At 43.9% G+C, this 288,358-nt stretch overlaps 1 protein-coding gene and 1 non-coding gene across 2 annotated transcripts; both read right to left on the reverse strand.

Moving 5' to 3' along the window:
- Positions 1–722: 722 nt before the first annotated feature.
- NWD2 (NACHT and WD repeat domain containing 2) lies at positions 723–240,631 on the reverse strand. The gene is made up of 7 exons (XM_075545004.1): positions 240,481–240,631; positions 150,267–150,355; positions 121,044–121,160; positions 17,902–18,105; positions 16,262–16,406; positions 7,895–8,484; positions 723–4,652 (listed from the first exon to the last, which is right to left on the reverse strand). Exons 1-7 carry the CDS (start codon positions 240,629–240,631, stop codon positions 723–725), a joined length of 5,226 nt encoding a protein of 1,741 aa, XP_075401119.1.
- LOC142443851 (U1 spliceosomal RNA) lies at positions 78,067–78,230 on the reverse strand. The gene has a single exon (XR_012783588.1). It is a non-coding gene; the product is annotated as a U1 spliceosomal RNA (small nuclear RNA).
- Positions 240,632–288,358: the final 47,727 nt, after the last annotated feature.

The raw sequence follows: 288,358 nt of genomic DNA on the forward strand, positions 1-288,358 counted from the left end.
AAGACAGACTTTCCATGTTCAGTAGCCCTATGAAGATTGTTGTTAGTTTGTGTCCCAGACCCGTTCACCAGCCTCATGTTCCACATGGTTTCACCTGGGAAATGGAGGAGAGCCATCTGGGCATTTTTGTTAACTTTATTTTGCACCTTTTCATCTTCTATCGGCAGACTGGGTTTACACAGTTGTCAGGATTGTAAAATGTAAGGAGAGATTAAGGCTGTGTTGACTTATGTCCACACAATCGTCCGAAGTCAAACAACTCTTGGTCTTCACGGTTCCAACCAGTTTTGGTTGAGCCAGTTCCCGTCCCCATCATGCACGTATTACTCTGAAACAATGGAATGAATTATGGTCCCTCTAACCAGGGAACTAATTTGATAACCACCCTATTGTTTTTAAGGACAAGCCACCATTTACCTACAACATCTAGAAATTCTCTGCCAAAACTTCAATTCTGGATACACTTTCAACAACACAAAAAGATGGAAGTCTGAGCCAATTTCCCATTTCTGTACGGTTCACGAGTATGGTAAGAAAACACTGGGAGGCCAGTGTCTCTCCTGTCTTGTAAGAAATGAACAATTTCTCAACTAGGACATAGGAGGCTTCTTCCTTTTCTTTCTTTCTTTCTTTCTTTCTTTCTTTCTCCATGTTCAGTAGCTTGCTTCTTTTTCCTTTCATTTGTGGATCCTGTAGTTCAGCTGGCCCTTAAAAATATTCCATCAGTTATCAGGGGCAAAGCTGTGGCCCCTGGACTCGAGGGAAGAACTTACCCGGTCATAACAAGAATTGTGTTTCTTGGACGGTGTCGCCTCGGAATCGGTGGACTCGCTCACCGTGATAGGACTGTCTCTTGCGAAGACCTCCGTAGACTCTCTCCACAAACAGTCCACGGAGACTTTAAAGGAATAGCTGCTAGACTTTGGCCTGGACATGTGTGTTGCATTGTTGAAAATCTGTCTGCTGTTGGAAGTGGCGATCTTGATCTTCAACGCAGCGTCGACGCGGTCCACCACCGTGTATATCCCAATGCTCCCGTCATCAAAACCCACAATGATATGCAGGTGCCTTTGCGAGAGCACCAGGAAAGTGGGTGTTTTGTAGAGCGAGCAAGCACCAATGTTTTTGCCATCGGCCAGCCTCATTACAATTAAGCTGGAGATGGCACCATTTTCCTCCTCCTCCTCTCCATTTCGGAAGCAAATGTAGACCAGGTAGCGGCCATCTCGAGACAACCTCTGCCGCCAGATGATCCCGGAGGCATGAACCACGCGCAGTTTACCACTGTGCAAATCAAGCACGTTGATATTATCATCTCCCCTAGAGAGGATGCCCAGCTTTCCGTTGGGGGAAATTTCGAAGTCCTCTAGATTCTTCAAGAAGTTGTTGGGAAGCTGCACGCGCCGACAGATGACTTCGTCGGCCAGGCTCCAGACGTTCACCGTCTCGGCTGATGTAATGAACACAATGACGTCAGGACAGTCGGGGATCAATTTAAAGTTCACAATGGTCGTCCCATCTTCGCAGCAGAACTTCTTGGTGATACTTCCCGTCCAGAGACTGACAGCCAGCACCTTGCTCTTGGTCATCCCCACCACGAAGGTGTTTGCCGAAGTGATGAAGGCGTTCTGCAGAGTGGTCAGAATGTTGCAGACCCTGTGGCCCGTGGCCAGCCGCCACACCCGGGAGGCGTTTTCCTCACAGAGGGAGACCACAAACTGGTCATTGTGTGTGATGAGCAGCTGACATATCCTCTGCCCGTTAATGCGGAAGAGGTTTTCGCCGCTGCTGGTGTGCCAGACGTACTGACTGCTCTTGTCGTCGGACGTCACCATGATGTCTCCAGAAGATGTCAGCACACAGTGCTCCACGGTGCCTTCATGCTTGAATACTGCTTCGATGAAGCCGCTGCTGAAGTTCCACTTGTGCACACAGTCCGAACCGTCCAGGGAGTAGATGACTTCCCCTCTCGCAGGCAACACCAGGCTCTGGATGGGTTTTCCCGTCTTATCGATATTGGACATAGCCGTGATGATGTCGATATCCCAGATCGAAAGCACACCGCTGGTAGATAAAGAGAGCAGCATATTATGGTGGCTGGATTTAACCAACTTGACTATGGTACCTGAGATTTCCTGTAAGCTCGCCATGCACTGTCCAGTGTCCCGCCTCCAAAAAAATACGGCGGGGGTGTTTTCCATGGTGGCGATGATGCAGTCGCCATTCTTGGATAGCACGGCGGAGATGAAGCGCTCGTTATGCTTGGCTCGGAACTTCTCGGCCACCTTCCACACGCCGGTGTCTAGGAGTTCAATGCTAAGCGCTTTGCAGATGAGAATTGCACTTTGGTCCTCAGACAGTTCGATGCTGACCACGTCACTGTCTTCTCTTCGGCAGTCAAAGTCATCGGTCAGCTGGGGGTTAGCCATGTCCTCAGTATTCCAAACAGACAGACTCCCCTCGCTGTCTACCATCACCATTTCTTGAGCTGTATCCAAGATCAGAAGAAACTTCACAAATCCACCGGAGAATTCAGACGTCACTGTACATAACTTTTCTCCATTCCCGAGGTGGAAGATGGTGGTGTTGTTCAGGTACTGGCCGCAGAAAGCGTACATCCCGTCCAGAGAGCACTGGACACAGGTCACTTCGTACCAGCAGTGGAACTGATGAAGGGGCCATCCGTAGAGCAGATCGATGACGGTGACATCTTTGCTGGCCTCCAACCACGCCAGCGCGTGGTTGGCCGACAGCGTGAATCCATTGATGTAGGTGGAGGCGCTTCCGTGCTTGGTGCCTTTTATTTCCACCTCAGACAGGAGGCAGGAATTCAAATTGTCATAAATCAACAAGGTGTTGTTTGTGGTCGCCACAACAAGGTACTTTTCGTCACCGGAGAGCTTCATGCCCAGGATGACCGACTGGGCGGTCGTGATCTGCCGGAGGAGCTGGCGGGTCTCGACCTCCCAAGTGCTGATGGACCCACTTTCCAAAGCGGTGAGGACAGTGCTGGGGTTACAGGTAGGCAGGATCTCCGTGACATGCAAGTGACTGGAGGACAAGGGCAGCCTCTCTGGGCTATAGGTCACGTCCATGGATGAATGTAAGGGCACAATGGAGCAGTATTTGGGCCCGTCTTTGTCACATTCCAAAAGAAGGTGGCGAAGTTTGGGCAGGGAGCTCACCACGGGCAGCAGCCTCTGCTGCAGCTCTGCCGAGAGGGAGCCAGGAAAGGCAATGACCTTGCTTTTGATGCTGCGGAGGGTGCTGGCCAGGAACTTCAGCTCCTTCTCCTGCGAGTGGTTGTAAGCCAGCTCGATGTCCGACAGCACTTTGTCAAACTGGCCGATTTTGATCATGGTGTAAAGCCAGCTGAAGTTCATGATGATGCCATACAGCAGGTCATCGGTTTTCCCGCTCTTGGTTAAGTGGTACAAGAGCTCCGACATTTTCCGGTGGTTGACAAAGAAGATATCGGGCTCCAGGGGATTGCACTGGAAGACCCAGGGCTGGTCCGGGGCTTGCCTGTCGAAGGACGCCTGCTCCAGGAAGTGCTTCTCCTCCTCCAGCAGGCTTCTGTTCTCCAAGTCAAGGCAGCCGTTCAAGTAGGGGTCCTCGAGGCAGAAGGTTTTCCTCCTGCCCCCTGACCAGACCCCGAGGAAATAATCGGCCATGATGGCATGCATCTCATGCAGCTGACTCGCATCCTGCAGATACAGCTTCTGGGCAATGAGCTGCAGGTGTCTGTTGGCCCACACCAGGAGGGTGATGTTCTTCACGTGCCTTTCTATCAAGTACCCGCCGAGGCCCTCTTTCAGCCGGGCGACGAATAGGTAGGGGACCCTCAGCGGGTTGTCAGGCCTGGCATTGTCATTAAGCTCATTCATCACCGTGTTGTCCAAGGCTAACACGTCCTCTAGTTCCATCTCGCTCAGACCCATCTTGGCCATCGTGATGTAGCCCAGGGCCCTGGAGACCAGCTTCTGACCGCACCTCTTCTCCAAGGACCCGAATAACTGCTCTATACTGTCATGCACGGTGACACAGAGGGACGACTCATTGACATCTTTGTGAGATCTCCAGTGCCTCACCTCCCTGAAGGTCAGGTTCACAAACATTGGCAGCGTGCACTTGGAGAAGGCGTTGTTCACGTAAATCTGCTGGCCCGACGTCACCTTCCTTTTGACCCGAAGCAGCTGGTGCTTGAGGACCTGGCTGCACATCTTCTTGTCCCGGGGGATCAGCTCGATGTAGCGGTCTTCGCTGTGGATAAGGCACCGGAGTTTCTGCAGGATCCCGTGTTTGTTGGGCAGCGTGGAGAGCACGATCCGGACGAAGCGGGGCAGGTGGGCAGGCAGCCACCAGAGCTTCCTGGCGTCGTCAGTCTCTGAGAGCTGCTCCAGCGCATCGAAGATTATCACGAGAGGTCTCTGCAGGGAAGACTCATTCAAAAGGTTGATGAATAAGTCGCGGAGGTCGTGGATCTTTTTGGGGTAGCTCTGAACCAGACACCGGTAGTTAACTGCCAGCTGCTCACAGATGCTCAGCAGGAGGTTCCTAAGGTCAGTGCTCATGTCTGTGGTTCCCAGAAATCTCACAACTATGACTGGGTCAGAGTCTGGTCCCCCGTCTTCATGGAGCCAGCCGTACGCCTAGAACAGAAAAGCCAAAAGCTGTGCTTAGTATAGGAATACGATTCACAGTTATATCCAGCAACGTTTCAGATGCCAGATGTTTGGTGACTTCTACCATGCATAAAGTAGCCTGGCGGTAGGAACTGTGAAGTCCTTTGGTCAAGGTCAAAGAGCTGTCACAAAGCACATACTCTAAAAGCCACAGGTGAGACCTGTGGGCATTTATACAATCTGCTGTCAATTTGAGAGGATTATGAATGAGTGGAGGCTGGCCTGTCAATCAGGATGAAGCCAATGAGGCCTCTGTGTGCGTATGGTCTTCTCCTGAGGATCCTGGGAACTCCTGGATTTCCTCCATGGAGGTGGGAGACAGTCTCGGCTCGCTCCCTGAGAGACGCTCTACTGACAAGACACATGGCACTCTGCTGATGGACCCCGTGCCCTGTGAACTGGAGAAGCCACGTGGAGACCCCTGCCAGTGCTGAGATGCTTCTACCACCACTGGATCCACAAGACTTTGCACCCACTGGCCTGTGATCTTCCTGCATTCAGCATCATTGCATGTGTTTTGTGAGTCCGAATAGGACCTTATAGATTGGTATCAGACATATGGGCTAATATCAAACTTATGGACTTGATCTGGACTGGGCTGGGATGTTTTCCTCAATATTCAACTGCTCTTGCAGATAAAGCTCTTTCCTATGCACATATGAGTGTCTCCTTGGATTTGTTTCTCTAGTCTACTCAGACTAACACAAGACCCTCATCAGGTTGTTGACTGTATAACTGATCCAAACTCACTGCTATTGAATTGATTATGACTCATAGTGACCCTAAAGGACAGGGTAGAATTGCCCCCGTGAGTGTCCAAGATTGTAACTCTTTATGGGAGTAGAAAGCCCCATCTTTCTCTCATGGTGGCTTCAAACTACTGACTTTGTGGTTAGCAAAATCTAACCCAATGTCTAACCACTATGCCACTAGGGGTCCTTGGTAGGCCTTAAAGGTCCCTATCAATCCCCACCTGACTCTCAAGGAAGAGAACTAGGGAATGCCACTGCTCACCTTCAACCTGGGGAAAAGGGCCTCCCTGACCACTGAAAGGCTGTCCCTGCACTTGGGGAGATGAGACAGGGAGTCATCTGGTGACAGCTGAGCAATATAATGTATGAGGGACTGAGGCTGGCTAGTCACTGTGACGGGAGATTGACACAAATTGGCTGGATTAGAATTTTTGCGTGTTTTCCCTTAACTCTTGAATTATAAACCAGTGGATTATATTATCATCTCCTCCTCCTCCTCCTCCTCCTCCCCTCCCCCTCCCCCTCCTCCCCTCCCCCTCCTCCCCCTTCTTCTTCTTCTTCCAGTACTTTGTCATTTCTTGTTACACGTTCACTCCTTTCATCAGATCCATTTATTTTGCTATTTTTTGTTGAGGTATTTTACTTTTTTGAAGGCATTAGCACCTCAATTATTTTCAGTATTTAGTGTTTTGCCTACATTATTTTCTACCACAAAACAAAAAACAACTTCAGGTGGGCAGAGTCTTTGGCTTTGACTTAATCATGCGAAAGCGCCTTCACCTTTCCTGGCTTAACTAGGATTGGAAAGTTCCAGCAGTTTTCAATGCTCAACGTCTCCCATGTACACCAGAGAACATGCTATGGTCAATCAGCCCACCGCCAGGCAGGAGAGACCAAACCAAAAAACCAAACTCCCTGCCATTGAAGCAACTCTCACTCACAAGGACCCTGTAAGACAGGGTGGAAGTACCCATGTGAGTTAGTGAAACTAATTCTTTATGGGAATAAAAAGCCTGTCTTTCTCCTGATGAGTGGCTGGTGGGTTTGAACTGCTGACCTGGTGGTTAGCAGCCCAACATGTAACCACTACACCAACAGAGTAGAGACAGCATGCGTTAATCGCTCTGTCCACCAGGGGCACAATGCTCTCTCTGGTTATCACTCCCTTCCCTTCTGCAGTTTCTGCAACAGAAAACTAGAGTCTCAAGAACCAGGCATCCTCACACTACCGCCCACGGCCACATGCGGCCCGCCCAGGACATTTATCCGCCCGCCGGGTGTTTTTGCCCCATTTTGGTTTTTACTTCAAAATAAGATATGTGCAGTGTGCACTGGAATTTGTTCATAGTTTTTTTTCAAGCTATAGTCTGGCCCTCCAATGGGTCTGAGGGACAGTGAACTGGCCCCCTGTTTAAAAAGTTTGAGGACCCCTGCGTCGAGACTGCACAGTATGTCGAGAGCTTCTTAGGGCCCCCAAACACTTGTTTTAATGGACCAGATGTGGACCAAGAGTAAGCTGACCCAGATTTTGTTTGAGTTTGCTTTCCCAAGTCCTGAGCAAGGAGTTTTCTGTGTAGAGGACATCAGCAGGAGGGTGCCAGGCGTGAACCGTGGCTTGTCCCCTGGTTAGGGAATGGTAGGCACGGAATGTAGGCAAAGACAGGGCAGAGCAGAAGGTTTGGGCGCAGAAGGGCCTCCAGGAATCCATGAAACGGCCACAAAAGAGGAGAACAGCTGGCTTCCAGCAGCTTCCAAGACCATCGGTGTGGAGGCCAGGTCACAAGGCATTGCGCCGTGAGAACGCGCTTGCATCCCATAAACTAACCCTGGAGGCGTTCCTGCAGGTGTGTCACCTACGGGAAGCAGGGAAGGTACGTGCAGAGAGGAAGGAAATATGGACTGATCTTCATTTCCCGCTGTAGGCCTCAGCTAGAGGCGAGAAATACAGGCTGAAGTCTTAATTATTACCCCAGGCGGGTCATAATGGGACTGGTCAGCAATGGCGGGTTTTCTTTGTTGAAGAGGGATGAGAAGTATCATGGATTTGCTCCAGTTGTCATACAAATGGGAGTAACTTGCCCCACCATACCAGTTGGAACCAACAGAAAAAACGAAGTAGCTTTATAATTGTACACCATGGTCATTTTCTCATACAAGATGAGAAACACTGAAGTTTCCTCAGAAAAATCTACTTATAATTCAGATGATGATAACAGTAATATAATATTATAATTACATAGATATATAATATTCTATAGAATTATATTTATATTGTGCACATTATATGTGATTATAGAATATAACAAAGTCTATTCTAATATACTTATAAAATACATAACAATTAGATTAAAATCCAGATTAAGTACAGAATTATAAATTATTTTGATTACTTTGTCTCTCCAAAAGTAAACTTTAAAAAAAAGACTGTATATATGGAAAAAGTATATCGGCTCTTACCTTTTTTGCTACTTCGGCCAGCAGAAGGGTCTTCCCAGTGCATGGTCCACCGTAGACGATAAGAGGGTTTATGTGGCCCGTTTTGCTGGGAAGGATGTATTTGTGCACTGCGGTCAGGGATTCGCACTTGTACTCATAGAAGGAGGCGTATGTTTTACACAGGGAGGAATGCTGGAGGATTTCATCATAGAGCGTGTCCGTTTCAGTGTCAAAATTCTGTTGCACCGTCGCCTGGATTATATCAATCATATCCTCATAAAATTGCTTGCCGAGCCCTTCTATGTAATGATTCTCTATTTCTTGGGAATAGCCTAGTTTCATGTCACAATGAGTGACAGATGTGTACACTCTCAGATTTGACGACGCGACGATCGTCGGAATAAATTCATCCCTGAGTTTGACCAGCTTCTCTTGGGCTTCTGGGTCTCGAATCATCCTTGGGTCGGTTCCAGTTATATCCATGTACTTCCCCATCTCGGGGATTTTCACGAAACGCTCAATGTTGGCAATCTTCCTGATGTAGCAAACGCATTTCTTTAGGAATGCAGGGGTTTGTTTTCCTAGCGCGAAGTCAAACTCATCCTCTATGGCTGGAAGAGAAGAGGAGAGGGCATTACCGCCGGGAATGATGGAGCCACGAGCCAGCACTGGACAGGAAGGCCTGTTAGAAACACCAAGATGACTGCCAACAAGCTGATCCTGACTCCCTGGGAGCCCTGCAGGTGTAGTAAGTTATGGGCTGGGCTGCTAACCAAAAGTCGTTTGAAACATCCTTCTCTGCATCTAATTCCAGAAAGACTGAGTGTTGGAAACCAACGAGGGCATTCTTCTCTGCCCTAGATGGTCACTATGAATCACAGTAGCACCCACTTATAGAATCATTTCCTCAATCTGCTGATTTGTCCTTCTCTATGTAATCTGGTACCTATATGAATGGTCCTTAAATAAGATCTCGATACATCCTCCATGGCAAGGGGTACAGTGCCAACTCAGACAAGTGGGAACAGAAATCCTGGACGATCCAGTACTCCTTTGCTGGGCACAGACCTTAAAGAAGCAAGCGTCACAACTCCAGCAGACATCTTCACACTCACGTTCAGGGCGGCACGATTCACATACAAGAGATGGAAACCACCTAAACGCCCATCGGTAGAAGAACGCACAAGGACACTCTGGCATTTTCAGTGGAATACTGCACCCTGCTATACAACGTAGACAAAAACATGGTGCGCCACTTCACGATCTGGACGGACCTGGAGACCATCATGCTCAGTAAAATGATTCATTCACAAAAAAGACAAGTATTAAGGAAGCAAATGTTTTGAGAATGATGATGGCAACAAATGTACACATGTGCCTGGCACAATGGATGGATGTATGGATTGTGATAAGAATTGTACGAGCCCCTAATAAAATGGTTTTAAAAAAGATACGAGAGAAAAAAGACAAGTATTATATGAGACCACTATCATAGTAGGGAAAAACCAAAACAGAACAAAATACACAAGAGAAAGACATTCCAACCAAAGGGAACAGACGTTGGAGGATGGGAGGGTAAGGGAGGGGAGAGAAAGTAACAGGCTAGACAGGGGCTGGGTAGTAAGGAAGTGTAACTGATGAGAGGTACCCACGAGGAACAAGAGTAATCCAGGGGCAGATGAAGGGTAAACATTTTAGGGTGTCCATTAGTAATTTAAACTGCTAACTACAAAGTTGATGGTCCAAGACGTGATCCCTCTATTTTACATAAGAAAAGATAATCTGATTTCCTACCCAATGGAAAGGTAATGTTGAACATAAGCATAATACAGAAAGCATGCCAAGTTTAACTGATTCTTTAGTATCAGTGATGCTGACACTGACTTCATGTCAGGTAAGTTGGAAGACAGCTACCTGACCCACTGATGGAAGAAATCCTTATGGGTGCCCTTGGCAAAGAAAGGTGACCCAAAAGAATGCTTAAACTATAGAACGAAAGCACTGATATTGTACCCAAGTGAAATGTTGGTTAGGAACCTCCAACCATAGCTGCGGCAGAACATTAAAAAATATTTTTATATCATTTTATTGGGGGATCATACAAATCTTATCACAATCCATCCATCCATTGTGTTAAGCACATTTGTTGCCATCATCATTTTCCAAACATTTTCTTTCTACTTGAGCCCTTGGTATCAGCTCCTCGTTTCCCCTCCCCCTCCCTCCCTCAAGAACCCTTGACAATTTGTTATTATTATTTTTTCATGTCTTACACCGACTGATGTCTCCCTTAACCCACTTTTCTGTTGTTCATCCCCCTGGGAGGGGGTTATATGCAGATCACTGTGATTAGTTCCCCCTATCTCCCCCTACCTTCCCCTTCCCCTCCTGGTATCACTACTTTCAATATTGGTCCGGGGGGGTTTATCTATCCTGGATTCCCTGTGTTTCCAGCTTTTATCTGTACCAGTGTACATCGTCTGGTCTAGCCAGATTTGTAAGGTAGAATTGAGATCACAATAGTGGGGAAGAGGATGCATTATAGAATTAGAAGAAAGTTGTATGTTTTAACGGCGCTATACTGCACCCTGACTGGCTCATCTCCTCACCACGGCCCTTCTGTAGGGGAATGTGCAACTGTCTACAGATGGATGTTGCATCTCCACTCTGTGCTCCCCATCATTCACATTGGTATGATTTTTGGTTTGGGTCTTTGATGCCAGATACCTGATCCTATTGACACCTCACGATCACACAGGCTGATGTGCTTCTTCCATGTGGACTCTGTTGCTTCTCAGCTACGATGGCTGCTTGTGTATCTTCAAGCCTTTTATACCCCAGACACTATATCTTTTGATAGCTGGGCACCATCAGCTTTCTTCACCACATTTTCTTATGCACCCGTTTTGTCTTCAGTGATCATGTTGGGAAGGTGAGCAGCACGGAATGCCAGTTTAATAGAACAAAGTGTTCTTGCATTGAGGGAGTACTTGAGTAGAGGCCCAATGTCCATCTTGCAGCAGTACATTGACAGGGAACTGCCAGAAGTTCAGGCTGGATTCAGAAGAGGTCATGGAACAAAGGATATCAAAGTGGTTGTTAGATGGATCTTGCCTCAATATCTTAACTGATGTCAGATGGATCTTGGCTTAAAACACAGAAAGATGTTTACTTGTGTTTCATTGATTATACAAAGGCATTCGTCTGTGCAGACCATAATAAACACTGGATCACCCTGAGAAGAATGGGGATTCTGCAACACTTCATTGTGCTCACTTGGATCTTGTACACGGATCAAGAGGCAGTTGTGGGAAAAGGCCAAGGGAACACTGCGTGGTTTAAATGACATTAAAGGAAAGGTTTACATCTGGTTGTATACTCTTACCATGTTTGTGCAGTCTATTTGTGGGGTGTCAGAGAAGCTGGATTAGATGAAGAAGAGTACAACTTCAGGACTGGAGAAGGTTTATTTGCACCCTGCAATATGCAGATGACACAACCTTGCTTGCAGCAAGTGAGGAGGAATTAAACACTTGCTGATCAAGACCAAGGATCGTAGCCCTCAGTATGGATTACAACTCAATGTAAGGAAGGCCCAAGTGCTCGCAACGGGACCTATAGGTAACATTATGATCAATGGAGAAAAAGTTGAAGCTGTCAAGGCTTTGTCTTAATTGGATCCCAGCAGTCAAGAGATCAAAGGATGCATTGCATTAGGTAAATCTGCTGCGGAAGAGTTCTTTGGAGTACTGAAGAGTGAGGATGTTACTCTAGGATAAGGAGCACCTGACTCAAGCCACTCTCCACTGCTTCATATGCACGTGCAAGTTGGACACTGAGTAGGGAAGGCTGCAGCAGAATGGATCATTTTGACTGTGGAGCTGGGACTGCTCAAAGGACAAACTGATCTGTATTGGAGAAACACCTCAGTGTCACTGCCATGGAGTTGATTCTCACGCACAGCAACTCTGTAGGACAGGATGTAACGTGGGTTTCCAAGACTGGCTCTTTAAGGGAGTAGAAAGCCTTATTTTTCTCTCCCTCTCGCCTTCTGTGGTAGTTATATAATATGTTGTCAATTTGAGAGGATTACAGTGGTGATGGGGTGAAGTCTATCCTGTCAATCATTAAATAGCCAATGAGGCTTCTGTGTGGGAATGACCTTCCCCTGAGGTTCTGGAAATTCCTGTAGTTCTTCTGTAGTTCCTCCTTATAGGTGGGAGACATCCTCTCTTGGTTCCCTCCCTTGGAGACTGTCTACTGACAAAGCTGACTCCCTGAAAGACATCCCTGAGGAGAAGTCACATAGACCTACCCTGAGGCAGCCCTGGATGCTGGAGAAGCCATGAGGAGACCCCAGCCAGCACTGAGATGCTTACAACACCACTGGATTCACAAGACTTCCCACCCACTGGCCTGTGATCTTCCTGCATTCGGCATCATTGCATGTATTTCGTGAGACAGAAGAGATTTTTATAGCTTGGTATCAGACATCTGGCATAATATTGGACTTATGAACTTGGTCTGAACTTGGCTGGGATGTTTTTTCAATGTTCAATTGCTCTTGTATGTAAACCTCTTTTTTATTCCCATATGAGTGTCCATGAATGTGTTTCTCTAGTCCACCCAGACTAACACACCTTCCTAGGATATTATATTTGTTCGCATGTCTTTTACATTTTCTATAACTTTCTAAAATGTAACCAGTCATAGCACCAATGACTGACTGTCACATTAGGAATAGATTCCCAGACCCGGTGAGTATCATCCATGAAGCAATCTTATCTTCACTCTCCCCAAGATCGCTGGGGTTTGAAGTGAACGGAAAGACATCATTTTGGGGTCTAATGTAAGTCTCTTCTTTTCCACTTCATTCAAAAAGGTAAAATGTGAAATGGTGTGAGAAATCACAATCCGTTGAAATCTAAGTGATACACTTTTCTTTAATATTCTTATTTATAATACTCTGAAACTATTCAAACAGCACATTCACTGAATTTTAAGGAGTTAGTACTTTGCCAGCAATACAGGCTGTGCAGATATGGTATTGAAATTAGTTTGAATTGTAAAATAAATGAAATTGTCATGAAGACGCATAGCTTGAAGATGATGTGACCCAGGCAGAAAACAATCCGCCAGTGATTCCTCTGAAATATCAATGCTCGCATGGCTGTCCATGTTGACAGGCCCGTCAGTGTGGGTTACCCAGAAACCATTACGACGACCACCCCCACCGCCCACTTCACTGCCAACAACTTGTTTCTTTCTTTTTGTTAATGAGAAAGTCATTTTATCGGGGACTCTTACAGCTCCTGTAATCATCCATCCATCAATTGTACCAAATCCATCCATCAATTTGTACATATGTCGCCATCATCATTTTCAAAACATTTTCTTTCCACTTCAGCTCTTGGTATCAGCCCCCCCCCCTCTCTTTTAACCTCCTTCTCCTACCCTCTTACCCTGGTGGACCCCTGATAAATAAAAAATTATTATTATTTTCCTATCTTACACTGTCTTCTGTCTCCCTTTGTCCATGTTTTTGTTGTCTGTCCCTCCCTTCCTTCCTGGGGTGGAGTGTTATATATTGATCTTTGTAGTCGGTTCTCATTTCTCACCCTACCCCCCCCCCCATGTTCTCCCTACCCTCCTGGTATAGCTATACTCCCATTACTGTTTCTGAGGGTTTGTCAAAGTGAGTCTTTAGGACAAAGCGAGTCTTTAGGACAGAGCAGAATTACCTCTGTGGGTTTCTAAGATTGTAACTGTTTATGGGAGTAGCTGGTGGTTTTGAGCTGCTTACCCTGTGGTTAACTCTCGAAGCCCAGTGCTCCTCCATGGGCCACGTGAGGAGAAAGAATTTGCAGAGGAAATCCCTGCAGATGTGAACAGTGTAATTCTAAACCAGAGATGGTCTTCCCAGAATTAGTCCTTTCACATCAAGAATAGGAAAGCTTGTACTCTGGGCATTTTGGCCAGTGTGCTGATATTTTAGAAACAGGATGATTTTGCTTTGATAAATATAAAGAGCTAGAGCCTCAAAAATGGATTTTGAAAGCTCCAAAGGAACATAGATGTTAATTTGTCTATTGTAGAAGTTGTGCTTATTTCTGAAATATTTTAAAGAAGACCCATTTTATTGATGGTTTCCAGGAAAGGAATTTGCCCAAGTGACGTGTTTTTGTCTCATCCTGTAAGACATATTCTAGGGAGACTGGAATCAGGCCCATTGGAGGCTGTCACTAATGATTTTCATGCCAGTCAAGAAAAGCAATCTTAAAATGCAATGGCCATTGCTTATTTTTCCTCCATAGTGCTGGACTACCCGCCTTTCAGGAGGAAGACCACATATGTGAATACTCTTACAAAAGAGCGTTTGTTCTCTGGAATTGCAACGGACATAATCCTTTGGATCTGGAGTTTCCTGCACAACTCCCAACAAACGCTCCCAAGAAGGGTAGAGGAGACAGTCTCTTTTCCGTAGCTGAAGAGACTTGTTTTTAAAAGAGTTGGATTAGATCCTGCCATTCCCTCACCTGAAACCCACCAGAGCAGCGGCTCTCAACCTGTGGGTGGCGACTCCTTTGGGGGTCGAATGATCCTTTCACAAGGGTCACCTGATTCATAACAGTAGCAAAATTACAGTTATGAAGTAGCAACAAAAATAGTTTTATGGTTGGGGGTGTCACCACAACATGAGGAACTGTATGAAAGGGCAGCGGCATGAGGAAGGTTGAGAACCACTGCTCTAGAGTATTGAGTCATGAAGATTGATAACCTATTACACAGACTCCCCACTCTCCCCCCTGCCCCTCTCTCTGTCCCAGCAGAATCATTGAGACCCCTTCACAGTGTCCGACCTGGATGTACTGATCAGCCACCATCAGATCTGCTTCCAAAATCTGCCATATAGCTCATGCCTGTGTAGGTCAGATGAGACCAGAAAGGAGGGAGTGGACTGCCATCCTACTGTGGGTCATGATTAAGCTTCCCTTGTCCTATTGGAGAGCCTGTCCTATCAAGAAACCCTGGAGGTATAGTGGTTAAGTGTTGGCCTGTGATCTGCATGGTTGACAATTCTAAACCACCAGCAGCTCCTTGGGAGAAAGACCACGCTTTCTACTCCCATAAATAGTTACAGCCTCAGAATCCCACAGGAGGTCACTATGAGTCAGCGCTGACTCGATGGTTCTTTTTTGGTGCTATTGAAGAGTGAGCTTCGTGGTACAGTGGGTTACACGTTGGCTGTTAACTACAAGGCAGTAGTTCAAAAGCACCAGCAGGAGAAAGATGAGGTTTTCTACTCCTGTGCAGGGTTAGTCTTCTAGACCCAGAGGGCAGTGCTACCCTGTTACATGGTCTTTGTAAGTTGGAATTGACTCAATGACAGGGAGGTAATTTTTCTTTCTTTCTTGAGTACGTTCCATCATGCGGGGTCCTCGTCTTGCCTGGAATAAAATGTAAAACCATTATTATGGTCTTTGAAGGCCTCTTGGACCCCATATGCGTTGGAGAGATGAGTATAGAAGGTCAAAGGGATAAGCCTGATTTGAACAGTTGAAACTTTTCCAGTTGATCCCCCGTGATGCTCGCTGGATCTGATCCAACATTTTCTGTATTTTTGTTTGTTCATATTAGGGTTTATCTCAGAGATGTTATGCCATTTGGGGAATCACCCTCTTGAAGTAGTGTTATATGTTTTTTGATACATGAAATGCATGATTGATGAACCTATAGGGACAACAAGAATAAGGCATTTTGGTGAGTGTGTGTGTGGGGGGGAGATGGGGTACAGGGGTGCTGGTGGGGGGTAAAAGGGAGTCCAGGAAGGAAAAGAATATTTGGAAACTGATTGTGGAAACACTTGCACAAGTCTACTTGTCGCCATTGAACTATGGAATGATATGAAATATATTAACTCCCCATTAATAATAAATTAAAAAAAAACAGAGAGGCAGTGGAAAAGAGGAAGCCCCTCACAAGACTGAGTGATGCAGGGGCTATAACACGGGGCTCAAACCCAACAACGATTGGGAGCATGGCACGGGACTTCTCCTGGGCACTGAAACTTAGAGAAAAATCCAATTTTCATCAAGTGAGATGACATTTGCTGATCTAAAAAAAGAAAGACAACGACTGCGTCTGCAGACCTGCTGCTGAGTCAATTCTGCCGCACAAGGACCCTAGAAGCCAGAGTAGGGCTGCTCCTTTGAGTTTCCATCGCTGTACATCTTTACAGGACCAGAGAACCTTATCCCGCCACCCCCACCCCAGCCCCCGCTGGGAACTTGCTAACCTTGCGGTTAACAGCCTGTGCCCCCAGGGCTCCGTGTGACTACCGCATCTACTACTTAGCTGCACCCAGGTTTACTGAGGATGTGAAATTACCTGAGAACAGGTACCTCTTAGCTTGACTGTGCTTCATTTTCCCCCTTTCGTGCAGCAGTTTTACAGCAGTCTTAAATATCGTCTTGATCTCATCTGAGATCTCTGGCCATTTCTTCTCACTCTCCGTGTTCGCAGAAGGTTGCAGCTACGGGGAGGGAACGGTAAGACATTACTCTCCGAATCACAGAAGATCACCGCGCACAAGAGCAGCAGCCCCTTTGTCAGTGAGGCCTGCTCCGTCCCCTGGGAGGCACAGGCAGCTTGGTCTAGAATACTTATCTCACAGGCTGCCACGTTAAGCCCAACCAGCAGCCTCAAAGCACTGTTGGAGCTGGTTCCTGGAGTGCCACCATCTCTGATGCCTACGCTCACCTGCTGCTCCCTTTACTCCCAGCACACCTGACTGACTGGGAATGATCAAGGATTACCACAAGGTTCTTAACTAAAGAGGCAAATTGCTTATAGGTAATTTGTCTGGATAATGCACGTGAGCAGGAAGAAGACACGACTTCCTCTTACCTGGAGCAAAGGCTTTGTGTTAGAAATCAGGATGACCAATATCAAGATCCTCAATGAAAGCACTCCGGCTGACTGAGTCTCTCCTCTTGGAGTGACTGACTGTACCAAAGATGCTCACGTTGGAAGAGAGATGGGTACCTATGACTCTGTCCAATGTCTCTAGAAATTCTATGCAACGAATAATTCTAGCCCTTCCCTCTTCAACCCTTATTTACTTGTACATGTACTCGAGAACCCAGTCATAGAGAAGACAAAAACAATGTTTTCACCATACTTTTGTATGAAGTCTCCTTACCCCAAGATTCTACAATAAACTATAAAAAGAGAAATTAAATGTGGCTTAAGTGTTTAAAGAAAAAAAAGTGAACTGAAAATAAATAATGAGAGAATAGTTAAGTCAATTTTTAAAGACCTCTCAAATCTCTTAAAAATTATTCCATGAAATAAAAAATATAAGCATTAACTTTAAAAACTTAACATATGAACAGAATAGACATAGCTGAAGATAAAATTGGTGAACTGAATCTCCTTGAAGGCGGTCCAGAGAGGTAAGGGAATTAATAATGTGGAAGACAGTTAAAAGGCCTGAAGGATACACTGAGATGGTTTCATGGGTATCTAATCAAAGACCAGGACGTAAAATACAGAAATAATGGAGAAGAGACACTATTCTACAAGAAGATGGCTGGTAATTTTTCACAGCTCATGAGTTACATGATATAGTTATATATATTCACAGATATAGGACATAAAACAGGTGTCAAGAAGTATTAAAAATAGATGCATTGTAGGTTAATGGAAAAAAAGAATATTCACATGAACAAACATTGAGAAAGTTTATCACTGGCATATTTCATTAACGGACTGCCAAATGTATAATTTAGGAAGAAAGAGAAAAGTGAAATAAACTGAAAGGTTTCTTAGCTTTTGACTGAACTACTTAAAAACAAAACAAAACGAACAAACAAACAAACAAAAAGAAGTTATGGTCTAAAGAAGAATAACATCTACGTCCTGTAACTTTTTGTGTGGAGAACATCACTCTCGGCTCATATAAACCATGAAAAACAATGGGTAGGTAAATGCTTTGGAGGGCAATATTTCACAGAAATGCAACTCACTGCATTTCTATTGCTCTTCAGCACGTCTGATTTGGGTCGGAGGTAATAGGCTGGTGGCACCGAGTTCTCATCCCGACAGTACCACTCTTCCAGTAACGTGGTCTCCAGCTTTGCCTCCATGGCAGCATCCAGAATCATTTCAAACTCCGAGGCTTCAACTTCTCCAGGGATTCGGATGTTCCCGTATTTTTCCCCTAACAGTCCCTGTGTATCAACAAGAAAGTTCAAGTTACTGTATCACCAATAAAGGTCATTTGAGTATACAGATTAGATAGAATTTCCACAAATACTAAGATACATTATTCCATTAGCTTGTGGGGACTTGTTTAGAATGGATTAATCTCCGAGTAACATTATCAGACATTGTATCGTGTAATAAAAACAAAGTATTCACATACAGGAAGTGCAACTGGACATCATATCAGGCATATTCACAATACAGATTTTTTGTAGCAAATGTACTGTCTCAAAATGTTTACATGACAAAATACATTTGGTTTTAATTTACTCTGGGGGTGGGTGGGTGGCCCGGAAAGAAAAGAATTCCTTTGTAAAGGGCTGATAAGGTTCTAAGCTCCAGATTTACACAGCCACAGCAGAGAGGAGTCCATGATTGACAGTGGTGTTCTTTTCCATTTCCCTGTCAACTGAAAGGGGGAGGAGGAGGCGGCTCTCCATTTTTTAAAGATTTACGGCCTCAGAAATCCACGAGGCAATTCTATGCCGTCTTATTGGGTCGCTAGGATCCGGAATCAACTTGATGGCAGTGAGCTTTTCAGTAATTAAAAAAAAAATCAAAAGTATAAACAAAGTACTGTTTGTTCTTATTACAATGGCAAAGGAAAAATAAATGCTCATTTTTTTGGTGATGGTGGGAAAACAACTACACAATAATGATGGATGCAGAAATTGACCCCAAATTTCACTGAAAGGAATTTTGGAAACAAGTATTAATAGTCTTTTAAAAAAAAAACTACATATTTTCAGGTTTGAGGATTTTTTTTTCTTTCTTTTTAAAAAATTATTTTATTAGGGGCTCATACAACTCTTATCACAATCCATACATACATCAATTGTGTAAAGCGCATTTGTACATTCATTACCTCCATCATTCTCAAAACATTTGCTCTCCACTTAAGCCCCTGGCATTGGCTCCTCATTTTTCCCCTTCCTCCCCACTCCCGCCTCCCTCATGAACCCTTGATAATTTATAAATTATGATTTTGTCATATCTTGCCCTGCTCAATGTCTCCCTTCATCCACTTTTCTGTTGTCCATCCCCCAGGGAGGAGGTCACATGCAGATCCTGTAATCGGTTCCCCCTTTTCAACCCACCCTCTCCCTCCCAGTATCGCCACTCACATGACTGGTCCTGAAGGGATCATCCACCCTGGATTCCCTGTGTTTCCAGTTCCTGTCTGTACCAGTGTACATCCTCTGGTCTAGCCAGACTTGCTAGGTAGAATTGGGATCATGATGGGGGCTGGGGGGAGCATTTAGGAACTAGAGGAAAGTTGTATTTTTCTTCATTGCTACATCGCACCCTGACTGGCTCGTTTCCTCCCTGAGACCCTTCTGTAAGGGGATGTACAGTGGCCTACAAATGGGCTTTAGGTCTCCACTCCGCCCTCCCCACCTCATTCACTATGGTAATATTTTTTGTTCTGATGATGCCTGATTCCTTTGACATCTCATGATCACACAGGCTGGTGTGCTTCTTCCATGTGGGCTTTGTTGCTTCTGAGCTTGATGGCTGCTTGTTTACCTTCAAGCCTTTAAGACCCCAGACACTATATCTTTCGATAGCAGGGCACCATCAGCTTTCTTCACCACACTTGCTTATGCACCCGCTTTGTCTTCAGCAATTGTATCGGGAAGGTGAGCATCATGGAATGCCAGTTTAATAGAAGAAAGTATTCTTGCACTGAGGGAGTACTTGAGTGGAGGCCCAATGTCCTTCTGCTACCTTAATATGAAACCTATAAATATATGCAGATAGATCTATTTCCCCATCCTCATATATAAATAGATTTTCATATGTACATGTCTTTATCTAGACCTCTATAAATGCCCTTTGCCTCCCAGCTCTTTCCTCTATTTCCCTGGACTTTCCTTGGAGATTTTTTTGATTGGGAATTCATCCTTAGAAAATAATCAGGGAAGTACATAAACTTAGAATATTTACACTAAATAATTTTTAATAGGAAAGTTTGTATAGCAACCCCTTTGCAAAGGCGAGCATTTAAATATATTATAGCACATCTATTCAGAAAAATACTATCTAACCAATGAAACTACATTGTAGAATTATACTGACTTGAAAATATATTTATATCAAGTAAGTAAATTACAATGTAGTACAAATGAGTCCAATGTTTTATACATATGAAACATACAAAGAACAGAATGTTTTCTTCAAAGCTATGTATTTACATTAAAAACAAAAACAATAACAACCTGGTCACCTTCACAGTACTCTCCATTACACTTAATACATTTGTCAAATTTGCGATTCCATTTTTGGAAACATTTTTCAAACTCATCTGTTTGAATGGCTGACGGCACATCCCTCATTTTTCCTTCACCTCTTCCATATCATCAAATTGCTGTCCTTTCATGTCCCTCTTCATTCATGGAAGCAAAAGGAAGTTGCAGAGAGGGAGGTCAAGTGAATAAGGTATGTGGGGCAAGAGAGGCATGCTGTTTTTTGCCCAAGATGGCTGTGTGAGCAGGTATAGTGTCATGTGGCAAAACCAGTCCCCGTGTGCCACAAATCAGGCCTTTTTTGTCCCACACTGTTACCTCTAAGTCAGTGGTTATCAATCTTCCTGATGCTGTGACCCTTTAATACAGTTCCTCATGTGGTGGTGACTCGCCAACCATAAAATTATTTTCATTGCTACTTCATCACTGTACTTTTGTTACTGTTTATGAATCAGGTGACCCTGTGAAAGGGTCATTCGACCCCCAAAGGGGTCGTGACCCACAGGTTGAGAACCGCTGCTCTAAACAGAAAGCTTGGTTAACAGTCTGACCTGGTGGAATGAACTGAAAATGCATTACGAATCGACATTTTCATCCGTTTGAGCTAATGGATGTCCAGAATGAAGTTTGTCATCAATTGATATTTCACCATTTTTGAAACAAGAAAACTCCTCGTACACTTGTGTCCCATTGTGCTGTCCTTGAAAGCCATGTTCAACATCGCAGTACGTTCTGTGGCATTTCCCCCCCGAGCAGGAAGCAACATTTGATGGCCACACGCTGTTCTCTGAAATCGGCCATCACAGAAAACAAGGTTTGAGCGAAACTGCTTTTATGACAAAATTCACTGTGACCAGAGAGATCGCCTTCCCTGGTGACGCCACTGGGTGCAGTAATTCAGAGAGAACTGCTTGATGCTCACCTCGTGGGGAGATTGTGTGCTATGAAAGCTCTGCCCAGCAGAGCCTTTTTCCATTTTTGTACCCCCTCATATGCAATAAACCCATCTGTTTTGTACACACATACACATCTGTAGATGTATACACATTCAGAAGAGATTTTTATAAGCATACACAGTAAGATTATTAATAGCTATCTTTGAGTAGGTAGTTTAAATTTACTTAGGTGTTTTTTTTTACAAGTTTACATCATTTTCTTTATGAAGTTTTTTTACAGCACAATGTTTTATTATATATTTAAAGACTCTTGAAAAATTCATACAACAAATTTTGCTATTTTAACCATTTTAAAATATATGATTTGGTGGTATTAATTTTATTTGCAATGTGTACAACCATCACGAGCCTATATTCCAAAAGTTTTTCATCAACCCAAACAGAAAGTCTGTGTCCATGGATCAATATCTATCCCCTTCTTCTTTCTCCCTGGTGATTGGACCAGCACGCAGCTACCTGAGCTAGTCCTTTGTCTCCAAGGTGCGCTGTAGGCTGAGCATGTAGGCCGAGCTGACTGTGGGTCATGCTGCCGTGTGCGCATCACTGGACCTTGAGGTTCTATGCAGACCTGCTTTGTCATGCTTCTTGAGGATACATCGGGACCCCTTTGCTAGCTCTGTACTACTGCCTACTGTGAGGCCTCAGCTTCTCATCTTCCTGCTGTTGCTGCCTCACCCAGCTTCCTTGACCTTGGATCAGCAGCCATGTGAGTGGAAGGACCTTCAGTATGTCAACTATTCCATGCAAGTGAGTTGAACTAAGCCCTGTGTACTGCTGTGTGGATTAATTAGCCGTTATATTCCGTCTTGTTACAAAGCTACATATATGTTATCTATCTATCTATCTATCTATCTATCTATCTATCTATCTATCTATCTATCTATCTATGATCATAAGTGTGCTGGTTTTGTTTCTCTACAGAATCCTGCTTAACACAATGTGGCAAGGAGAAACCACTTGGTCTCTTTAAGAACTTTCTTAGAAATCTCCTCAGCCAGATATCCAAGTTCACCACTTACCAGTTCTATCTGCACCAAGCCTCAGCGGTTAAGTGCTCCACTGCTAACTGAAAGGTTGGTGGTTCAAATCTATCAGCTGGTGAGTGGCAGAAAGGTGTGGAGATCTACTTTGTGAAGATTACAGCTTTGGAAACCCTACGTTGAAGTTCCACTCTGTCTTATGAGTTGTGATCCTCTTGACCAAGTTTTTCACTATGGGTGGCATGGTAGGTAAACACCTACCAAGCAAAAGGTCAATGGTTCGAGTCTCCCAGCTGCTCTACAGAGGAAAGATGTGGCAGTCTGTTTCCACAAGGAGTTACAGCCTTACAAGTTCTACAGGGCAGGTCTACTCTCTGTGGAGTTGCCAGCGGCTGAAATGGATCTGATGGCCTCAAGCAACACCACCTCTACCGTCAGTTCATATGCGGTCTCATTAGTAAAGGCAAAGCTGGAAGGAGCTAGGCCACAAACATAGTAATCTGACAAGAATCAAAGGCTATTCAGAAATCATTTATTAGAGTTTAACATGTGACAAAATCATATGATTATTTGATTGACATGTTGTTTTTGTTAGGTACCATTGAGTTGTTTCCTACTCACGGCGATCCTATGTACGACAGAACACAACACTGTCTGCTCTTGCGTCCTCCTTTCAGTTGTTATGCTTAGCCCATTGTTGCGGGCCACTGTGCCAGTCCATCCTGTCCAGAGCCTCCCTCTTTTATGCTGCCCCAGGCAAAATGTTCCTGAGGGTAGAGATTGCCAAGGAATTATCCTCACTCAATCAAGTATATATCGAGTGCCTACTATATATAAATTGGTAATAGGGACCTTCAGAAAAGTAAATGTGCTGTAAGCTTAAAGTTACTTATTGGATTGTTCTTTGCTGGGTTTTCCTCCTCCCTATTGGCTCTTTCTTTGGGCAGAATGCTCATAAATTATGAACCAGTTATTTTTTTAGAAGATCAAGACAGATAGGACTAAAAATCCTCATCATTCTCCTGCAGAGCGGCTGGCAGCTTCAAACTGCTGACCTCGGGGTTGGCAGCCCAACATGTAACCCGCCAAGCCACAGAGCTCCTTACCAAATAATATTAGGAAAGTGCTTTTCTTTGTTCTTTGTTCAGGAGGCAGTTTCCATATAGTCCTTAATATAAGGTAAGGCATGAAAACTGGAAACACCACAGTGCGGTAGTTACATGCTTTCATGTAAACTTGGAGATATATAAAAGTGTAGGGGTGGAGCGTAGCCTGCCAATCAGGTCATAGACTGATGGTCCCTCCTTGTGGGCGTGGCCTTCTCATAAGGTGGACCCTGGAAACCTCCCATCCTTTCCCTGCCTTCACCTTCCTGCTGGCTGACCCTGGTTGCTGCCAGAGCCCTCTAATGCTTCCACTATCATTGGAGCCACAAGACTTGGCCTCCACTGGCTTGTGATCTTCCTGCATTCTGCATCATTGCCTGTGGCTGTGTGAGTCTGAAGAGGGACTGATGGACTAGTATCAGACTTATGGCCTAGATCTGGACTGGGCTGTTTGATATAAAATTACTTGATATAAAGCTCTCTCTTACACATATATGAGTCTCACTGGATTTGTTTCTCTACGCAAACAAGCCAAACACAGGCTTAGAAAGACTGTTTAGAGAAAGAATTCTTGAAACTAGAGAAAAAGTCCTTCAAACTAGGTAGCGAAGTCTTGCTCATGTGATCAGGGGTGGAGATGAGGGGTCAAGTGGAAGAGGCTAGCAGTCAAACTTTAGGTTGCAAGACGTAGACCGCTGTCTTGGTACCTTAATCTGACCATTTCCTTAGCTCCGTAGCTGCCTGGACACTCCTTGAAGAATCTGGGGCAGATGCAGAGGTGATGAGTAAGATGCCATCTTCCCTCTGGTCACTGGCACTGACTGCTCACTTTCAACACCGAAGGACAGGCATCTCCCCTCTGGTCACTGGCACTGACTGCTCACTTCCAACACCGAAGGACAAGTGGACTTTGCACATATTCTGACTCCAAGGGCTCAATAAGCAACACTTTCACTCATTGGAGGCCAAAGTTGTAGGGAAAATGTGTTGGGGAGTCTGGACGGATATATTGGGATTGCACATCAAGGTCTAATGTTAATAGTTAAATCTGTATGTGAGCCTATATGGAAGATATGCTTATGACTGAAATAACTTCCAAATTTTTACTGAGTTGTTTCCAAACACTGTGTCAATATACTTATGAACATAAACATGTATGGGATTTAGCCTGCTGTAGAAATCCATCATTACCCCTACCACTCACCTAATCAAATTGGAAAGATTATTTAAATATACCTATTCTTAAAACACTGCCATTAGTTGATTCTGACTCAGAGTGGCTTTATAGGGGAGAGTAGAACTGCCCCTTTGGCTTTCTGAGACTGTGGAATCTTTACAGGAGCAGACAGCCTCATTTTCGTCCACAGAATGACTGGTGGGTTTGAACTGCTGACCTTATGTTAGCAGCTCAACGCGTAGCCCGTAACATCACCAGGGCTGCTAGGAGCTCTGGTGGCATAGTGGGTACACGTTGGGCTGCTCACCAGAAGCTCAGCAGCTTGAAAATACCAGTCACTCCATGGGAGAAAATGAGCCTTTTCATTCCTATAAAGCGTTATGGGGCAGTTCCCTGACAATCAGTGTTCTCAGAAGCCTGGGGAAAAGTGTTGCCTGTTAACAAGCTTTAAACCTACCAGCTGCTCCTCGGGAGACAGATGAGGCCCTTTGCTCCCACGGAGATTCACAGGCTTGGAAACCCTTTTGGCATAAGGCTATGAGTTCATTTGACTCGATGGCAGCGGGTTTATCTCCCCCTCTCTATAATCTATTCCCTTCTTAACCGTTAAGGAGTCTAATGGTAAGATCGGTGATTCAAACCCACTAGTCATTTGAGGGGGAAAGACGAGGCTGTCTCCCATCGTAGAGACTGCGTCTTAGAGGCATCAAGGAGCAATTCTGCTCTGTCCGGCCCAGGGCTGCTGTGAGTCAGAATGTCCCGGACGGCAGTGGTCTCGATCCTTGAACCGTAGAGACACACATATCAGTGAAGCAGGAGGCAGCAGCCGATGGAGCGTTCAAGTGCAACCTAGGGCATTAGGTCCAAGTGGTTGACTAACTTAAGAACATTTTCTACCACTGTTCACTCTACTTTGTTTATCTCCCTTTCCTTATTTATGTGGTGATAGAGATACATCTAAGCCAATCCTTTCAAAGGCTTAGAGATAACATTTTCCTTCACCTCAATTGATTTTTCTTTTCCATTGGGCAAATATTGATTTCTGGCCCCACACAGTGCCGTCTGCTTGGGTTTGCAACCGAGAATCTTTGAGGGCTGTGTCCGCTGGTCTTCTGCTTTCACTGCAGCCAACAGCACAGAGGAACTAAGTGTTTGCAAAGGTCTTAGCAAGCCTTTCCTCTCTGGAGGGATGTCAGGAAAGGCAGACGACGGCAGATTTTGGAGTCGTGGTTGCTAGGCTTTTAGGGAGGTGGACGGGTTGCCCGTTTATGACCCAGTGCTCCTGCGAGCAGCTGGACGAACAAAGAATGATCCCCCCTTCACTGGGGCTAGAAAAATCTTGAAGCACATCCTCTAAATGCCAGTGAAGCAACTCGAATTCACATGGCCCCATGCATGGCAGAGTAGCACGGTCTTCCACAGGGTTTTTCCTGGCTGAGATTTTGGAAGTAGAGCAGTAGGCCTTTTTTTTGAGCCACCTCCAGGTGGATTCAAACATCCAACCTTTTGATTAGCAGCTGAGCTCTTTGCATTCATCCGGGACTCTGTAAATGTTCTGGTTCCCTAACTCATCTAATCACCAAAGCAAGGTAGATGATTAAGCGCGTCCTCTCTCTGTGCTTCTCCTTTCTGTAATACAACAGAATGCACAACTTGCCCTCACGCATCGCACATTCCCAATTCTGTACGCAGAGAGAACTGCGGAAGAGGAGACCAGGCTCACAGGTCTCAGCGGGCTTGTCCAAGACCACGTTACCACGACACGCTACCATGGCCTTTTACTGCAATAGCCTCGTGGTCCCCTCCCTCCTGTTACTGCACCACGTTCCTTTCTGACGGTCACTTCCAGCCAGTGCCACTGGCAGGGCCATCTCGTGAACTTCTGAGTCCATACTCTGGTGCGCCACGCACCTTCAGGGGCCCCATTCACACAGGCTAGGCTGTGTGCCAAGGAGCCTCGGTGGAGCAGGATCATGAGTTGGGTTGCTAACCACTAGGCCAGTAGTTTGAAACCACCAGGTGTCCCTAGGGAGGAAGAGGAGACTTTTTGCTCCGGCAAAGGACTGCAGCTTCGGAAACCCACAGGGGCAGCTCGGTCCTGTCTTATGGGGTCGCTACGAGTCGGAATCAGTGCACGGCAGCAGTATGTTGTGCCCCATGTCATGATCCTGGGCACGGGGCTTACTTTAGCTGATTGATGCCTGGGTGACAGAGTGGGGGGTTACATTCCCTGGAGCTCTGAGGGAACCTTGTCAAAGGGTCAGCACCCCCTTCTTCACACACTTAATGGCTGTTTTTCAAGGCTTTTGGAAGTAAAACAGCACTTTCACAATGGATTTGTTTTGTTGGTTTTTAATAGAAACAATAGAAGGTGCTAGATTTAGAACTATATTGCAACTCAACTGGACAAAGTTTCATGGATCACAAACATTCTGGATAACCTTGAGCAGAATGGGAATCCCCAAACACTTCATTGTTCTCATGCTGACCTGCATATGGATCAAGAGGCAGGTGTACGAACAGAACCAGGGCACACCGCATGGTTTAAAATCAGAAAGGTGTGCATCAGGGTGGTATCTTCTCACCATACTATGCCATCTCAACAAGCCATGCTAAGCGAATCATCAGAGAAGCTGGGTTATATGAAGAGGAATATGGAATCGGATTGGAGGAAGGCTTATTAACACACTGCGATATGCAGATGCCACAACCTTGCCTGCTGGTACAGAGAGGAGGAATTGAAGCACTTGTTGACGAAGATCAAGGAGTGTAGACTTTAGTGTGGATTACAACTCAGTGTAAGGAAGACCCAAACCCTTACAACCGGACCAATAGTAACATCATAAATGGAGAAAAGGCTGAAGTTGTCAAGGATTTTGTCTTATTTGGATCCACCTTTTAGGCTCATGGAAGCAGCAGTCTAGAGATGAAAGATGAGTTTCACTGGGGAAATCTGCTGCAGAAGACCTCCTGAGAGTAACAAAAGCAAGGATATTACTTTGAAGGCTAAGGCGTGCTTGACTCAAACCATGGTGCTTCCAATCACCTCATATGCGTGTGAAAGCTGGGCAATGACTAAAGGAGACTGAAGAAAAATCAATGCATTGGAGTTACGGTGCTATGGACGAATCGTGAAAGTACCATGGACTGCTTGAAGGACAACCCAATTGGTTTGGGAAGAATTAAAGCTAGAGTGATCTTTAGTGGGATGGCTGGAGAGATTTTGTTTCACACACATTGGACGTGTTGTCAGGAGGGACCAGTCCCTGGAGAAGGACATCCTTCTTGGCAACGCAGAGGGGCAGCAGAAAGCGGCAGGTTCTCAAGGGGCTGGACTGACAGTGGCTGCAACCGTGGACGCAAGCACAGGAACAAGGGTGAGGACGGCGCAGGACTGGGCAGGGTCTGGCTCCAATGACTCCGTGGACCGACTCCACGCCCCTCACAAGAGTCAACATTTCAGGTGTCCGAGGAAGTCCGTTCAGAAGGAGATGATAGGGGAAGAATAAGTAAGTCCAATGATTTCTGCTAGACCGAGATCACGTCTGTATTAACGATGATCTTAAGATCTCTAAAAAATCACACGTTTGATATCATAGAGTTTTGATTCGCCCAAGAGCAAATAAAAGATTACATAATGGTCCACTGCTCAATCATCAGAGATACCAGGGGGCTTTAAAAAGTTTGTGGAAACTTTCCATGATCTCGAATTCTATTTTCTCACACCAACTTTTTAAAGTCCCCTTGTATGCTCTCGCAGTTGGGCTTTCCAAGAGTGGATGCTGTCCGAGATAGCTGGCACATTAAGCATACAATTTTTCATTCCAAGGCATTAATTTAATCCCAATACCCATAATGAAATTGACAGTATGTAATATGATGTCCTATTTACTGGAATTAGTCTGGGAGTAAAAAATACCCACTTTCCACAATTTGCACCTTGGAAGACTGTGGCTCACACACTGCAAAAATGAGCCCCTGAAACAGGCTGTCCAGACAGACGGCCATTCAACTCATCCACCTCCTCAATCTGCAGATGAGTGTGGACTCTGCCGAGGGAAGGAAAAGGCAGGACAGTGGGGCTGACCTTCAGCAAACGGTTTCACTTCTCCGAAGTCTCCGTTTCCACATCCAGTGAAGCTAACACTTGACTCATGTACACGGAGTTGCTATGAGACATAATTGACTGGACAATGGAACCCAACCTACCTGGGGACCCCTCCATTCCAGGTTATTGGGACAATCAGATAGTCACATTGACTGTCACAGACTGAAAACATCCTGAACTATAAAGCACTTGCTGATATACAGAAGGCATGGCTACTTCGCTTTAAGTATCGTTTATAGAGAAATGCACACACCCAAACACGAGTACTCAGCGTATTTGTACATACATAAGTTCATGCCAGCAATACCAACACAGAGAAGTACAGTTATACACATGTAGAAAAGGGAATCAAATAGTGCATGAAAAAGAGACAGAAAGGATAGCCAGGAGGAGAAGGGAGACTAGGCAGTTGCTTTCCTGTTGTTGCTATGAACGGCCAAGTGGGTTCTGACTCACAGCAAACCCACATGACAGAGGAGAAGTGCCCACCAGGGCTGTAATAAGTGTGGAAGTGGACCACCAGCATGCACTAGCAGCCGAGCACTTAAATCTTGGGCTGTATTTACTGCCTCAAACTGGGCGACTTTAAAAGTGGCCGGAAAACCTGCTGCTCATCTCAGGCTCTTGGTTCTTCTGCCGTCAGTCCTCTGCTGTCCCTTCGGTGTCCGCTCTGCCCTGGATCACGGAGGCTTATTCAGCACAGGGCATCCCTTGCCTTGGTGCTAGCGAGATTTCCCCCTCCCGCTTTTGCAATGGCTAATTTCATACACAGCAGGATGGGAATCTTGGCCAATCCCCACTTTAGAATTCTATTTTTGAAAGTCACAATGAACCCTGTTACCAATCACTCTCAACTGAATCATATAATCTATCAGCATCTTCCCACATCTTCTCCTACTCAAGAGGGAACAGAAAATGAGGAAATACGCCCAGTCTGCAAGATCCCACCCACGCACTTGGGGTGAGTTAGGAAGAGTATGGCTAGAAGAAACACATCAATAGTCAGGGGCACCCCTGTTCTAGTCATTGTCCCTCTCAGACATGAGAATGAACTGAACTCCCCTTTCAAAGGTAACAGCCACAATGAACTGTGTGACTGAAACCTACAATCTTATCAGCATCTTCTCCTGCCTTGTCTCACCCAGGCCCATCAAGAAAAGAGGAAATTAATGGAGAGGCTCCTTGTAGCCCTCTCAAACATTTTTTTTTTACATAAGCACGCCCAGCCAATTCATGCCTTATCTTTTCCAATTTTCCATATCTAATTTCTAAATCTCCCATCCCTGTCAACCCTCTGAAGAGGCAAGTGTGGTTTGGGGAAAACCATAGAGTTGAAATATAGTTTTCAGCACATCTTAACAAGCATGCTTACGGTCCACACTTGATGTTGACCTTGATCAGCTGAGAAGTCTCTTCACTTTAGTTACTTTCCTCTCTTTTCTCACTGCATGTTGAAGGAAATTAGAATGCTACACTTATCTAAATAAAGCCACTGCCGTTGAGGCTGCTCTGACTCTAACAATCCTATGTAGGGATCTGAGGCTGTAAATCTTTGTGGGAGCAGATAGGCTCATCTTTCTCTGGGGAAGCAGCGCCGCATGGTTTTGAACCATCAACCTTGTGGTTGGCATAGCAATCTTACCCAACACTACCAGGACCCCTTAACCCACACTTAAAAACCCGCTATCATCAAGTTAAGTCTAACTCATAGCAACCCGATAGGACAGGATAGAACTGCTCCTGTGGGGTTCCAAGACTATACCTCTTTATATTCCTCTTTACGGGATTAGAAAGCCTCATCTTTCTCCCTGGAAGTGGCTGGTGGTTTCAAACTCCCGACCTTGCAGTTAGCAACTCAATGTGTAATAGCTATGCCACCAAGGTTGTAACTCACAATTAAGGGTAACTAATTTCCATATATAGTCATGTATAAGCTGAGTTTTGCAGCACCAAAAATGTGCTGAAAACTGGGGTCCGACTTATACACGGGTCAGTGGTACCCCAGCGAGGTGTAACATCTTGCTGCCCCCTCCCTCCAGGTAACAGGACGAGCGCCAGTTATCTCGCGGGTGATTGCGGTTTCTCCGCTGTTCATTCAAAGCCCTGCTGACACTGCAGGGTTTGTTTACTCACATCTAACCAATCAGAGCCGTCCTATGACATGTATCTTTGAATAGGCCTTTTAAAGACCGTGTGCGAAGGATGTGGCATGAATGGATGTCATCTGGTCAAGCTCGTCTAACAAAAGGAGGAAATCTCATGAAGCCTGACATAGAGTTAATAGCAAAGTGGGTTTGAGATGCATGGGAAGACATTCCAGAAGACATGGTGCGCCGTGCCTTCCAGAAATGTACTATTGGTAATACTATGGATGGCAGTGAAGACTGCGCTTTGTATGAAAATGACAGCAGTGATGGTGATGACGGCGATCTCAGTGAGGACAGCGTCTATGATGACCTCACACCAGCTGAAGCTCTGCATTGGGATAGGGATGATGATGAGGAATTCAGTTTTGAAGGATTTGAACTCTTTACATTTTAGCTTGGTTGCAGATTGAGTTCAGGGAATAGTACTCTTAAGGTATCATTGTTGATACCTTATTGTTTTTGTTGAACCTATTTTCCACTTACCGTGCTGGTTTACTAATGTTAAATGACCTGTTGTCCTTTTATTTGTTTTTTTATTTAAAATAAATATTTAAATACATTACCCCACTGATGTCTCAATTTTTAGTAATTTTATTTTCATTTCTTTTGAGTATTGAAACTCACCAATAGCTTCTGCATTTTCCATCCTAAGCTTATACTCGAGTCAATCAGTTTTTCTGGTTTCCCAGGTAATAATTAGGTACCTTGGCTTATATTCGGGTCGGCTTATATTTGAGCATATCGGTAAGCTTTCCTCCTTTGTTTGGGAGTATTGTGCACACAAAAGATTTTTCTTTCTCTGCCATTTTGTAATTCAATCAATGATTTGTTTATATCAGTATGGACTCATGGATATATATATTTTATACCTGGGATTATAACCCCATTTTGCTTTACTTTGTGCTCAAATTTCTCCAGCATTGGGCATTAGGAGCATTTTCAGTTAACATTTGTGTTCTTTTGATATAGATTATCATTCATTCATTCATTCATTCATTCATTCATGAACACTTTCTAGCACTGCATGACGTTTCAGTCTTGTTTTGTGGATTTCCTGCCCACATTGAGAAAGGACCGGTTATTGCTCCAAGTAGTCGGCTCCTCTTATTAGAGGACAGCATTGGGCACCAAGAGCCAGGTGTGAGCTATGCTTTTCACTACTGGGGGTCCTTTTCCCATGCTCTCTCAGGGGACAGAACAAAGACATCTATGTGCACATCCTAGCCTGTGAACATGCATGTATCTACAGCTACGTGTATAGATAACCATCTGCATAACTGCAAATGCTAGGAACAACACGTGCTTTTACTAACATCCCCATTGGAACCCGTTACTACATGGATCGTTCTAGCCTTCTCACTCACCTGGATGCTTTATGAATCTCCACTTTGACAGTGAAAAATCTGCAGGTCTACCCCTAATATTTCTATCCATTTACTTCATTTTAAAATTCCAATATACATGTATTTGATATGTTAGCCCATACTCCCCAAGGGGAATGGTTTTACTGACTACAGCATAGTACTCAGATGGAGTTCATTTGCCTTTGGCTACTCAGACCTCATTTCAACAGTTCTCATTTTCAAATGAACCAAATAAAAGTATAATAAAGTTAAATTCCCTTTTGACCAGCCTATTCCTCCCTCCCTCCCTCTATAAAACTTGTATTCCATATGTGTTGTATACTCCCAGTCCATTTATATATACATATGTACACATGTACTTTATACTTTCAAATTTACATAAATTATATATATGAGCTATATGATGTCCCTTTTCATGATTTTTGATGATAGTCAAGTGTTGAGACATTTAGAATTAGTTTATTCCTTTGAGCAGTGTAATATTCCTTCGTAAGAATAATCCATCCATCCTTTAAAATTACATTTAAATATTTTCCTTTGATAAATAATGCTAATTATCCCACCTCAAAACCCAAAAATACTGAAGGCATTGTGGAAATGTAAATTGTGCCAATTTACATTTAACATATAAAAATACCATGATTTAAAAAAAACCAACCATGATCAGACCCAACTTCTTGATAGATGAAGATTCCAGTCATGTCTTGGTACCTTGTGGCATCTAGTACTTGCAGCCCTATCCAGCCTGCCTGCTTCTGATCCCTGCTTGGATGCATCTCACAGTGTCTTGTCACTTCCCACAGTGCTATGTTTGCAGGGCAAACCCTCCTCTCAGGTTCTTTCAACTTTGCCTGCATGTGCACACCCTGCTGAGGTCTCTCCTCTGCTTTGAATGCCTTCCCCCAAAACTGAGTTGCCGGGGCACACTGCTGTCTACACTTACAAGAAAGTTCTTCCTGCTAACTAGGAAGGGGGCGTGTCCAGTGTGCTCTGGGCCTGAAAGCTGGAAGAAAAGTGCTGGCTTGTTAAGGGTTAACTGTATAGGTGAGGACCCCAGCAGTATCAGTGGGTATTTATTAATAAGACCTTAACTGAGGAAAGTCTACTGTCACTTACAGGTGATCTTTCAGTCTGTGCCCAATCCTTAATTGGAATTTCACATAGATGAATCCTCTGAGTATTTTATATAATAATCCATCTTCTTAGACGGTAGGAACACAACATTTTAAAATACATTTAAATGGTTATCATTAAAAAGGCTCTCCATTTGAAGTTTATAATCTTTTTTTTGCTTCTTTTAAAAAATTAATTTTATTGGGGGCTCGTACAACTCTTATCACAATCCATCCATCCATCCATTGTGTCAAGCACGTTTGTACATTTGTTGCCATCATCATTCTCAAAACATTTGCTTTCAACTTGAGCCCTTGGTATCAGCTCCTCATTTTCCCCCGCCCTCCCCGCCTCCCCATGAAACCTTGATAATTTATAAATAGTTATTATTTTGTCATCTCTTACCCACTCTCTTCACCCACTTTTCTGTTGTCCATCCCCCAGGGAGAGGGTTACATGCAGATCCTTGTCATCAGTTCCCCTTTCCCCCCCTCACCTTTCTTTCTTAACAGACTCAAACATGGAGAAAGATGTTCAAAAGCCTTTCCAACAGGTGGAGATGACAGCTAGGTCATCCATATGTCCCAGGCTGTGATACACTAAGGTCAAAATCATTGCCACAAAATAAGGTTTATCTGGTTTTACCTCTTTCTCTCTGTGGAGCTCAGAGTCCCCCAGATTCCTCCAGAAGTAGCCTGGGAAGCCTTGGGGGATTTCAGGTATGCTCTGGGACGCAGTGGCCGTGGCATCTTTGCTCCGCCATTTGGCTTTTCTAAGGCCCTCCTTGCTTAAGGCAATGTGCCTGGAACACTGCCCAAAGCAGTGGCTGCTTGCAGAGGACGAAGAAGGTGAGGTTGCTGCTGGTGTCCGGCGTGGTCCACGATGCTAGTGATGCATCAAGATGTTAGGCCAGGAGTTCAGATATGGAAGCACAGATGAGAGACGGCTGCTAGTGACTGATGTCAAAGGCAGCAGGTTGTCTTCATCTCCTGCCATCTCCCCTGGCTGCCCAGGTGGCAGGCACACTGACTCTGGCACTCCTGAGGTCCCAGGGTTCCTTGCTTTCTTACTTTGTGTGCTGTGATCTCTTCCCACCCCACCTTCTGAAGCGTACGCCTCAGGCTAGGTAGATACACTGTACTCGGAAGCAATCCCACGTTCCTACTGTCAACTTTCCCACCTTCAACCTTCACCCAGTTTTTGAGACCATATTTTTAGGCCTTGACACCTCTTTCCTTGAGATGAGAAATTCCTGCAGAAACTCACTGGGCTCATTCTATGACTACTCGTGTCTAGAGAAGACAGCTCATCCAGCTGGCTCCATCCAGTTCCCACAAAAGACTAGAATTCGGAAGTCAGGGATCCTGGTGGGCTTCCGAGAAGCTTTCCTTTGTGTCTTTCTCAGTTTTTGGTAGTGTTGGGCATTTCTTTAACCTTCTTTTACTTTGTAGACAGGTAGAACCTTCCATGTTGTTTTCTCCACAAGGTGGCTCTTTGTCTCTATCTGTCCTCCTTTTTAATAATAAACTACTCAGAAGAGGTGATGATTAAGACCAGCCATACTCCGGTATAGCTGATAACATTTTCTACAGAAAGACCCCGTATTTTCAAACAAGGGAATGCCAAAGGGTAGAAGGTTAGAAATTTAGGTGGTCATCTTACGGTATAAAAGCAGCATAATTCAGCATGCATTTTTGCTTACAGATTGTAAATTTAAAAATATCTTTAGAGAATTTCTTGATAATCCTTACAATAAGCACAGATACCCTTTAAGTGGCTTGGAAATAATACATTCAATCAGCAAAGAAATTACAATGTAACATTTCCAATCTCAGTTCAGGCTCTGATTTACATTAGGCCAAATAGCTGCCTTAATTAGGTCTTATTCTAATTAAGATCTCCTAATTAGATCTGTCTCCAAATGCTCTGCCCTCTTTTAAAAAATCATTTTATTGGGGGCTCATACAAGTCCTATCATAATCCATCCATCCATCCATCCGTCCATTGTGTCAAGCATATTTGTACATTTGTTGCCATCGTCATTCTCAAAACACTTGCTTTCCACTTGAGCCCGTGGTATCAGCTCCTCATTTTTCCCCTCCCTATCTGTTCCCCCTCCCTCACTAACCCTTGATAATTTATAAATTATTGGTATTTTTATCATATCTTACACTGCCCGATGTCTCCCTTCGCCGACTTTTCTGTTGTCCACCCCCCAGTGAGGAGGTTATACGTAGATCCCTGTAATCGGTTCCCCCTTTTTACCCCATCTTCCCTCCACCCTCATGGTATTGCCACTCTCACCACTGGTCCTGAAGGGGTTCATATATAGGATGAAATTAATATTTCATATTCCCACTTATATAACAAGACTGTTAAAGTGGGCTGACATAATGCATGTCAGAGCACTTTGGGTGAAACTATAAAAATACTAGCTCATTTAATTTATGAGGTAATGTTTCTCAAACTCTTTTCGACTGAGACACACCCCAAGAAACACGTTCTATACTGTGATTCTGTTAACACACACACATTGTGGCAGTGAGAGTTTGTGTCAACTTGAACTTGTGGGACAGTGGAGGGGTGGAGGCCAGCCTGTCCATCACGTGGTAGCCTGGTGATGCCTCCTTGGGGGTGTGGCATTTTCAATGAGAGTTGGTGAGAAATTCCCTTCTTCTGGCCCTTCTCTCCCTCCTGCTGGGCTCTGATTCTGCCTGCAGGGGGCTCCACTGGGCCAATGACTGGAGAGCTGTCACACCTTGCTATGTTCCCACTGCCCTTGGATTACACAATGCTGTACTCACCCGCCTCTGACCGCCCTGCTTCTCATCTCACCTTCATGTGTAATCAGCCTGCAGCTAAGAGGTATCCAGAGGGTCTGGCCAGCCTCAGACCTGAAACCTTGGGTTGGACTGGGCTTGTTATAAAATTACTTTGAGATACAATTGTTTTTTAAAAATCATTTTATTGGGGCTCATACAACTCTTATCACAATCCATACACACATCAATTGTGTAAAGCACCCTTATACATTCATTGCCCTCATCATTCTCAAAATTCGCCTTCCGCTTGGGTTCCTGGAATCAGCTCATTTTCCTTTTTTCCCTCCCCCTCCCTCCCCGCTCCCCTCTCCCTCATGAACCCTTAATAATTTATAAATTATAATTTAATCTTATCTTACACGGCCCTGTGTCTCCCTTCATCCACTTTCCTGTTGCCCATCCCCCAGAGAGGTTATATATAGATCCCCGAGATCGGTTCCTGAGATACAGTTATTAATTATATACATGTGAGTCACTGACTTTGTTTATGTAGACAACCCAGCCTCTCTCTCTCTCCCTCTCACACACACACGCATGTTACACAATCAGTTCTGACTTATAATAACTCTATGTACAGCAAAATGAAACACTTTCTGGTCCCGCACCAATTTCCAGATCATGCTTTGTTTGAGCCTGTGTTAGTCGGGGTAGACTAGAGACACAAATTCATAGACACACTGATATGTATATAAGAAAGAGTTTTATAGAAAGAGTAATAATACATTAAAAAACATTCCAGTCCAGTCCAGATCAAGTCCATAAGTCCCATATTAACCCATATATCCGATATCAATCTAAATATTCCTCTTCAGACTCACGAAACACATGAAATGACACCACATACAATGACACCAGGAAGATCGCAAGCCAGTGGGTGGGAAGTCTTGTGGATCCAGTGGTGTTGTAAGTATCTCAGTGCTGGCAGGGGTCTACATATGACTTCTCCCGTTCCCAGGGCATGGGGTCTATCAACCTAGTACCATGTGTCTTGTCAGTAGAGCATCTCTCAGGGAGTGAGCCAAAAGAGTCTCTCCTGCCTCCAAGGAGGAAAATACAGGAGTTGCCATAATCCTCAGGGGAAGACCATGCCCACACAGAGGCCTCATTGGCTATATAATGATTGACAGGCTAGACTCCACCCCTTTGCTCGTAATCCTTAAATTGACAAACGATTATATAACTACCACAGAGCCCATCATTTCTAGTGTTTCATTAAAGGTCTCCTGTGTGTGTGTGTGTGTGTGTGTGTGTGTGTATGTGCTGAACTTCTTAATTTTCTTATTTATTTTTGCTGACCTTCTTTATCAAGTGGGTACTCTTTTACAGAGACTGGTCTCTCCTGGTACCATGCGTGGAGAACGTGAGATGAGGAAGGTCTTTCCTATGCTGAAATCATTAGTTGAGCAAAATTCTATCACACGTCTGCTTCTATCACTGAGATAATAATTCCAACTACTGTTCCCTCCTCTTTGTTTCCATTTTTGCATTCCAATCACCAATAATTATTGTGGCAGTTACATAATCCCCTGCCAACTTGCAAAGTGGGATTCTAGCCTGTCAATCAGGTCACAGCCAATAATGCCTCTGTGTAGGCATGATCTTCTCCTGAGGATTTTGGCAACTCCTGTCTTCCTCCCTGGTGGTGGGACACACACCCTCTCTGCGAGGCATTCCTGTTGACAAACCACATGGAGGTATGCTGATGGAGCAAGAGCTCTGGAGCTGGAGGAGCCACATGGAGACCCACACCAGTGCCGAGATGCTTCCATCACCACTGGATCCATAAGACTTTGCATCCCCTGGTCTGTGATATTGCTGCATTCGGCGTCATTCGTGTGTTATGTGAGTCTGAAGAGGAATTTATAGACTGGTATTGGACCTATGGGATAATATAGGACTTACGGACTTGATCTGAACTGGGTTGGGATGTTTTCTTAATATACAATTACTCTTTATATAAAGCTCTTTCTTGTCCATGAGTGTACAAGAATTCTTGTACATGAATTTGTTTCTCTAGTCAACCAAGCCTAACACAATGATCAATACAAACTTGATTAAATGTTTTACCAATTTCAGACTGAAGGCACATATAAATATAAATTCTCAGGTTCCACCCTGGACTTACTGAATTAGAAATTCTAGGAGTAGGTCCAACCATCTGTTTCAGTGAATAATTTTCAACTGTACTTCATGCAAGGCACTTTGATATTTTCCATTTTACTATTTTCTGTTCTGTTCTGTTACATTCCACTTAGCATTGCTGTTGGCCACCCACTAGGTTAACTACTTTTTGATCCCGTTATGCTGCAATGTACATTAGGAAAAAATCTTTCAGAGGAAAGCTTCTCTTACACACATCTCTTGAATCTCTCTCCACAAGATTGCTCAACTCTTATAATTTGGCTGCTTGCATGCACGCGTCCCTATTTATAGGCACACACAAATAACTGCAGTACTCATACCAGTACAAAAGAACACAATGGATTCACAAAGCTGGGCACTGCTGGATGAACTGGAAGCACACGGGGAGCATTCACAACGAGGATAAAAATTCATTCTTTATGTAACCAGTATCACTAATTTGTAGAAACTGCTGATTTGGTGTATGCTTTGCTGCATATATTCTCAGTAACAAAATAAAACTTAGAAAAACAATCCATTGATTAGTCAGTTAAATGGAGAAGATACAGTAAGTAGAAGGCACAAGCCCTACTCTTCCTGAGGCTCCAAAACCCACTGCCATGAAGTCAATGGCAACTCTGTAGGACAGAGTAGACCTGCGCCTGTGGTTTTCCAAGACGAAATCTTTACAGGAGTAGAAAGCCTCATCTTTCTCCTGAAGAGTTGCTGGTGGTTTTGAACTGCTCACCTTGTGGTTAGCAGCCCACCAGGTCCTCAAAGTGACATCCTTACTCTTCAACATTTTAAAGAGGTCTTGTGCAGCAGATTTGCCCAGTGCAACATGTCTTTTGATTTCCTGCCTGCTGCTTCCATAAACATTGATTGCAGATTCAAGCAAGATCATGTCCTTTAAACGGCAATCTTTCTATTGTGTTGTTATATATTTGTCCAGTGGCGAGCATTCCGATTTTCTTAACATTGATTACAACCCATCCCGAAGGCTGCAGTTCTTGATCTTCATCAGCAAGTGCTTCAAGTGTTCTTCCCTTTTGGCAAGCAAAGCGGTGTAATCTGCAGGTTATTAATAAGCTTTCCTCCATTCCCATGGACACATTTTTCATAGAGTTCAGCTTCTCGGATTATTTGCTGAGCATACATATTGAATATGCATGGTGAAAGAGTACGATCTTGACACACACCTTTCCTGATTCGACACCACTCATTAGTCCCTCGTTCTGTCCACGTACAGGCTCCAATGAACACAAAGTAGTGTTCTGGACTTCCTATCCGTTCTCAGAGTTATTATGACCCGGACAGTTGATTGCTTCACATAGTCGGTAAACCACAAGCAAACACCTTCCCAGTATTCTCTGCTTTGAGCCAATGTCCATCGGACACCAGCAATGGTACTCTTTGTTTCACAGCCCCTTCTGAATCCAGTCTGAACTCTGGCAGCTTCCTGGTGATACACCGCCGCAACTGCTGTTGAATGATCTTTATCCACAATGTACCTGCATGTGATGTTAATGCTTAATAATTTACACATTCTGTTGGGTCACCTTTCTTTACAACAGCAACAAATACGGACGTCTTTCTGTTGGCTGACCACATTTTATGACATAGACCAGTGGGTGTGTCCCGTTCCTCACCAGCTTGCTGAACATTTCAGTCTATTCTGTCAATTCTCGGAAGCTTGATTTTCATGACTGCCTCCTTTGCAGCTTGGCCTCGACATAAATAGTCACTCTCTATGTAACTGAGAAAGTATTTGCAACGCATACGTTGTTGGCCTTGCAAAAGTCTGCCATGCGCGCTCCAGCTGCATACGAGAACCCCGACCGTATTCCCACGTGCTGATCCCTCTGTTCCCACCTGGAACACGGCAATCGAGCTATCAGCAACGCGTCCTGATGGCAAGTTCGGCCAATACCAGACCGAGAAGTTGCTTAAAAGTCTTTAATTCTCTCACCTTTGACATGAATGGTTGCAACATAAATGTGAATGAAAGTATGAACTGGTCTTCCTTGTGAGCTCCTCTAGATATTACTTGGTCATTGACAATATTGTACTTCAGGCTGGATCTTCAAATGTTCCTTTGGATGACACATGCCATGCTATTCCTCTCCGGGGTCCCTTGCAGATCACACGGTATGGTTTTCTCATAGCAAACGGCCCAGGCTCAGTCCATTTCAGCTCATGGCATTACCCGTGTTAAAGCTTCCCACTTAACTTTTGATAACTTCCAATTTTCCTAGATTCATACATTGTACATTCCAAGTTCGGATCCGTAGCGGAGGTCTGGAGCTGTTTCTTCTCATTTTGAGCTGTCCCACATCTGCACCGAAGGTCACAAAGCTTTACTCCAGTCATGTCCTGAAGCTTGAGTTTACTTTGAAGGCGGCGGCTCTTCCCTGGCTCTAGTTTGAGTGTCTGTCAGTCTGAAGGGCTTATTTTCTAGCACTGTATCAGACAATGTTCACTTCCACTCACAGTATTTCCAGTGGCTGCTCTTTTAAAATGGAACTGACGATTCCTTTTTTTTTTTTTCTGGTCTAATCTTGGTGTGTACGTTCTATTGAAACTTGTTTACTGTGGGGACCCTGCTGGAGTTGGAAACATTGATGGTGCGCATAGCAACCAGCATCAGAGCAACAGGCACGGCACCACCGTTAGATGGACTGACAGAGGATTGGTGTCTCCTGGAGGAGGCCCGCCGAGTCTTCCCTTAGGTGGTGCACCTGGTGCCGGAGGCATCTGTCTGTGCGCAGACTGTAATCACTGACGTCTCAACTCGGCACTGGCCTCTTTGGCCCGTCTTTCCGTGGCTATCCAAATGCCAGCGGTCACTGACAGAGCTGTCCCCACGCCCTGCTCCATTGCTTCCCAGGGAAACCGCTTTTCACTCTTACTTGTGTTTCTGTTCATTGTGTGATCCTCCACACCGTGAGTCGAAGACTATAAGGTCCTCGTCTGTCTCATTCAGCATTTTCAATGTCTAGGGCAGGGCCCGGCACACATTGGTTGTTGTTGTTAGCCGAGCTCAGGCCCCCACGCATGGCAATGGCATCCTGTCTTCACTGTGCTTACTGAACATCTGTTGGATGGATGCGTGGCTAGATTAGAGCTCTAGAGAGGGGCCTTCTGTGGACGTGGCAATTTCCCCAATAACGTCTCATCCGGGAGACTGCTGTTGGGGCTCCAGGGCTGAACCTGATAACCTTATTTGTAAGGTATTTAATATCTTGGTGGGAGCTTTGCACCATCAGGATTTCCTCAGTGTTCAAATCAGTCTCCAATAACGATCAGACTTTTGTGTAAGCAAAGCCAACAGAAGGTGATGTTGATGGCTGAGATGACATCCCCTTCCGTCTCATTCCTGCCATAGTACGCCATATGACTTTCTGATGGAAGATGGCCGCTATCCGTCCGTCTCGGCTCACAGACGCCGACAGTCTCAGTTTTAAGACTTCCCACTAATCCTAGCAGATCAGTGTGAGTCAGCATCACCTTGACGGCAACTATCAGCAACACGTTTGCCAAACACCTTAGAGACCCTGACCCCTCATTTTATAGATGAGGAGACTGAGTTGTCCTAATACCTAAATGACTGCCCTAACCATTTAGCTGGTTTAATTGAACAACCAAAAGTATAGGCTAGCAGGCCTGATCCCAGCCTCCTGGTTGCACTGTCCACACCAGCCACTGTCCGACTGATCCAGACTCCTGGTGTCCCTGTGTGTCAGAGGAAACGGTTCCAAAGCGTTTCAGTGGTTGATTCTTTGGAAGTGCATCTCCTACTCTTTCTTTCAAGGCGCCTCTGGGTGGACTTGAACGTCATCCTTTCGGTTATCAGCCAAACATGTTAACCACTCTACCACCCAGGGACTCTACTTTAAACCCAGGTCCCCATAACACTGCCTTAAAATAGCATTTAAGTGATCAAAGTCCACATATTTTAGAAATGGATAATAACCATTGCATGTAAGCAAGAATACAACGGAGGAAAATATCTGATAAAAATGAGGCAAAAGTCTCCACCCCCCTCCAATTCTTCTGTTATCATTCACCTGGCTAATAGAATACAATATATGTCTGTATATTGTAGCTACGTACTGTACATGTCTGTATATTGTAATTGTACTGTAAAAATCTAATTCGGGTAGATGATTGGCATGCGAAAGACAAAAAGATGGAAAGGATACTGTTCCTATTTCAGACATAAACAGCAACCCAAATTGCCAAGCAGTGCTTTATAAGAACAGCATAAAAGGATTTCACAGAGGTAAGCATCAGGGACTTGAACCAGAGAACATGAAAAACAACCATAGCAAAAAGTTCAGAGGGCTGAAGGTGGGCATTGAGCCTTAAAGAAGAGTCAGCTGCCTGAAGAACTAGGAAGCGAGGTCTGGGAGAGCTAGTGGTCCAGGAAAGGAAAACACAGGGCCCAGAGTTAGATAGATCCTGGGAGACTTAGAGACTCATAGTAAGAATTCCCCCCCCCACCTCCCCCTAATCTATTTTGCATAACAATGAGTACTTTGGGAGTGAGGATTTGGCAATGATGAGCTATATCTTTAAAAAAAGATATTTTCTGTTTTAAAATATTGGATAGAAGGGGAGGAGTGAGTCCAGTGGGAGGCACTGGTCAAAAGTCCAGGTGAGAGACGATGAGGACAAAATGAAAGGGCTGAGTGGGAATGCGAGACAGCGGTTCCTGGGAAGACATCTTGCTGCAGAGAGGAGGAACTGACAGGACACAGCACAAGCGCTAAGGTTCACAGAGCAGATCCTGCCAACAGACCTCAGCTACGATGAAGCTGGTGCCTGGAGAGAAGTTTTTCTTGCTGAGACATTCAGAAAGGCAGGGCACATGGAGGTGAACGGTTTTATGATATAGAGGTGAGGTGGGACAATGGAGTGTGTGTGTGTGTGTGTGAGTGTGTGTGTGTGTGTGTGTGAGTGTGAGTGTGTGTCAGTGTGTGTGAGTGTGTGTCAGTGTGTGTGTGAGTGTGTGTGAGTGTGTGTGTGTGAGTGTGTGTGTGTGAGTGTGTGTGAGTGTGTGTGAGTGTGTGTGTGTGAGTGTGTGTGAGTGTGTGTGAGTGTGTGTGTGTGAGTGTGTGAGTGAGTGTGTGAGTGAGTGTGTGTGTGTGTGAGTGTGTGTGTTTGTGTGTGTTTGTGTGAGTGTGTGTGAATGTGTGTGAGTGTGTGTGCGTGAGTGTGTGTGTGTGTGTGAGTGTGTGTGTGAGTGTGTGTGTGAGTGTGTGTGTGAGTGTGTGTGTGTGTGAGTGTGTGTTTGTGTGAGTGTGTGTGTGTGTGTGTGTGTCTATTCATGGCTGACATTCTTTGTTTCCTAATAAAATGGCAATGTGACTTTTTCTTCTTTTTTTGCTAAGGAGGAGAGAGAGGAGATGGTTTTAGGAATCAGGTAAGTGGAAAGGGGTCACACAGATACACATCACCGGGCTCAAGTAGAAGCAAATGTTTCGAAAATGATGATCGCAACAAATGTACAAATGTGCTTGACACATGGACGTATGTATGGCTTGTGATAGAGTTGTATGAGCCCCCAATAAAATGATTTAAAAAGTAAAAATGAACAAATACACCTCACGGGCTATTTCAGAAAGGCGGGCCATTTGTTCTGCCTGGCAGAGAGCGGCAGCCTGTAGAAAGTGACTGCTCACGATCGGTGATGATGGTGCACGTTACTGAGCACGTAATGCTCTGTCCCTCCTAGCAAAGGTTACTTTGAAGCACATCTTTGAAAACACATGGCGTTGCTGGCCGGTGCAAATGGTTCAGTGTTAGGCTAGGAACCACAAGGTGAATGGTTTGACACCGCCTCCCCCACAAACCCCAGACCCCCAGAGATGCCTTGGCTGATGGGTCTGATGTGCTACAGAAAGACCCAGGAAGGAACACCCTCTGGAGGGCAGTTCAATGACACACTGGGGGTTGCCATGAATTGGCTTTGACTCGATGGCAATAGAGTACTTCTGGTTTTGATAAAAACCTAAGGGAGACGGATGGTTGCTGCTGTTGGTGATGCCAAGGCTACCTGGCTTTCTCAATTCTCATTTCCAACAATGCAAATTGATTGCAAACTGACCGAGGTTTTACAGAACACACTTTCCATTCGGTTTAGAATGCACACCACTCCGTCCTGGTTTTCAGCAAATGCTCGTTTATCAGGGACTTGTCAGGAGCAAGCATACACGGAAACTAGCCACAAAATTGAAATGGAATGCTTGAGAAATTTTCAGTTGGCTTTCTAAACCTTAGCAGAAAATGAGGGACATTTTTATTTTATAGGTGATACTTCGAAACCTTGGCTGGGGGCCTCACACAAGGGGACAACACAGCCATCACTCCAATTCTCCGACTAAGGACGGGCAATTCCCCCTCACAGTGGTTCGGTTGTTAATAGCCACAGGCAAATGGAAAAATCCTTGCCAAACTATAAGCCTATGCTCCAAAAGACAACGCGGAAAAGCAATTTCTCTTTATTTTCCCACTGGAAGAATTGCCTGGGAAATTGAGCTGTTAAGTTCTGGGCTTCTTCATTACTTAAGAAATATAGGACAGATAGAGCCGCATTTAGAGCCCAACACTAGGATATTAGAGTGGATGGGAAGGCACACTAATGTAAGGGACTTTAAAAGAAGCATTTACCCAGACGGGCCTGTTTAGACGCAGTCGATTTTCAGGGTTGTTGAAGCTCCAGCTTTGAGATGGTTGGGGACAGAGAATCGACAATCTGGCTTAGCTCCATTTACCTTCAGTTCACTGAGGGAGAAAACACGGGAGACAGAGAAGGGTCCAAAAGCTTGAGAAAGGAAACCTAGTCCCGTGAAGTTTAAACTTGAATATGTATCAAAATCTTACAGAAATTGTTGGGTTTCTGCTATTGTAGAACTGCGGGAGGAGCAGGTATTGTTAACAGGCTCCCACCAATATAAATGAGACTATAGTGGATGCAGCAGCAGCAGCAGCAGCTTGATCCTGTGAACTATCTAGTTGTTTTCAGCTCATAGTGGCCCTGCATGACAGTGAAAAACTGCCTCATAAGGTACCCCAGGCTGTAATCTTTAAAGGGAGTAGAACACTAGGCGTTTTCTCCCATGGAGCAGTTGGTGGATTCAAACTGCACACCTTTTGCTTAGCAGCTGTGGTTACATAATTTCATGTTAATTTGATAAATAGGTCTAGGGGTGGAGTCTAGTCTGTCAATGAGGTCACTGCCTGATGATGCCTTTTTGTGGGCATGGCCTTCTCATGAGGGTTCTGGGAACTTCCTCTCTTTCTCCCTGGAGGTGGGACATACTCTCTTTCTGCTTCACCTTCTTGTTGACAAGCTGTGTGGAGAGATGGAGCAGACACTGGAGACCCACGCCAGCACTGAGATGCTTCTACCACTACTGGATCCATTGACTTTTCACCCACCAGCCTGTGATCTTTCTGCAATTTACATCCTTGCATGTGACTGTGAGTCTGAAGAGGGATTTATGGACTAATATTGAATGTATGGGGTAATATGGATTTAAGGACTTGATCTGGAATTAAAAAAATACAATTGCTTTTTGATATAAAGCTCTCTCATGCACACATATGAGTATCCCTGGATCTGTTTCTCTAGTCAACCTGGCCCAACACAGCAACCAAGCATTCAACCATTGCTCCACAAGGGGACCTTAGTAAAGGTATAAACCCTAATAAAATTAGGGAGTGTTGACCCCAGGGGAGGTGTTTATTCCAGAGAAACAAGAGGAAAAGGCAAACCCTGTCCTCTATAGGAAGGGTTGGATCAGAAATATAATTCACGTAAACAATATTGGAGAAATTGATCTTATGTTACAAGGAGATTGCTTTTAAATTTTGGTAGAGGGGTAATAGTTGGCCATGAGTCAGGGGAGTGATCTAAAAGGAGATCTTAATGTAAAAGTAGGACCCTTCTTTATTTTAATGTAAAAGTAGGAACCCCGAGTTTTGTAGCCAATATGTGCACTTGAAAGGAAGCAAAACCTACTCATTGTTTTCAGAATACTTGAGTCAAGCAAGACATGTGGAGTAAAAAGGAATTAGAAGCCGGTACTGGAGTTTGGTGCTGTTGGCTGCATCCCGGTCTCCTGTAGCTTTCCTCCAGGGCCCGAGTCATCCCATGGAATGAAGATGAGATCGAGACTGCTCATATGGACAGAGTCTTGGTTAGTTTTTCTTAAAGAGGTTGGGTGGGAAAATTAGAATGGCAGAAATGTTTCATCGACCCTCAGATGCAGTAATCTTCTGCATTGGCTCCGAATTATACACTGCCAGTTTGTACATTATAATGCAAAAACACAGGCCTTGATCACATTTGTTCTTTTTTGATTCAACCTGAGTTATGTTCCATTCAGAATTCAGTAAGATACAATGTGAACCTTTCCTGATGAGCTGACATGTCTCCTTTCTATCACACAATTAAGACACGAACCGTATGTTGGTCCTCATTTATCCTGGCCTCCAGGAGATCCAGAGGGAAACGCTCTGTTCAGACCAAGCAGCTTCCCTTACCTCGGTTTTCAGACATGGGCTCCTCTCCCAGGCTCCTTGTTTCTTAACCAGGAACTATCAATGTCTCTTTTAATGTAAACAACAACAACACCAAGTTATTTTGACTATTTCTTTTGCTGTGGGAGGAAACCTGGCACAATGGTTAAATACTTCTCTTCCAGCTCAAATCGGCAGTTCCAATCCACCGGCAACTCCATGGGGGAGATATGGCAGTCGGCTTCCATGAAGGTGTGCAAGTCTGTCCTGTAAGGTCGCTATACGTTGGATTCACTTTGTTAGCAATGGAACTTTAAATATAACTGTTTTAGTCTGCGTCGACTAGAGAAACAAATCCAGAGACACTCATATGTAAGAATGAATTTTATGTCAAAGAGTAATTGTATTAAGAAAACATCCTGACCCACTCCAGATCAAGTCCATACGTCCGATATTAGTTCATCTGTCCAACACTAGTCTATAAGTTCCTCTTCAGACTCACCTGACACAGGCAATGATGCTGAATGCAGGAAGATCACAGGCCTGTGGGTGGAAAGTCCTGTGGGTCCAGTGGCAGTGGATGCATCTCCAGGGCTCTGGCTGCCATCAGCATGGCTCCATGTGGCTTGTCAACAGGAAGGAGAAGCAGAGAGTGTCTGCCCCGCTTCCAGAGAGGAAGACAGGAGTTTCCAGAATCCTCAGGAGAAGGCCATGTCCACACAGAATCACCATTGGCTATGACATGATTGACAGGCTAGACTCCACCCCTTTGCTCAAGTTGACAGATTACGTAACTGCCACAATAACTGAGTGCCATCTAGTTGGTTCCAACTCACAGCGACCCTATGTAACCGTATAATTGTTCCCTAGGGTTTCTGAGGCTAGGAATGCTCAGGGAAGCACGCCGCTTCATCTTTCTCCCTTGGGGTGGTTGGTGGGTTTGAACTGCCAACCTTCCTGTTACCAGCCCAATACTAAATCCGCTATGCCACCAAGGATTCTTCTTTTAGTATCAACAGTACTTGAGTGGATTCTGACTCTGAGCAGACGTATTGTCTAGACTTCCTGGGAATAGAAATCTTCACTGGAGCAGGCGGCCTCATCTTTCTCCCCACAGAGTGGCTGGTGGGTCCAGCTGCTGGCCTTGTGCTCACCCACTAGCCGCCAGGGCTCCTCTCGTCACACACTCATTGCCGGCTCATAGCAACCCTGTAGAACAGGGTAGAACTGCATCTTGAGTTTCCGAGGCTGTAATTCTCTTCCGAGTAGAAAGCCTCCTTTTTCTCCCACAGAGTGGCTGTGGTATGGAACTTCTGACCCTGCAGTTCACAGCCCACTGCATAGCCACTACATCACTGGGGGTCCTTCTCTTACTGTAAGTTTCTGTCAAATCCCTTGTGGTGTGGACAGTATTGCATATAGTGAATCACAATAAATCTAAACTAGTTGATCATAGATTAATACTTGGAAAATATATACATATTTGCAAAGATAAGGCTGACTCTCGACAGGATCTTCTTGGTGGAGATTCAGTTTTCCCCTAACGGGACCACTGCAGCCTGGCCTTTGAAATTTGCCTCCTTCCATTCGAAACTGGTCCCTGCCATGTTAACTGTGTGGCCTTAAACAATGTACCCAACTTTTATAGGTGTTCATTCTCTCATCTGTAAATGGACCTTAATTCTGCACCAACCTCCAGAGATCCTTGTGCCCACTCATCAGTGCTTTGACTAACGAGCTCTGACCAGTGCTTGGGCCATGGTATTTAGAAATGCTCGCTCTTTTAACTAGAAGCAGTGATGATCAAATTGTGCAACTCCCTCAGTCGTGAAAGTAACTGTGTTTCTGCAACAGGAGATGCTTCCCGTTTGGATTTAATTGGAAAGATTTTCATTCTTCCCAAAGGAGCGATCACAAAAAGGCCTTCCTACAGCCCACTGTGGCCAGTGCGGAGCCCAGGGGCAGTGGACAGAGAGCAATGGAAAGACGCAAGGCAGCACAGAGAGCCAGGCACTGCTCCCGGGCAACACGCTGCTCGCAGCAAGCATTTGGCAAAGGGCGCTGGAGAAAGGCAACCTCCCTGAGCTACAGCCAAGGAAAATACGCTGTACTTACAGTGAATCTGAGCACGTGGGAGGACAAACTGAGGATGCTGGGGAATTAGCAATAAGGGCCCTGAAGGTTCCCTCCTCCCAGCATGAGCTACTTTATGATAAGAACAAAACGGATACACCAGGGAAACCCAGAAGAAACTGTGTGACACTGGAGGAGACCAGAAATTGATCTTAATGGATTAAGGGCTCTATTTTCAGGAGGGAAGTTGGGAAACGAATGTGAGAATCACACGGACGGGGCATACAGCGACATAAAATGATGACGTTCCTCATGGCCACTGAGTCAGCGCTGATTCACGGTGACCTCATCTCCAACAGACCATCACGTTGCTTGGTCCTGTGCCATCCTCATGGCTTTGAGTATGAGGTCAGTCCATGTTGCCAAGGGCATCCCATACCCTTATTGGTCATCTCCCAACACGCTGATCTCCTCCGGTCATCGATCCGTCCTGATGCCATGTCCAAAGTGAGAGAGTAGGACGATGTTCTGTTGTGACACATAAGGTTTTATTTGGCTAGTTTTTAGAAGTGAGTTGCCAAACCTTTCTCTGTATTTTGGTAGCCCCTCTGAAACCTGTCTACCACGAGTAAGCCAGCTAGCATGTAAAACACCAGTGGCAGAGCGTCCAGCATCTCAACACTAACCATACATACACCACAGGGCAACTAACTGACCAATGGGTGATGGTGTCAACTTCTGTGTGCTCTCATTTCATAGTTGGGGCTGTCACCTTCAAGCAACCTTTTTGATTTCTTCATGAAGTTAGGAATTGGAAAACCAACCGTCCCAAACCAACCAAAGTCCAACCTCGCTGCCATTGAGCTCTGGAGTCCTAATGGTGAGATTGGCAGTTCAAACCCGCCCAGAGCAGTCTGGGAAGCAGGCCTGGCAACTTTTTCTGAATACTGTCACCGAAACCAAACTCTGCCAGGGAGTCAGTGCCAACCCTGAGCCACTGTGGAGGGCAGGGTAGAACTGCCCGTGGAGTTTGCAAGATAGAAACTATTTACGGGAGCGGAAAGGCCTGTCTTTCTCCCGAGGAGCGGCTGGTGGTTTCGAACTCCAGCCTAATACATAATCACTATGCCAGCAGAGGTCCACCGAGAAGTACAGTGGATGGAACCCAGGGACGACTCGTGGTGCCCAGAGTGGGCCACGCCAGTTAGGCATAACCCTTTGTCCAGCTATTATGAAAAACTGAAGAGTTTTCCCCCAAATCTCAAAGTTTCCTCTGAAACCCAAAGCTAAGGACTGCTGCAGCAGTCTAAGGAGCCGCTGCTAGATACACTTGCTAGACTAAAAGCAGCCTCTTGTCCTGTGACCTCCGGCCTCCGCCCTCCCCTGCAGCCGTGTACCAGAAGACAGACCAGGAACCAACTGACCGGAGCATAGGAGGGTAAAGACCGCTTTGCTTTTCCTCTCTCCATGGAAATGCTGCTCCCTCCCCTCCCCACCCCCAACCCTGATTCCTAGTCAGGAAGGCCCTTTCATCTGCAGATTGAAGAGACCTGATTCTACTCCCTGGTCTCAGCCCAGAGAATCCCACCAGTCATCCCTGGGGTGGAAGCCAGTGAGGGCTTTTTGCCGAACACTCAACATGTGGCCCCGCACAGAAGGGCTGCTGCCGGATTTGAAGATACAGGCACTGGCTCCTGCTACGGTCTAGAGAATTGCAGCGGCAACAGTGATTCGAGCTGCCTATGAAAGCGGAGTAAGCACAAGGCAGCCCGTGCTTTCCGAGACTGACATGGCAAGGAGGTGTGAATTTCCCATGGACTCACTAGGATCTACCAAGAAGCAGCTGTCTTGATGAGGCTTCATTTAAGAGGCATGCAGGCTGGGATGGGGGTCCCCGCTGTAAGAACAAGTCGGCTGGACTGCAGTCATGAGTGAAAGTAGGACGGGGTCCCAATAAGACACTCTGATCAGTTCACCTATGCCAGCGTGGAGGTCTCCATGAAAGCGCTTCATGAAACTCCCAAATGAGCTCCCTGAGAGAGCTAGCATTTGGACACCCGGCACAGGGCACACAGATGGCAAGTACTGGGCGCATGCCTCTTCGTGGTGCCTTTACCTCCATTTCCCTTTGACTGACCCTGAAGGATGCAGACACAGCATTTTGAGGGCAGCGCTGGCAGTGGAGTGGAGAAAGGTCCAGGAAGAATGGCAACAGAACTGGCCAGCATCCCCACTCCTCCCGCCCCAAGACCACACTGGGAGACTGGATTCAGGAGAGGCAGTGGCTTTAAGCCAGATGGTAGCCCATCATCCTGAACACCTGGAAGTGCGTTTCCAGAGTGCCGGAGAAATCTTCGCAGTTGGGAAGCACCTGTGAAGGCAGCGAGCCACGGTACAAACTTTCTTTCCTCATGGGTCCTCAGCTGAGCTCGCCTCGTTCCGAGCACTGGGTCCGCCACGTTAGAGACTCCTTCCTCTGGGTGTAAGAGGCATATGGTTGCCCTGACTCCCCATTGACTTTATACTGCCTGTGAGGTCAGCTGAGGCCTAGGAGGAAGGTGCTGTCTGCGTCAAGAATGAGAGGTTCTCAGCAGAAGGATACCAGACCGCTCGCATGATGTGCCAGTTACCTAGCACAATTACCAGTATCATTGTGTCTCCAGCGAAAAAAACTAGTTTACTTTAGGGTTACACAAGCTCCCGTGCAAGCTAAATAGAAAAACGGTCACACAGATTTTAGGATATCTATGATACTAGTGTTACGGCCTACCGTCCTGGTGATCTAGTGGGTTAAGTGTTGGATTGCTAACCTCACGGTCAGCAGTTCAAAACCACCAGCCACTCCTTGGGAGAGAGATGACGCCATCACTGTAAAAATGCGCAGTGTCAGAAACCCACAGGGGATGTTCTATTCTGTCTTATAGGATCACCGTGTGTTGGGATGGACTTGATAGCAGTGAGCTTGTTGAGGTTTTATATTTTTTGGGTTTTTAGTTAATCAATAACTATTTATTTGTGCCTAGTAGCCTCTCTGATTAATGTGGGTATTAACTTAATCTTGGGTGCTAACTATGTATACTACGTCCCCTGAAAAATCGTGGCCCCAGTCCTCTTGAGACTGCTTGTTCAACCATGTGGAAATAGCACAGGCAAATACACAAGTGGACTATTGACCGGGGATGATCTCAGAGTGAAAACATCGGTGGAACAGATAGCAACTGGGCTAAGTTACACCTTTCTGTGAGTGCTCAGTGGGCGGTGCCCAGGGTGGGAAATACTCGGCAGGTTAGAGCTGTGGAGACCTCTGTATTCGAATCTCATGTTGCTCTTCTATCTCATTTGCCTTCATTTTTTGGAGGATGTCTTGAAAAAAAACCTTTTTTTTTAGTCATCCACAGGTGAAGGGTCATTCTTTCCTACCCCAGGCTGGGGGCTATGGAGGCTCAGGCGGTCAGACAGCTGAAGACATGGCCTGAAGTCTCAAGAAGCAGAACCTCTGACGAGAGTACGGCAGGGACAGGCGAGGAGAGAGCCGGTGCTGCGTCGGGTGCTGTACCGAGGGCAGGCAGAAAGGGAGGGAGGACGCCAGTGACCCCAATTCATGCGTGTGGAGAGGGAGCTGCCATGCAGAATTCAGTGTTCCAATGCATTTGGGAAGAAATACTAATGTGTGAGTCCCACTAGGACAGGCCAGGGCTGAGTAAGGTGCCTCTGCTAGCGTTCCATCCATTTTGCATTTTCAAAATCCCGTTGCTGTTGTTAGCTGCCATCTTCCAACGCACGGTGACCTCTCTCGGTTCTGCACCATCCTGAGTAGCACTGCGGTGACCCACTGGGTTTACAGTGGCTGATTTTCACACGTAAAATAGCCAGATCTTTCTGCCTAGTCTATCATAGTCTGGAAGCGCCACTTAAACCGGTTTACCATGACAGTGAGAAATAAAACAAAAATGTACCAGAACAGGAATATGAGGCTTATTCTGAGCACTTGTTCTCTAGACGCACAGAGAGGCAATTTCTATCCCAGATAAAGCAAGTCGTTCAGAGAGACCAGGTAAAATGGGCCTTCTAATGAGCAGAGGGATTGACAAGAGATAAACTATTGGCTAACCTTGATGGGACCGACTGAATCCAGCCTCCTCCCTTTAATGGGATCAAAAGACATGAGTTCACAAGACAGTCTCTGCTCCACCGGGGAACCATAAAAACGTTGGTGGAATGATTTTGATTCAGTATTTTTTTACTGGGCACATTCTGTCTCATAGGTAAGAACATCCCCACCCCCACACCAAATCAACACAGGATCTCTGCTATCCTTTTCTCTTTGCCAACAGCCTCATGCTCGCCTCCCCTGACACGGGCGGGGACCGATCATGATGTGCACGGATGAGAGGTTCTTTCACAGAGCCGCCATATGCCTGGAGCATCTGCTCCCAAACTTTCAAATTATAACTGTATTTAGTGATGATGGGCCTTTCCCGCTGGTTCCGAAAGGTTTAGCCATTAATCTGCATGACAATCAAGTCCAGAAAATAATGGAAGGGCTTTGATTAAAAAAAAACAAAACTAAACTAAACAAATAAGCCAAGAAAACTAAACTGCTTGGAGAACCTCTTCCAAAAATTTGCTTTAAGGCCCAATTGTTTCCTGGGTAAATTGGAGAATGTGAATGGTACTGACAGAAATGAGATAATAAAAAGTCCAACAATATGATGACTATTCATAGCATTAAAGATACTTTTCTCTGAATCCCATCTTTTATTTGATTATAATCAAGGTCAGAGTCCCCCCCACCCCCACCCCCGGATGTTTCTTGCTAGCCTAAAGTGGGTTCTTTGTTTTCTAAGAAAAAGGCCCAACATTCACAGCTTGGCCTCACTGGCCTCTCCTTCCCAATTCCTGAGGCTCAATGGGTCGGAGCCAATGCATTCAGGGCAGGGACCAAATGAGAGCCTGTGCCCAGTCCGCTGTTGGCGAGAGTGCGGCAGGAAATGGTTTTATGTTGGACTGAGACCGGGGTCAAGAGAATCTGAAGTGTCCACAACTTTCAGACACCCTAGTGTGAACAAAACACTTCCCTGGCAGTTGGAAATTCTCCAGGAAGGAGACGAGTTCATCTAGACGGGTCAGTCGGCTTCGAGGGGGGTTGGTAGGCAAATGAACGGCCAGCAGCTGAATCAGGCTTCACCTGGAGGCCTTTCCTGAGCATCTTTCTGAGAGCAGAGCTCTGCAGGTGCAATCTTGGTCATCTTGTGCTGCTGTAACTGAAAGATCAGATGTGCCTGGCTTTAACAAACACTTATTTACTCACAGTTTAGGAGGCAAGAAATCGGGGTGAATGCCCCCAGCTCTAGAGGAAGACTCTGAGGCTGTTGGGTGTGTGTGTGTGTGTGGTGTATAGATTCTTGTCTCCTTTCAGCTCCTATTGTTAAGTGACCATGGCGATCTTCACGTGGCATGGCATCCATCCTCCCCCATCTCTGCTTGCTGGGCGCTTAATCTGTTCCTTCAAATCTCAAGGGTGATTGTTTGGAAAAGACCCCACTCCAATACTCCCATCAACCTAGTAAAGAAAATCCATTCCCACTTGGGATAACCATCACCCAGTTGGCACGGTCGATTGCCAGTTAGGCTGCTGACCACCAGGGTGGGAGTCTGAAATCACCAGCTGCTCGGCGGAGGCAGGTGGGGCTTTCTACTCCCAGAGAGTTGCAGTCTCGGAAACCCACATGAGCCACTCTACTCGGTCCTACAGAGTCTCGGTGCATTGGAATCCACTCCATGGCTGTGAGTTTGGTGTAGCTACAGACCAGACAGAAGCAGTGTGAGTGGGAATCGACTTGAAGGTACTGGGTTTGGGTTTGGTTACAGGACAGGGTAGAACTGCCTCCCTGAGTTTCCAAAACTACCCATCTTTGTAGAATCAGACTCCCGCATCCTTCTCTTGCTAGGCAGCTGGCGGGGCCCCCATGCCAGCTTCAGGTTACCAGCTGAGTGCTTACCCAATGTGCCGCGAGGGTCTTTGAACCCTTAAGTAGAGGCATTAGGATTCATAGCACATGTGTTGGGGGGAGGAGGGGACACAATTCGATCCATAACAGGGAGGTGTACTATGGGCTATTCCCCGCCCACTTGCAATCATCTAACCACAACTGTACATCTGGGGTGCCACAGCAAGAGGACGAGGACATTTTGCTGCTGAGGGCTAGTGAATCGTGACCAGGAGAATGGCTACACACGCCACAACGCACAAGACAGTTCTCCACAACGAAGATTCTCTGGTCCCAAAGCCACCAGAGCCAAAGGCTGAAAGGTCCTACTCTAAATCCTCTGGCTGAAGGTACATTCATGATGATGCCTGATTATCTGTCTATGCTACAACCTTTAGTTTTCCGGGGGCCTGTTTGGTTCAGTGCATAACAGCACACTGTGAAGCAACAGTGCAAGAAACCAAGCAGTAGCTGCAGAATCACTTCTGACTCCTGGCAACCTCCTGAGGGTCAGAGTAGAACTGTGCTCTGTATGGTTTCAGGGGCTGAGTTTTCTGAAGTGGATCATCCAGCCTTTTCTTGGAGGTTTCTCAACATGGCCTCAAACCTTCAACCTTTGGATTAGTAGTAACTGAAAGGCGGCAGAGTGCACCGTTCAGCTGCTCTGCAGGAGCAAGTTGCGGCAGTGGGCCTCCATAAAGATTTACCATCTTGGAAACTCAAAGAGGCCATTCTACGAGATCCTTTAACCCACCCTGAAGCCCTGCCTTCAGGTCAATTCAAACCCACGACAAACCCGTTTTTACAAGAAGGCAAGCATCTAAAGGGCCCAATGTCCGATGTCCACGAGAAGCATGCTTTCAATCGTCATGTTCATTGTTTGTTTGGTGGCAGGAAGAGCGAGGCCTCATCTTCATGCATGAGGGACAGCATGGCCACAGTCAACGATGCCGTTGGGGCGCACTCACGAGAAGCGGTTTTCAGTGGCTAGTTTTCTGGTTTTAAGACTGAGGGTCGTTATGTCATGGGAAACTCAGACAGGTGACACAGTATAACTCACACACTTTGTGTTCTACACCCTGGTGAAGCGGCGGCATCTGAGGGTGAATGCTTGCTCCCAACCATCTAAGATCCAACTGTTGGTCTCTACTCATGGGGAGCATGAGGAAAACCAACGTCACAGAAAGGAACACGTGCACGAGGCTGATCGTGTACACAGGCACAACCTCCACCACGCTGAGCCCGGAAGAACTCGATGGTGCCCAGCTGCCCCATGGACTATTCTCACCGAGGGCACAATAGATAAAGAAAATTAAGACAGGTCCACAGGAGCCAAAATATGACTTTGAGTGCTGCCCCCCTGAATTTTGAGATCATCTCAGGGATGGATCTGATGCCCTGACCACCAGAACTGTGGGGAGGCACCAAGAGCGTCCTTTATGCATCAGCAGTTTGCACCCCCGGGGTACTGTTAGGGGCCATCTAGTCACATTTCAGCTCATCATGCCCCCATGGAGCAGAGAACTGCCCCACGAAGCGTTCTAGGCAGGAATGTTTCTAGGGCTTGACGGCCAGGTTTCTTCCCTGTGCACCTGCTGCGTGGGTTCAGGCCGCCACCCCTTTCACTTAATAGTGCATGCTTTCCTCCTGCCCCACCAGGGCTCCTGACAGGTGTGCCCAGGAATTTAAGGGGGTGATCCTGCTGTATTTCTTTAATTGAACTTATAAGATGAATAAAAACAAATCCATTTAACCATGTTTTTGGTGAGAGTTTACAAGATCTATGCACACCCATCAGGGAGAGTGGTGGGATTTTTCACATCGTGTCAGTAATCTCATTCTGTTGGTTCCATTTCTAGCTTCCCCACCCCTTACTGTCTCGGCTTTTCCATGAACGAAGTGCTCACCTTTTGGACTCATGTAGGTGTTGTGTGTGCGTGCGTGTGTGTGTGTTAGTAGAGAACCTGTTCCATAGGCTGTAGCCTTCATTTTGTGTGTCCTTCTGCTTTTATCTTAGAGGGTGATGTCAACGGATAGTTTTGGTTTAAGGGTTAAAGAACATGCATGGCTGATAGTCTCAGAAAATCTTCTGGTCTCTGGTGGCTCAGTGGGTCTGTTCTGACGTTTACATTCACTCATACTAACCAGAACCACCTATTTCTTCATACAGCACTTAACACCAATGTATCAGATTCTTTTGTGGGGGCATCCTCCCCTCAGCAAACAGGAAGAAAGCTAAAGCTCATTACAAAGACAGGAAAGAAAGAACAAAGCAGGTATCAGAAGAAACTCTGAAACTCCCTCTTGAACACCAAGTAGCTAAAGCAAATGGAAGAAACAATGAAGCAAAAGAGCTGGACAGAGGTGTGGAGGGGCAGCTGGAGAGGAAAGAGAACGTTATTACAGTGAAATGTGCAAAGACCTAGAGTTAGAAAGCCAAACAGCTGAAGGAACTTAAGAAAAACCTTCAAGCCTTGAACTGAAATGTCTATAGATAACATTGAACTATGCAGGAAGCTTCCATAGAAGAGCCACTGTCCCCAAAATAACTGGTTGATGTTCAGGTATTTCAAGAGGCAGCATATCAAGAACCAGTGACACTGAATGAAGAAGGCTCCAGGAACTGATGGAATCTCACTTGGATTGTTTCAGGAAACAGGCTGGAAGCATTCACGAGCCTATGTCACTGGAAGAGGTCCATATCTGTAGCCATTCAAAAAAAAGGTTGACACAACAGTGTGGAAATTATCAAACGAGATCATCGATATCTACGCAAGCAAACTTTTGCTAGAGATAATTTAAAAATTGGTGCATAGTACATGACAGGTAGTTGTCAAAAATCAAGCTGGATTTAGAAGAAAAGATGGAAGGAGGGAATCTTGGCTGAAAGCAGAGGATACCTGACAGATGTTTATATGTCTTGGAACGACTATGGAAAGTCATTCAACTGTGTGGATCATAACAAACTGTGGACAGCATTACAAGGGATGGAAATTCCAGAGTACTTAATTATGCAAATGTGGCACCAAAAAAGGACAAATACCCCCAAAGAAATAAAAGATACAACACGAGTGGATATACAAGGAGGTACCCCCTAAAATGGAATTTTTTCAATTATTTAAAAACAAACAAACTCATCACCTTCAAAATATTCTTCAGTACACCTAATACATTTGCCAAATCTGTGATTCCATTCTTGGAAATATTTTTCAAACTCATCTGTTTGGATGGCTGACAGCAGCTCCCTTATTTTTTATTCACCTCCTTTTCATTGTCAAATCGCTGTCCTTTCGTGTCCCTCGTCAATCTTGGAAGCAAAGAGAAGTCACATGGTGTGAGGTGAATAAGGTGTGTGGGGCAGGAGATGCATGCTGTTTTTTTGTCCCAAACTGACACATTGAGATGGCTGTGTGAGCAGGGCCATTGTCATGGTGGCAAAACCAGTCTCCGCTCGGACACAAATCAGGCCTTTTTTTGTGGCACGCCATTATGCAATCTTTTCAGAACTTCTAAAAAGAAAGTTTGATAAACAGACCTGGTGGAACGACCTTGGAGAACAGTCTGGGTTGCTTTGGAGCTGTTCTTTCAAAGCACGGCCTGTTTCCACTCGATGCTCTTTGTCCTGCTGTCAGAAGCCGAGAAACATATTTTGTGACAACCCTTCGCATTCCCAAATATTTCCTTAAAGTTCACTGAACTTCAAGAGAGTCCAGATAACTTCCCCATCTCTTCAACACACCATTCTCTTCAGGAACAAGCACACCAGTTGTGCTGACATTTTCATCCGTTTGGGAAGTTGCTGGTCGTCCAGAGTGAGTTTGTCATCACTTGACATTTCACCTTTGTCGAAATGAGAAACCCACTCTTACACTTGAATTTTTCCCATAGTGCTGTCCTTGTAAGCTGTGTTCCACGTCACAACAGTTTCTGTGGCACTTTTCCTGAGCAGGAAACAAAATTTCACAGCTGCACGCTGTTCTCTTAAGTTGGCCATCACAAAAAGCCAGGCTGGAGTGAAACTGTTTTTATGAAAAAATTCACTGTGACCAGAGAGAACCTTCGCAGGTGACGTCACTTGGTCCACTAACTCTGAGCGAGTTGCTCCACGCTTGCCTAGTGGGAAAAAGACACACCACGAAAGCTTCATCCAGCGGGGCTTTTCCCTAGTTTTTTTGAGCACCCGCTCATATGCTCTCCCATGTTCACAGCAGTGCAGTTCACAGTAGCAACCCACGTGCCCAACAGTGGAGGAATGGATAAAGAAACTACAGTACACACACCCAATGGAATACCATGCATCCTTACAAAACAGCGATGAAAGAATGAAACACTGCCTGACATGGAGGGACCTAGAAACCATTATGCTGAGTGAAGTAAGTCAATCCCCAAAGGGCATGTATTGTATGAATGCCCTACAATATGGAGAAACACCAGTTAAACAGATCTTAGAGACCAATTCCCAAACAAAGAGGTGGAAAGTCTACCGACCAGCCATGAACCCTACATCACCCCCTTTATGTGCACTTCATATGAACCAACTCAAAAGAGGAGGCTTCACATTGACCGGGGTCACTCCCTCAAGAAAGGGGAAAGGCAAGAAGACCTTCCACTTGATGCTATCCAACACTGAGACAGGCTGTGACAAGTCCACAGGCCCTCCACAGGAATGACAGGAGAACCTCATGGGGACATCAAGTTAAGACCAGGGGAGTGGAGCACCTACACTTCATAGGCGGCATTTATATGTCTGCTGGAGGGTATGGCGGTTAATCGGGAGGAACAACCTCTTTTCAGGAAGGGATGCTAACCAGTAATGGTAGGGAACCTAAGGGGGAGAAACATCTGGGTCTATGTTCCTGGGTAGACACTTTTGATAAGTTTCTTCCCAACCATCATTGAACCAGGCCACGGGCTAAGCACTATGATGACCCTAAATGCTGGCCTTGCTGGGAACATGGCATCCTGAAAGGGCCACACCAGAAGGACTCGACATGGAAGCACAGCTGAACGCACTGGGTCCTACCTCAAAACCACCTGTAGCACTTGGACTTAGAACTCATATTCCCCAATGGGAGAGGAAGCACAGGGTGGCCACACCAAGATTGTGGAAATGGCAGCCATTGGACCTTGGGTGGGACCCATGCCTTAGTGGGTGTCCAATGAAAGGGGACCCAGAACCACCATACATTTAGTATCTCAATGCCCCCTTGCATTACTATGACAGGTATTAATCTGATAGGCCAGGATCTACCCTGTAAGGAATGCTATAGAAAACTTTCCCCTTACAACAATCCCCATGTTCCATGTGAACTTAAGGATTCAGGCTGGCAAAGCAACAACTCACAGCTTGCAGTTCACCACTGGGTTATTATGCTCACATAAAATCCTTTTCTCAACAGTACCTTAAATTCTATGCCATACGATAAATCATTGATGTTATGATCCCAGGGGATGATAGACAATGTTTTCCTTTTTGTTTGTTTTGTTGTATTTATTTATTTTTGTTATAAATAATATGATTGTCATAAAATAATATGATTTCTAAAGTTAATCGGAGTCATTCATAACCTGTGGACAAGAAGGAGGACCTGGGTTCCCATCCAATTCTAGCCCCAATCCCAACAGTAAGTTCTTGTAAATGGCCCTGCTCTATACTTGCCTTCATGGAGAGAACACTGAGATAAGGGCGCTACAGCAAAGTGTGGCGAAGAAAGCAGATGGTGCCCGGCTATCAACTGGGATACTGTCTGGGTTCTTAAAGGCTTGTAATCAAACACGCAGCCATCTTAAATGAGGTCTCAACTCAGTCCATATGGAAGAAGCACACCAGCCGGTGTGACCCAAAGATGAAAATAAAAAAAAATTCGAACACAAGGAAGGGAAAAGTATCAGAGCTTAAATTGTGAGCACCCAGTTGCAGAAGGCTGTGGAGGGCAGCGGGAGGCCACATCCCTGGGCAGGGTTTCTGGTCAGATTAAGCCTCTGGCAGGTCCCCTCTAGCCACAGTCGAGGGACATGTACAGCCTCGCTGTCAGACAGATGATGACAAACTTGATCACAGTGGATGGAACTGTGGTTTAAAGACATTGGTCAGATGACCTTGGCTTTTCAAAAACATGTTGCTAGCGATCTTTCCATTCTTATTCTTTATGTTTATCTTTATATTCTTTTTTTCTGCTTCATTTTGTTTTAGATTTTTATTGCTTCTGTTAGGTTTCCCGGTTTATGAAACACAGAAGGAGTGGATGCATAGAGACAGTGCACGGGTTTAATGGGGATGGGGTGAAGAGGGGAGGGGAATTTGGGGACAAATAATGAATGTTGGAGAGGGGAGTGAGACCTAGAACTGACTGTGATGATGTATAGAAACTCTTTTTAAAAGTGCCGAAACTAGGGATGGTGTAGATATGTGAATTTTATGTCAATGAAGTTTAGTTTTTAAAAAGAGTAACAGGCAGTTGATTGAACAAAACAACGAGATATTGCAAGGGTTAAAGTCAGAAAACCCGTACGCCCAGGTTGTTCTCGCTCACCGTATTTATTTATTCTGTATCCTGAGCAAAACATCCAAGAAGCTGGACTCTGAAGAAGAACGTGGGTCACTTTTTGGTTGGTGGAAGGCTCAGTAACACAGGACACAGCCTTCCTTAAACAAGTGAAGGGGATTTGAAGAAGCGACTGAGGAAAATCAAAGACTACAGTCTTCAGTATGGATCACAACTCAACTGTGAAAAATCTCCACAGCTGGGCCGAAAGAGACTATTGTGATCACTGAAGGAAAGATCCAAGTTATCAAGTGTTTAACTTTGCTTGGGACTACATCCAATGCTCGAGATTGCATTGCATCTGGAGAAAGCTTCCGGTGGAATCGACATCTCCACCACAGTAAACCAAGGTGGAACTGACATTTTCACCAGATTAAGTCATTCAATTCATGAGCACAGGGCATTGTTACCGTCTTAAAGGTCTATTTTAATATCTTCTGTTTTGGCTTTCTTCAAAATATTTAGCAACAGTCCAAAATAAAAAAAAACCACTTTTTACATCCTTCCTCCTGTTTTCCTTTGATCGATGCTCTTCTCTTGTGATGGTGTGTGCTTTATTATTTCTGCTGAACTTGGATAATTTTGCCATCACTAAAATTTTCTAATAGTTTAAACTTTGATCTGGTTTTCGTGGGAAACTTAGTTTTGGTTTCATTTGCTTTCTTTAGTCCCCTGTGGGTCGAGACCCTGTTGGGGTCTCACCACAACACGAGGAACTGTATTAGAGGGTTAGGAAGGTCGAGAACCACGGCCTTAAGATGAAGCGGACTGCTCACCTATGAGTTAGAAGCAACTCAGTGGCAGTGGGTTTCAGATGCATATTCTCTTAGGAGTCCTGGTGGTGTAGTGGGTCATGTGTTGGGCTGCTACCTACCAGGTCAGCAGTTCAGGCCCAGCAGCCAATCCATGGGGAAAATGTTGCTTTCCGCTCTTGAACACCCATCGGGCAGTTCTGGTCTACCTAACATATAAGGTCACTAGTAGGGGGAACTGACGCATGGCAGTTAGAGTTTGGGGAATTCTCAGGAACCACTAGAGGGCACCCTTAACCCCAAGTTTTTTTTTTTTTTAATTCCTTCCTGTTCAGAGCGGGTTCTGGAGTTCAATCTGCAAGCACAGTCAATTTTAGCTGGAGCCAGCTGCTGACACAGCGGCTGTGTTCAGCTTTTCTCTGGAAAAGGTGGAGACTGTTTTACATCTTCCTCTCTGTGCATAGGCTCTCACGGTGCCAGTGCCTGGCTTTCTGTCAGCATGTCCCTGTGTTGCCAGTCTGGAATATGCCCCCTTTCCTGGTACTGGTTCATCTCCTCCCACTTCCAGTGCTCACCAACTTGGGGATCTGGTGAGACTCAGCAGGACAGCACCAACCACAGTGCCCTTCACCAACTGGGAACTGTATGCCCCTCAACTAACACAGCTAATCTGTTCGACCTTAACAACTGGGCTATGCGACCCTTTGTCTCGGGTATTGGCAGACACTGTGCTAACATGGAGGTGCCGAGAGCACCCCAGACGAGCCCACACCTCCCTTCGTTCCGTCCAGTCCTCTCCCTTGTCTGGACTCACCTCAGCTGCTGTCTGAGGCACACATGGAACTCTGCTAGTGCCCTTAGCTGGAGAAGCCACGTGGAGACCCCTGCGAGTGCTGAGATGCTTACATCACCACTGGATCCAACGATCTTCCTGCTTTCAGTGTCACTGCATGTGTTTTGTGAGTCTGAAGAGGGCTTCATAGATTGGTATTGGACATACGGGTTAATATCAGACTTATAGACTTGATCTGGACTAGGCTGGAATGCTTTCTCAATATTCACCTGCTTTTGTATATAAGCTTCTCATACACATACATGTATCTGTGGATTTGTTTCTCTAGTTTACCCAGACTAACACAAGTGAGCAGTCACTCCCATTTAGCCCCCAGCAACTAACCTAGTGAACAACACCTGAGAACAAACACTGACTGCGATCTCTTGTCAGTAGAGTGTCTCTCAGGAAGTGACGTAGTGAGAGAAAGTCTCTCCCATCTCCAAGGAATAAATACCAGAGTTTCCTAGGATCCTCAGGGGGAGGCCATGCCCACAGTAGCCTCATTGACTGTAACCACCATTGACAGGCTAGCGTCCGCCCCTTCACTATTAATCCTCTAATTGACACCAGATTATGTAACTACCACAACCATCCTGGAACGAACATTTTTAATCTTACGAAAATATGTACAGGATACGTTGTTGCTGTGGTGTGCTGTCAGGTCAGTTCCAAATATCATGACTACCCCCCACACTGACTGAGGCGAGGCAGCCTGCGGTAGCCCCGGGAAGGCGCTGGAGAAGTTGTGGGGCCTACCTGGGCCACCTGGGTGAGAGTCCAGTTCTCAGCTGCCTCATGTGCACTAAGAGGAAGATGGACTTTGCTTCTGAGTTCTTGTTGGGCTGTGTATTCTATCATTAAAACCCCCCCAAAACAGAAAGACATCCCCCCCCCCGCTTCACCTATGATATGTCTTAACCAGGCAGTTCAGTTTCCTCCCTTCCTCTCTTTCACCCACCAGGACATCTTCCTAAAGAGTCTCACTTTGCATTACAAAAGGTTTTACCCTCATTTAAACCAGAGGATCAGTAACTTTTCTATTTCCAACTGTGAACTAAATCTGATGCCCTCTCTTTATCTCCACTCAGAAATGATCTTCCTGACCAACCGGAACACATGCATGCCCCAGCAGATGCAATATGATCTAATGAGTATGGGAAGATTTACATATAATCAATATACTCATATTTGGACTGTTTTATTCTGTATCCTTTTAACCCTAAAAACTCTGTCTATCATTTGTTTCATCAGCTCATAGCATATGTCCTTAAACGAGTTACATTTCAGAGAGTATACGGAGCCCCTGGTTGGAACAAGTGATTACATGATCAGTTTCACACTTCAAGGCTGGAGGTTCAAGTCCGCCTAGCCCTAGAGGCACTGGGAAGAAAAGCTCACCAGTCTACTTTCAAAAAACCACATGTGGGTGCTTATCACAACCTGGAATCTATAGATTTTTTTTTTTAAGGATGGGGAGTTCTCCATGGACAGGCGCAAATGCTGTCAAGAGCCCGGGAGATGATCTCCAACCCACAAACCTATTTACCGAGCAAAAAGCCCATGAAGGAGTCAACTTATTTCATTGTACTTAAGACATGGAGGTGGCAAATCACCCCAAACTATTTGTCTGTAAAAACAAAAATCCCATGTAGGGTAGATGATGTTGACACACGCGGTCTAATTATAACTCAGGAAATTTTAACAGACAAATCCCACATAATCATTGTATTGAAATGCTTGACTTGAGAAGTTGACTAGGCAGGCACAATGGATTCGCTGCTCCATCTCCACCTCCCTTTTGAGAAGCCCCCCTATTTACTTACTGAACTTCTGACAAGTTTCCAAACATTAATCCGGTTTCTTCCAGAAGCGTATCGACTAATGACCGTGGAGATTCGGGTAAGTCATGCACATCCTTCATGTCTGAGCTCCCTCGTCCACAAAACCACCAGTCTGCCACCATCGCTAGGCCCATCTCCGTTCGACACTTTTATGCACTTTAAGTTCCGACCTTAGGTGCACATTGGAATCACTGGAGTAACAGTTCAACTGCTCATATCCAGGAGAGACCGGACACCAAATCAATCAGAGTCTCTCAGGGATGGGGCAAATCAACAGTGTTTTTAAAGTTCTGTCCTCCAAACCCAAGCCAAGCTCACTGCCATCGAGTTGGGGACCCTATGGGACAGTGTAGAACTGCCCCGCGAGTTTCCAAGACTGTAACTCTCTCCAAGGGGCACAATGTGCCATCTTTCTCCTGCAGAACAGCTGGTGGTTTTGAACTGCTGACCTCTCAGCTGGCAGCCCAGTGCATATCGACCACGTCACCAGGGATCACGTAGTCTGCCCATATTCATACCCGACTGAAGATCAAGCCAAGTTCAGTAGGAGACTTTCTAAGTGTTCGCGATATACCTGCACCCTCTGCAGTGGTTAGATTTTTATCGGCTTGTATCTGAATGAAAGTGCAGGTATGGAGCCCACCTCATCAATCAAGTCATGGCCTCCTCCTTGGGGGTGTGGCCTTTTGGGAAGAGAGAAACTGGGAACCTCTCTCTCTCTCACCCTTCACATTCCTCCTTGCTTCAATTCCATGTCTGCCTCCAGGGGTGGCCCCATGGGGGCCTGGCAGCCTGTGAGCAGTCCGGGCTCTTGTTGTGATCCCCCAACTTTAGATCCAGGTGACTGCACCCCCTGGCCTGTGACCTCACCGCTTCTCGTTTCTGCCCCGTCGGCCGCAGCTCTGTGAGCCTGAAGAAGGCTCGAGCTGGCCTGCATCCATGGACTTGAGTTGGATGATCCATTTGTGATATGAAGTTCTTTCTTTGTCTTTTTTACATCATTTTATTGGGGACTCTTACAACTCCAGTTACAATCCATACACTGCTTGCTTGCATCAGGCGAATTTGTGCATCTGCTACCTTCATTCTTTCTAGACATTTACTTTCTATTGAGCCCTTGGTATCACCTCCTCTTTCCCCCTCCCCCACCCTCATTACCCCTTGATAGATTATAAACTGTTATTATTTTCATATCTCACACCGACCACTGTCTTCCCCAATAATGTTCTTTCTTAAACTCATATGAATGTCCTTGGCTTTATTTCTCTTGATAACCCAGCCGACCACACGACCCACCCACGCATGACTATATTTCGATAGAATCATTTTGTGGACTATAGTTATTAAATTCTGCTGATACTTTCCACTGTAATCTCTGTAGGTTGCTGTGAATGTCTCAGTTCAGATCACATGATGAAATAGCGTCCTACATGCATGCCTGCGGGGCCCAGAGTGGCACAAACAATCACAGGCTCAACGACCGGTTGAAAGGGTGTTGCCTGAACCCATCCAGAGGCGCGGGCCTGCTGATCGGCTTCCGAAAGGCCATGCACGCATCGTCTAGAAAACCTCAAGGGGCCGTGCCCCTCTGCACAGCGTGTTCCACGAGCTGGGATCTGCTGCTCCCAGGCCGCAGGACGCAGCACCTGCACGACACAATCTGACCACTAGATGGAGCCCTCCCATTGAAACGCATGAAAGCGCACCCTCTGAGCCTCAACTTTGCCTGGCAAAGCAAAAATAATCACGCATGTAATTCCGTATTCCTTTTACCCCCAGGCACGTGGTTATTTATTTTATAATAAATGACGCTCGGCTGCTGGGAGAAGATGATAGTCATAGCAACAGTAACATGGCGAGGGGTTTGCACTGTCCATCAGCCCACCCACGTGGTGGGGGCGGACCCCTTTAATGAAACCCTCCCCTCTCGGACAGCGTCGCCCCTCACAGTAGCCTGGGTCCTCGCCTGGTGTCATCTTAGTAACACCCATCTGCTGCGCCTCACCTAGAACTGGAAGGGTCTCCACGGCTTAATGACAGGCCCCCCTCGCCCTGCTGCTCCCATGCACAGGCCTTTCACAGGCAAGTCTGATGGCAACATGGGTACAAATGTGTTCGATGCCACTGATGTGTGGATTGTGATAAGGGCCCCCAATAAATGATTTATTAATAAAAGATGTAGATATATATCTTACATAATTATGTATATACAATTATACACATACTTATAGTGCACACAAATGCTATATTAATCTCTTCTAAATTATTACAAGTATTTTTTGCTACAAATTGTACAGACTTTTACTAAATGAAAGTATAAAACTGTGAGAAGTGGAAAACAACAAAAGCAAGCGTCTCTCATCCCTGAGCTTTGTCAGCCTGTGGGATTATCAAACAAGGCGCCTACATCTTCCTGAGGGAACCAGCCCCCCACCCCTTACACACACACACACACACACACACACACACACACACACATACACACACACGATATCACCTAGCTTGCTGCCATAGCCCCTGTCTGAACTCTTCCTGAGGGCAACCCAGAACGGCCCTAGTGGTGGACAGTGCCCGTCCCCAGTTGCACTTGTGAGGGCTCACCTACCCAGTGCCTGGCATCTGCTCGGTCATCCCCATCACCTGGAGGGGTGTGTCTCCTCAACAGCACGGGGAGGAGGGGCAAGTGGGAGCAACCAGCCTTCTCTAACAGGATCTCCAGCCTCCACCCTGACGTGGTTCACCACCATGTAGAGCTCGAAGGCATGATGTCCGGGTCTCGGTTTACTACCTGCCTCTCCTAACTTTCCTACACTGCGTCAGGGGAGTTAGGACGTGACTTACCTGACGCTCTAGCCCAAGAGCGACTTAAACAGAGAAAAATCGCTCATGTTCTGCGTGAAGGAGCCCTGGTGGCGAAGTGGGTTATGTGTTGGCTGCTAACTACAAGGTCAGAAGTTTGAAACCACCAGCTTCTCCAAGGGAGAGAGACGAGGTTTTCTACTCCCATGAAGAATTACCATCTTGGAAACCCATAGGTGCAGTCAGTCGACTCTGTTCTGTGGTCACTATGGGAGTGACAGAGAGTGGAGATGTACGCCTCGCATACTTGACATCTATTTACGTACCAATCCTCACAACACCGTCAGGTAGATGTGAGCATTGTTCTGAGTGTACAGACTAAGCAAATGACGCACAGATTGGGTTAGCAACTTTCCCATGGCCACACAACTAGCAGGCAAGCAACACAGGCAGGATCGCTGTTTTGAACTGTTAGCTTTTTTTTTCCCCTTGGGGATGTCTTGCAGGAAGTGAGTCTTGTCAGTTAAAGCAGGGAACTGGCTAAGGCACCTACACACTGATCTGACCATCACAACGCAAGGGACCTGAGAACTAGAAAGGCGAGGCTCACCGAGCCATTTATCCCTCTGCCCTTCAATTAACCCATGTGTTTATCGGCCAGGTTGGCACAATAAACTTTAACTATGTCAGTTACTGAGAGTTGGGTTCAACTTGATGGCAGTGGGTTTGGTCTGAAATCTTGACCTGAGCAGACTGAACTGCTGATCTTTTAGTGTGTAGCCGAGCACTCGAACTGTTAGCTTTTAAAAACCACTTCACTATTGCCGTGTCCTATATCTAAAATAAGAGTTGGGCACTTAATCACAAGAAATATTTGTTAGAAGAAGAAATGTTTCAAAGTGGTGACAATGGCTGCTGCCTGGGGAACAGATAGGAGGGAACGAGAAAGGAGGCTGGCTGTGGTAGAACTGAAAGGGGCGCCAACATAGTGGGGTCCAGATGAGCCGAGGGCTTATGTGCATTCTACAGACAAAAGCATATTGCTATGGATTGGATGGTCCACCACCCCCTCTCGCCAAAGATATGCTGACACCGTATCCCCTGGTACAGGTGGGTGGGAGCTGCTTTGGAAAGAGGGTCCTTGGGTAAGGCAACATGATGTCATGCTGGAGTTGAAGTGCCACGGTCACCGAGTCAATTCCAACTCTGGGCAAAGCTGCTGCACTGGGTCTCTGAGACTAAGTCTTTATGGGAGCAGACAGCCTCATCTTTTGTCTGCAGACGGGCTGGTGGGTTGGGGCTGCGGCCCTTTCAGGGAGCAGCTGGGTGCTCTCCCCACAGCAGCACCAGAGCTCCTTATGCTGGAGCAGGCTGGGTTCTAGTTCAGTCCGTGTGCGGTTCATCTGGAGAAGACGCGAGGACAGAGCGACCCAGAGACACGTGGCAACAGAGCTGTGTTCTACCGGCAAGCCTGGAAACCTGGCCCGACAGGTGTGACCCCCAAGACAATGCATCTCCATCCCCCTTTAGATCTGGAGCCGAACTCACCTCGGCAGAAGATAGGCAACCATTTAAAACCAAAGAAGGAGCATCGATCCAAGGACGAGGTTCAGGGGGTAGGACACTAGGAGGGATGGAGAGAGGGGGAAAGCCGAAGAAGTAATGATACAATGACGGGCACTGCAATTGGTGAATTGGTGAGAAAAAAGAAATTGAGAGAGAGAGAGAGAGAGAGAGAGAGAGAGAGAGAGAGAGAGAGAGAAACTGTGGAGTTCTGTCAGCGCTATCAGGTCAAGCATGCCAAACTATTGAAAATCACTGAAAAAAGAGGAGCTGATACCAAGGGGTCGCATAGAAAATAAATGTTCAGAAAAGGATGCTTGCAACATATGTACAAATATGCTTGATACCATTGATGCCTGGAAGGTTTTAAGAGCTGTAAAAGTCCCCAGTAAAATGATTAAAAAAATAAAAGTCTTGCAATTGATTTCACCCGTTCTCGATTTTTTTCCTTGCGGTTAATTTAAATGTGACTTGTCGTTAGGTGCCGTCTGTCCAAGCTGCTGCGACCCAGAGTGACCCTCTGTACCACAGAACGCGACCGTGCCTGGTCCTGCGCTGTCCTCCCCACTGCTCTGACATCCGAGCCCCTGTGGTGGCCTGTGGCAGGCCAGCTCGGGCAGGGCCTCCCTCTCTGGTTGTCCCTCTACTCTCCTTCACCAAGGACTGGTCTCTCTCGACAACACGCCCAAAGTCCGCAGGACTGTCAGAGAATGCAAGATGACGTGTGTGGCTTGTTTTGCATCTCTGCAGGATGATGTCCTGTTCTTTATTTATTGCTTCAATAAAGCAGTCCATGCTGGTGTATCTGCTGACGTGGAAAAGCTGAGGGAGGGTAAATAAGGGCGGGAAAGGGGGAAAACAAAAGTGTCAAAGAAAAGGAAGTGTCTGGACTGATGATAAACGTCTGAGAAGGCATGTAGGAAATCCAGGTGGAGGCATTCAGGTACCACTGGCAGACAAGCGCTAGCGAGGACATTGAGGACCGAGGGAGCAAGGATGCGGGGCCCAGTTTCTGGGGAGCCTGGAGGGAGGCACGGTCCAGCAAGGTCAGGACCTGGGCACTCCCCCCACTGAGAGGCCACCTGTTTAAAAACACTTCCATGGCTCAGCGTTCAACTTTCCAGCTAGGAAGCTACTGGTCTGGGTGAACGTGTTTTTATGCGGAGTTCCCATTTCCTGTGGGCTGCTGGCTCTTTCAAGACGCGTAGGATTACCTGCCAGACAACGTTCGCACGGTTTAGCTGCAGAAATCCCTGGAAAGCTTCCTTTGTACAGAAATATCAAAACTCAGTGTGAAGAACAAATCCTGTAGATACATCTCACAAAGTCTCCTAAATACCCACACAAAGGGCTTGGTGGGGGTGTGTGGGGGGGGAGGTCGGGAGCAACAGGCTCTGTTGCTCTCATGCCCCGCATCTCCGTAGCAACCGCCTCGGGAAAGCGAGGATTTCTAGCTCATCTGATCCCCGAGTTGAGCGTTTCCTTGTTGAATTCTGCTTCCGACCCTGGTGACGGGTACAGGCGTTTCGAGGGCAAACTCGGTGGTCCGGCACGAGTGCCTGGGCACACTGAGAAGAGCCGCTGGCAGGTGGTGAGCATTCGGGACATGTGATGCTGCTGCTACCAACCCTTGGTTGCTGGCTGCACTGGGCCCCTTCTGTCTCTCGGGGACACCATGTGGGTCTCAGTGGAACTGTCCTCCCTCCCTATGGTTTCAACGGCTGTGACCTTCAGGGAGCAGGTCTCCAGACTTGCTTTCCAAGGCGCCTCTGCACTGGGGTCCGTAGGAGCTGACCTGTTGTTCTGACTCACAGCGACCCTACGGCCCACAGAAGGAAGTCTTGCCTGGTCCTGCGCCATCTTTAAATTAGGGCACCTCTAGGTGGTTTTTTTTTTTTTTAATCGATGCATTTGCACTAAGGTGCTGCTGAAGAATACGGGAAAGTATCATGGACTGAGGATCTATCTGTCTGGGCAGAAGTACAGCCAGAACGCCCCTTAGCAGCAAGGATGGCAACTTTGTCTCACTTTGGACATGTAGTCAGGAGGAACTCCCTCAGCAGGATGGATGGACGCAGTAACATCACCAGTGGGCTCACACATCAGCACGACTGAGGATGGAGCAGGGCTGGGCAGGATTTCGTTCTCTGTTATCAGCTGGATGGCACTTCATGACGACAAGTGAGTTGAATGGGAGCTCTGGGGGAACAATGGGTTAAGTGTTGAGCTGCTAACTGCAAAGTCAGCAGTTCGAAACCACCAGCAGTGTCAGGGCAGAAAGAGGAGGCCCTCTATTTCCACAGAGATTGACAGGCCTGGTAACCCACAGGGGCAGCTCTGCTCTGGTCTATGGGGTTGCTATGCATCAGAGGGGACTTGATGGTGGTACGTTTTTGTTTTTTTGAGTGGGTTTAAAGCACCAATCTTCTGACTACTATGAAACCCAAACCAAACATCCTGACATCGACTTGATTCCAACTCACAGTGACTCTCAATCTAGGGTTTCCAGAGCTGTAAATCTTTCCAAAAGCCGACAGACAGCCTCATCTTTCTCCTACAGACGGGGTGGTGGGCTTGAACTGCCGACCTTGAGGTTAGCAGTGCAACATTTCGCCAACAGCACCACTGGAGCTCCTCTTTGAACCCCAGTGAAGTGAGTTGAGCCCGACACACTCCTTGGTCAAACCAAGTAAGGAGAAATCATCGCTGATAAACGAATTTCAAACTCATCTTTGTGTCTCCCGACCGTGAGCCGAAGCTGCCGTAGGTGTGTTCTAAGTATGTGGATTCTCTGGCTTGGTGTTAAGGTGGAACTTCCTTTGGAGATGGACCTCCGGTAGAAAAACACTTGTGGTCTCCTCCCTCCTACAACCTGTGGCCCTCAAACCCCCAAGGAGGCGATAATGGCTCTCTGCAGACTTTGAGGAAGGAGTCTAGTGGCCATGAGTTAGAACTGACTTGCAGGAAAATAAGGTGTGTCTCCTCTGATGGCAGAGGGAACAAGCGTGGTTCTGCTGCTTTGGGCAGCAAGGTGGTTGTGAGTGTAATCAGGGCAGTGAAAGCTTAGCAAACTCAACTTGCCTACAGCTGGGCAATCTCCATAGAGAAGCTGACATTCTGATGACCACTTGTCCAATTCCAGAGTTTATTTCTTAGTTGCTGCCAAATTTAAGCAGGAGGAAGACAGAGGTTATTTACTTATCTCATCATCTGGTACCTTTTGCCAAGAACTGTGAGAGGTAGACCAAGAAGGGAGAGACTATTAATGGGGCAAGGTACTTGACTTTGGGCTTCTGGTCAGCAGGGATGGGCCATATGCTTTAATCCTAGTGGTTGACAGTGGTCTACATGGTGCCGCGCACTTACTCTGCCTGCCATTGACTTTGAACTGGTGCAGCTGGTAAGAAAGCTTCGGGGTTTGTGTAATTCCTACCCTGGCTTAGGGTGGCTGTTTTCATATAGGAGAGAGAGACTTATATATAGACAGGCCTGCATTGTCAACCTTGGACAACAGTCAAAACCAAGGCAAAGATGGGATTAGCCTGTCTGGTTAGAAGCCCTCTAGGTAGCAGGGAGAGAAGTACTTCTTGCTCTGATCTCTCCACTATCTCACTGGCTAGAACTTGCAACAGCAGATGTAGCTGAGCCCCATGTGCACTGCTGAGCACCTGTGGGTTCTAGCTTTCTCTAATGGGTGGCAGGACAGAGGAGGCAATCCCAGAACTAAAGTCAAAGGAGAGAATGGAGATGGCTAACCTCTTGTCATCATGGGGCTAGCCAAAGACTCTCAAGAGACATCATTGAGGTAGATTGCACCATCTTTTAGCACTGAGGTAGATTAGAACTTAGTAAATTTAATTCTGCCACTAGGGATCAAGGAATCATTTGACAAATGTCTTCAGTCTGACCATCACATCAGGAACAATAGAAACAAAATGCACAAAGCAAGCTGATCAGAGGACAAAGGAAAGAAAGCTCCTTGAGGACATTGTTGAAAACAGACTAAATGGGTACGAAATCTCCCAGTGCCAGGAGGCAGGCACGAAACAGAGGAGATGGCCCCACGAAGGGGTCAGAGAGGGAGAAAGGGGTTTCCCTGGCTAGTGCTCAGAATGGGTGACTCAAACACACTGAAAAACTCACTGCCACTGAGTCGGTTCTGATCCACTGTAACCCTATAAGAACAGATTACAATTGCCCCTCTGGGTTTTAGAGACTGTAAATCTTATGAGACAGAAAGCCTCATATTTCTGACTTAGAGAAGCTGGTAGGCTTGAACTGATGCCCTTGCAGATACCAGCCCAATACATCTTAACCCACTACACCCTAGGGTTCCTGAAAGGGTGATGAGCCCAAACATAAGGAACCCACTGCCATTAATTGGGAGATCTCTTACCCGGGACTCTCCAGCTCAGGTGAAGGAAGGCCAATGTGGTGGCCTGAATTGTGCCCCCTAGAGGGCGCGGTGCATTCCTCACCCTTGGTCCTTGTGAAGGAAACGGTGTTTGCAGCTAGAACGAAGGGGAGTTCACGAGGAAGTAGTGCGGGCTCTCATTCAACACGACTGCTCCTTATAAAGAGCAAAGACACAGAGCAGCAGAGGGCAGGCAGCCTGGGAGGATGGACGCAGATCCTGGAGTTAAGCTGCCTCAAGCCAAGGAACACCTGGGCACTTACACGCTGGAAAAGACCAGGGAGGACCTCCTCCTGGAGTCTTGGGAGAGAACCCTCTGATTTGGAGACTTCTGGCCCCCCGATCTGTGAGAGGATACCTGTCTGTTGTGGAGATCACCCACTAGGTCATACTTGGTTCCAGTAGCACTAGGAAGCCAATCCAGCTGACCAGATTTCCTTGAAAAGTAGAACTTTCTGGTATATCCAGAACTCATCACTCATATTTCTCACTAGACAGGGGGATAGCCCCAAAAAACCCAGAATCGTGCTGGGCAGAGCGGGGCTTTGATAGTATGCATTTTCCCGCGAGGTGAGCTTCAAGCAATTCTCTCCGAGTTAGTGCAACCCAGCGGCGTCGCCTAGAAAGGTTCTCTCTGGTCACAGTGAATGTTTTTGTGTAAGCAGTTTGGCTCGAACCCTTTTTTGCTGATGGCCCATTAAAACAACAGCGTGGGGCTGTGAGATTTTGTTTCCTGCATGGGAAACATGCCGCAGAAACTGTTGTGATGTTGAACACAGCTTACACAGGCAGTACTATGGGGGAAAAACAATCAAGTGTATGAGTAGCTTTCTCATTTCAAAAAACGTGAAATGTCAATTGATGCAAACCCTCTTTCTGGGCATCCGCCAACTTCCCGAACAGATGAAAATGTCAACTCGTTGTGCCTTTGGAGTTCACTCCATCAGGTCAGACTGTTAATCAAGCTTTCTACTTAGAAGTTCTGAAAAGACTGTAACAGTGTTGACAAAAAAGGCCTGATTTGTGGCCAATGGGGGACTGGTTTTGCCACCACAACAATGTACCTGTTTACGCAGCCATCTCAGTGTGTCAGTTTTTGGCAAAAGCCAGCATGCCTCTCTTGTCCCACGCACCTGCCGCTTGACTTCTTTTTGCTTTTGAGAATGAAGGGGGCATGAAAGGATAGCAATTTGATGACATTTAAGAGGTGAAGAAAAAAAAAAAAAGAGAAGTGCTGTCAGCTATCCAAACATGAGCTTGAAAAACGTTTCCCAGAATGGCATGGCAGATTTGACAAATGTGTTAAGTATAATGGAGAATGCTTTGAAGGTGATAAGGTTGTTTCATAAAAAATTTAAATATATGGCTTTGGAAAATAATTCCTTTTCCTGAGAAAAATCAATGTCTGATTTTAAGTCAAAAGGAAAGGGGGACGGGAGGGTCCTAGACCCAGCAAATAGTTTCATATGTGTTAGAAAAGCAAAGAGACCAAGTTAAAGATGGGGTTGAACTGTTAGAAAATCCCCAGTCTTCTCAAAGGCCAGCTGATGCTGCTGTGTATCCAGGAGGCCAGAGAGGTGCCCCCAGAGCCGAGGAACCCAGGGCAGAGGAAAGGGTCATAGGCTTAGTAGGCCCCCAAGCCATTCACCATTGAGGGATTCTTCCTAGACTCCAGTTGGCATGAATTTTGGATTTAGGGGGAAATCTTCCCTAGAAAACATGTTTCATAGAGTTAAAGTTTCATAGTATGGTCAACACCTGGTGGACCACAGTGAATCCAGCCACGACGAGAGATCACAAATCTGGGATTGTTAAATATTAAATGAATAGACATTATCACAGGGGACTGTCCTCTGCCAGGAAAGCCCATCATTTCAAAAGATGCCGACTCTCACCTTTGGGAACGACAAGCAACCCTCATGGAAGCTCGATGCCCCAGCTTGCCACCATGTTACATACTTACATTCGCAAGAAGGCAGGAATGTCCTGCTGTCATTGTCTATGGGAGAAGACAATGCATCTAAGAAGAAACTTCCTCCTTCATAAGGCAAAGATGGTTGCAAAAGAAATCTCTTGATGAATTTCTCTTTCTCACAAAGGAACATGGTCCGCAGCTCACAGCCAGTGGGAGCATGGAAAGAGCAAGCTGAATCCTGGGAAGGCAGACACCAGAGCTTTCTTTGCAGTCTCGCTTTCACCGGCTACCTCTGACTCTCAGCTTTGCTCTCAGGCTGCGTAAAGCGTTGATCTGGGAACACAGAGGTTTCCAGCTTCATTAGCGCTTCAGATTCGCTTCTTTTCTCATGCCATGAATGTGGGGCCAAGGTTAAGGTGCATTTTTGTTCTTTCTCAACTCTTTGGAAACATGGTCCATTCTTGAGATGCAGAAGGAAACTCGTCTGAGAGGGGACCGCCAGTCTAAGTAGCAGTGGTACTCAGGGCTCAGGAGCAGAACCACATGCGGTGGAAAATCAACGGTGATATTTCTTGGTGTCCACTTTTTCACTTTTAAACCCCTAAAGCTGTAGACTTTTACTTTCAACTTCATTTATTTGGGGATTGGATTTTAATTACCCTGGGCTTTAATTATCTGCCATTTCTTAACATTTGAACTTTAATTTCTCCTTATGCGATGGATGACTGGGCAATGAAGCAGAGTGTCGATGAGAAGTGAGGTGGACGGCCCAGTGGGTTCAAACACATGACTGATTGTGATCGTGCAAGCCCGTACGGCGGCACAAAGGGTCGCTGTGATTTGGAACCAATTTCACGGCACCGCTCAGCAAAGGATGAGTGCAGCACTGGGCTATGAACGGACAGCGTGGCAGGCGGAAGCCACTCGCTGCTCTATGGAAGAAAGAGGTGGTCCGCTTCTGGAAGACTGACAGCCAGAGAGCCTTACGGAGTGGTTCTGCTCTATCCCACAGGGTCACAACGGAACGGGGTGGAATCGATTTCATGGAAGTGGAGTTTTGTATTGTTTTCTTTTTCAGTGTATATTATCAGCATTCTAGTCTATACTCTGTCATTTACTCTTCAAACAGAACCTCTGAAAGGCTGTGTTGAACAATGTGGCTGGACATAATTTGGAATGGAAAATAGAGACTGAACTCCAGATTTGGGTATCTAGTAGCAAGATAGGAAGAGTTATACATTCCTGACGTGTTTCCGAGTTTTATGGAGACAAGATGAATGGTGCATGCTGTCTCCCTGTGGTCTAGCAGGGGTGCGGTGGGGGCAAGAAGCAGGAGTTGGTACAGGTGGAGAGGCCTGATATCACTGGGAGCAGTCCTGTTTGGGCGGCAGGGGCAGTCATACACCTGGTTGACCATCCCATGAGTATGGCAGAGCAAACAACTGGGATGGTTACTCCCTAACCGGCCTGTAGACGGAGCCCTGATGGTGGAGTGGGTTGAGTGTTGGGCTGCCAACAAGGCCTGTAGTTCAAACCAACCAATCACTCCTTGGGTACAAGATGAGGCTGTTTGTTCCTATAAATATTTACAGCCTTAGAAATCCCAAGGAGGTTATATTCTGTCCTACAGGGTCTACACCCCTGGTGGTGTAAGGGCTACGAGTTGGGCTACGATCCACATGGTCAGCAGTTCAAAACCACCAGCAGTTCTGACAGAGAAGGGCTGGGATTTCAACAGTTAGTCTCAGAAACCCCCAGTGAGTCACTATAAGTCAACGACTCGATGGCAGTGAGTTTGCTTTTTTTGGTAGAAGGTCTTCATGTGTCAGAAGGGGCTCAGGGACAATTTTGTTTGGTTTGGGTTTTTTTTTACAGAGGTAGCTCTGTTACAGTGACATCCCTGGTTTCTCTCCAGCCTTCACTCATTTCTCTGTTCACTCACACAGCTCAGGACAGGATTCACTGATGTCTAACTGGCACGTGCTAGGTGGGAGAAAGGAGGAGAGCAGAGTACACAGACCTCCTTCCTCTCTGGGATCGGTTTGTTCTGACTGTCCAGAGCACTACTGGGATCAAGGATACAATTCATTTCCCTGATGATGGGCATCACACATGTTCTTCAAGTGTTGCCATTAAAAAACAGTGGCAGTTTAATAACTATCTACTTGATTCCTGCAACCCTTTTTCAAGAGTTGTGAATTGAGGCTAAGTAACTAAGGGCATTTTCTTGATATGCTAAGCTACCAACGTGGAGAACTCTTATTAGGCAGAGGAGAAAGCCTGACTTTTAACACAGAGATCACAACCAATGCTGCACATTGACCTGCCCGGGTGTACATTCCAGCCCCCTCCCCGACCAGCTCTGGAGACTGCATAAGTGAAAATTATCAGTAATAAAGAACCAACTCTTAGAATAGCACATGAAAGAGAGGAAAGATGCGTATCCACTTCATAAACATTTGTTTTGGTGGAAACAACATGAGATAATGTAGGTTGTTATAATAGCTTCTCTTTTGTTTTCTTAAAAAAAAAATCAGGGGAAAGCACGAACACAGTCCCCCAGGACCACAAACTGTGCAGTGGAGTTTACCACATTAGGAGAACTCACAGGGGTCAGCACAGCCAGGTTGCAATAGATAAGCCATGCCCTGGGAAAGCCACCTTTGAGATCAAGGCTTCTCCTCAGCCAGAAAAGTATCTCTTTGTGGTTCCTGTCCATGGTTCCTAAGCCTTCGGACCCTGGAAGCAGTGAGAACATTGGTTACTTGCACACTCTGAGGGAGTTCCATCGAGACCAGCCACTTACGCACAGCACCGTCCCTCACTGGATCTCCACAAACACTGCATACTGGATTGAATATTATCCCCAGGTTATACGCGACAGAATGTCTACTCTATTTTGAGTTGCAGCCTAGAGAGATTGAGACATTTGTCCAAGGCCACATTTAAGTGAGCATTGGGGAGGATATTTGAACTTGACCATCTGAACTCAAAATCTATATTTTTAAGTGCCGTACTGTCCCCACAACCTACAGAAAAGAACACTGGGAATTTACTGACTGCCAAGTATTTGCCTGGTATATACTAGGAGTTTCATAATGTCCTGTCTTTTCTTCAGTCTACAGAGATTAAGGTCGTGGACCTTGTAATCAAACACATGGGGTTTCCTGTAATTGCTCCGCCATTTCCTAGCCTGGGAAACTTGGAGAAGAAGGCTTATCTTTCTATGCTTCCTCGGTAATTTGGGGTTTTAATTGCCACACTTCATACATCTCCTCAGAATTAAATGAGAAAAGGCTTAGTAGTTGGCCTTCTAGAAGGGATCAATACTGTACACCAATTTCTTATTTCCATTTTGCAGATGAAGAAAAAATTGATGTCCATTTGGTTCACAAGTGAAAGAAGGATTTCACAAGGTCGAAATCCTTTCTTACCAAATGAAAAGAAATAAATAATACAAGAAAGATGTTGGCATTTTCCCTCTCTGCCACTCCTGCTTCCTGTATCTTCTGGGCTCTCCAGTTTGAATTTTCCCCACACGCAACTCAATTCTTCCAGATGACAAAACCATTTTTTTTGGCTTTTTATGAAATACACTACTTGGAAGTAGTATGATGTTCCTCAAACAACTGGGAATAGAAATATCCTATGACCCAGCCATCCTTTTCCTTGGTGTATTATCCACCCCCCACCCAAATAAGAGCCATAGCATGAACAGGCACACACACACACCACACGCACACACACACACACACACACGCAGGTTCATCACAGTGCTATTCACAATAGCAAGAAACAGAGACAACCTAAAGGCCCATCAGTGGTAGAATGGACAAGTACACTTGGATACATACAACAGAATACTATGCATCATTAAGAAGAATGATAAAACCGTCTAATACCTCCTGCATTGGCTGCATTCAGGGGAGATTCTGCCGATTGAAGTTAGGTTAGTTGCAGAAGGACAGATATTTATGAGAACACTATTATAGAAGACAGATCAAGGTAAAAGATTTTCATACCAGGGAATCAGAGGAGAAAGTCAGGAGGTGGAAGTCCTAGTGTAGAGAGGGCCTTGGAAATGTACAGGCTGGAGACTGCATAAGGCCGGGGTAGTTACATGATCTAGTGTCAACTTGCGAAGGGGTGGAGTCCATTCTGTCAACCAGGTTGCAACTTGATGACTCATTTGGAGGCGCCGTGGAGAAAAATGGCTCACAAGAGGCCAGATACACACGGACTCTCTGCTTCATCTTCCTGTTTACAAGCCACGTGGATCTACACTGATGTAGCCTCAGCCAGATTCCTATAGCTCGAGGAGCCACGTGGACACCCACACCAGTGCTGAGATGCTTCCACCGCCACTGGATCCACAAGACTTTTCACTCACTGGCCCATGATCTTCCTGATGCATGAGTCTGAAGAGGAATTTATAGACCGGTGTCAGACATATGGGCTACTACTGGACTTATGGACTTTATCTGGACTGGGCTTGGATGTTTCCTTCATGTACAATTGCTCTTTGATAAAAAGCTCTCTCTTACATACATAGTGTCTATGAATTTGTTTCTCTAGTCTTCCCAGACTAACACAAAGGCCCTCGAAATCATGCACACCACATAGCACAGTAAATGCTCAATAAATACTTGCTTCCTTGAACTCCTCCCAATCTTTGGTTCAACTGACTATGCTACCTCTATACATCGCAATCCTTCCCGCAAAATTCATCGAAGTAGCCGTGAAAGTGCTGTCCTTTCCAAAACCTTAAATATAATAGAAAAGTGAGCAATTTCATGAGCCTTGTCACACGGCTTCCGTTGATTGACCAGACAGCGGCAGTGACACTCACTCCCTGCCATCAAGTTGATTCGGACTCACAGCAAACACACAGGTCAGGAATAGCTGCTCTGGTGGGTTTCTGAGAGTGTACATCATTGTGGGGTAGAAAGCCTCGTGTTTCCCCCATGGAACAGGAGGAGTACAGAGGGTTTTCTAAGGGTAGGAGTGTGGGGGTGGCGCTGAGGGCAGGGGAAGAGAGGAGAAAGTTTACAAAGCTTCTACTCTTTTTTATGTAATTGGCTTGAAAGTTGGGTTATAAAATGTGCACTGAAATCACAGGCAGTTTTATAACCTTAGTACAAATGAAACAAAACTATTCCATTTGTTTCTAATTATGAAACTATAAAACAGATGTTCTTTCCCTACACAAGTTTACAATGTCAACGTCTTTGAGAATTTCAAATGCTCCTTTCTTTAAATATCTCAATTTTGAAAGAAATCCGTGTCCATCCCAGCATTACAGAGAAAACACGAGTTTCTTGGGGCTTCATTTCCCCTGATGATTCGCGAAATTTGATTTCAGGACACATGGGGAATACTGAAAGAAACATATTTTACAAGTCCCTCAGACCTCAAAGGTCACTCAAAAAGAAAATAAAACATATTCAAGGAAATATGGCAAAATTCAAAAGCCTGCAAAAAAAATCATCAGAAGTGTCCTGAGATTGCGGATAAATCATTTAAAATTTGACTTATCAGGAGCAGTGGTTACAAGGAAAATTGAGTTCATGCCTGATTCTCTTGAGCTGCTGAGACTGTCACTGTATAAACTGAACACCACCTGCTGCATGTTCACTTCCTGCCGCATGCTCACTTCCTGCCCCATGCTCACTTCCTGAATGGACAGCCTCATTTACCGTTGGCTTTACATTTCCCTCTTTAGTACTTTCAAGGCCAAATTATTTTCTGCTTATCTTCGTTGCTATAATCGTGTGTTTTCATTAAAGGAAGGTATCTGAGTGGACTGGAAACATTTCTTTAGGTATATAGATTTGGATACAATTAGTGTGTCCCATATGCTCTCAGGGATGCCAGATGCTGATGGTGGATGCAGTCCGTGAACATAGTGCACACAATTACACGTGCACCCACCAGATGGCAACCTAAACAAAATGTGGGACAGAAGTGTCACACGAAGCTCCAGAGTTTGAAAAAGGAGGGGATGTCCCTACTGAACGCTTTAAATAAAGGTTAGAAAACAAAAATTATCTTAAATTTTCCATATAAATGACTGCTGCGTATGTCTTTTACTTCAATTTCGATAGCAGGACAGAACAGCAAAATATTTAAAGTTCTTCTAACTAACGTGGCTGTAGTTAGTATTTTGTAAAGTGGCTAGTAAAGGAATGTAGACAAAACACAGACTCACAAATGATGTGTTAAGAAGTTTGGGGGTGCAAACTATTAGGGCCATCAATGAGGGGATTGGGACAAATCTGAGAACTTTGACACGGAATACAGAGGCAATCAGAAATAGGAAGGACACAAATACAGATGTGTCACAATTGACAGGTGGGATATACTGAAGATAAAACAGCTGTGTACATCGAAAAAATTCACCAAGAGAGTAATGAGAGAGCCCACGGACTGGGAAAACATCTTTAGCAATGACACATCAGACAAAATCTACACTACTCTGCTAGCTTCCAAGAAGAAAAAAACCCCAAAAAACCACAACTGCCCACTGAGGAGATGGGCAAAGGACCTGAACAGAAGTTTCACAAGGGCCGAAATCCAAATGGCCAATAAACATATGAGAAAATGTTCCCAATCAATAGCCATAAGAGAAATGCAAATGAAAACAACAATGAGACACCACCTAACACCCTCAAAGATAGCCCAGTTCAAAAAACTAGAAAGTAACAAGTGTTGGAGGGGCTGTGGGGAGATAGGAACTCTCATCTACTGGTGGTGGACCTGTAGGTATGTACAACCACTATGGAAATCAATTTGGTGATACCTAAAACAGATGGAGATTGAGTTGCCATACGACCCAGCAACCCCCCTAGTGGGCATATACCCAGAAGAGGCAAGAAACAAACCATGGCCAGACATCTGTGCTCCAATGCTCATTGTGGCACAGGTCCCAACTACAAGGAGATGGAAAAACCCAAATTTCCATCAACAGATGAATGTATTAAAAAAAAACTGTGGTACATACATTTAACGGAGTACTATGCATCCCTAAAAAGCAGTGATGAGCGCATGAAGCACATCACCACCTGGGAAGAACTGGAGGAAATCATGCTAAGTGAAGTAAGCCAAGCACAAAAGGACAAGTACAACATGAGCCTAAAAAAAATGCAAAAGGGACATAGGGGAAAAAACCCTCCTGTATACATACATTCCTAGGGTGAGGTCCAGGTAGTATGACAAGGGCCAGACCAAATCCAGGGGCACATATGGTAGCAACTAAAAAGGAGGGGGGGGCAAAAAGAAAACAGAGAAATGGGTAGCTGGGGAATAGGGTACTAACCCACTCAAGGGGAGGGTATTGTTTATATCTCCACAGGGAAAGAGGGACCAGACCTCAACCCGGTGCTCCAAGATATAAATGCAATACACTGGCATGAAGCAGGGAACCAATAGAGAGGTATGAGGGGCTGACCCCAAGTCTAACTTTGTGGAAAGCCTCCCCCCCGCCAGAAGAATTTACTTCAGAGGACAGCACTGAAGCTACAGCTCAGGAAGAGGGACATGTCTGATCAGAGCACACGGGAGAAATGAAGGGGGAGGAAGAGAGAGTGGAGCACATGCTGGCCCACCAAGCTTTGAGGATGACATCATTGCTCAGAGCAGCCACTGCAGAGAGAGGACCATATGACCCACCCCACTACAAGACACACCATCCCTCACTGACCCACAGCCCTACGGGGGACAAAAATGGGGACAGAGTGCAGGAATTGTGCCAGATCTGACCCCACGACATCGATGTAAAATGCTAAGGGCGTGCAACAGAACAGCAAGGGGAGCAGAGCAAGGAAGTTCCCAGGGAATACCAAATATAGACTTTGGGGCCAGAGCGTGGCACCCCATCAAATTTGACCGGAAAACACTCCTAAAGGTCAACAAATAGACCTTGAACTATTTACAGGCTTTTCTTTTTCTTTTATTTTTGTCATTGTTTTTTTGTTGTTGTTGTTTTGTTTTCTTTTGCTGCTTTGTTTTGCTCTGTCTTGTTTTTGTGCATATTATTATCTCTGCAGATCTATCTATATAAGATAGGCAGGATAAACAAGCTGGAGGAGAAAACAACTGGACCTATGGTTCCGGTGGGACATGGTTGAGAGGGCGGTGGGGGAAAGGATGTGGGTGTTAACAAACCCAGGAACAAGGAACAACAAGTGAAACAAAATCGATGGCGAGGAGGGTGTAGGAGGCCCGGTAGGGTTTGATCAAGGGCAATGTAACAGAGAAAAATTACTGAAACCCAAATCAAAGCTGAGCATGATAGTGGGACATGAGGAAAGTAAAAGGAAATAGAGGAAAGAACTTGGAAGCAAAGGGCCTTTACAGAGGTCTAAATATAGGCATGTACCTAGGTAAATATATTTATATATGAGGATGGGGAAATAGAGCCATGTGCATATATTTATAGGTTTAGTATTAATTAGCAAGTGAATATTGGGCCTCTACTCAAGTACTCTCTCATTGCAAGAACAATTTGTTCTATTAAATTGGCATTCCATCATGCTCACCTTCCCAACACTATTGCTGAAGCCAAAACAGGTGCATAAGCAAATGTAGTGAAGAAAGCTGATGCTGTCCGGCTAGCAAAAGATATAGCGTCTGGGGTCTTAAAGGCTTGAAGGTAAACAAGCGGCCATCTAGCTGAGAAGCAACAAAGCCCACATGGAAGAAGCACACCAGCCTGTATGATTGTGAAGTGGTGATAAGATCAGGTATCAGGCATCAAAGAACAAAAAACCATGTCATTGTGAGTGAGGGGGAGTGAGAAGTGGGGACCCAAAACCCATCTGTAGGCAACCGGACATCTCCTTACAGAAGGGTCACGGGGAGAAGAGTCAGTCAAAGGATTCAATATAGTACCGAGGAAACATACAATTTTCCTCTAGTTCTTAATGCTTCCTCCCCCAACTATTATGATCTCAATTTTACCTTGAAAATCCGGGTAGACCAGAGGATGTACACTGGTACAGATAGGAACTGGAAACACAGGGAGTCCAGGACAGATAACCCCCTCAGAGCCAATAGTGAGAGTGGCAATACTAGGACAGGAAGGGGAAGGTGGTGTGGAAGGGGGGAACTGATCACAAGGATCTACATATAGCCTCCTCCCTGCGGGATGTAAAACAGAAAAGTGGGTGAAGGGAGACATCGGATGGTGTAAGACATGAAAATAATTACAGATTATCAAGGGTTCATGAGGGAGGGGTTAGGGAGGGAGGGAAAAATGAGGAGTTGATACCAAGGGCTCAATTAGAAAAAAATGTTTAGAGAATGCTGATGGCAACAAATGTACAAATGTACTCGATACAATGGATGCATGTATGGATTGTGATAAAAGTTGTATGAGCGCCCAATAAAATGATTTATAAAAAGTTTGGGGGTGGGTGAAAGGCCAAAGATAACTTATTATCCTAATCATTATAATTGCAGTCAGACTTACACATTTATATTTTCGTTATAAATGGGAGACAAGAATGTCAAAGATGTTTGGAAGTTATGTTTGCAAAGTAAACAGCATTCCCAGAACTCTGTACTAACTTTTTGCCCGACAATAAAATGAGCAACAGCAAAACCATGTTGATTTTTATAGGTTTTTACACAATGATGTCAGTGAATGTACGTACATACAGCCACCGAGCTGGGCTCCGTTCTCCGTGTTTTGCAGCACCGAACATCAGGACATGTTCTTGAAAATGTTTTTCTTCCAGTGGAAAGAGAAGGAAGGAAACACATCCTTTCCTGCGTGTCCACGCCTAGAGTTTTGTTGCGACCTCTTCGTTCATCAAGTGACATTGTCTCTGGGATGACCCTTACTCTGGTGTCTACTACTGAGTCTGGTCTCTATGGCGTTCGCCTGTAATTGACTATCTTTTTATTAAACAGCTACGTTGGCATATAATTCACATGTCGATTCCATAGTTCAACCATATTAAGAAGAGCAGTGCAATAACTGCCACAATCAATTTGAGAAGATTTTCTTCTTTCTTGTACTCACTGTTATTAGCTCCCTGTTTCCACCCAAAGTCCCCTGCTGTACTCCCAAGAGACCATTAATCCAGCGACCGTCTCTATAGAGTGTACTAATCTAGATTTCACACACAGAAAAGCATACAAGGAATACAACCCCAAACCCTAACAACCGTACAAGAGAGAAAAACCATCATTGAAAAGAAAGCAGAATTACGTTACAAGGATTAACATGTGACCTCCTCCCTGGGGACTGACGGCAGAAAAGTGGGTGAAGGGAGATGTCGGACAGGGCAAGATGTGATAAAATAATAATTTATAAATTATGAGGGAGGGGGAGGGAGGGGAAAAATGAGGAGCTGAAGCCAGGGGCTTAAGTGGAGAGCAAATGTTTTGAGAATGATGAGGGCAATGAAAGTACAAATGTGCCTTACACAATTGATGTATGTATGGTGATAAGAATTGTGTGAGCCCCTAATAAAATGATTAAAAAAAATAAAAGATAGCAGAAAATATTTTTAGAGAGATTTATGATTTATATTAGTCTTTTTTCACTTTGTCATTTATTTATTTATTAATCATTTTATTAGAGGCTCATATAACTCTTATTACAATCCCTGGATACGTCACTCGTGTAAAGCACATCTGTACATTCATTGCCCTCATCATTCTCAAAACATTTGTTCTCCACATAAACCCCTGGCATCAGCTCCTCATTTTTCCACCTCCCTCCCTGCTCCCCCCTCCCTCATGAACGCTTGATAATTTATAAATTATTATTTTGTCATATCTTGCCCTGTCAGATGTCTCCATTCACCCACTTTTCTGTTGTCCATCCCCCAGGGAGGAGGTCACATGTAGATCCTTGTAATTGGTTCCCTCTTTCCACCCACTCTCCCTCTGCCCTCCCAGTATTGCTCACACCACTGGTCCTGAAGGGATCATCCGCCCTGGATTCCCTGTGTTTCCAGTTCCTATCTGTACCAGTGTACATCCTCTGGTCTAGCCAGACTTGCAAGGTGGAATTCAGATCATGATAGTGATAGGGAGGTGGGGAGGAAGCATTTAGGAACTAGAGGAAAGCTGTATTCTTCATCGGTGCTACATCGCACCCTGACTGACTCATCTCCTCCCCTAGACCCCTCGAAAAAAGAAAATATTAAAACTAGAACAAATTAAAAATAGACCAAAAGAGAGATTAATTGGCTATCCTTTTGGAAGTGGTCAGCAAATACCATACATTAAATATTTCTAATTTTTAAATTCAACATTGAAAAATTATAATATAAGAAAATATTTTTGAGGCTAGAAAGATAGATTTGTGATATCAAATATCACAGTATTCTTCAGAATAGTTTTAAATTAAACTCAATACAATCAGAATACCTTTCTAATGCATATCAAACTTTATGCTAGGTAATGTGGAAGAGTGGACAAAGATTCAAAAACCAAATAAAACATAAAAACTCTCCTAAGAATTTACACACTATTGTGGGACAAGTACAGATCAAACTCAGAGCTAAATAGAGTGACAAGTAAGTGACTTGGAAGGGTGAGCCAATATTAAGAAATTGTTACCCTTTGGGCATTGGATAAGCAAAAATACCAAATTGACTCATATTCATTGAGTCAATTCAGACATAAAGGATTTTGGAGGCCGTAAAGCTTCATGAAAGCAGGCAGTTTCATCTTTCTCCTTTGGAGTGGCTGGTAGGTTTGAACTGCTGACCTTGGGGTTAGTGGTCCAATGCTGACTTGATAGCAACACCAGGGCTTCTTTTTAGGGATCAATTTATATGCACTAAATAGTTTGCGTACACTATCTTATTCAATAGGGCCCAATACACCAACAAAACAATGGTGTGTTATCATTATCTGTTTTAAATCTAATGATATAAAAGTTCAGTGAGATTATGGTTTGTAGGCTCAGGATTGTCCTAGATTTTTAAGAACAACATGGTAACTTTCCATATCAGACTTCATGTTGGAATAATGGTTTACTACTTGTTGGCAGCCCCTGCTCTGTCGACTCTGACACAAAGCAATGTCATGTGACAGTAGATTTATCTCAGAGGGTTTCCTGTGCTGGAGTCTTTATGAGAGTAGACTGCCAGGTCTTTTCTTCCAAGAAGTTGCTGGTGGGTTTGAACCCGCAAACATTCCGTGAGCAGCTGAGTGCTAAACCATCGCACCACCAGGGCTCCTTTTATATCTAGCATAGAGAAATAAACAAACAACCAACACAGCGCATTGGAAAAATCTGCTGCACAAGACCACTTTCAATTGTTCAAGAGCACAGGTGCAGCCTGGAGGACCAAGGCACAAGCCTGTTCTTTTGAGCCACCTCATATGCATGTGAACGTTGGAAAACGAATAGGATGGCAAAGAATTGATAATTTGAATTCTAACATTGGTGAAGAGCATTAAAAGTACTACAGTCTGCCAGAACCACAAACAAATCTGTCTTGTTGAAGTTCAGCCAGAATGCTTCTAAGAAGTGAGGATGGCAAGACTTCTCGTGTTTTGTAGACATGCTACTAGGAGAGAGCAGTCCGTGGAAAAGGACATCATCCTTGAAACAAGCAGAGTCATGAAAAAGCAGAAGCAGCTCAGTGAATGGGTTGCCACAGTGACTGCAACATGCACTCAATCATAACGGAGCTTGTCAGGAGGACACAGGACTGGGCAGTACTTTGTCCGGTTCTATAAAGGGATCCTTTAAGTCAGAGTTGACTTGATGGACCTAACAACAATAATGTTTTATTTGATAAAAGGCAACAAAATTCCTCTTTCTCCAGAGTCCTTGACAAAAATGACCGTGATTCTTAAATAATATTCCCACTGTCTTTCAACTGATCAAGGAGGATGAGGTACACCTAGGCACTTATTCCAGAATGGATTACCTTAGAACACTTCTGTCTCTTTAAGTGCCCTTCCCCCCGAGTGCTTAATTTATTGTAACCATTTTATGTAATATGCTTAGAAATTAATACTTAATAATGGCAAAATATTATGATTACCAGACAAATCACGATAGAAATTCCGGTGGGTAATAAACAACATATTTTATAAACTATAGTAAGACTAAGGTGCACATGACTTAAACCATGGTTTGAGTACATGCAAAAGCTGGACAATGAATAAGGAAGATTAAAGAAGAACGATCTTGATGTACAATGAAGGAGCTCTATCTTGAAGCACAATGCTGTCTGAGATACGATAATATCCACAATGTCTACAAACAACACCAGCTAATAAAGACTATTATTAAATGTTATGCACTAATAATGCCAAAGATTAAGGAACTGATGAATTTTATCCACTTCTGTAGTCTGAAACTGATCAGACATGCAACCAAGATGCACTGGTAATTCCTCGTGATAGGAATGTGAAAGTTGCAAACAACGAAGGATATTGAAGAATATGGTCTTGGTGATGAGAAAGATGATGGAGACCACCTGATAGTTTTGTAAGACCTACAATCTACTCATAGGGAATATCCTTTTTCGACAACATAAATACTGACTATACACATGAACCCACCAGATTGATACACAGAAATCAAATAGACTACACTTGTGCAAAGAAGTCAATAGAGATGCCCGATATCCATCAGAACGCAGCCAAGAGTGGACGGTGCACTTTCAAGATGAAGCTCAAGAAAATTAACAAATGCACAGAACCCAAAGTACAATAGAGCGGATGCAACCTAAAATCACCCGCCTTTAGAGACATCTCAAGAATGAATTTGATGCACTCAGTACTAATGACTGAAGATCAGATTAGGTGTGAAATGACATCAAGGGCATCATCTATGCAGAAGTAAAGGAAAAAGGAGACAGAAAAGGAACATAAGCACAAAGGAATATGTGAGAAGAGGCCGAGGACTGATTAGAATACAGAGAAGCTAACGTGGAAGGAGAAAATGACTAAGAGCTGAACTGAAGACGCCAAAGGGAGCTCGGAAAGATCAACTAAGAAATGTGCCCAGATGGGGAGTCGGGATAAAGGGAAGAACATGACTGGCATTTCCAAAACTGAAAGAACTAAAGGAAACACTCCAGCCTTGTTGTCCTGCTGAAGGATCCTACGGACAGAATGTTGAGGGCTGTAGGCGTCGTCAAAGGAAGGTGGAAGGAATACACCGTTTCTATACAGTAAAGAATTGGTCGACATCTAGAAATTTTCTAAAACTATCACCAATAACACACGCAAGCAAAATTTTGGGGGAAGATGATTCAAATATGGTTGCAGCAGTACGCCAAGAAGGAACTGCAGGGAATCCAAGCCAGATTCAGGAAAGGCTGTGGGATGAGTGATGTCATTGCTGATATCAGATGGATCTTGATTGAAAGCAGAAAATACCAGGAATATACTTATCAGTGCTTTATTGGCTTTGCTCAGGCGTTTACCTGTGTGAATCAAAGTACCTTGGTTCCAAACAACGAGAATCCCAGAACACTTAACTATGCTCATAAGGAACCCGTACACAGACCAAGTGGCAGAGTTTTGAACAGAACAAGAGTACACTGCATGATTGAGATCAGGAAAGATGTGTGTCAATTATAGCCTTCTATTACACTTCTTTAATCCATATAGCAACTATAATCTGAGGAGTTGGAACATATGAACAACAATGGGGCCCTAAGATTTTAGAAAAACTGATTAACAACCATGATTGCTGGAAGGAAAGAAGACTTGGAGGTTTCATTGTGAATTACACCTTAACCTACGAAAACAAAGTCCATGACAACTGTCCAGCATCACGAACAGCAGAGATAGTATTAATGTTTTCCAGGATTTAGCTACACTTGGATCCATCACCACAAGGCTCATGAAAGTGGCGGTGAAGAAATCAAACAAGATATTTCTTTTCCTCTGCTGCTAAAGACCTTTGTAATGCCTTCAGAAACAAAGATAATCACCTAGACAATGAAGGTGCACCTGACCCCAACATGGTGTTCTCACTTGCCTCCCAGTGGGAAAGGTTGGACAACACATATGACTGACCAAAGAAGAACTGATGCATTTGAATTTCAATGTTGGAGAAGAATATTGAATATACCATGGATTGCCAGAATAAGGAACAAATGTCTCATATATTCTGGACGTGGCTTCAGGGCACAACATTTGGTGAAGTAGAGGGTCAGTGAAATAGAGGAAGAAGCGCTGTGAGATGGACTGCCTCACTGGCTGCCTCAATGAGCTCTAAGACAGCAATGATGGTAAGGATGGCACAGCACTGGGAGCATCTTGCTCTAGTGTATGTACTGCGGACACACGCCACAGCACCTAGCAACAGTAACCAAATTCATTAAATAAATTAATATAATTACTAAAAACTTATGAACATTAAAAACATGTATTGTTCAGGGATGATTAAATTGCTATGAGATGGCCATTCTCATAATCTCTGGGTAGAAGCATAAACTGTAAATTCTTTTCTGAAAATCAGGTGGCTTATTATTCATTGCTTTGATCAGTAATTTTGCATTTTGCAGGTTACCTAGGAAGAAATCATTATAGAAGCAGTTTGAATTTTTAACACGCAAATGTTAAGTGCCAGAATGTTTATAAGGGTATATAATCAAAATGGCCTACCCATTGAAAAATAAGACAATGTTTAAATACATATGGTTTATTAAAATGGTAAAACATTATGTAATTACTAAAATAAATATTCAAAGAATATCACCAATTCTTGGATCATGCTCGGGAAATTGCTTTAAAGAGGTAGTGTAATGGAGTAGTTTAATGGGAATATTTCTGGAATAAATCGGCCTTTCAAAGTTTGCTTAGCAACACTGGGCTAGTAAATTCACCTCTATGGCTCAGTTTCCTCACCAGAGAAACAGGGCTAACAATGACACCAGAAGATATTAAAAAAATTAAATCATTAACAAAATTAAATAAATATATACATATATGAGATAGTTAAGGTTTATTGTACCAACCGGGGCGATAAACACATGTGGGATTAACTGAAGGGCGGAGAGATAAATGGCTCTGTGAGCCTCGCCTTTCTAGTTCTCAGGTCTCTTGCTCTCTGATAGTCAGACCAGGGTGCCTTAGCCAGTTCCCTGCATCAGATGGCCAGGCTCACTTCCTGTGAGACATCACTGAGAAGCCACATGGACCTACCCTGATGCAGCCCTGGGTGCTGGAGCAACCGGGTGGGGACCCCTGCCAGAGCCGAGATGCTTACACGCTCACTGACTCAGCTTTCTTCCTGCACTCGGCGTCATGGCATGTGTTTTGTGAGATCGAGGAAGACTTTGTAGATTAGGTTGAACATATGGGCTGATGTTGGATTTATGGGCTTAAGACAGCACTGGGTTGGGATGCTTTCTTAATGAACACTTACCTTTATATAAAACTCTCTCTTAAACATACAACTTTCTGTGGGTTTTTTTCCCTAATTTACCCAGACTAACACAATATAAGTCATAATCATAGGGTATGGCATATATGGTTACTATTGTTAAAAGATTCATGTTGAGTATATTTGGATGGTGATAATATAACTTAAAATATTTCTTTCTTTATAGCCACATGCAAATTTCACATTTCTATCACATTAACTTTAAAATAGGTATGGGTAAACACAAAGTTGGTTACACATTATAGATCATTTGGGCATATTAGGAAGCTTTCTGATAGATTTAGAGAATTTACCAATAGTTCAAAGTGGATTTTGAATTTTACCACGTTCCTGATGATAGCAAGTGAGATTTACACCTGTTTTTCTCCTTAATAGATGAAAGAGCTAATCTTATGTGTCAATGTGGCTAGGTTAATGATTCTCAGTGGTTTGGCACACACTACTTGGGTAATTAACACACCTCAGAAACGCATTTATATTATTTATCTGTGCAACTTTCTCAGCTTGGTTTCACATTTTCTTGAACCTAGATCCCCCTCCTCTGGTAATATAAGTTTTTAAAATCTCATATGTATAACTCTTAGACAGTCCCTTGAGTCTAGTCGGTGCATGCATAAGTGTTGCTGCTGTTACTAATTTTGTCTATGATAAAACACCCCATTATTCCTACTTGGCTTCTAGGTGCTTTCTCCATGTTGCTAGGGCCACCAAAGAGCGATGTATTTGTTGACAGTAAAAATCATCAGTCCCAGATTGTTTTTCTCCGATTGTGATTTTGATTACTGCTCCCCTCTCTCTGTTTTCGTACCTTGCTTGGAAATGTTCCTGTTTGGGCCTCTATCTCTACTATTGTTTCCTTTAACTGCTCACCTTTATTCCCCCCTGTCCATCAAGAAATCATTTCACGTTCGCTCTCTGTACAGCTGACTGGCTTTTTCTGTGTGGATTCTCCTGTCTTTCTTGTCACCGGCTGTGGCCACTCAGCTGTGTTGGCACTATACTCTGTTTTCGCCATACGGCTTTTAATGTCAAAGCATCTTCTGTCTCCTATTGAGATGCCAATGTATTTTCTAAGGTCTTGTGTCCCATAGCTAATCATTTTTAAATCTATTACCTTCTTCTGAGTACATTTTCCATATATATATAAACTGTTTTCAAAGGTTTGTTTGTAAATCCCAATTTGGTGTTGGTGAACATGTAAAGTTCTCTGGGTCTTTCGTTTACCTTGATCTTGTTCCATGTGGGAGTTGGTCAACTCTTCTTATCTGTTGCGGCAGGTTAAATGATGCCTTTCTCTTAAGGCAAAAGCCAGGTCCTACCAGGTGTTTAATCAATTGAGATGGACCTTGCATCCACCACTGTTGCTAACTCTCTACTCGATGAAGAAGTAAATGAACATCTTAGAATTCTCAGAATTCAGAGCTGTTTAGGTGTTTTCAACTAGCACTTGGTTTATTGTGACTATTCGTGCCAAATTACAGTTAAGCCACCTACCCTTTATTAGGCTCCCTGTTTATAGTTATGTGCAGCTACAAAATTGGTACCAATTATGCTTTGGCAACCCTTTCAGAAATCTGCACATGCAAAGCCGTGGATGGCTGCTGGCCCCTTCCCCTGCATTACCTTAGGCTTTGAGGGAAAGGGTAGGAGGTAGGGTCAGAATTCATTTCATGTCCTGTATCAAATGAATTTTTGATTAAGACCATGAACTTCAGATTTAGTCTGCATCTTTCAGAATCCTGATTCTCGGTGCCCATTTCTTCGTCAACAAATGAGGGAAATAATCTTACCGAAGACCCTGAAATGAGGCCACACAAAAAACCCCGTCTGTAAAAATGTGGCACATGCATGATGCCAAGTAAATGTTTGCTGTTATCGTTATTTACTGTGCAGAGTTTGGGATTCTCAAGTCAGCGTCACCTATCCGAGCACTGGTTGGATGTCTTCACTGATTCGGTTGTGAGTTTTCACCCTTGCCTTGTATCACCGGTTCAATAGGAAGCAGATAGAGATGATTTTGATCAAGACAACCCGAGTGTATTTACAATAGAAACCTGTATCCTTTCACCCATCTTCTACCTAAGGCGTGGAGGGATGCCGGCTTTTATGGGACTAAAAACAAGAGCAGCAAGAAATCAAGCCCAAACAAGCAAAAAGCCCTCACGTAGAGACAAATGGTGCTGGTGAGCCCTGACCATGTAGTGGCTTCTGCTGTCATTTGTTTCAGCTTTGTGTTACGTCCCGAATTCCCACGAGATGATTTGAGTGAATGATGCCACTCCTGACAGTGTTCAAAGAGCTACAAACATTATCAGAACAATTGCTGGACGTTCAGCAGAAGCAGAAAAGGGCTTTTCAAAGATGGACAGAGTATGTTCAGAGAAGAGAACGTACCTGTGCCTAATATATCCAATATAATCAGCCAATTAGACACAAATTAGGTGGCTTGCTGTAATTTGGCATGAATAGTCACAATAAGCAAACTGCTGTTTGGAAACACCTCTGTATTCTGAGAATTCTAAATGTTCATTTACCCCATCAACGAGTAGAGAATTAGCAACAGTGGTGGACACAAGCCAATCCCTCTAACGGGGTGGGATCCCACTCCTACAGTGAGTGAGAAGATGGCCCCGGATAACTCACTCAGCCGACGATGCTGGGTAAAAGCAAAGAACGTTGCAAGTGAAGACTCTGAAGTAGTATATGGAAATATCTCCCAAAATAGTTTTTTAATTTTTGGTCAGGTTTTATTTAATATTTTAAAGCTTTTAACATAATATAGCTTTGTACATCCCTTATCTTGTTATTTAAGTATTAAGTAAACTACCTTTCAGTGTAGATATATTTAAGATGGTCATTAGGGCAGTAGGTCATTTGTTAAATTATTTGAATCCCACTGCTGGCTTTATGAATGCTTTTTTGGTTTTGTTTTGCTACGTTTTTTCTCTCCTTTTATTAAATCTTTTAACATTATTTTTGTCTCTGTCATTGTTGTTTTGCCTACCTACATAAGATAGGCATGGGAAGCATGTCCGAGGAGAAAGCAACGGGACCAGTGGTTCCAGAGCGACCTGGGGGGAGGGGAAGGCAAGGGAAAGGAGCGGTGAGCAGACAACACCATAGACAGGGGACAAGTAGGGAAGTAAATGCAAAAACCAGGAGGATGTAGAGATCCCAGTAGTGTTGGAACAATAGCAATCTAGCTGAAAGGAACTACTAAGAGACAGAAGAAAGGCGAGAATCATGGTGGCGCAGGAGGAAGGTACAGGAAACAGGAAAGATATAAAAAAGGAAAAAAAGCAAAGCTATGGATAGTGGTATAAACATAGGTGTGCACTTATGTAAATATATTAATTCATAAAATAGAAGTATTACCTATGCACATATATTTATATGGCAATAAAAAAAGCCCTCCCTCAACTCAAGAACACTTTGTTCTCACAATCTGGCATTCTGTGATGCTCACCTCCTGACAAGATTGCTGACAACAAAATGGGTGCATAAGAAAATGTGGTGAAGAAAGCTGATGGTGCCCGGTTACCAAAAGATATAGCATCTGGGGTCTTAGAGGCTTGAAGTTAAGTAAGTGGTCATCTAGCAGAGAAGCAATAGGCTCACAAGGAAGAAGCACATCAGCCTGTGTGATCATGAGGTGTTGACGGAATCAGGTAACGGGCATGAGAAGACCCCAAACAACAACCATGAAAACATATTGTTGAGAATGAAGGGGCTCAGAACAGAGACCCAAAGCCCATCTGTAAACAACTGGACATCCCGTCACAGAGGGTCACAAGGAAGGGATGAGTCAACCAGGGTGCAGTACAGCACCCATGAAACACAATATTCCTCTGGTTCTTTGAGGCTTCCTCACCCAACACTATCATGACCCCAGTCCTGCCTTTCAGTTCTAGCTAGACCAGAGCATGGACACTGGTACAGGAAAGAGTTCACGACACATGGACTCCAGGCCAGATCAATCTCTCTAAAACAGAAATGGGAGTAGTGATACCGGGAGGGTGGGGGGAAGGTGGGGGAAGGAGGGGAGGAAAGGGGAACTGATTGCAGTAATGATGTATAACCACCCCCCTCCCTCAGGGGGATGAACAACAGAAACATGGGTGAAGGGAAACAGCAGTCAGTGTAAGATATGAAAACAATAATTTATAATTTAAAGAGGGATCACAGCGTTGGGAGGGGGAATGAGAGAGGGGAAAAAGAGGAGCTGATACCAAGGGCTCAAATAGGAAGTAAGTGTTTAGAAAATGTTGGTGGCAACATATGTACAAATAGGCTTAATACAATTGATGTATAGAATGTTATAAGAGCTGTAAGAGCCCCCAGTAAAATGATTTACAAAATCCCCCAAAGTATAATGAGTTTTAGGAAATGAAAGAATAAATGTTAAAGACCAGTGTGTTCAGTTTGAACAGTAGTTCTGGGGTAGGAAATATGTGCTATATGTTCTATAGGGCAGAAATATGTGATATATTCTATATCTTCTTTATAGATTAATATAATAGAAATTATTTTCCCCCAAGGATCTCATACATTTATTGCAATAAATTTCACCCTTAGTCTTGAAACAACAAACAATCACAGGAATGGCAGGGATAGGAAGCTGGGACAAGGGCTTTAAGCTCTTCTTTGGCTCTCAGTTGCTCAGGTGGGTTTGGGGGATGGGGACTGAGGCAACTTCCTTCTGGGAGAAAGAGCTGCAGCTTAGGGCTCTCTCAGCTTTGAGGAAAGGCTCCTCCCAGGGAGGGCTCAGCCAGGCCCAGGGAGCCTCTGGCCTTAAGAGGAAGCCCAGGGGCATGTCAAGTGGACAGAGAGAGGCAGAGCCACACAGCTAGAAATTATTTCATAGTAACATATTTTTGATATATGCATATATTCTACATATGCAGATTCAACCATCTTTGGACAGAAATATGCAGGTTTATTTTTAAAGCAAAAGCAATTAAGTGGTGAAAGTAACCTCTCAAAAGCTAAGAGTGAACATAAATGCTATTTAGAAAGTATTTACATCGTGCTCAGTCTTATAATTAACCTAGAGATGATTTAAATATATGGGAGGATGTGTGTAGGCTATTTACACACACTGCCTTTTTATAAAAGGGCCTGTAGCACAGCTTGGAAAATACTGTCACCCTTGGGGGTCCTGGACCCAATCCCGGAGATGCCTGCTCTATGTGCAAGTGGGACACTACTAATTGCCTTATTTAGAAGATGTAGGAAATCAAAGTGAATTCTTGAGCCTTTAAAATATTTGCATTTCTTTCGCACATTTTATGAATTCACTCTGCTTTCACTCTCGAAGGAAACTTTAAAAAATATTAAAAGTTTGCCATTTCAAAACTTCATTGCTCTGTATTAGGGAACTTTTAAGAAGGAAAGTATTGTGCACAGGGAAATATATGGAATTAGAAAGGAGTGTGCACTGCCAATAATTTCTCCAGGGGAAGAAAAAGGTGGTCTACTAACTTCAACTGGTCAGTTTGTGATCCCCAAAGGAGATCTCTTTGTTACGCGAGTGAGCGAGCGCTTCACCTCAACGATTAGATTGCTGATTAGATGTGAAACACACACAATGAGCGCTCTTGCCTTCTGAAGGTAAGGTACTATAACAGTTTCATTTTCTATCATGGGAAAAAAACTAGCTGAACTTTACTAAAGAAACTGCTTAATAATGGGCTTTGTCTATGTATTATTTAACAGCAACTTAGGGGAAATAAACATAATGTTCAGGACTGGTTAAAAACACAAAACTCATTGCGATCACTGTGGTTCCGAATCTGAGTGACCCTGTGGGACCAAGCCGAACTTCCTTGCAGGGTTTGAGGCCGCCGTCTTCACAGAGGCAGAAGGCCACATCTTCATCCTGTGGCGTGCCTGGTGGGGCCCAATGGCTGACCTTTGGACTGGCCACTAAATGCTTGATTACTGTGCCCGATGGTTAGTTTATTGTGCCTGCCTGGCTGATAAACACAAGTGGGATAAATTGAAGGGCGGAGAGATAAATGGCTCGGTGAGCCTCTCCTTTCTTGTCTCTCGCTCTTTGATCATCGGACCAGTGTGCGGCTGCCTTGCTTGTTCTGTGCCTCAATTTATAGGATACACTGCCTGTGGGACACCTAGCTGGTGGACTGTGTCGCCATAAGTTGAGGTCCCTTTAAGACCACACGATTGGAATTTACATCTCTTGAGCTGGGGACTGACTGTTGGTGACCTGGCTGACAGTTGGTGACCTGCCTTGCTGTTTGCTGCTTGTGCTGGGATAGCCTGGATCTCTCTACAGAGGACTACCTGGAGGCTCTCAAGAGTTGAAGGACTGCCAGTGTCTCACAAATCTCTCACGGGAGTGAGTTGCACTGAGCCATTTGTACTGCTTTATAATTTAACTGTTCATTTCTTGTATTATATATCTATTTGTATATAATTTAACAGTTCATTTCTTGCGTTATATTATCTATCTATCTTTATAAATATATATATAATTATCAGCAATCTAGTTTTATCTCTCTAGAGAACCCTGTATAACACATTGTGCTATCAGGGCATCTTAAAAAATAGATAGATGGATATCTATAATGGCTAAAATTTTATCCAACATGATAAACACTTTGTGTGGGGGCTTGTGGGGGGTATCAAATAACTGACCTGCAAAGGGAAGTTTCTGAGTTTCCCCTACAGTGGTTATAGGCAAATATGATAGTCCAGGAGTGAAAGTCTGGTTTATGTCAACTTGGCTGGGGGAGGATTCTCCCATGATATCTAACATAGTGTGACCAGCTCCAGAATGGGGTCCTCTGTGAAGCAGCCAAACTGTTGTGAGAAGAGCAGGCTCATCTAACACCTCTGTAGTCTGATCTCAGCCTTGATACAGTGGAAGACGGTTTCATGGAGGACGTGGCTGGCTCTCAGTACAGACTGAAACTCTGAGGAAGAAGCTCCCTTCTGCTCCATCAGGATCCTGCGTCTGGTTCCTGGGCTCCAGTTATATTGCCTGCAGATCCCAGGAGCCATCAGTGGCCTGCCAACCTGCTGACCTTGAATTCATTTAGCTCGCATCTACTGGCCTGTGGTCTTCTTGCTCCATCGTCCTGCTTCCTGTCAGCTCCCGGAGCTGTTTGAATCAGGAGAAGCCACCAGCTTATGTCTAACCCATGGACATGATCTAGACTGGATTTACCCACTTCTATATCAGTGTGAGTCATTCCTTAATCTACATCTCTGTCTATATACGTACAGGCGTCACTGGCTTTGCTTCTCTGCAGAACCCAGCCTAACACCCTGAGTAACAGGACCCTAAGTGTGGACCGCACTGTCCCAGGTTGAATACAGGTAGTTCGCCCTTTAAAGCCAATTCCATGATTTAAAGTCAAGAAAGATGTGCATCAGCATCACCTCCTCTCACATAGTTATTTAATCTGTAGGCTGATCAAATAATCAGAGAAGCTGGATTATATGAAGAATATAGTGTCAAGATTGGAGAAAGGTTTATGAACAACGTACAAATATGCTGATGACACAACCTTGCTTGCTAAAAGTGAGGAGGGCTAGAAGCACTTGATGAAAATGAAAGATTGCAGCCTGTAGTATGGATGGCAACTCACTGTGAAGAAAACCAACACCTTCGCAACTGGCCAACGGGTTAACACGGTTAATGGAGAACAAGATTGAAGTTGTCAATTATTTCACCTTGCGTGCATCTAAAATTAATGCTCATGGAGCCAGAAGTCAATTGACACATTGCATGGGGTCAATCTGCTAGACAAGACCTCTTCTGAAGTGTTGAAATGCAAGGATGTTACTCTGAGGACTAACGTGTGCCTGCGCCAATTCATGGTATGATGTAATCACCTCACATGCATGGGAAATGGGGCTCTGAATAACAAGACGGAAGAAGAATGGATGCATTTGAATTACAACACTGGTGAAAAACATTGGAAAGTGCATCGGCCTGATCAGCCTCGTAAGAAGTAGAGCTAGACCTCGTAGAGGCCAGCGTGGTGAGGCGTCATCTTGGGTACTTTAGCCATGCTGTCAGGAGAGACCGGTCCCTGGAGAAGGACATGGTGTTTGGTGAAGTAGAGGGGCCGTGAAAAAGAGCAAGGCCTTCCACAGGATGCACTGACACCGTCACTGCCACAAAGGGCTCGACCATAACAACTGAGGGATGGCACAAGGCCAGGCAGGGTGTCCTTTGGATAGACGCAGGGTCACAAGTAGAAACCGACTGGACGGCACCTAACAACAACAAATGGCAAACATCTCCTACATTCAATGTGTAGGCTTGGGCTTGGCAGGGTGCACAGTTCAAACCAGCCATGCAGGCCTTTACTTAATAAAGCCACAATGTTTGTGAGCTCCTGAAACAAACAAACAAACAAACAAACAAACACACAAACAAACAATACTCATGCCAGGCTGAACATTTTCTAATTAAATTTTGGTCCATTTTTCTTTTGGTCTTGAAGAAATAGAGGTGGATATAAAAACTAATCTAGATTCTTTTAAAACATATCTCTTCTGCTACATTTTGGGAATGCCGAGAGTCTGGTACTTCAGCGAGACTGCTATAGGCAATTAAGATCCAATTTCTTCCCTGCTGATGGTTAATCAGGGTCACCTCTATACTTACAATAGATTCAAAACCAATTAATAGCCACTTTTTCAGGCACACAACTCAAAGCTTCTTCCAAAACTGAGTTGGTTCTTTCAAGGATTGGTCAAACCCCGCAAACCTGTTCCCATTTGGGGGAAGAGAAATCATTTTATAGTTAAAAGAAACCACCGCTTATTTGCATGAAGTCATCCTTTTTAATATGTATAATGTTGTGCGTGGCATGTGTGCACTAGATTATATTCTAGATATGCTAATCTTCACAATAGGGCTGGAAAACTTGAAGCCTACATTAACAATTTGACGTGTTTTTGCATAACAGGAGGCAATCGATGTATGCTGGACTTAGTAAAAAGCAGAGAAGTCCTCTCACCAAGTTAAAACTAAGCAATTAAAATTGTTGTCTCTGCCTTAATTAGAAATATCACATGTCTGGTACTTGGATAAATCAAAATGTGGATATTTTAAAATTGCCTGAAAGTACTCAGCTTGGAACTGCAGGACAGATGTAATAAGAACGGTCATTTATCATAGCAAAACAAGGGAGGGGTGCGGAGCTGATAGTTCGAGATTTCAACCTGTGTGTCCACTAATATCTCAGATGCTAAAAAAGGATGGAAAAAGCCCCCCCCCCAAAAAAAACAACCAGCTAAACCCACCGTCACGGAATCTACTCCCACACACAGTAACCCCATAGGAGGCAGACTAAAACTAGGGGTTCTGAAGCTGCCAATCCTTTGGAAGCCCACAGCCTCAGTCTGTGTCCCCCCAGAGCCCACTGGGGGGTAACCACTGCACCACCAGAGCTCCCTAAACAGGAGAGCAAAAACAGAGAGAAGTTAGGGACCTGCCGGCATCTGGGCTGCCACGGACAGCTAAGACTACAGAAAGGGCCCAAAAGAAGCTCCGTAAGGCTATCCCATTTAGAGCACATATTGAAACTGAAGAAACACCCGCTTCGATCGCCATTGCTGGTCCTTCACATTTCAACCAAAGCATACATTTGTATAGTCCGTTCCCTTAGACTGGAGCTCCGGGTAGCATGGTGGCTATGTGTTGGGTTGCTACACATAAGGTCCACAGTTTGAAATCACCCGCCGCTCCCTGAGAGAAAGATGAGGCTTTCTATTTTCATAGTGTCACTTTGTACATCCCCCAGCCAAGTGGGGCAGTTTTACCCTGTCCTATGGGGTCCCCAGGGGTTGGAGCGGATGGGCCTTTCACCATGCCTATCGGTCTGACCTCTCTGACAAGCATCAATTCTTGCTCAGTGTGTCTTCTTCACTGACCAACTTTCACACGCACGTAAAGCAACAGAAAACACAATGCTTTGGCCAGGTGCACGTGACATATATTGCACGGCATCATATATAAATGGCGCACACCCTCAATTGCCTGGCACTGCTGTAACAGAAATCTTGAAAGTAAGTGGCTCTAACACTTTCTTTCCTCAGTGGTTGGGAGGTAGCCAGCCTGGACGAAGGGCATTGGCTCTAGGAAAGGCCTTCTTTCTCTTTGGGCTCTGGGGGAGGGAAGGTCTTTGTCTCTTGGCTTCTGTTCCCCGGTTCCTTCAAGATCTCCACGTGGCTTGCCATCTGTCTTCTCCTGTCTCTGCTGCCTTCGTGTAGTCCTTTAAGATCTTGTAAGAGATTGACTCAAAACACAGGCTACCCTCATTTGGTTTCATTGACATAACAAATACAATTCATTCCCTAAATCAGATTATAATCAAAGTCATAGAGGCCAGAGTTTACACCACCTACTCTGGGTGCCGCTTAGGGCTCCCTGTTCATCTGGTGCTTGACAAGGCAGAGGTAGTATGCGACATATCACTGCACTGCTGAACACACAACCCTTGGGCACAGCTCAGAGACTTTAGACGTCCTATATGATATAGGCATGACAGAGATTTCCTCATTGTGCTTTACTGAACAACAGTGCTAAACATAAATTTCCAGAAACATACTTTAAATTTTAACTTGATGTGATATCAGATTTGGACCTCAAACTTGGAGTTGATATTAGGGCAGTATAAGGCAGAAAAAGTTAATATATTTTTTAAAAAATCAAAAGTAAACCATTTGCATTTATGACATTTTCAAGCACAGGTTTTAGCAGCTTCAAATTTCTCTGACCGGGAAAGGGAGACTTAAAGGTCTCAGTTTATTGTAGAATTCAATGGTTGGCTTAAGCAATGTTTAAAGAGCCTTGGGCAAGAGAGCTTCATTGCTTGCCAGAGAAAAGCACACTGCACATTAGATTTGAGACAATTTTTTTCTGACTCATTCAGCTGTACGTGAAAATGTCACAGAGGATATGGGGACAGGACATTATGGCACAAGTCCTGGACTTTGGTCGTACAAAAATCATGAATCAGGAGAAAGGGACTTGGTTCTGGACCTCATCCTGGTCCCTAATGAAAACTATTTAGGGAAATGGAAAAGGAAGATGGGCGATACCAGGAGGGTGGAAGGAGGGTGGGTGGAAACGGGGAACCGATTACAAGGTTCTACATAAAATCTCCTCCCTGGGGGACGGACAACAGAAAGTGGATGAAGGGAGACGTCAGACAGTGTGAGATATGACAAAATAGTAATTTATAAATAATCCAGGGTTCATGAGGGAGGGGTGATCGGGGAGGGAGGGGAAAATGAGGAGATGATGCCAAGGGCTTAAGTGGAGAGCAAATGTTTTGAGAATGATGAGGGCAATGAATGTACAAATGTGCTTTACACAATTGACGTATGTATGGATTGTGATAAGAGTTGTATGAGCCCCCAATAAAATGATTTAAAAAAAACGTGGGATTCAGAATTAAAGTGAAGCTCTCTTCCTTGCTCATTACAGGAATTCAGGTTAAGTGACAGAAACCTCTCAAGTTTCCATGTTTCAATGGTAGACTAGGAGAAATAACGGCTACTTCCAAGCGTTGGTATAAGATAATGAGAAATAGCAGGTGAGAAGTGTTCAGCTCGGTGCCTAGATATGTCAGTGTTCAGGAAATATTAGTGTCTTTTACTGTTTTAGGAGCCCTGGTGACATAGTAGTTAAGTATTGGGCTGCTAACCTCAAGGTCAGCAGTTCATAACCACCAGTTGCTCCGTGGGAGATTGACGAGGGTCTCAATTCCCGTAATGAGTAAAGAGTTATAGTGAGAAGCCCACAGAGGCAGCTCTACCCTGTCCAATGAGCCAGAACTGAGTGAATGACAGCTTTTGTTTTGGTTTCTGGTGATAGTTTATACCCGTGGGAAATCAGGATATTAAACTACTTCATTGCTAGATGATTGTACGGCGCCTTCTAGCTCTAAAACACTGTTATCCTTAGAGGCGCAGATTGTACTGAGCATCTTTAGAAGTGTTTAAAAGCTGCAGCATTCTGATGAATGTTCATTTTTCCTTGTTAGGTTTAATTTCCCCCCTAGCCTCTTGGACAAGGGCACTTAATTCATTAATTTCGGGAAGCTCTTCTTTTATAATGTATGTGCTGAGCCCTACAATTAAACATTGTTTTGAGTTGGGTGATGGTTTACAGATATGATCAGTGTTACAGTCAACAAGTCATAGACATTTTTGTTTTAACCCATCCGTTGCAACCCCCTCAATGAACATCACGTACCCCACTTCTTCTCTGTTTCCCGTATCCCAGTCCCACTTCGTCCTTAACCCAGTGTGTCCTTGGGTAAACGCTGCCCTTTTGTCTGACACGGTTCATTTCTCTAGCACAGATTTGAGTTCAGTTCTAGACCTGTAGGTAACTAAGAATGATGGTCTTGGGCATTCCACAAGGCTCTACTTGACAGTAATTCCAATGCCTTGCTTCTTCTTTTATGATTTTGAATGTGGTTCCACGATTTTCTCCTACTCTGCCTACAATCTTCTAATGCGATCCAGGGGTGATAGCAGCGGGCATCATCTTGATTGTCTGCTCTCCGGTTTGTGGAGACTTCCTCTTTTCACCACCCCTTACTTTACCAAGCATGATGTCCTTCCCCAGGGGCTGGTCTCTTCAGACAACATGTCCAAAGTCTGTGAGATGAAGTCTTGCCAACTTGCTTCTATGGAGCATTCTGGCCATACTTCTTCCAAGACAGATCTGTTGGGCTCTGGGCCCTCTATGGTACTTTCAATATTATTTGACAGCAGCATAACTGGAATACACCGAGTCATCTTTGGCATCCTCATTTAATGCCTGGTTTACACGTGCCTATGAGACAATCGAAAATTGCTATGAGTCACGCACACCTTAGTCCTAAAAGTAACATCCTCGCTTTTCTCCACTTTAAAAAGGTCATGTGAAAAAAACAGTCATGTGCAGATGATTCACTCAAGCAATGTGTCATTGGATCTTGACGGCTGCTTTCTTGAGCATTAATTCTGCATCTAAGCAAGACAAAATCCTGGACAACTTCAGCCTTGCCTCCATTTATTATGATGTCACCTATCGATCCAGTTGTGAGGATTTGGGTCTTCTTTACATTAAATCCTAATCAATAATGAAACTGCAATCCTTGCTCTTCATTAGGAAATATTTCAAGTCTTCCTCACTTTCAGCAAGCAAGGTTGGGCCACCTACATACCACACTTTATTTATAAGTCTTCCTCCAATCTTGATGGCGTGTCCTTCTTCATATAATCCAACTTCTCTGATTATTTGCTCAGCATAAAGACTGAATAAAATATGGTAACAAGCTACAAGCCTAACACACACCTTTCTTGATTTTAAACCATGCAGTGATCCCTTGTTCGATTTGTACAACTGCCTCTTGATCCATGAGCAGGTGCCCAAGGAGCACAATGAAGTGTTCTGGAATGTGAAATCTCCTGAAAGCTAGGTGTAGTCTGCTATGAGCCACACCCTCAAACACCTTGGCATAGTCAATAAAACACAGGTAAACATCTTTCTGGTATTCTCTGCTTTCAGCCAAGATCCATATGACATCAGCAACAATGTATCTTGTTCCACACCCTCTTTTGAATCCTGCCTGAACCTCTGGCAATTCTGTCAATGTATTTCTGTAACTGTGGTTGGATGACCTTCAGGAAATTTTCACTTGTGATATTCATTATATTGTTCGATAAGTCAAGCATTCTGTTGGGTCACCCCTGTTTGGAATGTGTACCAATATGAATCCCTTCCATCCATTTGGCTATTTGTTCCAAATTCCTGGCATGGACAAATGAGCGCATCCAGTGCTTCATCCAATGTTGACACATTTCAGGCGGCATTCCATCAATTCCTGGAGACTTGTTTTTGGATAATACCTTCAGTGCAGCTTGAACTTCTTCCATTAGTACCATTGGTTCTTACTCATATGATATCACTTGAAATAGATAAATAGTTCCTTTTTTGCATAGTGACTATGTATTCTTTATACCTTTTGATGCATCATTCAATATCGAGAGAATCTTTCAATATTGCAACTCAAGGCTTGATTTCCCCCTCCCATTATTTCTGTCAGTTTAAGATATGCTGAGCATGGGAAAACTAAATTAAAAAAAAATCATGAGTTTTTTTCTGTGAACTTTTTGCAGCTCTTAAAATACTGGGCTATTAGGATATTTCTTCTGGACTTATTTAATTTCAGTATAAATTTGTACTTTTCTCACCAAATAATGCAGGAGAATCTTTAAAAGAAGTTAACTACTTTACCCTTTTTTCCTCCTTGTTCTATTTTGTCTTATATTGCATTTGTTTTGGGTATGTTGGGAGAAAACATTCTCTGGTAGAGGACATCATGCTTGACAGAAGAGTCAGTGAAGAAGAGGAAGACTCTCAGGGGGATGTACTGTCAAAGTGGCTGTATCATGAACATCACAACTGCGAGGTGGCGCAGGGCCAGGCAGTGTTTTGTTCTGTTGTACAGAGGCTCAGTGAGTCAGAACTGACTCATGGGAATCTAACAAAAACAACACTGCATTTTCTACGATGTAATAACATCACAAGGCATCATTCCTGTTGCTTATGTAATTAATGTCCTTTCATATTAGCCTCCTCAGTGCTATGAATCCTCCTTACAATTTTAAACTTGTGATCATTTTCCCTAGAGTAGAACTTAGTTTAGCTGGTGTGTGTGTGTGTGTGTGTGTGTATGTGTTTGTGTGGCTAAAACCGGTTGTGTCTGTTTTTTGTTGGAAAGTATCTTTTGGCTGTCGAGCATTGCAATTTATTCTTTAAAGGTGGATTATATCATCTTCTGAGTTCCATATCTTCTTTATTAAAAAGTCCGCTAAGTCATTTGTTTCTTAAAAGATAAATATTTCATGCCTCAGCAGCCACCCCCACCACACTTGTTTCTTTTTCCCATCCTTACTATTTTTTTTTTTAGCAGTTTACTATAACTAATCAGGAGTTTCCTGGGATTCTTGGATCAGTGGCGAGTCTCACCCAACAGCTTTGAAAAATGCTAATTTGTATCTTCTCCTAGTTCTCCCCATCCTAGGATGCAAATTTACAATAATGTGAGACCACTGGGACAGGCCGCATCTGTCTTTTCTACTTTTTAACATCTATGCTTCAGTTTGGTAGCTGCTTATTGGCTTTGAGTTCATTTATTCAGTCTACGCTGTGTTTATTTTGCTCAGATGAGCTTTGAATGGATAACTTTTGCTTACAAAACATACATTTCTTTTAATAGATTGTTTTGGGGTTCTTTTGGTTGAAGGTATCTCTTTTATTCACTTTATCCATATTTCCCTCTGCATTTGATAACATCTTTAGATAATTAAATTTTTGACTTCTAACTCTAATATTTGAGTGGTCATTTGGGGGATCATCTGTCTACTCTCCCTTGAGCTGTTATCTATGTGTCTTGTAATTTTTCATTGTATTCTGGGCATTGCATGTTAACTAAGTGTTTAGTAAGATAGTTCCTTTCACTAGAATGAAAAGCAGAGGATCCTCTGAATTAAAATATTATTTAAATGGCCAGGGCTAGGTTGAAAGTTTATTTTGGTTGTTTACCTTTGAATTAAAGTATCCCAAGGGAAAGTCCGGTTAGGTTTTAGCAGATTTTGTTTCCCAAATACAGTTTACTGTTAGACCTTACCTTTTCCATCTAGGCTTCCTATCTTTCCTTTTCTCCACTATTCACAAATGTCTTATGGAAAACTGTGGATGTGTTAGGGATCTTCTAAATGCAGCTCATCTGCAGAGGACTCACTGCAAACTATATGCCTAATCACCTTTGTCTCTTCACCTCTACCATCTCTTTAAAAATCAGATTTTAACAATGGAGGGCTTGCTTTACCTGACTTTAGCACCTATTATACAGCCACAGTGGTCAAATGAGTGTGGATGTGACGTGAAGGAGCACAGACAAAGTGGAGATCCAGAATCCACCTGTCAGACAATTGGACAGTGCCGCACAGAAGGGATGATAGATCCAGGGTGCAGTATAGCACTGATCGAACATACAAAATCATCTAGTTCTTTAATATTCCCTCCCCATACTATTAATTCCTTAGTTTCACCTCTCTAATCTTGTGAGACCTGTGCATGTTCAGTTTATAATGAAGGTCATTTGATGCATGGAATCCAAGATAGATAGACCCTTCAGAAACAGTAATGGCAGTAATGACTCTCTAAAGGTGTGGGGAAAGAGGGGGGCAGGGAAGTGGGACTCAATAGCAATGATGACTGTGTAACCCCACTTGAGGGGATCGAATAACAGAATTTTAGGAGAATGGAAACTTTGGATTGTGTAAGACAGGTCGAAACAGTAATACTCATCTATAATATAAGAGTAAGGGTTCCTGGGGGTATAGGGTTGGGAAGGGAAGGAATCAAGGGAGCTGATATCAAGGAGTTCAAGAAGAAAGAAAATATTTTGAAACTGACTGTGGTAGCAATTTTACCATACTGCTTGATGTGATTGAACTATGGGATGTTATGATATCCTTAAGAGCTCCCAATAAAATGACTAAAACATAAAAAATAAATGTAATGAAAAAAAAATTTTTTAAATGCCACATATATGGGTCAAAAAATATCTGTGGAAATCCTTCAATATTTTAACATGGTTTACTAAATGGCTGACTCTTGACCTACCTGGAAAAGAGTTAATTACTTCAAGGATCAGGGCTGTTTTACCAGTCTAACATTTCTTTGGTGATAGAAAAATAATCTATCTAAAATTATACTATTTGAACATATTTAAGAATAAAAATCAAACCATCCATGTAGGTATAACATCAAGTTGGTAAAATCAGGTTTCCTTGGCTTACCAAATCATTCCAACCTGTCAGCATTTCCAGAACTTGATGGCAGCGGGAGTGATCTAGTACAAATCAATGACTATTTTCTACTTAGGTAATTTTTGATGAGTAAATTTGTACTTTTATGAAGGAAGCAAATAAACCACAAAACATCTGTATATTTAAAGTATAAATGAAGATTAAATACTCATCTTAATTTTTCATGTATATCGGTACAAGGGGGCATGACAAAAACCCTGGAATCTTTTTTCAAAGCTTTCTATTTAAAATTTTTTAGAAAGCAATCTTATAACCTTCCAAGTGTTCTTTATTACACTTAATACTTTGGTCAAAGCTGCAATTCCTTTCTTGGAAACATTTTTGAAGCTGATCTGTTTGGGTGGCTGACAGCACCTCCCTCGTTTTTATCTCCGCCTCTTCTACATGGTCAAATCACTGTCCTTTCATGTTCCTCTTCGTTTGTGGAAACAAAAAAAAGTTGCCCAGAGCGAGGTCAGGTGAGTCCTGTGTGGAGGGCAAGAGAGCCATGCTGTAAATTTTTGCCCCAAACTGGTGCACTGAGATGGCGGCATGAGCAGGTGTACTGTCGTGGTGGCAAAACCAGTCCCCCGTCTGCCACAAACCAGGACTTTTTGTTACACACTGTTACACTGTCTTTTCAGAACTTCCAAATAGAAAGCTTGATAAACAGACTTGGTGAATGAACTCTAAATACACTATCCCTTTCACATCAAAAAACCAAATAAGCATCGTCTTGATCTTTGATTTCACTTGACAAGCTTTTTTTGGTGGAGGTGACGATGGCGTCTTCCACTGGCTTGATGGATGTTTACTTTCAGGGTCAAAAGAATAGCACCATGTCAGGAGAGAGTGGAGCACAGCCTGGCCCACCAGGCCATGATGATGATGTTCCTGAGTAGAGCAGCCAGTCCACAGAGAGAACAACATGGCTGGCCCCACTATGAGACATGATGCCCCTCAGTGACTAAGGGCGATACAGGGGACAGCACCGGAGACACAGTGTGGGAATTGCACCTGACCTGATCCCACCACACCGAGGCAAATCATTGGGGGAGTACAGCGGAACAGCAAGGGAATGGAGTGGCAAGGTCCCCAGGGAATGCTGAAAGTGGACTTTGGGGCCAGGGCGTGGTGCCCCAACAGACTGGACTGGAAAACGCTCCTAAGGGCCAGCAAACGATCCCTGAACTAACTACAAGCTTTTCTCTTGTGAACTGTTTTGTTCTGTTCTTTGTCAGTGGTTTGTTTTTGTTGTTTTGTTGTCTGGTTGTATACTGTTGCTTTGTTTTCCTCTGTCTAGTTTTCGTGCATGTTAGTGACTCCACAGGTCTGTCTGAATAGGACAGGCTGGATGAACTATCTGGAGGAAAAACAACGGGACCGACAGTTCTGGGGGGACTTGGGGTGGGGGGGTAGGGGGGGTAAGGAAGTGGTGTTAACAAACCCAGGGACAAGGGAAAAACATGGGACCCCAAATGGTAGAGAAGGGGGAGTGGCAGGCCTGGTGGGAAATGATCAAGGGTAAGGGTGCTTAGAGAAGAGGCATACTCTAGCCCAGGTGGCGATGAAGCATGGTAGTAGGGCAGGAGGAAAGTCAAGGGAGATGGAGGAAAGAGCTAGGAGTCAAAGGGCATTCATGGAGGTCTAGACAAAGACATGTACATGCAAATATATATAGGAGGATGGGGAAATAGATCTATGTGTCTATATTTATAGGTCAAGTATTAAGGTGGCGGAAGGACCTTGGGCCTCTACTCAAACACTCCCTCAATGCATGAATACCTTCTTTTATTAAATTGGAACTCTATGATGCTCACTCTCCCGACACAACGGATGGAGTCAAAGTGGGTGAACAAGTAAATGTGGTGAAGAAAGCTGATGGTGCCCGGCTATCAAAAGAGATAGTGACTGGGGTCTTAAAGGCTTGAAGATAAACAAGCGGCCATCTAGCTCAGAAGCAACAAAGTCCACATGGAAGAACACACCAGCCTGTGTGATCGAGTGGTCCCAAAGGGATCAGTTACCAGGCATCAAAGAACAAAAAATCATATCATTGACTGCACACCTCCATGATAGGATCGCTGAAGACAAATGGGTGCATAAGCAAATGTGGTGAAGAAAGCTGATGGTGCCCGGCTATCAAAAGAGATAGTGTCTGGGGTCTTAAAGGCTTGAAGGTGAACAAGCGGCCATCTAGCTCAGAAGCAAATAAGCCCACATGGAAGAAGCACACCGGCCAGTGCGATCACGAGGTGCCCAAGGGACCAGGTATAAGGCATCATGCAAAAAAAAAAAAGATATGTGTGTGTATGTATGTGTATATATGTGTATATGTATATATGTATATATATATCATATTAAATGAAGGGGGAAGTGCAGAGTGGAGACCCAAGGCCCAAGTGTCGACCAATGGGGATCCCCTCATAGAGGGGTTTAGGAGAGGAGATGGGTTAATTAGGGTACGAGGTAGTATCGATGAAGAGCACAGCTTTCCCCCAGATCCTGGATGCTTCCTCCCCCCAACTACCATGATCCGAATTCTACCTTGCAGGGCTGGATGGGACAGAGGCTGTACACTGGTGCATATGAGGGTTGGAGGTACAGGGAATCCAGGGTGGATGATACCTTCAGGACCAAGGGTGTGAGGGATGATGCTGGGAGAGTGGAGGGTAAGTGGGTTGGAAAGGGGGAACTGATTACAAGGATCCACATGTGACCTCTTCCTTGGGAGAGGGACAGCAGAGAAGGGGGGAAGGGAGACTCCGGATAGGGCAAGATATGACAAAACAACGATGTATAAATTACCAAGGGCATATGAGGGAGGGGGGAGCGGGGAGGGAGGGGGTGGGGAAAGAGGACCTGATGCAAGGGGCTTAAGTGGAGAGCAAATGCCTTGAGAATGATTGGGGCAGGGAATGTATGGATGTGCTTTATACAATTGATGTATGTATATGTATGGATTGTGGTAAGAGTTGTATGAGTCCCTAATAAAATGTAAAAGAAGAAAAGAGAAAAAAAAATGATTAGGGAAAAGACTGTACGGATGTGCTTTATACAATTGATGTATGTATATGTATGAACTGTGATAAGAATTGTATCAGCCCCTAATAAATTGTTAAAAAAAAAAAAAAAAAAGAATAGCACCATGTCTCCTCACCAGTAATGACTTGGGGAAACGTCTGGGTGGCTTGGAAACTGTTCTTTCAAAGCACGGCATGTTCCAGTCAGCGTTTTCTCCTGCTCGGTCAGAACTTGAGGCGAAAATTTTGCAGTGACCTTCTTGTTCCCAAATCTTCTGTTAACACTCGCTGGAACACGCGCCAAGACAGTCCCAACAACGTCCCCATCTCTTCAATGGCTGGCCATTGGTCTCCACGCACAAATGCAGAAATTGTGTCAACATTTTCATCTGTTTGGGAAGTTGACAGATGTCCAGAAAGAGGTTTCTCATCAATCGACATTTCACCTTTTCTTGAAATGAGAAAACCACTCGTACACTTGAGTTTTTTCCTTAGTACTGTCCTTATAAGCTGTGTTCAACGTCACAACAGTTTCTGCACCATTTTTCCCAAGTAGGAAACAAAATTTCATAGCCGCATGCTGTTCTCTTAAATCAGCCATCATAAAAAAAAAAAAACCACAAAAAAACAAAAAACGAGGTTTGGGCAAAACTGCTCTTACTAAAAAATTCACTGTGCCCAGAATGAACCTTCCCAGGGGATGCCACTGAGTGCAGTAACTCAGAGTTGTTCGGTGCTCGCCTCGTAGGAAAAATGTGTACCAAGGTAGTTCTACCAGCGGAGGTTTTTTGTTTTTCGTTTTGGAGGGGGGGGGGCGAGGGGGTACCCCTCATATATAGTGTATGTAGAAGATGGCCTGTTAGTCATATATTGGAATGTGGGTAAAAGGAAATTCTTTCCAAAACTAACCTGTACTTAGGTCGCTAGTGACTTCTTTTCAATGAATTCAGCATGCTCACTGTACCATTAAACATTATGTGAGTAAGAAACCGAGCCTGAACCATCCGGGTGTCCTTACTTCTCTCAGGCGGAGGGGTGGTGATGCAAACGAGGACTAACTACTCACCCTCAAGCGCACCTTCACACTGCAGGGAGCACTTACCGAATGGCTTTGGTCTGACCACTAACGGATATTGGATTTGCCTGGTCTTTCCTCTTCTGCCTAGTGGAAAAACTTCGACTTGACAAATGATAGATTTCTCAGTCTAATTCATTACATTTTCATATTTCTGGCTTACAATATTCTCCCAGTGCATTTCCTCAAAATAAACTAAACACCTGGGCTGCCTCTCGCGTTCACACTCGCTGGGGGCTGTTTGTGGTGGGAAAGCAAGCACAGGGTCAGTTTTCAGCTGGCTCCCACCGCCTCGCCCCTGCTGGGAGTTTGGCGTGAGTGGTGGGGGCCGTCGGCTTCTGTTTTGGCGTCTACTTGGCAAGTACAAAGGACAGTGGTAGTCCAGTCTTTTGCTGTTTCTTTTTCTAACGTTTTCAAATGAGGTTCATTTCGGTGTCGTCTGGTAACGCAGTGTGGACTGCAATATGGGCTTTGGCTTCCTGAGCATTCGGGCCTTACCACTCTGCAGCTAGTGTGTCCTAACGGTAAGACTTGGGGAACTCCCCTCTGAATGTGAAGCCACGAGACCCCCGGGGAGCCCACCACTGCCTCTCACCCACACTCGTGTAAGGAATGAAGAGAGCCGTGTTATGTTTCCCAAGAGCTGCCACACACTCGCGGACCGCTCCTCCAGTGCCATAATCAGAATTACAAACTCCTGTGCTTCAAGCCAGCAGAGCATGAAGAACTTTCATAAGTCATCTCCTTTTATCAATTTTTGCCAAGCAGCCGGCTCTCCCTCTGGGCCCAGATCAATATTCCAACTACATAACAATTCTTCAAGGTTGCTAAGTTTGGGGGAGGGGGTGGGTCACAAGAACAGCCAACCCATAAACATTTGCCCTGGGGAAGGGTGAGGGTGAGAGTCAGTATTATATGTACCTTGCTCTCTCCGAACAGGAACATTCCTCCACCCTCCCATAAGAGATTCTAAGAACGACAGGCCGGACAGGTTGCTAGGGAAGATTCTGCTGAATTTTCCATGCTCTTCCATGGCTGGAGCAATTCTCTACACTTACAGGGCGCGGTAGACGGTGACTCTGGCCTCCGCTGTGAGCTGTTTTCCTATTAACTGCAGTTCTTCTCCAAAGTCCTTCTTGGGGAGCTAAAGATCATAATAAATCCTGTCAAACTCCCATCTGGCAAAGTAATATACACAGAATATATTTTATGGAATTCGTTACCTTAGAAAAAAGACTAACTCAGAACCCTTGAATATTTAACTGATTCAAAACTTCATACTTTCTGCATTCAGACTATCAATATTTTTACAGAAGCACTGCTTTCAATATCACATGAATGTCCAGTATGAATAATTATTAATTCTCATTTGAAAAAACAAAAAAACATGCCTTAAATCACAGTTTCATATCCAATAGGATGGCAGCCCTCCCCAGGTTACAAAGAACGCATACGGGCATTACTGAAGATGGTCCTCATTACAAACCTTTGGAGTTTATTCAGAGTTCATACTTTACTGTTAATATTTCGCATTTACGAGTGAGCTAATTAAAGAAAACTAAGTGACTTGTCCTAACAGATTGCGTAAAGAAAAGTTGGGTCATTTCACTTTTGGGGGGAGAGGGGTAGGGGTAGGGATGCAGTATAAATACAGTTCTTCCTCAGTAGGTATGGCGCATCTGCACCTGGGCTAATCCAGGGAAAGTGGAACTGTCTCGGCATTCTTATTCAACTACTCTGTCCACTCTGTGGCCAAAGGCATGTGTCAATACAGCCGTCCAAGATTAGTGACGTAACCAGCAGGACCTCAGGCTACACCCAAAATGAAAATTTTTAGGAAATGAAGTTGAGGAGAGCCAAGCACACGCAATATTTAAGTCTATGTTTCTGTAAGATCCACATGTACTTGAAATGAAAGCTTTGTTGGGTTCAGAATGTATTTGTGTCTCACATTCAGGCTGATATATTTTTTTAAGACTTTGAACATAGATAAACTTTATTTCTCACTCAAATGCCAGGCTTTTGACAAAGCATGTGAGGAAGTAACAAGTTTTGCGTCCCACGGGGTCACCGTGACTTCTAGAAATATCACACGGGCGCATCAGGCAAACAAGATGGTGCTTGAAAGCAACACGGACACACCTGTGGTTGCCATAGAGACAAGAGGAAAGGCCAGGAGAGACATACTTTTTTCCCGTAAGCAGTGAGCTGAGTTTTGCTTGCGTTCGTCTCACTGGGGCAAGTAGTCCTAGCTCAATCTGTGGTGGCTCATCTTGGTAGCTCTGAGATTCAGCATGGAACCAGGAAGCAGAAGGAGAGCGAAAGGGTTTGTTCACACTCAATAGAAGTACCGATGTTCTGTTATTCCACCTTCACTCTCAGAACCTGTACATACTTACACTCTTTAAATCATTCCATCTCCTTCCAGAAAATGGTTGGAATTAATAACCATGACTAAGTTTAGCTCCTTGAAGACCGGGCTTCCACCAGGGTTATTAAAGGGGGAATACATCTATCTCACTACTGAATTTTTAAAGTTGGATCAGCCTAGAGCACTAGTGATCAACCCAATTGAGATTCCCAGGTCTGTTAGTCTGGGTTGACTAGAGAAACAAATCCATAGACATTCATATGTATATAGAAAAAGTTTTACATAAAAGAGCAGTTGTTTATTGAGAAAACATACCAGCTTAGTCCAGATCAAGTCCATGAGTCCGATATTAGCCCATATGTCTGATACCAGACTATAAATTCCTCTTCCGTCTCAACGCAACACATGCAATGATGCTGAGTGCAGGAAGATGACAGGCCAGTGGGTGGAAAGTCATGGATCCAGTGGCAGTGTAAGCATGTCAGCACTGGCGTGAGTCTCCCTGTGGCTCCTCCAGCTCCAGGGCTCTGGCACCATCAGTGTAATTCCATATGGCTTGTCAACAGGAATGGCTCCCAGGGAGAGTGTGTCCCACTTCCAGGGAGACAGACAGGAGTTCTCAGGAGAAGGTCATGCCCACATGGACAGAGGCATTATTGGCTATGACTTGATTGACAGGCTATACTCCACCCCTTTACAAGTGGACAGGAGACTATGGAGTTGCCACACCAGGGAATAGTCATCGCTTGGTGCCTCCCACATCTAGCTTCTCAGGCATGATAAGATTTGGTTAAACCTGCTTTCCAGTGTTCGGAATTCTTCTACAGCACCCCACCAGAGTGGTTTATGTTCTAAAACGTGGTAACAACTTTGTTAGTGATGCACTCATGGTTTGAGCAGGTGATTTCATCTCTAGAGAGCTTTGGTAATAACAGTACTAACCACAATGAGCACTTGTCATGAGTTACCGTGTGGTGTTGGACCTTAGAAATATGGTGTAATTTCCTTTGATCCTTGGAAGAATCCTATGAGGGAGGTATTATTAATACCACGACTATTTTATAGAACAGAAAACCAAGGTTTAGAATATTCAAGTAACAACTTCAAGGTTGCAAAGCTATAAAGCAGATGTGGGGGAACCTTTTTTTTTCTGCCAAGGGTCATGTGGATATTTCTAACCTTATTGGTGGGCCAACTTAAAAATTAGCCTGCTATATTGGGTCAATCATTTAATTACCTCACCCTTAGTTTGAGGGCTGGAACTGAGAATGATGATTTTGTCTGATATTTGCTGATTGAGATGCGTTAGTGGGCTTTAACGGACCCACTGGATGTTGCCCACCCAGCTATAAAGAGTCAGTGCCAGAGCGAAGGTGTACATGACTCCCAAACTTGAAAGCGGTACCCCGAAACTTTCCTTCACAAGGAGTTCAACTATGCCTCCTTGTCACGCCGATCGAGTGGTCCCCGTTCTACTGTCTGAGGACCCATGGAAAACGTCTGACTTCCACTTGCTTTTAGGGCACTTACCAGGGTTTACAGGCCTTTTTAGTTCTTTTCAGACCTCAGATCACAGTTTTGCAACGGCTTCCTTAGTCCCCTAAAGCATGCAGTTTTGTTTGCATGACTACAATCGCGTCCTAACTGGCCTTTCTTCTCCGGCCTCTACAATCGACCTTGCACCAAGAGCCAGCGTATGGTTGTCGTGTGTCATCGAGCTAATTCAACTCCTACCCACCACTTAGGACAGAGGAGAACTGCACACAGGGTTCCTGTGAAAGTTGGGTTTACTGTGCCAACCTGGCCAATAGGAACATGTGGGGTTAATCAAGTCACATTTTGATTGGAGGGCAAAGACATAAATGGCTATGCAAGACTTGCCCACCTCTCTCTTGCTCTCTGGTGGTCAGACCAGCATGTTACTGCTTTAGCCAGTTCTCTGCCTCGACCTGTGAGCTACACTCCCTGTGGGCCAAGCCAACCTGTGGATCGTGTTGGTAGAGCTTGAAGTTCCTTTGAGACCTGCTTCACCACACTGCTGGTGTGTATATCTCTTGAGCTTGGGCCTGGTGGATCCTGTTGCCCTGCATTGCTTGTGTTCAACATCCCATCTGGACCTGCTTCGCTAAGCTCATGAGCTAATGACTGCTGGTGACCCACTCTGTTGTTTGCTGCCTGTGGGCAGATTCTGCCTGCCTTGCCCAAGGGAGGACTATGCTGTCTGCTTCCTTGACCTTGTACCTGACAGCCCATGCATGTTGAAGGACTTCTAGTATATTAACTGTTCCACAGAAGTAAATTGAACTGAGTCCTCTGTATTGCTGTGTGGACTAATTAGCTGTTATATTCCTTCTTGCTGTATAAACCGATTATATATATATATATATATATATATATATATATATATATACCTAATATATATATTAAGTGTCCTGGTTTAGTTTCTCTAGCGAACCCTGCCTCACACAGTTCCATAGTTTGTAGTTTTTATCGGAATAGATAGATGCCAGTCGAATTGTTTTCCCCATAAAGTCACTGCTGGGTGCCAGCACCTGCCCCTTCACTTACTAGCAGAACGCTTAACACACAGTCAGCACGGCAAGCCAGGCCGTCCTCTTTCAATGAGTGTGTGAGCATGTCAGTCCTCAGATCACAACACTTCTGTGGCTGTTCATGTCCCACCAAGCGGAAGTGAAATGTTACAGAGTCAAAATGTGGGGCAGAATTTCAATTGCTCAGTGGAATCCAGATTTTCTGGAGCCATTAAAGGTGAATAAGCCCCGAAATGGTCACCCTGAGATAATCTTTAAACCTGAAACAAAAACCATCCTGAAGGCTTCTTTGAACCCCAAGTGGCTTATCGTTAAAAGTAAAGTATGTCAGCTTTGACCATTTTGCTCTCTTAAAGGATTATCTGTGTGGATCAAATTGACAGTGGCCACGCAAAAGGCTGGATGAGAAACTTGGTATAAAATAACACTGGTGACAGATGTCTCCACTGAATTTCCTAGGTCCATTGGCCAAGGATATAAATAGTCTAACAGCCCCTAGCCAGAGGGCATGGCGATGTCAATCATTGCAGATATACTTTGTGTAAAATTTAACATCTTACCATTTGTTTTCCCTTTTAACCTGTTTCCAACTTGTTCTAGTTTTTATTACATTTGCTCTCTTTTAGATTAGGGGTTTTCTGTGTTTTATTCTGTTGTAATTGCTATTTTCTCCTTTTATACTTGGTTTTCTTTATATAAAACTCATAGTTTTGTGACAAAGGAGGTTGGGGGAGAAAGGGGAGCTAGTAATAATAATGGATACAAGTGGGGTGATGAATGCACAACTCTCTGTAGTACACTTAACCAGAGAACTGTAAGATGTGAGCAGTATACGTCAGTAAACTTTGCTGTGCATTGTGAGGATGGCTCAGGACCAGGCGGTGTTTCACTCTAATATAACAGGTTCGCTGTGAGTTGGAACAGACTCAATGCACCCAAGAATAACAACAAAACGGTCTAAAAAGTACAGCCATGAAAATCATAGAAACATTTATGAAACAAACATATCAAAAATTGAATAAAATAATGATGGTGGAATAATTTGGAAATGGATATTTAGAAAGGCAGCGTGACTTGAGCATGTAATCAATTCCACTGAATTGCACATGCAGAATTTGTTGAAATCATGTACATTTGTTCTCTGAAATAAAAAGTAAAAATCCTATAGTCAACTTCAAGATTACAAAGTCCCATAATCTCTGGTGCCCACTACTTGCATCTCTGGTCCAAGCACACTAGACTGCCGGCCATTCTGTCCACATGCCAGTCACATTTCCACCCTCTCTCTTGACGTGGAATATCCACCTGACTCTCTCTCACCCATCTTTCACTCTTCTGTTTTTTGAAAAACATCTTTCCCCAATAAAAGTAAGGGAAAAAACCCAAAAGAAAAACAAAACAAAACATTTGTACTGATATATAATTAACATTTCATACAATTCAGCGATTTCATTAAAAGGAGTTCAGCACACACTCAAATATGCCTTCCATACATATATGTCCATTCCTGGCATAGATCGTTATTTCTGTGCCAACATTGCTCTCCTAGGAACATGTGGGCAGAGTTCAGCCTGTCAATCAGCTTGATCGGAGGGTGATCGAGAACAATGACTCTTCTCTGCGGCCAGGCTCTCTCTCTTTTTTTCCTGGAGGGAAGCCACACGCACGCGCTCTGCTTTCACCTTGCTGTTGACAAGCCACGTGAAGCCACGTGCAGCCACGTGATACCTGTGAGAGTCCTCGAGGTGCTTCTATTGCCTCTGGATCCACAAGACTTTGTGCCCACTGACCTGTGACCCTCCTGCATTTTGCATCACTGCATGTGCTGCATGAGTCTGAAGAGGGATGTATGGACAAGAATCATACTTATGGGCTACTATTGGACTTACGGACTTGATTTGGACTGGGATGTTTTCTTAATATACAATTACTCTTTGATATGCAACTCTTTCTTATACATATATAAGTATCACTGAGTTTTTTTTAGCCAACTCAGCCTAACACAATACCTATCTTTATAATTATATACATTGTTACAAAATATTATGTCATAGCATTTAATAAAAGTGCCTCTTATTTTTGCACACTTCTTCATGTTTTCATTTACTTTGGTCATGTTATGCAGACTTTACCCAATTGGGTATTGCCTTTCTTACCACCCAGACTGACAAGAGTCTACTATCTCAAAAGTGAGTTTCCCCTCCTCCCTCTTCCATCCATAACTCACTGCCATTGAGTGGACGCTGACTTAGAATAGCAATCCTATAGGACAAGTGGAAGTACTCTGTGAGTTTCCAAGAACTAATAACCATCAAAACCACTTTTTCCTGTGTGCCTACCTATTCTTGGCTTTATAATAAAATGAGGCCATACAAGATTTGTCCTTCTGTGATTAACTCACGTTACTCAGCATGATGTCCTCCAGGTCCACCCATTTTAGATGTTTCCACAGACTCATTATTCTTTAAAGTTGTGTAGTAGGCAACAACACTAACAATTCCTATCAACGCTCATCTTTCAGTCTTAGAGCGTCATGCTTTCACATCCCTATCCATAGGTAGGATCTGTTTGCATTCAGTATAAGGCTCTGTTTTACGTGTAACTAAGGCAGTGACTTTCCATAATCACCTGCCGTAGAGTGACCTACTTCTTTCATCGCTGCTGTGCTTACACAGAGGAGTGGGTAGTCCTTAGAAATAATGATGAACTAATAATAGTATTCCACTCGAAAAATCTACTAATTTGTTGCTGATAATGAACACCTAGCTAAAAATTAGCACAGAAACAATTTCCCACCCCCACAGGGCACCCCTTGCTATTGGCTGGCTTGACATATATTGTATGCATATATCAACAATGTCTCAGCTCCAGTGTTAAAATAAAATTCCAAGAAACAGAGAAACAGAGACACACAGGAAAATGAAAATTACATGGGTCAAGGGCAAAGGGGGTAAGTCCTCCGGACCGACACAGTAGACCTTACTGTTGATCACAGGTGTTGGAGGACTTGTTGAATCTGTCCTTTCGAGATGACCATGTTTCAAGTTATTCACGGTAAATTCACAGTACTTCTCATGGAGAGCTGAAGGTGCTTCCGTTCCCACACATTGAGGGCACGGGGATGGTTGGAAATCAACTTAGAAAAGGTATGAATTCCCATGGGGTTGGGGTGGGGGGACAGACAAAAGCATGCAGAGCAGAATTTCTCACACACATCTACAACTGAATGTAAAGCATTAGGTTTTTTATACCCACAACAAAACATGGACCTGCAGAAGTTTTCAAACAATCTTCTAGCAGCTTCATACGGGTCTTCTGGAGCTCTGGGCTGTCCCATTCATCTTCATCAACTCCCCAGTACAGATCGATGACCTGAGGACAAACAGACGGGCCGCATTAGTTCGCAGGTCAGGAAATCATTTATCTGTGGGCTCTGTTCGTCGTCACGGTGAACATGACTTTTAACTTTGCTTTTGCTGGCACTGTGCTCTCCCTGTGAGAAAGAAAATGAATTCTGAGACTCATCTGAGGACAGGGTTTTTTTTTTCACTCCACAATGGGAAGGGGGTGAATGCTACCTTTTTTGTCTTTTGGTCCTGGTGACAAGAAAAGGAATTACTGAACGCTGGAGGCTATGCCAAGCAGGCATTCGTGACTTAGAACTGGCCATGAGATTTCAGGAAGATTTCAGGATGGGGCCTGCACATTCTTCGAGACACCTCAATCACAGCCCACAATGCTAAGGCACATCCTGATGTAAGAGAACAGGACATCACAGTGCACCTCAGCAAACACTGACTCGTGCTCTAACATCGGCACTTCTTAAAACAATACAAAATACCCTCATCCCACGGGAGAGTTTACGTCTGCTGTATACGTAAGCACCGGCTTTCATCAATATATCTGAAAACCACGGATTGGAAAACAGTGAGAGGTATGCCTTACAGAGAAGCGAGGATAAGAGGACCCGCTCTCTCCCGACTTCAAAGGCCACTGGGAAAAAATTGGAGTCTGTAAAACTTTGACAAGTACACGCTTTGAAAACTGCAAGGAGGGTGGGATGGATTTCGCTCCCTTTACTTAAGGACCATCTGCATAAGGTAAATGTTCCCAATTGTAGCTTTGAAGATCCCTTCTCGGCCTTTCCTTGTTTCACAAGAGCCATCCCCATCCCCACCACCTGCTCTTTGAAAAGAGACAGGACAGGGTAAGTCCTCTCCCGGGGCACAGATAAAAGCAGACGGCTTTGCATGCTTCTCCTCTCGTGGCTGCGGACGGAGCGTTTGGATCTCAGCTTTGCACTTGCGTGGTAGAAGGGTGACTGGGTTGTAAACCCAAACCAAACCGGATGTTATCAGTTTCACTCCTGGAGGCCACGCCCCTCCCGTGTCAGAGCGCAGCTGCTCTCCACAGGGGCTCAGGGGCTGGCTTGCTGCCACTAGACCACCAGCCCTTTCTGCTGAGACATCTCTGGGTGCACGTGGAGCGCCGAGCTTCAGTTAGCCGCTAAGTGCATTACTTACTCCAATAGCAATATGGAAGCTTCTTAAGAAACCCAGTCCACGCGTTTCGTAGCATATGAAATAATGTCCACCGATTCTGGGATTCTTCCCCTTCCTCTTCGGAGGTTTCGTCACAAGACATTAAGTACGGGACATCTGAGGGGATCACTTCACTGTCCATCAAAGGAGCCTCAATCTACGTGCATTTCAATGTACATTAATCAAAAATTCATTTCCTCAAGTGCCCACCAGCCACAGAGTGGCTAGTGCAGGGATCCGCAAATGTTTTAAACAGGGGGCCGGTTCACTGTCCCTCAGACCTGTTGGAGGGCCCGACTGTAGTTTAAAAAAAACTATGAACAGATTCCTATGCACCCCGCACCTATCTTATTTTGAAGAGAAAAACAAAACAGGGCAAAAACACCTGGCAGTCTGGATAAATATCCTCGGCGGGCCACATGGGCCACATGTGGCCCGCAGGGCGTAGTTTGAGGACCTCTGGTAGTGCCCCCATGTTGGGTAGCACAGATTAAAAAAAAAATCCACCATCCTTGGAAGGTCTGCCGACAGATCTGTAAACGACTGAGCCTCAGGAGATCACAGAAATTATCCCATAGAAAAGGTGAGTAGATGAACTGTCCTTCTTCCTGACATGCTCCCCTCTCACTCATCATCTCCTCATACTGAAGGCTGACTATGTGCTGACCACTGTGCTAGTCAGAATTAAAAAACAAAAAAGAAACAAAAAATCCAAGGCCATCTGGATTCTGACTCATAACCAGCCTGTAGAACCGAGCAGAACTCTCCCTAGGACTTCCAGGGCTGTAAATCCTTAGAGGAGCCGACGGCCTCCTCATCTTTCTTTCATGGAATGGCTGGCGGACTCTAACTGCTGACTTTGTGATGAGCAGTCCAATGTGGAACGCACTTTGACACCAAGGCTCCTTAGAACAGGGTTACCTATAATTTAATTTGATAAATAAAGGAGAGTCTGAATCGCAAAGACTCGCCCTGGGAAGGGTACAGAAGTAACATTTCTGACTTATCTCTGGAGGAAACTTTTGGGATGTCCTAGATGTCACAGGGAATCCAGCAGTAAGATGACATCCTTCTCTAGTATGCACCATTTATGATGTTCTAGGATTCAAATACTGAACTTTGCGATCTCACTGGCCTGGGAAGGCGGTCAGAGAGCAGGCCCAAGAGAGGGTCCTCCTGGAGGTGGGAGAAGAGTCCTTTTGAGCGTCAGATGCTGGTTTCCTGAGCTGAGCAGAGCAGAGGCAGACGGTCCTGAGCAGTGCTAGGAATGAGGTAAGAGAAGTATGTGGCAAGTAAGGGAAGGAAAAGGGGGGCTAAGGTGGTTGGCCTGATCCTGGGACTCACAGGCTTGGGCGCTCATGCATGTGGCAGGGCACTGTGTCCTCTCAAACACCCTTGGATACACTTGCTAATGAAGGGCAGCTAGAAGCACAAGGCTCAGCTACACATTCCACTTGGCCTGTCTGTGGGTGAAGGCCAGGGGGCTGGTTGGTGGTTGCTCTGTACTGTTGAGTCTGATTCAGTGACCCTACAACACAGAGGAGAACTTCCCCATGGGCCAGTCTTAATCTTTGTGGGAACACTTTGCTAGGGCTTTTCTCCCAGGGAGCCAATGTGGAATTGAACCGCCAACTTTTAGATAAACACATAACCATTGTTCCACCAGGGATCCTATGAGGAGGTTAGGCAGAGGAAACTAGCCAGGAAGGTAGGCTTGCTAGCAAGAGGTGCTGGAAACAAATCTACTCGTAGGTGCTAGGTTTTCTTTGTCTGGGCTGAGGTCCGAGCACCACAGAGGCTCTAAGTTTCAGTTCTCTACAGGGCTACCACGAGCTCCTACCTGCCTTTTGTGGAAGTCTGAAAAAATTGTCTTTTTTTTTTGACATTTTATTTTCATCTCCCCGGAACTTCAGTTTATTCAGTTAGAATAAATGGAAACCTTGAGAACAAGACTCTTCTGGCAATCTGTCAATAATCTGTCAAAATAAATATACAAATCTACTACAACATAAATAGCATCATCTTAGTTGTAGGACCCTTCTACTCTGCAGGACCTAAAGTCTGACTCTGACTCTGTCCCTGCCGCTGAGAATCTTTGTGTACTGACAGCCAAGGAAGGTCTGATACAGACACAGAAGGTAAATAGTCAGTTCTTCTTTTTCTCAGGACTAGGCTACAGTTTAAATAATCTTTTAACAAGACATTTTCCATTAATGAAAAGAGTTGATGATAGGTATGTGAAAGTATGATTTGTCCAAAATGCCACTGGAGACCAATTAGGTAGCTAAAATGAGAAAGGTGTTGTTTTGTTTTCTTTCATTGCTTTGTCTTGTTTTTTTGTGTGTGCATATTATTATCTCTGTAGGTCTATCTAGATAAGATAAGCAGGACAAACAATCTGGAGGAGACAACAACAGGACTCACGATTCCTGGGGGACACAGGAGAGGAGGAGTTGGGGAAATAAAGTGGGTGTTAACAAATCAAGGAACAAGGGAACAACATGTGATGCAAAATCGATGGTGAGGAAGGGTAATGTAACCGAAAGGAATTACTGAAACCCAAATGAAGGCTGAACATGATAGTGGGACAAGAGGAAAGTCAAAGCAAATAGAGGAAAAACTAGGAGACAAAGGGCATTTATAGAGGTCTAAATATAGGCATGTGCATATGTAAATATATTTACTTATGATGATGGGAAAAGAGGTCTATGTGCATATATTTATAGATTTAGTATTAAGGTAGCAGATGGACATTGGGCCTCCACTCAAGTCCTCCCTCAATGCAAGAACACTTTGTTCTATTAAACTGGCATTCCATCATGCTCAGCTTCCTGACACGATCGCTGAATACAAAGTGGGTGAATAAACAAATGTGGTGAAGAAAGCTGATGGTGCCTGCTTATCAAAAGAGATAGCGTCTATGGTCTTAAAGGCTTAAAGATAAACAAGTGACCACCTGGCTGAGAAGCAACAAAGTTCACATGGAAGAAGCACACCAGCCTGTGTGATCACGAGGTGTCGATGGGATCAAGTATAAGGCATCATCAGAAAATTATATCATTGTGAATGAGGGGGAGCGTGGAGTGGAGACCCAAAGCCCATATGAAGGCAACTGGACATCCCCTATGGAAGGGTCTCAGGGAGGAGACGTGCCAGTCAGGGTGCAGTATAGCACCAATGAAATATACAACTTTCCTCTAGTTCTTTAATGCTTCCTCCCCCACCTTCCCACCCCCAATATCATGATTCCAATTCTACCTTACAAATCCGACTAGACCAGAGGATGTACACTGGTACAGATGAGAACTGAAAACACAGGGAATCACAGGATCTACATATAACCTCCTCCCTGGGGGATGGACAACAGAAAAGTGGGTGAGGGGAGATGTCGGACAGTGTAAGACATGACAAAATAATAATTTATAAATTATCAAGAGTTTGTGAGGAAGGGGGAAAATGAGGAGCTGATACCAAGGGCTCAGGTAGAAAGAAAATGTTTTGAAAATGATGATGGTAACAAAAGTACAAATGTATTTGGCACAATGGATGTGTGTATGGATTGTGATAAGAGTTTTATTAGCTTCCAATAAAATCATTTAAAAAAGAAAACTCAGCCACTGGTGTGTGTGTGGGGGGGGGGAATAGAGAGCAAGGTTTTGAATTATGGAACTGTTGGTACAACTGGGGATGACACAGAACTGTTGGGTGAGAGCGAGGACTAGGTGATGAGGCAGGGAGTTGTGAATATGACCAGGAACAAATCAACACGACTCAGTGGAGAGTTTCTTTTGAGCTGTACAGAGAATGCTGTTAATTCTGACTGCCAGGGGACTCCTTCTGATAGCTCACTCCAGTCCTTAGGGTAGGGTCATTCTTTAAAAACTAACTACTGCATGGAACCATCTTTTACCCCCAAACGACAGGAGTGCTAATTTCATGGAACTCCCAGAACTCATGGAACTCCCAGAACCTGTTGGACTTTTTATTTTAAAAAATGGAATTTTGTGGCATCCACTTCCGGGGCAAGCAGCACGAGGGGTTCCACAGACCCACGCGCTGGAGACATCAGCATCACATTTCAAAAAGGGCAACTATTTAATGTCTCTGGAAAGAGACATCCAAGTGGAAAACACTTCATGCAACAAAATCTACTGAAATTCCATAGGAACAGTGGTAGACTCTGGGGCATGTGAACTATAACCTGCTCCTCCCCTTTCTCTCTGCTCCCAACTCATGTGACAGAAACCCCACTAGGTGTGGATGTAGACAAGGGCACAGAGATCCCTCTCAACACAGTTCTCATTCCCAGGCTAAGGTAACTGGCATCATATCTTATTTCACCTGGTTCATATTGCTGAAAATAAAGCCCAATTAAATATAGCCAAGAGGTTCCCATCCACCACGGGGTAGAGGCTTTAACCCCCACTCAGCATCGATAGTCAAGTGGAATTCTGGTTTCCCTTGTCCTAGGTATTCTATGAAGTGGAATTTCCATGGCAAGAGGCGTAAAGCTGAGAACTCGCTACAGTCTCTACCCAGTGCCAAGCTCCTGAAACAAGGAAGGCTCTCAGAGAAAAGTGTACCACTTTCTCCACCCCCAGATGTGGAGCTGTACTTAGGAAATGTTTTCCCCCCAAAAGAAAGAAAGCTTGTAAAACAGAGTCCTAAAACTGACTTTATTTGCAGCAGAATGTGGGGAAGTTCAAGCCTAAAGGTGCTATACAAAACAATATAGGTTTTGATAGAAAGTAATTAAGATGAGGCTGGTAGCTTGTTGAGAAACTCAAACTAAGCCAGAGCTGAACACAAAAATAAGCAAGGAAAGAGTGCTAAGAGCCCTCCAGAGGCTAAAGCAAACGTAAACACTGACCTGAAAACCTTCCCTTACAAAGGCATTTAATTGGATTAGACTATAGAACAACGCATGACCCGGGGCACAGTTAGAACAAAAGAGCAATCAGCCAGCAATATGTAGAGTCTAACATTAGGTGTGTTCTGCGCAAGGTACAATCACGGTGAACCCTCAGATACCTAACTTTATCCTAGGGTGACAACGTGCATTTCCAAAGGAGCGACATCAGATTTCACCCGCAGGAGGAAATGGACTTTACTAAAGTCATCCACCAGCCACCAAACAACTAAGAAAAGAACAATGAGCCCCCAAGGTGTGGGGAAGGGGAAACCGATATCCAAAGACACTGAAAAATAATAACCCAAATGTCAAGTTTTCAACAACATTGCATGGCATAAAAAGAAGTATAATCTATACAAGGGAGGAAGGCACAGGAAACAAAAACTACGCCTGAGATGATTAGATGCCGGATTTAGTATCAGTCACTTCCAAGTCTTCATCATGACTCTGTTGACAAAAGTAGAGGAATTATTATTAAGAAGGGCAAAGAAGGTATGACGATTATGCTGCATCAGTGAGAGAAAACTAATCATGAGATAACTAAAAAAGATGGAGTTGAACAGTGGAATAGCTAAAATGAAAGAGCATAGGGGCTTACGGTAAAATTGAACCAGTAGACAATGAACAAATTTGAAGATACAATGATAAAAATGATATAATCAGTCTATGTACACAGACCTGGCAGAAACGTAAGTTGGATTCAGGAAAGGATATGGATTTGGACTAAGGAGATTCACTGCTGATGTCTGATAGCTGTTGGATGAAAGGAGAGATGTTTGCTTATTGACTGTGTAAAGGAATTCTGTTGTACAAAGTCTAACGGATAGCATCCACCCACAACAAAACACACAGAAAAACTAAAAATAAAAAAGAGTGATACACTACTAATCATATCAACGCTTAAATAAGGTTAGCACAATAAGAACAGATGAGAGGGAAAAGAAAAATATTTGAAGGAATAATGACTGGAAACTCCCTACATTTGCTTAAAGACCTTTAATCTACATATTCAAGAAATTCAGGAAACTCTAAGTAAGCAAAATGCTGAGAGGTTCCCACGTGAACAGAGGAACAGAACACAGTAAAGAGTGTAAGCAAAGCACAAAGAGCAAATCTTGGAAGCAGCGAAAGAAATAGGGCTCCTCACTCATAAAGGAACCCCACTTAGAGGAACGCATGATACCTCACTGGAAACAACGCAAGCCGGCAAGCAGTGGGGCGCCACATTTAAAGCACTAAAAGAAAAACCATCCAACAGGAATCCACTATCTGCAAATCTCTCTTTCAATAGTGAAGGTGTAATAACACATTCTGCCATGATGAGATCACTGGGAATGATGGAAATGTTCTAACACTGATTGTGGTGATGACTACATTACTCTAATTGTACACTTTCAATGGATACATTTTATGTTGGGTCTCTGTTAACAGTGAGAGGTTATGTCAACTAGACGCTCCTGGGTAAAGGCAGGAGAGAAGCCCACCCTATTTACTGGGTCTCTCTCTCCTTGGTGTCCTAAGCCGTACTGTATAAAACAGAGATGAGCAGAGTTGAATCCTCGTTGACCCTGCATGTTCTGCTTGAGCTGGCTCTTATATCGGGTTTCTGGATCTGGTTGCATAGTTTGTTGATCATAGAAGCTGTCAGCAGACTACCAACAGTGGATTCATTAGGCTAATTTCTGACTTCTGTATCCACCCTTCTGTGCCCCACCCTGTCTCTGCTTTGTCATCCGGCTTCCTGTTTGTCAGCTTCCATGAGTCAGGAGGAGCCTGACTGAAACAGTCGAGATTTAAGTATGACTACAATGATGTAACTCATTTCTTGATATAAATTTCTTTCTATATACAAACAAATCCTAGCATCACTGGTTGTGCTTCTCTAGAGAACCCAACATAATACTGTACACGAATCAATAAAGCTCAATAAAACTGTTACCAAAAATGTCAGTTTGCACATCTAGATTGTATTATCATTTCTGTGATGGAACCAGATTTCTTCTTTTTAAACAAAATAATTTTATTGGGGGCTTGTACAGCTCTTATCACAATCCATCCATTCATCCATCCATCCGTTGTGTCAAGCACATTTGTACATTTGTTGCCATCATTACTCTCAAAACATTTTCTTTATTCTTGAGCCCTTGGGATCAGCTCATCCCCCCAACCCCCGAACCCTTGATAATTTATCATTTATTTTTATTTTCATGTCTTACACTGACTGCTGTCTCCCTTCACCCATTTTTCTGTTGTCCATCCCCCTGGGAGGAGGTTATATGTAGATCATTGTAATCGGTTCCCCCTTGCTCCCTGCTACCTTCTCCTTCCCCTCCTGGTATTGCTACTCTCATTGGTGCTGAGGGTTTCATCTATCCTGGATTCCCAGTGTCCTGGGCTCTTATCTGGACCCGTGTACATGTTCTGGTCTAGCTGGATTTGTAAGGTAGAATTGGGTTCATGATAGTGGTGGGGAGGAAGCATTAAAGAACTAGAAGAAAGGTGTATGTTTCATCGATACTGTACTGCAGTCTGACTGGCTCATCTCTTCCTTGTGACCCTTCTGTAAGGAGATGTCCAACTGTCTAGAGATGGGCTTTGGGTCTTCACTCCATGTTCCCCCTCACTCACACTGATAGGATTTTTTGTTCTGGGTGTTTGATGCCTGATATCTGATCCCAGCAAAGCCTCATGATCACACAGGCTGGTGTGCTTCCTCCACGTAGGGTTTGTTGCTTCTCAGCTAGATGGCCATTTGTTTAATCTTCAAGCCTTTAAGATCCTAGACGAGTGGTTCTTAACCTGGGGGTTGTGACCTCTTTGGGGGTCAAATGACCCTTTCACCGGGGTCACCTAAGACCATCGGAAAACACATAAATATTCGACAATATATAATTACATATTGTTCTGTGATTAATCATTATTCTTTAATTATGTTCAAGTGTAACAAGGTATATATGTTCTGCATATTAGATATTTACATTACGATTCGAAACAGTAGCAAAATTACAGTTATGAAGTAGCAATGAAAATAATTTTATGGTTGGGGGGTCACCACAACATGAGAAACTGTATTAATGGGTGGGGGCATTAGGAAGGTTGAGAACCACTGCCCTAGACGCTATATCTTTTGATAGCCGGGCACCATCAGCATGGCTCTTCTACCCAAGTTTCTGTAGCTGCCACCAACTGATTGGGTGGGACTATGCAAATAGGGTTTGTGTAACATTAAGGAAGTTCATTGGTCAGTTCCATTATCACCACCCTGCAGCCCCAACTATAAGGATGAGTTATCTTTGAAGGAACAGCAGAGAGAAACAGCCCAGGACTTTCAGAGGAGCACATTCTAGATCCCTATCTTCAGTGGAGGAGGCTGAGACCTGAGGCATCAGAGTCTATGGCATGGGGACTCTGAGACAGAGAGAGCAGCAAGGCTGGGACTATGGGACTGTGAGCCAGAGTGAGAGGTTGGCTTCCTGGACCAGTAAAATAGAGACCCAGGGACCACATGGCCGAGAAGCTGAGGAACTGAGAGAGGCTTGGTTGCTGGCTAAGGAGAGGTGTTGCTATGGACGAATGACTGCATGTTTACTGTTCACTGATCTTGTAATTTACTAACTTTCCTAGTAACCCTCCATCATTATGAGTATTGTCTGTGGGTTCTGTGTGGCCACTGCAATAAATTATTAAACCTCGTACAGAAGTAGCGTGCCATGGGAGGGATGGCTGGGGCTAGAACAGGGTAAAGAGGAGTGGACGGAAGAGGCACGTCGAACCCCTGTCTCATGGCAATGGGGAAACTGGAGGAGGCCAGAGATGATGGTTATTGCAGTTTTTTTGCAGGTCTTCAGCCTCCACTTACAGAGTAAGTCCTTGAGAGCAAGAATACTAACTACTTAAGTCGAAGCACCCGGTAGAAAGAGAGCGCATGAAAACACATTGTTGTTTCATAGTGCCACGGAGTAGGCTCCAAACCAGAGCATCGCTATGCACACAGACTGTCCTGCTGCATGGCCCTGCCCCAGCCTTGCAGGATAGGTGGCAGAAAAAACACACAGGTGGGAAAAATGGCCGAGGAAAAAATCCCCAAGGAAACTACCAATAGAAATTTTTCATCCTAAGCCTGAAAAAAGGCATCACACACTACTTGCCACCTGGTGTGTGTGTGTGTATGTGTGTGTGTGTTTTCTCTTACAATAGTTTTGCACCGAAGTTTTTTTAAACGTTTGGTCAGTACTGCTTTTATCCAAACTTTCTTATCTCCATGCCTTCTTATTTCCAGTCATTTCCTTTTAATATTATCCTGCCTCTAGAATTTTCTCCCTTAAATTCTTCCTTCCCGTAATCTTTATGGGCAGAACAGAATCTAAAAAGATAAAAATTAACCAACCATGAAGACAAGAAAGACATGAATAAATGAAACATTCACCTTATGTGACACAGAGCACCATTTTGAGTGAACAAATATGCTAGAGATCAGTAACTGGCAAAAAGCAGTTGGAACCTAACGTGCTCAACAAGACAAGATTTATTATACACTTAAAAAAATTAAGTTTAGCTTTTAGCCTAATGTCCAGGCACTGCAGACACTGGAATCTAATTTGCCTTGTATTTGAATACTAACTTGTTGACAGCACTTTTTATGTGCCTTTACTTAATTCATCATTAAGTATAAAAGCCCAGGAAAGTAATTTGATTTTATTGTTTCTACTTAAAATGATCTAACTTGCATTAAAGAATTCTCAGGGAAGCGAATTTATCACACTTATTATAACATGGTAAACTGATCTGAAAACAACAACAAAAAATCCAACCAATGAAAGCCCTACCAAATCTTCCACTTGAGATCAGGCACAGTCACTTATATACCAAGATTACCTAACAGTGAAGCAGCCTTCAAAGAAGCAAATAACCTCAACGTTTAACAAAGACCAATAAGGGAAAAATTTCAAAATTGAGTCACTGTTGAATTCATAATGGCCCCATGCCATCATTTCTCTAGATTCTTTGGACTTAAATGTTTTCCAAAATATTTTTCCCCTCAGTGTTCCCAGGCGATCTGACACTATTTGAAGGCAAAATAGAAAAGTAACGACCGACACAATCTCTAAATTGTATTCTCCTTTCACAATTTCAAGATGAATACATGTGGACTACATGTGGACGTGTATTCCCAGTAGCAGAACCCCTCCCCCCCCATCTCTGTGTCTGGCTGTGACGCTCAAGCATCTTGCATATTTGAGATCTCAAATGTCGCATCTGGCACTCTGAGATGTATGCCCTGGGGCAAGTACCCGCTTCTGCTCCCTAGCTGTTCATAGAAACTGCTCGGTGCCACCCCTTCAAGTGGTGCCCAGAGTACTCGTCTCACTCACCATACCTTAGGTAGGCCACCGCAGATCAACGGCCCCAGCTTATTCTCAACACAGCAGCTGTGAGCTCATCTTCCTGCCCGCCTCCAACAACCTCTGCCATCCCTCTCTGTCTCCATGTTAATCATGCCTCAATGGCTAGAGATCTAGCCTTAGCTCATGATTTGTTTCTTCCGTGTCATCACATAATTAGGGCTGTTCACAGACTAAATCTCCCAAGATTCAGGGACATCGGATTGAGCAGTTAGTTGTTGTCTTTATAAAACTTTGGATGAATTGCAATCTTACCTCATACTGTTGGACTTTTTCCTTTATGGTGATCATAGGTGAAGACTAGGGCCAATCAACCCTTCCTGGGCTTGGTTTAGGACCTGATTCTCTAGTGGCATAGTGGGTTATGACTTGGACTGCTAATCACAAGGTGGGAAGTTCAAACTCACCAACTGCTCAAAGGGAAGAAGGCAAGGCTTTTTGATCCTCTAATAATTTATAGTCTTGGAAACTTTACATAATGCTACTAATGAGTCAGAATCGGTTTAATGGCTTTGGGCTTGTTTTTGATGTTTTTTTTTTTGGGTGGGGTAGAGCAAAGGTTCTTAGAATTGTTTTCGCCATCCTTTCATGTCTCTTAATCTTGCATGTCAGGATTAAAAGAACAATTACAGTTGACTAAAGTCAGTATGTGCAGTACTAACAGTACAAATGTGGCCAGCCATAATGTGACCCTAGGGGTGGTGTTAATTTTGTTTTTACTTTCTTAATTCACATACATCTGGGAACATCATTCTAAACATGAAGAGCAATGCCTAGCCTAGCTATAAATGCTACCATTGATAACTTGTGTCGAATAAACCAAGTCTCGGGGAGAGAAATGATTTCCCTCTTCTTCTGTTAGATGAACCAAACCAAAGTCCAGCAACCACAACCCTGAAACAATGAGATAGCGGTGATCTGCTTCTTTCCCCACTCGGGTATTTCAGCCATAAGCCCAAGGGAGGAGGTCGGGTCAGGTCCTTGTCTGTTACTGGGAAGGTGGAGGTAAAGCCCGAAACCTGCCATCAGTCTGACATGGATGATGTCAGATGGATTTTGGATAAAAGCAGAGAACACCAGAAAGAGGTTTACTTGTGTTTCATTGACTGTGCAAAGGTCTTTCAGGGTGTGGATCATAACAAACTATGGATAACATTGTGAGAAATGGGAATTCTGGAACACTTAATTGTGTTCGTACAGAATCTGTATAACGACCAATAGGACAGGGTGATGCTCCATCAGGAAAGGTGTGCATCAGGATTGTATCCTTTCACCTTACTCATTTAATCTCTGTGCTGAGCAAACAGTCTAAGTAACTGGACACATGAGAAGAATGTAGCGTCGGGGTTGGAGGAATGGTCATTAACCATCTGCCACACACAGATAGCACAGCCGTCCTCACTTACTGAAATCCAGGAGGGCACACAGCACGTGTTGATGAAGATCAAGGACCGCAGCCTTCAGTGTGGATCACAACTCAATGTACAGAAAACCCAACTCTCCCCACCGCACCAACAAAACGCCATAAGGACAAAGGCAGAAACGAATGAAGTCGCCAGAGAATTCACTTTCCTTAGATCCACAATCAACACTCATGGAAGCAACAGTCAGGAAATCAAACCATGCGCTGCACTGGGCAAACCTGCTGCACAAAACCTCGTTGATGTGTTAAAGAGCAAAGACGCCACTTGGAGGCCTCAGGTGAGCCTAACCCAAGCCACGGCACTTTTTGTCCCCTGAGCAAAGCACCCTGGTGGTGGAGTGGTTATATGTTGCACTACGATCCGCAAGGTCAGCAGTTTAAGATCATTGGGGTTTTTTTGGGTTTTTTTTACTTATGCATGAGATATCTGAACAATAAATAAAGACAACTGGAGAAGTGATACAATTGCATGTTGATATAGTTACAGGTTTGGTATAATAAAAGGAGAAATTGTCTGCCATTTGTATGTGACATTTAAGTCTCCCAATTGGGCACATGCAGCCTTTATCAAAATCTTATCATGATGTAGGTGTTTTGTTTTGTTTTTAACTAAGAGAGAATTATGGTGTTTTTCTCACTGAAAGTACCACAGGCTGTCATAAGAACAAACACATCTATCTTGGAAGTACAATCAGAATTTTCCGTATCAGTGAGAAGGCAAGACTTCATCTCGTGTCCTTTGGACATGTTATTAGGAGAGACCAGTCCCCGGAAAGCAATATGTTTGGTAAAATCGAGAGTCAGCAGAAAAGGAGGTGGACCCCCTCCATGAGCTGAGTTGACACAGTGGCTGCACCAGTGGGCTCAGGCATAAGAATAGTTGTGAAAATGGTGGAAGGCCCAGTGGAGGCTTGTTCCGTTGTACATAGGTCACTATGAGTCAGCACTAAGTCAGTGCACCCAGCAAGAGTGTGAACATTGTTTTCCATCTCCACCGACAGGAAAACAAGACTCCTTCTCTCTGAATCTTCATGGAGCTGCTTACCTTTGCCTTCACGATTCAGATTAGATAGCAGTTTCTCAGGCAGGCCTCTCAATGCTTCTAACTGCGACAAAGCCCCCATGGAATATGTCCATTGCTCTTGGTGTTGGGTCACTTTCAGTTAGCAGCTGAGAAAACCACTGCACCACCAGGGCGGGTTCATGGGACCGCAAAAGGCGCAGAGTCAGGAATGTGACACCGGTTGCTCAGGCAGAGAGAATGGGAATCACAAGAGGTCAAAAACAAAGCCAAAGGTCAGAGAGTAATAGTTTACTTTTTGGATGGGAAGATGGAAGGTCTTGTTCAAGGCTCTATAACAGATGCTTAGTAAGGAAGGTCACTTAAATGAATGTACTTTGATGCTGTGGGAAGACTTATGAAAACATGCGGCCTTAGGCTCATGATTTGAGAGAAGTTTCATGATGGCTGTGCCCAACTGGGAGACTTAAATGTCACTTGCAAACGGGGAACTATTTCTCCTTTTATTTACTGCAGGGCTAACCCCCTTGCATGGTTTGCAGTGTTGGGGAAATTGGAGAGCCATAATTTCTCAGAGTGAAGTGTTCAGCAAGAAATAACTCTTACGGGACATTCTAGCTCCCTACAACCCCCCTACTCTCTGAACAGAAAAAACACTGGGTAGAAGATTGTCCGCGGTCAGACAGGCAAGAAGGAACAAAATCACTGTGCACGCAGGCTGGAGAATTTCCGAACAGCCTTTCTGAAGCGGTTAGTCCATGTTTATGGTTAAATGAAGGTCAACCATGACATCATAAATGCCCTTCCCTTGTGTCTTTCATCATCCCCATTTTTCTTCCCATTCACACTGACAGGAGGGGGCGGAGGCACCTGTTTTATAGGACTGCAGGCTTTGATGGCAGCCCCGACATGCAAAGCGGTTTTGACGAACGGGAGCCCTGGCCGGAGTGACATCATGTCCAATGCAGGCTGCACACAGTTGACGAATGGGAAACGGAAAGGAGGGTGGTTAGTTGACAATGTGGAGCAAAGAACAAGTGTGTCACAAACTAAAGTCCTGTCAATTAGGAAGCTATTCATGCATTTTGGTAACTCAGGAGCCAGACCGCATTTTGACACCCCAGAAGCAGCAGACCGCATTTTGACACCCCAGAAGCAGCAGACCTTGGGGGAAGCAGGATGTGTTCAGAGGAGACTGAGTCTAGCAGAACAGGAGAGCAGTGGCTGGAGAGGTTCAGAAGCCGGGGAGGCAATGACAGGACGTCAGGCTGAGGAGGGAGCTCACTGTTCAAGGCAGTAATGGTCAGGTCTGTATGCAGACGGACATACCTGAACTTAACCGACCCCTTTGATGCGCACAGGGAACGTAGCTTGTTTGTCTAAGACTCCTCTGGGCTCGCTGCCCAGGTCTCCATCCCGGTTAGCAGGAGACAGGGAATTTTAGTCCTCACAGTCCTTACGCTCCAGTTTAAGCCTACATTGGAACATGTTTTAAGGACCTTCTATTTCGTGTTCAGTCCCTGGGTGGTGCAAGCTTTTGAGACACTTGGTGGTTCCCTGACAAACTGGAGGTTCAAATCCACCCAGAGGCACTTAGAAAGAAAATCCTGGCAATCGACTTTCGCACACACAGTCCTGACAACCCCACAGGGGTCTACTCTGACCCAATACCCAGTTGCCACGAGTTGGAAGTGACTCCCCAGCACCTGGATGAGTTAGTGATTGTTTCCTTTTGCACCAAGATGCTCAGTCTCATAAGACTTCTCCTCTTCCCTGTTTTCATCCCTAAGAAGATGCTCAGATGACTTTACAATGCGAAGAAGAACAAATGTGTGCGATGCCCACTGTCTGTCTGTCTGCCCGATGGCTGGCAGTCCCAGCTCATTTCCAGGCCGCTGTACCACACGGACTGGCCTTTCCTTCTCTTTGGGGTCAGACCTGGCGCTGCTCTGCAGAGAATGCTGAGCCTAACCCCACCTCTGCTGGTGAGTGCCCACATTGGCCCCCCGTGCATCCATCTCACTCATCTCCGGCCTTGCCACTGGTCACTTCTCCCTCGGCTCCCCAGGGAGCAGTGACCAGAAGTGGTCCTCCACTCAGCATTTGGCGTAAGTCCCTGAAGGGAGTTGGAAAGTTACACCTCACGGGTTACTGCGGCCCCCAGCATGGTGAGGGCATGTCTGGGGTGGGAAGGGGACGCTCTAAGGGGATTTCTATTTTCAGTTGCTAATGAAAAGGTGTGCTTCTGCTCTGAGGCCCTTTAAAGGAAAGGTCTGATGTTCGACTTCTGAAAGATCAAGGAAAACCCTTTGGAGCGCAGGTCTGCTCTGACACACTCGGGTCTCTGAGCTGGAGGCGGCTCCGTGGCAACTGGACTGAAGAGCAGAGAGGAGACAGGAGCCCTGTCGGTCACCTCCACGCCACCCTACTCTTCCTGGAGCAAAGACCCCTCTGGTCACCCCCTTTCTCTGTCACCTTTCTTCCTTCTCCAGGAGACCAGGTGGGGTTAGCCCTGGCTCTGCCTCCCTAAGTGCGTCTCTTTTACATGTTATCTCTCCAAGGGCAGAGGTCGACAGCATCCCTCGAGCTGCTTATGAAGGCTCTTAAAAGAACCAGAATCCTCTTACAAGGCACCAACCGACTCCGCAGGCATTTGTCTGGCTGCATAAGCTCACCTTGTGTGTGTGACAAGGGTCCTTCTGGACGTGTCTCTCCAGGCACACTCTTCTGCACCAGACACGAAGGCCCCCTCCACACACAGGTGCTGCACTCAGAAAGGCAAGAGCCCTTGATCCTTGATCAGGATCAAGAATTGTACACGTGCAGGGCAGAGAATAAGAGCCACTGGCTCAAGTGCCTTCGACATGCCAAGCACTACTTGTTATCACACTGAACGCTCACAACCACCTGCATCTCACCCCTCTCATTTTGACTGAGGACTCAACAGTGCATCAAAGCGGTCAAGCCATTTGCCCAGAATCACAGGACTAGACATTTGAAGATTTAGGATTTAAGCCCTAGTTCTTGCGAGGAAAAAAATTCCTGCTGTTTTCACGACACTTATGAAGGGCATAATATGCTGCCCTTTATTGAATTTAAAATGCCAACCATCGCAGGCAGCTCCAGTATTTTATGTCACCACTCCAAAGAGAAATACACTGCCAATTGTAGGAGAACGCACAAACACACGTGTACCATGAATCCTGATTTTGTAGATGTAAAAGTGTGGAGGAAAATGTGCCTCTGAAAATCCATGAATTATGGCAAAAACGGCTCCCTGCAGGTTATCTGAGCAGCTGTGTGTAGTACGGAGCAAACACAAGAACACGCGGGCAGGGAGAGACCAGGGCGAGGCCCCCACGGCAGCGCAGCTATGAAAGAGTGCAAGTCTGAATAAAGACACACTTCTGATATGGGAGCGAGGGTGAGATGAATCAACTGGGGCAGATGAATCAACGGGAAAAGCGGTTTCTTGGATCTACAGTGACAGGGTGAGGGGCAGGGGACCCTTTACAGGCTGGAGGACAGGGAAACAGCAGCAACTGGCAAAGTGGGAGGGGGAAAGCAGGATGAGTTCTTTTCTAGTCACTGGTCTTGCAAAATTCTATCATTCGATCTCCAATTTCAATCACCAAGTCTGCATTTCCCCACTACTGTTTCTACCTCTTTCTCTCCAGCTTTTGCATTACAATCCCCAACAAGGGTCAATGCCTCTGAATGAATGTTTGATCAACTTCCAACCGAAATTGTTGGTAGAATTCTTTAATTTCTTTATCACTAGCTTTTGCGGTTGGTGCATAAATTTGAATTTCAGCTGTGATTGGATTTCCTTGAAGGCGCGTAGCCATTCTCCTATCAGAAACAGCACTGGACTTCAAGAACACAACGCTATTTCTCTGGAAGGTGTTATGCCCGGCATCGTCTATCACACGATTTTCTGGTTCAGAATGGCCAATTCCAGTTCATGTCAGCTCTCTAATGCTTAAACATTGATCTCTATTTGTTCCATTTCACTTGTGACCATGTCTAAATTTCCTAGATTGATCCTCTGTGCATCTCAAGTTCTGATCATTAGCAGTTTTTTCAGCTGTTTCTTTTTACCTTGGGCTGGACCCCATCGGGCAGACGGAGACCATGCAGACCCCGTTCCCACAGGCTTTCCTCCATTCGTGTCACCCTGATCGACTTCATTCTGAGAAAGCAGCTACTCCTCAGTCACAGCTCAAGAGCCCTCGGACCCAGGGGGCCGTCCTCCAGCACCATCTCCAACAACGGGCTGCTTCCATTTACTGAACCTTCAGTATCTGACAAGGTTTTGAAGTTATGCACAGGTGTTCAGTGGCTACTCCCCCCAAGTGGGCAGTTGAGTCCTTTGTTGTCTGCTCTCAGTCTGGAAATTCCACTGAACATGTTCACTTTGGGTGACCCTGCAGGCATTTTAAATACCAGTGACGTAGCTTCTTGCATCAGAGCAACACACAAGCCACACAGCAACACACAAGCCACCACAGTAGGGCAAACTGACAGCTCAACATCCTCAACAACTGGAGCAGTAGCTAATATGATCATGGAGAAAAGGCTGAAGTGGTCAAGAATTTCATCTTGTTTGGATTCACTATGAAAGCTCACGGAAGGAGCAGTCCAGAGATCAAAAGACACATTGCATTGAGTAGATCCTCTGCAAAAGACCTCTTTAGGATACGGAAAAGCAAGGCTGTTCGTTACTTTGAAGACTGGGGTGCGCCTGACCCAAGCCATGATATTTCCCATAGCCTCAGATGCATGTGAAAGTTGCACACTGAATAAAGAAGACCAAAGAATCAACACTTGAAAGCACACACTGCTCCTTAGATTAGAGGCAAGGCAAGGTGAGATTTCCTTCTTCTTTTTTTTTTTTTTACATAGTTTGGACACGTTGTCACGAGAGAAAGATATCCTGCTTGGGGAAGTTGAGGGGCAGAGAAAGAGAAGAGGCCCCCAAGGAGATGGATTGGGACACTGGCTGCAACACTAGGCTCCAGCCTAGGGATAACCAAGGATGGTGCAGGGCAGTGTTTCATTCTGATGTGCACAGGGTCACTATGAGTCGGCACCGACTCGATGGCACCTAACAACAGCAGCCTGGTGGAGGGAAAGGTGGAAGAGCTCTGGCATGGGGAGTACCCCCCACGGGCAGTAAGTAGGTCAAGGGGAAGACTGTGCACTGACTGGGGATCTACGGAGGAAGCAAGGCAGCAGGGCAGGTGTGAGCCTGTGAGCACATCGCCAAAGAAAGCACAATGAGGTAGAAGCACAAGACAAGATGAATAAATCCCAGGGATGCTTTCTAGGGAAAAGTATCCACAGCAAATGGCATGCTGAGACACAAGACGGATGTGTCCAAGCTCTTCCTGCTGCAGGTGCTGGGGCTCCATTCTCATCCTTCTCTGCACACTAGGAGCCCCACAGCTGCCCGTCAGAACGAGGGGAAAGAGCTGGGCCCACACACGGGTGTTCCTGCGCTGAGAGCTATTTGTTATATTTCCTTGCCAGGCCATCTTGGGGGATTTCTTTCTTTTCTTTTTTTTTTTTAAACTTTATTTAGGACAGCTGCACATGGTAACAAATGGCACTCACCAAGATGAGGTCTGGTGTGCAGGACTTGGAAATAGGTGGGGTAAGCTTTCCAGTCATGTGCTTTTATCACACGCCTCTTGATTTCAAGGAATGTTTCAAGTATTAATCAGGCAGGCAAACGACATGCTGACCACACAGCTTTGTCCTTTATTATTTAGCTCCGATGCCACCAGGGTGCGTGTACGATTGCAGATTATGTACTCTGTTTGTAGGATGTTCTACAGTGATTGCATGCAGGGAACAACTCATGGGACAAATGGAAAAATTATTTTCTGAATAGCTAGTTCTTTGGTTTTTTTTCACGCATACATATGAGCTTCCACTCCTAGTGTGGTTCTTTTTGTTAAGTCACCCTCAGCCGATGATTGTCACGGCCTTTCAATGAACAGTGAGGCTCTGTTCCTGCTTGAATGACCCCTTCCTGATGTCACTACCATCTAGGACTGCGCTGTCCAGCCGGGGAGCTCCTGGCCACTCTCAGGCACCTGAAACATGGCCAGTCCAAACTCGGAGTCATATGATATGAAATACGCACTGGATGTTAAAGACTTAGTATGAGAAATATTAGAAAACATCTAATTAATATTGGCTACATGCTGAAATGGTGTTTTCAATATATTGCCTTACTTAAAATATACCCCCAATATAAAATGTACCTGTTTCCTTAATGTGTCATGAGTTTAAAATGTGAAGCCCCACGCATGGCTGGCATCTGTGGCTCACATTACACTTCCTTTCAACAGTGTTGGTTAAACTGTCTGTATCTTACTTATTCAATGAATTTGGCTCAGTCAGCCTGTATTTCCTACAGATCTAGTATGAGCCAGGAATGATACATGGTGCTGGGATCTCAGGATAAAATTATCAACACATGGTGACTTGTAAGTGTGCCTGCTAGTGTAAAAGGTACACTTAAAAATAGCTATGACTATATAAAAAGATCTTAAATCAATTTATAATATGCTGTATTATATAAAAATACATCAAATGTTACTAAAGAAAGTGGATTATCAAAGGAAGAAGTTCCCTATTTCTTAAAGAAACAATAGAAGTTTATCTACTCATTTACATGAGGGCTGAGGGTGCAATTTAAAAGTACTAGAGGCACAGGGTATGGTGGAGAAAGAAATATGTGTTTAAGGAAATGAACGGAGTTCAGAAAAGGGACAGATGAGACTTCAGTGACTAGAATCCATTGACCAATTGGCATCCAGTCGATTCTAACTCGTGGTAAGCCTGTGTGTGTCCGAGTAGAACAGTACTGAATTCTTGGAAGTGGATCATCAAGCATGTCTACTGGGCTACCCCCAGGTAGCCTTGAACCTCCAACCTTTTGGCTAGCAGCTGGGTGCGGTAAGCATTTGCACCACCTGGGGATGGCAAGGAGATCCTTGCATGCGGCTCTAAGAAACAAAGCTTGTATATTGTAGACAGCACATCCAATATTTATGTCAGAAATACTACTGCTGCTACCCGGATACACAGTTGGTGCCTCCATTTCCTAGTTCTGCTGTAACAGACAGACAACACGTACGTGGTTTGAAAAACCCAGATATTTATTTTCTCAACATTGTAGACAAAGGCTAAAAGTTCCATTCACCACCTTGGTTGTGTTGATGCCTTTTGTGAGCCTCGCTCTAATTCTAGCGGCTGCTTGTGACTCTTAGCATTCCTGCTCTGGTAGATGATGGGCCCGGGCTGCTCTCCATCTTCAATGGTGCGCTTGTCTGTTCTGCTCCTTTATGTTACGCAGAAGTGACTAGGTTCATGGTCTACGCTACACGGTACAATTTCAATCGTGTACTTGCATTACGGAAAGAGGTCAATTTACATTGCTGTGTTCGTAGTGAGGCACTGTTGACTTCCAAGGCACAGTGACCCCGTGGGCAGTGGAACAAAATGCTGATCAATCTTGCGGGATTCTCACGATCCTTGCTAAGTCTGCGCCGGCGGTTGGAGCCACGGCGTCACTCATCTCATGGAAGGCCTTTCTCTTTGGTTTTGCTGATCTACTTTACCACGCATGATGCTCTTCGCCGGGAGTCATCCCCCTGACAGCATGTCCTTTGAAGAAACGTGTTTCTAAGGATTGCTTCTAAGAAACATTCTGGCTATATTTCCTTGAAGAAAGACTCGTTGGTTCTTCTGAAAGTCATGGTATGTTCAGTATTCTTCACCAACAGCACAATCCAAAAGCATCAATTCTTCTTCCGTCTTCCTGGCTCATTAGATTAAGGTGCCCTATTACATTGCACTACATTACATTACATTGCATTACACTCAGAGGTATAAGAGTTAGGATTCAAACACATACTCAGGGGGAAACAATTTAACCCACAGCAGATGGGCAGAGGAGAGAATGAGCTACAAATATAGAGTGAGAAGCTGGATCTCTGGAATGATTAATCATCAAGATGTTCTCCAAGGACTGACCAAGTATTGATTAACTCACATAAAGTGTTTGTGTTGAGAAGCTTGGGAAATAAAATTGGGAAGAGACAGTTGGGGTTGTATTAAAGAGAGACCTTGTAGGCAACAGGGGGCCATTAAAAGCTTTTAAGCAAAGGAATTGACAATGTGGCCTTTAAATAAGATTACTCTGGTGGTTTTGTGTAGAAAAACTCAAGTAGGATAATGATGGTGGCTTGTGTAACACACTTTTAGTAAATCCCACTGTTTCAAGCTCTAGGAACTTAAGAATAAACAAGAAACCGCCTTTTCCTCTAGGAGTTACAGCCTCCTGGGAGTACACAGGCAAATAAGACTAGTTAAATTCATCTAATCTTTGAAGCAGTAAGGGCTGAACCAGAGTCTTGGAAACGGGAAGGGAGAAGAAACAATTGGAAAAAAGAATGGATGGTTTTTGTGGATAGACTCATAGCCCTATTTACTGGGTCCTATCCCACCTGCTTTTGCCCTTGTCTGCATTTTCTCCAAATTTATCCCCTTGCTCGGATGTTCCACCCTTTTCTCTGTGGCTGAGGGCACTGAATAAACACCAGCAAGTCAAAGAACATCATTGCAACACGAGGCTTTTTCTGAAGCCGTGGGCTCTGTGAGTGAGGCTGGCTTTCTTTCCACTCAGTTGGTTCCACCTCTGAGCAATCAACACGCATATACAACTAACGGACATTTTCACAGGGTCTGTGGGTTACAGTTAAATATCTACCCAACCCCAAACACACGCCCATGCCAACAAACAAAACCAAAAGCAAGGGGACTACTACAGAATTGCCCAAGAAAAAGGCAGATACATAAAACTTACAGGGATTCCCTTAAAATACAACCTCACATTCCATCTATTGTATGTAAGGAAGACTTCCGACACCCTACACACGATAGGGATTGCTGAGTTCTGATTTTAAATCTTACAGACAGGTGACCAAAGTGTCTGACCAGAAGATATTGCACTCTAGTGCATGCCACACACAATCCTTCCTCCTTTGTATGCGCTGCCTGCCTCTTGCTTCCTGTCCACCCCACTCAGCCCGCCTCACAGGATCCGAGTGACTCTTTCAAACAGAAGCTAGATCATGACATTGATTCCTCAAAAAACAAATAAAAGATAACATTTCATAAAAAGCAAGATAATAAAACTTAATTTCAATCTACTAAGTTTATATCTATATTGGAAGATGGTCAAATAAATCACATTTAAAAAAAAAAGGCTTTTGAACAATATGCCCACGGAAAGGTGTTCAACAGGAGGGAGATGAAAGTCGAAACCACGAGGGATCGTCTCTCATGGCCTTGGGAAAGGTCAAGAAGAAACTGAACTTTACTCTATGGCAAACAGTTTGTTGGGTCCTTTAAAAGTTCAACACAGAACTGTTGTCTTGGTAATTCCACTCCGAGGTGTAGACCTACGAGTGAAAACAGGAACGCAAACAAAAACCTGTGCACGGATGTTCCCTGCGGCACTGTGCACAAAAGCCCAGTGGCAGAACCACCCGAACTGCCCGTCAACAGAGGAATGGATAAGCAAAATGTGGTCTCCACATGCAATGGGACATTACTTAGTCGCCAGGTGACATGAAGTCCTGCTACAAGAGACCACGTGGATGGAGCTGGATGACATTGTACTGAGCAAAATAACCCACCTTGTATGATCTTCTTTCTATGAAATAAGGAAGTATATGTTGTTGTTGTTCTTAGGTGCTGATGAGTCGGTTCCAACACAGCGAGTACATCGTGTGGCACAACATGAAGAATATAAACAACCACACTGACTTCTACATGTAGAAATTACTGAAGTGGGAATTGTTTTGTCGTGCTTATTTCCGCCACAATAAAACAAAGGCTTTCATAAATGTACAGTGTATCTCAAGGATGGTGGTCTATGTAACTTTCTAATCTGTGCCTGTTCATACCATTAGTTATTTCATTTTTGCGTCTAAAATTTTTTTATTTTTATTAAAATTTTTTTAAAACACCCTGTTATTCCCCAAACTTTGACAATCTTGGCTTACTCCTGTCTTTATGCACATGTCTATTCTAGATACTTCATGTACGTGAGATCTATAATATTTGCCCCTTTTGTGGCTGACATATCTCACTTAATTCATTTTTTTCAACATTCACCTACAGTGTAACATGTATACAAACCTCATTTCTCTTGATGGGTGAATAACATTTCATTGGATCACATTTTATTTACCCATTCATCTGCTGATGGATGGACACTGAGGTGGTTTCTACTTTTTGACTATTGTGAAATATTTATTTGAGTCCTTGCTTTCCATTATTTTGGGCATATATGTAAGAATGAGGTTGCCGTGTCATATATTAGCTCCAGGATTAACTTTTTAAGGAACTAGCAAGTCTACAACAGTCGTACCACTTATATCCTCACCAGCAATTCATGAGAAGTCCACCTGAAATCTTACTAACACTATTTTTTTAAAAACAAATGACAAGTAATAATCACCTTATTGGGTATGAACTGGCATGCTTCCCTTTTGACTTGGTGTAAGTCTCAGTCTTTGATCTTGGCTCATCATTGTCCTGTGTTGTTGTATGCGATATGTCAATGTGATCTCATCTCCTATAATTCTTGTCACTCTATTCCACTCGCATTTGGCTTCTTTACTGTTCCGACACAATTCCTACCTCATGCTTTTTCTTCCGTTATCGTTGCCTAAAATATTCATTTCTTAACTCTCTGTATGACTTGCTGCCTTACTCTCTGCAGGTCTCTTTTGAAATGGGATCTGATGACAGAATCCTTTGCTGACTACCTGGCCAGCCGTAACCCCTCAATTTGCTTTATTGTTTCTTAAAAGCACCCTTACCACCAAGGTAACCTATATTTATCAAGCTTTTAAAATGTGTGTCTGCATCTCCCAGGAAGATGGTAAGCACCGTAAGACGCAGTGCCTGGCTTGCTCCTGTGATCCCAGCACGTAGAATACTGACAGGCGCAGAGCCAGCATACAACACAGACTTCTTAAACAAAGTGAATGAGTCTCGCACAGAAGTTTAGGGAACAAAGAAGAGTCACAGGTGACCAGAGAAGGAGTCTTAAAACAAGCAACATGTGGACTTCAGTCTTTCAGCTGCTAGCGACAAGGTTGGCACTTCAAATCCACCAGTCACTGTGCGGGAAGACGAAGCTTCCCACTGCAGTAAGATTCCCAACCTTGGGCACGCACAGGGGCAGTTCTATCCGTGTGCTACACGGTCACCAGGAGTTGGACTTACTAGATGGCAGTGACTTATGTTTGGGTACCATGAGTGAAGCTGTCATGACAGTAGATCAACCCACGTGTTTTGGGGGAACTTACAAAGTCATTAAGACATTACATGGACAGAAAAAGTATCTGATAGTCATGCAAATAAATCAAATGGTGGGGGGGGGGTAGAGTGAGCCTTTGGCCTGGGACCAGTCGGACTGAAAGAATTCTAGGTGGAGAGACAAGCTTCACGGAGGCAAACAGGCATGGGGCAGACGGGAATGTCTGGGGACCTGGTGAAACTCATTGCTCATGGTCTCAGTGGACAACTTGAGGCGGACGGCAGGGTCCATGTGGCAAAATTTGTTTTTGTCAAAGCTCTGGCAGCAATATTTTATTGCCGTTGAGGAAAGAAAACTTTTCTTTAGAAAACAGGGAGCTAGATATCAATCTTCCACTCAAACTTACACAAAAATGTACCATCAGGAGTTCCAGGTACTGCATTTTGAGCTTTTGCTCAGCGTAGCGGGGAAGCGGATTTTCATTTATTCTAAACACACCCTTGGAGTTGTTGGTGGCTCGGTGGTAGAATTCTCACTTCTCATGTGGGAGACCTGGGTTCAGTTTCTGCTGGGGCGTCGTGTGTGCAAGCACCACCCCTATATTGACCAGCATCACGAGAGCACCCAACTAAGACAGGCTAGAAAGAAAGGCCTGACCATCTACTTCAGAAAATCAGCCATTGAAAGACGTATGGGTCTAAGCAGTCTAACCCACCACCGGTCATGGAGATAGAGTGCAACTGGGCAGTACTTCAGATAATGGTGTGAGCTGAAAGGTGACACATGGCAGCAAACAACAAACACTACTGCAGGTATTTAAGCTGATATTTTTTGGGGTTGCTATTTCTGAAACTTCATTTTCTTTATTTTAAATTGGGGGCTCTTACAGCTCTTATCACAATGCATACATATATCCAGTGTGTCAAACATTTGTATGTATGTTGTCATCTTTTTCAAAACATTTTCTTTCTACTTGAGCCCTTGGCATCAGCTTCTCATTCCCCCCCTCCCTTGCTTCCCCATGTCCTCTTGACAATTTATTAATTCCTTTTTTTCATGTCTTACACTGATTGCTGTCTCCCTTCACCCACTTTTTTGTTGTCCATCCTGCTGGGGGCGGGGAGGAAACATCGATCATTTTGATTGGTTCTCCTTACTCCCCTCTTCCCCACCCGTTACCCTCCTAGTGCTGCTGCTCCCCCTATTGGTCCTGAGGGTTTATCTGTTTTGGATTCCTTGTGTTGCGAGCTCTTATCTGTACCCGTGTACATGATCTGGTCTAGCCAGATGTGTAAGACAGAATTGGGGTCATGGTGTGTGTGTAGGGGCAGTGGGGTAGGGAGAGGAAGCCTTATAGAACTAGGGGAAGGTTGTGTGTTTCATTGATGCTATACTGCACCCTGACTGGCTCTTCTCTTCCTTGTGACCCTTCTGACAGGGGTGTCCAATTGACTACTGATGGGCCCTGGGTCTCCACTCTGCCCTCCTGTGGAAGCTGATTTCAGAGACCAACCTCACTCTCAGTAAAGGCTTTGTTTGAGCTCAGGTCTGAACACTCTACTTTCCCCACCATTTGCGGTGATGGCCACCATCTGTTTAACTGGTTCTGCACACCTTCCTGGGCTAGGCTCTGCCATCAATTTATCCTTTGGGACTTCTGGCCATTTTTCTTTTTCTGTCCTCTGCTGTGTCTCCCTATAATTTAGAAAGCATACGTCTTCTTTCCCCCTTGAGCTAACACGCATCAACACCGTCGTTTTATGGGTGCTGTGCTGCCCAGGATCCCTCCCTTTACAGACAAACAGGATGCATAGAAAAACAGGCTCAGAAGATGGGGTTAATATTTCAGACACATTTCTTCCACCAGAGGATGGAGTCCCAGAAGAGCAGGGACTGTGACAGATCAGAAGTTCTGTAACATGTGAGACGCTGTTATCAGTGGAACCAGATTCCTCAGGGAAGGCAATGTTGAATTCATAACAAGGCACTTAATTTGAGCTCACAATTTATCAAGCAAATGGTGACTTATGAGTAGCTCTTCAATGCGTGTGTCATAATGGCCTACTGCTGATGGACACTGTGCATTGGGATTGTGGCCATTTGGCTATTTGTCTATACAGCATATTAGAAGGCATCCTGAGGTATACAAGATCAAATATTTACCCACAAGGAAGGAAATGAAACGCGGCATTGTCTTCCACTAACACGGGTGCATTTTTCACTCTTCCACCACAATCCCTGTAATACAGTCACCGCTGGAGAATGCAATGTGTAGTGGAGATAATACTGAAGAATTATGATTTACATTGTCATTAAGGTTGAAAAATGCTGCCTAAATAATATTATCTATTGCAGCAACCCTTTATTTTTCAATTTTCAGATGTCCGAAATAGGCCTCGTGTCTTCACACACTTACTGAGGTGGTAACATCAAAGGTCTATGATGATGCCAGGGTGTCACGCATGTTAGTACTGACACACAGAGCTCCTATGTATTGGGCGGATAATGTCAGATTGGGAGGTGGCACTAATAATAAATCAGGAGACCTAGAGGCATAGTAACAGTGGAATCGTAACTCCTTGGCCTGCTAACAGCAAGTTCCCAAGTTCAAAACCACCAGCCGCTCAGTGGGAGAAAGACCAGGCTTTCAACTCCCATAAAGAGTTACAGTCTCAGAAACTCTCATGGTATGAGGCCTGGTGGTGGTGTTGGGTAAGCAATGGACTATGTTGGTTGTGTTCAAACCCACTAGGTAAGCAGTTCTCAACCTGTGGGTCGCGACCCCTTTGGGGGTGGAATGACCCTTTCACAGGGGTCACCTGATTCATAGCAGTAGCAAAATTACAGTGATGAAGAAGCAACGAAAATAATTTTATGGTTGGAGGGGGTCACCACAACATGAGGAACTGTATTAAAGGGCCGTGGCGTTAGGAAGGTTGAGAACCACTGCACTAGGTGCTCCGAGACAGCATAAATCTCTTCCCATAAATATTTACAGCCTCAGTAGGAGGAGTTCTACTTGGTTCGATGCAAGTGGATGGATGGGAATGATAGAGCCCTGAAATACTTAAGAAAGGGAACATTTTATAAAGCAAAATAAACTCAAGGTGGGCCTGAAGGCAAGCATGGGCCAGGATGCTTCGAGAATACTCATTTTTTTTTTACATAGTTGGTTCCACAAACAGTCAAGAATCACTCTACGACCAAGGTGGGAATGTAAAGGGGGGGGGGGCAAAAACCTAGATTATTAGAAGTGAAACAGCCAGAGGAGAAATAAAGAGGATATTCACACCTTGTGAGAAGTATAAGCAACGTAACTGAACAATGTGCTGAAATTGTGGAATGGGAAACTATCGCTGTGTAAACCTTTACGGAAAACCCAGTAAAATGGTCCTGATTTTCTGATGTAAACATCCCAGGTAGCTGTTCTGTACACGTCACCTTTTTTTGGTGACAGTGGAGACGGTTAGATAGCAAATAATCATGGTTCTGAGGAAACTACAGACCAATTCAGACGGTGCTAAAGACTCAGGCCGTCAAAGTGGTTGCACATTTTACTCCCATGTGCCGTTGTTCTTGCATGTGACCTGTGCGTAGATCATAGAGATGGCATTTTTTTCAGGGTTAAAAATTGTCCTCTGTGATACTTGAGCTGGGGGAAAAAACCAGAGGAACTGAGCTGACATCCCGTAAATACTCGTGTATAAGCCGAGTTTCCCTGCACATTTAAATGCAGTTTTTGCGGTAAAATTAGGTGCCTTTGCTGATCTTTGGGTCGGCATATATTCGAGTACGTATGGTAATTACAGAGGAGATGAACACCACTTACCTGAAATTCCAGCCCATAGTTCTCTCTGCAGAATTCTCTCAGTTTGGGGTATACATTTTCTTTTAGCGCCTGTCTTTCTGCACCCGTGTCTATAGCAGAAAAGCAAACAAACAGAAAATGAGCACATCCACATATGTTTCTAGAAACATATCAACAGTATTTTAAAAGGAAAACTTAGCAATATGTATTATTATTATCATCCAATCTGGTGTTGAATTGTTGTACAAAAAGGTATCTGGGTGTTAGGGTAGACCTATGTTTAATTCCACAGAGACTCTGCCAAGAAGGCCACACATACGTCCACAGAGGGCAGGGGAGATCCAATGGTTAGTCCTGTGCATGCTAACAGAGCCAAGGAACCGCCGTTCATGTTTCCTGCCCGTGTGAACCATCCTCAAGCTCTGAACTTGTTAGGATTTGTCTAGTCGGTTCCGACTTATAGTGACCCTATGAGCAACAGCCCACTACCCATGACAGTTCATCTTTGGAATATGAGAGGGTCCCCCCGACAGTGGAAAAAAGGTCAGCTGGGTGGAGCTTTTATAGTATGCGTTTTTCTTGTTAGGCAAGCATCAAGCACTTTGCTCTGAGTTAGTGTAGTCAGTGACGTCACAAGTCAGACTGTTAAGCTTTCAATTCAGTGGTTCTGAAAAGGTTGCATACTAGTCTGATTTGGGGCAGATGCAGGACTGGCTTTGCCCCCACGGCAATGCTGCACACACAGTCATCTCATGCATCGGCTTTTGACAAAAAACAGCACGCCTCTTTTGCCCTACACGCCTGACCTCGCTCTGTGGGACTTCTTGTTGTTTCCGTGAATGCAGAAGGACATGAAAGGACAGCAATTTTTTTTCTTATTTTAGTAAATCATTTTATCGGGGGCTCTTATAACAATCCATACATCTATTGTATTAAGCACATTGGTACATATGTTGCCATCATTTTCAAATAATTTTCTTTCTACTTGAGCCCCTGGTATAAGCTCCTGTTTTGTGCCTCCCTCCACCCACTCTCCACCCTCATGAATCCTTAATAAATTATAAATTATTATTTTTTCATGGTTCTTAGTTATAAGTTAAATTTCAGAAAATATCTACAAGTTTGTAGAAGATAATACCACCACTGCCACCTAGTCATAGTTTAAAAAAAAATTTTTTAATATTTTTATTGGGGCTCATAAGGCTCTTATCACAATCTGTACATACATCAATTGAGCAAAGCACCCTTATACATTCGTTGCACTTGTCATTCTCATAATTCACCTTCCACTTGGGTTCCTAGAATCAGCTCGGTTTCCCTTTTTTCTCCCGTCCCCCTCCCTCCGCGATCCCACCCCTGGTCCCTTGATAGTTTATAAATAATCATTATATCTTATCTTACACTCCCCGGCGTCTCCCCTCACCCACCTCCCCATTGCCCATCTCCCAGAGAGGAGGTTACACATAGATCTCCGAGATCAGTTCTCCCTTTCTACACCCCCTTCCCTCCGGGTGTCACCACTCCTACTGCGGGTGTTGAGGGGTTTGTCTGTCCTAGATTCCCTGTGTTTCCAGATCCCTACTGCACCGCTGTACATCCTCTGGTATAACCAGGTCCGCAAGGTAGAATTGGGGTCATGATAATTGGGAGGGGAGGAAGCGTTCAGGAACTAGAGGAAGGTTTTTAGTTTCATTGTTGCAACACTGAACCCTGAGTAACCCATCTCCTCCCCACTACCCCTCTGGAAGGGATGTCCAGCTGTCTACAAATGGGCATTGGGTCCCCATCATGTACTCCCCCTCTTTCACAGTGATGTGATTCTCACCACCACCCCACCTTTGTTGTTTGAGACCTGGTCTCCTCTGCCCTTCACGACCATCTATGTTGGTGTGCTGCTTCCGTGTGGGCTTGGTTGCTTCTGGGCTAGATGGCCGCTTGTTTGCTTTCAAGCCTTTAAGTCCCCAGACGCTATATCTCTCAGTAGCCGGGCACCATCAGCCTTCTTCACCACACTGGCTTATGCACACTTTCGTCTTCAGCGATTATGTGAGGAAGGTGATCACACAATGGTTGTTTTTGTTCCTTGGTGTCTGCTACATGGTCCATTCAACACCTTGTATTCGCTTAGGCCGTGTGCTTCTTCTCTGTGGGCTTTGTTGCTTCTGAGCTAGATGGCCGCTCATTTGCCTTCAAGCCTTTAAGACCCCAGGCACTATATCTTTTTGATAGCCGGGCACCATCAGCTTTCTTCACCATGTTTGCTTACACACACGTCTGTCTTCAGTGATCATGTCGGGAAGGTGGGTATCTTGAAATGACTGTTTAGCAGGGCAAGGTGCTATTGAATTGGGGGATTATGCATGAAGAGGCCTAATGTCCATCTGCTACCCTACTACTGAACCTATAAATATATGCACATAAGTCTATTGCCCCCATAATCATAAATATATTTATATATGTACATGTCACAGAAAAGGTGAAGAAAAAAATGAGGGCGCTGCTATCAGCCATCCAAACAGATGAGTTTGGAAAATGTTTCCAAGAATGGAATTGTAGATTTGACAAATGTATTAAGTATCATGAAGAGTACTGTGAAGGTGATAAGGTTGTTATGTAAAAAAAAATTACATACATAGCTTTGGGAAAAAATTATGGGCTTTTTTGAAGGTACCAAAATTAGCTGGAAGGGAAAATGGCTATTAGGTGTTTTAGAGTCCCATCATGATAAAAATGGTTAAATCACTTGGCTGCTGGCTTAAAGGCTGGCGGTTCAGAGCCATTCAGAGGCACCTTGGGAGAAAACTCTGAGAGACCCACTTCTGTAAACCCAGCCATTGAAAACCCGATGGAGCAGAGACCTGGTCAGACACATCTGGGGTCAGGATGACTCAGGATCGACTCAACAATTGGATAAACCCAGTGTTTTAGCTTCTAGAAGGGTAAATGTTTCTTACACACATTCTCAAAAACCACCCAGACTATATAGATGTTTGCTATCATATTTACACATCATGTGGCTTTTAAAAATAACTAGAAAAACAGTCATACAAACAGCTCAAAACCTAGAAGAGATGAGTTGAAGGGGCAAGCACAAAACTGGCTGATTCTGAGCTCTGCAGATTGAACTGTTCAGAGGTTTATAGAGAAGCATCTCCCACCTGGGTTTCGGGGCCTTACTGATCTATCAAAGAGAGGGCATTTGTTTTATATGTACCAGACCATGTAAATGCTTAGAAATGGGGTATTTTTATAATTCTGTGTCATTAAAATAACCATGGACCAAGACAGCAAACAGAAGCAGCAGATCCTGGATCCAGAAGAATAGCAGAGAAGGGTTGTATGTATTTCATTTCAAAGGTTTTCCAAAGAAAGAGATTCTAGAGGCAGCTGGGCTGAACAAGAAACCCTGCTGCAGAGTCTGTTCTACGCCCAGCTAACTGCAGTGATGAGATGAGAAACGTTTCAGAAAATTAGATTAATGTTTGCTCAGAAATAGTATCATTTGCTAAATGTACCGCCACTCCAGCCATAACTATGAAACATTTGCATTCCACACTTATAACTGAGGCGCCAATGGGAAAGGAGTTCCTTAGGATTCTCCAGCACATCTGTGCGTGCAAATTCAACCATATGCTGTGCTGACCTACTCTGAAGCAATAGCCAATCTTGAGACTCTGAAATGCACTGAGGTTTGGACGAGGGACAAGAACCAGTGTTGATGCTGAAACCAACTCTTCAGAGGACTGCAAGTCCTCCCAGACGACTCTGTGATAAAAACGGATAGGGTCTTTTCTAACCTTCGATCCAATCTGTACCTGAGCCAAAGGAAAAAATACGGAGAACCAAGCCAAGGAGCGGAATGTTTCAACAGGGCCCATGGAATCCTGTAAAACTCATTGGAGGCTGCGTGATAAGCATTGTTCACCACAATTTTAAAATTGTGAATTAGGAGGGAGTTCACATTTCAAATCATTGATTTTTTTTTATTCAACAGTTTAAGCCACTTATCTTTCCCCCAATAGCTTGGCCCATTCCTCTCCTTTGATCTCTCTTCGCCCACTTGTGGATCACTATCTTCTGCTACTCATGATGTTCTCTTTATTATCTAGTTCAATAATGGAGCCCAAACAGAACCCAGGGCCACTGAGTCAATTCCAACCACAGCAAGCATCTCCAACAGGGCAGAACTGCTCCTTACTCTTTCTGAGACTGTAACTCTTAAGGAGAAAGAACATAAAGCCTCATCTTTCCCTATGAAGCTCCTGGTGGATTAGAGCTGCTGACCTTTAGGTTAGTAGCCCAAAGAGTAGCCCATTATACCACAAGGGCTCCTAATGGTAAAATGTTTCCCCAACTATAAAATTTGACATTTATAAGATGTTATACTTTTAAATTCTTACATACAAAGGAGTGATAAATGGATAGATAGAGACACCATCGCATTGCATGGGAGATGTGATTAAATAGTTACATGACTTCAGAACAGATCCTGTTTTTGTCCTGGTGCCTGCCCTTATAGTCATGGGCTCACACAATATTTGTCCCTTTTTGATAGACCACCTTGACTCAGCATAACGTTCTCCAGGTCCCTCCATGTCTTGAGATGCTTCATAGTTTCATCGATGTTTCATTTTTAAGTGTGCCATTGTATATATGTACCAACGTCTCTTTAGCCATTTTCTACCGGGGGGCTTTTAGACTGTTTCCCACTTACTGCTATTGTGAACAGTTATGCTATGGACATGATAGTGCATATAGCATCACATTTCTTATTTCTTTAAGGTCTACATCCAGCAGAAGTGTTGCTGGATTGTTTTACGCAATGCTATATCACATTCCACAGTAGTTACACACGGTTCACAGGCCCACTAGCAGTGTGTGAGAGTTCCAATTTCTCCGTATCCTCTTCGGTATTTGTTGTTTTAGTATGAGAAGCATTTATGGAACATAATCTTAGGATCAAACACTCATCCTCTTGCCCCATTTAAAAGGCTCAAAACATTAACTTTACAATAAAGCTGATAATATTAAATCAGTCTCTCTAAAGAGCGACTGCAGATTTTTACAACACAAATTTTAGAAATGCATTCCCCAAATAAGTACACTAGATACAGATTGGAGAATATCCTAAACACGGAGTACTATTAAGAACTTCTAAAAATAGTAATAAGATAACTGATGAAAGCAACTATGGATTATAGCTGAAGTAGAAACTATGTATTTCTAAAACATATCATTATAACTCTTACTAACTAAAGGAGTCCTGGTGGCAATGGAACATGGTTTCATTCTAGGACACATGGAGTTGCCATGGAATCAGTTCTGACTCATGGCAACCAGGTCCAGCGTGCATCAGAGAGGGATCAACGGACGGTTTTAAGTGCTCAAGTCAGGTTATGGCTTTGATTTTCATCCTCATTTCTCCGATGCGCTCTGCTTAGTAACCTTTGTCCCGTCCCTCAATTATGGATCACCAGAGGCCTGTTTCCAATGTAGATCCCACAAATGTGTCTTGGGCTCCCACTGTCATCTACAGCCTTCTGCAAACAGGATTCTCACAATTTAGGCTCTGATACTAACCCCTCTTTTGACTTCGAGTTATATGATTTACAATCCTTTGGTGACTGAAGATGGTGTGCTTCTTCCATGTGGACTTAGTTGACATCTCACTTAGATGGCTGCTTGTCTGGACACAAGCCTGTAAGACCCTAGACACTATTTTATCTGATAGCCAAACTGCTGCCTTTTAATAAGCATGATGTCCTTTCTCTAGGAACTGGTTTCTCCTGACAACATGTCCAAATTCTGCCTGAGTACCATGTTCTTTTAAGAATCATCTAAAGGGATCAAACTGATATCCCTAAACCTACTGCCATCAAGTTAATTCCACCTCACAATGGCCCTAAAATATCTCTGAGGCTATACATCTTCATAGGAGTTGATTGCCTTACCATTTTCCCTTTGAGTGGCTGGTGGGTAAGAACCACAAACCTTATGGTTAGAAGTGCAAAGTTTACCTGACAACACCTCCAGGTCTCCTCAGACTGATGACAGAAACTCTAAACACAGGAACAGGAAGGGGCAATAGTTTTTAAGAAAGAAATTCAGAAGAGGAAGGTGAGGCAAGAACTGTTGGTCACCTCAAAGATGCCAGTAAATCTACATGCGTACAGACTGTTGAATTGGTGGCATATGGTTTGTAGTACATATTCTCGGCCGCAAAACCAAAATAAATAAAATTATAAATAAGTTAAAATCTAACACACCTTATGTAGCTATTCCCCTTTGTCTGTTTGATAGCTGTGAATCAGAAGTAAGCAAAACAGTATGCAGGGAGGTAAGCTTTACACATGCGCAATGCCTTGAGGCTTTCCTGTGGTTTCCATCTCCTTGGAGCAAGATTTTACAATCTGGTTACGTGCAAGATTAGTTTGATTATCACTGCTGTGCAGCCTTAACTTTACATTAAAACCAATACAAACAAACGGTGCACCAACAAAAGAAAACAGAACTACAAAAATGAGGCCGCAGAAGAGGCTGCCTGTAATTGCCCCCAGGATCAGGAAGGCTTGCTATCTTACAATTTATCACTGAAGAGACTCAGAATCAAGCCTCGCAACATGCTGCAAAACAGACCATGGGGAGAATGTGGTGTCATAAGGCAAGTGTATGGACTAACACTCTCTTTTCTGGTTCCCATTTTTCTGGCAGAACACGCACACGCATATACCTTTCCCAAGCTATTTTGAGTACCTCCAGGCCTGGTAAGGAAGCAGATGAACCTATCTGACTGGCTTTCCATGCTATCGCTTCCACTACAGAACTGACTCCAATTTTCTGGTAGTTCTATTAGTATGTGACGGTGGCCTCTGAAAATGGAAATGCAATTAAGATAGAATCAATTATGATGGATGACAGATAAGCTGGCTTAATTAAATAAAACGACCTGATTCATAACCAGAGAAAAACCGGATGACTGGCAATTAAAAACATTAGAATGTCATGGGCAGGAAAAATTAATTCACTCATTATATTCAAGAGTTTAGATCAAAGCCTAGGTACGTCATCACTGACTCTTTTCTAGACAGCCATGCTGCCCATTTACATTTCTCCAGCTCACAAACGCCTTGAAAATGCACATTAACTCTGGCAGCACTGATCCTGCTAAGGAGTTGCTCTCAGAAACGACACGTTGTGATTTCAGAGTTAATGAAGGTCTGTGTACAGCATCTGGGTTTCCCACAGGAAGTACATTAGTAGGGGGAGAATTACTAATCAATACCATTAACCTTAGAGCACCTTTGGTTTTAATCCAGGAAGGGCTTAGATTAATTTCAAACTTTTATTAAAAACAAAAGACTAATGGGTTGGAACCTCATATAGCTCCTGCCCTATCCAAAGTTAAGATACTTATATTAGACGAAGTCAGTCTTCCTATCTTCTTAGCAGTTCAGAATATTCATTTTGGATCCACCCCCATCTGATACTAAAATTATTGCTCTAACCTAATTTTCCAGGTGTCTACATTTGTTCTTGATTGAAAATCAGCCATTAAAAACCCTATGGAACATAGTTCTACTCGGATGCACATGAAATATCCTAAATTTGGACAGTGACTGGTAGAGGTAGTACCTAGTCCCTTCGCCAGCATTCATATGATAATTAATATGATATGCTGTTGTGGTTTGGCTTCTTAATTGGCCATATCTCAAGTTACCATCTCCTCTTCTTAGCTCTCTGGTAGATGGTAACTCCCATTTCCTACACCCAACCAGGTTCCATCATTCTTCCTTACTCCAAGGTCATCAAATGCTGCCTTTTTCTTTTTTTTTACTTTGGCTACTCTCTGCTTTTACTTCTTACCTTGAATGATGCCCTATCAAGGTAAGAAGAAACGGCTGAAAATATCTGCTAATGATTGGAACTTGGGAGTCTGAATCCAGGAAAATTGGAATTGGTCCAAAATGTAATGGAACACATAAAATATTGATTTCCTAGGCACCAGTGAGCTGAAAAGGACTGGTACGGGGCATTTGGAAACAGAAAATCCTACCATTTACTATGCCAGGAAAGACACAATCAAGAGGAATGGCATTATGTTCATTGCCAAAAAGCACATTTCAAAATCAATCTTGAAGTACAAAGCTTGAAGTGATAGGGTATATCTATTCACCTTCAAGGAAATTCAATTAACACAACTATTATTCAAATTTGTGCACCAACCCCAAAAACTAATGAGAAAAAAATTGAAGAATGCTACCAATATATTCAGCCAGAAATTGATCAAACATGCGATCAAAATGCACGGATAATTATTGGCAATTGGAATGCAAAAGTTAGAAAGAAGAGTACATCAAAAATGGGGAAGTGGTTATACAAATGAAGTTGGAGATCTCAAGATACATCGCAAGACCAATGACTTTTCCTGAGAAAATACTTTTCAACAACACAAAAGGTGTCAATACACATGGACTTTTCCAAATGTAAGACACAGAAAGTAACCTGACTACATCTGTATTAGTCTGGGTTGACTAGAGAAACAAATCCAGAGACATGCTTATGTGTATAAGAAAGGGCTTTATATAAAAAGTAATTGTATATTAAGAAAACAACCCAGTCCAGTCCAGATCAAGTCCATAAGTCCGATAATAGCCCATATGTCCGATATCAGTCTATAAATTCCTCTTCAGAATCAGGCAACACATGCAATGATGCCAAATGCAGCAAGATCACAGGCCAGTGGGTGGAAAGTCTTATGGATTCAGTGGTGGTAGAAGCATCTCAGCACTGGCATGGGTCTCCACGTGGCTCCTCCAGCTCCAGGGCTCTGGCACCATCAGCATAGCTCTATGTGTCTTGTCAACAGGAATGTCTCTCAGGAAGAGTGTGTGCCCCATCTCCAGGAAAGGAGGCAGGAATTCCTAGAATCCTCAGGAGAAGGCCATACCTACACAGAGGCCTCACTGGCTAAGACTTGATTGACAGGCTAGATTACACCCCTTTCTCAAGTTGACAGTAGATGATTATGTGACTGCCACAACATTTATGCTGAAGAAGCTCAGTATCAGCAGCTAAAACCAGCTAGGTGCTGATTGTGGAACAGACCATCAATTGCTCAGATGTAAGTTCAGGTTGAAGTTGAAGAAAATGAAGACAAGTATATGAGAACCAAAATATGACCCTAAGTGTATTACATTTGAATTTTAAGAGATTATCTCAAGAATTGATATGATGCACTGGGCACTAAAAACCCGATGCGCTCTGGGATAATAAAAGAGTATCATTCGTGAAGAAAGCAAAAAGTTATTTAAAAGACAGGAACAGAAGAGAAAGTCAAAGTGGATACCAGAAAAGATTCTGAAACTTGCTCTTAATTGCAGAGCAGCTAAAGCAAGTGGAGAAATGATTAATTCAAAGGGCTGAATAGAAAATTTAAAAGGGAGTTCCAGAAGACAAAGTCCAATATTATAATGAAATATGCAAACACCCAGAGTTAGAAAAATCAAAAAGGAAGAACATGCTCAGCATATAATAAACCGAAAGGACTGAAAGTATCATTCAACCATCTCATTTCAATACTGAAAGATTTCATTATGGACAAAATATTAAACGATGTAGGAAACATCAAAAGAAGATGGAAAGAATATATAGTCACTCTACCCAAAAGAACTAGTCAACAAGTCACCATTTCAGGAGGCAGCATATGAGGAAGAGCCGATGATGCTGAAGGAAGAAGTTCAAACTTAGGCTCTAAGAACTGATGGAGTACCCACTGAAACAGTTCAACTAGCTTAGGAAGCACTGCAAGCACTTAACTCATCTATTCCAGAAAATTCGGAAGATAGCTACTTGGCCCACTGACTGGAAGAGATCCATATTTGTACCCATTATAAAGAGATCCATATTTGTGCCCATTTCAAAGAGATCCAATGGAATGCTCAAACCATAGAACAGTATCATTGAGACTACATGCACGTACAATTTTACTGATGCTTATCCAACAAACTTTGTAGCAGTACATTGACAAGGACCTGCCAGATTCAGAAGAGGATGGGGGACAAAGGAAAACATTGCAGATGTCATACGGGTCTTGGCTCAAAGCAGAAAATACAAGAAAGATGTTTACCCGTGTTTCATTGACTATGCCAAGGCATTTAACTCTGTGGATCATAACAAACTATGGATAACCTTAAGAAGAATGGGAATTGGACAACCCTTCATTGTGCTCATACGGAACTTGTACATGGGTCAAGAAGCAATTATGCAAATAGAACCAAGGGTTGTCCAATTCCCATTCTTCTTAAGGTGGCCCAAAGGATACTGGGCTCACTCAATTATTTCTTTAACTGCTGCTCTAAACACATCATCAAGAGAAAAAATTCCAGATGTTACTGGAAACTTAGCCTTATCTTGGGGCAAGCTACTTTCCTTGCCCTGAGTTCCTTGTTCATTGCATCACCCTTTCTCTGCGGACCAAGTCAACAGCACCTTTGTTGTATATTGGGATTTATTGTAATTTTTACTATAGTATTTGTATTTCCAAGTAGACTGTCAATTCCTAGAAGTCAAGATTAAAAAAAAATTATTTTTGCAACAAGAAAATTAGAGAAGATTCCAGCACATGGCTGGTACTGAATGAGTGCCATTATAATTAAACATTACCTAAAATAAGCTAAGGTTTAGAATTAAAGGCTGGAGAAAAATATACCAAACAAATAGCAATGCAAAAAATCAGGGGTAGCCATCTAATCTCTGACAAAACTGATCTCATGGTACAGCTATAACAAGAGACAAGGAGGAGCACTATATAATGCTCGAGGGAACCACAGACCAAGAACCAGTGAGCATAATAAATATATACGTGCCCAATGAGACCCGTGAAATTTGTAAGGCAAATACTCTAAAAGATGAAAAAAGAAATCACAGGTTCAAAAATTATAGTAGGTGACTTTAATACACCACGCTCTGAAAAGGAGACCTGATAGATATTTTCAGAGCTGTCCACCCAAATGCAAAAAATTCACATTATTTTTAATCCCACAGGACACATACTCAAAGATGGACCACATGTTGGGACACAGTGGAATCTGAGTGATTCAAGTACATAGAGATTATACAGATGTCTGTCTCCGACCGCTGTGCCATAAGGCTGGAAGTCAACAGAAGGGTGATGAAGAAGATTAGGGCAAAAACCTAGAGAATGCATAACTCTCTCTTGGTAAAGGAGTGGGTATTGGTCCAGATCAGAGATGAAATCAGGAAGTTTCTAGAAACCAAAGAGAATGAAAATATGATACATTAAAACCTTTGGGACACAGCACAGGCATTTATAAGAGGATGGCTTATAGCAATACATGCCCACATGAAAAAGGGAGAGCGACTTGTGGTTGATATTCTGGCACAAAATTTACATCAATTAGAGCAGAGTCAATGGAAAAATCCTACTAATAGCAAAAGGAGAAAAATAATAAAAGTCAGATCTGAGATACAGGAAAGGGTAAACAATCAAACTATGGAAACATTTAATGCAGCTAAAAGTGGGTTCTTTGAAAGAGTTAACAGAATTGATAGACCACTGGCAAACCTAACCAAAGGAAGGAAGGAACAAATTTCAATAGTAAGGATGAGGGATGAAACAGGAGATTTTACAATGGATCCTAATGAAATCAAAAGGGTAATTACACAGTACTGTGAAGACCTGTACTTTAACGAATTCAACAACTTGGAAGACATGGAGAAATACTTGGAAAAATAATCCCTCCCTAAATTATGCCAGATGGACGTCAAGAACCTAAACAGATCCATAGCAACAGAAGAAATAGACAAGGTAATCAAGGAATTACCAACAAAAAAATCCCCATGGCCAGATGATTTCACAGGAGAATTCTACCAAGGATTCTGGGAAGAACTGATACCAATCCTACACAAACTATTACAGAACATAGAGTAAGATGGAAAACTCCCCAAATTTCTATGAAGCTAGTATAACTGATACCTAAAGCAAGGATCCCACAAGAATCGAGAACTACAGACCAATATCCCTCATGAACATCAATGCAAAAATCCTTAACAAAATATTGGCTGATAGAATACAAAAGCATATAAAAAATTTACCCTGACCAAGTGGGAATCATACCAGGGATGCAGGGCTGGTTCAACATACGAAGGACCATTAGTATTATTTGCCACATTGACAAGAAAAATTATAAGAACCACATGATAATGTCGATAGATGTGGAAAAAGCAATCATTAATGTCCAACACCCATTCCTGTTTAAGATACTCAAGAAGATAGGAATGGAAGGAAAATCCTCAATACTTTACAAGCTACATATGAAATACCAACAGTCAATGTTATAATCAATGGAGAAAAGTTGAAAACAATTCCACTGAAAAAGGAGCTCAGACAAGCATGCCTCTAGTCCCCACTCCTATTTAACATCATACTGGAGGTCCTAACTAACAACATAAGACAAAGAAAAGACATCAAAGGTATTCATCTGGGGAAGGAAGAGGCAAAAGTATCATTATTCACAGATGGAATGATTTTATATATTGGAAATCTCCCAAACTCCACAAGCGGAATGTTTGAAGTAATAGAGGGACATGGCAGAGTGGAAGGATACAGATCATCAAACAGAAGTCTATCGGACTGCTATACACATCAAACAAGATCACAGAAGAGGCAATTTAAAAGGTACTACCACTTAGAATAGCCAAGCACAAATTGAAACATTTAAGAATATACCTGACTTAACAAAACAAAAAATTTGTGTGAAAAGAATCACAGAATTACAAGAAACCAAGAGTGACCCCAACAAATGGAAGAATATCCCATGCTTGTGGATTGAAAGACTCATATAGTAAATCTGTCAGTTCTGCCCAAGGCACTATATAAGTTTAATGCTATCCCAATACAAATACCACATCCTTCTCCAAAGAATTGGAAAAACTGGTTACCAACTTCATACAGAGAGGGAAGAAGCCCAGAATTAGCAGAGACCTCTCCAAGAAGAAGGACACAGAGGTAGGACTTGCTCTACCTGACTTTAACACATACTATACTATATGGCCACAGTAGTCAAAACAGTGTGGCACTGGTATAATTACAAATCCTCAGACCAATGGAAAGAACTCAAGACCCAGAATTAAAAACATCTGCATACGGGCAACTGATTTTTGAAAAGGGCCCCCAAAATGTCAAATGAGAAGCGGCTGCCCTCTTCAATGAGTGGTACTGGGGGGGAAAGTGTATATGTATCTGCAGACAAATGAAAAAAGACCCTTACCTCACTCCATGCACAAGAACACACTCAAGGTGGATCACAAACCTTGAGGTGAAACCCCAAACTATTAGGGCCATTAATGAGGGAACTGGAACAAACCCGAGAACCTTGGCACAGGGAATGCATAGGCTATCTGAAGTAGGGAAGGATACAAATGCAGAGGAGTCACATATTGACACGTGGGATATACTGAAGATCAAACACCTGTGTACATTGAAAGAATTCATCAACAGAGCAATAAGAGAGCCCACAGACTGGGAGAACATCTTTAGCAATGACACATCATACAAAGGCCTTATGACAAAAATCTACAATACTTTACAAGTTTACAATAGGAAAAAAAATTGCCGACTGCTAAGGAGGTGGGCAAAGGACCTGAACAGAAGTTTCATAGGGGCAGAAATCTGAATGGCCAACAAACAGGTGAGAAAATGTTCCCAATCATTAGTCATAAGAGAAATGCAAATTAAAACAACTGTTAGATACCAACTAAGACTTTTAAAGATAGCCCAATTAAAAAAAATCAGAAAGTAACAAATGTTGGAGAGGTTGTGGAGAGATAGGAACGCTTGTCCATTGCTGGTGGATCTGTAGGTATGTACGGCCACGATGGAAATCGATTTGGTGATACCTAAAAAGATGGAGATTGAGCTACCATACGACCCAGCAACCCCCACTGGGCACACACCAAGAAGAGGCAAGAAAGAAAGCACAGCCAGACATCTGTGTCCCAGTGCTCATCGCGGCACAGTTCACAATTTCAGGGAGTTGGAAACAACCCAAGTTTCCATCAACAGACGAATGAACCAAAAAAAAGCTGTTGTACATATATACAATGGAATACTACGCATCCCTAAAACGCAGCGACGAACGCATGAAGCACATTGCCGCATGGAAAAAACTGGAGGAAATGCCAAGTGAAGTAAGTCAAACACACAAGGACATGCACAACATGGGTCCACTGAGGTAAGCTTACCACCACCACCACCACCACCACCACCACCAACAACAACAACAACAACAAACGGGGTATAGGGCACATACATTCCTGGTGTGAGGTCCAGCAACTATGGCAGGGGCCAAATTCAATCTAGGGATACATATGGCAGCTAAATAAATGAGAGGGAAAGAAAGAGGAAAAAAAGCCATGGGTAGATGGGGATGCAGGGCGCTAATCCACCCAAGGGGAAGGTATTGTTTATATCTCCACAGGAGGGGGAGAGAGACACCAGGCTTCAACCCGATACAGCAAGAAGTGAATACAACATGCAGGTATGTACCAATAGAGAGATCAGCAGGGATGGCCCCAATCCCAACTATGTGGACACCCCCCAACCCCCCTCAGAAGAATGCACTTCAAAAGACAGCACTGGAGCTACAGCTTGGGGACAGGAGCATGTTGGATTAGGGCACACTGGAGAAATGCAATGGATAGAGAGGGAGGAGAGGACATCCCGGCCCACCAAGCCCCAAGGACGATGTTCCTGCCCGGAGCAGACAATGCACGAGGAGGGCCATAGGGCTGGCCCCACTATGGGACATGGCATCCTGCACTGAACCATGATGCTGCAGGGAACAGCAAAAAGAAACTGTGGGAATAGTGCATGGCCTGACCCCATCCCAATGGGGTGAGGCACTGAGGGCATGCAGCAGCACAGCAGGGCGAGCAGGCTGATGAAACCCCCGGGGGAATAACAAAAATAGACTTTGGAGACACAGTGAGGCACCCCATCAGACTCCACTGGAAAACACCCATAAAGACCAACAAAAAGACTTTAAACTATTTATAGGCTTTTCCATTTTTGTCAGTGGCTTTCTTTTTGTTATTGTTATTTTGTTTGTTTTTTTGCTGTTGTTGTTATTGTTTTGACTTCCTTTGTTGTTTTATTTGGCTTTGCCTGGTTTTTGCACTTATTAATGTATCTGCATGTCTATCTAGATAAGATAGGAGGGATAAATAATTCGGAGATGAAAAGAATGGGACCAATGGTTCCGGGGGCAGGGGGATACGGGAGAAGGGGAGGTAGGAGAAAGGAAGGGGGTGGGGGGAACCAACCCAAGGGCAATGGAAGAAAGGTCTTAGGATGCCTAGTGGGGCTCAATCAGCAGCGAGGAATTCCTAAACCCGAATGAAGGCAGAACATGATGGTGGGACAAGAGGGAAGTAAAAACAAAATAGAGGAAAGAACCAGGAGACAAAGGACATTTTTAGAGGTCTAAATACAGGCATGTACTATGTAAATATATATAATGAGAGGGAACTAGAACTATGTACTCATATCTATATGTTAACAATTAAGGTTGCAGATGGACATTGGGCCTCCACGCAAGTACTCCCTTAACACAAGAATACTTTATTCTAACAATCCAGCATTCTGTGATGCTCACCTTCCAGACACAATTGCTGAAGACAAAATGGGTGCATAAGCAAATGTGGGGAAAAAAAGTGATGGTGCCTGGCTATCAAAAGATATAGCGACTGGGGTCTTAAAGGTTTGAAGATAAACAAGCAGCCATCTGGCTGAGAAGCAACAAAGCCCACATGGAAGAAGCACACCAGCCTGTGTGATCATGAGGTGTTGATGGGATCAGCTATCAGGCGTCTAAAACCCAGACTAAAACATACCCAATGTGAAGGGTGGGGCATGGAGTGAAGACCCAATGCCATCTGTAGACAATTGGACATTCCCTTACAGAGTGGTCACAGGGAAGAGATGATTCAGTCAGGGTGCAGTATAGCAGCAAGGAAACACACAACTTTCCTCTAGTTCTTTGGTGCTTCCTTCACCCCACGAGCATGATCCCAATCCTACCTTACAAATCATATAAGACCAGAACATACAGACTGTTACAGATAAGAGCCTGCAACACAGGGAATCCAGGATAGATAAACCCCTTAGGGCTAACAAGAGATACCAGGAAGATTAGGGGAGGATGGGAGAAGAAAGAGGGAACTGACCACAAGGATCAACCTAGAACCCCCTCCCAGGGGGACAAATAATGGAAAAGTAGGTGAGGGGCAATAGAGGACGTAAGATATGAAAAAAATAGTCTATGATTTATCAACGGTTCTTAGGGAGGATGGGTGGGGGGGAGGGGAAGATCGGGAGCTGATATCAGGGGCTCAAGTAGGAAAAGAATGCTTTGAAAATGATGAGTGGCATATATGCAAATGTGCTTCACACTGCATGAATGTATGGATTGTGATAAGGATGTAAGAGCCCCCCATAAAAGAATTTTAAAAACATAAAAACATAAAAGGAAAAAGTATTATTACTGTATATCTTTGTTCAATGTGCTTGCTAAATTTTGAGAGTCGCCACTAAACTTGATATTAACATTACAACCATGAAAAAGCTTTTTAAAATGCTTCAGGTTTTACTGTAATATATATGATTATTTTCTTTTCAAACACAGTTCATAGTTATTACACAATGACTCATAGTAAATGGAGTTACTGTGAAATTGGTAACTCCAGTTTTCAGATTTTTCAGCTTCTTTTCAATTCTTTAAGAGAAAAATCTCTTGCATTAGCATAATTAGTAGAGTGTATTCTTTCCCTTTCCTGCTAATGTCTATTTAAAGCACTCCTAGTAAGAACTCCATGTGGCATCTCAGATGCACTCATTCAAATAATTTCATACTCCGCCAGTATGATTTACTCACATATAGTTCTCAACAAGGGTTTGGCACATTAAAATGGATCGATTGGTGTAGCGCAGCTTGCAGAGTAAAAGACACAGCCATGGTGTTCACAGGATCCCGGGGCCAGACAGCAGTCAGCTAACAATGGGATTCCCAATAACGCTTACTAAGGTCTTGATTAGGGGTCTGAGCAAAATGCTAGCGAAGCACAGAGAGAGGGGTAATTAATCTTGTCTGGGGATCAAGGAGCGTTTCCCAGAAAAGGTGACAATTAAATTGGGACTTAAAATATAAACACAATTTTCCCCAGGTAGAAAGGGGGAGCCGTCTTCTAGAAGAGGCAGCAGCAGGGTCCAGGAGAGAAAAGCTGGTAAGTCGACGCTGTGTTTAAGGAGCATCAAGTAGCACTGTCTGCCAAAGTGTCATACAGTGCGACAGCTATGTTTTAGTCTTTCGGTTACCCTTGTTTTGAGGTTCCTGTGTGCTGGAAATGCAGTGGTTTAAAAGCCATCCTCTCTCCCCATCATGTGAGGAAGAAAGAACACATACAGGGCAAAATCAATTCATCACATATTTCAGAGAACTAGAAGAAAGATCATCTTTCATACCACGTTCAAAATGCAGGCATGTCCTTTCCCTGACGGGGGTACCTGCACCTGGCTGACCTACCCACTTGAGTAATTAATTTATCACGGGGTCCTTTGTTTGCAGAGGCGTGGCCTTCACAATGAGCTTGCTGCTGGATGTTAGGGGACCAAAGGGAATATTGCACGATCTCCCCTGGTATAAAGGATGCGTGCACTTTGGAGAATCGTATGGAAGAAAACTGAGCTCGGTGGATTTGCACCAAGGATGGGAAAAATTAACATTCCTACCCGAAATATCCCTGCCAAGAAAGTATACATGAAATCCGTGAGGCCTGAGTGAACAAACCACTCTGAAAGACAATTAGAAAATAACTGATGTAAACTATTCAGAAACATGAATGTTGGGAAGGAAAAAGAAAGGCTGAGAGACTGTACTGAATTAAGATCAGCTGGAAAGACACGGCAGCTAAATGCAACACACAATTCAGTATTACTGGGCCAACAAGCAAATCTAATAATGTCTATAGAGTAGATAACAGTCTTGAATCGATGTTAATTTCCTATTTTTGATAACTGTACGGAATTGAAAGAAGTACGGCCAGAATGTTCCTTACAAGAGAGAATAGCAAGACCTTGTCTCACATACTTTGGGCATGTTATCAGGAGAGATCAGTCCCTGGGAAAGGACAGCATGCTTGGTAAAGTAGAGGGTTAGTGAATAAAAAAAAGGACCTCCCGATAAGATGGATTAATATAGGGCTGTAATAATCGTATCAAACATAACAACGACTGTGAGGATTATGCAGGACTCGGCAGTGTTTTGTTACATTGTTCATAGCATCGCAATGAGTAGGTACCAACTCAACTGCACCTAACACCACTGTGGGTAGGTAAGAGAATGTCCTTGTTTTTTTGTTTCAGTGTATTTCCACACAATGATGATTTTAAAAACGAACGGGATGTATATAACATGTAAAATTATATATGTACAGAGAGCAAGGGATGAAGGAAGGAGAGAGAAGGGGAAGAGGGGGAGAATGGCTGAAAGAAACAGCAATAGTAACAGAGAGACAAAGCAGATGAGTAAAATTAATGTAATGTTAACATTTGCAGAAGTTAGGTGAAGATATATATTTTTATATATTCTTCCAACTTTATTCGTCTCCAATAACATCAGAATAAAAAGTTAAGAAAAAATTAGAAGAACGAAAAGATTCATGGTAATTGGGCAGGGAAGCGACACTCTGAGGTGAGTACTATTTTAATTTGTAATTTTATTGGCAGCTTGTCCCTAATCATTATCTTACAAGACATTTGGTAATTCAGGATTTAATGCATGCCAAATCAGGAAGTGAAGAAAATAATAATTTATGCAAACTTGAGGCCTTGGAGCAAAGAATGAGCTAGAGTTTGTGCCTGAAGTGTACCAGTTCTAATGGGTCGGGGACAGACCACACAGTGAGGTCTGCCTTTTGATTTAACATAGGTTACGAAGAAACACATAGTGAACCAAGGGCCAATGTCAGACAGACGTCAGTGAGATAATTTCAACTCAAAAGTGAGAGAAAAGCTTTACACATTAGTTTTGCAGAGCTAAGGGGCTCCTGAAAGGCATTAACTCTCTATTAGACACATATAAACACAGGGTGTTTATCATTCACTGGGATTAAGACACCTGAGGATGACACAGACTTGCTAGCTGAAAGCAAGGAGGACTTGAAGCACTTGCTGATGAAGATGACGATGGCAGCCTTTCTTATGGATTAAGCCTCAATGTAAGAAAGATCCAAATCCTCACAACTGAATCAACAGGTAACATCATGAGAAATGGAAAAAAGGTTCACATTGTCCTGCTTGGATCCACAATCAATGATCAAGGAAACGGCAGCCAAGAAATCAAAAGATAAATTGTATTAGGTAAATCTGGCACACCAGACCTCCTTAGGGAGTTGAAAAACAAAGATGTTACTTTGAGGGCTGTGGTAGTTACAAATCTGGTGTAAATTTGAGACTTAAGAGTGAAGGGGTGGAGTTTAGTCTGTCAATCAGGTTGCAGTTTGAGGACTTCATCTGGAGGCGCTAAGGAGATAAATAGCTCATTGGAGGCAGGACACAGGCTCACTCCCTGGGAGACATCGTAGCTGAGAAGACGCTAGAGGCTGGGAGTTGAAGGGGCCATGTGGAGACCCCTGCCAGTGCTGAGATATTTCTACTGCCACTGGATCCACAAGACTTTCCACTCACTGGCCTGTGAGCTTCCTGCATTCGGAATCATGGCATGTGTTGTGCGAGTCTCAAGAGGAACTTATAGACTGGTGCCAGGCAAATGGGCTAATGTCGGACGTATGAACTAGATCTGGAATGGGTTGGGATGTTTTCTCAATATTCAATTAATCTTGTATAGAAAGCTCTTTCTATACACAAATGAGTCACCTTTGATGTGTTTCTCTGGGTCACCCAGGACTAACACAAGGACTAAGGTGCATCTAACCAAAGTCATGGTATTTTCCATTACCTCATATGCAGGTGAACGTTGAATACTGAATAAGGAAGACTGACGAATAATCAATGTATTTGAATTAGGATGCTGACAAAGAATACTGAAATTACCATGGACCACCGAAAGGTCAAACAAATGTGTTTTGGAAGACGTTTGGCCAGAGTGCTTCTTACTGGCAAGGATAGTGAGACCTCATCTCACTATCAGGATGAGACCAGTCCTGGAAGAAGGACAGAATGCTTGGTAGAGAGGCTGCAGTGACAAAGAGGAAGACTCTTAAGCAGATGGACTGAGACCGTGTCTGCAACCATGGGCTCAAGCATGACAGCATATTGAGGATGCCACAGGACTGGGCAGTGCTTTCCTCTATTGGGAATAGGTTGCTATGGGTCAGAAATGACAGAGAAGATCTTTTAATGCCTGTCTAATATCCTATGACTTTTTTTGGCTGACTCTTCTTTGACATCTTAACAATGGATGTCTGTATTAATTTCTATATTATGGAGGTCTTGTTATATGCTTAAAGATGTGAGCATGCATACCTTTTCAATGCGGACTTTTACCACCACCCATTACTCCAAATTTGTCACAGACTAAAGCGATGTTGATTTCACTGGAATAGTTAAAGCATATCTTCTTCACCAATGTATCTCATCTTACCCTTTGGCTTGCTGCTGCTCTCTTATTACAAAGAGAGGATGGGATGGATATTTGAGGCCTAGGACTGATGCTTCTTTTGAAAGTTGCCATGTAATTCCACCGGAGCAGTCAGTAAGTGCCTCTGAGATTGAAGGTGTGAGTTGGATACCAGACAGTTGTTGGATACCATACTAAGCTGCGGTCTTTGGTATGAAGCATTCTTCTGAAATAGCCTAGAATTAAATGTCAGCCATTGTCACAGCAAACATAATATTTTCAAGAGAATACTGTTGTGTTTACATTCTTCTAATAGATGTGAAAGTCCTAGGGACATTCCAGATTCTACACTAATATCCAAACTTGGAAGCTCTTACATCGTAATGCATCAACTCTGCAGTTCCCTTCCACCAGCACTTTCACCGGTTAACAGAGAACACGCCTTCCGCTCCCCAAGAGGTGTGTGTAGAGAGGGCTGAGGCAGGTTGTGTGGTGGGGTGGGGGGGGGGTGGAGTGGGGAAGAGAAAGAAGACAGGTAGGCCTGAGGCAGATTGGAATTAGGTTTCTATCATCTGTGAAAAATCTCTGACCTCTTTACTGGCATTAATCTGTAATCCTTTAACCGTGGTTTTGGTCAGTTTGGAATGGAGAGGAATGATGAATGCGCTCTGGTTTACTGAAGTCTGATTTTATATATATATATCAGACACACACATATACACACACATATTTATACATACATGTGCTATACGTGTGTGTATATAAATCAGACATACTTTTGAAATGTTATCAGGAGAGACACGTCCCTGGGAAAGGACACCATGCTAAGTGGAGGGAGAGCCAAAAGGAGGAAGGCCCTCACGAAGATGGATTGACACGGGGGCTGCAGCAATGGGCTCAGACATAAGAACAACTGTGAGGATGGTGCAGGTCTGGCAGTGTTCCACACCGTTGTACATAGTGTTGGTATGAGATGGAACAGACTTGATGGTACCTAACAATAATGAGAGTACTCTAAATCCGTAATGTGGTAGTTATATAATCTGTTGTTCATTTGAGACTGAAGAGTGAAGGGGTGGAGTTTAGCCTGTCAATCAGGTCATAGCTTGATGACCTCATTTGGAGGTGCTAAGGAGATAAATAGCTCACTGGAGGTGAGATACATGCTCACTCCATGCGAGACATTACTGATGAGGAGCCTGATGGAGCTACATGAATGCAGCCAGAGCCCGGAGCTGAAGGAGCCACGTGGAGACCCACACCAGCACTGAAATGCTTCTACCGCCACTGATCCACAAGAATTCCCACCCACTGGCTTGTGTTCTTCCTGAATTCAGCATCATTCTATGTATTTTGTGAGTATGAAGAGTAATTTACAGATTGGTATTGGACATATGGGCTAATATCAGATTTAAAGACCTAATCTGGACTGAACTGGGATGTTTTCTCAATATTCAATTGCTCTTGTATATAAAGTTCTTTCTCATATACATGAGTTTTGCTGGATTTGTTTCTCTAGTCTGTCAGGACTAACACACTTCGTTTTGCAGGCGCTTTGTTAATCCATTTCCTTAAAGGCCTTTTTTAAAAATCCCCAAACCATAATATCCTTCTCCAGGAACTGGTTCTTCTTGATAACCTGTACAACATACAAGAGAGGAAGCCTTACCATCCTTGATTCTAAGGAACATTCTGGCTGAATATTTCATTGAAAACAGTTCTGTTCATTCTACTGGAAGTCCATGGTATATTCAATATTCTTCACCGACTATATAATTGGAATATTCATTCTTCATTGGTCTGCCTTATTCATGTTCCAGCTTTTGTATGCTTATGAGGTAACTGAAATTCCCAGGACTTGGGTCGAGTGCACACATATAGCCTTTGAGGCACCTTAAGAAATCTTTTGCAGTCAATTTGCACAATGTGATATGTTGGATATGTTGTTTGGTATCATGGCCGTTGCTTCCAATGTGTTGGTTATGGACCCAAGTAAAATGATATTCTTGAAATTTTCAGTATTTTTCCATTTATTATGATGTTACTTAATTAATGTTGTCAATAAATGCAAATGCTCACTCTGCATATAAATTTGTCACAGCACAACACTTCAAATAAAAAAGCAATATACGGTCTGATCACAAAACAAAGTAAGGGTATAAATCACTTAGAAGACAGCTATATTCTGGGTAATATAATGCATGGTACACAGCTAGAGAGAAGGGTAATTAACCACTCTGGCAAGATATGATATACTAAAATGATAGGCATTTCTATGTCATAGTTGATATCCATCAACAATTGGCAGATAAGAAGATTATATTCAAGCTAAAATTCTTGTTTTAAAACAGAGTCCTCATGAAAATGTCCTCTATAGAAAAGTCCTCAATTTCTACAATTGTGCTTTGGGGGTAAAAAGAGAAAAGAACAGCCCAACTAACATGACTTTGATTTATTAGATTCCCCAATGAATTTAATTATTAGCAAATACATGTTGTTCTGCATGCACAAAGCACTGCCTTAAAGGATCTGAAACAAACAAACAAAAAAAAAAACAAAACTCACTGCCACGGAGTTAATTCCAGCTCATAGAGACACTATAGGATAGAGTAAAATTGCTCCAACGTATTTCCAACGCTAAAAACACTTTAAAGCTTTTTGTTGTGAATTAGGTAAATGCCTAGAGAGCAAGGTCCTAAATGTACATTAAAAAAATCATCCACATTCTGATTCCACTCATCCACTGGAACCCCCAACGTGCCATCACTTGACCGGTGAGCCAATGCGGCATCTTAGCGGTTACTAGAATAATGAAAAATCTGGCTCCACTCCTGCAGACAGTTTAACATCTGATGGAAACATTGACACCGACACACATACCTACAAGTCAAGATTGTCTGCGGTGGTGCAAGTCAAACAAAATTGTGGCTTCATAAATGTGAGAGAGACAAGGCGAGACAGAGAACAGGAATATTGGGATTGAATCCCCATGGAAAGTGAGGAAAACAAAATAGCCAATATTAAATTACTCACATGACACATTTAGATGACTAATAACTAACAACCAAAACAAATGAAAAAATCCTACTCACTGTCATCAAGTTGGTTCCAACTCATAGCAACCTATTAGACCAAAATAGAACTGCCCTAGTGGGTTTCTAAGACTATTTTTTTTTACATATATGACTATACATTTTTATGAGAGTGGAAAGCCTCATCTTTCTTTAATTAGTCCCCTAATGTAATCATTGACAACTAATATTCTTTAAAGTAGATTCAATCTTGAGTAGTTGGTATATATATTTTGGAGCCAATCATTTGAATGTCCAGGCATATCAGTTTACTGGTGTTTTCAGGAAGTGAACCAGGTAAGCCTCATTGACCTGAGCAACTTTTTAGGATATTCAGATAACCCGAAAATTTGCCCTGCAGTTTATTGCTGAGGGGTGGGGTAGGGAGCGTCAGGTCCACGGGTCTTGTAAGACCAGAAAAATCATTAATGCCAGCTAACATCACGGGGCTCACCAAAGAGAAGCAGTGCCGGCCATTGCATTAGAGCGAGTAAATTAAATGCCTGACCAGAATGGCCCACAAATGATGTCATAAATATCGAAATGGTCTTTGGCAGAGAAAGGTTCCCAGGCCCTGTTAAGGAAATGGAATTTATGGTGAGGCTAAAAAGCAAAGTAGAAAGACGAACTAGTTGCCATTGATTTGATTCTGACCATTCAGTTCATAGCAGAGCATGGAATTCATATAACGAAATCATACACTTTGAAGTATTCAAGGAGAATACTATTTTTGTTTTTGTTATTGTGCGGTACCTTGAGCTTGAGTAGATCCTGGCCTGTCATGACCCCATGGGACTGATTCAAACTATCCAGTTGGGTTTTCTCGGCTGTCATGTTTAAGGATCCCGGGTGGCATTGTCAGGTATGTACTGGGCTGCTACCTACAAGATTGTTAGTTCTGAACCACCAGCTGCTCCATGGTTAGAGGTGAGGTTATCTGCTGGTGTAAAGATTTAAGCCTAAGAAAAATTACACGGAGTCACTGTAAGTCAGAGGGCACTGAGCCTTGGAAATGATATTTTAAGGGAGAAGGTCACCATCATTTCAGGTGGCAGTGAAGTACTTTACCTGGTGTGCCATTATGAGCAAAAGGTCTGCAAAAATTGAATGCCACGTGATCCTGTCAGATGACTAGCACATTTCAAATGATTTTTTATTAGACATGCTTCCCTGTGTAAGGATTTAGTAGACACTTCTATCTTGCTTCCCACATTCCACACTCATATTAAGTGGCTACTTCTATCACAGGCAATGCAAGCCTTCATTGTAATGTCTTCATTAATGTTAACTACTTTTATCATTAAATCATTACACATCTATGCATTTATCTTGGATTTGTCACCAAAATGATGAGCCACCTAAGTCATATCATACCATATAAAAAATTCAGTTCTATAAGAAAACAGAGAAAAGTTTCAATAACACAATCCTCTTCCTCTAATGGATTGATGAATAATAGATTGACATTATTATATTAGTGTGAATGCCTCCATCCTACTCACGGTTAAAGGTTGCTAAGGGCTCCTTTTAATCCATTAAAGGATGTTTCACTTTACTTTTTCCCAAAGTATCAATATTGAAAGTTATAAAAATACTTTTAGTATTTGCTTTCAAATAAAATATTCAACGCTCAATGCTTTCATAGAACATTTTCCTTTAAAAATCCATTAGGCTAAAAGTAAATACCTGTGTGGAACACACTAAGCTGATGTAATTAAAATTAAATTTACAAAAAGGTAATGGAGATTCTATCAGCAACAACATGAAATTCAGTGCAGCAACTGAATCACTGTGACTTTTTCCTATATGATCTTTTCTGGGTTAAGCAAATGTTGCCTTTAAAGTTATTTCTTTTTCCCTCTAAATCCAGCATAGGACTTTTGTTAAGACTCTTATTTTTGTCATGGCTACTTACTCATTTTGTTAAAGTCTTAATAACTACAAGAAAATCAAAGAGGTATGACTTATTTGTTTAGTGCTACTAAAACAAATACCACAAGAGGGGGGATGTGTAAGACATAATTCATTTTCTCACTGCTATTGTTAGGTACCACTTGCTGAGTTCTGTTAGTCGTCAATAAACACAAGTAAACCCTTTTTACAGGTTTTCTTTGCTTTCTAGACAAGATCCCAGCAATGGCATACCTGCCCTTTATCTTCCTCTGAATTGACTTTGAACTTCTGGAAGCTTTCTGCTGAATTCTGGCTGCAACTAGTTTTCAATTATCATCCGCAAAATTTTACTGGTATGATATACGGCATTCTATAGTTTTAATATTCTGTTGATTTACCTTCCTTTGGAATGTGCACCCATGCACTTCTCTTCCAGGTGAATGCTCGGGTACCGTCTTTCCACTTTTTGTTTTTCTATTGCATAGAGAAGAGGCCATTTCCGGGGCTGCATTGACATGGTTCATTGACAGTTGTTTTCTGTCAATTCTCAGAGCCTTGGTTTTCACTAATCTCTTCAGCGCAGCTGGTACTTCTACCTCAGTACCTTCAGTTCTATGTGCTATCTCCTGAAATGGTTAGATGCCAGCTAACCTTATTTACTATTATTTCAGGACTCTTGCATCTCTGTGTTCCATCCATGTTCTTTTGATGTATCATGCATCATTTGATATTTTGCACATAGAATCCTTCAACGGAGATCTAGGCTTGGATTTTTTCCTTTAATTTTTTTCAGCTTGAGGAATGCAAAGCATGTTCTTCCTTTTTGGTCTAACTTCAGGCCTCTGCATATTTCATTGTAATACTTTGTCTTTTCAAGTGACTCTTTGAAATTTTAATTCAGCGTATTTCTTTTATCATTTCTTCGAATCACTTTACTTTTTATACAGTAAAGTTTCAGTCTTTTCCTACATGCTTTTACTTTTCTGTCCTTTTAACGATCTCTTGCTTTCTTCACGTATGATACCCTTGTTCCATCGTGCAACTGGCCTGTAGCCTTTAGTGTTCGATATGCAACGTCTACTCTTGTGATGCTTTTAAAACTTGGAATATACTCAGGACCATATTTTGATGTCCAAGCGCTTGTTTTAATTTTCTTCAGCTTCAATTCTGGGAGTTTGGCAGCTAAAAGTCTGACTTTGGGGCTTGGAGGGTGAGGGTGGGGTGAGAGGCGGACCTTGTCTTCTTTCATCTTCTACTCTGTAGTGATCGTGGTGAACAACATGTGGTATGGCATCTCTCTTCACCCATCTTGGCTAGTTTGCTGCTTGTTTAATCTTCTCCTTTATTCTAAAAAGAGATTAACTTAAGATACATCCTAATATGACCTCATCAACATAACAGAGAACACTCTATATCCAAATGGAAATTCAAAAGCCACAGGAAAAGAGAAGAGGATTTGCAACATTTATTTTTGCGATACTCAATTCAATCAATAACGAAATGCACCGGTGAGGACATGGTCTCATTTGGTTCTGGTTAGCACCGAAGCATGTCATAGCCTAGTTTCAAGCCCTGAAACTCACTGTCATGACATCAATGCTGCCTCACGGGGACGCCCTGTGGGTTTCTGAGACTAGCTGTTTATGGGAGCAGAATACCCAGTCTTCCTCCGGAGGAACTGCTGGTGGTTTCAAACTGTGAACCATGTGGCTTACAGTCCAACACATTTCCACTACGCCACCCGGGCTCCAGCCTTGGCCAGGGGGAGGTCACATGCAGGACTTTGGTAAAGGATCCCTGTCATCACTGTTAGGCTTCTCGGAGAGATCAAGGATGGGCTAAGGTGCATATCTGAAGCTATAGGATTAATGCAAAACCCTTGTCTTCTCATTCCTGAACCCTCACGTTGATTCTGACTCACAACAACCCAGTGTGAAGAACTGGCTAGTATTATACCGTAACACATCACCATGGCGATTCTCTCCCACAGAGCTGCTGGGAGGGCTGTCTGTCAACCTTTCTGGTGGCATCTTAATGTGAGTGAATGAATCAGGGCTCCCTTCCTTTATGATGCTGCCCTTACTGTTAGGTAGTGCTGAGCTGATTCCAATTCACAGTGACCCCATGGACAGAGTGGAACCGTCATAGTTACTTGAAAAATTGGGACGTTTTCTGTAGAGATGCTGGGCGAGTTTGAACCCAGCACTTCACCATTTGTGTTACTAGAGGAGTGCAGTGGTTAAGCACTGATTTTTCATGTTTAGCAGGAAAAATAAATAGCCATCTATTTCCATAAAGATTACAGCTAGGAAAATCAACAAGGTACCCCTATTCTTCTCTCCATTTACCTTGGCCGAGTCAGAGTGAACAGAGGCCCATGAGTTTGATTTGTTATGGCTCCATGCCATCACGTCTGCCCCTGCTCATAGTGACCCTCTGACAGAATATGGTGTTGTACACAGTGACCCCATATACAACAGAAGGAAACATGGTACCATCCTCACAATGGCGATCATGTTTAAGCTTATTGTTTTCTTCCTTTTCTGCTGTCTCTATACCAAGCATACTGAATGTCCTTTTCCAGGTACTAGTCTCACCTGATCACATGCCCAAAGTACATGCGATGATGTCTCACCATCTTTGCTTCTAAGGAGCATTCCAGGTGTACTTCCTCCAAGACAGATTTGTTTGGTCTTCTGGCAATAAATTGTCCTCATTACCTATTAAATTTTCCAACATTACAATTAGCAGGTGGCATTAATCCTTCCTCAACATGGCCAATGAAAACACCATGACGTGGGTCAGGCTTGTCATAGTCCTCAAAGTGACTTCTTTGTTGCTTAACCCTTTCAAGAGGTCTTGAGCAACTGACTTGCCGAGGGCAATACGTTATTTACCTTCTTGATGGGGTCTCCCATAAGCACTGCTTATGGATCCAAGTAAAATGAAATCCTCAACAACTTCTATATTTTCTCCATTTTTCATGCTGTCACCCCATTTGTGAAGATTTTAGTTTTCATTACATTGAGTTGTATTCCACATTGAAAGTTGCAGTCTTTGTTACCCAACAGATAATGTCTTCAAGTCCTCTTGGGTATCAGAAAGCAAGGCTGTGTTACCTTCATAGAGTCGTTTGTTAAAACATCTTCCACCAAACCTGATGCTACACTGTTTTCATTTAGTGCCATTTCTCAGATTATAAACTCAACAGAGAGACAGAATGAGCCTGGTGATAGGACACAGCCCGATGCACACTCTTCCTGATTTTAAACCTGCAGCATCACCTCCAAAGATTGCCTCTGGTCTATCAACAAATTCCTCAAGAGCACCATGAAATCATCTGGAATTCCCATTTTTCTGAATATTATCCATAGTTTGTTATAATCCACACAATCGATCCTTTTTACATAGTAAACAAAGCACAATTAAACATTTCTCTGGTATCCTCTGCTTTCAGTCTAGATCCATCTGACATCAACAATGATATCCAAGTTTTCACTGCCTCTCCTAAATCCTGCTCGAATTCATGGCAACGGACTGTTGATATACTGCTGTGCTGTTTTGAATACCTTCAATGAAATTTGTCTTGTAAGTGATATTAATTCAATAATGCCTTGCAAGTGGTTCTATTCAATAATTCCTGCATTCTGTTGGGCCAATTTCCTTTGGAATGGAAACATGGATCTCTTCCAGGCGGTTGGCCAAGTAGCTGTCTTTCAAGTTTCTTGGCACAGATGAGTGTTTCCAGTGCTTCATTAACTTGTTGAACGATTTCAATCAGTATTACATCAAGGCCTGGAGCTTTGTCTCCCACTGATGCCTTCGTCATTTTCAAAATATTTCTTTCCACCTGAGCACTTGGCATCAGCTCTTTTTACCCTCCCTCCCTCACTCTTCCACCCACGTGAGCCCTTGATACATTATAAATTATTATTACTTTCATATCATTCACTATTTTGTCTGTCAAATCCTTCAACACTGCAACTTGAGGCTTGAATTTTCCCATGGGCTCTTTCAGCTTGAGCAATATTGAGCAGGTTCTTCTCTTGTGGTTTTCTAACTCCAAATCTTTGTAAATTTCCTTGTCATACTTTATGTTTTCTTCTCAAGCTGCCTCTGGAAGTCTCCCGTTCAGCTCTCAATCATTTCTTCTATTCACTTTAGCTTTTCTACATTCAAGAGCAAGTTTCAGAATCTCTTCTGACATTCATTTTGGCCTTAAAAACAATTCTTGTCTTTTTCGTGACTTTTTAATTTACTCAAGTATGATATTGGTTTTTTTAAAAAAACTTGTTATTGGGAATTAATACGGATCATTTCATAGTTTATTCATGCCCACAATTGTACATTTGATATCACAGTTTCCAAACATTCCTTTTCTCCATAGACTCCTGGACATCGTCCCTCCTTCACCCCAGGTTCATCAATCCTGGGTTTCATATACTGAAAAATGAAAAAAACAAAAACCACCTAAGACAACTTCAATGACCTAACACCTCTGAGATACACCCTTATATGACGTACATTATTCTTGATGTCACCCCAAATTACTCTGTTCTTTTTTCATTGGTGTTCAATGCCTAAACTCTCTTTTTGAGATGTTCTAAAAAAACAGGTGGGTTACATTCAAGGTTGTAATTTGACTCTCATAGAACTTAAAAATTTCCTTTAGCTTCAACCTGAACTTGCATATAAGCAACCACTGGTCTGTTCCACAGTTGGCCCCTGGCCTTGTTTTGGCTGATGACCTTGAACTTCTCTCTTGGCTCTTCCCCTAGATGTAGACAATGAAGATTCCTGTGTGTTCCATTTGGCAAGGTCCATGCACATGATCATCATTTATGTTGTTGAAAATGGGTACTTGCAACAAAGATGCCATTTGTCTTGCAAACTTTATTACACGGTCTTCAGTTCATTTCTATCACCAAGGCCATATTTTCCAACTACTGACTCTATTCCCAAACTTTACATTCCAATCATCAGTAATTATCAATGCATCTCGATTATGTTTGAACAATTTCAGAATAAATAAATTGATAAAATTTATCAATTTCTTCATTTCTGGCTTTAGTGGTTGGTTCCTTGTATGCATTGGCAACTATTTTACTTTTCAATTTGTGTTTTATTGTAGTTTGGGTGCGTTCATTTGGCATATTAGTTTTCCATTAGGCAATCTTGTTTCGTGACATTAGTTGCTATCTTGTGAATGTGAGCTCATTCAATCCACTTTCGGTGTTTTCCATACACATTTCATCCCTCTTCCCTACCTTCTGAGTTAGATATTTGGACAAAAGCTGTGTTTTGAGTCTCAAATATTTTATTGTATCGAGAGGAGTTGGGAGCTCTTTTAGACACATGAGCTAGTCAAAAGAACCTATCTCCCTGAAGGTAGATTTCTGCCATAATATTAAGGAAATTCTTCTAAATATGGGAGGAAAGGTGTGCATTTGGGGGTGAAGGTTCTCATCGGGTAGCAGAAAAGTAACAATTCTCAACAGGTTTGGGCCCTAACATTATCCTTTTAAGATGGGTGATTTCTCATGTGAGTATTACATCGATGGAGATGTTGTGAACTGAAAGCTATGGTCAAATCTGCTTAAGGTAATAGCGCTTCAGCTGAAACCATGCGGTCTTGAGTTCATGTGGTGAATATGCTGGCAGAACACATGGTGTAACGTGTAGAAACCTTGTATGCTGCAGCCTTTTCAAACTAAACATAATGACACCACATTATAATAAAGTACTGCCTTGCTCCCTCAAAGGCCAGAGTTAGAGGAGGTGGCCCGGGTTTTAACTGCATGCTCAATGAAGTATTTGTTTTTCTGGCGCCTCCGCAATTTTATTTCTACATTTAAATCCACTTGGAGTTCATTAGAATGCCAATACAAATTTAGTCCCCTCCGCTAAAATGACTATCGAGTTGCTCCCAAACGATTTATTCACAAATTCATGAGACCATTCCCTTTTACTAAATACGCATACTTTCCCCTGATTCCATTTCTGAGAGAATTACTTCCTGAAAATGAAAAATCTGAAGCATTTGTTAAGTTTGGGTAATGCAGCTTTTGCATGCTTAAATATTTCTGGAATTACACACTTTAGAAAACAAAAGGAAAAAATGCTAAACTATAGTGGGAAGATAAGCAACATGAACGAAGCACAGACTGTGGGAGGTTTTCCTGAAAACACATACTCAGAAGGGGAGAGGGGAAAGTGAAAGCAAAATAGAACCCTAAAAATAATAATAACACCCCTTCCCATAGATCCATTCTGAAAACTATTCCTTCATAGTACATTAACCTGGAAAAAAAAGGTGAAATCATTCTATTAATTCAGGATAACATTCATATTAGTACTGCAATTTTTGACATGAAGTAACAGTTCATTAAACTGAACTATTATTACTTATTTCTGAAAAATGATCCCTCTGAAAAACACATGCTTTGTTTCATGATGTTCATGCTGCTGATGAAAAAACTGTCTCGTGACGAATGAGAGATGCTGATGAAAACATGCTGTAAGTTACATGGGAATTTCCAGCTTATACCATTAGTAGTTACATAAACTTTGCGATAATAAAGTTTGAATATTGAAACCACAGTGGAGACCTCTGTCCAACGGTCCACGGATATTTAAATGCAAACTAAAATTCTAGTGGAATACGGCCATTATGAAAAGTCAAGTGAAACTGTACAATACACACATAAATTTCTACTAATTCAGTGTATGTTCATAACTTATTTTCCCTTACAGGCTATTTTATTTAAATAATGAACAAATAAGACATTCAATATAACCAAGTCTCGTTCTTCATGCTCCTAAAAAATGTGTGAGTTGAGTTGATTTCATGAAAACTAATTACTTCCAAGTGAGTTCTTTTGTTTGCCCTTGTGGTTGATTTGGTTCCAACTCACAGAGACCCTGTTCACAAGAGTGCGAATGTTGCCTAGCTCTGTGTCCCCATCGCAGCTGCTGACGTGTTCAAGGCCATTGCTGCGGCCACTGCGGAGTCTCAGTACTCCTGAATCCAGGTGGCTCATCTTCCAGCTACATACCGGACCACACTGTGTCAGGCAGAGAGTTCTCACTTCCTAATTTTTACAAGTAAATAATTAATTATTTTCTTTTTTGGTCTCCCTAAGGCTAGAAGGTCCACTGAAATCTATCACCCATGGATAACTCTGCTTGTATCAGAAATATAAGCAGAATAAATAGGAGCATTATTCAAGTAAGAAGCAACCTACCGTAGGATGACAAACTAACAGATGGTGATGGCCTATTGTTCAGTATTATGTAACGGGACTCGCAGGAGCTCCCACAAATCCCGCAGCTGTGCACAGGGACTCTGCCGTAAAGGGTCCTGATGCTTAAATTGTACCCCAGAAGGCGACCACCACAACATGACTGGCTGATTATATTTTCTGTGCTACTGCCCGGAAAAATTAATACCTGAATCAGGCTGGCGATTTAACACACGGTAAATAATCGGCTTGATTTGAGAGTCAGGCTCTGGAAATCATTTTAGCAACCCCTCCTTCCTTCCACAACGCTCACGTTCCTCTTGGGGTCACGGGACGCTGCTAGAATCATCCTGAACGGAGGCCTTTGCAGAAGGCTGAAGTATGAGAGGCGTTTCCCTTGCACTGACTTTATTCCCATTGGCATAAAAGATCCACACATAACATTTCACACTGAAAATATCTCATCTTCCTTGACGCTGTGTATCCCCCCCTGCCCATATCATTGAGTTAAGCGCTGTGAGAAAACAAACAGTAAGGATTCAGTTTCCACGCACATCTATGAAGAGCCTCTCAATAACTCCTTCAGGCATTATCATGGACAGTGTTTCACTGAGTTAGTATGATTTTTATTGTATATAAAGGAATGGATTAAAATTTCTACGGAACGTGGCCACATACACGCAAGTTGCTTTGGATCAACTCATGACTAATGGCAGTGGCTCACTGCAGGGGTTCATGCAGCATCCCCCGTGCTGCAGCATCCACCGTGCTGCAGCATCCACCGTGCTGCAGCATCCCCCGTGCTGCAGCATCCACCGTGAATCCGTTACTCGGATCCACAATCCATGCTCATGGAAGCACAAGCAAGACATCAAATAAAGCATGCTATCAGGCAAGACTGCTGCACAAGAACGCTTTAAAGTGCTAAATAAGATGTCCCTTCAAGAATCAAGACGTACCGGACCCACGGCATGGTATTTTCCATGGCTTCACAGAGCACGTGACAGCGGAGCAATGGAGAAAGGAGAGCAGAGAAGACTGGACACATGGGAATTAAGAGTGGTGGTGAAGACCAGCCAAACATGTGTCCTGAAAGGAGTACAGCCAGGATGCTGCTTGAAAGCGAGGATGGTGAGGCTCTGACCCACTTACTCTGGACATGTTTCCAGGAAAGCCTGGTGCCTAGAGAAGGGCATCATGCTGGGGACAGAGTCAGTGAAAGATCAGAAGACTCAGGTGAGATTGATACAGCGGTGGCCGCAACCATGGCTGCGAGCATTCCAGCAGCTATGAAAGTGGTACAGGATTGGCAGTGTTTTGTTCTGTTGCGCATAGGCTCCCTAGGACTCTATGATGCCTATCATCATCAGCAGCAGCATCATCATCATCAGCAGTAGCAGCAGCAGCAGCAACATTATTAACAACACACTGCAAAGCCATGTTTTCTACCGCCCCACACCACTAACAGCTCTTTTACCCTATACATTCCCTGAAAGGAACCAACAGTTAATACTCTTGGTTGCAAACCCCAAAGCTGGAAGTTCTAGTCCACCAAGAGGCACCTAGAAGAAAAGATAGACAATCTATTTTGAAAAGAGTAGTCATTGGAAAAACTCTTGGAGAGTAGGGTCTGAGGAATGGCTGCAAGGTAGCAAATCATGGGAGGAGTCTTCTGGAAATCCCAAAGAGGGGCCAACAGAAGGGAGTCCTTGCTTCCTGAACCCAGATGTTCAGTCTGAAAAACAAGCACACGGTGCTTTGGTTGGTTTTCTTTTTCCCTCAGGGATCGGTAGGACTGCTGAACTTCTCTGACTCCCCTGCCGGAGCCACTGTGGAATGCTCTCCCTTCTCACTCTGGCAGGAGATTTGTCCCAACCCCTTCCCTGCCGACCTAATCACACCCGTCACCTTGCTGGTCCCTGGGACCCTGCATGGAGGATGAACACACAGCCTGGCACGGACGTTCTCACAGAGCAAGGGGTGGAAGCTGCCATTCTGTTAGGTCGCCAGTCTCCCTTCCCGCTTTTCCCTTGGCACCCCGCTCCACACACTTTCCCACACCTGGCAGACAGGTTCTGTGCCACTCAAGTCAAGGAAGTGGTGGCCCCCACCCAAACCACGGGCTGATGTTTTGCTTCTCTGCTTTTGAATTCTACTTTTACTCTATTGTGAATTATTTTCATCTCCCATGGCCTCTCTTCCCAGGACCCCAGCTCTGTGGCTGCATAAGCCTCCCAGGCAGACACAGGCAAACTACACCCACCCCAACCAGATTCCATTCTTTCAAGTTAGAATCCTCCAGCATCACCTGCCCACCATTGACAAGCAGCTCAAGTTGCCCCAGAGCACATACCTCCGCAAGCAAGAGCAGTACCATCCAAACCCACATGGCCAAGGCCCCCACCTTGCTGGCCCATGGGAGCCCTGTGTTGATGGCGTACTGCTTGGGAAGCCTGCCATAGACTCCCTCATTTCCCAAGCCAAGCTTTTGCCACTAGGCCAACATTTCCCAAGCTTTTGCCACTAGGCCAACACCTTCTGGACTTCTACCTCTTCTCCCTTTGAACCCTCACCCCACATCTTTGAGCAGACTGTCCTGCCCCTCTGCAGACAAACACACTTCCAAGCCTGGCAGAGGCAAACCAAGGCCTCCAAAGGCAGAGACCAACCACATCCATGCTCCTGTAGCAGAACTCCTGAACCATATACAAGGCCTGTCATTTTTTTGCACTCAAATTTCCCCTCTCCTCTTCTCACTCTTGCCGCCTTTGCTCTCTCTTCCTTCCTCTTCTCTGCTTCAATTATGTTTATTCTTGTAAATGCACACACATCACACATACATACACACCTTCTCTGGGTTGATTATCTGCTTACAATCTTCTAATGCCCCCCCTCCCCACCTCCTTCTGCTTTTACTTTCCCTCTCCTTCTCTTAGTGAAATCTGCTTCCAAGTGTTATTACAGCTCATAAAGCTTTTTTGTTTTACAATCTCCCTGATCTATGCAGAAGGCCACTTATCATTACCATTATTACTTACCTTACTCTCTCTCTTCCCTTCCCCTACTTTCCTCACTTCTCCATCTCTCTCCTTTGTTCTTCATGTCCCCATCGTACAGTTTCTAACTCCCGTTAGACCTCTATCTTCTAACTCAAAAGAGCCAACTACCCACACACAAACCCAGCAGCCCCCGCACCACTAACAGCTGTACCACTGTGCGGTGGAAATAGCAGTCAATGACCCTGCACTCCAAAAAAAAAAAAATTTAAGAAAGCAACATCAACAACTGAAAATCATCCAAACTCAATGGAGTACCCACAAAAGAGGTCCTGAAACTATCAGAAACAGAATTTGAAAGAACTATATTTAGGTCCCTTCAAGAGACAGAACACTCATGAAAACAATAGGAAAAATTGAGAAACTAACATCCTTACACCCGGAGGAATACCAGAAACGAATAAGGAGCTAACAGAAAGCAACATGGCAAAAAATATGGGGAATCGAATGAAGAAAAGGAAATAAATCAGTGAGCTTGAAGACAATCACTGTGAGTACAGCCAACAAGAGAAACACCAACTGAAAAAGCAAGCAAATCCAAAGAAAGCCTGACAATGATGTGGGGCACTGTCAAGAAAAAACGGTTGCATTTTAATGATGTTGTTGGTGACGATTGAAAGTATGAGGGGGAGGGAAAAAAGGAAAATGAGCTGATTCCAGGAATCCAAGTGGAGGTGAATTTTGAGAATGACGATGGCAACGAATGCATAAGGGTGCTTTACTCAATTGATGTATGTATGGATTGTGATAAGAGTTGTATGAACTCCAAAAAAAAAGATTTATTAAATTAAAAAATAATAAAAAAGCGAACCTAAAAAAAAAAAAAGAAAGCGGATCTGTCTTCCAAGAAGCACAGCAAGAACACTCCACAGGTAAGGATGTTGAGACTTCAGCTCATGTACTTTGGGCGTAGGGTCAGGAAGATCAGTCCCTGGAGAGATGTCATACTTGGTAAGGCAGAGGGGCAGTGAAAAAGGAAGAAGTTCAACAAGATAGATTGACACGGGCTTCACAAGGGGCTCCCACGGGAGAACAACTGTGAAGATGGAGCAGGACGGGCAGTGTTTTGTTTTGTCCTACAGACAGCTGCCATGGTCAGACTGGCATGTTGTGCACAGTCATTGGTCAGAACGACGCAATGGCACCTAACAACACCAAGAGGGGCGAGGGCGGGGGCAATGGAGAGTCAACTTCCAGGGCTACAAGGAGGAAGAAAGGATCTAAAATAGACTGTGGTGATGGTTATTCAAATCTTCTTGATATGATTGAATTATATGGTATGTTAATTATAGCTCAATAATAGAAAAATTGAAAAAACTCCATGAAACACATGGACTCTTCATGAGTCAGAAATAACTTGACAGCAACTGTTTGGTCAGCCTATGTAACTGTCTTTACACATAAATACTTTCAATGTGAATTGGGATCCTGCCTTTTTAATAAATCTAAGTTAGAGTCTTGTGTATCTATTTTCATTTTTAAGGGTACAAGAGTTCCATTTGTTGTAACACAGCATAGCAAGAAAGAGTTAATGTACTTCTGTAAGCCAATCAGCCATTGGGACAAACCCTGTGAGAACAAGTGTAATGTGTGTAACATTTTTTGAGACTTTCATGATCATTTCTGTTACTGGTAAGGCAGTATTAAATAAAATGGAGTCCCTAACGCCGACCAGGGAAAAAACCCAACATCACATAAACATGATTAACTCACTCAAGTGTATTGGAAAGCAAGTTTTTTTACACATGGCCATAAAAGTTATTTGCAAATAACTATTGTGCATTTTAAACTGTACTCTGAGATGCTATATGAGATCCTATTTACTCAGTTAAATATGCATGAGTGCAAGAAATTATTCTCTTTGGATTTCTCTGTAATAATATAGAGAAGTCTATTTCTGTGTAATAATTAGGATAGTTGATGTCATAACTCTAACACTGAGCAGCAATAAAATCTTAACACACATCCCATGACTCTTCAAAGCATCAGACTGAAATTCTGTTCACTATAAGTTTAGTACTATGGTAATTTAAAAAATTGCTATCACTTGAGTGATATAAATAGTATTCTTTTAAGCAGAATACTGTGCATTATGAATTTCATTGTGGCATTATCTTTTGATAAAATTGCTAAAAATTACTATAAAGACTTAAAAATTTTTCAATACAATGATGTGAGGCTAAAACACATAGTATGTAGTAGAGTCCTTAAAAAAAAACAAGCAACTTATCCAAAGACAATTTAGAAAATATTAGTCCAAATGAAATACAAACCCGTGTGTCTTGTCCAGGAAGATTAATTAAACGTTGGGATATAGAATCCTCTGGGCAGACAGGCATCAATGAATAAAATAGAATGACATAAAAAATAAATCCTGATTTTTTTTCATTTTAATCATGGTATATACCAATGTAAAGTATAAATCAGCATAGTATGACTGTTCATTTCTGTATTACAACAATGTATTATTACATTGTACCTTACCAGAGTATCTTAAAGATCAGTCAAGGAAGTTACATTTTAAAATACGAGGTGAAGTAAAAAAATGTATTGCTATAAAAATCGTTGAAACACTTGCTAAAATACCCAAATGTGGAGCTATTTTTTCCCCATGTCCGTCATCCGGGTGTATGTACTTTTTAAATATGATCTTCAGTTTGGGAAACAAACATAAACCTGAAGGGACAAAATCAAGGCTGTAGGATCGATGGGCGAAGGCGTCCCAGTGAATTCCCACGGCCAGCGCTCCTGCCCTGGAAGCGTGAGCACATGCATCGGCATGGTGAGAGACAGTTCTGCAGGTCAACTTTCCTGGCATTTTCTTCATCAGTGTCATTTTCCATTTTTTAATATAAATCTTTTTATTGGGGCTCATACAACTCTTATCACAATTCATACATACATCAATCGAGTAAAGCACCCTTATACATTCGTTGCCCTCATCATTCTCAAAATTCACCTCCACTTGGGTTCTTGGAATCAGCTCAATTTCCATCCCCCCCCCCTCCCTGCTCCCCCCTCCCTCATGAACCCTTAATAATTTATAAATTATTATTTTATCTTTCTTACACTGCTCGGCGTCTCCCTTCTCCCACTTTCCTGTTGCCCATCCCCCAGAGAGGAGGTTATATGTAGATCCCTGAGATTGGTTCCCCCTTTCTAACCCCACTTCCCTCCTGGTATCGCCACTCTCACCGTTGGTCCAGAGGGGTTCACCTGTCCTAGATTCCCTGTGTTTCCAGATCCCATCTGTACCGCTGTGCATCCTCTGGTCTAACCAGATTTGCAAGGTAGAATTGGGATTCATTTTCCATTTTATGAAAACCTCTTCATACTAAGCTTCCATGATCATCCTAACTTTTGAAAATATTCATCAAAATTATCTTTTTTGGAATCCTCCCTCACTCCAAATAAAAGCCGTTACCATACCTTCCGAGACGACCTCTCTGCCTTAAATTAACTGATCTCCTTGGAAGCCATAGCTACTGAATTTCTTTTCCTTTCGCTATTTTAAGCTTCTTGTTGTGACTTAGGGAAGGTTTACAGAGCAGGCCATCAGTGCGAGAGTCAACAGTTCATCCCCATAACTTGACATTATCCTCTGCAATCCCCTCAGTGCACCATCATGCATCTCACTGTCTCCGGTGCACCTTGGTTCTTTCCCTCTGAACTTTGCGCATGGGTAGATGCTGCCCTTTTGATCTTAAATGGTTGACTCCACAGCCATGAGTTCCTATCCAGACCTGGAGGGTGGCTAAGGGCCATAGTTAGGGTTGTCCCACCAGTCTCTATCCAACCAGTCTTGGTCTTGTTTACGAATTTAAGCCCTGGTTCACATCCAGGCTCTTTTACAATGAACAGTTCAGAGTGGTTTGGGTGTTAGCCAGTCACCATCTAGTTCTTCTGGTCTCAAGATTGTGGAGATGGTTGGTTACATGGTTCCTAAGTCCACTAGACTCAATGTGTCCACGTATCTTTCAATTGTCATCACTCTTTATTCTTCCAGATGAAGAGAAGCCAATATTTGGCATCCTTACTTAACTTTTTAAGACTCCAGTTACTCCTCATCAAAAGCAGGATGCCTACCATTATCTTTCTGAATATGCCAGTTGACTTTAATGTACACTGTGACCATGGCCCCGATCCCCCAGGCTCAGTGATTCATTCCCTGCAGATATTTGCTTAGGTCTAAGAAGCTTTCTTAGCTTTTACCCCTGTATGCTACACCACATAATTTTCAGCAACTATAAAGACACATATATGAATATCCTCTAATATATATATTATAATACATATATATATTTGTATGTATCCTCCCATCTTCCACCCACACATGTTTAGCCTACGTGTCTATCCAAGCATTGACTCACAGATCACACTACTGCAGGATTGATTATATAACACGTGTTAGACTAGCTTATGTAGAGAAAAAAAAACAGTGCCACTCATATATGTAAAAGAAACTTTATATTAAGAAGTAATTTTATATCAGGAAGACATTCCAGCCCATTTCAACTCAAGTCCATGAGCTACAGGCCAACAAGGCAGAAAGGTGCAGCAGGATGCAGGGGGATCACAGGCTGGTGGGTGCACAGCTGTGTGGATCCAAGGTCAGTGAGGGCATGGCAGGGCGCCGGCAGCTCCCTGGGTGGAGGCAGACACAGCATCCCAGTGAGGAGGAAGGCTCGGGGATAGTGAGAAAAATGGATAGCCACGCCTCCAGAGCATTTCCTTATATCTAGGCCACACCTCCAAGGACCTGTGGTGAGACGCTGACCTGAGTGATAGGTTGAGACTCCAATCTTACACTTTCATATAGGTGCAAATTGACATAAAATCTACCTGAATTTATCTGTGTTGTCTTTAACTCTTAAACATCTCTCACTGTCTTCAAGTGCCTCTATTATTTTTTTCCTGACTTCCCTGATGGGGCATTGTCTTCCCCTTCACCTAACTTTAACACTTGTCTACCATTTAACCTACCATAAGTTCCCAAACTTATTTAGCACCCTGCCCCCTTTTCAGGGGGGAAAAAGTACTCAGTGGCCCCTGGCAATCAAACACTTTTGTGCTGTAACCCTGAATCCAGGAGCAGGTCTGGGGCATTTCCAGAAAAAGAGAAGTTCAAGGTGTTTGTACAAGCAGAACAACCCTGCAAGAAATACTTAAACTGACTGGTGACCGGGTGGGAGGAGAAGTCATGGGCGAGCAGGGTGCTTCCCCCAAGGGGGCACATATTAACTACAATTCCAGTAGCAAAACTGTTGACTTCTCCTATTATAGGAAAGCTTTTAGAATAATTAGGAATGAAAGCCACATCAGCTAAATCCACACCTACCAGCAGTGATGGAGGCTTGAAGAACATTTCTGGTCCTCGGGGGCAAAATAAGCATATTTGGGGACACGTGGGATGGAGGAATGGCTAGTAATTGAGAAGGGATGCAAAGTCAGGTACAGTTCTGGGTTTTAGGAAACTGCATTAGGCGGCTGCACGGTAGGCTCCAATATCCCCCCGACCCCATAACCTACCCCACAAACAAACAAACAAGCAAAACAGAATGTGAGGATGCAGAAGGACCTGGCGATATTTCATGCTGTTGAACACAGGGTTTCCATGAGTGGAGCTGCGGCAGGGTAACTAACGGCCACCACCAGCACCCCCATTTTCCCTTCGACATGTGATGAATAGATGTCTAAATTGGAGCGGGACGGGAGCAGGCACCTCCATGATACAAAGACAATTGCGAGTGTTTACTTGTTTACAGCAGACTGTTCCCATTGAACAATATCTATCCAAAGTTTTCACTGACATGAACTGCATTTTCAACACTGTGGAACCAAATGTTATCCCTCTTCCATCAATCTAGTTTCCTTATCTCTCACCTTCTCTGCCTTAAGGTAAACGTAGATCATTTGGTCTCAGAGAGATTTCTTTTTTCTTTAAGAATCCCAGTACTCATAGTTGCTATTGCTTAGAAGCCAATCTGCTATTTGGCTGAAAGACGACATGGGGTGGTTTCAGTTCAGACTTTAAAGGTTATCTCTGGGTGATAATGTCAGGGGTTCCCCCAGTCTCTCGAAGTCACGTAAATTTGACTCTTTTCTTTCTGTGTAAGAGTTTGAGTGCTCGTCTACAATGCTCTCCCCTTCTGTGGGGGCCGTCTCTTGTGCTCCTGGCCAGAAGGGAAGGTAGTAAGAGCTGTACATCACTTAGGTCTGGACTCTGGGTAGAGGAGGTCATGTGTCATGTAGGCTAATAGTCCTGTAGATGAGTTGTGTTGGTGTCTTTAGTTTCTTTCTGTTTTGCTCAGGACAAATAGAGCCCCATTTTGTGATCTTAGATGGCTACTTGCAAGCTTTTAAGACCTCAACAGGACCTATCACACTAAGATGCGAAACATAAACCTTATGGATTATTTTGTATCAACTGACCTAATTTTTCCATAAGACTATGGTTTTAAATCTTCAAACCCAGTAAAGGAATCTTTTACTTCAAACCCAGTAAAGGAATCCTTTACTTCAAACCCAGTAAAGGAATGTCTGAGAAGTGCCTTTGCCCTCTACGTGCTTGATTATGCATGTGAACATACTTGAGGCACACACCAACACATGCATGCAGATGTCCGCCGATACATACACACACACACACACACACACACATCCCTATGCACATATTTAAATACATCGCTACTCCTTTGGTTGTTACTACTGTTGTTGCCAAAAATATGCTAACAGAATTTACCGGTAACATGCCTTGTTTTTGTGTACTTCTCTGTTTCACCATTACCCTGAAGCTGTGCACACTTCACTCCTATCAGCAACCCCATGCATCAGAGGACAGAGTGCTTTCCCAGCACCCCACATTACAACTGCCCCCTGCTCAGACAGGGATTTTCCCTCTTTACCAGCCCCCCCCCCCAATGCTTGGTAACAATCAAAGAACACTTATATCTGTAGATATACCTTTTTTGTGTGTTGTTTTGAAAGTGTGCTCTTACAATACCTGTCCTTCTTCAATTGACCTCCTTCACTCAGCATAACGCCCTCCACAATCATCCAAGTTATATAGTAGAGACCCATCCTTATTCTTTCTAGCGGTGCAGTACACCATATGAGTTGGAACTAAAAATCTTCTAATGTCATTAAGAATTATTAGAAGACATATGCCAGCATAGTGAATCAAACAGACACACATTAAAGAGAACACAAGTGTTAACTTTTCAAAAGGACTGTGAACGTCACGCTGTGTCCTTGTAGGAAATGTCTCTGAAAGTCTTATGTTCTAAAGTGCAATGAGTCCTGGATGGAGCAAACAGCTACTATGCTGAGTGGGTAACCGAAGGTTTGGAGGTTCAAGTTCACCAAGGAACACCTCCGGCTATCATCTCCTGAAAAACCCAGTCCTTGAAAACCCTACGGGCGGCTCTCATGTGGGGTCACCCTGAGGTGGAACCCCTATCACGGGGTGAACCAGATGGTTGCATTTTTAAATTTCCCAAAGGAATTCTGGTCATTTATACGTTCAGGGTAGGAAAGGCTTTACACTGCTAGCAGAAGCCTGACTTAGAGGGGGCTTCAGCAGAGATGATCCTCCAGTGACCGCGAAGCAGCACAGCGAGTGCACGGGCGCTTGGGAACGAGGCAGATCCGGATTTGAGTCCTCACACGATCGCTCACCACCTGTATGACTAAAACTGTCAGATCTTTGAGACTTGCATTTCCTCCTCTGTCCAAAATGCATCTGCGAATGCCTTTCAAAGAATCTGTGGATCACTTAGAAACAATGCCAGGTCTGGGAAAGTGTCCTGTAGATATGTATACTGTGATAGCAGGCTTCATAGCTATCGGTTAATTTGTTTCGTACAACAATAGGAAAAAATCTCAAGAGGAATTTTATAGATATGGAAATAGAGTCACGGAAAGGTTAAATAACTTTCCCCCAGACCCCCATGGTGTAACTTTACCCACAACATTCAGTAAAGTGCGTATTAGCAGAATTCAGGGGAATCTATAAAATGCTCCAAATTCTAAAACAGAGCTACACGTAGGCGAACGCACCCAGACTCATTTTTCTGTTGCTGAGTCAATTTTGACTCTTGGTGATGCTATGTTTTACCAAGTGCTCCCCAGGGTTTTCCTGGCTGTAATCTTTACAGAAGCTGGTCAACAGGTGGGTTCGAACCGCCAATCTTTTGGTTACCAGTTGAGGGCAAACTGAGCCAGTCAAGGACTATATTCCAGAATAACAGGGAGAATCAAATACAAATGTAACAAATAGATAATATGAACACTGAAACCGCACTGGGATATTTTACAACTTGAATTGTGAAAGATTCAGATTAACTGCAAGATCAATCCATCTGATTTACTGCATGACTTATGTTTAGCTAGGAGAAATTTGACTAATTTTTACAGGTACAAGGAATTGTGCAAGGAATGGTATCTGAGTAACCTAAAAGTCTTAATGTAATTACCTAAGCACGTAAATTACTTCAAGGCCAGGAAATAAAGAGAGCTCATGGGAGAAACATCTACTGGTGCTCTTTCATTATTTCCTCCCTCAGAAATCAGAGTAGCATGCAATAATCTGTTTCCGTCTAGGGAGCAAAAAACTCTTATGCTCAAGGTCTTGGGGCGTTTTGTTTTTTAGAAAAAAAAATTTAACAGCTTTCCATTGAAAAAATTGTGCCTGAAAATAGCAGTATGCTAGTGATTTCAAACCTAGAGTAATAAATAATAAATACCTAAGTTTACCTCCTCTAAAGTATTGTTTGAGATGAGCAAAATTACATTCAGAGAGAAATCCTTCAGTAGTACAAGCACGGAAAAGTCTACTCTTCAGATTGTACCCTAGGGAGTCAGAATGTGAAGGCCTTATTGTCCCCTAGGGAGTCAGAATGTGAAGGCCTTATTGTTCCCTAGGGAGTCAGAATGTGAAGGCCTTATTGTCCCCTAGGGAGTCAGAATGTGAAGGCCTTATTGTCCCCTAGGGAGTCAGAAATGTGAAGGCCTTATGGAGCTATTTTTGGCTAGAAAACCTTGCTTTAGATACCAGCATGGTTCTGTTTCTGTAAAATATTGAAATTTCAAGTTATTTATAATGTTATATCCCCAAATTAGTTTGAAATGAACACATTTTGTAAGCATTATGAAAATAAGCATCTTCGGGGGTTAATGAAATGTTAGCTAAGAGAGTGAAAAATCAGCTAATATGAATGGCGGATGGTGGCTTCGGTGCCCAGAATATTTTCATGTCAGTGACTGTTCTGAGGATCAGCAGGCCTTTCTGCCCAGGATGGAGTTAAACTGTTAAGCATAGTTAACATGTTTGACTTATTTGTTTAATTGTTTGAACGAATTGTTTGATCTCCTGACTGCTGCTTCCAGGGGCATTGATTATGGATGCAAGTAAAATGAAATCCTTGACAACTGCTATATTTTCTCTGTTTATTGTGATGTTTCTTATTGGCCCGTTGTTTTGTGTTGCAATCTAATCTATACTCAGGGCTGTCAACTTCGACCTTCATCAGTGGAAGCGCTTCAAATCCTTTTAGCTTTCAGCAACCTAGACTGTGTCATCGGAGTATTGCATGTCGTTAACACGTTGCCCTCGAATCCTGAGGCTGAATTCTTCTACATATAATCCAGCTACTCAAGAATACCCATTCTAAAATACTACCAAGGTAAGCAAAATTACATTCACCATCGTGAGGGGAGAAGGCCTGAAATAGGCAAAGTATGGAAAAGACAAATCTTTTTATTTCCTATGCAGATTGGGTAAGTATGGTCAAAGGATAGAACCCTGACACACACATTTTTTTTTTACTGTAAACCCCACAGTTTTAAATCTTCCTGTTTGGAAAAACCATGTTTTGGTCTAAGAAGGTTGTGCATGAATACAATGTTGTGTCCCAAATGCTCAGAATTTCAGATAATAGAATGAGTATGTGTTAAGTATACCAGAAAATGGAATCTCTTTGTATACTTCTTACACTATTTCATTAGTAATATTTGTTCTATTTTTAATGGTGATGGGTTCCTTCACATACTATGGAGATAGACATACCTAGTGTAAAAATATTCAAAAATATGTGATGTGACACTTGAGAGAATCATTGCTCCATCATTATTACCCTCTTTGCAGGGAAGGCAGTCTGGCAACTTGAGAATGGAGGGTGCTGGTTGGGCTAAGTGTCTGCGATGGTTAGTTCAGTGGGAAGACGGAGTAGCTCTTTACTGAATGATCGCCATTACCCTCGGCAAAAGTCCTTCCCCTACCACTTACCGTGCAGCGTTAGGAAGTGGCTCAGAAGGGCTGTAATAAGAACAGGTGAAAGTTCAAGAGCCAGACTGCTGCTGCCTCTACGACTTATTGGGTGAACATGTTATTTACTTTTTGTGTCTGACTGCTCTCATACATTAAATCGTGTCGGCAGCAGAGTGAATTCCGTATGGTTGGTTAAAGGAAGAATCCTTAAATACTCACAAAGTCCTCAGAAAAGAGATAAATCTGAATCCTTTCTTCTGCTCTTTTCCATCTGTCTGTCTGTTCTACCAGAGTACCGGTTGTCACAATGACCCCTTGTATCTCAGACTTGAACTAAGCGCCATTAAAAAAAATGTTTTCAGTGAAAATTTACATAGAAAATTGGGTTCTCTTTCACCAGTTTCTACCCCATTCATTCACTTATATTGGTTATATATTTCATGGGAGGCCAACCCTCACATTATTTCCTTTTGGCTTTCTTGTTCCATTTCTGCTGGTCTAATTTCCCTCTTCCTTTGCCTGCTCAGCTTTGCTTTTGTGTAACTCCTGAAGGTTTGGATCCAAACTGATGTTTGCTTGTTTGTTTGTTTCTTTAAAGAAGCCCAGTATATGAGAGTAAGCTAAATAGTACTACTAAAGAGTAACAGAAATGTTTATTCAAGAATCAAAATGTGAAGCTATATTTTTCTTCTCATGCCCTCCACCTGGGTCTGCATATGCTGAAGGTGGTATTTCCATTGTTCTAACCTCTTCCCCCCAAGCTGCGGTCTGATTTACATCACTTCAACACTGCCTCTTTGGCATCCCCTGGGGAAATCACCTCCTGTGTAGCTGTTCTTTGAGTTTGGAGAATAAAAAGAAGTCTGCAGGAGAGAGAGCCAGGCTTTGGGGCAGCTGAGGAAGGGCTTCCCAAGGACATCCTTGTACAACAGCCTTTACCACCCACAAAGAATGGGCAAGTAGTGCACTGTCATGATGCAAAAACAAAGCAAAACTCCTCAGGGCAACGTTGCTGGACTTTTCCTTACCAATAGTTTTCCTAACAAGCCTTCATGACTCTCTGTGTCCTCTTAAAAAATCTCTTGAGGCAACCCCACTGGAGCTGCAAGAACATTTGCCATAACCCTCTGACCTGACTTCTCTGCCTTGTATTCACGGGCCCCTAAGATCTCCACGGAAGCTTATGCTTTGACTGTTTTTTTTTTTTTTTTTTTTTTACATTTGAGCGCATTCCAATGAAAATGAAATTTGAGTGTAACCAGTCACTAATTTCCGAGGTATGCTGCGTATGTTTCTACTCGGAGTGCGTTTGTTATGTATGAACTGGAACCCCTTTTGACTTTCCATCTTCGCGTTTATTATCTGTTGTATGATCAAAGATGACCCACTGGACCCGGTGCCTTTGGTGTAAAGTTTAGAGACTGTCTCAGGGTGATACTCTTGGGGAGTTCTTCCATCACAGTGGAGCCAGGAAATTTACACTCTGTTAAGGATTTACTTCCATTCCACACTTGGCTCCAATTCTCTGAAAATCCATTCGTTATGCTCCTATCAGGATGCTCAGTCGTGGTAGCCAGGTCCTTCTGGCCTCAGAGTATGTCCAGTGGCCAGTCATGTGCCAACTTATTTGGCTTAAAACCCTCTTTACGGGAAAACAAAACCAAAACTTAGGCAGCAACTAAATGAAACACTTGTGTTTATAGTCCACAATCCAGGATAAAGTACAGGTATCTGCTTTGGCAGCCGCCCCCTCCCAGTGTTCCAGCACTCCCCATTGGGCTGTATCACCTATTTTGGAAACTGCTGTAGACGATTCGTTTTGTGAATTGGTTTCTTCTGAGAGTCTTTGGTTTATTTCTCTTTCTTTTACTTGGAACACACAGAGACCAGTAGCTGTCTCTTAGATGACCACTTACAAGCTTTTAAGACCCCAGACTCTCCTCACCAAGCTGGCATGTAGGGTATAACTTTTATGACCTATTTTTGACTGAGTCGTCCCATAGACGATTATCACAGGTGTTTCGTTAAACCTAAGACGTATCTGTGTCTGTGGCCTTCAGAGGCTACCAAACAATCTTGCAGGTGTTTTGATTACATTGAAGAAATATCTAGGTTTGCACCCCATGTGCTTTATTGTATATATGAATACATATGGATACACAAATGTATATATATATATATATATGCAGGTGTATATTTGCACATATAAATGTATTCAGATATAGTATAACAATAATTTTGAGGATGGCACAGGATGGGGAAGTGTTTTTCATTGGGTCACTATGCGTCAGAATTGACTTGGTAGCACCTAACAGGAACAAGTACTATGGACTGCTAAAAGGACTAACAACTCTGTCTTGGAGGAAGTACAGCCAGAGATCTCCTTCGAGACAAGGATGGCAAGATTTCCTCTTACATTCTTTGGGCATATTGTTAGGTGAGTCTAGTTCCTAGAGAAGGACATCATGCTTGGTAAACAGGGAGGCCCTCAACAAGATGGATTGGTGCACTGGCTGTACCAGTGTGCTCAGGCAAAGGAACAATGGTGAAGATGCCACAGGACCGTGCAGTGTTTCGCTCTGCTGTGCATGGGGCCATTATGGTTTCGAATCAACTTGATGTCACCAAGCAACAACACACAGACACATCTGTATATGTCCACATCTGTATACCTATTCAAGCCTACACACTTGTATGCAGATGTGCACAGACATGCAACCATTTTTATTTTTAGCTGTCATAGCATTTACCAAAAGGTCCTCTTTTTCTCGCATACTTCTTAATGAGATCATTTACCTGGGTCCAGCTGTGGACACTTCTCCCACATTTGTATTGTATTTTCCATCAGCGGAAGTAACAACTCTGTACAATGATCTGGAGGGGGCTCTCCCTTTATTCCACCCTCCCCTCCCTGGTAACCACCAATAATGGTTGGTTGCAATATGCACACCTGCTCTTATGTCTTCTTGTGATGGTCTTATTTTACTTAGCAAAATGCCCGCCAGGTTGATCCAAATTACAGAGAGTTTTCAATGACAGTGTTTTATTATTTTAGAAGCATATCAATAGACCTTCCTCCTCTGGTGCTGCTGGGTGGATTCAAACTCAACCTTTCAGTGAGCAGTTGAACATGTCGACCTCTTGTAGCTCCCAGGAACTCCTGTCTCTGCCCTCAACCAACAAAGAACAAACACTCCGTAAAGCCGCTGCTGTTGTTGGCATAGTGGTTATGCATTGGGCCGTGCACTTCAAAAGCAGCAGCCACTGCACTGGAGCAAGACAGGGCTTTCTTATGCTTCCATAAACAGTTTCAGCTGTGGAAACTCATGGGGCCATTCTACCCTGTCCTATTGGGCCACTATGAATTGGCAATGACTCTGTGACAGTGAGTTTGCTTTTTTGGGGTGTGTCAATTGGTCTTCTTTACATTGTGTTTTCATGTACTGTTTAAGGGTATCCTTTCTTCTCTATTATCCTATCCTCTATTGTTGATAGTCTCGATTTTTAACAACGTGTCTTACACAGAGAAGATTGTTAAAAAATATAGAATTCTATTAAACTCAGTTGGCCTCAGGAATAGTTTTTTGGACTTCATAAATGGTGGTGGTGGTGGGGGGGGGAGTTGGCCATACACAGCCCCAGGAAGCACCCATCAGATTTATCTGGGAAAGAGACCCCTTGCAACAGAGTTTGAACCAGAGTTCTGCCATGGGCACGTGGGCTCTTTCTCTTTGATTTTCAAGTAACTTTTGTGCCTCTGAGGTTCTTCTAAAACCCTGCTTCTCCAGCGGACTGTAAGTCCTGAAGAGCTGCACTGGCAACTAGCACACAGGCCGGTTGTCTTCCAGGTTTCCAGCTGGACCCTCGGTCCACTTGTCTGCATCTGCTCTACCTCTTTCTTCTGAGGAATCTCTGGGGGGATTTACAGCTCCAGCCGTTGGGACAGCCAACTTGTATATTAACTGAGTGCACCACCCACAAACTTCAGCGATACGAAGGGAGAACTGAAAGATGATTATGGGGCATCTTACTGGCTATGTCGCCAGCAGGCAATGACTGATGGTTCCTCTTTCATGCCCTGTTAGGACTTAAATGCTTCCCCTCTTATTGCTTTCAGATGAGTCCTATAAATCTCTCCATGAATTTAAAAATGATAACGATTCCTCTCTGTATTCAGTTCCTCCACCAAAGAAGAAAGATCTCTGCCACCACTTGGGGAAATTTTTTTCAATTTTCTGTTGCTATTTTTCAAATTTGGGTTTGTATTTTTAACGACACCATCTTTCTTGAGTGTAATCCACTCTCCATGTTTAAATTTAGCTTCAGATGATAATAATTGGAAGTGAACTTGGGGTAATTTCTCAGGAGAAATTTTGCTCTGTAAAAACCGATTCTCACCGTCTTGCCCCCAGGGAATTTTAGATATATCTGCAAGCATGCCACCAACAAAAGATACAATGAAAGCACACCAGTTTGAAGAAAATACAGATATCAGAAAGATGCATCTGCCTGGGGCTCCGGGAATCGGGTCCAGTGGTCATTGTACTTAAATCTGGAAACAGCAAAAAGACTGTGAACTGCCTTATCGTGGATGCTTCCCTGACGAAGGGATGACTGTGAACAGAAAATTACTATGCCAATTTCCCCTGTAGGTGTAGACTCATTGTTATATGTCTGTCTGTCGGTGGTGGTGATAACTCACAGCCTCCACTGTGGTCAGGAGGACTGCCTATCGGAAATTTTGTTCTCTATGCATGGAGACTCTGAAGGGACCCAGTCTTCAGAGGAAGGTGTGTGAAAGGGACATGGAGCTAGACATCTGTGAAGCAAAATGACCATACAGGCCCTTGCCACAACCGGACCTAAGTCCAGAAAAACTTAGCAGTAAACGCTATGCTTTTTGCACTTAAAAATTGAGTTTGGCACGGCCATGAGCGTTTATTTCTCTGGCGTATACATTTCCCTTGCCATCTCCCTTTGTGCTCCGGCGCTGCTTCTGTGGCTGCTCTCGAAGGGCAGCGGTGCCACATGCAATGGGGTCAATATCTAATCTAAGTCAGCCAGTTGATGCCTGTCTTGCCTTCATGAGGGAGCAGAACTGACAATAACTGTCAGAAGATCTCCTGGCATGCGGATGGTGGGGGCGGGGGGATGTCCAATAAACTGCACTAACCAAATCTGCCTGACTGCCCCGTGTTGCTCTGGGGAGAGACGGTAAACGCACAGAATAAACCGAGGGTACAAAATGGGGTAAGGGAAGGAGGGATGTCAGAACACGGCCGCCTGTGCACGGGACAGAGGGTGGGACATTTTTCTTCTGCAGCGTCCTGATCACCGTGGACAGGTTAGTGCAGGGTCTCCACGAAGGCTCAGGGGACACTAGAAGGACCCCGCTAAAATGACCCCAACCCTCCCAGTGGCCCCTGTGAATCTCAAGAATCATTTTAGTGCTGCTTTCCTAACGGATATACCATGTTTCAGGAGCACTGGTGGCATGGTGGTTACGCATTGGGCTGCTAACTGCAAGGTCAGCAGTTCGAAACCGGCAGCCAGTACTGCAGAAAAAGATGAGGCTTTCTATTCTAGTAAAGAGTCATAGTCTCAGAAAAAATCCAGGGGCAGTTCGGCCCTGCCCTTAGAGCATTGCTCTGAATTGGAATTGACTGGAGGACAGTGAGATATACCATGCTCTGTTAACTCGCCATTGCACATTTTCTCACTTAGAAGAAAAATGTTACCTGCAGGGGGGTTTCATGACAGCACCTGAGCCAGCAGCTGTCACTGACTACACACACACACGAATGTGGTCACAGATGCTCACCATGATCACGTGAGTTCTGGACATGGCAGCCGCTGCAAGTTTAACTCCTGGTTAAAATGTCTTCAAGAAGATTAGAATCTGAATTGTCTGGAAAAACAAAGTTATAAGATGCTCAGAAAGGCTTGAGAATGAGCTAAATTTACCACGAGCAGAGTTGTCTTTGGAAGGAAAACTGCAGTTCTGCAAGATCTTGCAAAGAGACTTCCAAGAGCTTAATGGGACCTAATCAAGGCAGATCACTTTGAGTAGCTGATGTTGTGGTAACATTTTGCTAATGAGACATGAGCACACGAATTGCCTTCCACATATGGCAAGAAATGTACCGAGGCAAGCGGAGCTGCCAAGTCCCTCTGAAGAGATGAAAGACGATTTCAAAGTAACAAGAGGCTTCTCTGACTCATTCACACATTGCAGAGAATTATCATTAAGGCTTTGTGGCATAGATTAATTGGCCACTTTTCTTTCTTTCCTTTCTCAGTGGTTGATGAAATATGTCCTAAAATGATGGTGTGTTTGATTTGACAAAAATCTAGTCATTAGGACATATGTGGAGATGAATCATGCCAACAAACGTAAACTAAAAGTTAAATAAATTCCATTTCTACTCATGTAAGGTGCTCCCAGGTGCCACAAATAACTAGGCAGGTGACCACTACCCAAAAGGCTCTCAGAGCCGCACCAGGGCTGGTGGTTTGATCCCCAAAAGTCACAGCCTTGAGGGCCCGAGAGAGCAGTTCCACTATGCACCCAGGGGGCCACCGTGAGTCCTCCAGGGCAGCTCGGAGCAACAACAAGGTTCTTACATGGCACTAACATGACACAGCGTCGCCACCAAATTAAAAACAAAACCCAACCTCACGGTCACGGAGTCGATTCCAACTCATAGAGACCTTATCCGGCAGGGTAGACCTACCCCCGTGAGTCCTGAGACTGTAATTCTTTATAGGAGGAGAAAGCCTTGTCTTTCTCCCAGAGGCAGCTGGTGGTTTTGAACTGCTGATTTTTTGAATTGTGGTCCAATGTGTAACCATGCCACCACCCAGGCTCCTCTGTCACTACCTAGCCTGTGATAAATTAAGGATGCATTGTTGTCAATTCTAGAGCAGAGGTTCTCAAAGTTATTTGCATACTTCCCCCTCTGCAAAACAACAACAACATTACTCAGGGCCTTCTGTATGCCCCACTTTAGGAAACACCACTGTAAAGCATGTATTAGGAACTAGTGCAACAAACCAAGCCAATACAATACCAACCAAACCAAACCAATCCCATTGCCATTGAGCCAATTCCCACCTAAAGCTAGCCTACGCCCCGGAGTAGAACTGTTGCCTCGGGTTTCTGAAGTCGAACATCCTTCTAGGAACAGTCTTATCCTCTGCCAAGAGAAGCTGGTAGGTTTGAACTGCCAACCTGAGGATTACCCTCCTGATGCCTAATTCACAGCACTAATGGGCTCTCTAGATGAATGTATGCACATATGCATACACATATTTATTTATATAGACATATTTACATATGGACACACACATGTAAATGTATGTACTGTGTACATACGCACAAACATGTATATATGTATACGTATGCACACACAGTACAAGTTAGCCTGCTAACTGTAGGACTGGTGGTTCAATCCCACCAGCCAGCCTTTCCATGGAAATAAAGGAGACCATTCACAGCCTCCCAACCCTTACACAGGCTCACAATGAGTCAGAATCAACTCAATGGCAGCAGGTTTGGTTGGGGGTTACATATGTACAAATACAAAGAAGTTTTAGCCCAAATATATAAACAAGTGTACAAAGTAATAATAAAAAATAACCTAATTAAAACTAAGATAAATATCTGACCATACTCCTCCGATACAGAGAACAAAAGAGACGGGTGGCCAATAAACTAAGAAACTCTGCCTGAGTCAATACTCACAGCGACCGACCACCGCGTAGGGAAGAGGAGATCGCTCCTTTGGGTTTCCAAGACTTTAACTCTTTATGGTCAACAGGTTCATTGTTTCCCCGAGTAGCTAATAAGCACGTGCGTGTACATGCACACGCGCGCACACAGACACAGACACACATACACTCATCATGGGTTGTCCTTAGAGATGCAAATTGAAAATGCAACTTTTAACTTCCACCCTCAAAAAAAGGTTGATCACAGCAAATGATGTAAAGCACCTGAAAAGCTCATACATTCTTGATTTAAAAATGTACACAGAGGCTGACAAACGGTGTTCACAGTAACAGCACAAGAGAACAAAACACAGAAACTGGAAACAATCTAAATATCCATCCAAAGGGCAAGGCAGAAACAATTTGCGGTGTGTTTATAAAATAGAAGAGTACTCAGCAACAGAAGAGAATCAACCGACTCACCACAATGCTAGCATTCCACCTCAGGATGCTGCATGGCCACAGCCAGAAGCAAAAACTCCACTCTGAGGTGTGATTCCACTTAATTAAAGGTGAAAGACACAAAAGTCATCACCAGGGATTGGACCTCAAAGAGCAGCGTTTTGTGGGGTGTGGGCACTGGCCAGGGTTAGAACTCAAAGTGGTTTCTGGGGGGTTATTAGTGTGTGGTTCCTCAGGTGAACACTGTAACAAAACCCATCCATTTCTACAGTTCATATTTACATTTTAACTGTCTATTTTGCAAGCAAAACAAATTTATAAATATCTGATGGTCACCTGGTTTATAAGATTTAACACTTTACTTGGGGACAGAGCTGTATTTCCAGAGGATATGACGACACACTCAAAATCACTTTCTGCAATATCTATTCACATACAGGTAGAAAGTGCTGCATAACCATCAGCACGTGAGATTGAGCTGCAGCACCCTGGGAAAATATTGTTCTGAAATAAACAGGGCATAAACTTTCCATTCACAAATGCAGTGGTACTACTTAAGTTACCAAAAGAAAACACTTTCATGAGGTAAAAATACACTTCTCCATCAGTGAGTCAGCTAATTTAAGGTATATTGGCTCAATTCTATTCCTAATCTAGATCTTTGTAATATCTGTCAAGATATAAATGCAGTTAAATCAGGTTATCCAACTTCAAAAAATTGAATATTTACAATGATTTTAAAGGGGAAAATCTATACATTCCCCTGTAGATAAATTTTGTCTAAATAAAAATATTTTTGCTGGCAAAATTCTGGATTAAGCTTCCACCTTTGACCTCAATCTTCCAGGGGCCAGTCTTGATTCCCTCTAGTGCCCCCTCATCAAAGCACAGCCCCCTGTGGAAGCAACGCCAAGGACACGCACCCCGAGGGCCTGAACCCAAGGTACACCCATGGGCTGTCTTCAGTCCCAAGATGCTACCTTTGGGTATTCATAACATCTTTCTTAAGAACATGACACGACGATGCAGTTGCTTTTTTGTAGCTGGACAAATTACCTTGTTTAATTCCATCAATGCAAAATCCACATTGCATGCAGAACGAAATTCCTCAAAAACTGCTTTAATGTGGACTTGCCTCTCACAGAGCTTATTTGAAGAAGCTTTGGTGGGGCAGTGGGTTAAGCGCTGGACTTACAGAGAATTCGTTCAAACCAGCGGCTCCGCAGGAGAAAGCATCGGCTGTCTGCCCGGGTAAAGAACAGCCCAGAACCAAAAGCCATTGGTAGGGCGGGGGGATCCCCTCTGATCGGAGGTGAGGGATGTGAATGGCCCTGTTTTCAGACAGCTTTGTAAATAAAGCACTGATTATGGAAAATGCAGTTGGGTCAAAATGTATTAACATTTGATCTCCCTTTGGAGCCACTTCTAAACTGTTTCCAATTAAAAAAAAAGTAGGGTGGGGGGGAGAGAAATACACATGGCTTAAACCTCTGGGGAATCCCCCTCTGACCATGGGCCTGACCATGGGCCCGGGGTTGGACAGCCTTGCTAACCAGAAGAAGGCACTGGAAAGTGGGTTGTTGTAAACACAGGTTGATATTGAGCACCCCATCATTTGATCTTCCTTGTGATCAGTGAAATCTGTTCTAGTTATTAATATTTTCTGCTTTCTTTTTTATTGGTTGTTAAACTGTTGTGTTATTCAGATTAGGTTTTGCTGCTTCCTGTCCTTTAATCATTTCCTGTGTATGAAATCCAGGACAGGCCTACCTATAGACAGTCTGGAAGAACAGCTCCTTGGCAGTACGGCAGGGAAGTGGAGCACTAATAGAGATGAGTGCCAGATGGAACAAAAAGCGCTCAAACTAACAGTGGTGGTGATCAAGCTGATTGGGGGGTGATTGTTCAACTCTTCTCGATGGGATGGGATTATTGAATTGTATGATATGTGAGTTACATGTCCCTAAAATTTGGGGGGGGAATGAAAAGAGAAAGAGTGGCCCGGATGCCAGCACTGCCTGGGATTGCCCGATGCTGGAGGCCAAGTTGATGGCAGCTCACAGTAATGTTTTTGTTTTTTGTACTTCATTAGCCAATAAGGAATTTGGGAAACAAGGCAATAGATAGTAGATACTTGAAATCAGCTGGTAGGACCCTGTCGAATTATGGGAAGTTTAGCAAGTCAGGCTCTTACATTTGGATTATATTCCACAGGGAGTGATAGGTAGTCAGTGGTTTCTGAATAGAGGTGCAGGGTATGTGTGGTAGTTACGTGATTTCATGTCCATTTGAAAATATTGAAAATGTAGGGGTGGTACTCAACCTGCCAATCAGGTCACAGCCTGAAGGTGCTTCCTTATGGGTGTGGCTGACCCTGATTTCTGCCAGATTGGATTCACATGACTTTGTATCCACCGGCCTGTGACCTTGTATTCTGCATCATTGCATGTGGCTGCGTAAGGGATTTATGGCCTAGTATCGGACTTATGAACTTGAGTTGGACTGGGCTGGCACGTGTATATATAATTAATTACTTTTTGATACAAAGCTCTTTCTAACACATATATGAATGTCACTGGATTTGTTTCTCTAGCAACCAGGCTAACACCATATGGAAATTGTTTGCAGAGTGTATAGTCATCTTATTCACACACAGGGTTCCAGCAGGACACATGAGCCGGTGAGACTAAGAGCGAGCAACGATCAGAGAGTCAGGACCAAAGGAGGCAGGAGTCACCAGCAGTCCCCCACCAACAAACTCCTGTGACTTTCAACCTTGTCGTCACATCCAATTTGAATTTTCTGTGTATGTGTCATCCAGGCATGAAGATCTTGCAAGCAAAGCCATTCTATTATTAATTTCTTAATTGTATTCAAGTGTTGTCTTCAGCTATGTTGTAATATCAATGATTAATATAGCAATTAATAATTACTGTAAAAGAAAATTGCTATGAATTTATTTATATTGAAATTCCTGCCACATGATAGATATTCAATACCACATCTTGGTTTTAAAGAAGACATCAAAACCACAAGGTATTTCAGGATACTGGCCCCTGGATTTTTAATATTCTAAATATGCAGCCTATACCATCTCCAGATTTACAGACCATCGTTGTGTGTAGCTCGATGCATCTTTGATGAGGTCCTTAAGTCAAAGGGCACAGCCTTCCTAAAGAAGCATGTCAGAAATGTCTAGGGCCCTTCAGTGTCTGCAATAAAGGTTAAGGACATGCCGCTGGTCTTGAGGAACAGAAGAGTTCCTAAGAGATATAATCGAATGGAGTTGCATTGTCAGTTACTGTATGTCATTGCTTCCAGACGGTTCTCCTCACTGCTCTCCTTCCTCTGCTTCTGTACCAGCCTAACTGTTTTCCCTTATCTCCTTTTAATTGGAAACTCAATGAAGGCTTACAGAGATCCTCAGTTTTATGTTCAGCAGTTCACACACATTTTGTTTCATGTGCATTCCCCTCGATGTCAAATCACTTGTCCTTGTGTTTCATAGTATTTCCACTCCTCCTTCCAACTTTGTCTTTGGGTAAAATCGGCACTTCTGATATCAAGGTTCATTATCATAAATTGCATGTAACTCACTAGTGGTATTTCCCTACTGACCTTCCTATTGTCTGGCTGGAGACTGAACCAGAGCGGAGTGTGCTTCCTGACCTGAAGGGTGAATACGCCTCCATGGCTTCACCAGTGTCTAGGCGACAATCTGGTCTCTTTCATGTTTTGAATTTTTGGTCAACACTTGCCTCCCATTATAGCCAAGACCTCCTAATATGATCCCTTCCAAAGCATTTGGTAGCAGGGCTTCGTCGAGTTCTTCTTGCCTCGGAGGTGGGGTGGGGCGGGGGGTTACGAATGCTGCAGGGTCCATCCCGATGGCAGGATCTGCGGTCGGCGGAAGGAAACACTGCTCGATCCGGGCCATCCTGTACCGTGCCATCCTGTACCGTGCTTATAACTGTTGCCACCATCGAGCCCATTGTTGCGGCCACTGTGTCAATCCATCTCTGAGTGTTTTTCTCGTTTGCACTGACTACGAGTTGACTAAGCATAATGTCTACTCAGGGACAGATCCCTCTTATTAACACGTCCAGAGGAAGCTAGATGACATCTTTGTTGTCAAAAAGAAGCTAGCTACTTCTTTTTCCCCCCTAACAGTTTTAGTGGCATATAGTTCACTTATCACACAATCCAATTGCTTCATTACATCAAGAGGTGTGCAGTCACCACCACAATCAGTTTTAGAACATTTTCTTTCTTCTTGTCCACATCATTATCAGCACCCCATTTCCCCCTAAGCTCTCTGCTACACTCCTAAGGAGCCGTTAAACTAATTACTCTGTAGGTTTGCCCTATCCCGGATTTCATACACAGAAAAACATAACACACTAACAACAACAGTAACAAAGTAAAATGGATAAAAACCTCTATCAAAAAGAAAGTAGAAACTATTAAACACTAGAGCAAATCTAAGTGGATGATAAGGATGGTCACATGACAGGGTGTCCATTTCAGCCTGTCTGCACCAGCGACAACCACTCTCCATTGACTCCGTGTGATAGCGAGTCTGTTCACATCCTTCCTCCTGGGTCAGAGGGGATTCCCCTGGGGCTTAATCCGTGTGTATTTCCCCCATTAAAAACCGGAAATGGCTTTAAAATGGGTCAAAAAGGAGATCAAATGATGAGACGCTACATTTTGACCTAACTGCTCCTGCTGTGATTGGCTCTACAGGGCTCTCGGCCTGACAACAGGCTGTTCACGCCAATCAGCTACGATAGGACGGATTCACCGGAGGCCACATCTGTGCGGACCCTGCAAATGGATCTTGGATCTCTACCATCATCCATAGCTTTCTGCAAACCAGGTGTTCACAATTCAAGCTCTGATACCATGCCCTTCTTTAGAGGAATATTACTTACAACACACCTGGGCTTCTTTGACGCCTCACTTAGACGAGTGTTTGTTAGTGGACTTACTTCTAAGGAGCACTCTTCCTCCCAGACTGCCCTTCTTCCATAACAGGTCTATTTGTCCTTCTGGAGACCTGGGGTATTTTCGATATTCTTCACCAGAACAGAAATCTGCAGGCATCGATTATTCTTTAGTCTTCCTGTAGGAGCGTCCTTAAACTGAGTCGCAACTCTTACTGTGCATAAATTATCAGAGCAAACCAATCAATAATTGAGTCATTGACTGAGACACTTTATCCTGACTATGCTCTTGAAATAGTTAACGATGCAGGGCACTAGAGCCAGAGAGGAAGACCAGAGCCCGGGACTGTTTCTACTTGTTTCATGTTCTGAGTCTGTCTCTGTCTGTCATGGTCTTACTTGGCAGCCCGGAGTCTTGGCTACGCGCCTTCCTTTCCCCCCTCATCTGGCAGGTTCCACATCAAGTGATAACTTTTTCTCAAGTCAGCACTCTGTGGCAAGCTTAATTTCTGAATTTCCAACGGTCCCTTTAATCTAGCAGTTCTCAACTTATGGGTCACGACCCCTGTAGGGGTCGAATGACCCTTTCACAGGGGTTGCCAAAGACCATTGGAAAACATATTTCCGACGGTCTTAGGAACTGAGACACCTCTCCTCTATCCATCTCCAGGCGGGTCCACCCACATGCAGACTTGCCCACATAGGAGTACCCGGCATGGAGACTGTTACCCGTGCCACACCATGCTTCAAGACAAAGTTTCATTTATTTGCCATTAGAAATCAATATTTCACAATATATAATTACATACTGTTTTGTGATTAATCACTATACTTTATGTTTAATTTGTAACAATGAAAATACATCTTGCATATCAGATATTTACATGATTCAGTATAGTAGCAATATTACTGTTATGAAGTAGCAATGAAAATACTTTTATGGTTGGGGGTCACCACAGTATGAGGAACTGTATTAAAGGGTCACAGCATTAAGAAAGTTGAGAACCACTGCTTTAATCCATCGTGAGCTGCTTTGAAGTATCCCTTGATCTAAAGTAATGTTTACCAAGGATTTATGATCCATATACTGCCAGGTGTTGGGGGCGTGGGGGAAGATAAGACGTGGGCATTCCCTTTGAGGATTCAGTATGTCCGTGCTGGTAGGGGAACAGTTAATTCCTCCACTGCTAACTGAAAGGCCACCAGTTGGAACCCACCAGCTGCTCAGTAAGAGAAAGGAAACCTGGCGTTCTGCTCCAGAAAGCATTACGTCCCGGGAAAGCCAGGGGTCACTTTCCACTCTATCCCAGGGCGTTGCTACAAGTCCAAGAAGTGCGCTTGATGGGCAAAACATCAGTGACATGAAATAAAACCAGGAGATGAGGAAATAGGAATAGAAATGAATACAAATCCATGTAACGGTGACTGAGATTTGATCTGAGAGAATTTGCTCTAAACTGATGGCAGAGGTGGTAGGCCCTAGGTAACTTCAAGGTCACATTTTTGTGACCTTTAACTAGAAAGGAAGGGTCTCTCCCTGGGATGACATTTGCAAAGAAATACAGAAGCAAGGACTCTGATTAGGCTGCCTTGACTCTTTCAATTCTCACACCAATCCCTGTGGCCTGGTAGGTATCAAAATGGCAACGGGGAAAGAATCTCACATGAGGAAGAGATAAGGTATTGGGCAGAAAAAACTCCAAACAAAACAATATTCTACTGTAGTCAACAATCTGATGGAATTTCTCAATATCCATTTTGCTTTTCTCAGAGTACATAGATTTATTATCTTAACACACACACACACACACACACACACACACACACACACACACACACGCACACACGCAGACCTTAGCGTCCTAGAGGCCAGAAGAGCAAACTCTGGCGCCAAGGGCTAATCAGTATTGGCAGAGCTGGCCTCCGCTCTAGAGAATCACCGTCCTTGTATTTTCCAGCTTCTGGAGTTTGCTTTGAAGATGAAGGAATGCATGAGCCAAGGAAAATGAGCTCACATAAAATGCATGTGCTTTTGTTGACTACAGGAGCCCTGGTGGCGGCGTGGTTACACGTTGGGCTGTGAACCACATGGTCGAAAGTTCAAAACTAGCAAGCAGCCTCTCTAAGGGAGAAAGACTGGGTTTTCTACTCCCATAAGCAGTTACAGTCTCTGAAACCCACACGGGGTTGCAATGAGTCCGTATTGATGCTATGGCAGTGAGGGTTTTTTGGGTTTGTTTGTTTTTACTAGTTAGATTTTTAATGCTTCAGATATCATTATCGGTAACCACATTGTGCACCAGGCCAAAGAGTCAAAACCAAAGCCATTCCTGTCAAGTCCATTCTGACTCCGGAGGCCCCGCAGGGCTGAGTGGAACTGCCCCGTCGGGTTTCCACGAGAGCCACCACGATCCCTTACAGAGCAGGTGGGGGGATCAAACAGCTGATCTTTGTCATTAGCAATCATGCCCTTGACTCACGGCATCGCGGGAGTTCCTCTCGTGCATAATAGGGTCGATTAAGCTGAAAGTCCCCTTAGTTAAAGTATCATCATTTACACCTGGATCTTGAGGACTTACTCTTCTTCAAGAGCATCTGATAGTACTATCATTGTCACTAATGTCCCCTTCTGTTCTTCTCCCATCCCTCCTCCCCAATTTTAAGTATAAAATTGAGTTGGGCTAGGTCTAGAGCAGCGGTTCTCAACCTGTGGGTCGCGACCCCTTTGGGAAGGTTGAATGACCCTTTCACAGGGGTCGCCTGATTCATAACAGTAGCAAAATTACAGTTATGGAGTAGCAATGAAAATAATTTTATAGTTGGGGGGAGTCACCATAACATGTGGAACTGAAAGGGTCGCAGAATTAGGAAGGTTGAGAACCAGTGGTCTAGAGAGAGAATAGTTTGTGTGTAGTCTGATTTCAATAATGTTGAAATTTCTATCAACCAAAGTATTTAATGGCTATGAGACCCGTTTTGAAGTTCATTCTACCCAGACAGATGTTTCAGTAGCCTGCAGCCAAATCCAATAGCCTGACTCTTCTGGCAGAAAGGGTGTAACCAACAGAGGTTCTACATTTGAGTTGTGGTTCTTGTGGATGTCAGTTTGTTTAGTAAGTGGGGAATACTGTTATATTTTATAACCACACTCTGCGCCCATCTGAATTGGATCAGTCTTATATAAACTTAAAGGGTAAATTAAATATTTACATACATACCTAGAATATAACGACATTAGCAAAAAGAGCCAGCTCCTACAGTTATTTTCGCTTCCCATTTTCTTTTAAAGTCTCATTATAACAGTTTACTTTGGAACTTTAGAAAATGCCTCGCTATACGTTAAGAGCATTTGCATTTATGTTAGTTTGTGGAGCATGGGATTTCAGACTGCAAGTCTGAACAGCTTTCACATACGATTGAAAGATCTGGCTGACATATGGACACATCCGGATATGAATATAGCCCACCTCCTTGGGCAAAAACCTGCTGGACGCCGAGTCTCTGGCTGCACAACAAAATGACATATTTAGGGAAAAGGTTAGCTGGTTATAAAATGTCAAAATGACAAATAAAACCATTGCAGGATGGGTATTGAGAAACATCATTTAAAAACCACATTTACCAAAATTGCCCAGGTCCCCTAAATAAAGGGATTGCTTCCAGAGCCATAGGAGGCTTGCTCCGGATATATAACCTTCATGAGTCACTGAAATTCTCTATGCCTTCCCATTTGTAGGCAGGGTCTGAACACAACAAATCACTTAGCACATCTGAATTAGGAGAGGCACTAAATTAAGCTGACAGCAGTCTGGTAGAGCAGGGAGCAGAAAGATGGAAGGGATCAGGATGCCAAGTTTCCTCTGGTGTGAATGAGGTGGTTGGTCTAATGGGAAATGGAATGAAGTGCTATTAACTTCCTGTTGCCTCACTCTGTGGGAATCTCCACGTTAAACTCCATCAGTTACAACCCCAGTGCTTTCTTTAATGACTACCTTGCTGCAGAGATGCCCGGATTATTCATGCCACTCTGTACAAAAATCTGAGAAGGCTCAGAAACAAAGGCTGATGCCCACTGCTCCCGATGATCATCCAAAGGCCTATGAGCAAAGTAGTTTCTTCTTTTAAAAAATTTAAGGTCTATTCTCTTGTCTTTAAATCTCTCCTTTGACTTTAACATTTACAAGGAACTTGAACGTGCCATTTCCACATAGTCTGGGACACTTGCTTGGCTTTGGTTTTCTTCTGGAACACCTCCAGCTTTCTCTTCTGCCTTCTTCTCCTCCCGCTCCCCCTCCTTCACCCTGTACTTCTCCCTCAACACACAAGCCCACTTGTCATTGTCCGTCTGTCCACCGGGGACCAGCATAATTGTCATGGGTGTTTGTCTACCAGGTACAACACTAAGTGCTTTCCACACATAGCAATTACCATGGGAACCTCACAGATCGAGTAAGACTGTCAACACCATTCCACCGATGAGGAAAACAAGGCTGAGATGATGTCATACTGCTAACAAAGCAGGCAGGCTCCAGGTACCAGACCCAACACTCTCTTCCAGAGCCAAGACTCACCTAATTCTTTCTTACTGCTGACACCGTCAAAAGTGCTTCCTCCACTTCCAAACCAGATGGAGACAGGGAAAGTGGGGACTAGCCCCAAGGCAGGCAGGCAGTGCTCTTTGAAAGGATACAAGAGTGAATGAAAAGTCCTAACAACTGCTGTTAGAGTCTCCGTCCCCTAGGGGGCTGCTCAGAAACCCAGGGCGCCTGTGCCCTCCCCAGGGAGTGCTCCATTCTCCTGCCACCACTGGAGTTCGGCTCCCTGCTACTTGTTGTTGCTTTCCGGTGTCACCGAGTTGGCTCTGACTCAAAAGCAGCCTTATGTGCAACAGAATGCAACTCCACCCTGTCCTTCTTTAGCCTCGTGAGAAGGCCTCACACCCGGAGCCTCAGTGCTAGACTTCTTATACCTCCCATGCAGGAGACCCAGGTTCTATTCTCAGTCAGTGCATGTCATGTACAGCCACTACCTGTCAGGGTTTGCATGTTACCATGATGCTGAACAGGGCTCAGGCTAAAATGGGCTAGGAAGAAATGCCTTGCTGTTTATTTTTGAAAGTTACCCAATGAAAACCTCATGGACCACAAAGGCCAGATCAAAAACGGATCCCCGGATGGCATATAACTAGGCAGCCTTTCCTTCTGTAGTGCACGAGGCCACGATGGATTCAGGGCCAAGTCCGTTGCAGGGAACAACAATGACACATATACATTGTCTTGGAACCACAGCAGCTATGTAAGGTACAATAGCAGCCCCTGGTTGCTCCTGGCTGGGGTCACGCCGCAGCTGCTGGGACGGGGCTGCAGGAAGTCCCAAGAGGTGCTTGCCAGGGGTTCTGTTGCAGATTCTCACCCATCCCAGAGCCACGCTGCCGCCACCTTTATCACGGGCTCCCAATTGCTGTCGTTGCCGTAGTTTCTCCCCTGCGCAGCATTTCTGGCCGGCTTCCTGGGAGCTTCAGTTAAAAGTTGTATCAGAAGATGTTATCATAGAAAGTCCAGCTCTCCTTTCCAGATCCAGATCCGTGTCCATTAAAAATGCTTCCGTCCACTGTGGGAAGACCTTTTTGTTCTGATGATGCCTGGAGACCCAAAGCCCTTTTGTAGGCCATGGAGATCCCCTTGCAGAGGGGTCTCGGGGAGGAGACAAGCCAGTCAAGGTGCGATGTAGCAATGGTGAAAAATACAACTTTCCTCTAGTTCCTAAATGCTTTCCCCCCTGCCCCCCCCACTATCATGATCCGAATTCTACCTTGCAAGTCTGGCTAGACCAGAGGATGTACACTGGTGCAGATAGGAACTGGAAACACAGGGAATCCAGGGTGGATGATCCCTTCAGGACCAGAGGTGAGAGTGGCAACACTGGGAGGGTAGAGGGAACTGATTACAAGGATCTACATCTGACCTCCTTCCTGGGGGATGGACAACAGAAAAGTGGGTGAAGGGAGACATTGGGCAAGATAGGACAAAGTAATAATTTATAAATTATCAAGGGCTCATGAGGGAGGGGGAGCAGGGGCATTAAAGACATGATGCCAGGGGCTTTAGTGGAGAGCAAATGTTTTGAAAATGATGAGAGCAATTAATGTATAGATGTGCTTTACACAATTGATGTATGTATGGATTGTGATGAGTTGTATGAAATGATTAAAACACACACACACACACACACACACACACACAATGCTTTCATCAATCTATGTTGCATGTGAAAAGGCATCCTCTCTTCGGGAGAGTCTTTATTCTACCTGCTGCCTCTACAGACCAAATCACCATGGCTCTTATCCATCCATTTCATTCTCGAGGGCCTGGGCAGCCATAGGCGGTACAGGCCGGGCTACACGTCTTACTGCCTTTCACTGGGGCATGGAAGGGGTTGCTGAACTTCTGGAAATGAAAGATTCAGGCCAACAAGCCAATCATCACATACACACCCAAATCAATGTTGCTAAACCCTTCTCCAAAGATGCTGGACATACGATGGAATCTGCTGAGACTCTTCTTAGAACCACTTTTTAAAATGGGTGGAATCGATGAATGACTACAACGGGGTCTTCAAAATATGCATCAAAGTTCCATGTTTTTTCCTTCCATTTTTCCATGAACTGCTTGACGCCCCTCATACATTCCCTCGATGAAGAAATGAGGAAAATCTTTATCCTGCGGGGACTCTGCCTTTCCAACCCCATACACTAGATCAGAACCCACAGTGTAGCAACCCCCACGGTGATTCTGATAACTCTCCAAGGGATTTTTATACTGAAGCATACACACGGATCACCTGGAAATGTGTCCAGATGTCAAATCTGATTCAGAGTATCGGGGGTGGGAAGGCAAGGGGGCAACAAGCAGACTCAACTTTGTGAAAGCCCAGCTTGCCGGCATCTCTGAGATGAAGCGATAATAGAGTGGAGGATAAAACTGGTTGGAAGTGTAGTTTGTATTTAGTGAGAGTTCATGAGGTGCCAGGAATTGTGCTAAGCATTTTATAAGCTTTATTTTCACTTATTTGTTTACAGCTAGTGTTCATTGATCTATTTTAGTGTTTATTTAAGAATGTGAGTGGCATGTAACTCGCATATCATACAATTCAATGGTTTGAACAGAATTAAGATGAATTGTGCAATCATCACAGCCAATTTTGGAACATTTTCTTCATTTTTGTAGTCATTACTATTAGCTCCCAATTTCCTCCAACCTCTCCCACTATAACCCCAAGACTGCCAAGCCAGCCATTGTCTCTGCAGATGGGCTTCTCCTGGAGCGGGAGGAAGAGTGAGATGCTCTGAAAGGGGTCTCAATGGGTTCCCAAGGTGCAGATACGTGGGTGCAGCAGAGGGTACATGGCAGCAGCTGCCAGGGCTGCTAGCCAGCGGTGAAGGGAGAACAGGTGTGCAGTGTCTGGTCCTTCGGGGCAGGTCCACACAGTCTGCCAGCGGCAGCCAGCAGGAGTCGCTGGACTCCATGTGGAGGCCGAGCTGTCTCCTCCCCTTGTTTCTTCTGTTCCCATAACTCTGACTTTGAGAAACCTCAGTCTCCTTAGCTGAGTGGTCTTTGTTTCGTTAACTCTGAGGGCATGTAGCATTTCCCTCTCATTGAGGTGTACTTGTAGCTCTTGAGGTCTTTTTTGCTTATTCCCTTGGCTCTTATACTAACCTATCCCCGCAAGTGTCCATTCTCTGTCATCTAAACCTCCTACGTAATCTATGATTATTTCAATATTACAGATAAAACCTAAGCTTCGAGAAATTAAGTAACTTCTTAATAAGGCCAAGTCAAGAAATGGCATGCAGTCTGTCTCAGTCCCAAGGGTTTCCAATTCCAGAGCCTGGTCTATTAATCGCTCCTTCGCGGGTCATTGTGCATCTTCTGTATTGCATGTACACATAATGGCTACCCCACACAAGTTAGGACTGGGAGTTACAACACCTTCTATTCGAGAGTCAAACCACACACACTGTAACGTGTGTGCGTGCGTGTGTGTGTGTAAAGACCTTGGGAAGTTGTGCTTTAGGCTAACAATCCTTCTCCTTCCCTCAGCTGTAACGGTGACTGCTGAGAAGGCGCTCCTACAGCCGATGTTTCTCACTGTTGTTACAGCTCAACATTCCAGAACAGTAGTTTACACTGATGTAGCACATTGCATTCCCAAACCCTGTTTCAACGGTAAAATTGTGACATCACAGCAATCTTCTGAGGCAAGAAAGATAGGTGTTATCGTGACTCTTTTTCAGATGAACGACTAGACTCATTCAAAAAGTTAGGGAAAAGAGCTATACCCCAAAGTTCCTCTCTGTAAACAAAATGGGATTTCCCAAGAAGTGAAATGAGGCAATGCTGTAGTCAGAAGGGCCCAGAGGTCCTGCTTTCTCACCATCTCATTCGACAAGGGAGCAAAGAGAGATCCAAAGAGAATGCCCCTGTCCAGACTACCGGAGCCAGTGCCCAAACCGGAAGTGTCCCTTTTGTACCCCTTCACTACCTCAGGATAAGACATGAGGACAAAGGCGTGGCAACACACAGTGGTACCAGAAAGTGCGGAGAAAGCTCTCTGGTGAGGATCTTCAACATGCTCCAGCTTACAAAGGATGCATACAAGCCTGACAGAGCACAAAATGAACTTCCCATACAAATGTGACAGCCAGGGCCCGGCTCTTATTTCCTAAAGTTACAGTGCGTGCATATGTGTGTGTGTGTGGGTGTGGGTGTGTGCGTGTGTGCTAGAGCGATAGATAGATAGATAGACAGACAGATACTGCCCAGGCTTTCTGAGGCTATCAATCTTTAAAGGATCAGATAGCCTCATTATTCTCCCATGGAGCAGCTGGTGGTTTTGAACCGTTGACGAAAGCTTACCCAACAGCATCACCAGGGCTCCTTATCACGCAACTAGCCTACAATTATGGCCTTCCTTGCTTTGTTTGGGAGAGAAATGCACTGCTTCGTCTAGACCAGTGGTCTCAACGTGTGGGTCACGACCCCTTTGGGGGTTGAACGACTTTTTCACAGGGGTTGCCCGATTCATAACAGTAGCAAAATTTCAGTGAAGTAGCAACAAAAATAATTTTCTGGTTGGGGGGTCACCACAACATGAGGAGCTGTCTTAAAGGGTTGCAGCATTAGGAAGGTTGACAACCACTGGTATAGACCCTAGAAGAAATCTCTTCTCTCTTAATCACTCAGTCCCCATTCAGACCCCCAGTCGCTCCAGGGGCTACAACAGAAAGTGGGAGCGCTATATCTCTGGAGTGGATCCCTGGATGGTACAAATCATTAACTAAATGTGTTCATCTACAACCAAAAGTTGGATGTTTGAATACAACCAGATGAATCTCAGAAGAAATTCCTGGCAACTAGCTGTTGAAAAGCCTATAGGACATAGTTTGACTGTGATATACATGGGATAATTGAGTTGGAATCAACTCGATGGCAAAGGGTTAGCGGCTATAATGATGGATTATTGGTGGTTAAGACTCTGGCCTCAGGGGAAAGTGACTTCAGGTTGACACTCTCCATCACTCCTAGGGGGATTTAGTTTCCACCCACCTGAGGTAAGGGAGGCCTACAGACAAGGAAGCATCTGACTAGCCTGGCATTGGCTGACTGTCAGTTCAGCTGAGACTGGAGAGAACAGACAGGGCTTGAAGGGCTGGAGCTTGCGGACCAGGTTGGTTGGCCCTGTTGACATAGATTCTGCAGGAATGGCGATGAAGCTCAGTGGGAGGAAAACCCCACGCAGGCCAGTTCTTCCTCCTCATTTGCCTTTCTCTGAAGGCTTTTACAATTCAACTAGCATTTCCTGAGTACCTACTTGTGGAATTACATCATATTGGATTATGAGGCAGTTTACGTCTCTCCTGTGTATTCTGAAGAGTTTTAAGAAAAGAGACATCACACAGTGTCCATAGTTGTTGGAGCCAGCTGCCTTTGACTCAGCTCTGATTCATGGGGGGAGCGTGGCCAGGCCTGTGCCAGCTTCATGACCACTGGTGTTTCTGGGTCCAGCTGCAGGCTTCCAGGAGGGGTTCCCATTTGTGTAACACCACTAGAGTTGACCTTCACAACTCCGAAAGCCAAGGATTTTCGTGAGATGTAGAGTCTTAGAACTGGTCCCAGGTCACACAGCAGGTCAACCTTTTGGCAGTGCTGAATCTAGGTTTCTGATTCTTAGAACTCCAGTATCAAATGAAACCCCTGACATGGAAATCTGAGCTGCCAGTTCCCAGCCAGAGCTGAAGCTTGTGGAGAGACAATCTGTACACACACTGAGAAGTCAAGAGGAGGCTCACAGGGGGAGCCGTGTTTGCACACCCACTGGCTACCTCCAGAACAGACGAGGGCTGCTTTGACCTGAGGTGGTGGTTTCAGCAGAAGTAGAGATCCCTTTTTCCCCTTTGACATAGTTGAGAAAGACTATAATTTTTCAAAGGGAGACAAGGTATGGCAAAAGAAAAGGAAACAATTAGGCTATGAATATAAAAACCATTGAATAAGTTTCAAATGAACAAAAGAACAATCTCGGAGAAAGAACCCAAGCATTTAACTAAACCCTCCATTTCCTCTTCCTAGGATAATCAGAGCAGCCTAGGTGGGAGCGTGGGCTTGTTGCCTCCCTGAGCCCAGAGCTGACTCTCACGGCCCTCCCGGCCCTGCCGGTCCCAGAGCCACTCAGCGCCCCTGAGATGATGCTGACTCAGGTGACCCTCGAGGGCTGAACAGAACTGCTCACAGGGCTTCTTCTTACTTTTGTCCATCAGTTACTGTGCTTTTTCTCCCAACAGTTTTATTGGCAAGTAATTTATATATCATAGTTCAATCGTTCAATCATATCGAGGAGAATTGTACAATCACTCCCACGTCAATCTTTTTCAGCGCAATCCCCCCTCCCACGGTTAAATTGCCTCCAAAGTTGTGCAACCACAACCCATTCAAGTGCTCCCTCCCAGCTCCCAATTCACCATTCACTCCAAGATCCGCTTTCCCTCCCTGTCACCTACCCCCACCCGTCTTCCCTCCAGCCCCTTGGCTCAGTCACTCTCACTGGGCATCCACTCCTGCTCCACAGGACTCCTGGAGATGTCAGTCTGTAAAGAAGGAACTGCCTTGTCCTTCAGCAGAGAAGCTGGTGGCTCCGAAGCACGCAACCTTTTGTGATAGCAACATCGCAACCCACTGCTGAACCCAGTGCACCACCAGGGACCTTCTCTTGGGTGGGACATCATCCAAGCTCCAAGCTTCAAGGAGCAGCAAACTCCAGGGGGGAACCCAACGCACTCCCATTCCAAACTCCTGGCATCCACCGCCTTCTCTCTCCTTCCACTCTACTCTCTTATGTGCAAGCAGAATCCATGGACTCATCGAAACTTTCTAGATTCCAATTTATCTGCCTACCCTGGGTCAGTGCTTCGACTCACTCCAGAGTCTTCTCCCTTCTTTTCACACCCTCTGTCTGCCCTCCTTCACTCCAATTTCAAACCCTGTGAAGGCACCTATAATTATTTTATCAATATACTTTGGCTTACAAAAACCCAACTGTCCACTTATGCAAAGAGGTGGGTCATCCTATCTGAGTAACCACTTAGCAATGGCCGCATCTGTCATGGCTTTACGTGGCTGTTCAGTCATACAGGCGTGGGGGCTCATGTTTCATCAGGGGTATTTCTCCCTGTTTAAGTGCTGGCACCTCATGCTCTCGGAACATCTGTGAAATCATACTGTACACCAAGGTCTAAGTCACTATCAAGAACTGGAAAAATAACACGTGAAACTTTACAACAACCTAAAGTAATATTGAAGAGATTCTTTTACGTGTGAAAGAAATGACTTTTAGTATAAATTTTTAGCACATCTTATGTTAAGTAGTCAGGAACCCTGGAGGTGGAGTGGTTAAAGTGCTCAGCTGCTGAGCTTGAGGTTGTTAGTTCAAACCTACCAGGCACTTCATAAGGATGTAGTAGTCTACTTCTGTAAAGATTTATAACCTTGGAAATTCCAAACTTTGGGGCTGTTCTACTCTGTCTTGCAGGAGGATTATAAGGTAGAATCAATTAGATAGCAGCTAGTATATTAAATGGTGAAAATGATACATTTTATAATGTGAATATCTTATTTTAAAAAGCTTATTGCTACGTATATTTGAAAAATTGGCTTTTTTGGCCAATCTATTTGAAAATTAGCTAGAAGAGGTTTATTCATTATTATTTATTGACACTAGTTGCTGTAGAGTTGGCTCCCACTAATGGTGACCTCAGGCATAGCAGAACAAAGCGTTGTCTGGTCCTGCACCATCTCGAAGATCTTGGATACATTTGAGCCTGCTGTGTCCCTCCATCTCATTAGGGGTTTTGCTTGCTTCCGATGATCTCACTCCAGTGATTGATGAGCAAGCTGAAGGCTCGCCACTCTTGCTTCTAAGGGGCATTCCGGGTAAGTTGCTTCTAAGACTGATTTGCTTCTTCTGGCAGTCCATGATAAATTCCGTATTCTTCTCCCACACCGTAATTCAAACGCATCAATCCTTCTCTGTCACCTTTCTTCTTTGTCTAGCTTTTACATGCTTGACGCTGAAAAGACCACACTAGGAGCCGGGTGCCTTTAGTCTTCAAAGTGTCATCTTGCTTTCTAGCTCTTTAAAGAGATCTTTTGCAGAGGATTTTTCTCAATGCAATGTCATTTCATTTCTTGAATGCTGCTTCCAAGTGCCTATTATTTATAGGTGAAATGTATGAACTTATAGTTTGGGATGACTAACTTAATAACTTATAATTTGGGTATTTTGTATGTTAAATTAACATCCTGAAATGTACGAGGTGTTTAAGTAGTCCCCTGTTGCTGAAAAAGCGTATGTGAGTTCCCGAGGGTCAGTCAGAAATGCTGCCACCAGGGCTCCAGTTAACACGCACAAGCTTATTCAAGACACAACAGCCTTTCAAACAGGTCTCCGTGGTTAGTGGGGGGCTACAGCGACAGTCCCTTAGTCATACACTTGTCTTCGTGGTACTAGGGTACCTTACAAAATGCCCTGTCAAAGCAGTGGTAGGCAAATCCGGGCAGTTCACTTCAAGGTCAAGAGGTCACTTGAGAAGGTTATGACAACTGTTCTTTGGGAAACCAGAGGGACCATATTGGTAGCTTTTCTCAGAGGACATGTGCAGATCTCAAGGGCCTCTGAGGGAGGAGGCTTAGGAAAACGGGAAAACTGTACTGGGGAGGAAAAGGCCAGGGAAGGCGCACCAGGAATGTTTTTTCCATCATGACAATGTACCCGCTCATTCTTCAAGGATGGTCAGAACTGCCCTAGGAGAACTTAATTGAGACACTTTACCTCACCATCCTTGGGCCCCAATCTTGTCCTTTAAGACTTCATTTTGTTCCCCAAACTCAGAGAACATTTTGAAAGAACACCATCTGAGTCAATGCAGGGTACCCAAATGGCATTGTGACATGGTGTAAATCAGAGAGTACAATTCTTTCAGGGGGGTTACAGTATAACTTCCCAAACTTACTTGGCCTTCCCCCACTTTCGAAAAAAAAAAAAAAATTACTCAGGGCCTGAATACTCTAGCCCACAATCCAGGATAAAATGTAGGTCACTATTGCAGGCCTTTTGGATAATTCTAGCAGCCTCCCCCAGGGGGCAGTATTGCCCACTTGGATAGCCCAATTTTCCCACAATGAATCCAGTATTGCCCACTTGGGGAACATTGGGTTCTCCACAAACTCAGTGCCTTCTTTCTAGTGGATGCAGACTCTTGGTACCCCTAAGGATGGTGTAAAACTGCTCTGTGAGTTTCTGAGACTATAACGCTTCACAGGAGCAGAAAGCTTGGTCTTCCTCCTGAGGAGTGACTGGTGGTTTCAAACTGCTGACCTTGCCGATCACAGCCCCATGCTTAACCAGTAAGCCACCAGGGCTCAACATGGATTCGAGAGATGGAAACATCACTTTCACAAGTGTCTAAACCTAAATGGAGATTATGTCAATAAACAAAAGCTTCACATGTTGATATTTTTGTGTGTAAAAAAGTATTTAATTTTGTTACAATGCTTTCTGACTTTGCTCATGTAACTTGGGAATAATGCCATGAGTTATAAAACAAACTGTTAATTTATTTTCCCTCTCTAACCCTGATGCTTTCTCCTCAGATTTCCATGTAGCCCTTAAAGCCCTCCAGTCTGTATCTCCAGGGCACTTAGCACAGCATGACCCGCAATTTCTGAGACCTTGCCATCTTTCAGGCAAGGCTTTATCTGCTCCGACTCGGAATTCTAGCTGTTTCTCACAACAACTCGGAGAAGTAGTTATTATTAACCCCACTTTTTAAAAAGGAGATCGAGGGAATGAAATACTTTACCTTGGCTTATAAACAATCTTAAGTGTTCCAGAGCTGGAGTTTAGATCCATTATCTAGTCCTCAAAATCTACTTTGTCAGTATATACTATAATGTATAGGAACTACGAAGATGCAGTGTGCACTATAATGTATAATGTAAAAGAGTTATTACATGCAGTGGTGAATGGCTTGGCTGTTAACTGAATTGCCTGTGGTTCGAATCCACCAGCAGCTCAGCAGAAAAAAGTTAGCAGTCTGCTTCCATAAAAATGTATAGTCTTTTTTTTCCTAACCCCCCAAAAAAGGAGAAACATGTACAGTCTTACTATGGAGGAAAGTGGGAGCCCAAGACACATTTGTGGGATCTCATAGGAAATAAGCCTCTGGTGATATCCTTTTATCCAGAACAGAGGGATGGGAAGAAACTGGTTACCAACCAGAGTGCATTGGAGAGAAGAGCAAAGAAGGAAATCTGACAGGAACAGTTAAAACCTTGTCAGGTGGTCCCCCCTCTGATGCACTTTAGGTCTGATCAGGTTTTCAGTATTTTCTATATTTTTTGTTTGCTCATATTGGGGTTTGTCTCAGATGTGCTATGCCCTTGGTGGTCACCATGTTGAATTTTTGTTCTGTTTTTCAAGCCACGAAGCCCTGGATTGATGGGCAGCAAGCAGAATGTGGGTTTCTGGGAAGAACAGTGATGGTGGTGGGGGGGAGGTGAAAGAGGGCTGAAGTCAAGGAGCTCATGAAGGAAAAGAATGTGTTGAAGCCGACTGTAGGAGCAACTGTACATGCTGCGTGATGTGACTGAACAAGGCAATGACTTATCTCTATGAACTCCAATAAAATGGTTTTGAGAAAAAAAATGGAAAGCCTTAGAAACAAACCGTAGGGCAGGTTCCCTCGGATCTACAGGGTTGCTGAGTCAGAACTGACTCAACAGCCATCCGTTTTTGGCTTATAGTCTATAGTGCAGGGGTGCTCAATACGTCGACCATGATCTACTAGTCGATCGCAAATGTAGTGTGAGTAGATTGCAGGGTATTAAAAAAAATAGATGCAAGCCTATCATCAATCCTGTCACTTAATTGATCTACAGCACAGCCAATCAGATGCAATTAAAAAACATTTTATTGGGGGCTCGTACAACTCTTATCACAATCTATCCAACCATCCATCCATTGTGTCAAGCACATTTGTACATATGTTGCCATCATCATTCTAAAAACAGTTGCTTTCTACTTGAGGCCTTGGTATCAGCTCATTTTCCCCCTTCCTTCCCACTCCTCCCTCCCCTATGAACCCTTGATAATTTATAAATTATTATTTTGTCACATCTCACACATCTGATGTCTCCCTTCACCCACTTCTCCAATATCTGTCCCACAGGGAGGAGGCTATATGTAGATCCTTGTAATCTGTTCCCCATTTCTCCCTCACCCTCCCGCTATCACCACTCTCACCACTGGTCCTGAGGGGTTCATCTGTCTTTGATTCCCTGTGTTTCCAGTTTCCGTCTGTACCAGTGTACATCCTCCGGTCCAGTCAGATGTGTAAGGTAGAATTGGGATCATAATAGTGGGTGGGGAGAAAGCATTCAAGAACTAGAGGAAAGTTGTATGTTTCATCATTGCTATGCTGCACCCTGACTGGCTCGTCTCCTGCAAGGGGATGTCTAATTTCCCACAGTTGTGCCCTGAGTCCCCCAGTCTGCACCCCCCCTCGTTCACAATACTATGATTTGTTTTTGTCTTTTATGCCTGATCCCTGATTCCCTTAACACCTTGTGATCTCACAGTCTGGTGTGCTTCTTCCATGTGGGCTTTATTGTTTCTCAGTTAGATGGCCACTTGTTTATCTTCCAGCCATTAGGACCCCAGATTCTACCTCTTTTGACAGCCTGGCACCATCAGCTTTCTTCACGGCATTTGCTTATGCACCTGCTTTGTCTTCAGCATAGGCTGGTGTGCTTCTTCCATGTGGGCTTTGTCGTTTCTTAGTTAGATGGCCACCTGTTTATCAGATGCAATCTTAGGTGTCGAACACATGTGCAAACAACTGCGTAAAGTGCAGCAAAACTGACAAGCTAAGTTATTGCCAATTTTGAGACCTTGTTTTTCCTCAAACATAAGAAAGGGTATTAAAATGAATGGAGGAGTTGGACCATGCAAGAAGACAAAAATGCATCACTTTCATACGGAATGGGACATTTTGACACTATAGTCTGACATTCAGCTGAAGTCCAGAGCGCAGGAACAGTTCTGGAACTTAGTCGCAGAGGGAAAGCACCCAAACATGAGAAAATGTGCTCCCTCCTTGGCTGCATTATTTGGCTCTACTTATTGATGCGAGTCAGCCTTTTCTCACATAAAGATCATTAAGTCAAAGTACCATTCCACCATGACTGATGATCATTTAGAAGTGTGCTTGAGGCTGGCGGTCAGCAGCTACTGTCCGGACTATGCATCCCTGGCTCATGCCATTCAGTGCCAGTCATCAGAGTCAACTCAGGTCATGACAAAAAATGTACATAGTTCATTGTGTTCTTTTTTGCAATAAGGACTCATGCGGTTATGCAAGGTACATAAACATACATTGTACATATAAAGGATTCTCCATGCATTTATGAATAAATGTAATAAATAAATAAAGATATGTTTTGCATTTCTGTAGTTGGTAGATCATCTTGACTTTATCATATTATAGGTAGCGCGCATGCTGAAAAAGTGTGAGCGCCCTGCTCTAACGCATTCACTTTATTTCTGGACTGTTATCAAGTACTGTGTAGCACTATCCATCTGTTAGTGTGTCACACTGTGGTGGATTCTATTTTGCTACGATTTTTAGAAGCTACACAACTGGTATTTGGACTGTCAGCAGGCTCACCCACTGAGAACAGCATCCAGTGGTGCTTTCAGCTTAAGACAGAGGAGGAAGACAGGCTCAGTGCTCTTCCTCCTGAGATCTAGTCAATCAGATCTTTTTGAATCACAACAGAATATCGTGTGATTGAACAGAGCCAGCATGGTCATAGGCTTCAACCAGCTGTGCTCAGGGTCACCCTCAGAGCCACCTCAATAGCGATCCACAATTATATACCAGAAACCAGAATCTGTGGTTTAATAAAGCACAACCACTTGTTTTGTCCTTGAACCCACAATTAGATCAGGGCTTATTGGGGAATGCTGTTCTCTGCTTCCCACAGCAATGGCTACCTAGGACAGCTGAACTAGCGGGTAAAGATTCACTCCAAAACCTCTCATATTCTCTGCTGGCTCCTCTCTACAAGGGTCTGTCCAGGAAGTGACTGGGCTCCAAGCAATAGATATAGACATGGTTAGTATCTTAAGCCCTGAGCCAGGGAACTGGCACAGTTCCACACGGACATTCTATTGGCTAAAGGAGTCACAGAGCCAAGAATCAAGGGAAGCCATAGTCATGACATGACCTCTCCTTGGGCGGAGTGCCAAAGAATGTTGGGTCCAAGTTGTAAAATCCCCACATCCTACAAGATCTCTAATCCAGTGATGATTTCACTCAATTATCAATTTACCAATTTGCGAATGTGTTCATCCCCCATTTATATTTGCAGATAAATACTTCTGAATAGAAGCTTTTTACAGAAGATCTGGACATTTCCCCATTTTTTTCATGTTCTATTTTTTATCAATAAATAATTTTATTTGGGGCTCTTACCGCTCTTATTAACAATCCATACATTAATTGTATTGAACACATTTGTGCATGTTGCTGTAATAATTTTCAAAATTGTCTTTCGTTTGAACCCTTGGTATCAGCTCCTTCTCCCCCCCCCTTCTCTACCCTCCCACCCTCATAGACCCCTGATAAATTATAAATTATTATTTTCATATCTTACATCACCATTGCCTCCCTTCGTCTGCATCGTTGTTCATCCTCCGGGAAGGGGGGTGGTTATATATCATTGTAGTTGGTTCCACTTTCTCCCTCCCTACTCCAATGGTATCTCTACTCCCATTGCTATTCTTGAGAGATTTCTCTCTCTTGGATTCCATATGTTGAGAGCTCTTATCTGTACCCGTGTATGTGTTATGGATTTGTAAGGCAGAACTGGGGTCATGAGAGTGGGGAAGAGGAAGCATTAAAGAACTAGAGAAATGTGTGTTCTGTTGGTGCTATGCTGCACCCTGGCTGTCTCATTCTTTCTTGTGATCATTCTGTGAGGGAATGTCCAATTATCTACAGATGGGCTTTAGGTCTCTGCTCTCACCTTCATCATTTGCATCAATATATTTGTTTGTTTTGGGTCTTCTGATGCCTAATACCTTACCTGGTTAACACCTTGTGATCACACAGGATAGTGGCCTTTGTTGCTTCCATGACGGCCATTTGTTTAGCTTCAAACCTTTAAGACTCAAGACGCTACATCTTTTAATAGCCAGGCAACATCAGCTTACTTCACCACATTACTTATGCATCCATTTTTACTTCAGCAATCATGTCAGAGGTGAGCATCACAGCATGCCAGGTTACTAAAACAAGTGTTCTTGCATTGAGGGAGGACTTAAGTAGAGACCCAATGACTGTCTGCTACTTTAATGCTTGCCATTTAAATATATGTACATAGACCTATATCCCTATCATCATATATTAATGTATTTACACCAGTGCATGCCTAAATTTATGCCTCTATGAATGTCTTTTGCCTCTAAGACAGTGGTTTTCAACCTTCCTAATGCTGTGACCCTTTAATATAGTTCACGTTGTGGCAACCCCAACCATAAAATAATTTTCATTGCTACTTCATAACTGCTATTTTGCTACTGTTATGAATCAGGCGACCCCGTCAAAGGGATCCCCCCAAAGGAGTCGCGACCCACAGGTTGAGAACTGCTGCTCTAAGAGCTCTAAAATCGATGGGGAGGATGGCATAGAATGCTTGACGGGGCTTGATCAAGTGCAGTGTAGCTGAGAGAAAGTACTGAGAGTCGAATGAAGGTTGAACATGAGAGTGGGACAAGAGGAAAGTAAAAAGAAACAGAGGAAAGAAACGGGAGACACATTCTCCTATTTTTCGTTGCAATTCTTCTTCTACAGGGTTGCTATGAGTCAGAATTGACTCAGTGCCAGTGACTTTGTTTTCTGAGTTTCTAAAAATATATCTCCTATTTCCATTTATGAATGGAAAACCTGGGTTTGAAAGCCACTTTTTCAAACTTTCATGTCTCCTTTGTATACTTGGCCAATTCTGTTTTGTGATATTTGATATCTCGGGTTTCTTTATCCCTTTTTATCACACAGTTGCCTCAGTAGTGTCTGAATTCTGTTTTAATGGGGAGTTCTCTAGAATATCACCAACTTAGTGGGCTCTTTGGCTGAATTTTGCATAACAACTAACGAGTATGCAGATCCTAAACTCACACTAAATAGATTTCTTGTCTACTTAACAATTTCACACCCCCCACAACAGTTTAGAAAGTGGCGATTCTACCAGTTCTGTAATTTGGGAAAGATAATTTTTTTTACCCATTTTAAAATTTTCTTTTTAATTTATAAATCATTTTGTTAGGTGCTCTTACAGCTCTTATAACAATCCATACATCCATTTTATCAAGCACATTTGTACTGTTACCATCATCAATTTAAAAATATTTTTTCTGTTTAAGCTCTTGGTATCAGCTTGTTTTATAATTTTTATTATAATTTTATAATTTATTTTTAATTATTTGTTTTATAATTTTATAATTTATAATTTTCATATATTACACTGTCCATTGTCTCCCTTTGTCCACGTTACTGTTATTCATCCTGCTTGGGGTGGGGGTACCCATTATTTTCTATTTCACTCTGGCTTGTCCTGCTTTCGGCAGCCACCAAAAATAAAAGCCACCACTAAAGCCTTCTCCCTCTTTGCTGCGTACATTGCCCCATTCCACAGCCCCACGATGCTCACAGTCCCAATACACTGCAGGAATACAACGTACATGATTCTTCATCCACAGAAGACACCAGGAATCAATCACTGTTCTCTCTCCCGCCGAGATTGGATGTGGCCCTGCATCTGTCTCTACAAAGTATTCCAGGCAGCTGCTACTGATTGAGAATTTAGATTTACATGCCTTCTGGAATATCAGAGGGGCTTCAAAAAGTTCATGGGGAAATTCTATGATCTTCTAATTTCCCCACAAAGCTTCCTCATAAACTATTTCCTTTCTTTGGAACACCTCATTTTCGGCAACTGTCGTAATACAGACTTCCTTCTCTCTCAAACGTCATTCTAGATTCCTGGATTCTTAGTAAATAACCCTTCCTGTGGCCCGGCCTCTGTAGTCATTGTCTGATAGCTCAGGGGCAATATCTTGTGCTGGACCCAGTTGTTGGGCCCAACAGTACTTTCAGCCAGGAAATGTTTAGGATGACCTCAGTCCCGATCCTAGAAACTAAACTGGACTTGCTCGCATCCCCGACAGCTGGGCTCCTTCCCCACGGGCTACCCTCAGCTCAGTTTTTCCCATTTGGCAAAATCAGGCCAGCTCAGCCCTGACCGGGATATCTGATATGACAACCTGATTCCAATCATTGCAATGAATTAGACTTAGCATGTAAATGCCTCTCTGACAACAGTGGAGCTTCTCTTTTGGGTCACTGTGTTTGTCCTGCCTCCTCGACATGTGAGTCTGAGGACTAAAGAGGGCAGGCAGTGTGTGTCTCTTCCTTCCATTTGTAACTCACCAACCAGTTAGGAGCTTGGCTGTCCACAATGAGCAGCTAATAACGATTGCAGCTGATGCTTAGGGTAAGATCTGAAGGAAATATATTTGGTGGCAAGAATCTCTCTGAATGAGGCTATATGTAATGGATTAGATTAGGCATTATGAAGATACCCCTTTGATGCCGTGGTCTCCTTTCTGAGTTAGGTTCCGTAATCACTCTTGGAACAAGACACCTGACATCTGTACTTTGCTCTTTGCTTCAGGAGCACCCATATTGATGTCTTTGAAATCTTTTAGACAGAATAAAGATTTCCAGGAAGTGTTTTGGTAGAAGCGGACACTCTTCTTTTTAAATTGCATCCAAAGCCACAGGTTTTCATTCTTTCATATTAACTTTTCATCACAAAATTCCATTATCGAATTCCTGTTAGTCAAACTATTTGAATTTGCTGCTATTATTTATTTGTAAACAAAAAATACAAGGGAAACAAAACTTTGACGAAGTGGTCCAGGCTATCTTTAAGTTAATCCCCTTACCCTTTCTTCTTCCAGGCTGATTCTACAGGATGATAACTCAAGACCCATGTAATGTTTTCCAGCTACCAACAAGTGATCCGCTTGTTTAAATCATTGCTCCTCACAGCAAAACCACCATAATTTTTGAGTTGGAAAGAACTTTCAGCTCGCTTAATCACCCCCACTTGCTTTACTCTGTAAGGATGACATCATGTGCCTTTTTACAACGTGTCTGCAAGTGTGCCTTCCCACTTTCAGTGACCGATTGCTGCAAATCAATCCACTTCAAAATCTTCGTTTTAAAACCTGCTCCTTAGTTCCAGAATGATGAGGACCTGCTAAGCACTTACCTTTCGGACGCGCTCTGATCCTGCACATTGTACTCATTATCCTGTGTCACACCTCAGACCTCATTGTCTCTCTTTTTGACATTAAACATTTGGATGTAATATAATTTGAGCTATTTATAAACAGGTATCTAATTTAAGTAATTAAATTTAGCATGCCCTGGGTAATGAAAGGACCCCACTGTGCACAGACATTAAAGAGTAAGTATTCAATGAAACAGCTCTTCTTCCCCCATCTGGAGGGATCTTCTGGAGCACGAGACCCATGCACCCTCTTTACCTTATCACAGACTCTTCCCGGGATGTGTGTAGGGGTGAGGAGGAGAGGCTGGGCCATGGTTTCACTGACTGCTCTGTTTGGAAAATGGGTGGGGAGAACAAACCAGGCAACGCCCTACTGGTCCTCACTCTTCCCCTTGGGCGCTTGCCAGAGGAAACACGAGCCCAGGTTTCTCCTCCCAGCCCCATTGTACAGGGGGATCACATGAAAGAAGGTCTCCGGGGCCCATCTCTGCCAGTGTAAGAGTGGACAGTATGTATGGATTACAATAAGAGTGGTATGAGCCCCCAATAAAATGATTAAAAAAAAGAAATCCTGAGATGTAATATTAGGAAGCACAAAACGATTCCCCGTGATCATCTTTATCATCACAAATAGAGACAACCTATCTACAAACGTCCCCACCTCAATACATACAGATCTTGGGAGAGGCAAAAGGATGCTATTTACCGAGTTACTGGAAATACTCGACAACGTTTTCTCTGTTTCCTCCTCTTCATCCTTAGCACCGATAAAGGCTTGCTGAGCCCTAGTTCTACACCAGTCACTTTGGGCGCATAATCTCATTTAACAAAGGGCAGAGGAACTGCACTAATCCTTCCCTCCCTGCACGTGTACCCCGCTCGCTCCTCACAGCGGAGAGCTGGACTATTGCCCTACCCAGTAAGTCTTGGCTAACTCATGGCTTGGACTGATAGCAACATGCAACACAAGTGACATTCTGGGCCGTCTGGGCTCAGACGTCATGGGGCCTGAGTTTCCATTTCCTTCCAAGAAGCCAGCTCCCTATCATGAAGCCTGGCCTAGACTTCGAACCTATGAAAGAAAAGATGGAGAGGGTGCCCTCATGGAGGCACACAGAGTGCCAGGCATTTATTTTTTAACAATTTATTGGGGCTCATACAATTCTTTTCACAGTTCATACATATACATACATCAATTGTATAAAGCACATCTGTACAGTCTTTGCCCTAATCATTTTTTTCTCTTTTCTTCTTTTACATTTTATTAGGGACTCATACAACTCTTACCACAATCCATACATATACATACATCAATTGTATAAAGCACATCCATACATTCCCTGCCCCAATCATTCTCAAGGCATTTGCTCTCCACTTAAGCCCCTTGCATCAGGTCCTCTTTTTTTTCCCCCCTCCCTCCCCATTCCCCCCTCCCTCATATGCCCTTGGTAATTTATACATCGTTATTTTGTCATATCTTGCCCTATCTGGAGTCTCCCTTCCCCCCTTCTCTGCTGTCCCTCTCCCAGGGAAGAGGTCACATGTGGATCCTTGTAATCAGTTCCCCCTTTCCAACCCACTCACCCTCCACTCTCCCAGCATCGTCCCTCACACCCTTGGTCCTGAAGGTATCATCCACCCTGGATTCCCTGTACCTCCAACCCTCATATGCACCAGTGTACAGCCTCTGTCCTATCCAGCCCTGCAAGGTAGAATTCGGATCATGGTAGTTGGGGGGAGGAAGCATCCAGGATCTGGGGGAAAGCTGTGTTCTTCATCGATACTACCTCACACCCTAATTAACCCATCTCCTCTCCTAAACCCCTCTATGAGTGCCAGGCATTTGATGGAAACTCCCCTGGGCTTTCCCGTGCAGCCTAGTCTAGCCTCGCGACCAGCTGGATGCAGCTGAGTAAGTGGCTCTAGTCAGTTTCCCATGAGAAGAATCATCCATCCAAGCTTTGCCTGAATACTCAACCAAAAGAATTATATATATATATATATATACATATATATATATATATGTTTTATATATATGTCTCCCGGTAGCCTTTAGAATAATTTAGGAAGCACTAATTCCACATATGTGTGTGTATATATATATATATATATATATATGACACACTCTTAGTTTTTTACATAGCAATAGAAAATTAGATCAGAAATAAAATACAAACCAACAAGCATCTTCTAAAATTTCAAAAGGTGTCAATGCTACAATGTAAAAATGATTACAGTCTGTATGTATACCAAGTGTCCAAGCCAGGCTGTCTTTTCAATCTTAAAACAGCTTTCAATGGGCCATGATAGTATCACCTGAAGACATGCGCTCTGATTTCATTCAAAAGGATAAAAGCTCCCAGAATAACAGAGATTTTGTTTATTCCTGTGGGGATCTTATCATCACTTTGCTTCATATTTGATTATGGTATAAAAGTTTCCACCTTCGGATTCTATTTGCTCCTCCAGCGCCTCTCCAAACCCCCTCCTCGCTAGCTGGCTTCCATCAGTATCTCTTGACTGCTACTGCCACAGAGTTTGTCCACCAGGCCTCAGAAACATACTTTCTATTCTGCGCTATTTGCTCTTTATTCGTGAGCCCAGAGTCCTGCTCTGCTTTGTTTAGGGCTGCATCATAGGAAGCTTGAGCATGACCCCACAGAGAGTAACAGCTTCATGATATTCGTTGCATAAATGAATGAGGGTCCCTCTGTCTCCTCAGGTTCTTGGTGTTGCGTCCAGTACTAAATTCTGACCATTTCCTTCCTTTTTGTGTAAGGGCTGGGAGCTTGCAAGTCCTAGTGCAAGCCTGGTTCTGCCAAAGCGACCCAATGGCATGAGATCTCAAGGGCGCAGAGAGTGGAGAACACTCTTCGGACCCCGCCTGTGGTGGATGATAAATGGGGTTTAGCAGCTGTGAGTTTTTTGCAGAGACTGGTCAACTATCCAGTAACCAGGGAGCTCGAGATACCGGCAGGGGTTTCTACAGCATCACTCTCTGCGCAGAAGCTTTGGAAATGTGACCTGAAATCATAGCAGTCCTTCTGACTTTTCACCCTGGAGCCCTGAAAAAAACTTAGGAATAATTCCTTGAACTATCTGCAGGGGTTTCTGTCTTGCTACCGGGTTGTAACTAATGTCTCTATAGATGTCTTCCTGGAGGAGAAGAAATGTCTTATTTTTTCCTTGAGTCTTCATACCTTCACGGTGTCTAGACCATAGTGGGAAATAACAATTCCAATTCTAATTCCAATTCCAACTCTGTTCCTGTTGGTGCCGTCTCTGACTCGGTGACCTTAACCCTGCTCAGATCTGTGCCATCTTCACAATTATTCTGGTTGACTTTGGCCCCGTGGTTGAAGCCGCTGTGCCATTCCATCTTGTTGAGAGTCTACCTGCTTTTAGCCACCCTTCTATGTAACCAAGCGTGGTATTATTCTCCAGGGACTGGTCTGATAACAGCAACCATAGCTAGGTAGGAAGATGTCGCGTTCTACATACTGAAAGAGTTACATAATTTGCCTCTGGGAAAACCAGAGGGGGAATTCCATCCTGTGCTTTAGGGTCGCTATGAATCCGTACTGACTAGATGGCAGTGGGTTTGGGTTCTGTCCAAAGTGTTTCCCGTAAGTTAGCAATCCTAAGAGACTGTTGCTAATGATGTCCTCACTGTCCAGAGTGGGAAACTGATGCACAAAGAAGAGGCTAAGCAACTTACTCAAGCAGTCACAGCGTGACATGGTAGAACTGAGAGTCATTCACATCGCGGTTCGTCTCTCACTCTCCAATAATGTCCATTCAAGGATTTGTAGGACACAACCAGGAGAGTTTTAGGACTCATTTATTATACATTCCCATGCCTGTATAATCCCTTGATGCTTAATTTTTAAAGATGTCCCTGAGACATCTTTAAAACTTAAGCTGTGTATTTGCTATGCTTACCTGTCCCTCCCTGCCCCCACTCCCACCACCCTGAGTTTTAAAAAGAATTTTTTTTAAAGGAGTCATGGAAACAGCATGGTAGGGAAGTTGCCATCATTGGCAAAGACCATCTGTAGGTTTCATGTGAATTTCATGATATATGTCTCCATTTCTTGCCTAGGAAAAGAGGGGTGTGTGTGTGTGTGTGTGTGTGTGTGTGTGTGTGTGTGTGAGAGAGAGAGAGAGAGAGAGAGAGAGAGAGAGAGAGAGAGAGAGAGAGAGAGAGAGAGAGAGAGAGAATCCACAGACACTCAGATAAAAAGAACCTAAGTGAGGCTAGATCTTGACGGGCTACCAGTGCATGAATCCGTGTGGGCAGAACAATGGGCAAAGGTAGTGGGTACATTTCTTTTTCTTTACTCCATGTGTCTCTTTACATATGGAGGGAGGGATATGTGCCGTGCAGTTACCTTGGCTAGTCTGCTCTTATCTCCAGGAAATGTCTTAACCTAATAGATGCGTTTGGAGAAGAACTCTGAACATAAAACGCCTGTCCCTTCCATCCTGCCATCTTCTCTGCTTCTCCGGGTCTTAAGTTTTGCAGGGGCGGGCTCTGTCCCTACAGAGGGAGGAAGATGTGCTCCCATTTTCTGCTGACCATCCCTGGGAGGGTGCTGGTGCTCTGTGCCAAGTTCTCACTCATAATAACCCTGTAAAGACAGACTAAAACTGCCCTACGGTTTCTGGCGGTGATGTTGGCAAAGCACTAGACTGCGACCCACAAGTTCAGGGGTTCAAACCCACCAGTGATCCATGGGAGATAATGAGGCTATCTGCTCCTGTCAAGATTTACAGCCTCCTGAATACTTTACAGGGTTGCTATGAGTTAGAATGGAAGGTCACACAGGAGACTTTTCAACCAACAGCTGAACTCATTAAAAAAATCATTTTATTTGGGGCTCTTACAGCTCTTAGAACAATCCATACATCAATTGTACCAAGCACATTTGTGCATAAGTTCCTATCATCACTGTCTTTACTTGAGCCCGTGGTATCAGCTTCTCTTCCTCCCCTCCCCAGTGTTCCCACTCTTGTGAATCCGTGATAAATTATAATTATTTTCAATGTCTTATACTGTCCGCTGTCTCCCTTCACCCATGTTTCTGGTGTTTGTCCACTGGGGTAGGTGGGTGGGTGTTATGCATTGATCACTGTTATCAGTTCCCCTATTCTCCCCACCCTATCCCTAGCTTCATGGCATCACTACTCCCATTACTGTTCTTGAGGGGTTTGTTTATATGTCCCGGACTCTGTGTGTTGAGAGCTCTTATCTGTACCAACGTACATGCTCTGGCCTCGTCGAATTTTTAAAGTAGACCTGGGTCATGATAGTGTGTGTGTGTGTGTGTGTGTGTGTATGTATGTGGCGGCGGAAGGGGGTTAGCATAAAAACTAGAGGTGTTGTGTGTTTTGTCGGTACTATACCAGTTTTATTAGGGCTCCTTTCTGGGTATTAGATAAGCCCATATAATTTTGGGGTGCAGTACGAGAACTAAAGCTAACATATTGGGCAAGATAGACATTTCCAGAAAGTTCTCTTGTATAGCACTGATTTGGAATAAAGTTATATTTCATTAATTAATATGAATTTATTTGATGGGGAGGTATTCACACTGATCCTACATAATAATGTGTGAATATTATATCTATTATGTGTATGCATACATATACACATCTCACTTTATTCTTTGAACATTTATAACTGGAATTCCAAAACCGCTTCGAACTCAGAGGCTCAGGCTGTCCTGTTATCAGTAACACAAGAATATTTGGGTCCTTTTTTCTGCTTTCCCTTTCCTCAAATTGGTTAAGAATCAGGGTAGGGCTGTGGGGTCTTACTTATTGGACTGAAACATGCTGGCTAATCTTGGGGGCGGGGAGATTTTATGCATATTCCAGGATCATTGTCCCAAGGCAGTGTAAGTGCTGTTCTGGCAGAGTGACAGCGTTGGAATGACTTGAGAACTTCCAAGGATTAAAGAAGATGCCGCAGGTGAGAGGCCTATGTTGGGAAGGAGATGGAGAATCTAGGGCAATGCCACTGCATCCCCCACACTAGTGTTTGCCCAGTGCCCACCATGTGGTGGGGACCAGTCGGATGCAGACGCGCTGACAGACAGGAATGTGTGTTCATTAGTACCTAGCACATTTTGAAATTTCCTTGCATGCCCCCAGGGCTACCTCCTGGTGGGCGTAAAATGGGTCAAGGCAGCCGTGTTCCCTTTCTGCTACTCAGCATCCTTTGGCTTTTACACTCAAAGCATTACATGGTGATGCCCTGCTTATGCTCTTGACTGCGGGATGTCAGAGACCACGCAAGGCTGGTAGGGTGGCCTAGGCTGGCCGCGGCACCAAGAGGGACGTTTTGATGTCCTGCACACTGCCCCCTACACTAACACAGTGCGACGTGAACTCAGCCCGGTAGCTTCCCTCCTTTGCAGCCTCAGTTTTCTCATCTTTAAAAGAGGGAGAACCCCAACTCCCCCCGCCCCCAGCTCTGCTAACCTCACAAGGGTTGCTTTGAGGATAGAAGAATGACAATCATGAATGAGCTAATGTATGAGAAGTCATTCTCCTATTCAAAAGATGGGCTATTATCTTCTTTTGTCGTTTTACTCAAGGAGAAATCCCACACAAGCCTTTTAAAGCACTACCTATTAAGATCATCTAAGTGAGAGCCTGGCTGGCTTCTTCAAGTACTTCTGTGAGTCCAACACAGAGCAGCTTTTAGTTAGAGCATCAATTGGATTTCCGTTTGCAAAAGGAAAGCATGAGGTAATGTTTATCTTAATTTGACAGTGGAGTGGCTCTTTCAGGATTGGCCAAGAATCTGTTACCGGATTGTACCAAAACACAACCATTTGCTTCTTGTTGAGTGCATCCATAACATGCCAAGGTAATCGACGGCTCCGGCCAAAACATTTACCATGTTGGCAAGGTTTCAGGTTCCGTTAATAAAAAATTGACCAGCCCCATCTTTCCTTGTCCAGCTACCCTTGGGCTCTCCCACTTGGATAAAAGCGGAGACCCTGCCTTCACTGAAACTTCCCAGGTAAGCTTCATATTTCTGGGCTCTGCAGATCCATGTGGAAGCTGTTCAGAACAAACAGTTCCAGGTCACTGCATGGCGCCCTCCCTTCTGCTTGGTTCCCCAGGATTAGTACAAGCTAGAGCTTTTATTTCAAGCCACTAGAGAATTGGCTCCATCACATATTCTGGCCCACGTTAGGAAATTCAATATTAAGCTGGCTCTATGTAAATTTATTGTCATCAAAGGGTGGCTTCTGCATTTCAAATTTAAAGCAAGGACAATTAACCAGCCGTGATATTAACAGACTTTCACTATATTTTAGAAGCAACTGTTCAGAGAGAGAAAAATATGGCTGTCTTTACCTGAGCATTTTTAAACACTCCTCAGAAGACAGATTCCTATGCTCAGGGGAATTGAAAATGTGAAAGAAAATCAGACATTTTCTAACAATTCTCCCAAGCACTTTAAAATGTTTTCCGGTATTTTGACAATATTGAACAAGTGGTTGCAGATTTCCTTAAATACTGTAAGCTGCACCTATGAGATTATTATTACTTTGTAATCCATGCTTCTGCTGCTGCCCAGCCCATCCCTGCTCATATCCAGGAAAAACTCTAGAAGACATCCTTAAGATGAAATGATTTTTTTTAAGTACACTATCGTTTCCTTTGAGCTAAAAACAGCCAGAATTTGAGAGGATCCCCTAGACAGAGGTAGGATTATGTGCTCTTGGACACAGGATCCTTATGAGTTGGAACTGCCTCTAGGACACCTAACAATAACAACCCCCCAAGCGTCCCTTAAGTAGGAAATTCCCCAAGAGCGCTGTGTCCTCTACAAGGTGGGCTATGCTCTCTCGAAAAGCATGTAGTCCTTGCAATACTAATTAAAGGGTGTGGTCTATTGAATTCTCTGTCTCCTGGTCACAACTTTTCTTTGAAGGGGTAAATTAAGAGGAAGTTATTTTTGTTAGTCTTCTTAGAACGTTCTGCACAAGCAACCAGGGTCTTTGCGGTTTCAAATGAGGATTCTATCAACGACTGAGTAAAAACTTTTGGCTGCCTTTTCTTTCTCTTTTTAAATTAGTCTGAGGTTTGTTAGAATGTAGGGGTTGGGGGTGGGGAGTTGGCATCAGATCTCAAGTCTCTATTTCAGTCAGCTGTAAAGTCCTGTCACAAGGAAACTTAATTTTTTTCTTAAGAATGAAGCAATTTCTGCAGTTTTATCCAGATCCTAGTCAACTAACCACATGCTACTTTTCCTCCCTACTGAGAATGCAAGTTCACATTCTGGATGAGAACCCAAACGCAGTTTTTAAGCGACGAATTCACAGCCCAGCATCCAGGGGTTGCGATTTGTGAATACACTAAATCAACAAGTTTTTTCTGGAGCGCGCCTAGTAGGTGGCCAGCCTTCAGCACAAACCAGGTTGAGCATGCCAAGTTCTAAACCAGGACGATCAAGCTCCGGAAGTCAAAAGGTAGCTTCCCACCTGCAAGCGCCAAGTCTTAAGGGACCACAGGCTCTCCCTGCACAAGACAAGTGACAATACAGGGACCCTGGCTTCCTGAAACCAGAGCACATTCTAGAGGCAGGGGAGCGATGGCTTGCGTTTGTGGAAACCTCTTCAGAGACAGGGAAGGGTGACAGAGGGAGCTTCCAGGCGCCCCTGCTCATTCCCAGGAGGTTTCTTAGCTTGACCCTGGGGAGTCACCTAGTGGGGCGAGAAGGGCAGTGTCCGGATGGCAGCCCGCAGCGGGGATGGCACAAAGGGCCAGTAAAAGTGGTTCAGTGAAATCCCCACGCGCTCCAAAGAGCTGCCACCTTAGCTGGAGGAGCCCGGCGCAGAGGGCACCGTGCGCACCTGGGCGTGCAGCGGGCACCCGCGCCGGCTCCACGGCGGGGCCGAACCCAAGGGCGGCTGGGCAAGCCGGGACGCGGGGCTGGCTTACCTTCGGGGTTAGCGCTGATAAAGACCCGGACGCTGCGGCCGGCGGGCACGAGGTGAGAAGGCAGGGCGGTGAGGTTCCCGGAGAACGCCGCCCGCCGGAGCGCAGAGTCCCGGGGACAGGGCAGCTTGGTGCCCGCTCCGGCCGGCCACATCGCCCTCTGCGGGGAACCGCGGGCGCGGGCGCCGGCGCCACCGCCTCCTCGTCCTGCTGCTCTGGGGGTTCGCGCCCGCGGCTCCGCGGGACTGCCGCGTCCGTCCCGCGTCTCAGAGCCGCTCCGAGCCCGAGGCGCCGCCGGCGAGCTCCGTGGCGCGCACCGTGCACCGGCGCACCGAGAGCGGCCCAACGGCCCCGCGGGCTCCGCTCGCCGCCGCCTGCCGCTCTGGGCGTCCGCCCGGCTCAGCGCCGCCGCCGCCGGGAGCCGGAGGTCAGCGTGGCGGCAGCTACGCGCGCGGCGCCCGTTTGCGCCGGGAAGCGCCCGCGCCGGCCGCCCAGCCCGCGGCCATCTCCCCGCCCGCGCCTTCCGCGCGAGGAGGGGGCCGCCAGGTGGCGGGGATTGAGTGGGCGCCGAGACGACACCAAACTTTCTCGACGAACCGAGTCCGAGTTTCTCCGCCGGTGCCCGCCGGCCGGGCGCCCAGCCGCCCCGCCTCGCGCTCCAAGCCCCAGCTCGCGGCGGGGGAGGGGGCGAGGGGCCGTCCGGGCGCCTCCGGGGACACGGCCCGGCGCTCGCTGCCGCCTCCTCCGAGTCGGGGCCACCAATCGATTAGCACGACATCCCCGCGGCTCCCCCGCCAGCAATGCTCCCAAAGGTCACGCCAGCTCCAGCTGGTCGCCGGCCGCCGCGCGCGCCCTTTGGCTGAAGTGCAGGGGAAGGCAAGCCCGCAGGCAGACACCCCAGGGTCTCCCCCCGGAAAGGCGGCGCCGACTCGGGGGGCCCTGGATGGACGGTCCGCGCGCCCCGTCCTGCCTCTCCGCTGGCTCCTCTCGCGCGGCCTCGCGAGCTGGGGGTGCTTATAGCCCAGCTTTGCCGCTCACGTGCTCCCCGCCGCGTGGCTTCAGGAGCCTGCGGGGAGCGAGTCTCCGCAGGGAGCCCTCTGGGCCTGGCCGGCTCCCGGGGCTCCAGCCGCCCCCGCTGGTCACTTCGCGGGGCGCGGCGGCTCCCGGGCGGCAGGCCTCAAGAATGAAAGCCAGGAGCCTGGAGGGGCGCGGGGCGCGCCTGGGACCGGTGTCCACTGGGCTCCAAGCAGTGCCGCCCAGCACAATATCCTGCCAGGCGCAGGTGGCAGCTGGCTGGGGCAGGAAGTGGGAGGGCTTGGATTTGGTCTTGACCCCGAGCCCGGCTTCTAGTGCTCCCCTGGGAAAAGCGTGTCCACTCCCCCTGGTTGACCCCGGGCAGTCTGAGGGGACTTCGGGCTTTGCAACCTGGGGCCTGGGTGGCTGTGAAGGGGTGGGGCGTGCCTGGGTGAGTGGAGCTGCTGAGGTACTCAGGCATCAAGGTGCCATCTCCGGGCCACACCCCTCTGCAACCAAGGAAATAGATCCCTAGAAAGGAAGGAAGACTGGGGAGAATAAAGGGCGACCCTGTTGCAGCATCTGTCTAGGTGTCCAGCAAGGGCTGGGGGTAGGGGCAGGAATGGGAATTTAATGGGAGCCTTCGCTGGGTTGGGGTCTTCAACCCCCTCGTGCTAAGTTGGAGGACAGGAACACCTGTTTCTTAGGGAGGGACACCCCTCTCCAAATCCTTGCAACTGGTGGGGTGGGGGACACAGGGCGGGATCAGCTCAGTTGCCTGTTTAGGTACCTTCCCAGGGACTTCCACCTTAAGAGGTTCCTGGCCTTCAGCAGACCTGCTCTTCCTCTGGGCCCTGCTGGGGGCAGTGGCGTCCCATGGACTGTTGTTGTTTCATTACCCCAGCCCTGTCTAGCACACACCTTTTGGAGACACTTCTCTGGAACAGTTGGGTCTCTAGATTTTTAAGTTTGTCTGTCCTTGGGTGGTATCAAGCCAAGAGCTTGTCTGGTAACAGAAAGGTTCCCAGCTGATCCCATCTAGAGACCAATCTACTTCCTTGACAGCCAGCTACTGAAAACCCCAGGATGCACAACTCTAAGCGGAGGGCCCTGGGAGCATGGTGAATTGAGAATCTGCCCCACACCAAGTAGCTTGATTTGGGGTTTGTTCCACTCCAGAGAAGCAGGCCTGCAGATAGCAGTTTTTACTTTAGGATGTTATGCAATCTATAAAGAAGTTCGTACCGCTGCTACTTCCATTTATTCCTTTTAGTAGCCCCCCCTTTCCAACCTGATCACTCCCAGGAGGAAACCTTTTCCAGCAGGCAGGGCGGGCCGGCCTCTGAAAGATGCTCTGGTATCCCAGGGGGTATAGATGCAGGAATAGGTTAGGAATAATGCAGCATCAATGGCAATACCATCCTTTCTGAATCTACAAAATCGGCCTTTGGGGAATGGCGACAGGGCCCCTTTATGCCTGATCCCAATACAGTATTGCTATGAGGGTCTGAGGGTGACCCTAGATTATCAAGGAGCTACCTCACTTGCTTTAGGACCCCACGGCCACCCTGCACCTGTTTATTTGTTGGTTACCATCTTAAAATGGGATTCGTGTTTGTGTTCTCTGACCTCTGCCTCAGATCTCAAAGTCTTGCACCTTTTTTCGGGTGACTTTGGGATTCTGGCAGCCTTTCTAACCTAATTAACGGTTTTAAACAGGCTGAAGTTTAGCATCTGCCAGTGTCACTGCAGACCAGGGAGAGGAGAGGGCATTTCAGGGGTTTGTGGAGTCAAGCTTTCATAGGCTAATGCCATGGCCATTCTTGTCAGTAGACCAGGCTGCTGCCTTTGGGGTAGTATTACCTCATTCATTCCCACCCTGACTTCTCTCCACAGCCCTCTCTCAGCTTCTTCTTCTAGCCTATATCTAGATATTATTGAATGTAGCCGTAACTAGTTGGGCTACTCTCCCCATGGTTGGCAGTTCAAAACCACCAGCAGCTCCCTGGTCGAATGACTGGGCTTTCTACTCCTGTAAACTGTTATGGCCTCAGAAACCCACAGGCAGGTGCCATGAGTCAGCATTGATTCCATTGCAGTGCCTTTGTTTGTTTGTTGTTAGCCCATGTTAACATGCAAATGACATAAGGGAGAGGTCACCCATCTAATTAACACCTTTTAAAATAAATTAGACTTTCTCCCCTCAAGAACTTTTAGTGACACAAAACCACTAAACCAAGCCCTCTGCCATTGTCTTGGCCTGGTGAGACAGAGCAAAATTGCTGCATGGAGTTTCCAGGGCTCTGAGTCACCTTTGCTCTTCATCAAGCAGATGGTGGCCTTGAACCGCTGACCTTTCTGTAAGCAGACTTACAGCACAGCTGACCTTTCTGCAAGCTTTGACTTCACAGGCCAGAGAGGAAAAGAAACAAGAAATGCGGAGAGCAACGGAGAGGTAAGAAGAGTAGGAAAGTGGGAAGGAAGCCCTGGATTAAAATGTGGAATTCATTTTTATATCTGTTTAAAACATTTACAAACATGTTTTACTTTTCAAAGATGGTCCCACTTTACATTAAACAACAACAACAACAACAAAGCTTACTCAAGTGAAACGACCCATTCAAGGTCACGCATCTGGTTATTGGATAAATTGGATAAAAGTTTCCGCAGCAAATCTGTTTTCCTTTCGGCAATTACGCCACTGATTGCAAACTTCAAAATACAATATCGTGTATCTTCACCCTGTGTTCCTTCCAGTCCCTCTTCTTTTCCACCTTTCCATGCCTTGAGAACGTTGTCCTGGGCCAATGCTACTCCGTTGGCCTCAAATGAGTAATTGTTCCGAAGGGTACATGCAACCTTAGGGTCCCTGTTCATGGTCTAGACCTTCCTATGGTTTGATAGTTGAACCTCAGAGGCAAGTTCATTCCCAGAAGAACTGAAGAACGAAAAAGAGTCATAATACCCCAAGTTCCATCAGTCTCGATTCAATCAATACGCCCGTTTTTTTTGGTTTTATTTTATGGTTTATAGTTTTGTCCCACAGTTTTCTCCCGTTCTAAACAGGAACCTCAATTGCGACCTCTCGAAATGCAATTGGTAGTGGTAGCGGGGCACCATCCACTTCTTCTGGTCTCAAGATGGTAGGGAGGTTCATCTGGTCCATTTGTTCCTTGAACTAATTATTATTTCATAAGCTAGACTACCAAGAACCCACTTACTGTTTACAAAGTGGAAACTTTTCAGTCTATGTGAGAACTTGTCAGCATAACAATTTGCCAACAGAGATTGTTGATTCAGAGGCGTCTGCAGCTTGATAGATTTCACAGCAGCTCCGTTTTAAATAAAGTTACACCTTTCTGTATTCGCTGTCTGCTGTTTCATGACTCAGAAATTCTAACTTTATCTCCACCCCCTTTCAAATCTGTTTAATGTATTTTTTGATCAGTCTTCTAAATACTTAACATTGTTGTGAGAGTGCTATGCATAGTACCACCCTTCCAAAAAAAGGAAAAGGGTGGAAGATTTTAAATTGAATCTGAAGATTGGTTTTTATATTTATATTTTATGCTTACAAGTTCATTTTTCTCCCCTCCCCACCCAACATCAGGCTCAAATGATGTTTTTAGTTACCTGCTCCGACTCAAGGGATCCCACGGACAGCAGAACAGAATGTTACCGGCCCTGCTCCGTCTGAAAGTCCGTTGTACAACCCCTGTTTGCTTGGAGGCTCCAATGTAAGTGGCTTATCTTTCAGCAACATATCAGAGACTATTTTGTTGTGATCTACCGAGTCTTCTTGGACAATTTTCAAAAATAAATAGCTCAGCCCTCTTTCCCTACTCTATCCGAGTCTGGAAACTGTGCTGACTGTGTCCACTGTGATGGCCCTCCTGCTGTTTGAAACGTTGGCATAGTGTCCAGCATCAGAGTGGCATGTAAGCCACCAGATCATGGTAAACTCAGATTAACGTTAGGAGAAAGAAAAATAGATGGAATCGTCAAACTAAATGCATTTAATCTGGAAACATACACTTGGCATATCACCTGGTACTTATTGGAAGAATTGCTGTGGATAAGTACGTTCACACATGTTAGCCCATTGAGATTTTAACCCTGCAAGCTAGATTTCAAAACACCGCATAACCCCTTGACACACCTTTTATTTAATACAAAAAAAGATCAAAGGACTGTAGTGGTGTGCCCAAATTCACTCAGTTAGTGGGGAGCAGGCTCAATAGCAAACCTAGAATTCGCAAACCAAGTGTTAACTCATTTATATTGTACCACACAGCCACCAACCCTTAGGCCAAATTCATGAGCCTGGTTCACACCTCTCTGGGAAGTCTGTGCTAGCAATGAGTAAACCAAATAGTGAAGGATGACAACATCCTCTTGGAGGCCATTTAGTTACATTGCCCTTTACATTAAACGATCCACTTTATTAAGCTCATCAAATTTCATACCCTTTCATCACACCTGTAACTGTTTTGTAGAGGAATGGAAGAGACTCCGAGTTTCAATAATTTGTTCAAAGGTAGCTCATACAGGTACAGAACTAGAATGTGAACCAGATTTCTCTGCCATTGTACTAGATCAGCGGTTCTCAACCTGTGGGTCACCACCCCTTTGGGGATAGAACAACCCTTTCACAGGTGTCACCCAACACCATCAGAAAACACATATTTCCGATGGTCTTAGGAACCGAGACGTCGCTCCTCTATCCGTCTCCAGGCAGATACACGCACATACGAGTACTCAGCATGAAGACTGCTACCGATGCTACACCATGCTTTAAGACAAAATTTCATTTATTTGTAATTCTAAATAAATATTTCCCAATCTATAATTACATATTGCTTTTGTGATTAATCATGCTTTAATTATGTTCAGTTTGTAACAATCCTGCATAGCAGATGTTTACAATACGATTCATCACAGTAGCAAAATGACAGTGATGAAGTAGCAATGAAAAGACTTTTCTGGTTGGGGGTCCCCACCACAGGAGGAACTGCATCAAAGGGTCACGGCCTGAGGAAGGGTGAGATCCACTGACCTAGATGCGGCCTGTCCACTGTGCAGAATCCATAAGGAAGATCAGATCAGCTTCTCTCTTTAGTGTCCCATACCAATGTGGCTAACTAGCTTAAATATTTTGCCCATATCAAGACTTGTATTTGTAAAAGAAGAGCTGGTACCGAGGGCTCAATAGAAAGTAAATGTGCAGAAGAGAATGAGGGCAGCATATGTACAAACATGCCCGATTCGACTGATGCATGGATTGTGGTAAGAGTTTTATGAGCCCACAATAAAATGATTTTCAAATTGTATTTGTAGCTTTTGGGGACCCTAGCCGGGTGTGTCCCTGGCAGTATGCACAGAATGTGTCACCCTGACCCAGACTTCTGGGTTATATCCTGGGAACCCAGGGCTGGTACCATGGCATGCTATGGCACTGAATACTGGATCTTCCAGGTGCACGGCATGCCCCAGAGGCTGCATCAGTGAGATGTGATGCAGAAAATGTAGTGGAAGAACTGGACTACCTTAGACACACTGGTAACCTGAGGACTTAAGACTGAAAATTCATGGTGTCTGAGGAAGCTGAAGACAACTATAATAAGATTGTCGAACTGTTGGTAGGCAGACAATCGTGGTGTTGCGTCACCAATGCCCTGAATGATGTGTTACGGTGTATAACATTCTGGCAAGTCGGTGACTGACATTCTCAGTGAATATTATATAAATTTTCCTGGACAACTGACTCCCATTGTTTGTGCAAATAGTATCGAGCCATGAAAGGATTGATTTTGCACAATTGATTCTGTGCAATTCTGTCCTCGTACTACAATGTGGAGTTGGCCTACATTGGCCCAATATCCCCTTCTCAACAGTGCTTTAAGAAATTAGTACCAGAGGTTAATGGGAGGTGTTTACCCCAGGGACATGATCCATAAGACGCCCTACCACAAATTAACAAGGAAGTTTTGAAAGGGAGCCAAAGGCAGATAAAACAAACACACATTCAGGAATGGTTTGGTGCTCACACTAATCTTATCTCCAGTTTAAGAACAAGTAGTTCTTACACCATGGTCCTGCTCAATACTCTCACCCTCTGGAAGGGAACACATGGATGATATAAGAAAGTGTGGTGAAGAAGTTAGATGGTGCCCAGCTATCAGATAAAATGACATCTGGGGTCTTAAGTGCTTGTTTCCAAATAAGTAGCCATCTAAGTGAGATGCCAACTAAGTTTACAAGGAGGAAGCACACCGTCCTTAATGAGCGAAGGATTGTCATGTATTCTGGAGCCGAAGGAGGGAATAGCATTAGAGCCTGAATTGTGAGACTCTGGTTTGCACGAAGCTATGGAGGACAGTGGGAGCCCAAGGTCCATTTGTGGGATCTCATAGGAAACAAGTCTCCTGTGGTTTCTGCCTTTTCATAATAGAAGAATGGGAAGACACTGGATACCAGAGTGCATCGGCGAGATGACTATTGAAGATCAGCACGATAAACTAGACATGAACCGTTAAAATCTTGTTGGTTGATCCCCCGTCTGGTGCACGTTAGGCCTGATCTGGTTTTCAACATTTTCTCTATATATGTTTTTGTTGTTGTTCACGTTGGGCTTCAATCTCAGGTGTGTTTTGTCATTGGGGGTAACCCTTTTAACTTTTTGTTCTATGTTCAGTCTATGAAACCCAGGATTGACGAACCTGTCGGGACAGCAAGTAGAATAAAGGTTTCTGGGGGTAAGGTGCTGTTGGCGGGGGAGAAGGGAGCTGAGGTCAAAGCATTCAGGAAGGAAAAGACTGTTTTGAAACGGTTGTGCTAGTGATTGTGCTATAGTGCTTGATGTGATTGAGCGATGGAGTGATATGATATCTGTAGTAACTCCCAATAAAAAGATTTTGAAAAAAATTATATTTGTTTTTACATAGTTTATATGGTTGTACTGAGCGAGAATTGCGTTAAACATATGTTGAACTTAACTTTTGTTTCCAAAATCTGCTAATGGGACAAAAATGGTTTTTCTTGTATATGTTCATTGCCAAACAACAACAACAACAATGCAGATGATAATTATTGCCATTGCCCCTCTAAACCTAATCCTACAGGTCCCACTTTTTCAACAATACCGGGGTTTACCTTTTCTTTTTCTCTACACTGTTCTAACTGTGCCTGTATTTATTATGTGATAGATTTCCTCCTTCCTTTCCTGTTTCCTCTCTTCTTCATCTATTTATTTATTTATTTATCTATTTATTTATTTATTTTTACAAAATAATGACCCCATCACAGTCCTTAAGCATTAATACACATCTTCTTAGCATATACATCATAAATGTAAATTATTTTATTGTACATTTAGAAAATGACATGGAGAAATTGTCTAAGCATTTACATCTAGTCCAAGGCAGTCAATTATGATTGCTAGGAAGTTTTAAGAAGCATTTATAAATTAAATGTTTCAAAAACCAGTTTAAAGCTAAGATGTTTACCTTCCCGACATGATCGCTGAGGACAAACAGGTGCATAAGCAAATGTGGTGAAGAAAGCTGATGGTGCCTGGCTGTCAAAAGATATAGCGTCTGGGGTCTTAATGGCTTGAAGATAAACAAGCGGTCATCTAGGTGAGAAGCAACAAAACCCACATGAAAGAAGCACACCAGCCTGTGTGATCATGAGGTGTCGATGGGGTTAGGTATCAGGCATCAAAGACCTAGAACAAAAAAATTTTGTCAATGTGAATGGTTTGGGGAGTGCGGAGTGGAGACCCAAAGCCCATCTGTAGGCAATTGGACATCCCCTTACAGAAGGGTTGAGGGAGAAGACAGGCCAGTCAGGGTGCAGGATAGCCCCAATGAAACATATAACTTTCCTCTGGTTCTTTAATGCTTCTTCACCCCCACTATCATGACCCTAATTCTACCTTACAAATCGGGCTAGACCAGAGCATGTACACTGGTACAGATAAGAGCTGGAAACACAGGGAATACAGGACAGATAACTCCTCAGGACCAATATTGAGAGTAGCCATGCCAGGAGGGTAACGGGAAGGTGGGGGGAGAAAGGGAGAACCAATAACAATGACATATCTATAACCCCCTCCCAGGGGGTGGACAATAGATAAAGGGGTAAAGGGAGACATCAGACAGTGCAAGACATGGAAAAATACAAATAATTGATAAATTATCAAGGGTTCATGGGGGAGGGAGGAGAAAAATGAGGAGCTGATACCAAGGGCTAAAGTAGTAAGAAAATGTTCTGAAAATTATAACATCTGGGGTGTTAAAGGCTTGAAGATAAACAAGCGGCCATTAGCCCAGAAGCAACAAAGTCCACATGGAAGAAGCACACCAGCCCAGGTGATCACTAGGTGTTGAAGGGATCATGTATCAGGCATCAAAGAACAAAAAATCATATCATTGTGAATGAGGTGAGGGGGACTGCGGAGTGGAGACCCAAAGCCCATCTGTAGGCAATTGGACATCCCCTTACAGAAGGTCTCAGGGAGGATGATGAAATATACAACTCTCCTCTAGTTCCTAAATGCTTCCTCCCCACCCACTATCATCCCAATTTTACCTTACAAATCCAGCTAGAGGGTACCAGAGGATGTACACTGGTACAGATAGGAACTGGAAACACAGGGAATCCAGGACCAGTGATCAGAGTGACGATAACCAGGAGGGTGGGGTAGAAAGGGGGAACCGATTACAAGGATCTTCATATTACCTCCTTCTTGGGGGACGGACAATAGAAAAGTGGGTGAAGGGAGATGTTGGACAGTGTAAGACATGACAAATTAATAATTTATAAATTATCAAGGGTTCATGAGAGAGGGGAATGGGTAGGGAGAGGGAAAAATGAGGAGCTGATGCCAGGGGCTTATGTGGAGAGCAAATGTTTTTGAGAATGATGAGGTAATGAATGTACAAATGTGCTTTATACAATTGATGTATGTATAGATTTTTATGAGTTGTATGAGCCCCCAATATCAGGATTAAAAATAAAATGTTGATGGCAACAAATGTGCAAATATGCTTGACACAATGGATGTATGTATGGATTGTGAGAAGATTTGTGTGGCGAGCCCCCAATAAAATGTTTTAAAAAAGAACTATGGATAACATGGCAAAGAATGGCCATTTCTTAACACTTAATTGTGCTCATTTGGACCGGTCACATGGACCAAGAGGCAGCCACTGAGCAGGACAGCAGGTTAAAATCAGGAAAGGTAAAGGTCAGGGATGTATCCTTTCACTATGCTGATTCAATCCCACTCCAGCGGATGTTACACGATTTCTTTGGCATTGCCAATGCACTCCCAAAGGGCATGCTTCTTCACCCTAATCTTCAGCTCAAAGGTCCTTGTATCTAGATCTGTGGGTCATCAAATCTGTTGTTTGTTAGGTGCCACTGAGTTGGTTCAGTGACTCATATTTCTGTGACTCATAGTGACCTTATGTACAACCGAAAGAAATGCTACCCAACCCGGCACCATCCTACAGTGGTTATTTTTGCACTCAGTGTTGTAGCCACCGGGTCCATCCATGTCATTCAGAATCTGCAAACCAACTCTCCAGAATTAAGTGACCCGCAAGTGAGCTTCCTGCCTGAAGGCATTCCGCTCTACCTGCTCCGTGGCTGGGGGCCTCACTGCTTGTGCTGTAGGTTCTACCACTTCTCCTGCCACCAATCCTGTGCCACGCCCCTGCTGCTCCTCTGGTGTCACACTTCTGTCTCCTGAATCCAGGACTTTCGCTGCGTAGGAGTCTTGCGGTCCAGGAATTCTGGAAAAGTGAAAATCTATCCCACACTGTGTTTTATGCTTATAGAAATTCTCTAAACATTGGAAAGAGACTCAAAAGTCAGATCGGCAAAACTCTCACACTTCTCGCTCCAACAAATGTCTACTTCCTGTTATTCTAGCCAGAACATGCCGTGAACAAAAGTTTGGCTAAGTAATTTTTGCATTTCTAGTAATAAAATTAGCATAGTGATGTTCTACTTCTTTGGGACTCAGATGTCTGGCAAGCTCACCTCTCCTGGACCTCAACCAAGAATAAGAATGTGACTTGAAAAGAATCTTTTAAGCAGCCAGAATATATATATTAAAATGCTTACACAGAAGCTTACACCCTTGATTTATTGGAGATTCCCAGAAATACTCTTTCAGATAATCTTCTCCCCTATATTCACACAAGCTGGGTTTTCCTTGTTAGCACACCTGCAGCACGTTATCCATGCCATTGACTCGATTCTGAGCAAATTATACTTACAACGAAGAATCCGGAAACATGCCAGCAGACAAGGGCAGGGAAACAATGTGTGCATTCATAAAGACACACATTAAAAGACCCACACACCACTCAGTCATGTAGAGGCCACTACAGTTTGGTATTATGGAATGCTGTATATTCCAAAATAGGGCAGATAAAGAATGGTTGGGACAGGCAAATTACAGGGTATTCCAAACGGCCCTGACGGTCTGCAGTAGTAAACATTCAGCAGGTCGACAGACCAATCACAAACGAAAGAACTTCTAAGAACAGTGAAGGTTATTGTGCTTAAGCAACCAAAGCAGTGGTAATAATAATAATAATAATAATATATACATTTACTGGCAATCAAGAGGATTACTGAAAATCTTTGATTTGTTATTCCAGGCATAATAGACCATATGATGGATTGATTCAAAATTGTGAATATCAAAATCAATTCAGCTCATTAATGCCTAGGATATTGATCTTTAAGCATTCTATTTCAATTTTGAAAACTTCCAATTTTCCTTGATTCATATTTTGCATAATAGACTTCAAAATGTTTTTGGAAAAATGGGAATTGAAAGGCAATGCAATTTTTGCATGGACTTTTTAAAACTTCCACATGCAGTCCACATTCCAATTTCCAGAGGATGTTTGCAGCTGTTTTTTTTTTCACGCTGGTTGTTCCCTATCATCTAATAAAGGTCCCTTTTAGATTTATGGTATTCCATCCATATTATTAAGGTTGATTCCATTCTTCTGCAGTCTTACTTTAAGTGCCTTTTCAGAAGTGAAAATCAGAAGATTTTCAGAGGCCTTTTTTTCTTCTTCAGAATTAGATCACCAGGTTCTACTTTCTAGTATAGCTTAGTCTGGTAACTGCTAAAGTTTGTCTTCCATGGGTGACCACAATCTTAAATACCAGTGGCATCGTTTCCAGAATCACGGGAATAATGTAAACCACCTTGGTGTGAGAAATTGACAGAAAAGTAGTGTTCGTTAGGCTGTACATATTCTGTGTGCTGAGCAAATAATCCCAGCAGATGAATGTGGCAGTTACAGAATCTGTTGTCAACATGGCCAAGGAGTGGAGTCTAGCCTGTCAATCAAGTCATAGCCAATGGAGATTCTGTGTTGGCATGACCTTCTCTAGAGGATTCTGGGAACTCCTGTTTTCCTCCCTGGAGGCAGGACCCACACTCACTTTGCTTTGTCTTCCTGCTGACAAGCCAGATGGAGCTCCTTTGGTGGAGCCAGAACTCTGGAACTGGAGGAGCCAAGTGGAGACCCAGGCCAGCGCTGAGATGCTCCCACCACAAGACTTTCTACCCACTGGCCTGTTATCTTTCTGCATTTCATATCATTGCTTGTGTTGCGTGAATCTGAAGAGGAATTTATAGACTGGTATTAGACATATGAGTCAATATCACACTTAAGGACTTGATCTGGTCTGGGCTGGGATTCTATTTCTCACTATACAATTACTCCTTTATATATAAAGCTCTTTTTATTTTATTTTCAAAATCGTTTTACTGGGGGAATCATACAACTCTTATCACAATCCATACATACATCCATTGTGTCAAGCACATTTGTTGCCATCATCATTCTCAAAATATTCGCTTTCTTTTTTGTTTGTTTTTTAATCGTTTTATTAGGGGCTCATACAACTCATCACAATGAATGCATCAATTGTATAAAGCACATTTGTACATTCATTGCCCTCATCATTCTCAAAACATTTACTCTCCAATTAAGCCCCTGGCATAAGGTCCACGTTTTTTCCCCTTCCTTCCCACTGCCCCCTCCCTCATGAACCCTTGATAATTTATAAATTATTATTATTTTGTCATGTCTTACACTGTCTAGCATCTCCCTTCACCCACTTTTCTGTTGTCCATCCTCCAGGGAGGAGGTCACATATAGATCCTTGTAATCAGTTCCCACTTTCCCACCCACCCCACCTCTACGCTCCCAATATGGTCACTCACACCACTGGTCCTGAAGGGATCATCCGCCCTGGATTCCCTGTGTTTCCAGTTCCCACCTGTACCAGTGTACATCCTCTGGTCTAGCCAGACTTGCAAGTTAGAATTGGGATCATGATAATGGGGGCTGGGGGGAGGAAGCATTTAGAAAGTAGAGGAAAGTTGTATTTTTCATCATTGCTACATCGTATCCTGTCTGGCTTGTCTCCTCCCTGAGACTACTCTGCAAGGGGATCTCCAGTGGACTACAAATGGGCTTTGGGTCTCTACTCTGCACTCCCGCTTCATTCACTATGGTAAGATTTTTTTGTTCTGATGATGCCTGATATGTGAACCCTTCAACACCTCGTGATTGCGCAGGCTGGTGTGCTTCGTCCATGTGGGCTTTGTTGTTTCTGAGCTAGATGGCCGCTTGTTTACCTTCAAGCCTTTAAGATTCCAGACGCTATATCTTTTGATAGCCGGGCACCATCAGCTATTTTTACCACATTTGCTTATGCACCTATTTGTCTTCAGTGATTGTATCATGGAGGTGAGCACCCAATGATATTATTTTTTGTTCTTTGATGCCTGATAACTGATCCCACCACAACGAGGCAAAACACTAAAAGGGTGCAACAGAACAGCAAGGAAATGGAGCGGCAAGGTCCCCAGGGAATGCTGAAAGTGGACTTTGGGGCCAGGGCATGGTGCCCCAACAGACTGGACTGGAAAATACTCCTAAAGGCCAACAAACAATCCTTGAACTAACTACAAAACATTCACTTTCTACTTGAGCCCTTGGTATCAGCTTCTCATTTTCTCCCCTCCCTCCCTGCTCCCACATCATGAACCCTTGATAATTTATAAATTATTATTATTTTGTCATGTCTTACACTGTCCAGCATCTCCCTTCACCCACTTCCCTGTTGTCCATCCCCTAGGGAGGGGGTTATATGTAGATCCTTGTGATTGATTCCCCCTTTCTACCCCACCTTCCCCTTACCCGGCTGGTATCTCTACTCTCATTATTGGTCCTGAGGGGTTTATCTGTACTGGATTCCCTGTGTCTCCAGCTCTTATCTGTACCAGTGTACATCCTCTGATCTAGCCAGATTTGTGAGGTAGATTTGGGATCATGATAGTGGGGGGGGGCAGGGAGGGAAGCATTAAAGAACTAGAGGAAAGTTGTATGTTTCATCATTGCTATACTGCATCCTGACTGCCTCATCTCCTCCTCACGACCCTTCTGTAAGGGGATGTACAGTTGCCTACAGATGGACTTTGGGTCTCCACTCTGCACTCCCCCTCATTCACAATATAGGATTTTTTGTTCTTTGATGCCCGACACCTGATCCCATCCACACCTCATGATCACACAGGCTGGTGTGCTTATACCATGTAGACTTTGTTGCTTCTCAGCTAGATGGCCACTTGTTTGTCTTCAAGCCTTTAAGACCCCAGATGCTGTATCTTTTGATAGCTGGGCACCATCAGCTTTCTTCACCACATTTGCTAATGCACCTGATAATGCTCTTTCTTATACACATATGTGTCTCCCTGGATTTATTTCTCTAGTCTATGTTGACTAACACAATAAAGGATATCAAGAAAAGCATGCCATCTGAATTAGAGAAAAAGTAACACCGTTCAATATGCAGGTGAAACAGCCTTGTTTACTGAAATTTAAGAAGATTTGAAGCATTTACTGATGAAGATAAAAGATTTCAGTCTTCAATATGGATTATACTTCACCATTATGAAAACAAAAGCCCTTCAGACTAGCCAACAGACAACACTATGATGAATATTAAATTTCTCAAGGCTTTCATTTAAATGGATTCATCAGCAATGTCCAGGGAAACAGTAGTCAATAAATCAAACAAATATAGCCTTGGGCAAACCAGCTGCTGCTGCTCAACATTTAAAAAAACGAAGAGAACACCTGACCCAAGGCATGGTATATTCCATTGCCTTATATACACGCAAACGCTGCACAGTCAATAAGGACAACTGGTGAAGAATTGGTGCACTTGAAATGTGTTGGTGAAGAATATTGAATATGCTATCGACTTCCAGAAAAATAAATATTTTAGAAGAAGCGCATCCAGAATGCTTCTTAGAAGTGGGCCTGGCGAGGCTTTGCCTCTCATATTTTGGGCACATTTTCAGGAGAAGGACATTTGCTTGGTAAAGTGGGTTAGCAAAACAGAAGACCCTCAATGAGATGGCTTGGTACAGTGGCTGCAATAATGGGCTTAAGCATAGCAAAAAATTTGAGGATATTGCAGGACCGGGCAGTGTGTAGAATCTATAAGTCCAAACCAACTCTATGGCATCTAACAACAACAATAAAATTCCGGGTTGGGGAGTCCCCCCTCATACATTTATTGAAGACTCTTGAAGGCACAGTGATTAAATGCTTAATTGCTAAATGAAAGATCCGCGTTTAGACCCTTACTAACTCATCAGATATGCCTGTCCATTTCCCTAAAGCTTTGTAACTTTGGAAACCATGCAAAACAGTGATACCCTGTCCTGGAGGGTTGTAATAAATCAAAGTTGATGCTAGGCCACCAGGTTATACACGCATTGAATATCTTTTATGGTTCTGTGAACTTTAAACATGCCGACATAATTATTTCTAAACTGCCATGCTGGGAGGACGGTATTGTTATTATCCTCAATACATAGATGCGGATCCTTAAGCAAGGTGATAACAAGTAACTTGCCCAGGTCACACAGCAGGATGTGGGGCTCCTGGGCTTTAATCATAGACATCACTGTAACTCGTGTTTCAATGGCCAGAAGGACAGGAATAACATATTTCTCACTTCCATAGAAAAGCAAGATAATATTGTGAGTAGAATCTGTGATAGAGCAAACTGGATGCCATGATATGGAGTTGCAGAAAATGTCCAAAAAATAACCTTTTTCTTTTTGTCCCTTCCTTCCCTCCCTCCCACTCTCCTTGCCCCTCTCCCTCTCTCCCCTACATTTCCTTCTTTTTAATAAAACTGGAGATAGTTAGGTGAGTAGGATGAAATCCACAGTCTATTTCCCAGCATAGTGCTTTCCACGCTGTCAATGTTTTGTGACTGTATGCCAGTTAAATACCGGAGCAGGAAATGCTTAGGCAGCCAGGATAAATGGGGGCTGTGTGGGAATCAAAGAGGAGTGCAACAAGCTCAGGAAAGAGGTGACCTAGGTGAGCCCAGGTGGCCCTGTGCCTGTGTTCCCAGCCCATAGCTCTTGCATCCGCACAGATGGATCACTACGGAACTGCGGGAGTGACCCAGATGGAGAGGGTTATCTGTGTCACCATTTGTTTGTCTCTCCCCCCACCTGAAATGGCCTGGGCAGAGCCCTGCAAGTGTAATGAGGGCAGACACAGACTGGGGTCCGAGCCACTTAACCTTCCTGAATCTCAGTTTGCCAATCAAGCTGGTAAACCAGGTTGCATACCATTTTAATGCCCTTTGATAAAAAAAAATGCTGCTAGTATTGGGATCAGAATCTATAGGAGAGTATATGGTAAATCATGGACACGGAGTTGCTGAATATATCTAGAAATAAATCCGATTTCTGCTGAAGGCAAACTGTTCACAGAAACGCTTTAACGAAGACCCTCTTCTTTCCCACAAGCCTTGCGGAGTTCAATTACGTGTCCCCTGGAATCATGTTTATGTTTTCAAGAGGTTGCTCAGAGCAGTGCTTTCGAGCCACAGCTAGTTCCTTATACACGGACTTGCAATCAAAGTTCGCATCTGTTTTAGCTGGCCGACGTCAAAAGTCTTTGTTTCCTCTAAAGTCCTATTAGACTTATATCTTTGCTCATTTCGGTTGTTCAGATAATCTTTTCCTTCTAGAGACATATTCATGCATTTCTGATTGCTATCAAATCAACCTGATAGTGGCCATGTCTCCACCATTTGGTGTGAGAACCATTCTAAACATTGCAAAAGCAGTTGATCTCCTCTTAGAAGTGTTCTCTATTTTTCTGATCTGTAGTTTTAAGAAGAAATAATTCAGTTTTGTTTCTTCGGTTTTCCTTTACCACTAGGAAGGAGCAGTAGGAATTTCAATTAAGTCAAGCAAGGAAAGAAAGAAACCGCTACATATCAATCTTAAACTTTAAGCTATGTTACAATGAGAGAAAAAAAATCAATACAGGGATACCAGAGCAGACTTCCAACTTTGAAAACGGCTTCTCTGTTTATGGTAAGAATAGCAGGAATGGGACCCCTCTAGAAACGGCAACCACAGACACATCATAACCATAAACACAATGGTACCTATCGATCAGTTTTGGAAAGATGTACACTGCTTACTGGGAAACAAGGAAAGCAAAACCATGACCTCACCACATCCACTTATCTTAGCTTTCGGTACATTTGAATTCCACAGGACTGGGCACAGAGGAGCCATGCCACACACACTTGGAGGACACATTGCACATACGCTGACCAAAGATCTGAGAAGCGATTTTAAAGCGCAGCCAGGTTGTTGCCTTTAGTGAGGACCTGCACACCTGCAGTAACCCAAGAAAGCCATATGTGGAGCATCGTATTTTTAGTTCTTCCCCAAGGGAACCCCACCTAGTGCTAATTCTGAAACAGAGAACCTCACCGCCTGGGGCGTGTTTCAAAGACCAGAGTGAAGAACACTCCAGACGGAGCCAGAAAGGACTTCTGATGGCGAGGGCGCCCTTAAATACTCATCTCCTCCCTCCAGGCTGGTCTCATCAGAGGAGTCATGGGAGATTAGACATGTTTACCTAACAGACAGGCATACACAGCCACACGGTGTATTTCAGCCACAGCTCATGAAGCACCCAAAGCCTTCTTCTACCTCTATTAGAACATTGAGGTAGGACAGGAAAGAAAAAGAGATGGGAGAGACATTACAATTTTCATTTCCAAAAGGAGCAACCATTTCCTTATTGCATTGTATTTTTTAATTCCTTTACTCTCATCTGGCTCAATGGCATAAGAGTTAGAACAAGCGAAGACCACTGATCGGTTGCGAAGGTAGAACAGAGCACCCAACCGTGTGGGCTAGCACGGAAAATGCCAAGAAATCTCTCACCACCACCGGGGAGAGCTCCTGCCGATAGCGCTGTGTAGTTGATACAGAGTGCTGAAAGACCCCTCTCTGTGTCCAGGCTCTTCCTTGGGTTACGATGGAACGGTCGACTTCTACACAACTCCTGCTTGCCCTTTAAACTGGGATGGCAAATCCAATGCGAAGCAGGATCACACTCCAAGTTTCACTGTCTTGCAGCTTGGGCATGGTTTCCAAAATGGAAAAAGTTGCTGGTTGGAGCCCTAGAATGGGCGAGTGAGGACAGGTGTAACGACCCCTTTCCGGAGCCTGATGTGTAGACTTGTCTTATCGGCGCGGCTGTAGGACAATGACACACATTCACAGTGACTCACTTGGCTGCCACCTTTGAGCAGGGCACCATCCTGCTTGGTCAGACACTACCCTCTTTGGGCTTAAAATATTTTGTGCAAGAGATTTGGTTGCTATGCAACACGTCTACTCCCCTTCTTCTGTCAGAGGGAAATTAAGTTTCTAGCAAGGCTGGAATTCTTCCTGTTCGGGTTATCTTTCTTGTTCACCATACCTTTAAAAATTCAGGTCTATTACAGTGATGCCTGCTTCTTCGGCCATGACTGAACCAGGCAGAACTGATTTGACGTCCTGACAAATTCTTAAAGGCACCATTAGAACAGATCGGCTTTAGAACCCAAGGAATGTATGTATACACGTCACGCACACATTTACAATCATAGCCCATACGGTTATGAACCACATATCTAAATATAGACATATGCTTGCAATGATTTCTATGCACCAAATGATCTTCTCTGTTCTCAAGTGAAATAGAAACCTCTAGGCAACCCAGACAATGCTACTACTATTCACATTTACTCACAAATTAGGACAGTGATTGCACATGCATTGTAAGTAAATTATACCTGTTATGTGTGCAGTCTATCTTTCCGTCTTTCAATCCCACCTGATTGGACTGCTTTTCATAAGACTGCTTCGGCCGTCATGTTTAAATAACCCAGCACCTCCCCTCCACAGTTTGGCTTGTCAGATTGCTTTCCTTGAGCATTTGAGTGGCTAGATCTGTAACAGGTAAATTCAGGAGGCAGCTATGTCCATTTCTTTCACACTAACCAGGGAATCAGAGGAAGCTTGTCCAGACTCGGAATCAGAGTAGGGTCCAGAGAGAGAGAGGAGAGAGAGAAGGGTGGGATGAAAATGAGAAGAGTGAGAGCAGACAAAAGGGAAAAAATACAGCGGGTACACAGACAAGAGACAAGAGGCAAAGGAAAAAATGCTCCAGACAGAGCTTGAGGCCCCGGCACAGTTATTCCTATGGCTTCGCTGCCTCCTGGACCTTAGGTTACATATGACACTGTTATTGGGTGACATCAAGTCAATTCTGACTTGGAGCCATCCCAGAGGACAGAGTAGAACTGCCTCGGAGGGTTTTCTTAAGCAAGTGCTTAACCATTGGGCCACCAAGGCTCCTGTTAGACTCCGAGTCGCCTTATTTGCTGAAGTGCATTGCACTGTTTCTCTTACTACAACTACGTGACAGCTAAATCCCCAAAGTCACTTGGTTGTTTGGGGTGTTTATCTCTTGATCCTGGAGGGCTTTTTGCTTCCCTCTAGACCTACACCAACTTATCAAGACAGAAAAGAGGTTTTTTGGAGAGCTACTTCTCCTTTGCTTGCTTGGGGAGATTAGGCAACCTCAGAAGAGGAGAGTGAGATGAAGGAGTGTTATTTTAAAGTGAATGAGAGAGGGGGATAAGTCGAAGGACAGATTGGTAAAGCACCTCCATCCTGATCCATTCACCACCCACCAGTCACCGGTCTTAGGCCCTGGTAAGAATTTTCTTTAGAAGGTGATCAGGATCCTGGCCTGGAAAGGAAGTTTTAATCCTCAACTATGTGGAAAGAAACAGAGTTGGTGGGAAGAGTCCCCTATGAGCGCAAGTGGGGATCCATGACCATTAACCAGATTGCAGAGGGTAATAAGTAATACCAACCTGTCTTCATGAGCAGCGTGAGACACACACTGTCATCTGGATATTTCAGATAATTGAGGAATGTAGAGATAGAAGTCTCGTCTTCCATGTTGGAGGCAGGTTTGATTCCCAACCAAGGTACCTCATACACAGTCACAACTCAACTTTCAGTGGATATTTTTATGTTGCTCTGATCTGAATGGGTTTTAGCAGAGCTTACATACTAAGGAATATCAGCCAAGGAAAACTGCACCACTACCACCACTCACCACCGCTGTGTTGATTCACACTCGAACAAGACAGAGCAGAACTGCTCGGTAGGTGCGTTAGGCTAGATTCTCTAGAGAAGCAAGACCAGGGACACTCATAGAAGTATAAAATAAGATTTATATAGAAGTACTCATGTCAAAAAAAAAAACATCCCAGTCCATTCCAACTTAAGTTCATGGGTTTGATGCCAGGTGGATTCCTCTTTAGACTCCCATAGCTGCCAGGCTGATGGAGAAAGATGAAACACGGTGCAGGGAGATCACAAGCCAATGGGGGCAGGGTCACATGGATCAGAAGTTGGTGGAAACATGGCAGGCTCCTCTGACGGCTCTCAGGGTTGAACAGCCCAAAGGGGCCCTGCCTGGAAGCAGACCACAAAGTCCCAGTGAAGTCACAGCTAGGAGGAAAGCAAAGGGCACAGAGAGGGTAGTTCCCACTTTTATACAAAAGACCACACCCCCAAGGAGGTGTCACCTGTATTCAACTTGATTGACAGGTTGGGCTCAGCCCCTACTCCTTCATACAAATTCAGGTTGACATGAAATTTAACTACCACCATAGGGTTTCTGAGACTTTATAGTTTTATGTGAACAAACAGCCTCATCTTTCCACCGAGCAGTAGCCGGTAGGTTTGAACTGCTGACTTCGTGATTAGCAGTATAATGCCTAACCTACAACACCATTGGGCCTCCTTTGACAATCCATTGAGTTCAATTACAGTGTGCATGGTGTCACCATGAATTGGGAGCGGACTTGACAGCAGTTAACACAAACAACCATTTCAGGTCATTAAAAGGAAGGTAGAGAAGGTGAACAAGCGGCCATCTAGCTCAGAAGCAAATAAGCCCACATGGAAGAAGCACACCGGCCAGTGCGATCACGAGGTGCCCAAGGGACCAGGTACAAGGCATCATGCAAAAAAAAAAAGATATAAGTGTGTGTATGTACGTGTATATATGTGTATATGTATATATATATGTATATATATCATATTAAATGAAGGGGGAAGTGCAGAGTGGAGACCAAGGCCCAAGTGTCAACCAATGGAGATCCCCTCATAGAGGGGTTTAGGAGAGGAGATGGGTTAATTAGGGTGTGAGGTAGTACCGATGAAGAACACAGCTTCCCCCCAGATCGTGGATGCTTCCTCCCCCCAACTACCATGATCCGAATTCTACCTTGCAGGGTTGGATAGGACAGAGGCTGTACACTGGTGCATATGAGGGTTGGAGGTACAGGGAATCCAGGGTGGATGATACCTTCAGGACCAAGGGTGTGAGGGACGATGCTGGGAGAGTGGAGGGTGAGTGGGTTGGAAAGGGGGAAGTGATTACAAGGATCCACATGTGACCTCTTCCCTGGGAGAGGGACAGCAGAGAAGGGGGGAAGGGAGACTCCGGATAGGGCAAGATATGACAAAACAACGATGTATAAATTACCAAGGGCATATGAGGGAGGGGGGAATGGGGAGGGAGGGGGAAAAAAAAAGAGGACCTGATGCAAGGGGCTTAAGTGGAGAGCAAATGCCTTGAGAATGATTGGGGCAGAGAATGTATGGATGTGCTTTATACAATTGATGTATGTATATGTATGGATTGTGGTAAGAGTTGTATGAGTCCCTAATAAAATGTAAAAGAAGAAAAGAAAAAAATGATTAGGGCAAAGACTGTACAGATGTGCTTTATACAATTGATGTATGTATATGTATGAACTGTGAAAAGAATTGTATGAGCCCCAATAAATTGTTAAAAAAAAGAATAAAAAAAAAAGGAAGGTAGAAAAGTTTGGAGACTATTGACTAACTAATAATATCATTCAGGTCAAGATCTCTGATATAATGTGCTTCATGAATTCCTGTCTTCTGTTTGAGAAAATGCTCCCTTGAAGATGTACTTGGAGCAGAGGCCAAATAGTGTATTCAGGACCGAGAGGAAACAATTCAAAGAAGACTACTTGAGGGGAAGATGCCATGCTTCTTTGCAAGCTGTGGCTGAGAAGGCACAGATAATCAGACAGACATCACTGGGATCGTTCAATCCAGAACACACCCCTCTGCCACTTGAGACTCTCTATTACCATGAATAATTAGCAAACATATGGTGTTTTAGCTAACCCTGCTGTTTTGTGTCGCTAAGAAAGAGATCTTTCACGAGACACATGATTTGTCAGCCTGGCCCTGTTTCCCTGTGCTTCATCCAAGAAGAAATAACAGCTGAGTTAGGGCCCAGTCAGGCAGCAAGTCTTTCGTTACCCCCCAGTATCTATTGCCTCTTTTGTAACACCTTTGCCCAATTGACTTCCCAGTCTGCCCTATATCCCCAACGTCCCTTAGTCACACCCTCCCACTCATTTTCTTCTAAGCTCCACAATCCTATACACTGATCATGTGCTCAGCTCCCAGGCTACTGAGACCCTGCCTACACTAGCCATGGAGGAGGCCATCTGCCTTAGGGAAGTGGGAGGCCCCATCTGCTCACACACATGATGGCTACGTCCTCACAAAGTGGGGCAGAAGGAAGCCTGGAATTAAGCTGGGGGTGGAATGAATTGAGGGAACCTGGTAGTGCAGTGGTTAAAGCTTAACTGCTCACAGAAAGACCAGGGGTTCGAACCCACCATTAGCTCCATCGGAGGAAGATGGAAGCAATCCGCATGCATAAACTCTATGGAAATACTAGGAGGCAGTTCTGTTCTGTCCTATAGGGTCAATAGGCATCAAATTTGACTTTGCAGTAGGGGGTGGGTTTAGAAGGAGTAGTAGCTCAGGAATTGGGTACATCATATTAAGATGTGTTAATTTTCTGCGTCCAGATCAAGGCACTGGAGATGTTGTTTAGTGTCGCCGAATCGGTTCCCATTCATAGGGATCCTGTGTGCAACAGAATGAAACGCTGCCCGGTCCTGAGTCAGTCTCACAATTGTTTTATGTTCAAGCGCATGGTTGCAAACACTGTGCCAATCCATCTTGTCCTGCGCCAGCCTCTTTTCACCTTCCACTTTGCCAAGCACGATGTCCTTCTCCGGGTACTTGTCTTTCTTGATAACATGTCCAAAGTATGTGAGACGAAGTCTCGCTGTCCTTGCTTCTAAGGAGCATTCTGGCGGTACATCTTCCAGGACAGATAAGTTTGTTCTCTTGGCGCTCCGTGGCACTCTCAGAGTCTTTGCCCGCACCATCATTCAAATGCATCAGTGTTTTAATTTGTCTTCCTTATTCATTGGCTGACTTTCACACGCAGCAACTGAAAGCACCACGGCCTGGGTCAGGCACGGCTTAATCCTCAAAGGCACAGCCTTGCTCTGCAACAGTTTAAAGAAATCTGTGCAGCAGCTTTACCCAATGCACTGTGCCCTCTGGTCTCTTGACTGCTACTTCTATGAGCATTGATCCTTGTTCTACACCAGACAAAATCTTTGGCAACATCAATTTCCCTGTCCGTCTAGCATGCTCTAATCTATTGGTCGAGTTGTGAGGATTTGGATTTCTTTTCCTTGAGTTACAAACCACACTGAAGGCGGTAATCCTTGATCTTCATCAGCAAGTGCTTCAAGTTCTCTTCATTTTCATCAAGTCAGGCTATGTCCTCTTCCTATCACAAGTTGTTTACAAGCCTTCCTCCATTCCTGACACCAGATTCTTCTTCGCTAATTGTTTGCGCAGGCACTGATCTTATCGATCAATTTATTAAACCCCACTGAGGAAGCAAAGCTCATATTTATCTTCAGTTCCTTCAGTACTGGACAACAGACAGCATGGAAACATTGTCACATACCAAAGACACTGAAAATACAGAGATGTATCTGAACTTCACTTTCTTAGTGGGTTCAAGAAATTGACCAGTATTTTAATTTAGGCATTGATAAGAACAATGGTTCTCATGGTTAAGGTCTCAGTTACTTGCCACAAGTTTGGCAGTTTAAACCCACCCCCAAACAACATGGAAGATAGATCTGACAATCTGCTTCCAAAGGTCACAGCCTGGAAACCTGTCGGGGGCATTCACACATGGAATCAACATGTGTCAGAATCAAACTGACAGCTACTAAGAACTACTGGGTGATTTAAAAAACAAATCCCCCAGTCTCAGGTGTCCTTGCATGAGCTCTAACTCATGCCAGTCTCATGGTGATTGCTAGTGTTTTCAGTGGCTGATTGTATAGAAGTGGAGCAGCCCTTTCCCCCAGATCACCTCTAGAAGGACTCTGTCTAACAACTACCAGTTGGCAGCTGAGTGCATTCACTGTCGCACCACTCAAGGATTTTGTGATTAAAAAAAAAATTAGAGGATGGTAATGCTGAATGGGCATGGTGGGTTCTATTTTGAATGGCTGGTCATGGAAGGTCTCTCTGAAGAAGTGACATTTAAGCTGACATCTGAATGACAGAGCGCATCTACCCACACAATGATCTGGGAGAAGTGCAGGCAGGGAAACAGCAAATGGAGGAGTCTTGCGTCGGAACAAACACGGTTTCCTTGCAGTCAGTGGGCTGGGGCATAATTTAGGAGAGGGAGCATGGTCCCAAGTGGCTTGCAGTCAATCTGGGCAGAAGCCAGTTTCCACAAGGCCTTGCCAGCTGTAGTAAGGGCTAGGCAGCCATTGGAGGATCTTAACATGAGAGATAGTACTGTAAACTTTAGTTTATAAAAAGGCCAAAGATTCAAACAGAGAGACTCCATGTGGATTGATAACTTGTACCAGATTCGTTGTGCAGTGTAATTTGCTCAAACTCATTCAGCAAATAAATCGAGAACAATGGCAAGGGGAAGAATGAGGGTGAATGGGAGGGCAGGCACCGAGCAGAGGGACCACTCTCCCTCTTGTCCGTGCTCTTCATACTTCAGTGTCAGCCGATGAGGCCTGGTGGCATAGTGGGCTCCTTACTGGCCAGCTAACCACAAGGTCAGCCATTCGAAGCCACCAGTCACTCTGAGGGAGGAAGGAGAGGTTTTCTAATTCCACAGTGACTGCTTGGAACCCCACTGGGCTAGTTCCGCTCTGTCCTACAGGGTCACTGTGTGTCAGCTTCGACTTGATGGCAGTGAATTATTTCAGTTTTCAAGAGGGTCAGTCTACGCTGCACCTCAGGACAGTTGTAATTCCCGCTTTCCCATCTGTCTTAGATATTTGCTGCTGCCAGAACAGAGATACAAATGGGTGCCTTCCACAAATAGATACGGATTGTTTCATTTTTTTAGGACGTTAGAAGACTAGATTCAGGGTGTAAGCTACAGAGGAACATTTTCCCTTTTTTTAGCTCCAGAGAAGGCCCTGGTCTCTTTCAGCTTCTGCTCCTAGGCAACACTCATGGGGCTTTGTGTCTGGCTTCGCCAACTCTTCTGGTTTCTCTTGCTTAAGTTCATAAATTTTTTTAAAAAAGATGAACTCAAGGCACATCCTACCCTACTCCTGCTGCATGAACATCACAAACAGCTCACTGCCAAAAAAGATGATAAAGCCTAACCTAGAGGTTAGGATTTTATAGCACATGTTGAATCTTTGCCAACCTCTGTGAAGAAAATAGGAGAGTGGACACTCATGATTCTTTTTGGTTTTCTGGCGTCCTTGAATATGCTTACTTAGGGGAATTTTCTACTTTAGAGTGTGTTCCTGTAAGGAAGATCGTGCAAATTCATTTCTTTTTAGTCCCCTTTTTAGCTTTTGCACAAGTAGTAGGTGTGTGCTCCCAGCCAGAGACACCCGCATGCAAGTCATTATTTGGAAGTTAGGGATGGGCATAGGCAGGTGTGAATGCGAATCCAGTCGGTGAGGAAAGTCTCAGAAGGATGGCTTCCAGTCAGTGTAGGAGGAGCTTCTGAAGGTGACCTTCAGGACCAGGCTGGTAGATGCGGATGGAGAGTGGATCGCTGCTGCAGGAGTGGTAATAGGACCCTTCTATTGGGCTGACATTTTCCTTGTCTACTTTCCTGTCCTACCAAGGACCTTCAACTAGACACCTGGTGTTGTTAAGTGCGGTTGTTCAGTTTTGATTCATAGCAGCAGAAGGAAACACTGCTCAGGCCAGCTCCATACTCGCAGTTGTTCGATGTTTGAGTCCATCTGTGCAGTCACTGTGTCCATCCATCTTGTCCAGGACACCCCCTTTTTAGCTGCCCATCCACATTGCCAAGCATGATATCCTTCTCTGGGGACAGGTCTCTCCTGATAACATGTCCAAAGGATGTGAGAGGAAGTCTCACTATCCTTGCCTTTAAAGAGTGTTCCGAATTCTGCCTTGCAAGTCTGGATAGAGCAGAGGTTGTGCACTGGTGCATATGGGAGATGGAGGCACAGGGAATCCAGGGGGGAAGATATCTTCAGGACCAGGGGTGTGAGGGGCGATACTGGGAGGATAGAGGGTGAGTGGATTGGAAAGAGGGAACTGATTACAAGGATCTGCATGTGACCTCCTCCCTGGGGGACAGACAACAGAGGGGTGAAGGGAGATGCCGGATAGGGCAAGATATGACAAAATAATAATCTATAAATGATCAAGGGCTCATGAGGGAGGGGGTAGCGGGGAGGGAGGGGGAAAAAGAGTACCTGATGCAAAGGGCTTAAGTGGAGTGCAAATGCTTTGAAAATGATGAGGGCAAAGAATGTACAGGTGTGCTTTATACAATTGATGTATATATATGTATGGATTGTGATGAGTTGTATGAGCCCCTAATAAAAATGTTAAAAAAAAGAGCATTCTGAATATACTTCTTTTAAGATAGATTTGTTTGTTCTTTTGGTAGTCCATGATACTTTCAATATTCTTTTCTAGCACCACAATTCAAATGCATTGATTCTTTTTTGGTCTCTCACCTTCAAAGTCTACCTATCATTTGCATACGTGGCAATTGGTTTGGATCAGGCACACCTTAGTGCTCAAAGCAATCTCACTTTTCAATACTTCATAGCAGTCTTGAGCAGCAGATTCACCCAATGCAATGCTCCCTTTGATCTCTTGACTGCTGCTTCCATGATCATTGTTTGTGGATCTAAACAAGACAAGATCCTTAACAACTTTAATCATTTCTCTATATAGTATGATGTCACCTTTCAGTCCAATTGTGAGGGTTTGCATCTTCTTTTCTTTGAGTTGTAATCTGCACTGAAGGCTGCCATCCTTGAGCTTCATCAGTAAGTGCTTCAAGTCCTCCTCACTTTCAGCTACCACGTTTGTGTCATCAACACATCGCCAGATGTCAATAAGCCTTCTGCCAGCCCTGATACCACATTCTTCTTCATGTAGGCCAGCTTCTCTGAATACTTGCTCAGCATACAAATTGAACACATCTGGTGAGAGGCTAGACCTCTGACACACATGCTTCCTGATTTTAGACCATGCAAAATCTTGCTCCGGTCACACAACGGCCTGTGGATTCATGTTTATGTTCCACATGACCACAGTGAAGTGTTTCGGAAGCTCTCTTCTTCTCAAGGTGATCCATGGGTTGTTTTGTCTCCTACAGTTGAGTGCATTTACCTAAGTCAATGCCTGCTTCATGTCCTTCCTTTCTTATATGAAGGGATTCGTTTTTTATTTTTAAAAGATCATTTTATTGGGGCTCTTACAGCTTGTGTTAGACAGGGTTCCCTAGAGAGACAAAACCAGATTGCTAATAGTTATATATATATATATAACTATATATATCACAAGAAATGAACTGGTAAATTATATACAGTTAGATAGATATATAATACAGGAAATGAACAGTTAAATTATAAAGTAGTACAAATGGCTCAGTGCAACTCACTCCGTGAGAGAGTTGTGAGACACTGGCAGTACTTCAAGTCTTGAGGGCCGGTCAGTAGTCCTCTCTAGAGAGATCCAGGCTATCCCGGAACAGGCAGCAAACAGCAAGGCAGGTCACCGTCAGCCAGGTCACCAACCGTCAGTCCCCAGCTCCAGAGATGTACATTCCAATAGTGGGGGTTTAAAGGGACCTCAACTTACAGTGACACAGTCCACAGGTTAGGTGTCCCACAGGTAGTGTAACTTGCAAAGTGAGACACAGAACAAGCAATGTAGCCACACACTGGTCTGAGGATTGAAGAGTGAGAGACAAGAAAGGTGAGGCTCACTGAGCCATTCATCTCTCCGCCCTTCAATTAAACCCACATGTGTTTATCAGCCAGGCTGGCACAATAAACTATCTCATAGCTCCTAAAAACAATCCATACATCAATTGTATCAAGCATATTTGTACATATATTGACATCATTTTCTAAACATTGACTTTCTCTTTGAGCCCTTGGTGGCATTCCTCTTTTTCTCTCCTTCCCCACTCCCACCCATGTGACCCCTTTATTATTTTCATGATGATATTTAATGAATGAATCACATTTTCCCCCTCTGTGATGAAACTCAAGTGTAGGGTCGAAGAACACAGAGGACAAGTGACCTTCACTAAGTTAAAGGGTCTGGCTTCAAAAATCTCTCCTGCTCTGGTTTATCTGGATAAGCCACATCCTTCACTCACTCCCATGATCAAAACGGGAACAAAGTGGTGCTTAACCTGTGTGATACAACTCCGGTAGGAAGAAGAGCAAACTGGGATTTGCCAGTTGGCTAAGACCTGGGTGGACAAGCCCAGACTGTTCCTAAAATTGAACCTTTATCAAATGGATGATTAGGTAAGGCGTGAAGCACCGCGGCAACAGTTTTGGACACCCCTGTGACAACGCTCCGTTTGCAAACTGGGCATTTGGGCCTTTCTTGGTTTTTCCTCTATCCTCTCAGGGAACCGGGGTTTTCTGACTCATCAAAAACATGTCGGTGCTTTTCCCACTACAATTGGAAACCACAGGAAAAAATGAGTAGGGGAGTAAAACCTATCAACTTTTCCTTGTGGGAAACTTTAGTGAATAATAAAAGCTTAAGATGTGTCATGAGCTGACGGTTTCTGGGTCCAGGAGAGCTACCATGATAAATTATAAATGGATATAAGCAGTAGGTTTTAAGGAAGTAAGAGAGAAGAAAGATCAAAAAGACTTTCAACAGGATTTAAGACTATGCTTCATAGTATTAATTTTAATTATTTATCAAAACTAAATAGATTTTTCTCAAGAGAAAATTGAAAGCCTGTAACATATTGGAATCCAGGATTCAAGTAATAGGTTTTTAGTCGGTTCGCTTCTCCTAGGAGGGTCAATGTTCAGCCCTGGAGGGGAGTTAGACTTTTAGGGCATTCATTCTATAAAGGTCTCAAGAAATTCACTCCCCTGTTACAATGGCCAGAATTTGTCGCTTTGGTTCCATTTCTAAGAAGTAATATGTGTGTGCTATAAAAATGCCTATGTATAAATCTTTGGGAAATGCAAATTCTTCATTGATTATTAGTTTTTAATTTTCCACTATTTGTCAGTTTTTCCTGTTGTCATGGTGTGCATATTGTTGTGATGCTGGAAGCTGTATCACCAGTTTTTCAAATGGAACTATTATTCAGGTTTAAATAATAATCACTAAAGCTAGTAATAAAGAAAATGAAAAATTCTACCATTTTACTCAGTCTGAAATTTATCAAACACACAACCATCAATGCATCAATAATCTTGGTGAATGGATTGCAGAAGTTGGAAATAAAGAGGAAGTAGGGAGAGATATGTTGTCTGTAACAGAAATGAAGTTGGGGATCACATGATAGAATTTCACAAGACCAATGACTTTTTATTGACTATACCTTATTTCCACAACATAAATGGTGATTGTACACACAGACATCACGAGGAATCAAATTGACTACATCCATGGGAAGAGAATTTGGAGAAGTCAATATCCACTGTCAAAACAAGGCCAGGGACTGACTATGGAACAGACAGACCATCAATTGCTCATTTCTAAGTTCATGCTGAAGTTATAAAAAATTAAAATAAGCCCATAAGAGCCAAAATAGTACATTGAGTATATTCCACTTGAAGTTTAAGACTGTCTCAAAACAAATGCGATACACTGGGTACAATGGTCGAAGACTGGAGGAGCTGAGGGGTGATGTTAAGAACATCATACACGAAGAAAGCAAAAGGCAACAAGACAAGAAAGAAAGTAATGGTCAAAGTGGGTGCCAACGGAAACTCTGAAACTTGCTCTTCAATTTAGAATAGCTGAAGCAGAGGGAAAGTGAGGAAGCCTTGAAGCACTTGCTGATGAAGAGCAAAGATTGCAGCCTTCAGTCAGGGTTAACATTCATGTCAAGAAGACCAACATCCTCACAAGTGGACCAATAGGCACCATCCTAATAAAGAGAGGAAAGATCGAAGCTGTCAAGGATTTCGTTTTGTTTGGATCTACAATCAATACTCATGGAAGCAGCAGTCAGAATACCAAAGGACATTGCACTGGGTAACTCTGCTGCATAAGACCTCTTTAACGTGTTGAAAAGCAACGATGTTACTTTAAGGACTAAGGTGCACCTGATTCAAAAGAAGAAGGCTATTCTGGGATAAGGCAAGGGAAAGGAGCAGAAAATATCAAATGTATTTCTGTGGTATTCTAGATGAATCTAGTGTTTAAATTAGGCATGATTTGAGGAATGTGTAGGCGATCCAATGATAGAAGCTTCACTTTCCCTGGCTGCCTCTCTACTGCCTGTCCCAGAATCACTATTCTGTGACTACTTGTCGAATGGATCATGCTTTGAACTGCATTGTGCAGGCCAGGGAGAGTCACTGAAGGTTATAGAAAACATTTTTGGAATGTTATTAAGATCTACAGCCCAGGTGTTTCTGTTTTTCTCCATCTTTGTCTTTTCTCTGACCGCACCTTATCAAGCACTGCTATTCATTCTCAGTTTTTAATCTGCGTTTCCGTGATGCTTGACTTTCCACCTGTTATTCCCAGAGGATGGCTTGTTGCCAACTTTCACTGACATGTGGGCATTCCAAATATCCTTCATCGAAAGACTGTAAACTCCTGGAAAATGAATTCAGGAGAATCTCCTCACAATCTCTTCACTCAGTCAACGCACTCTAATGTTTTGGACAAATGCGTGGGGCTCCCTTGTGGAGACAACCCTGGGCCAGACACTTTTAATTCTGCGAGATTAAACAGCAGGCAGTAGAACCTGCTTTCTCCTTCGGCTCCCCAGTCACTCAGATAAGGCACACAGAGATAAGAACACCCGATGTGGCTTGGAGCACTGACGAGAGGATATAACTTCGAGTGCTATAAATTTTAGTTGAAGTTTAGATAGGTTTTCATGTCAGATAAACTTTATAAATACAATGTGCACTTTAGCCCATTTCTGCCTTAATTTTCACTTCCATTCCATACTACAGCAGTCTGTGTCTAACCCATCAGCAGAGAGATGAACCGAGTTACACATTGCAGTGATTTCTTTTATTCAAATTTGGTTCAGATATGAAATGCTAAAATAATGTCTCAAGTCACTATGGCCAGAATTTTCAACCTCACCTTACTTTGTTGCAAAAAAAACAAACTGAATACACAAATCTTAGAGCACAAAGTAGATGGATGGTCCTTGACTCTACCTTGTCGAGTGACACACAGGGGGAAAATCAAAGCTTAAATTATCCTAAAACTATATGACATGGAGCCGCTCACTAAGCCCTTTCACATATAGTTGCTGTTTGCTGACTTCAAATTACTGTGGTTGACTTTGTGAATTTTGCAGGTGAAAGAAGAGACTTAGAGGGGATAACTGATGGGAAGTGACTTTCTTAAGATAGTCGTTGTTATTAGTAGCTGTCTGGTCAGCTCTGATTAATGATGAATCTATCTATCTACCTATCTATCTACAGAACAAAATGTTTCAGCTTCATGATTAGGGGTATGTTTGAGTCCACTGTTGTGGCTACTATTTCAATCCACCCCGCTAAGGGTTTTCTTAATTTCTTTTGAGGCACAATTTAAAGTAGTTCAATTTACTTGGGGCAAACAGACACTAAATCCCAGATCTTTGTATCCTGTACCAATATGATGATCAACTTGTGGTTGATTTTATCAGTGGGAAATTCTTTTAATTATTTATGCAACTGATCAGATAATTTACAGAACAAAGGGATTTGGGCTTCACTTTGCTCCGAGAAAGACAGTACTGCCTTCATCAAAAGATTAGTGATATGGGATGAATTATTGAAGGAAGGAAGAAGGGAAGCAGGAAGAAAGGATGAAAAACCACCAGAAAGACAGATGGTCCTTGTACTAGTTGAGGTTTTGTGTCAGTTTTCCTGGGCCAGGTGTCTCGGTGGGTTGGCAGTTCAAAGCCAGCAACCCCTACACCACCACTTGTCTGTCATTCATCACACTGTACATTGTGGAGGCTTGAGTATTGTTGTAAGGCTGGAAGCGATGTCACTGGTATTTCAAATAGGAGTAGAGTCACTTGAAGTGACCATGTTTCAACAGAGCTTCCAGACTAAGAACTGACCACGAAGAAGGAATAGACTGTCCACTTCTGAGGAACTAGCCACTAAAAGCATTCCGAACAGCAGCAGCACAGCATGGACAGATACTGGAAACCTCACGCATACCAGCAGAGCGTTGTTAGATAGAGTCTGAGACAGTGAAGCCCTCACGTCAGAAGGCACTCAAAGGACGACTGAGGAAGAGGTGCCTTCTTAAGTAGGGTCAACCATAAAGACATCAGTGGAGCAGATTCTTTCACAGTACAGTCTTTGGGGCCTTCAATTGCTGATGGGGCATGACTCGAAATAAGAAACAGCTCAAACAACAATTAATAATAGAATGTTGGAATGTGAGAAATATAACTCTAGGAAAATTGGAAGCTATCAAAAGTGAAATGGACATAATAAAGATCACTATCACCCGCCTAGCTTGAGATAGACGTACTGAACATTTTTAATCAGGTAATTACGTGGTTTACTATGACAGGACCGACAAATTCAAGAGGAATGGCATTGTTAAAAAGGACATTTCAAGATCTATCTTCAAGTACAATACTGTCTACAGATTGTGAGACAGTTAAAATTTATTGTGTCAACCTGGCCGATAAACACGTGGGATTAATTGAAGGGCAGAAAGATAAATGGCTTGGTAAGCCTCACCTTTCTAGTTCTCGGGTCTCTTGCTTTCTGATGGTCACACCAGGGTGCAGCTGCCTTAGCCAGTTCCCTGCTTCAGCTTGTGAGGCTCACTTCCTGCAAGACATCCCCAAGGAGAAGCCACATGGACCTACCCCGATGCAGTTCTGGGTGCTGGAGCAGCTATGTGGAGACCCCTGCCAGCACTGAGATGCTTACACATTTACTGACTTGACTTTCCTCCTGCAGTCAGCATCATAGTGTGTGTTTTGTGAGATGGGGAAGGACTTTGTGGATTGGTGTCAGACATATGGGTTAATCTTGGACTTGTGGGCTTTGGCAGCACTGGGTTGGGATGTTTTCTTGATGTGCACTTAACTTTTATATAAAACTCTCTCTTATACATGAGTTTCTGTGGATTTGTTCCTCTAAAGTACCCAGACTATCACAGATTGTGATAAGAGCTGCATGAGATCCTAAGGAAATGGTTAAAAAAGAAGTACACTATTGTCTATGGTAGGATTGTATTTATACCGCATACAAGGAAAGGAAAGCCAGTCAATACAACACATATTCAAATTTATGCACCAATCACTAAAGCTAATGATGCAGAAAATGGAGAATTTTGCCAAGGTGTTCAGTCTGAGAAGGATCAAATACCACACAAAATGCATCGATAATTATTGGTTATTGGAATGGAAAAATTTGGAAGCAAAAAGGACAACAGTAGATAGAAACTAGGGCCGTTGTGGCAGAAACCAAGCTGAAAATCGCGTGATCGAATTTTGCAAGTCCGACGACTTCTTTATTGCAAATCCCTTTTAAACAACACAAATGGCAACTATACACATGGAATACATAGAAATCAAATAGACTTCATCTGTGGGAAGAGGCCATGGAGAAGCTTAATATCATCAGCTAAAACAAGACGGGGGAGCTAGAAATTGCTTATGTGTGAGTTCAGGTTGAAGCTGAAAAAACATTTTTTTCTTAGAAAATTCAGTGGTGTTAGATTGTCATTTTATTTTGTTAGATTAATATACTTTACTTTTAAGATCAATTTCAGTCTTATAGTCAAAAAGTTCAACAAACAAAACAACAACCCTGACATTTCCAGTGTAATCCCATTCCAACCCAACTGTCTTCCAAATATTGGCTCGTCTATTGATGTAAGGAGCGTTGCCAGTATAGTGGGTTGGGCAGCTAACCACCAGGTCAGCATTTGGAACCCACAAACTTCTCTGTGGGAAAAAGGAAGTGTCCTGCTCTCATGAGGATTTACAGTGGCAGCAACTCACGGCGGCAGCTCCACTACGTCCTATGGTATGGTTATCAAATGGAGCCCACTCAATGGCAATGCGTTGAGTTGTGAGATTGTGTTGACATGGCATATTGGTTAAAGTCGGTGAACCAATACTAATATGCTATTATTATAGTTTATAATAATTTTCAATCTTTGAGTTTGAATACTAAGTTTTACAAGCTCTTATTTTAATGTACTGTCTATTTAAATCTTCAGTATTGTGCGCCTATAATATATACAAATGCATATAAATCAATTATGATTATATGCTTCTTCTCAGACAATTGCGGAAGGAATAGCTCATGACAAGATAACATGTTCATTAGAGATTTTTCCTCCTATTTATCAGAGAGAGTAGACATTCTATTTTTGGTAGTGATCATCTCTCCCTTCCCCCCACCAGTGGTACAACGACAAGACAGTGAGTAATGAGTTCCCTCCACATTACTGTCAGCAGGAATCCGGCTCAGGCCTGAGTAATTGAAGGGAGGAGGTAATGGTGGTAACATTAGTTATAATAGGTCAGAGATGATTTATTCCTGGGCATCCTGCCCAGTTCAAAGGGATCATTTACACATTTCAGATCGGGGCTTGCTTTGCTAATTGGTAAGCAACCCTTCTGGCTTGGAATCGTCGCTCAGGGTTCCCATGAAGGGTGGAGAGGGGGCCGCAAGGGCTGACAAGTTCTCTTCACTACTGAACCCTTCCTGAGAACAGTCTCAGCACAGGTTTTTACCTAATGGAGGATAAATGACCTCATTCCACCCGGATGCCTTATTAATTAAAGCGGCGGCACAAAAGGACACCTCTCGTTTGTCATTGACTCTGGAGTGGAGTACCACTTGACTCAGAATCAAACTATTGGATAGGACCATTTAGCAGGTGTGCTTAGGATTTGTTCACACGTCTCCCCAATACATCAATGAGAAGATATTTGTGGATGGCAGAATTGGGGCACGGACTCTCTCACTGCCGCTGAGTCCATTCTGCCTCACAGTGACCCAGAACGGAACAGCCCCTGTGGGTTTCCGAGATTGGAGCTCTTTATGGGAGTAGAGACCCTCATCCTTTCTCCAGTGGAGCTGCCGGTGGTTCGAACTGCTGACCTTGATTTTCATAGTCCAGTATATGCCACCGGGGCTCCTGGTATTTACTGACTGACACAGCATCACGAACACGTTGTCTCCCTGGAATGTTATGAAACGAATGAGATCGAACTGCAGCCCCGTAGGACTGTGAGCCCTGGCGACCTGTGCTAAAGGAACCGATAGGAAGGGGCAGGTTGGCAACCACTCACATTTGAGAAGGGAGCACTGAACAGTCTGAGACGAAAGTGACACTGTCCTTGCCGCCGGGCCTTGGTCTTTTTCAGCTACTTGGCCATGTGAAGAATGACATCGTCTACAGCATGCGTCTTTTCGATATGCAAGAGACCACTTATGCCCATTCACTCATACAAGCAGCCTCTCAGCTACGTGTGCACACACGCACACCCGTGCAGATATGAAGAACTGTCCTGGGGAAACAAAGTGGTTAACGCCAGGTGAAAGCCAGGAAGAAGCCAATGATCCAATAAAAGACAAGCAAGCACAGCCCTGGAGCAAACAAGGCCGCACTGGCTGAGCGGGCCGGCGGGCGGGCCTCTGGAAGCATAGAGATGCGCAAAGGTAGGTGTGCTGCTTTCCTGAAAGGATCTCCGAGAGTCCCCCTCGGGCTGACATCAACTTGTAGGGAACACCTGCTAGGGGGGTTGTGTTATTTTGGGATCTAAAAATGTCACCTGCAGTGTTTAACAATCGAGGGAAAATGAAGACTCTTCCAATAAGTGATTCAAAACAGAAAGTATGAGAGGCTAAACCTCTCGAGTCTTTCATGAAAATAAAATTCTTCCGTCAAGTTCAATCGCACCAGAGATTAGGAAATGAAATTTAAAAAATACAATGTGATAACGGATTTTAAAAGTTGCTTTCAGGCTAGGTTTAACAAAGAGTCTGGTGATCCTAAGGACAAAGCCCAGGACTCTTAAAATACAAGAACCAATTAACTTCACTGAAAAAGGAATACTTTAGGTCTATTTCCCATTCGATTCTATGCTAATATAATTCACACTGAGCAGTGTGGGAAAAGTTCGCTTTTCTTTTAATTCCAAGATTCATATAAATAGGGCTTTTAAAGTCCTGAATCATATTAAACACATGCAGTTTGGTATTTGTCAATGGAAAGTGAAGCATTGACGCATTTCTTCATATTTTGTCATAATTATTAATATATCATAAGTAAAAACATGTTTAGGTGTCCCTACCTCAATTGTTATCTCAGAAACTTAACTAAAACCCATGGAGAGGGCACCTAAAAAGGTGTGGTTTACCAGTGGGTCCCAATGACACAGTGAACCATCGCACTATGGAGGGCCACGCCCAGCCAGCTAGTGAATCAGAATGTCCTCCTGGAACAGCGGTTCTCAACCTGTGGGTCACGGCCCCTTTCACAGAGGTTGCTTGATTCATAACTAGCAAAATGACCATGAGGAAGTAGCAAAGAAATCATTTTATGGTCGGGGAGGTCACCACCACATGAGCAACTGTATTGAAGGGTCGCGGCAGTAGGAAGGATGAGAACTACTGACCTAGAATGTTGGAACTGCACTTCCGCTTCCCTCCTGAGGATTTCATATATTTAATTTCAACCTACCGCAGAACAATTGAAAACAAGTAGGACTTTAATGTGAGACTGGTAGCTATCAAGCAACTGTATAATTTCTCTTCTAAAACTAGGAATATGCTACTGTAACCGGAAGGCTGTTTCAATGTTTTCTCTTAAAATCTAGAATTTCAATAATGTCTCTGGTAAGCTCCTGAAATAAACCTTCACCCTTGGTCAACATTTCTCTCTCTTACTTCTAGAACTTAGCGTTCTCTTCCGGCCTGCCTTCTGCCCAGCACCTCCGTGCAAACTTCCTCTTGCCTCGGTCTGGTGGACACATGTCCCTCTGGTGCTAACCCAGCCGCGAAGGAAACAGGTTCTAAAGGCATTTGCCTGTATCCACACCCTGTCCCCATGCCTCCCAGCTGTGGAATGTGGGGGTACTACCTCTATGGTTATGATTCCTTGGCGCTAATAGATGTGCCAAACTGGCACACGCACGTTGAAATCCCATTTGACATTATCGTATAAAACGGAGTAAATTGGTAGTTTCTACAACCCGTCAATCGCTTACCAAATGTATATTACAGAGATAGGTACATGAATGTCGCAAACATGTCTTCAGATTTAAGAAAGTCAAATTTTAGCATGTATTCTGCAATTCCGTTTCCCACCCTAAATCCTTATGGCAGCCATTCGCTTCCGATCCGAGCATTTTTTTCCTGCTGAGTCCAGGCATAACCTCTCAATTATTTTCAATTCAGTCCCACAGGCAACTAGTACCAGAATATCGAAAGGATATTTTTTGCTTTCTTGGCCCCAGGAGAAGTAGGGGCTTTGGGATTGAGTGAACCTGGTCAGTTTATTAAAATTAGTTTAAAATGTAAGTAATGTTACCGTTACACATGCATTTCCTTCTTCCTCTTACATTATTTCACCCTTAAATCTAGGCTAGTTTCATTATGGTTTGTGGCTGTATTTTTTCTTTAGGCTTTTGGAGCTAAGAGCTAAGCTATATAGTAGTTTTAGGGTGAAAAATTATTTTCCCATCTCCTAAATATTTTTAACTTCTTGTCAAATGATCAGATTTATTTTGCTTTTATAATTCATATTGATCCATTACATAATACAGCACATTTTCAACTGTCAGGCAATTATTTTATGACATTTTCACTCTAGATTGATAGTACCTCTCTGTAAATTGCTTTTGCCTCTTGTATATTGCAATCAATGGAAAACAAATGTCTTATAGGATGTGGAGGACAGGTTAGGTTAATATTCCATACATCTACACACGGATTCCCAAAATGCAGGGGGACATTGCCAAGATCAATAATTTTCTTCCTTCCAAATGTAGACACTTCATCCTGAGCCGTAGCATAGACTGCAGATCTTTTCAGAGGATAGGTTTAGAAGGGGAAGCACTAAGTCACTGAGCAATAATTCTAAATTACCAGGGAGAAGGAATGAGTGGAAAAAAGATGGCTTCACATATAACCTGAGAATTTTCAATGTTTCCTTCGACTTATGTTCTAGAGGCTGTGTATGTATTAGGTTTAAGAAATTCTAGTTAATAAGGGATTACTATAGAAACGGTGTAGGTGGCTGAGTGTCAATTTAGCTGGAAGGTAACTTCTGAACGAAGGGGAAAATATCCCCACACTTTGAGTTAACTTCCTCACCAAGAAAAGTTCCTCAACAGATTTTTCTTTCAATTAAAAAGTATCAAGTTTCCTGCTTAGGAGTCAAATGCAATTAAATTAATGCCCTCAGAGGGAGAGGAATCTATCTTTCATGGATAGAATAATTCACGGACAGCGTTTGTTTCCTCTGAGGTCCAGATCTAAACTGTGAACTGGCTGAACTAAGGCGACAGGGGCAAACATGGCAATTAGATACAGCCATCTTTTTTGGACATCTGTCTTTGCTTTTAAAAACTTGCACCCTTGCTCCCCAAAGCTGCTTCCTCTTCAAGTTAAGAGGAGTGCTTGACAATGAGGTTCACAAGATTAGAGGAAAGTTCTCCATTAGGTTTGGGGGGGTGTTGGGGGGTACAGGGTGCGGGGGAGGAAAGCTGACTTGGCTCTTCCAGGACATTGTACATTCTAGAGTTCAAGAGATGTGGGTATTAAGCTTCCTCCAGCCACTGAGGCAGAACAATGGTGGCAATGTTGGTAAGGATGGTGAGTTCCTCTCGGCCTTTGATCATGGTCCTCGTAGATCTAGTCACACTTAATTCTAGGGATGCTGACTGTAAAGGTATAACGTGACTGTTGTCTAGTGAGAAACCGGAAGACATGGAAATGCTTAAGACCCAGGCATTTGAATTATACTTCCAAAGTAACAGTAATATGTTATTGCACTCAGGATTTCTGAATATTAGATTCATGGTCTACCAGAGATTCCTCATGACCTATTTCTCTCAACCTCCCCTCTGTGACTCTGTCTCTCATCACCCCCACTGCTATCCTTACAAGGCAGTTAAGAGCATGGGCTTGGGGGGTCGAATACCTGCCCATGCCAGCCTCTGGCAATGTGGTGACAGCCACGCCTTTTACTCTCTTTGTGCTTCACGCTCCTCAGATAATGAAAGGTTAATATTGCATATGGTTGTCATGAAGAATAAATAGGTTACTAAATATCTGCCACAGAGCAAAATTCTTCATAAAATTTAGATATTATTTTTATGCACACAACCCTTTTAAAAAATTAGGAATGCCTCTCCTTCTCTCTTTTTTAATCCATAAGAATCATCAATTTTTCGTCTGTGTCTGGTTCCTCCAGTTCACTGTTAAGTATTTCTCTTACTGGACTTCTGCGTGACCCTATTATCACTCCCGGTCTGTATTTGCTTTCTGGTCTGCTGATGATCACACGACTGAACAAATGAGATGCACATGCTATCGGTGAGATCGCCTGAAGCTGGGAAGAGGAAGCTATGACAGGGACGAGATCTGACCAAGAACACCAGCAAGGACGCCACAGCAGCTCTCTGGATCCGGGCCCGGTTAGCAGAATACTGGGTGTGCGAAAGGAGGACAAAGGGGGCGATGCGAAGGTAAGAGGAAGAATCGACAGAACCTGGTGGTCAAGAGTGTGCGGGAGAGAGCAGTCACGGGGCACTTCTGGGTTTCTGACTTGGACAAATGGGAGAGCCTGCACAGGCAGAGAGGTTTCAAACCTGTCCTGGGGGCTGTGGAAAGAATGGGTGTTGGTAAACTGCTTGGATTAAGTGTGTAGAAGGGAAAAAGAGAAGAAAGTGAAGGCAGAGTTTTGGGCATCGCCAATATCTGAACATCAGGCAGAGCAAGATCAGAATATAGAGTCTTCAGGGGAAAGCCTTTGACCGAGAACGTAAGCAAAAACACCATGGCAAAGCCCAAGAGTGACCTATATCACAGAAGTATAAGTTGTGCTTTATTGAGGTAGGCTTTTAAAATATACCTTTTGAGAACTTAAAACACACACCCAAGAAAAGAAAACTTAACAACACAAGAAGTGAATAGTAACCCTTTGTAGTGGCCCTAAATTTCTAAGCTTACAAATGGTTGAGAAGAATTACAATGGAATTAATAGATCTATATCAACATAAAAGGAAACATTTCAAATGTTGAAATGGTGAAAACACAAAGAGCAACCATCAAACTGTGGGAAATGGTTAGATATGTTTATGAATGGGAAACATTTTTCTGTAGGAACAGAGCTTGGACAAAATGTTAAGGAAAAATCACTAGGAATGGACTAGATCCATGGGTAAAGGATCTGATGGGAGAAATCAGCAAACAGCAAAGCATGTGGGGAAATGCTGATTTTCACTAAGAGCAAAGAAATGTAATTTATACTAATGAGGTGCTCTTTTCTTTCGCCGCCTGACAGTTGTGTGTTGAGTTGCCTGTGGCTACGATGCTGGTATGTCACTGGTATTTCAAATACTAGTGGTCACCCTTGGGAGACAGCTTTCAATGAAACATCCAGAAAAAAAGAGAATTGGAAATAAGATACAGTGTCCTAGTTCTAAAATTTCTCACTCAAACTCACTGTCCAAGAGTCGATGCTGACTCAGTGACCCTACAGGATAGGGCAGAACTGTGCCCATGGGTTTCTAAGACTGTAACTCTTTATAAGATATAATTCCCCCCCCACGCCCCACATGCACCCACTGTCTTTCTCTGGAGCAGGAGCTGGTGGTTTCCACGTGGACACCTGATGGGTAGCCGCCCCACCTGTAACCACTGCATCTCTAAGACTCCTTTCTGAAACTCTGTCAATGGAAAGTCATTGAGTCACAGTAGGATGGGGCCCAACTAGACTCAAGGACTGATCATTTGTGCCACCCAGAGACTCCATCTACAGTTTCCAGGTAAAGTAGATCCAAATTAGTCACTGGATTAAAAAATTATAATTCATTTTATTGAGGGGTCTTACAGCTCTTATAACAATATATATATCAATTGGACAAGCATATTTATGCATTTGTTGCCATCATCATTTTCAAACATTTTCTTTCTACTGGAGCCCTTGGTATCAGCTCCTCTTTTCCTCCCTCTCCCCCACCACCCTAGTAAACCATTGATAAATCATAAATAATTATTATTTTTACATCTTACTACTGTCCACTGTCTCTCTTCACCCACATTTCTGTTTTTTGTCCCCCTTGGGAGAGTAGGGGTAGGTTATACATCGATCATTGCTATTGGTTGCGTCTTTCTCCCCCACCTCCCCTTATTCTCACTGTATTGCTACTCCCATTACTGTTCTTGAGGGGTTTATCTGTCTTGGATTTCATGTGTCCAGAGTTCTTATCCATACCAGTGTACATGCTGTGGTCTAACTGGATTTGTAAGGTAGAACTGGGGTCATAACAGTGGAGGGAGGAAGCATTAAAGAACTAGAGGAATGTTGTGTGTTTCGTCGGTGTTGTACTGCTCCCTACTGACTCATCCCTTCCTTGTGACCCTTCTGTGAGGGGATGTCTAACTGTCTATAGATAGGCTTTGGGTCTCCACCCCAGCCCCCTCATCCATATAGATATGGTTGTTTGTTTGTGGTCTTCTGATGCCTGATACCGGATCCTGTCGACACCTTGTGGTCACACAGGCTGGTGTGCTTCTTCCATGTGGGCTTTGTTGCTCCCTTCCAGATGACAGCTAGTGTATTATTGGGTTTTTAAAACTAAGTTTCCCCCCTCTGCTACTTGATAGTTTGGTAAAGCAGAAGGTCAGCAAAATGAAGAAAAATATTAACACAATCTCCTAAATAAGGGACTCCAATACACGGTGCGAATGGTGAAGGCCCAAGGAATGCTTCATTGTGCCATATCAGAGGGCACGATGAGTTGGAGCCAACTAGATGCCAACTAAAAACAACACAACACAGTCACTCTTAAAATATGCAAAATGCTGTCCTACTGAATGGTGGGATCAGTATTTGAATCACAGCAGACAATACCCTTTAATCCCACTGAAATCAAAGTGTCTTTTACACTCCATGTCTAAAATCATGGAAATGTGTTCTTCGTTCTTAATAATATGTGATCATTAGCAAATCTGTACCCCAACTCGAGGTCTTGTTTGTGGATGATACAGGTGAAAGCTCCCAAGCTCATTACAAATTCCATGAGTCATTTGGCTAATTCCTTTATTGATAATGCTTAATTACCCTGCATAATGAGACATCTGTTCTGAATAAGAATAAGATTCTGACAGAGTCTGGACATTGACCAGCAAGCCATGTCTAGACAGGGGCTGCAAGGGACAGCGCGCCTGAACTTTCCTGACATCTAATTTGTCAGACGTGATTTTTTTACAGGACATAATTCAGTACACAGTTTTCTTTAATTCAGTGATGTCTTTTGGTTGACCCTATCTTCTTCTTCTCTAAAAGCCTTAAAGTCCAACTTGCTGACTTTGGAGTATGTTGTAAATAATTTTTCAGTTGGCACCCTGGCGAACAAAAAACCCGTTGCACACCAAATTTCCCCTTCCCTAACTTTGCAATTCTCAGCATTCAAGGCCCTACTGAGGATCGACATGTGTGATGCCCTAGCACATGCGCTCTTTAGCCCCTCACGGGGTAGTGCAGACAGCGCCCCACTCATTAACTTTTGAGATGAAGATGCATGTGGCCATTCGATGTTAGGTCACTTACACATTCCTGCTTAGGGCTGGAGTTCAGTTTCTTAATCAAGTAGTGGCTTGATGACAGTTCCCTGGGGGTGGCCTTTCGTATAAGAACGAGATCAAACAGGGAGGCTTCCTTCCTGCTACTTAGCTTTCCTCCTCATGGGGCCTGCATAGAACTCTGTGTCTGTTTCTAAGGGCTGTGTCATGTGGGCCTCTGGACTCTAAAAGCTGTTGACACCCTTCCATGCTTCCACTGACCTTAGATCCACATCACTTGTGATCCCTGTGCCTCCCGCTCCGCCTTCTGGAGTCATTGTCCTGAGCTACTTGAGTCTGCAGAGGGCCCCTGCTGGCACTCGACCAATGGGGGCTGTGGACTGCGCCGGGGCACCTTCCTGATAGGAAGGTCTTTCTTGTACGTAGGCGAACATCACTGGTTTGTTTCTCTAGACAACCCAGCTGGCCACAATTCATATTTGTCAACTTGATTTTGACTTTCAAAAGCTCAGTTCCAGTTTTTCAGTTATTTATTTCTTTTAGTTTCGACCAGTTGCCCTCTGGTCTATAAAACCCACTCAGCTTTCCAAAGGTAGAGACGTCTTTTGTTTTGTTTGTTCGTCGCATGTGCATACCAGTCCTACCACATGTCCAGCCCTTGACAGATTATTGTTGAAGAAGCGGGGCTCCACGATGAGAAAGAGAGGGGTGAGGTTTCTCTCCATGCTCATTCTTCTTTCCTCCACATTTCCTGTGCCCCAGAGAACAGACTTTTTAAAAGGCAGATAAGGAAGGAGAAAGAGGGCCTTCTCTGTGGCTCACGGCTTGAAGATGACCTGGAAAACTACAGTGGAGTTGACATACAGGAGGGGTTACTTCACATGAAAGTACCGGAGTCCTCATCGCTTCACATACACCTGATGCAAATAAGTAATTGTCGACATCAGTGTACAAAGACAGAGAGCATGGTGCATGCTTTTGAGGCATGTCCAAGGCCCTGGTCGCTAGGAGTTGGAACGGACCTTATGGCAGTGGGTGGGTATACGAATTGTGCTCAGTGGACATTGATGATGTGATGGTAGAATTCTCATCTTCCGTTCAGGAGACCTGCCTTCGATTCCCAGATAGTACACTTCAGATCCAGTCAACACTCTCATTAGAGCTTACGTGTGGCCCAGGAAGCTGAATCGGTTGTGGTGGCGCTTCTGGACCAAGTTGAAGTAGAAAAGAGAAGCTTGGGGATCCACCCCCCCAGATCAGCCAGTTGGCACCCTGTGGATTCCAATGAGCGGATTACCCAACTGATCTTGGTATGTTCAGAAGGAGACGTGACTTTCTTTCCTTATTGGTTATCATGAGTTCATAGACGCCTCACTGGTCGAGTCATAAGAACAACGGTCTTACTCGGAGTTCTCACTTACTTGAATTTTCACAAATATCAACCTATTTTTAAAAAATAAAATTTTATTGTGTTTTCCGTGAAAATTTACACAAATTAGGTTTTCAATTTCTATATAACTTGTTCAATGACACAGGTTACATTTTTTCCCCAATGCACAAGAAAGTGGAATAAAAGAATAGAACAAATAACGAATGGGTTAAAAAGGAAAACAAGTGATAATATGTCCAATTTTAACCAAACTGTATCTGTAACAATTCACATTCTGATGTACTCTGTCTGTGGGCAGCGCTTTTTGCATCCATGGCCAATAGTCCAAAGGTATCAGTGGAGGATTATTCTCCATGTGGTCTCTGAAAATCCATTTTGGCTTTCATTATCACCCACAGCCTTCTGCAAACCAGGTGCTCAGAATTTCTGCTCTCACACGTGCCTTTCCTATGACCTTGGATTCTGTTATTTACAACCCTTGCATCATACAGGCTGAGACAATGCTTCTGTGTGGGCTTTACTGCTACTTCTTTTATATGACTGCTTGTTTTAAGAAAAACGTTTATTCTCTCTGATATCCATACACTACCTGATTTCTCCACTATTCTTTGCTATAGTACCCTATCTTCAGTGATCTCTTTCTGAGGATGAATATTGAGAGGGGCTCATCATAAGAACTGATTGTTCTTAGGTTAAGGTTTACATCTGTGAGTTTTAAATCTATTTTTATGTCTAAGATATATATATATATATATCCTTGTTATACTTTAGTGGCCGCATTTTCAGTGTTTTGAGGGATACTGTTAGTGACCTCTGTGGGACCTTTATTAATTCTAATAAACAAAAACAAACTCACTGCCATTGAGTAGATGCTAACTCATAGCAGACACATAGGACAGGGGAGAACTGCCCCTGTGAGTTTCCAAGAAGGCAACTCTTTTTTTTTTTTGCTCCCACATTTTATTTTTTAAAAATATTTTATTTGGGCTCTTACAGGTATTATCACAATGCACAAATCAATGATTTCAAGTGAATTTGTACATATGTTGCCATCATCATTTTCAAAACATTGTCATTCTGCTTGAGACCTTTGATATCAGCTTCTCTGTTTTCTCTCCCTCTCCCACCCTCCCACAATCGTGAAACCTTAATAAATTATATTATTATTATATTTTCTTATCTTACACCATCCACTGTGTCCCTTCACCCATATTTCTGTTATCTGTCTCCTTCGGAGTAGGAGGTGTTATACATCCATCATTGCTATCAGTTCCACCTTCCTCCTCCACACACTCTCCCTGTAACCTCCTAGTATCGCTACTCCCATGACTGTTTCTGAGGGGTTCATCTGTCCTGGATTCTGTGTGTTCAAAGCCTTTAAGACCCCAGCTGTTATATCTTTTAATAGCCTGGCACCATCAGCTCTTATGAATACCAATGGACATATTCCAGTCTAGCTGGATTTGTGAGGTAGAACTTGGGTCATGATAGCCGGGGAGGAAGCATCAAAGAACTAGAGGAGTGTTGTGTGTTTCATCAGTGCTATACTGCGCTCTGGGTAAATTGTCCTTTCCATGTGACCCTTCGGTGAGGAATGTCCAATATATATTAATATATAATGATAGGGGTATTGGTCTATGTACATATATTTATATGTTAAAGTAGTAGGAAGCAGATGGGTCTCTACTCAAGTTTTCCCTCAACATAGGAACATTTTGTTCTGATAACGTGGCACTGTATGATAATATATATAATATACTTACCTTCTCTACATGATTGCTGAAGACAAAAAGGGTGCATAAGCAAGTGTGGTGAAGAAAGCTGATGGTGACTTTGCTCCCCTTGCTGCTCTGTTGTGCTCCCTTCATGATTCGCCCAGTTGTGTGTGTGTGTGCGTTTGTGCGCGTGGGGTGAGGGGGCGTCAGACCAGGTACACTTTCCACACTCTGGGCATTGGCTGCTCTGAGCATGAATGTCATCCTCCAGGCTTGATGGGCCAGGATGAGGTCCTCTTTCTCTCTCTCTCTGGGTCTTACCCTCTCAGTTTGTTCCCATGTGGTCAGGATGGGCTGGCCACTCTCCCCAGCCTAGATCTTCAGTGCTGTCCTCTGTAATATAGAGATCCAGGCATTCTGGCAGGAGTCCATCCCAACCCAAGAATGCATATTGCATCCAACTAAAAAGGAGGGGGGAAATAAAAGTAAGAAAGATGATGGTAGTGGGGAAAGATGATAGTAGTGGGGAACTAATCTATCTGTGGGGAGGGTTGTGTTTATGTTGCTACAGGAAAGTGAGAGACCAGACCTTATTCCGGTGTGCCAAGCCTGGGGGGGGGGCAACATTCTGGCATGGAACAGTGCATTAACAGACAGGACTGCAGGACCGACTGAAGCCAAGCTAAGCTGACCCCTACCCAGAAGAGTGGATTACAGAGGACTAGAAACTCTTTACAGGATACAAAGCCTGTGGTTTCTCCTAAGGAACAGCTGGTCATTTTGAAAGGCTGACCTTGCAGTTAGTAGCTAAATGTGTACCCACTAATAATATATATAAATAAAAACAATAATATCACTCATAATAGTATAGTTAAACTAGCCACTGATATAGAATATAGACTATTGTTTAGATAGGGGTACTATTGGTAAATCCAAAACTTTTAAGACTAAATTACATGATACATTCCATTATACATCTTAAAAACTTACATGATTGACTCTTGCTTAAATAAAAACAATCAGGGTCAGACACAGGGACAAAGTTCAGTGATGCTCATAAACTATAACAGAACCATGTCTACAGAGCCAAGACATGCCTTATACAGCTAGGAAAATATGAAAACATCAAATATATGGTAGTCTC

This window comes from Tenrec ecaudatus, chromosome 3 (genome assembly GCF_050624435.1).
Source record: "Tenrec ecaudatus isolate mTenEca1 chromosome 3, mTenEca1.hap1, whole genome shotgun sequence".
NCBI classification, from domain to species: Eukaryota; Metazoa; Chordata; class Mammalia; order Afrosoricida; family Tenrecidae; genus Tenrec; species Tenrec ecaudatus.

Excerpts from the sequence above, each read along its gene's own strand:
- NWD2 (XM_075545004.1), bottom strand. The coding sequence starts at position 240,631 with ATGTGGCCGGCCGGAGCGGGCACCAAGCTGCCCTGTCCCCGGGACTCT. Across the intron at positions 121,161-150,266 it reads ACTATGGGCTGGAATTTCAG|GTCATCGATCTGTACTGGGG; the intron begins GTAAGTGGTGTT and ends GTTTGTCCTCAG. Across the intron at positions 4,653-7,894 it reads TGGCCGAAGTAGCAAAAAAG|GCGTACGGCTGGCTCCATGA; the intron begins GTAAGAGCCGAT and ends TTTCTGTTCTAG.